This window comes from Corvus hawaiiensis, chromosome Z (assembly GCF_020740725.1).
Source record: "Corvus hawaiiensis isolate bCorHaw1 chromosome Z, bCorHaw1.pri.cur, whole genome shotgun sequence".
NCBI classification, from domain to species: Eukaryota; Metazoa; Chordata; class Aves; order Passeriformes; family Corvidae; genus Corvus; species Corvus hawaiiensis.
The window spans coordinates 46,708,279-46,936,845 of NC_063255.1; the positions used below are offsets into that span (position 1 = coordinate 46,708,279).

A 228,567-nucleotide genomic window follows, 5' to 3' on the forward strand; every position below is an offset into this window, starting at 1 on the left:
CCCACTTTATTTTTTTGTTTCCTTTTCTTCCCTTCTATTTTTTCCGCCCGTGCTTGAACCAGCAGGTTTCCTGCCCCCAAAGAAGCTCGAGCCCTCAAACCCAGCGCGCAGGGGGTTCCGGCCGAGCGCCGGGGCGGTGCCGCGGGGGCTGAGGGCGGAGCGGCCCCGGCCCCTCCCCGGGGTGGAGGCAGCCGAGCCCAGCCCAGCCCAGCCCAGCCCAGCCCAGCCCAGCCCAGCCCGGCCGAGCCGCGCTGCCTGCCCGCCCGCTTCATCCTCTCGGTCTTCTCCGCGGCTTCGGTATGTCGTCGGGCGGTAGCCTGAGCACCATGCAGAGGCTGGTGGAGCAGCTGAAACTGGAGGCGGCCGTGGAGAGGATCAAGGTGAGCCGGGGCGCGGGGCCCCCGGGAGCGGGGTGGGGGAGAGGAGCCGCTCCTGCATTTCCCTCCGCGCTGATCCGCGCCGCCCGCCCGGGGAAGGAAGGGGGTGAGGGGTGCCTGTGCCCGGCGGGCGCCGAGCCCCGGGCCCGCGGGAGCGATGGAGCGAGTGCCGTTCCCTGGTGGAAGGAGCCGTGATAAATAATACAGCAGCTCCTAGGTAGTTCTGCACCAGCAAGCAGATAATCGGGGGTAGTTCCTCGCAGCGGAGCCAGCCCTGCTCCCCCCCGCTTCGGAGCGCTGGCAGGATCTGCAGGGGAGGCGGTGCGGGGTGGTACCCGCTGGCACACTTGGGGAAGGCAGGCGATTTGCTACGCATGCATGAACCTTCTCCTGCTTGCACATTTCCAGACAAAGGCATCATGATGAGGCAGTCCTGTCATCTGCCAGCTCCTCAGGTTTGGTGACCTGACCGAGACAGCTCTTGGTTTCCAGCAGATGTGGGGGGTCCATCACCACGCACAAAGTCCAGCATAGTCTGCGAAGTGATGGAGGTCAAATTAGTTTCTATCTTGCACTTTCCTTGTCTCCCTCCTTGCATTCGCCATTTTTCTCTGGCCAGTCACAAAAGACGAGCTTCCTCAGTCTGAACGACTGTGCCAACACATTGAGCTGCAGGAACTTAGCTAAATTATTTTAAAATAATTCAAAATTATTTAGTCCTGGCCTGGGCGGGTGAAAATTTGACGTGCTCATTGTGGTGAAACCACTACAGCTTTTGGATATCATCCTAATCAATTTGCTGATGTTACTACATTTTATTAGCAAAACTGAATCAGCAGATGCTTTATTCACTAGAAGTGACTGTGTTTATCACTGCAGTGAGGTGTGGGAATATGTGAAAAACAGCCTGTTTCAGAGTAGAAATACAGACTTTTGTGGCAAGAGGGGTACTGTCAAACACTGAAATGGTTGCCCAGCAGTTATTGTTGGTGCCTGGATCTCTGTTCCTGCTCGTTTTGAGGCAGATACATCCTCCCCACTGTTTTTTTTGTAGATGGGTAGTGGCTATAAGAGACATAGTTTGTAGTTTACAGGTGTTACTTTGTGTCAGTAACATGTTCTGGAGCTGGACTTCCCAAGGCTGCCTATTTTTCATGAGTTTGCTTGTATTCCAGGGAGGCTTGTCCTTGATGGACCTCAGTCTCATTTTTCTTGCAGCATTGTGCACAGCAGTCTTGTTCCAGTTCTGCTGTTCTAGGAGCCTGTTCATGGCTTTGAAATGACACACGATTAAAAATAAATGGTGTCATCTGTGTTTCTCTACATACAGTATAAAAACAACGTGAAATATATTCAGCAGATGAAAAACCACTCGGTTCAGTTTTAGCAAGCACTGAAATAGGAGAAAACATTGTTTCATCTACTTTGAATAGACAATGTGTTTCCAGACGGAAGCTGGTTATGAAAGGATTTTTAAAAATACATTCCATACTGCCAAGTTCCAGTGGTGATTTTGTTTACCCTGCTGGCTAAAAAAGCAGACAGGAACAATATTTTCAGAAAGAGGAAACTGAGTAGGAAAGAAGTACCCATACACATCTTGCATGCAGGAGGCTGCTGAAGGGAGCGTGTTTGTCACGTGATGCAATACTGCAGAAAATTTCTGTGTGAACAGGAGAAAATAAGAAAGTTATAGGGCATAGGTAAGACTAAGAGTAGGCAGTTCTGGTTTGTATCTTTTGAGGATATACCAGGATATACATAGCTCAGTATGTGTGGGGGGAGTTTGGCAGCAAAGTGCAAAGAGATGCTGTAGGAACTGCTAACCCTTCAAGGAAAAAGCTCCACATGGCTTTGGCCTGACCAGTGTTGGCTAGTGGCATCTCTGCCTGATAGCCATGTGGTGCACAGCTGGGCACCACAAGGGGCAGGCACTGCAGTTGAGGCAAGGGTGCTAATGCTGCAGGGGGTCCAAGGGACTGGGTAGGGCAGGACAACTCTGCAGCCTCCAGAAATGGCTTCTCCTCAGGTAAGGAAGGACTGACGAAACCTGCTGCCTTAGCAGGAATCCTTGCTGCAGATGCTTCTCCCTGTACTCTGCTCAAGAGAACCTGGGAGGCTGAGGGAAAAAGCTTCTCGTAACAACTCCCTGAAGTGCTGACAACTGCTCGGTAAATTGAGGCAGTTATCAGGATGAGTGTCCTGGAGGAGAGCCTGGAGGAGAGCTGGAAGACAGTGAAGAGGAGAGCAGCAAAATAGCAAACAAAAGTGTGTGCTAGGCCAGATTTCCCATGTGTTTCCAGATAGTTTTCTATGGGATGGCCCTGAACCAAAATTCCTCTGGGGTTCCAGGGTGGTTGCTTCAGACAGGAGGCTGGGAAGTTTGAATGGTACTTCTGGCTGTTGTTTTGGCAACACTGCAGAGCTGTGTAGGAATTAAAACCAGTGTTTCAGGAGTCCTGTAACAAAGGCAGAGGTGAGGTCAGAGGGGAACTTTTAGTTCCATCAATATGTTTAGTATTTTCTTTTATAAAATATGTATCAGACAGCATGGGTTTTAACAGTTCACTGCAACTGTTCCTAATGTGTGTCTGGGAAGCTGGGAATTCCTCTACATTTTCCTTCAAAAATGTAGGCACATGACTGACTTGCCATCCACAAGGAGAGCAGGGGAGTTCAGTGCTGAAGACATTTTACCTTTGGGATCCTGGGCTTGTTCTGCAGCTCTGAACTCTCCTTTTGGGGGGCCAGAGTGTGGATTTGAAGTTCTCACTTCACTGCTGGCGGAAGATGACAATTTGGACTTCAAAAGCTGTTCATCCTCATCTTTTTGCTTTCATTCCTTGTTATACTCTGTGTTGTTTAGAAGTTTGGAATGAAAATCCTTTAAAAAAATTATCAGAGGATAGAAGAGTTCAAATATAAACCTGAAAACACTACAGTATACTGGAAAATGATGATGGCTCTGAGCATTTTAACGAGGAGAAATTGCATCACACTTGCACCTCAGTCCTCTGCACTATTCTGGCTTATCACTGGCATAGTATTTCATGGGTGCTTCATCAGAGCTTTGTAAATTGTGCTTCTGTGCTAATTTACTTGGTGTTTTAGAATCCAAGAGGTGATTTGGCTGCACTCCAGCTCTGTTTGATAATAGCTCTTCAAGAGGAAATGCTTAATAGATGCTTGTGAATGAATTAGTTTCCTCTCTGGATTTGTTTTTCCTTTTCAGGTCTCTCAGGCAGCTGCAGAACTCCAGCAGTACTGTATGCAAAATGCCTGCAAAGATGCCTTGCTTGTTGGGGTTCCTGCAGGGAGCAATCCCTTCCGAGAACCCCGATCCTGTGCTCTGCTCTGAAATCAGGTAATAAAGTCATAGATGCCATGACAACCACTCTGATTTGAAACTCAAGCCCTTGGAGGGACAAAGACACATGGTGATAGTTCTTTAAGTGTTGAGTTCTTGCTTGAGTGTTCATCATTTCCCTGTTGGCTCTGCAGACTGTTTTCTGGGTTTTTTAGGTGTGGCAGTTGAAGCATGTCTCTTTTCTACAGCTCTTTCTAGAGTTGTTTTGTTTATAAGTTGTTTTTTCTTTGTTCAGGGGTTATGTTTTTGTGTTTGATCAGCAGTAAGGTTATTAGTAGCATCCAAACTAATTAAAATTGTCTAAGACACACAGCTATGTTTGACACAGCCAGACAGTAGACAGTCACATACCCAGCTTGGAGAGGTAAGGCCAAGCTGTGGCAATTTTATATGTTCTGATGACTAGCTCACAGGTTAAGCAAGAATCATGTTAAAATACGTTTTTGTCTTTAATGTCATATTGCAGTTCATTTCGCTGTGTCTGTCCTTAGGCTCTTCCCGTGCTTACTGTTGGTACAGCAGCAAAACCAGTGGAAGCAGAAAGGAGCTGAGGCAATCTGTCATCACATCCTTTGTAACCTTTTTCAGCACAGGGCTAAAGGATGAGCTACTCCCTGAACTCTGCCTTAGTGCTCTGCACTGCCTTTACCTATGTAACACCTATAGAGTAGGTGGGTGGGTGACCGTCCAACATGTACAAATCTTTGGGATCCAGTGCCATGATTCCCAGTCTGGCTTCTCCCATTGGTCACAAAGATTATCAATGATTGCAGCAGGAGAAAGAAAGGCCATGCATGCTAGTAGCTTTGGGTATAACAACACCATAACTTGTAAAGTCTACGTCTTTTGCTTGACAAACAAATGTGGAAGTAGGATATTCAGAAGGGGTTACTCCTCCTTAAAAGAAAAAATAAAAATAGTTCCTGCTGAAGAGCTGAAAAATCTGCAGAGAGGAAGAAACACTGAAGTCTGTTCTTTTGATGAGAGTGCTATTAAAGAAAAAATCAATGTTTTCTCTAAGGGCAGAATTTAAGCTAAAACCTAAAGTACTTGTAAAATCTTCCCCTTGCTGCTGCCAGCTGTTCCTGAGCTTGCACTTGAGCTTTTGCCTCATCAATAGCATGGCTTTGATTGTTGCTACATAGGTTTAACAAAACAGGATTGAACCTCTTTTGAACCTGAAAGAAAGGGAGCAACTGAACATGAGATGCTCTTCTGGAAAAACTTGTTGAGGGTGAAGCAAAAGCAGATTTTCTTAATTTGGGTGCTACCTGTAATTCTTCATGCAACTAAGATAAAATTTTTAATGACCATTGCATATGTTCTTCTGTTATTTAAGCAGCCTTTCTACTTTTTCTTTTTTTAGGGGTCTGTGTCTGTGTGTGTGTCTACCTATTCTGAGGTGATCACATCATACAGATACACTACAAAATATTTTCTCAAAAGAGCTTGATGATTAATTTATGATTCTTTTAGAAATGCATAGCTCAGCCCAGGATGTCACTTAGTGGTTTTTTGCTGATAAATCAAATATTTAGTTTATTATTCTTGTGCTACCTTAGGATCATAAGAAAATCAGAGCAAAGTAAAAAAGCCAGTTAAAAATTTTATGATATTATAAAGATACCAACATCCAGCAAAGGAAAGTAATTTTTTGGTTTTTCTCAGTGCAAAGGAGCTTTTCTGTTGTGATTTGTAAGAGAAATGTATCAGCTTAAGAAGATGGCATTTAATAAACTTTTTTTTTTCCTTTTATAGGGAAGGTCATTGGAGAATTACCTTCAAGCATGACATGAATAACAACTGCCTTTCCTTCACAAGAAAAGTCTCTGTCTTTTATGTGGCTAAAACAGCATCCTAGATATTTGTCTGTGTGTTCTTGTGTATCCATATTCCACTGTCTTTTAGTAATGTTCTTGAAGTTCTTTAATGTAACTCTTTCTCTTTTCTTAACCATCACCACTTTTACTACACTATGCTAACTATACAAATATTACTTGAGAAGTTTACATTTTAGAAATTAAAAACGTGAATTTTTAACTAAATTGCTTACTCTGATCTTGATAAACCATAACACCGGAATAATAGCAAAAACTATTCATGGGGATTTTTTTTTTTCCAAAATAAAACAACCCAAAAGTGAATATTTAAAGTATAAAGCTAAATGCTTTGACTGCTAGAGTAATGTCCTCAGGGGACATTTTGCTTTCATTAGCAAACCTGGAACCAACTTTATTTCTTTTTCAAGTGCATCTCAGTGCATAAGTGACACATTTTATTAACTGCTGAACACAGTATGTAGCAGAGGCTTGATTCCTAAAGCATGTTTCTTGCAATACTTCTAATCTGTAAGCCTTCTTCTACTTTGTATTTTTAACAGTACTGCTGTGGTGGAATTTTCTTAATGTATTTAAAATGTTACCAAACAGACATTAAGAATCTGTGAACACCCAAAGATAATTGCATGCATCATTGTCACAGTTTGCAATACACAGAATTTACTAAAATGTGTTTGGTCATTTGCCTTCACTTTTTTTATAGAGCACTTTTACAAGAACAACTTTTTTTAGAGGTTTTTAATTTTGTCTACTTTCTATTGTTTGTATTAATCTTTTAGAAGTTGAGAAATAAAATTCCTATCCCTCTTGGCTTTGAACTCATTGTGTAATTTGTGTAGCAAAGAGCAGCTATGTAAGGAAAAGGATACTTGGATTTTGCAGTGGGAGGGGAGCTCTTTGCTTTTTTGGGAAGAGAAGGTTGCTACTGGATTTTTAGAAACAGTCTTATTAGTAGAAAAATCCCATTTGTATCTGTTGACCATATTTGTAAACACTAACAATGTTATCAGGCTCACTTACACATTTTGAAGCTGTAAGGAAGAACTCTGCAATCTGAGTACTTAACATTCATAAACAGTAACTGGAATGGGGCAACAGTGTCCTCCAGGCAGTTCAGTCTTTGTCAAAAGATTTTCGTGGTTGCTGTCCTGCAGAAAGACACCAAAATGAGAGCTGTAATACTGCCAGTATGTATTGTGCCTTTAAATATAGAAGAGAACGTCCTTTCTTCAGAGCTTTTCTTCATTCTGACTTCCTTTCACTGTAGGCTGTTTAAATATGGCAGCTTTTCTGTTAGCACTGGACAGAGTTACAGAAGTCTAGAGAAAACCAAATTACTCTTGCATAGAGGCCATCAGAGGCTTGGTTTGAGGCCAAAATGACAAAGATACTGATGAGTGCATACATCAAAAGCCTTTGGACAGCCAGCTTATGGCTGCTGCCTACTTCCTCCCAGGCAAGCCCTTCATCGTTCTTTTACCTCCTGCAATAAAACCTCCCCTCATCCCTTCACATCTGTTTCTTTCCCCAAAACTCCTGTTGCGTACTCCTTTCGGCTCAGCAATGTCAGTTGGAGCTTGGGTTTTGAAGCAGTTGCTGAGCTGGCATAAGGAGTGGGCGAATCACAGAGTGCAGCAGAGAGCCACCGCTGCTAGACAGCCAGTCAACCACTGCTGTCTCTTGGCAGCCCTGCCCAGCTCCATCTGGTCTCTTACAGCTGGAGTAGCACTGTGAGCATACTGCAGCTCCTGTCTACTTCCGTGTCTTGCACCAGCAAGGGCTAGAAAGACCTGTGCAGCAGTTGTGAGATGGACTGGGAACACTCCATCCAGATGTCCCTCTGAGCATGGTGTTTATTCCTCAGACATGGATCCCAGCCTTTTCAGAGGAGTGTGGTTGCTGCACCTCTTTGCTCTCAGGGCAGTGTGCATCTGAGCTGCTGGGTAGAAGCAGGGAGAGGAGTGACAGCAATGCCACCTCTGCCCTCCCAGGGCATGTTCTGTGAGAGAAGTTGAGTGTCAGAACAAGCTCCAAATTAGTTTTGGTTGGCACTAAGGCTCTTTGGTTCCTGTTGGGAATCAGTTTGGTGAAGTGTGCCACTGCTGGTTATTTTGTGTTGGCTGGGTGAAGTGGCTGCATCTTAGCAGCTCAGCTTTTGCAGGTCCCCTTTCCTTGCCATAACCAAAGAACCTGACAAACAAGCATGAGCAGCTGACTGCTTCTGCAGGCAGGAGAACCTCTTGTCTCTTACCTACCCCAGTCTACAGGGCCATGTCTTTTCTACAGCTGCAGGTGTACCTGAGTTTGCACTCCTTTGCTGAACTGAACCCTGTGATGGCCTAGACCAGGGCAAACATCACATTTCACCACCTCTGCTCCAACAGGTATGATCTGCAGTGAGGTGGACAACTGTGGGCAGCATCTTAGCTTCCTTTACCAAAGACTATCCAAGAGGGCTATCTGCTGCGCAGAGGCATCTGATGGCAGCAGGTCATACAGGATGTCCAGGATGTAAAGAAGATTGAGTGCACACATTTGTATGCTCAGTGCCTTACATGAGCCATAAGACCCCCTTTTCTCACTGTCTTCTCTCCCAGTTGATCAGGAAGGCTCTTCTCCATCTACAGCTGCCTCCTGCCTGGTCACTAAAAGGCTTACAAACATGTTCCAGGTATGGAGCATCCCTACCTGCTGATGTAAGACTGGAGATTAGATTTTGTACTACATCTTTTTGACTAAGAATTAGTTGCTTCCTAATTCATAGTTATAGGTCATTTGGCAGGGCAGGCAGGGGGACGTGCATCAGTGTAGTTCATTAGTAATTTTACTGCACATTAAACAGACAAAAGGAGGGGGAAGAATGTAATGTTTTATAAATTTGTCAATGTGTCCATATCTGTGAGAGACTGATATTTGTCATAAACAATTACAGTAAAAAGGAACTGGTCATTTCAAGCCCTTTTCCTTATTTTCCACTTCATTGCCAGTAATTTAACTGTACACTGACATTTTTTCTACCTAATGGAAACTTAACACAGACAGCACTTGAATTGTTTTATTTAATGTAGACAACATGTCTTCGTTTTCAAAGTTATCTATAGATTATCTATGCTACACTTTCACAACTGTTCATATGAAAGTTCTTGTGTCAGCCTTTGCCTGTGGAAGAGGAGGACATAAATACATAGCTTGGCACTGGCAGCTATAATTTTCTCAAACTTTGGTCATCTGTGACTGAGACTTTGTACAGCTGTGCTTTAAAAAAACCAGATTCCTGGTTCTGGATGTTTGGGAGGTAGTTTTGAACAACATAACCCATGATGCAAAAGAAGGAAAATGGCTAGGTCAGGTGACCACAAAAATGGGCCATAGATAGTATAAGCAAATCGCAATTTTTATTTCAGTCTCTTATTCTAGGAAACAGTGGCTTGTTTGCAATTTTACTAGAAATCTTTTTATGTTATCACTTGTGAAAGGTATTTTCTAAAATCTTGCAAACAATTGCGGTACAAATAATTCCGGGATATTACTCTGAACTAAAACTGCAGCCATCATAGCTTTTAAGAATTTAGTTAAAAATCAGCACTCTGTTGTCTCTGAGAGACCAAATCTTTCTCCTGTAAGTGCTAGTTTCATTTACCCAAATAGTGAACATGTGCGTAATGAAGGCTTAATGTCAAATAAGTATTTAAGTACAAGCACAAGCCTCAAACTTGGTGGTTTTTCTTTTATTACTTTCCTTCCCCCCCCCCCCCCGCCCCATTTCCGTTACTGCATCAAATTTAAAAAGATTTGTGAGTTTGAAACCTGAATCATTTCAGCTGAAGGCTGCTGAGCAGAGACATTCTGGAGCTGGCTGGCATGCCTGTGCAAACCGTTTATGCATTCCTGCAGCAGAATGGAGTTACTGTCTACCATTGCTGCCACATATACTTCCAGTTTTGTTGCCAAATCTTTTGATGGAAAGTGAGGGTTTGGGTACTGTTCTATCCTGCTCTTTGGATTACAATTGGGATAGCTTTTTTTTTAAAATTCAAACTTTTACCCCTTCTAGTTGTACCCTGTAATATCTGGATCTGCCTCCCAGATGACTCCCATCCCCCTACTTGCCAATGCACTGCAGAAGGCTGAAAAATGTGGACGCCAACAAATGGCCTCCACCAGGTTATGCAAAGAGTGAGGGTCACAGCCTAGCTCCCTGAATCAAATCCATGAGAACGCTAAATTTCAACACAATTTTGCACAATGTCCGTAAAACAAAGAGCTTTCTCCTAGATTGGTTGATTAAAAGGAGCTCAGGAACTTACCACACGGTTCCTAAAGGAGATGTCAGAAGAAGAGAAGTGGAACAGAGCCCAAGGGACAGCTACCAAGGACCACAGCCATAACTGCAAGGAATCTCTAAGACTTCTGAGAAGCCTTGAGATTCTGGCAGATCTAGCCCATCTTTACATTGGAAAAGCGGCATGCTCAGGCAGCAAACACAGGTGCTTTTTGAAATTTCAGTGAGCCTCAGCATCTGTTTTTTTCCTTTTTTTTTTTTTATATAAAGAGCGATATAGTACCTCTGTATCACCCATGACAACAAACAGAGAAGCAGAAATTATCCAGCTTCAAGAAACTAGTTTGTTTATTAACATTTGAAAAACATACAGAAGAATCCTGAGCTAGCAAGAATTTCCAAATCCTAATTTCTTTCTAGAAACTAACAACAACAATAATTTATTTATTTTCCTTTAAGGATGTCAAGAATTAAAAAAAAAAAAGTATGTAATATGCAAATGCGCATTCCATTCAAAAGAATTTAAGACGTGTTTGTCCATCTCTTCTTCCAGGGACTCTTTCATATGTCAATCTCCTTTTTTTGAACTCCTGTACTTCTGAAAATCCTGAATGTGAAAAAGAAGTGGAAAAAAGAAAAACCATGATTAACTATATATACAACCTGTATGTAGACTTAACTGTGTGTTTCTCAGAAGCACTAACAGACTTTATCTTTGACTGGTATGTTCCCTAAGAAAAGTACCAACTGTCATAAAATAAAATGTGTACAGATTAATATTTGCTACTTCTTACTGCTACTGACCTGTTTTATGCATATTGTCCTGTAATAGGAATACAGGACCTTATACAAAAATTAATAAATCAACCTACACTATCCTTAACCACAATGTTTCAGAAAATATTTACTGTTTGTTTTTATTTCATTAATACTACACTTAGAACTATTCTATAATTGTTGAAATTTAGTTATTTTTAACCAGACATGGTCATGTTTCTAAGTTGTTCAAAAAAGCTACTTACATTCATACTTACATAAGATTCAAGTGCTTTTACAATAAAGTATTTGAGAAATTGCTTATTCAAAACAAGTTACTGTAAGGAAATTATAAATACTATTATATTAATCTTTAAAAAAAGTGTTGTCAGAAAACTCTAACACCGACCTAAGGATTTGATCTGCTCCAGTGGAAATACTGGCTTGGTGTGGTGTCATGAATTATCTGTGGTTTAATGAGAGCTTGATCTGAAGCCTGAAGAAATCCCTGGGGTTTGTTCCCAGTGTGTCTTTTTAACTTGACTTGCTACATATTTCTTAAATTTTTGCTCTCAGAGGCTTTCACTGTATTAAGGTGAAGTTGGGGTTTTTTTGGTCGGTTGGGTTTTTTTTTCATTTGGTAGGTTGGTTTTTGAATTTTTTATTTTTTGGAGGGGATGTTGCATTAGCACGCAAAACTATTTCATATACTTATTTTTCCCCTGGCTAGTGAATTATAAAGTAGAATAAGCCTGTTCTTCCAAAATCTAAACCAAAAATCACTTTTCCTTGTTTTGATTTGATTCACATTCAAGTATACTTTTGTCCTACTGGGCAAGAATATTACAGAAAACTTATCAGCTGGAGATCACAGTGTTTTCAGAACACTAAAATGTGGTACCAGGAGAATCTGCCCTGATCTCTACTGAAATATATTGTATGTAGAATTTTATGCTATCAGTGCTAGTTACGGGTTACTGAAATATCTGTTACTTACTCAGCAATACTGCAGGTCTCAATTTTTATTCTGAGAAGCAAAAAGTCTGTTCAGAGTTTCTGTATGAACATTTAAATTTACATAGCCTGAAAATTAAAAGAAGTTTACCATATCCAATTAACTTTTCTCTCTTTACCTCTGTAATTACCCAAAGAAGTCCATGAAAGAGTAATTTAAATTAGTTACTTAGGTTTTCATGAATGGGTCTGATTTAATTAGTGAAAGCATTTTAATGCTGTGCTGACCTTGTACCACTGAGAGATTTAATGATGGGCAGCAGCAGACAAATCATAAATTAAGTAACCTGTACTAGGCATTAGGCACTTTTTTTAAACAAACTTAAACTTGGATTTTAAAAAAAAATGTGGCATCTCACCTACAGGGAAATAGAATAATTTAAAAAAATACTACAATAAATGATATGGCAATACAGTCTGACAGGGACTTTCTTAGTTGCAAGACTCCATGGATACATACTATGGCTTATTAAAAAAGGTTTCAAGCTAACTATATTTGATGGAGTAAACCAGGGATAAGAAAATCACAAAAAAAGAGAAGCCTAATATTTTGTATAAGGACTGTACGCAGTTTCAGGGTAAACAACATTTGAAGTACATATTATACCATCTCTGAAAATATAAGCTTTGGAATGATTTCAAGTGGAGAGTTTAGCCCTGGAGATACTAGCTAAAAAAATATTCCAAGAATAAGAAAATACATGAAAGAAACTTAGAAAATTTTTGGAGCACCATTTTTACTCCATTAGTGCCCACAGCAAAACACAGCCATTAGTAGAATCTGAATTTCACTTTCAGGATTTGCTGAATCTCCTCTTTGTCCTATAGAGAAAATACAGTCTTTTGTTCAACCTTGTCCAAATCTATGTTTACAAAATAATCTTTCCCATAACTTTTAAATGCATTCTGGCATGCTCATTATCTATATTTTAGGCTCTGTCAAAGAGAAAGGAAGCTGAATCTTACACTATTGAAAAACTATATTTTTCAATATTTACCAGGGAAAAATAATGGCAGTAACACAATTCTAGATCGTTTGGTTTAGCGCTTTTTAAAAATATATTTTTTATGTTCAAAACAAAACCTGTTAGGAACCTTTTGTCACAGAAGAAATACATATGCAATTGCTGGGTTGAATTTGATTTAACAACTATTTAAATAAAATACAAAATACAGTCTTACAGATACTCCTTGCAACTTTGCAGTTGAGTAACAAAAGTAATTTCAGTAAAATCTGCTTACTTTGGACCTACCTGTTTTAATTTTTTCTTTTGTCCATAAGAATGAAGAATTTTGTTTTCTCTTTCCTGTAGATGCTCCACCTATTTGTTTAAAATTCAGATTTTGAAGCTCATCCATATCATCAAAGAAATCAGAGAGAAAATCATCATGACCAAATGAATTACGTGGGCCTGTGGATGATGAGCTCCACATGGGCTGGTCAATCTGAATTTCTGGGCTTTTAAATGTTGCATCTCTAAATTCTTCTAGAAAACTCTTAGAGCTCTCCTGAGGTGCACAGTCACTGAAAGTTGCAAAGAAATCCTCTTTTTCAGAGTCTTTGGAAGAATGACCAGAGCTATCATGCATCCTGAAAGGCTGTCTTTGAACATGGAGAGAATTTTTAACATCTAGATGAGCAAAATCTTCACAGTCCTTTGATACAGCAAAGAAATCTGGCTTCCTCCTTGTAATTATATCTGATGAGCATGCCTTCTTTTGCATACAGCTTGGAAGATCAGACTTTAAAAAACCCTTATGATGATTCAGTGGAGGAATTAGGGCTTCAGAATTCATATGAGATGTTCCTGGTAGAGAAAAATTTGAACCATTTTGTTTGGAGAATGAAAGACAAGTTTATTTTTTACATTTTACAGAAAAACAAGATGTCATTGAGCATTTTGATTGCAGTCTGTCTCATCAGAATAACTGACCTTACCATGATTAGAAGAGAAAGATTCTAATACATTCAGATTTTTTACTTGGTTTCAAAGGAGACACATTTCCCTAGTAATTCAAGGTATTACCTGTGCTGTTTTGTGCCTTATCAAGCAGCTCTAAAATCTGACAGTTTTGTTTATTATCAAGATACAATGCGTTGAAGTTATTCAGGCTTTCTGGGTGTGATGCACCTTTCACTGTTTTTTCTAGGTGAGAAGCAGCATTTAGGCTGTATGAAGATATCATGTCACTGAAATGCTGAAGCAATAAAGAAAATATGTCAGGAATGTTTATGGTGCATATCTGTACATACCACTGTCAAACATGAAAAATTAAACCAGTTGTTAAGATTCTAAGATGTATAAATTTTTGTTTACTGTAGCAAAAATAAAAGACTTACCAAAGCAGGAGAGGCATGTACAGTAGGCAATATACCACCTGTTTTAAATCTATAAACAGGGTAAGTAACAGTCTCTGTCTTGAAACACAGGAAAAGCAATATCTTAATAAGTTTATTCTCTTTCATTACTCCAAGACTGTAGGAAAGAGTGTCTGCAATGAACTGGCACCTATCACACATCACAGAGGAATTTAACTCAGCTTTTTCTGTCAATAAAGATGGCTTTACACATAATACAGTTATAACAATAGTATCCACAATTTCACATTCAGTGCCCAAATTACCTGTTCACTTGCTCCTTCACCTTAACAGAATGCTTCACCCATTTTCTTGAATGATAAAATATGTGCATTTTTTATTGAATTAAATTATTCAGTCTATAATTTTCCCAGGTTTGAACAGTAGGAGCACATAATTCTTCATCTCTAGGGCTCTGTCAAATGCTTAGTACTATGAATTTCTAAGTGGTGGGTTGAAGGACAGAAGGAAGGCCTGGAAATGCTTAATTGGAAAACATTTTTTACATTAGAAAAACACAAAAGCTTGCATGCTGATACAATACTCAATTTAGTGAAGCTTGAGGAGGAAGTTGATCTAATGAGTATTCTTTCAGTTAAGGAAATGCTCTCATTATCTTTTCACAAACATATTGGTGACTTGACAAAATCTGCTGAGAATCAGCAGACTCAGCATTTGGGATATGAATGATATGCTAAAGCCTGTAATTAATTTTTGAATTATACCAGCAAATGCACATGTAGCCTCAGATCAAAAAACCCAAACGAAATAACCACATATGACAACAGAGCAAAAAGATTGATCTAACACATAAAATAATTTTGGCCAACCTTTAAAACTTTTTTCGGAACCTCTGGCAGAAGTTCCTGGAGTTGATCAAAGCTTGCAAGAAATAACCTGTTCAGTGAAGATCCCTTCTTTAACATAAACTGAGCAACCAGAGGATTGATACATGGAAAAGTAAGCAGGCATTTCTCTGTCTGGAAATGGAAATTACTTTGTTAGATTGATACCTGACAAACTTTTTTTCCTTTTTTTCCTGTTACTATAAAGTCATATCTTACTGAATAAGTCATAGAGTATATCATAGAAAAAGAGCTTTCAAACAGTGTACTTTTACAGTCCATTTAAAATTCCTTTTTTTTACTACAGATGTAACATAGTATCATTTCTGAAAAAGAGTAAGTTTTGCATAACAGTTTGACAAAAAGCAACTCTAAAGATGTTTATTTTCTAAAGTGAATCATGTAAACTCGATTTTAAAATGCATGACCAGATTTACTATTACTTCTCCATTTTAAAGTGAGTTACCTAGATCAATATAAACTGACAAAACTGGTTCTGTTTTACAAAAGTTGTATTTGTTAAGAGCAGACAGGTGGCAAAAGCAGAAGTTGCCAGGGAGAGGATGAATGTCACAAACAAGGCAGCAAGTTGAGAGTAGCTTGTTATCAATGTCGGCTTCCTGTTCCTGACTTTCATACAGCACTGCCAGGATCAAATATCTTTAACAGAGACACAATACAATGACTCCTCTCAGTTTCTTACCAGTATCCTCAAACTCTAAACTGGAAAACCTATAATCCAATACCTCCCCTCTTGAAAGGCCATGCCAATACCTGCTTTATAACACTTCTGAATTTTGTAAAATCCAAAAACAATCTCAGCTTTACAAGACTTCAAAGTTTTCACATAAAATTAACAAATCCATATGTTTTATTTGAAAACCTTACTATACAAGTTAAAGGATATCATATATTTGACTGTGATTGATGGGCCTATTCCAGCATTTATTGGAATGAGTTAAATAAGTAACTCCGTGAGTTAAACAAGTTTCTACCATGTGGTACTAAAGCAAGTCAGCAAGCAATGCCACTGACTTCAGTAATGGATCAGCACTGCTGAATTTGGCTTCCTGCCCAAATGAGCCACTGCATGTTTATCTTTTACAATTTGGGTAGTTTTTTAAACCTAGTGCCTAGAATGGTACAAATTGACAGGCAGATGTGGAGGATAAACATCCCTACAGGTTAATCATGAAAGCACAGGGAAAGTCCAAGTTGCCTCTAATTGTGCTGACAAGGATAATGGAAATAATATATATGTGTGTGTGTGTGTGTATGTGTGTATATATATATATCTCCGCATATAGACTAGAAATATGCTTATATATATCTCTGCATATATATATCTGCATATACATGTATATACATATATAAAATGCTTATTTGAATAATATGTTTTAAGAGGACAGCAACAAGAAAGCCTAAATCTTTATGAATCTTAGGAAGAAAACTGTAAATTCATGGGAAATCATGGCAAACCTCAGATGGCAAGACTGAAAGCCAGGACTTGTCCAGCCACTCATGAGGACTGATATTAGATGCTATCAAAATGTTGTCAGCAATCTGACGAATTATCAGCGCTGTCTCTTCAATCCCTGGTGTAAGAACTACCTAAAAGTGATACATAATATTCTTGGTTAAAACTTACTCCAATGAGTGTCTTAATTTGCTACAGAAGTTGAGGTGAAAACTAAAGGTCACCCTGAACACAAAGAGTTGGTACTGCTGAGTAATTAAACCTGATCCATGCTTATCATGCAGACAAACTCCAACCTCTGACCACTAGCCTGGCTGCAAATTACACTCCGTATTTATGCAAATCCTATGTAGGTGAAATTAATTGATTTTTCCTATAGGTCTTTTTTATGTGATCAAATTTCTGGGTATAATATGAGTTCCTAATGAAACAGGCAATTGTGAGATGCCTATTAAATTTTAAGGAGATGTGTAACGCTTTGAAGCTGTAATTTCCACACAAGCTACACTGTTGAGTACACGAAATGAAAAACACTTTGTCCTCTCTGTAACTTTCATGTAATCAGGTAAATTTTATACAAATTTTAATATGCAAATAATAATGACTTTCATAAAGATCTGCACTAAATATTGGCAGCAAATAAGTAAAAAAAAAGTTATTATTATTTAAAAGGATATTACTTCACTCAAAAATTTAAGTTACCAACAATTTGGTAAATTGAATGAAACTTCTGCCCCAATTTTAAAGCTGATTATTCTAGATACTAAAACAAATTTTCGATTCTAGATTTCCTGATTTTTAAAGAAAAAGGTTAATTTATCTTGTCACATTAAAAAAGCAAACCAGCTGACAGCAAATTATTTCTTTATTTCTTCTGTCACATCAGCAACACAATATTGACATGAAATTTCAAATTAAGACATAAGGAGGATTAATATATATTCTAATAACTTATTAAGGGTATTATATAATTCTTTGACTCCTAGTCATTCAACTGCTATTTGAATCTGATTCAACTTGTACTGCAGTCAACACAGTCTTTTCACTGACTTCAGCAGCACTGAACTAAGATCCTCTTCTATTTTAGTAATTTTGAGCTATTTTATGTTTTCAGTGTAGAAGGCATACTTGATTGAGCTCCTTAGAAATATCGTATCATGAAGAAAAAAACTACCTTCACTTCAAAGTCTTCTGACTTCGGTGTAAGTTCAATTAGAATGGCATAAATTGAGACAAGGTTAAGCAGAGTATTTCCCTTGAGACTGTACCTGTAAAACAGTTTCACTGGATCATAAATATTTAATATGCACATGTAATTATCTCAAACCATTTGTTCCATGTCTTCATAAATATCTGCTTCATTTCCTGGAATTCAGAATACTGGTACAGTTTGAGCATTAATATCTGTGGAAGGAGAGCTAGGATACATTAAGGGATTGACTGCTGAAGGATGGACTGTAAGGAAAGAAAACAGAGTCAGTCTACAGCAAAGCAAGTCTGGTCTGAAAAGCAAAGGTCTGGATCAAGGTCAGTCACTGGAGACACTGGAGAAAAAACAGAGAGGAAATTAAGCAACGACTTGCTTATAGAAAAAAAAATCTCAAAAGAGGTAATAAATTAATGTTTATTAACTATATGAACAAAAGGTGTGCTTCCATAGCAAAAGGAGAACTACTGATGCACTGGAAGAACACTTTAAGAATGTTTCCCTGATGCAAACTATATACAGTGGTAGTAACACAGTAATTCACAACCATGCATTTGTAGGGTGAATTTACTTCAAACAGATGTAAGAATAATTCCAGTGTTTCATATCCTTAGAGTTGTGAAATTTCTGGACCCGCACATTTGCAACACACCTCACCTCAGTATTGCCTGCCTCAAACTCTGTTATTTTGTAACAACCATTTCTTTGTCTCTTGTGTAAGACTAAAAATAGCTTTACAAACAAAAACCAACTTTTCGAACATTTTGGTGGTCTCCAGTGATCACTGTTACTTTTATTATTTCACTGAGTTTTTCAATAGGAGCATAACAACATTGTAACTAAGTGAAAAACTCAAAGACCACTAGAAATATGAGACTACAATATTCGTATTTTTAAGAGAAATGTATTCCTACAGAGAAGTTCAAAGAAAAATGAGTAACAACTTGTTCTAATAAGCTGCTTTCTTTAGGGACAAGTTGGTTTTAAAAATACTAGGATAACAAAAGAATTTCACAACTTACTCTAAACTCAGTCTTTCTCTGGAATAGAAAATAATCCAACAGCATGTATATTGGAGTGATAATGTCACCAGCCTTGATATTACAGTGTCACAGGAGTCCTCACAATTTAGTTCTTCCATACTCTACCATGGAATTTAAATACAGAGTAAAAACTAAATAAATACATTACCATGGCTGCCCACACTTTTAATGAGTATCAATATAATATGCAGAAACCAGATCAAACACAAATACAGCTAAATAATGTAAGCATTAAGGACACATATGGGAATTGGGAGAACTAGCTTTTACTCCCAACTTTTATTTTCTTTGAACTTCAAAAGGTTGATTCGCTGCTTCATGCCTCTTTTTCCTTCCTCTAAAAAGAAAGTGGCAATACCTTTTTAGGCTGTTCTTAAGATTTTTTGGGAACTTCAATAATGCAAAATATTGTTATAAACTTCTGAAGTACTTACTTAGCCTATACAAATCATATTACACCTACATTAACTATATAAAGTACAACATCACTAATAGCAGCAGCTTGTAGGAATGTCTACGTTGTACTTGTAATACTAATTGATTATTTAATTATTTATCTATCTTTCAGAAGCAGTTCTTCTACCTGCAATCTGTTTTGCTGCATACCGAAATTTAAGTAGTATGCTATTGCTTAAGCTAATATTCTTTATTAAAAGCAGGACAAATTATTCAATAGACTAATTCAGTTGACCATCCAAAATGGGAGGAATTAATATACACATTGGTAAGAGAATACAGCTCAAAATGCATTTAATTGGTTGTTATTTTCAAGTATGCATCCTTTAACTACATTTCATATAATCAAATCACAGGTCAAATGTTACTTTAGTGAAGAAACTGAGAACATTTTAAACTAGTCAAACTGGCACAGAATTTCAGGGTTAATGATTTGTGATGTGAAACAATGCATGAATTAAATATGATTATGAAGAAGAAAGATATGCTAGAAGTCTGAAGATATGGCCTAAAAGTGACCCAACACATAACAGAACTTGGACACAATAGTTTCATTTTTCAGTAGTTTCACAGTACCTGCAAAAAGATTGCAGTACATTCATCTATTGTCAACACAACGTATCGATCTATACTTCCAAAGAGCCTTAAGGAATAACTACTGCTTCTTTCAACAAAGGTAATGCTGTAACTGAAGAAGTAAAATTATTTTATGAAAACTCAAGCAATAAAATACTACTATTTTCTTAAAGCAAATGAATAACATATACCCTTTAATACAGTTTTTAAACTTACACAGTCTTGATCTTTCTCAAATGCTCAGTTCACTGTAAGACACACTTGAACAATACACATCAATGTAGCAGTGATTTAGTGAAATTAAATTATGTTGCTAACTGCATTGAGCATGACCTTGATATCCAGGCTTTGAGTTTACAAAAAAAAAGAGGTAATATAGAAACTAAGATAGATAATTTGAAACTCCTACTGACTAACTTTGCATATTGCATTTCTTTTCCTCCTTTCATGATTGTGCAGCACAAGGCAAAGCAAACTCCCTGATGGCCATTGGTATGATCCTAAAATTTCTCAGTGACTTAAAACTGCCAGCAGCACAGCCTCCTGTTGTGTTTTACTAGGAAACACAAGAGACCTAAACGTGAATCTGCCAGCAGTATGGCCTCTAAAAACTTGTATGGGCAGTGTATTCAGATGTTTTAAAAAAACTAAACTATTACCTTTTCTGAAATTGTACAGCTCTTTACTCACCTATTTAACCTCTTCACCAGTGCTAAAAGGAGCTAGTGAGAAAGTAACAAAACAGCGCTCCCAGCTATTTGGCTTATGGCCAGACTGAACAGAGAACTTGAACAAGTCAGAGTTTAAAAGCATGTCAGATTATGTGTTCAAATTTTAAAAGTCAAAGACATAAATTTTTTTCCCCTACTGAACTGTAATAAGACGCAGACCAAAAATGGCTCCACAGCTGACTCGAGGATAAAGCTAGGAAAAAAACTGGCATGTCTCTCCAGCAACATGGTGAAATCAGCTACCCGTATCTCTGTCACCATGTCTGAGAGATATTGTTGCTCTGGTCCCTATTTCTATTTTTCTTTTTTTTTCCCCCTCCATCAGATAAAAGGTAGCTTTACCAGATATGTATTACTGTGAAAGCAAAATTCAAGAAAATTATGTTAAAGTAAATAATAAAGAAGCCCAATAATTTACAACCCTGGCAGTTTTTGCACAGGTTATAGAGTACTAAAAATTAAGTGAATAGTAGATCTGAATTTTATGAATAAATTAGCTTTTGTTTTAAACTTCATCTCTCCCAAATACTGTGATGCATCAGAAAATAAGATGTTTTACTATTTTTCAGTTTGGGTATTTAGCACAGCTTCACCAGATAAAAACAACAACAACAACAACAACAAAAAAGAAACCCCAAAAGCAATTTTTACAATTAATTAAAAACAAAGTCTTCCAAGGACGAAGAAGCATTAAAGAAAAATAAAAAAAGATTAGCATTACAATTTTCAGAGAAAAGTAGACAATTTAAAAAGTTGTTTTGATTAAAAAGTACCACCTCATTATAACAATAAAAAAAAATTGGCCAATTCTATTCTGGTAGGCATGTGTGTGAATCTCTAGTACTAAATTATCAACTTCAACAGAAAAACTATATTCTTGTCTCTTAAAATGTTAATAGTGTAATTGCAGAAATGTACCTGATAGCTAAGTAAATGACTAATACATGATACAGTAGAACAACATACATGTCCTGAAAATCTGAAAATAAATAGTCCATATAGATTCTTTTCACTCACTTGGACTCAAAAAGCTGAAGAATATCTGGCATATTAAGAAGACCTTCAGTTGTCAGAAATACATATGGAATCTGTACTTCCAGAAGACAGGAACCACCACGATTCCCTGAAACATTTTGTATATATAAGACAATAGTTTAACAAGCAAAAAAACTAAGGATACATTTAATGGACATATCTTTTAAAAATGCAAGTTTTATTCATCTTCAATAAAACTCTTCCACTCTATAGGTTTTTTCCCCCCCAGATTAAACTCTTGAATGCCATTGAAATTACACTTTAATTCAGATTTCTTTAGATCTACAACATTCCCTTAGGACGAGGAAGCATGGATACAGCTTGCAGAAGCTGCAAACAACCTGGGAACTTGGCACAAGTCTCTTATACACCCACATGTACTACTACATCCTAGCCAAAACTAGGGTTACACTCAAAGAAAAACACCTCCTTGCTGCACAGATAACCCAGCTCTGTTTATTTAGCTTTATCCTTCAGAACATACTACTCATTCTCTTCCACAGGCACATGAATGTACCATTTTATGGAACAGAAAATGTTTTCATATGTCAGCCTGTTTATTACAATTCTGGAGAGCACTTACCCATTTGTACTGTTTCAGGGAGGGTGGTTTTAAAAGTCATATAAGTAACATCCAGATTTTTGCACAGATTTTTCCAGCCAGAATTTTCAGAATAATCATATTCCATTACTAATGAGAAGTGTGTCCAAGGGAAGTCAGGTCCAAGTTGCTGATTATGTACAATAATGCAGGAATATCTACTAAGGCTTAAAAAACCCCAACAGAACATGAATAAAATTACATGCAGGTAGAAGTACCCTCAGAGCAAAATAAACACAGTGTTACTTTGACAAATTCTAACTGCTAAAGTCTGTTTACAAAAAAATATTTACTCTTCCTGCCTAAAGTTCCAACTCCCTTAAAAATTCATTTAAAAAATAAAAGCTGTACTCTTCTCCCTACAATCATCTCCCTGAAATATATTTTCCAGAAATGTCGTAATTTGCCATTTCTTCTGTTACGCTCTTTCACCACTTTTCCCTAAAACATGAAAAAATCATGTTTTTCTACATATTTCTCTTTAAAAGTTTTTCTAAAACATGCAAAACAACATATAAGGCTAGGAATATGCAACTGTTTGTCCTCTGAGCCTCGCTAAGCATTTTTCTAGAGTGGACAAAATTCTCCACTTTAAAAATGAAGGTGTAGGTTCATATAATGAAAACTTCACTTCAGATTGGAAAGTGCCATAGAAATTAAAAAAAGTAACTAAAGTTTCACTGACCTTATTCCTGACTAAAGAAATTGTTCTCAAGAATCAACAATTTAACTTACCTGCTTATGATCTCTTTGCAACCTAAATGGCTTCCTTTTTTCTCAGAATTCAAATCCACAACTTTCAAGCCTGCTTAAAAATAATTAAACAGTTGATGAAATAAATGAGCCTCTATGTCTACGAATCAATCCACAACAGTAAGTAGCAAATGTGGAACAACACAAGTTATGAAAATTTTAAGTATTACATACTCTGTCTTGCTGAAGTCCTACACAATTTCAGTTTGTATTGTACTGTTGGATGCAATGATTTAGAAACTTCCTTCTCAGAACCCAAGGAAAAAGTAACACAAACAAGTTTCACTTCTCACAAACTCACAACCCTGTTACCTTAAAATGAATAATTAAAGAATAATACAGCAGGAAGTACATTTGCTCCTTTATAGGTTAAATTTCTTTATACTTTTTATACATTTGAAATTTTAACTGAAAGATGTATCTAAGAAGGAATATCGGTATTACACAAGTGCTTCTTTTCAAAAGTGTAGTTGGATTGACCTGTGTTTGCAACCAAGTCTTAAGATCTTAAAACAAATAAAACCCTTTTCATTAAATATTATTATTAGTAAAAGCACTGTGAACATGCCTCCTCCCTTTCAAAACATTCTAAAAGGCAGTCTTTCTTCTTCTAAGAGCACAGGAAATCTAACTTTATTTTTAAAGGCAAAAGAACAGTGTAGTACATGACACGTGATAAAGTTCATGCCAGTAGGATTTATGAAAAGGGATTTAAAAAAAACAATATAAAAGGATCAATTACTTGCTCTAAACATAACTATAGTCTCAAATTACAATTTTTCTGAAACATGTTTGTTTTACCAGCTGAATTTGCAGTGTTGAACTAGCTTGTTCAGAAATTACTCACAGGTAAAATGCTGAAATGATGAAAGTGCTGTTTGTATCAGCAGGGAGGTGGGTTATTGGAAACAGAAATTTTTTACCTTGATTTTTATATATTGCTAGAGTTTATGCTGACATATTTAACAAATTAGCAAACAGGATCAGCAACACATAGCTAGGGGAAAATATGATCTGTACCCAACTACTCATTCAAGGCTTTATGCTGGGGAGTTTAGTCAAGACTTTTAAAATCTAACTGCTCTGAATAAGCTTGCAAGGAAGAAAGCATGAGACCAATGATCAGCTAAAAACAATGAGACAATCTGATCAAGATAACAGATGCAAATATAATTAGGCAATGGGCTAATTGTTCTGTTAAAAAAATCTTTGACTCAACAGATACATTTCACTCTCTTGCAATAGAAAACATCATACCACTCTTAATCAGGAGAAAATAAAATTAAAAAAAAGAAAAAAGGCTGATGGAATAGTTAGAAAATATTAAACAGTGAGAAAAGTATGTAGAAAGGCTCCTGATGAGAAGAAAAGGGAGAAACACCTGCACCAAGCATTCAAATAAGAATGCAGCAACCCACAGAATAACAGCAACTTTTTATTTCAAAATTATACATAAAATAATTATTTACCTTCTATCATAGATAATGGGTGAATGAAGGCAGCTTTTTCTCTTTCAGAGTCCATCCTTGTAATGATTAGTATCTGTATGAAGACAAGTAAAAGAAAATCTAGTAATATAAAAAAATTATTCTTTCAGCCTGCATACATCTTTCTTTCTCCTTTGCACAGAAAACACAAGATTGAATAAACAGATGGCAAAAATAGAAACTTTGGAGTTTTCCACAATGACAATCATAGAATATCTCAAGTTGGAAAGGACCCAAAAGGATAGAGTCCAGCTCCCTGCTTCTCACAGGACTACCTAAAACTAAACCAAATGACTATGTCTAAGTGCTTCTTCGACATGGACAGGCTTGGTGCTTTAACCACTTATGTAGGAGTCTGCTCCAGGGAAGACCACCCTCTAAGTGAAGAATCTTTTGCCCAGTATGTCTGAACTTCCTCTGACACAGCTTCATCCAGTTGCTTGCGTCCTATTGCTAGTCACCAGAGAAGATACGCACCTTCCCCTCTGCTGTCTTGCTTGAGGAAGGTGTAGGCTGTGATGGGGTCACGCCTCAGCCTTCTCTTCCCTAAGCTGAACAAGAGAAGTGACCTCAGCTGCCCCTCCTCTTGCCCTTGAGGCCTTTCAATGTATCTTGGTCCCCCTCCTCTGGACACAGAAAACAGACAAGTTTGATATCCTCCTTGTATTGTGGCACCCAGACCTGCCCCCAGCACTCGAGGTGAGGCCGCCCCAGTGCAGAGCAGAGCGGGACAATCCCCTCCCTTGCCCGGCTGGTGATGCTGTGCCTGATGCACCCCAGGACATGGGTGGCTCTCCTGGCTGCCAGGGCCTCAGTCAACTTGCCATTAACCCAGACTTCTAGTCTCTTCCCACTGCACTCCAGTCTCTTCTCTCCCAATTTTTATGTATAACCACAATAGCCCCACCCCAGGTGGAGAATTTGGCACTTGCTCTCAGTATAGTTCATACAGCTGGTGACTGCTCAGCTCTCTAGTCTGATTTTTCTGTAAGGCCTTTCTACCTTCAAGAGAGTCCACTACTCCTCCTAATTTAGTATCATCAGTAAAATCACTTAATGTGCTTTCGATTCCTGTGTCCAGATGACTTATAAAAACATTTAAGAGCACTGGCCCTAAAACTGAGCCCTGGGGAACACCACTGGCCACCAGCCTGATTCCATTCACTGCAATTCTTTGAGCTCAACCAATCAGTCAATTGCTCACCCAACCCAGTATTATGGACTTGTCTAGCTCTGTGATGAACAGTTCATCCAGGATATTGTGAGAGACAGTATCAAAAGTCTGCTAAAATTAAAAACCACACTCACTGGCTTCCCTTGGTCAACTAGATGGGTCACCTTGTCATAAGTGGAAAAAGAAAGGAAATTAAGTTGTTTAAGTAGCACTTTTCTCTTGTGAGCCTGTGCTGGTTGTGGCCAATGACTGCACTGTCTCATGTGTTCTTCAGTAATTCCCAGAACAACCTTTTCTCTAATTTTACCAGAGGCTTCCTTCTTTCCCTTCTTGAAAACTGAAACAACATTTAACATCTTCCAATCAGCTGGAATCTCTCCAGACTCCCAAGACTGCTGAAAAATAATGGAGACAGGTCCCACAATGACAGTTTTGAGCTCCTTCAGTAGCCTGGGATGAACCCCATTGGGCTCTATAGGTCTATGCACATCCAGATGGAGCAGCAAGTCTCAAACAAGTTCAGGATTGGCTGAGAGTTTATCATCATCCTCAGTCACAGTCTTCTAACACTGGTCTCTGGGGATGGAAGACAGAGGCAAGAAAAGGCACTGAATGTCTCTGCTTCATCTACATCCCTGTTTGTGAGGTGACTAACCTTGTTGAGCAACTAACCAATGTTGTCTCTGATTCCCATTCTGCTCTTGACTGATTTAAAAAAGCATTTTTTGTCATCCTTCACAGTGCTGGCCAGCTTGAACTTCAATTGAGCTTTGGCCACATAAATTTTCTCCCTACAGGAATGAACAGCCTCTCCATAGCCACTTCATGTCACCTGTTCATAAGTGACTTCCAAAGTCCACACATGTTCCTTTTCCACCTAAATTCTAAAAGATCCCTGCTCAACCATGCCAGGCTTCTGCCTTGCTTGCTTGGCTTTTGACACGTTGGAATTTCCTGCTCCTGTACTCAAAAAAGATGGCTCTTAAAAAGTGACCAGCATTCCTGGACCCCAATACCTTCAAAGACAGATTTCCCCTGGATCTTACTAAGTAGCTCCTCCAGCAGTCTCAAGTCTTCTCTCCCCATATTCAAGGTCTAAGTTTTGCTGGCAGTTTTTCTCCAACCATCAACAATTTGGAACTTGGGTGTATGTGTGCATTATTATTCTGAATAAAGCTCTTCTAGAAGAAACCTTAAATGGGAATATTTGATTGAAAATAAAAATGCTACTTAAAGATAACTGTCTAAAGATATTATACCACACTATTACTATTGTACTAGACAGATTTGTCACATTACAAGCACTATCCTTTACGGAGACAAAACTTCAACTAAAGATATCTAGAATTTAGCCTGCAAGGTACTGATGTACTGGAGGGAGGTACTGAATGTATTGCTGAACTAATTAGAAAGATTTTCCAGTCCGTAGATAGAGTCATTAAAGAGTTCCTGCCAGAGATCTGAGATTCATTAAATATTGCTTAAGACAAAAATATTGAAAAGGATTAGAGTCTACCAAACTGACACAGTAATAAAAAGAATCACCACCAGAGAAGGTGTTTACCTTGTCCATCATTTCAACCGATACAAACTAAACATGTGCCATATGACGTATATAAAGAAGAATATGTACCTACATACATACACCAGACTTTCTGACACGACGATCTCTGAACTTTTATGCCATTGTATAGACACTTTTTGTGGTGTACACAAGATTTTTAAGAAGGCACACAGCACTGTCTGTTTCTTAAGACTAAAGACATAAGATAATCATATGTGTAAATATTAAAAGCATGTTAGATCTTGCCAGAAAAGAAATTCTGGTCAGATAGACAATCATAAGGCAGATTTCAATTTTCCAAGTAGGTGCACAGAAGAGCCACTTGACAATCCATTGGCACCTTTATAAGCAGTTTTGGACAACTGCATTTAAAAATGTAGACCTGCTTTTCTGCACAATTCAACAGGAGACTCATTATATGTTCATCTAATTATATGCTAGATGATCTAGATGAAATTTTTTGTCATGTCCTATCTAATCATAAGTACAAAGATAATGAAAGATAGAGCAAAATTAATTTTTTTTTCTAAATCAGCAGTAACTTCTTCCTTATAAAGGAAATGTACCATTACAATCCTGCATCAATAACAATTTTGGCTAATAAAAGGATAATGCGATTATCATATTTCACATCATATTAACTGATACTGATGTGATATGATAGAACAGTAAATAGTTTATTGAACGCAACTTTTACTTCTTATTAAAACCAAAATACTCCTACCTGTTCTGGCTCATTGAAACCTGTCTCTGAATGTTAAGAAACAGTAAACAATTAATAATTGTTAATGAAATCATATATAGCCTTACATTGCACGCATATCTCTGCATGACTAAGTGAAGCAAGCAAGTAAAAGCTCAGGAATTATAGCTAAAATTTTTAAAAAATCACAGCTAGTAGAGTTCAGAAGAAAAGCTAAATTATCACTGAGCTGACATCAAGATGACCAAGTTCTCATAAGCCTCCTACTACAACATAATCCTAATGTCACAAAGCAAAATGTGTTGCTCTTAAGAAGAAGAAAAGGATGCAAAATCATCTTAGTGTGTCTGTTGAAGGGTAGACAACAAGACAATCAATTTATTTTTGTTGCTTTGTTTTAATTTTAAATTCTAAAAGGGTGTATAATAAGCTGTTATATTGTTCTTCTCAGCAAAATTTAATCAAAAGATGTACAGAGCACCTACTGAAACTCTTAAAAGAAACACAAGAAGAATAAATCCTCAGGAAGTGAAGTATGGAAAGAAGCTAAAATAAAGTAAACTTAAAGAGATTTTTTGGCTGTGTTTAGGAGCATAAATTCTATTCCAAACAATTAGAACACTTAAACACTATGCATTTCATTCTGTCTGTTTCCTAATGTGATCAGTATTCTGTAAAGAAACAATAAATATTCTGTAAAGGAAAGAGGTATTTTGCACTGTGTTGTATCACCCAAAATACTCACATATCCAGGAAAGAAAATATTTGGATAATTTGAATATCGTCCAAAGCCCTGTCTTCCATGCCCAAGTTATCACTCACAGATATTTGCTTTTTATGTAACTCAAATGCCAGGAGGTTGGCCTGATAACCTCTGCTTAACCAGTGTATCTGTGGATAACAACACTCACACTCTCCTTGGTGTATGTGGAGTACACCACAGTGTACAATCACGCAACCGTGACTTGTGATATGATTCTCTCTATGTCAGATGATCGATACTTTCAAGTAAAAGGTTATATCATAATTTTCAGTTACTGATGTGATACAATATACTTATCAGGAAAACAAAACCACCTGCAACAAGATAAATCCTTGGCAGTGTTAAAACTCTTTTGCATGTTATTTCATGCATGCAGCAAGGGGAGATTTGATCAAACAAAAACTTGTACTGCTGTGACAAAGTTCTTAAAATTTATGTTACCCTTAATAGATACCATGAGGTAATTACTAGGCTTTTTTTCCATACACAAACACTTGTTAAAATATAGTTTTGCAATTATTTATATAATCTGGAACAATTTTGTTTGCTAAGAGAAATTGGTTACATTGTTTGTTAACCTTAACACTGTGCTTCTCTCCATAACTTTTCATCCAATTTAATATTTCACGCTGAAGTGCTGTTATTTTGGGATGTGTTTCATGCTTTTTCTGGCTGCTGTATTGCACAATCTTCAACTGCCTCCAGATATTATTCAAACAGGATTCTAAAATGTTTTTATAGATATCCTTTGCCTTGGACAAATAACCTGTTAATAAAGCAACAAAAGAAGTAAATGCAGTGACAAAAGATAATTGTCAAGCATTGTGTTCAATATGTACATCAATTTAAAATCTATGTGACAGTATCTTGCACAAAAACAGATGAAAATTTAATGACTCCCCAGTATGGAAGGAGAATATGACCACTAATCCTGTACATAAATGGCATTTTTAAGACTTTATGTAGTATCTGCTATGTAACTCCAGCTAGAATTATACAAGATTACATCCTAAAGCTGCAGATGCTAGCAGCAACACTGTTACATTTAATTAACCTATATCATTTATATTAAGTAACAACAGTATTTCTATCACCATTGTCTAAAGCTTTTTTGTCCTGTGTTTACCTCTCAGATAACTCATTATCACAACTATTCTCAACTTTGAATGATGCCTTCTATGTATAAATGGTGAACAATGCTGGTGTTATTTGAAAATGCATAAAGAATAAATACACCCAATATAACTACATGACGAATCACACAGCACAATGTCCTGGGTTGCAGTGTATTCTACTACCATCCTGATGAGCTGTTGAAACCAGGAGGGGCAGTGTTTCCTTGCCTCCTCCCTCTGGACTATCTTCTGCTAATGAGCCCATCAATGCCTGGCCTCATGACTCATCATCCCATTGGGAGATGCTCCACCCAGAAGGAGGAACCAAGCATTCCATCCTGGATATAATCTGAGATTCTGAGCACCACAGCCACCCCTTCCACTGGATTCCCAGAGGACAGGAGCTGCACAGCCACCACTGGCCCCTCTGAGGAAGAGCAGACCCCTCTACAGGACCACCGCTTCGGCAGAACCACATCCAACACTTCAGGAGGACTGCAGCCACCATCTTATCAGACTGCTACTGCCACCCTGCCTAACAGGGAGTCAGGTTGTATCCTGACTCTGTCAGTTTGAACCAGTGTTTTCTGCCTTTTTTTAAAATTTCCCTATTAAATTGTTATTCTGACTTGGTGCCTCCCACTGGTTTGTTTTCAAGCTAGTACACACAACACCACAACGGTGAAGACACGAGGCCTACTTAGTATCTTGCTCAATTTTCTAATTTTTTTTCAGATCTTTTTTACTTGTACAGTTTCCTGTGTGAGCTGTTGCTCAGGTTTGGAAATACAGGTGGTTTCTGTAATTCTGAAATATCATCTAGGAGTGGTTCTGCTACAATAAACAGTGGAGGAAGAACTGTTCATTTTTTCTTTCTCCCATCCTTCTACGTCATGTATAGTAAGTATAGAAAAGAATTGTGCCTAGGATTCTACTTATGTATTCATTCTGTATTCTTCTTCCTACTCTTTTATTGTTTATAGAAACATTTAAGGAAATACAAAATAATTTAATTTTCCTACAGTTCAGTTCATGGCAGATGTCTTACATTTTACATCAATTTTAAGGAAACACCATCCATCAGGGGATAGTTCAGACTGAAATTAGATGCTCCGAAGCAACTTTATCTCCTATAAAGACAGAGGGAGTCTGACTTTCCTAGGGCATTCGTAAGCACTGACTTCAGCTTCTTATGGATCTATCCTGATAGAGGTATCTGAAAATTCACAATACACAACTATGGGAATTTACAAGCTCAGCACTATCATTTCAGGCATTAAACTGGGTTACAGTGGATTGCCATATTCCAAATTTGAATAAGACCAGAAAAGCTCAAAAAAAACTTCTATGTAAGTCCAATGTTGTACTTTTAAACTTCCTTCCACATGACGCACTAGATAACACTTAAGATTTTGCTTAAAATGCTCTCAGATTTAAGTACTCACTTCCATGAAGCCTAATGCTATTTTGTGTGGAGAGTGTTCCACACTCACAAAAGATATATGGCAGATAGGGAAGGACTTGACATTTTTGCATTCCTCCATTTCCACACAGAGATTCCAAAGAAAATTTGTCATTCTGAGATACAAGACACATTACACATGTGGAAGTTCTTAACAATCCATGGAATAACATAAACAATGGTCTATTAGTCATGAACTAAGCATATACCCCAATGGCAAAGAGTCACAGCTACAAACATGAGGGACGGTCAGCAGAACACACACAAAGCTTTGGTTTTCTGGGTATCATTATTCAGTACTGAAAACAAACCTAGAGCTGTATCCAAGCCACATGTTAGTAGCAGATCTCGAACTGTCACTAGCAGGTGTACCAGAGCAGCATGTCTGAACAGCATGATCTCCTTCTCATCTATTTTACCTTTACAAATAGAAGACAGAGGTGTCGTCTACAGAAAATTTTACAACTCATATAACATATGTATGTAATCAGTTTAAAAGATCCTGGTATCTAAGCATTTTCATTAAACACACTTAAATATAGATAACCTTCAAAGGTTAACTTTCAGATCTGGTGGTCTTTCCAAATAGCTTAAAATATAGCATAACTTTCCCCAGGTCCTCTGACCCAAAGCAAGTGGCACACAGGGAAGTGTTTTTGAAAGGTGTGTACAGATACATGGTGCTTGCTGGAGCAGGAGATAACAGTTCCCCATGGCATATCATTAAAACCACATTGCTTTACTGATTTTAGTGTGGCAATTCTCTACACCTAATTTAACATCTCATGATGAGAATCTTCACCTTCAAGAAGGTAAATTTGGATGACATCTGCTTCTTCTTAGACCCATGTAAATCAAACCATTTACGGGCTTCCTATTCTGTATTATGTATCCATTTTGAATATATATTCTAGGACTTGATTGAACCAGACCGAATTTCTAGTCTGAAGACAGAAGGTATTTTTGGGAATTGCACACAGGTAATAGTAGCATTCATTATCATAAACCAGATATTTTTGAAAACTCAACTGCAGAGTAAGCATGCTTAATAATGAAATACATACTTCAAGATGCTAAAAATGGTTGAGGAAGATAATTAAAGTGTAAATTACTACAGCTGAAGGTGCATTCTAGGAGGAAAATAGTAGCTAGTTCTGTGTACTGGGATTAACATAACTTTTAATTCAAAAAGACAAGCAAAGCACTTAGGAAGGAAAAATCAACTTAAGGACACAGCATACAGAAGGACTTAGCTGGAAACTGCATGAAAGGCTAAGATCTTGCAACTACTCTGCATCGAAATACAGAAAGTGAATGTTCAGCTCTGTTAGTGAAGGTGCTGAAACCGAAGGACTATGTCCAGCTCTTTACATCAAACACCATAAAAACTCAGTGAGGAATACAGGTCATTTAGAAACAAAGTAACACAGTTTTATGATGAAAGACTGGAGCACTTGGTGATAGTTGATGCAGAAAAGACCAGCAGGTGAATAATAATCTGCTAAGAGATCACTACCAGCATAGTAAGTGATTGTTTTCTATGTTCACTCAGGGATTAAGGGGCAAATAGATCAGAATACTCTGGAGCAAAGTGGAATAAGACTGGATATTGTGAAACTATTTAAGACAAGGAAGCAAATAAAAGAAGTATGTTACCAGGGAGATTTTGGTATCTCCTACAGAGATAGAGAAATATTCATTAGGAATGAATAGGATAATTTCTTCATTGTTTCTGTGGGCCTTTCAGCAAGAAAGTTCTTGTTTCCTTCTGTTGCTTTAGTTGGGAAAAAATGCAATTTCTATAGCATGTAAACTGCATTTGAGAGGATGTAAGTCTTCTTAATTAATCTTGAGTTGAAATACAGACTCTTACATTTTTTTCCGTGATTCAGAGAAGCAGTAGTAATTCTCTGTATACTTTTCTCACTAATGTTTTCCTTTCTGTGATTCACTGATACAGATATAGATACCATGTTTGTCCCTCATGTTTGTGAAGATGGTGTTTACTTTTTTTGTAAGCTCCTTCACATTAAGAGAACACTGCTGCTGACAATTTTAATATGGTAATACTATAGATCACAGGCTGTCATTCTGCAGGGCTAACTACAGTTTCTTTTTGTTTGCCTTCTTTCTCATTTGTGGTTTCATGGTCGTTAATGTTTTCTTTGAGAAAAATACATTCAGCACAGAAAGTAATGAAGTTGAGACAGCAGGCGTTTATTGCATAATCTGTGACACAATATAGAAACTTGGCAGGCGGTAGACAGCCTACTATGTTATCCTTACAACTAGTTCTCAACCTTGAGCTGTACAACTCGAAAAAGAACACAAAATAACAAGTAACTTTCTAAATGTTCCTCAAACATAGTCTCTATTTTGTTATGAAGTTTTCCTGACTCTCTCTTTACAGTCAAAAATCTTTGTAAGGGGTCCCTAACTTTGTTGACTTTCCTTTTCACTTTTCTGCATTTATTGGGCTTTCATATCCCACATAGGAGAGAAATGAAGTCAGAAAGAAACCAAATTATTACAGATTTCTTTTCCTTCTCATTTCTATATGGGCATAGTATTTGGCAGCATGCAGGTGTGATAAAATATAGCTACTAAAAGAAAAGAAACAACAAAACCACACAGAAAACTTTTAATTTTAAAATCTAGCATGTGAAAAAATTTAAACATTGTTTGCTATAGAAATGACATTTCTGAAGCATATGTAAAATATTTTAAAATGAAATCCAATTAGAATACTTTTATATTGCAATATGAGGTTAATAAATGTAATATTGAACCACGAGGAAACACTTCTAAAATAAAAGAAGAAATCAATTGTTGTAAGTCTGTAAGATAAACTCTTAAAAGATTTATCATTAATTTATAAAACATCTTGAATCTTGTGTCACCAATTAAATCTGTATTGGTTTTAAAGAAGAAAAGAAGAGATGTTTTTTAAAAAGACATACCTTGTTTAAAATTATCACATATCACTTTCTCTTGCTGTTTTAAGAAAAACCTTGTATGATCAAATTTAACACTGTCAAAGCTCCAAATAACAGAAGCAAGTACACCCAGACATGTCAAATCTTTTAGTACAGGAATGGCTGCTTCTTCCAAGAGGCAGTATGCCTGGCACTGGCTTTCTGGATAACACAATGAACAAAACATAATAATAAAGTTTGGTTTCACATACCACGACTGGACATGAATATTCAAAAGACCTAGCAAAACATTAACAACTTTATCTTGCTCATGAAAGCTGCAACATCAATGGAGAAAAAGTTGCTTGCCACAGAGTCTCCTGAGTGGCAGCAATCAGCTGATCCTCACAGCAGGCAACCACACTGTTCCACGCATTTCATAACAGGATCAAACTGCATGATGAGAAGTTAGGATTTTCTACTCCTGTGACTCACACTAAGATTGTTCTACTACTCAATTGTTCTACAGCCTGCTTCTACACTGTAGTCACTTTCAAAATGCTAATTTTTGTTTTGACTGCCAAAAAGCTTTAATTTTTCCCCCCAGCTGCATTAAAGGAGTCTTGCTTCAAAATTTATTAGGAAAAAAAATTAAAAAATAAGCTTAGAGCTATGATTCCCATCTCAGATGGGAACAGATGAAAAGACTACTCTACTCTTTCACTGGTTCTGTGAAAGAAAAACCCATTAAGCACATGGTTGGAGCAAATGCATTTTCATGGAAAACCAAACTCATCTGTGCTAGGCCTACAACTTCCTAGGGCTGGGTATTCTTAATTTGAGGCTGTAAAATAGCTTGGATAAGTATTTTATGGATTCTCCTCTACCATTTATACTGCATGAGAAAAGTGTTGTTAGCTATGCTTTTTGATACAATGCCTTGTACAACAGCCAGAGTTCAAGGGGTAAGGCCCAGTCATGTATGAGATAAATCCATAGTTTATTTCTATTGTGCTAAAGACCTTTCCTTTCAAAATGACTACTGATCTCTTCCATCTCCAATTCTCATTTACTCTGTCAGACAAAAATGTGCAGAATAATAAACGGAAGGTAGTGACTGGCACTAAGAGATTTCATGCCTGCTAATTTTGATCAGACATAACTCAAAGTCTGAGTTACTCTTTTTACTTTGCATGCAATTGGCTTTAGTCTTAAGATGGAGCTCCATAGCATGCTCTCACCTCTGTGCCAAAATAAATATCCATCTACTTGCAGTACTACCAGTTACAAAGAGAAGAGACTAAGTCTAATAATTTCTGTATTTGTCTGAGCAATACTATTTAATATGAAATTATATTGCAAAACTATATAGAATCATAGAATCACTAAGATCACTGAGTTCAACTCTTAACCCAGCACCACCATGTTTACTAAACCATGTTCCCAAGTGCCACATGCACAGGTTTTTTTAAACTGCCAGGGATGGTCCCACCTCTACCCTGGGAAGCCAGTTCCAATGTTCCAATGCCTGACCACCCCCTCAATGAAGAACTTTTTCCCCATATCTAATCTAAACCTCATCTGGTGCAGCTTGACACCATTTCCTCTGGTTCCTCTCACTTGTTACCTGGGAGAAGGTAAAGCAGTTCCAAAAATAGTATACCTGATGCTAGAATATTGACAGTGATACTGTCTTCATTCTCTTGGGTCTTTTCCTCTGTTTTTACAGTCTCACAAACAGAAACATCCTCTTCTTGAACATGCATATGCTGCTCTTCAGGCTGTACCACTAAATAATTAAACCACAAATGAATATTTAGCTCTAAATATCACAAACACAGCTTAATGAATAAGAAAACTCTTAAGCCACTTTGTAAGTGACTCTACATGCAAAAATATTTTCAAATAAGTTGCTTCTGTGACACATAAATTTTCTCTTCCTAAATTCTTTATTGTTTTCATGGGCTCATACAGTATAAAAAAACCACAAGACACAAAAACAAATTAGTCTCTGTCTGCCTTCACAGCCCAAGAAGTGAGGCATTATCAGATTAGTCTTCCTAAGGACAGAAACACAGAGCTGGGAAAATTAAGGAGCTGGTACTACCGCTTTATAATATAGCTCCATAGGAAACCTCATATACCTTTATGCGGAGAAAAAACATGTATGAGAGAAAAGATGCTGCTGACCATAAACAGCTCAAACTATGAAAAATACATCAGTGACTGTGAGCAGAAAAGGTTAGACACTGTAAGCCAAGCAGAAAGAACACAGAAATTGCAAATGGAAAAAAAAAAAAGAGAGAAAAAAAATTGCATATTGAAAATAATTTTTCTCCTGTCTTCTACATATATTTTGCAACTTTTTAGTATTTCTAAGTGGCCCTCCCTTCTTCCTGATAGATACTGATACAAGAGCTACAACTTCTGGCCACAAATCTTCTTCTATCTCTTTGTTTCTGAATATTTTTTTCTGAGAGAGGTTCTTATTGAATAGTTGTCTTCTAAATATTGTTGATTTTTCTACTTAAGCATGTCAGTTTCCTCAGAAAACAAACTAATCATACAAAGACAGAAAGAAAAGAAAAATGAAATTTTTATTCTAGTTAACTTAGAAAACTTGTCTTATTTTGAAAAGCTATCCGGGGTTCAAAATTGCACCATTGAATTGCTGCTACTGCTTCCCTCGTGTGTATTTTCTAAACTAAACATAACACACAATGATATCTTTAAAAAATAAGGCAAACAACTAAGAGGCCTACAAGCAATGCTGGCCTTACTAATTTTAAGTTAAGGTTAGAATGACCCTTAATAAAAACTCTTAATTATTGCAAAAGTATGTGATGATTTATATAATTTCTACATTGATGTAACTTACAGCAGACCTCCGTATTTTAATGGGTTCTCTATATATCAGGCATAACTGATCTGCAACACTGGGGTCTACCTGTGCACATATCCTAACCTGCATTGAACCTACTTAAGCTTCCCCAAGGCTATTCGTGAATGCGACACAGCTTGTTTTTCAATACATTTGGATTTCTTGTTGGGCGACGCAGCTCTGGCCAGACTTCACTAGATGGCAGCAAAAAACCTCAGGTACCTGCGCCTCTTACTTGTAAAATATGGGTTATTTCTTTCTGACGCCATGAAACGCTTTATTCATCTCCGACAGTGTCAGAAACAGATTAATTTTACCAAGAAATAGTTAATTCCACAAGATTACATAATCTTGCAATTAATCAAATATCCCAATTCTACAGGAATTATTGCTGAAGCTTTTATTTAACTTTTTTTTTTTTTTTTAAATGCTGGGACATTTAACTAAAACAAAAATAAAAGTTACTGTCAAAATTCTGCCATAAAAGTCCAAAAACATTTTCTTTTTTTTTTACATATAATTTTATCCTGAAAAGTGAATTTGGAAGTATGCCACTGTCACCCGCTACTTTATGTCACACATACTTTCTTTTAAAAACAAATAAGAAAATTCTTCTACTTTTTTCTCTCTGCTGTTTTGAATTCCTTCAATGCTGAACACATAGTCTGATGTTCTCTCCTAAGTACTGCCATCAAGAAGAACAGGCCTAGCAACCAATTTTCTGTTTTCCGTAATACCTGTTCTGCTTCAATGTTCGATGTTTTGACGGGGTTTGCACCAAGGTAACTGGCTCAAATGAACAACTCTTGTTCATTGTCTAGGCTACAGAAGTGAGAGGACTGAAATTTACTATTTGATAACTATAATGAATTTGAGGATTATTACTTCTCTAAAGTGGCCAGGAGATCCAATTCAGAATATATGGATGGAAGAGATCCCCTAAAGTAAGTACCATTGTCAGAACAGGAATAAACTCAAATGTTAATTTTATGAAATACCTCTTCCAACACACAAAAAAATCCCCCTGTCCCAAAAAAAGAGCCTCTCCTTCCCCACCCCCCCCATCCCAGTCCAAGTAAACCAGGCAACCAAAATCTGCTAATATATCTTAAGGAAAACAACAAAAGGTAAGATACTTAGCTACAAATTCAGCTACATTTAAGACCATAAAAATGTTGCCAATTTACTTCAATAATTTTTTTTATCCATAAACCTACTAGGATGAAGTAGCATCTATTGTAACTGGTAAAAGAGTGAAGAATTAAATCTGGAAAAATGGCAGAATAGACTGGTTCACATACCTTTTTCAGGTCTATCTACATAATATTTTTCCTCTCTTTGGGTGACTGTATGTTTAGATCTCATCATAATAAAGTTGTTCAGATCAGAATCATCATTGGCCCATTCAGAAGCAAGTGCAAGTGGTGCAGGCTTTCCACTACAGGATGAGTTGTCTAGTTTAGAAGACACATCTTTACAGCTGTCTGATTCAGATGGTTTGGGGATTTTCTTTTCTTGGTTTAAGAAGCAAGTTGCCTCTTCTGTCTTAATCTTTCTTATGCTTCCTCCAGTACGGTCTTCCACAGATGTATTTGTACAGTGAATTTTGGCAGATGATGCAGCACTCATGGCAGAGCACTGCCTTTGAGTCTGCAGTGTCAAGTCAGGATTGACTACTTTCTCTGACTGATGTCTTTCAGCAGAAAGCAGCTCTTGGTTTGTCACAGAATTCTTCTCTTCAAGCCATCCTAAAAAATACAATTTAATTTCTTTGCTGTGATGTAGATATTTTTTCTTTTCTCTCTCCCCACTGGAGTTAAGGACTTCCGGTGGTTTATAGAGAAGGCATTTTCTAAAATTTCTTCTTTCTGCCTTCTCAGATCACTAGAATCTCCTTTTAGAAAACTTGCACTAACTAGTCCTAAGAAAAATGTACAATATTGAGACACAGAAGGCCATGCTACTGTTTGAAGTTTTCACCATCTACACAGTACTTATTGATGCTAGATTTCTAGTAAGTGGGATGCGACACACTTCATTAGGACGAAAAACTAACTTTTTTTATTGTTATTTTTTAGAGGGGAAAAAAGAAGAATGCAAACAGCTCCCTCTAAAGATACGCTTCACTAGAACTACCACCTTTTTGCATTGTGGCTGCATAGCCATCTGAAACACAGTAGCTAATCAATTAAAGAAATGTAAAAAGCAGTTAACTGAGCAGTGAGCAGTGTCTATTTGTTTCACAATATATCATGCTACTGTCAATCCTTGGAGTTCTACAACCACAACTGGTGCCTTGCAGTCTGGCCATAGGTATACAACAAAATCTGAATAGCTTTTTGCATTTTTTGTTGAAGTTTGATTATAAGTATGCAAAATTGCCCATTTGAAATTCTGAAGTTATGAGCTGTTCAAATTTGAAATAGTCTGCATTAAAAAAACCCTCTACAGCACCACAAAATAAGGAATTTTCACTGTAACGTCCTCCCCCCACTGACCTTGTGCAGGTAGGACTATGCAAATATCTGCTTTATTAAAATATTCCCAAGCAAAACAACTACTTGTTAAGAAATTCTCCTGTATGAAACTATTTCATTAAAAAATAATACGACAGGTGGATGCTACTCTTCATCTGCGCAGTAATAGAAAAGATGACTTAGTGTAGTTAAACACTTTTGTTCCTATAATTTGTTCTAAGTTAGAGAAAGCATACCTTAATTGCAGTAGTGCCATTCTTTCATTCTGCTGTAAAACATTTTATTCTTAAGAAATATTTAATTTCCTTTGCTCTTGGAGATTCGTAACTCCCTGCGTGATTCTCTGTTAAAGTACCTATCTTTGCCTTTTTATCACTTTTTTAAAAAAAGGAGTTACTTACTTTCTAATTGATACAATGTAAATTGTGTGAATGTTTCTACTTCTGTAGGAAGAAGACTGTTTGCTTTACTGCCATCCATATCCAATTGTTCCAAAATTTCTACCGCTGCTGGATTTAAACCCATATGAAGCCACCAGCCCTCCTGTAGTGAGCTAAGCATTGGTGCTTCGACCTCAGGTGGCAGGTTTTTCTGCAGCTCTGTCAGTGAATGACGCTGATGCACAAGGTTAACAGCTGGATGCTCTACAAAAGAACCAGAAATTAACATATAATATCAATCATCTAGAAAGATGAAAATAGAATGTCCTTTAGGAAATGAAAGTTCCCTAGTACTGGCGGCCTACTACATATATCTATTATTCATACTTCCATCTGTAACTCTGTGTCCATCAATAGATTTAACTTCAAAACAGTTAACATTACTAGAGTAAGCGTGCCTTTTCTGAGTTCTATGAGTAGGGGTTTAAATTTTTTTTCAGATCTAATAATGTGTAGCTGCATTACTAAAGTTTCAAATTATCTTGTTAATTATCTGTGGGTTATTGTCGTGGTTACAAAGACTTATCATAATCCTTACCTGAAAAAAAATTAACTGAAATAGTAATGAGCATACCATATATTATTTTCAACTATAACTCAAAGTAAAAATGAATTGGACAACAAAACAAGTCAATATACATAACTTAATCCTAAGACTTGTAAAACGAAGTCAAATAAAATGAAACTAAAGAATAGTGGTAGTGTATATTCTGGCACTTTCATAAACAGCCTGCAGCTTGTTTTGGTTTTGTGTATTCTGTTTCTCCTCTATTCTTGTGAAGTTACAATATTATTTTCAGTTCTATTGTATTGATTGATACATATTTTGAAACATTGTTTAAGGGAAAATAGCACACAGAAAGGAGTTCAACTGATTAGCAAATGTCAATCATTAGTTATTGTATATAACAGTAGTGAACACTGTCATAAAAAAATAAAACTCTTACTTAATTCAAATTACCTCCATAGAAGGATACATGGAATAACAATTTCTATGTTGCCCTACTGTAACTTTTTATATGTTCTACAACAATCACATAATCCAAACTTCAGAGGGTTACAGTAATTGGATAAACTTCAATGGCTCAAAATAGGTGCTCTGTAATATAACATAATCTTTCTGCTATATTTCTCTATGTACATGGAACTTGTAAACATCAATTAGAAATTGATCATCAATTAGAAATCCTTACCAACAAGCAAAAGAGAGCTCATGTTATCCCGATACTTCTCCGATTGCCATACCAAAGATTCTAAGAATTCCCTAGAGGGCTCTGCAATCAAAATACTATGAAGAACATAAAAAAAGACTTGCAGGTATGAGGCTTAGCAGCATTATTTGTTGAATTTTGATTTATATAGAACTATCTTTTAAAGATCCACTTTGTCTTTAAATTTTCAGTTCGTTCTTTACTCACTTGTTCATTAAAATTTTTTTCCTATCCACACAGAGGACAACAGGAAAGAGTGAGAAGAGGAGCCATCAAGGCTGGGTCATGAAATAAAACAGCACTGAATGAGAATTCTGTCTAGACTGTGGCTCTCACCCCAAAGGGATATTGAAATTCCTCCTGCATATGATAGAAAGATACCAAGGCAAAAAATGCTAGTCTCAAATAAGATGAGAAGGAAAAGATGAAGCAATCCTAATCCTCTCTTGGCATGAAAAGGCCTGAAATCTGTGGTTGGAGGATATCCCCTAAATAGACAATACTTTCTTACTATATCTCTTCTGGATATTTTGCAGGTGATCCTTGTGCAATATATTTATGCCTGCCATAGGTATAAATATGCACATATGCCCATACATACACTTGCTAAATACTTTAAGTATTTACTGTTGCCTACTGCAGAAAGGAGACTGGATTTTCAGGCTATTAAATCCCCCCAGAGGAAGAGGTCTACAGAAGCAACTTCCTTTCCTTTTTCAGGCTTCCCTGGAAAACCACAGATATGGACCATGCATTCTGTCACTCTTTCACAAAAACACAACATATATGCAGCTCAAAGAATGAAAGTACCAATTCATAAATACACTAAAGTTATTTTTTCCATAATTTTGAGGATTTATGATTTAGAGGATTCATGACAGAATTTGTCACTACCAAGGTTTCATTACCTGTTACCAGAGAGAGAAATAGGTTCTTCTTGAAGTCCTCTGCACAGAAAATTAGCCCATGATCTTTGTTGTCTGCATGGAGGAGTTAAAGGCATGTCCATTTCATCTTTCAAATATGGAATATATTCAGCTGAAAATAGCATAAAACCCCAGCCAAAACAAAAATAAAAAATCAAAACCACAAAGCTACTTGTGAATGAAATACACATGCTTACGAATTTTACACTAGTGAAGTTTTGGATTAAAATATAAAAGATTTTCATGGGACAATTCACTAAGCTATATACCCCAAATACTTCACATCTAATTTCCAGACAGTTTGGGGATAATAATGTGTAGATCACATTCCTTTAATGTAGTTCTGGGTACATACGCTTCACATATAAGATTATTTTTATAATTAAATCATCGGGTACCATGGCTGAGGTTTTGATATTCATGCCTGTTGGACTTCTTAGATAGTTCCTCCATAAATGAAGTTAATTAGGTGGGAGAGAGACTACAGACAATACTGTGGTGGCTGTAAGATTCTGTAAGAATGGCTGTAAGAATGGCCTCAAGGACTTCAGAAACAGTCAGGATTTTAAAGAAAAAATTACTCTTTCAAGCAGAATTAGTACTCATTGAAATTTCTAGGGATGGTCACTGAAATGAATTACAACACCAGTTTGGCTTTTTTTTAAAGCAGTATACAAACCTGGCATGTTAAAAGTCCTCTGCAAGTAACTTTAAACATTCTATTTTTTTTTTTTTTTGGCCAATCATATTAAATGTAGACATATTAAAGATTATTGGGTTTTATTCAAGTGTTATTAGGAATTTGCAACTTCACTGATTTTGGTGGTTTACATCGTATTCTTCTCTCTGGCATTCTACTAACCAGAAAGCAGAAATCACAAAAACCACAGTTGTTTCATGTTCTGTGAAAATTAAGGCAGAAAAATTGTGAATAAATCAGTGCCTCCATAAGGAAAAACACTTGTAATGAATTCCCTATTCATTCCACCAGGCAGTAAGTAGATGCAATCGTCATACCCACGTTGCTTGGCCAATTGGCACAAAGCAGGCTATGAATCAGTCACCTGTCCAGCTGCTCATGGCTTCTCCTTGAAGGACCTAACAAGCCAATTGTTAGGCAGGAAGGGTGAGGGACAATGTTAGAAAGACAGAGGACACAAACATATCAAAAAGCAGAAAAAAAAGGTAAGAAATAAAACTGGGTACAAAAGAAAGCAACATACTTTCCCTCTTAGAACAAAAAAAAGCTCAGTGAGCTTATGCTGTGAATTTCAGCTCACAAAGCAGTTTTTGTAAGGAACAACAATTTTAGGACTTTACTTTGAACAGGACAGGAGCTGATCTCAGGACAGTAAAAATACCTGCCATATCTAAAAAGAACTATTCTTTCTCTTTGCGCGATACTATTCATATTCATTCTTGTCTAGTTATTTTTGCCTTTGGGACTGGAATTTTTTGATCAGCCACATTAGTTAAACTCTGCCTATACTCAGAGTAACATTCCCCTTCTCAGAACATTGCTGACTCAGAGAACTATCTTGTTGCTTGATGCCTTTTTTAAACAAACCCAATGATGAGAGAAAGACAGCTTAGTCTTACGACTGCTTTTTCTCTGGGTTCAAGCAAACATATTTCACTTCTCGTAACTCATAAAGAGCAAAATTAATAAGAAGGAGAAGACAGTCAGGTCTTGACACCCAGTACAGAAACTTCTGCTATCAAACTGCATCTTAGCAGTGCTTGCACAGGTTTGTAGGTCTCGATCTTACAGATCTGAGTCTATACTAAAAAAAAAAAAGAAAAGAGAGCCAGAGAGATAGAAGCTGACTGTGCCCCAAAAGTATAATTCTGTCTGATTCAACAGCAGAGCTAAGGCAACAACTGGTAATAAAACTTAATGCAGCCACTTTCTTTAAAAGACAATTCAAGATGGCTTGACTACTCATCTACTGCAGAGGAATGGGCAATATCCTAGAGAAGATCACAGTTAATTTATTGTTATGGCATATAGGAAAAGAGTCCCAAACTACTCAGACCTACTGCACTGAAGCCCCTCCTGCTTGTAAGATTTAGAAGAGCAGAGATCTGAGGAGACACAGATTACAGTTTCTCATGCCAGACAATAATCTCCAGCTGTAAAATAAGTGTAACTTTATCTTGGTGGAACTTGGTATGTTTGCACTGAGCTTTTATATCAGACACTTTGAACTGATATGATTGTTTCAACCAAAATTCCACTACAATATAGTATCTGAAGCATGATACTATTAGCTTCCAGGGGACAACTATCAGCTCAGTTTAAAACTTGTTGAAACTAAGACAACAAGAAGGGTCTTGGTCTGGAGAAAATTCAACACTTCTTGAGTATTTTGGTAACTTCCGGATGGAAAACTATCAAGTGAACAAGCACTGATGGATAATACTGCTACTGTCCAATGCAATAATCAACGGATCTTTTCATAGATAGCATATACATTAGGATGAGGTACATGTATAATCATGTATTGACACTCTACTCAGATCACATTAATTTGTAAATATTACTCTTTGTGCAGCTCCTTCTGCATTAAATGAAAGGTGAAAAATGTCACCAACACAGCTGTTTTTCTGCCTCTTTTAGCCAGCCAGAATTTAGCTGTGAATATAGTAAGGCTGGCGAAGACTATACATTATGCCCAAAAAAACCTTAACTAAAGTTGGATGACTAGGTTGAGCAGTCAGACACCAAAGCTGCTCAGCATTGGTAGATGGTGTAGACACCATGACTTGGGTTTTCAAGCTATTAAAGGTGAATACACTTTTAATATTAAAGGTGGATACAAAGGATTTCCTGATCCCAGCATAAGAGAAGTAAGGATTCAATGCACGTTAGCAACTATTCAACACTTTGAGTTTATTTCTGTAGAAAACAGCTCTGGCGACTACACAACTTAACTTATCAAACACATGTAATTACTGAACCATTTGCAAAACAGAATGTCTGCACAGGAGTTTTGAATCTCTAGAAGTTACAAACACAACACTTCTACCCGAACTGTTCTCCACCACCCTCTTTTGAAAGTGTTTACCTAATAGTTTAACTAACTTTAAACTGTGCTCTTTGACTCCACAATTTTAAATCAGTCTGCCTTAACTTCCATCTGCCCTCTCTCGGTAGATGAGTTGCTAGATTAAAAAGATCTAAAAACCTAATCAAGTGCAAAAGTTATAGACATCACATGCAGCCAAAAGCAACATGAAGGAATTGTAAAGTTGCTTGTGCTTAGACTACAAAGGTCTAGAAAGGAGTATGGCACTTCTACCTCCTTATGATGTGGGTACAAAATAGTAGATTACATGAACCAAATCTTCTTATATATGTGGTACATGTTCTCCCATGAACGGAATATTGGAAAAACCACTTGAAGAATTCATTTTAAATATCTCCCCTTGATTTACACAGATCTTCCTACCTGACTCACAGAATTCCAACATACTTGTGCTAATACTGGAGCAAACCTCTTGTGGAACGGCACAGTACTTGGAAATTTCTATTTTGTATGTAATTTCTGATTTGAGATCTGAAAACAGATTTTAAAAGGTGCTGTAAATGAACCATTTATTAATTTTTCCCGTCAGAGCTTTCAATCTTTTTACTGAACCTCAATGACATATTATTATGAAAAATTAGTCACGCTTAGTAACCCCAAATGCTTTAGCTGATTAGAGCAGTGCTCAGTCTTGTCCCTTAAGTGAGAGAAAAAATCCCCCACAGTATTGTGCAGTCACTATCTGAATTACTCCAAGCTCTTATGACTACAGCAATTTCCAGAACAATTAAGTAGCCTAAATACAGTTTACTAGGAGTATGTGTATGTAGATTCTCTTGCTACTAAAAAAGGACTAAAACAGAACAAAAAAACCCCAACAGGTTGACACTTATGTACAGAATCTTCAAATCTCTTCAATCTCAGCTGAAACACGGCACATACTAAATATATCAGAGGAATGTACATGAAATTGTCCTAGTCAAATATCCACTTCTAAAAGTTTTGTTTCTATCTTCAGTTAAGATACTGGATTACTTCAAACTGCTGCCCTATCAGACACAGAATTCAGTACACACCCTCCATCTTCAGAAGCATTAACTTCCTTCTTTGAGCTACTTCTTGTCCACGAAAAAAGTGGAAAATTATTCATTTTGACTTAAACCCCCAACCCTCAGGCAATGTCTTTTTTTTAATTAAGCAAAATACTGTCATACAAATCAATCCATTAGCCAATAACTGTCATTAAAGTTATATTTATCAGTAGTATAAGAGCATTCAGTAATTTTTCTAAAACTCCTTTAAAGAAACCGCAGCATCGAGAATAATCCTGTTATCTATGGAAATATTTAACCCTTTTTTCCCCCAGAAATCTGCTTTTGTGCTTGCAATTACAATGCAACAAAAGCATTTCTTATGGTTATGACAGTTTTGCATATAATCTTCTTAGGGAGTCTCTGAAAGTAAACTTAAAAACAGATTAGAGAACACAAGACCAAATGATTATAATTATGGTTGATCATATATCACAAATCATGGCTCATATTACAATTGTGTTCAAGATTACAACAGAACCCTGGACTAAATCAAATGGCAGGTAGTTTACTACCCCTTAAGGAGACACATCCAATACCAGAAATTTGGGTATAGCACAGTTCCTAGTTCATCCACAGAAATTCTCATCTGATGAGATGTAATTTGTAGGTGAGCTCAATATAAAAGAGCTTGATTATGTTAAATGTGTTCAAATGAAAGGAAAATTAGGTCAAGTACTTAAGAAAGCCAACCCTCACCTTCTCTGATCACTTGTTTGCAAAGGTCTTCATCATCTACAGTGACTGGAGCTAAATTTAACACCTCCTTTAGTTCCAAGTATGATGGACTCTTAACACAATCAGATCTGCCATTGTTGGGTTTGCTGAATTCTAACTCAACAGGCAACAAGAAATACTGAAAAAATATTAATCACAACAGAATGGTCAGTAAATTTCCTTTGAAATTACTGTACAGTCAAAGCATCTTCAGAATCATGAAATAAATTAATTCTAAACCAATTTAAGAGCTCTTACCACTTGACAATTACACAGCACACACAAAGCTTTGCTCAATACAGGGTAAAATACAGTGTTACAGAATTTCAGATTGAGTCACTGGAGTGTAAAAAAGGTATCTTTACTTACAGTTCCAAATCAAGTAAAATCCTCATTTATTTTAAATTGAAAGTTTGTTTTTTAGAATTTTGAAAAATGGAGCAAAAAGTAGATTTGACTTCTTTAAAAAAAAAAGACAAGCTGGCCCCTCAAATTGCAGAACATGTCTTGGAGCTTCCCCTTTCCCATGCTCATGTCATGGCTTCCTGTTCTGATTAATTTTTATTCTTAGTGCAACAAGTTATCTACATAAAACTGCAAACACATCAGGTACCAGGAGAAACAGCTAGTCAGAGTGGAGATTGCTAAAAACAGCATCCAAGAATTAAAAAAACCCCAAATAATACCAGTGTTTTCTAATCTTGAAAATATGAAAGCTCAAAATATTTGGCAAATATGAAAAGAATTCAGTAAAATGGCTTGCAGGTGAGCAAACATATATGCACAACGTAGAACAACCACTAATATATAGTATGAAACAACAGGATGATACCTCTTCGTCTTTTATTGATACAGTACAGAAATCCTCTTTAATCCCCTGCAATTCCTTTTGACTCTCTTCCATCTTCATTTCATTTTGGAAAGTCAAACATTCTCTTTAAAAAATCATAAAAGAAAGTAAGTGACTTCTTTGTATTACTTAATGTCTAAGACTGAAACTCTCAGCAATAGTTTTCATAGCCATATACATGGCAAAAGTTTTTCTAAATTCATGCCTTTCCTAAGAAGGCAATTCCAAGTGATGTCGTATTGATTTGTGTAATTAACCAAAAAAAATTTTCAAGAAATAATGCATTATATGCAGAGTAGAACAGCCTAATATTGGGGCCAGCCTTAAACAGTTACAGAAAAAAACCCTCATATTATAATTCTTCAAGTTCCCAACACATAAGTCCCCTCATGTAAAAAGTGCTTTCTGCAAAAGCTGCAGATCTAATTTCTTCCAATGTCAAATTTTTTACTATACATAAAGTCTCTGTAATCTATTTACCTTACTTCTCTTTGTCACCTTTAGTGTCTATCTTCAGGCAAGATTCAGCAGGAAAGAAGGCAGAGTGTGCTTATTATTAGTTAAAGAGAAAACTTAGAAGTATGTTCCCTGGTTTACCTGAAAAACCTTAAAACACTTGGAAGTAGAACTCAGGAATGAGGCTACTACTTGCATTGTAAAGCAAGGACACAAAGAGCACAGGGATGAAGATTCGTCAGGTAGAAAGAAGACTCTTCCTCAGGCTTGTCCTTTGTGACAATTAAAAACAGTGACTTTTTAGGGGAGTAACTTCCTCATCAGTCCCTGACACTACTATTTTCCTGGAGGAATATTTTAGACTGAAGAGTACAAATTGTTCTGTGTCCAGCCTTGGGATGCTCATGAATTTTAACTGAAGTAGAAATCTGCCTAATTGAGTCCCTTTCTCTAAATGCATCTTCCTGTGTGCTGCACTAGGAGATCTGGACTCCCACCTTGGACAGGTCCATGGTTTTGCTAGTCAACCACAGATCAGGAGGTCAGAGCTATTTCTGTAAAGCTTCACACTAGCGTTTTTTTCTCCCATTACTGGTATTTCTGAAAGTCATTGTAGAATTTGGATCACGTTATCTTCACTGGATATTTAGAGCACTCACACAGTCTTATGTCCAAAATTCACTGCAAGACTGGGGCACGTGTCTGAAAAAAATGGCAAACAACCCCACTCCTCCCTGTTCTTCTACTATATGGGTACAGTTGGTTCAGTTAAAATTTGCTTTACCTTGCCCGTGAATCATGCAACCCTTTCAAGTGCAAAGGAAGCAATACAAGTAGTCCAGACATGAAGTAAACCAACATACAATTTAGTAAACCAACAGCCAGATTTTACACCATGAGTATATTAACAAAATACTGGCCCATTTTTGATACAACTTATACCTGTTTTAATGTACTGGTTTGTTCAAATTCATGACATAATTCAATTAAATTCAATCAAACTAGCAATACAAAACTGAGCAAAACCATAAGAATAATTAATATTTAAACTTCGAGAAATACAATTCAACAGGGTAAGAGCATGGATTTACTGACAGCACATCTGAAGGAGAGAAAAACGAAACATGGAAGCATGTGTAAAATCCTAGCCCTGTTAAATTTAGTGATAATTTCATGACAGGGAATCAGTCAGCTTGAGGGAGGACAAGGTCCCTTAAAGATGTACCTTTTGTCAGTATTCCAAAACTAATATCCTGACTACATTTCACACTTACAGAATGTAAAAATGACAATTTCATTAAGACAGTTTTCTTAACGCATATAAATTTCACCCTCCTCATTTTTTCCTGAGAAGAAAACTAAAGTCTTTACCTGTTGCAAATATAAACTAAAGGTAAAATACAACAAATGTTAAAATGTTAATGGCATTATACACAGACTATTTTTTATGTTTAATATTATACAGAAAATAGTAGGTACCTGAACATATTCTCTGCTGTTAAAATCTGTCCTTCAGAATCTAAAAGGGGATCTTTCACTAAAAAAAACTGTAGTCTGCTCCGAAGTATAGATAAAGTTGGAAGCTTTTTACGAAAATTTTCAAGATTATCGATAAAAACAAAATCCTCTTCCAAACATAAATCTGAGAAAATATAAGCAAAAATATGTTATAAAATGAGATAAAAATACTAAGAATTATCAGAATAAAGAGTATTGTTGAGCAACTGTTGGAATACTAAAACTGTCAGCAAAACATTAACTGCTCTTTCACATAAAGTTTAAATATCCTGAAATATTTAAAGTGCAACAAAGTCTAGACTTCCATGGTTCACATGATCACCTCTAGCTTTCTTTTGCTTTTTCTTTTGTCTGACATAATGCCTGTTAAATACAAAAGGTATTTTCTTTTCATATCCTTGTTTGTGCTTTCAAGCATGATAACGAAACTTAGCTCAGTGCAATTTTAAATATAGAAACGAGGCAGTCTCTCCATGCATGTCTAAACCTAAATGCAGTTCCCTAATTCTGAAGAAAAAAAAATTTACAAAAAAAGTCACAAATTACTATGATTTCAAGAAAGATGACATTATTGTATCAGCTCTGGGGATGGGGGATGAACAGATCAAGAGCAGCCCTGTGAGAAGGCCTTGGGGGTGGTGGTGGATGAGAGGCTGGACATGACCCAGCCATGAGCACCCACAGGCCAGAAAGCCAAACGTGTCCTGGGCTGCATCCAAAGCAGTGTGGGCAGCAGGGCGAGGGACAGGATTCTTCCCCTCTGCTCTGCTCTGGTGAGACCCCACCTAGAACACTGCATCCAGCTCTGGGGTCCTCAGTAGAAAAACGACATGGACCTCTTGGAGCAGGCCCAGAGGAAGGTTCACAAAAACGATCACAGGAAAAGAACACCTCTCCTGTTAGAAAAGGCTGAGAGAATTGGCATATGTTCAGCCTGAAGAAGAGATGACACCTTAATGTGGCTTCTCAGTACTTAAAGGAGGCCTATAAGAAAGGTGGGGATAGACATTTTAGGGTAATGTTTAAGGTTTTAACCTTAAAGAGGGATGACTTAAATTAGAAATAAGGAAACAGTTTCTTACAACAAGGGAGGTGTCAACACTCTATCCCTGGAGGTGTTCAACATGAGGTTGGATGTGGATCTGACCAACCTGAGCTGATTACAGGGGTTGGACTCCCTTAAAAGGTTCTTTCCAACCCAAGCCATCACATGATGCTATTTCTTTTGAGTTTAAAGTACTGCTCTCCTGAGACAGAAGTGATGCAGCAACCACTTTTGATACATTCCCTTACATTTGCAGTATGAAATACATATGTATCTACACATACATTTTACACATATATGATACATATGGAAGTTCAAAGGGAGTTTTTTGTTCTTCTTCCTTATTTTTTACCAATATGGAAGTCTCCTTATTCCCACATCCCCTTTTCAATCCTTGGTTGACTCCCTATCTGTAATAACTCTCTGTTCTCTCATATTGCCCAGAAATGATGGATACTGATTATGTTCCCACCAAGCTGTTTTATGATGCTAATTCAAAGAGATCCTCACAAAAAAATCTATCTTAAACTTCTTTTGGCTCTCTCTTGAACTAGTAACACAAGCCTTGCTTCTCCAGGGAATAAATCTGTCTTTAGTGGTTATACCTTACACAACTGCAAAGGTTTTCATCACCCAAATGATTTCATCAATGTCTCTGGAGAATGCACAAAAAATTAGCGATGTTAACAAGATTACTCTACCAAAAGTTACAAAACAGTGGATTGAATATTTTACCTTGCCATGGTTCTTTAAATTCAGTGGCATAGTAAATCTTCAAATATTTGTCTTGGGTAGAATCTTCCTTAGAAACATTCTTTATAAGTAAAAAAGGTTCTTCCATGTCAGTCTCAGAGCATGGATTTGAACTTGGAATTACTTCTACTAAATCATTACTAGTCTGAAACTCTACAGAGGAGATAGGTTTCCTAAAAAACAGAAAAAAATATCTGACACTTAAGCTGTAGCAAAATCAATGTTGTAACTTCCCTGACTCCTCAGTGAATCTACAACACTCATCAAGGTGCTCTAACAACTTTGATAATCACTGTATTCACTTAAGAAGATTGGAAATTACAGAGTTCTCTCTATTCACTGGATCCATGTTCAGATTACATGTTCAATTCTTCCCCAAGAAAAAGCCCTTTAAGTTTACACCCAGCATCAAATTGAACAAAAGGAAAAAAAGCATGAAACCTATTAATGTCATAACATTTCTGACGAAAATTCACTGCTGGGTTAAACGTACACTTCTGTTTCAAAAACCATGAAGAAATTGCAAGTAACAGCAATAGGAAAAAGACAGGGTAAGTGAAGAAACAAAACCACTTCAATTTCCTGTCACTTTTAATACTAACCTCAGCACTACTAGTATTTATTAAGAAAACCTCCCTACCATTTGCCAAATAAGCAGCAAAATCATTTTACTATAGAAAGGAAAAAAAAAAAAAAGACAACCATCATATTCCTGAGCTAAGTATGCATCCGGACAAAACAGTTACAATTGTTGATTAAAATATGTGCTAATGCTGTGCCACCCATATAAATTGACTGCAACAGGACAGTGACTCTGACTGATGAGTCATCAGACATGACATGAGAAATGTCAGCATTTCTGAAGAACCCAAAGCAGTTCATCTATAGTTATTGTACTTAATATTCTCATTTCAGACAAGTAATTTCTCAATTGTGCATCCTATTGCTTTATTCATATTTTTACTAACACTTTGCATTACACCATCTTGCTATTTGCTAGTCATCTAAAGGTAATTCTCATAAACTCAGTGTATAAGTGCACCTCTGAAATTCAGTACAGGACTTCATGCGTAAACAGCAACAGAGGGGAATTAAAAAAATCAACAGTTTTACACCATTTTGATTATAGTTCAGAAGTTAATTTTGAAGCTACAAGTAGTATAGTTCACAAGTAATAACCATGTGGTACTGATAATAACTAATATCCAAAGTTTCACATGGCATAAACCTTTGAAAGTCCATGAACCTTAAAACACTGCCCAGTTACATGTGGGCCAACTTCACTGAAATCACCGGGATTCACGACAGTTTTATAGACAGAAAAAACCTAACTGAGTTGCCTATTTTGAGAGTACAGAGGCCACCTCTTCCAAAGTCAAAGCCCTAGTAGGGCTGTTCTAGAAAATGGCAAATATTTTAATGCAGACTTCTAAGTATGGAAAAATATATTCAAGTCATATAGCTATGCTTGTACAGTTACAGGAGATCATTGTCTTAGAGAGGAGGGGGGAAAATGCTTATTTTCATGTTCATGCAGTTTTCAGAGACTTTCTCCAATGCCATAAATAAATTATACAACCACTAAAAAACAATATAAAGAAGCAGTGAACTCCATAAAAACACAATACTACTTTTAGTGAAAAAAGCATCTTTAAGCTATCTGATAGAGTGTAGAGTTCCAGCACACTTCTTACTGTCAGGAAACATCTTCATATTCTGTTTTCATCATTAGCTTATAATTCACAAAGTACCTGAATGATATCAAAGAAATCATAAATGTGTTTAACTTAAAGTTACTGACTTTTCCAGGAAATCCTCCACAGGCAAACTTTTCTTCCATTGATCCAATATTGAAATAGCAATCATGTTCCGTGTTGAACCAACTAAGATGAAAAGGAGAGAAAAGAAATCACACAGAAAATATTAAAATGAATTTTTATATATTGTTTAAATCATTGCAGAGGTTAATCAAGCTTTACACATGATGTACAGAAGAAACACCGCCTTCCATTTGCAAAGGTAATAGAAATGCACAAGAAAGATGCAAACACTTTTATACATATGTTTACCTTTGTCATTTGAAAACCTCATTTTTTCCTGTATCTCATCATCTCAGCATCATCTTCCAAACCTCTCCCAACTAATCAGATTTAGTATTTGACTTATCTCTGATCATTGCTTTTCTTCCATAGACATTTCTCTAGAAAGAAATCTTTCCAGAGATCTCTATGAACTAATAAAATATCATCTCATTTATGGTGCCACACAGATAAATACCCATTACCCATTTGTTTCTCTTTGGGCAATGAAGATGTCCTACCTTCAAGAGCTATAAGAACTGACAGTGCTATGTCAGACTTACCATATTATGGATAAACACAAGTTTTCCTTTTATCTACAGTAAATCTAAACTAAACTTAAGGATTATAAAACATACTTCTAGTCCATGGCTTCCTATACTTATCATCAGCAAAGAGTCCATTGAGATGATACTTTTCATCTTGATGTAAGCAGGGAGGAAAGCAAAGTGATAACTTCCAGATGGAAAACTTCTGTCTGGCCATGCTCTGAATAAAAAAGGCATGCAATAAAATTATGAGAGAGACAGTTCCATTCTTTTTGTGCACTACCTCTTCAAACATTCCCACTGCTTTTGAGGGTATTCTATTAGAACACTGTATTTTATATTTAAACCTTATTCTTGTAATGCTAACACAATCCAAACTAAGAAAAAATACTAACATTTACCTGATTTGCTACTTAGCTTCTTATTTACACCTCTGAGTACACAGAACTGCACATATGCTTAACTACACCTTAACTAAACTTTGAATGTGCAATTACAAGTGCTTATCTTAACACTTGGAATGGTCTCCTGAATGGACACATGGGTAAGTTGACCAGAAACAACTTAGTATCATTTCTACTGTTGCTGTTTCAAGTCCTCTTAATATTCTAATATTCTAAGACCTCTTGACTTTCATGCGCCATTATGAGCTGATGAAAGCTCTTTTAAAGCCTTTCATTTTCACTAAAACCAGGGTTAGTAATCAATTGAATTCAGAAATTAAATAGTCTATGTGGCAAGTTTAGTGATGTTTCACTGATTACCAGATTCAATAACCCGTTGGAATTACAATAGGAAAAGACGTTCTCTTTGCTACAATCTAAGAAAACAGCAGGTACGTCCACTGGCACTATACATATCAGTTGCTGTACTCCAAGGAAAGGGATGTGGGCCATGTTTCATAACACGGATCCCAGTTTAAGCTCAAGTACTATTGCTGGACCACTTCCCAGGCTGCAATTCTCCAGTTAGGTGCCAGGAGCGCTTCTGTGTGTCCTTGTACTCTCCCTGAACTCCTGAAGGCATCACATCTTGTTACATTATTCTGCTCACACACTAGAAATGCCCCATTCAGGCAAAGAACCACTTTACTTCTCTACAAAAGAAGTCCTGTATTTGGTCTGTGGCATTTCTTTGAAAATATAAGTAAGTAAAAATCCAATTATGACAGGGTGATTCAGGGATAAGAGGTTGGCAACTTCACAGAAGGAGATGGGAAGGAAAACAAGACTTCACAAGGCTTCTAGATCTTACTTGATCAAAATCTATAAAGCCAAAATATTCATTGTTGGTGTGGAAAAAAAATTCCTTTCCATGAATTTCATCTAAGACATTGCAACACCTCTTCCCTACAATCATTAAGGAATACAGCATGGTGTATCACTATTCTCATACACACCAAAGTAGCTAGAAAACTGGATTAGTTCTCCAGAAAGCAATTAATTTAATTTAATGCATTAGAAGGCACAGTGTATTTTGTAAGAAAGCTTCAAGCAGGAAACTTGTATGTGCACGATAAGTAAATAACAAGTGCAACAGACACTAAAAATAACTGATGCTTTTCAGTTTGGGCAAAATTGCACTTAAATTTTTTATTAAAAAAACCTGTAATCACTTCACTATGTTATCCCACAAAGTGCAGCACAAGAACCTTTCTGAAAGAGAATTCTAAAGCAAGTAGTTCTTGTTATCTTTTTAAATTCGTACTCAATCTTTTCTTCAGTAACTGCTATATTTTGTTCAGACTATTAAGAGAAACAATAAAACTATACCTCATATAAATAGTCTGTTGAGTGATACTTCAAAGCTGCAAACATCTTGTTTTGTGATGTTTTCAACATTTCAGTTGTCTGGAAGATATATAGAATATCGATCAGTTAAAAACTTTTTATATCACCTCAGAATGTTGAAAGAGAAGGTTGAAATTCAGGTTCAACATGAATAGCTTCCTAATTTCTAGCACATGCACTTTGGACTGAATTTCTTGTAGAAGAAGGCTACCCAAAGCATTCAGTGTTCTTCCTTTGGAAGGATGTAACAGACCAATTGCAGACCATGAATATTTTTTTATCTGAAAGAACTGGGCTTTTGGTTGTTTTTTTAACTATGCCTCTTGGTGCTTATTCCACAGAAAACCTTTAGAACCATCAAGTGAATGTAGGCAATGCAAATTACCTCCCTTAAGCAATAACTCTTAAATTAACTGATTCAATAAATTTTTATGGATTATAAACTACTTTTTAATGGCACTAATTCAACTGTCTAGGCTATTAACTTTTCACTGCCTCATGTATTTGTGAGGGGACTTTCTCCCTCCTTTCAGTTTTACAAGAGAAAAGGAGATTGTGTAGGCTAGCTGGGAGCAAGAGGCCCTCATGAACACCAGGCCTCTAAGTTAGTCAATGCTTCTGAGGGGAACCAGAAGAGAGGCAGAAACTGCACAAGGCCAGAGATACACTATGAATGCAAAACAGGATATATTGTAGCTGGGATCTGCATAAGGTAAGACAGTACTTTTTCTTAATTAAATATAGGTAAAAGAGTCAAAGATAAATTAAGATAATTCTATCAGAAAGTGTATGATGTGATTGAAATGCAACCAAAATTAATTGTAGGGCCATAAGGGAAACTTTTGACAGAAAACAATCTTCACATATGTACCAGTAAGTATCACGACATCAGGCTAAAATTGCCTACCTAACAAATTTGGAAATACCAAATTCAGGTATGGATGTAACAGAATTGGAATCGGTGGAGGAAAAAGTAACTAGGACACAGTTGCTTACTTGGAAGGAGTCTGGGCAAAGAAAAGAAGTACAGGAGAGATAAAAAGGTAGGTTCAGGCAAATAAACAGAACACGGAATAAGGTATACAAAATCATATTGAGAACAAAGTAGACGGGAACTTTCTGATGGAAGGAGTGTGGACAGTACGAAACAGCGGACCAAAATCACAAGATGCTAAAGAAAACCCTTTGGACAGCCTGCTGGACCCTCCATCAGATCTACATCCAACAGATTTGGTGTGGGAGAGTAGAGCGAGCCGGGATGCGTTTGTAAGGAGGGATGGACCTGCACCTTAAATGCTGGAGAGCGGTGGATAGAACTGCACCTTAGCAGAACTGATGTGTATCACCTGTAGAATTGCAACTATTACTCTCAGTGATAGAATTTGAATTAACACAGCTAGAAGTGGTCAACTGCCCAGCAGACACTCCAGGCACCACTAGTTTTTAAAGGGGGTGTCAATCAGTAAACACCAAAACCACCACATCCGGGTACGTCCCAACTTTCCAGTTTAAAACTGAAAAAGTGGGACCTACAAATACTACTCCGTGGGGCTACAAGGAATTCTTCCAAGTTTTTTAAGGAAAAACAAAAAAAACCCATCCATCCGTAAAAGGATATGACCCTGTTTCATTCTCCAAGGACTCGAGAGAACATCGCTTTCAGTAAGCGAAATATGCAGGATGAGGTACTTCTGCCAGCGTCAAATGTTTTTAAACAGACGTACGGACAGGAACCAACCACGGCAATCCACCTCAGCCCCTCACGGCGCCACCGCCTCCCCTCCCTCAGCACCGCGGCGCCTCCGCGCCGCCCGCCCGGGACGGCGATCTCGCCCCTCTGATTGGCTGTCTCCCGGAGTGATCGTCTCTGATTGGCTGTCCTGCGGAGCTCTCCCCTCTGACTGGCTGCCGCTGCTCCCGCCTCCCGCCCGTCCGTCAGGAGCTGAGCGTTAGCTGCGTGAGCGAGGGGGAAGCCTCAGGAGTTAGCCGATTGGGACGCTTACATGATTTTCAAAGCTGAAAATACTTTTAAAGCAGTAAATGCGTAAGTAAAAGCAGTTAAGTAACTTCTGTTTCCCCGGTAGCAGCTTGCATGGGAGAAGGAGTTAAAAGAATGGGACCGGGTTAGTTTTTAAAGGGGTAGTATCTGAAAAGGCTGACTTGCTCCTGTTACTTGCGGAACAGAAATAGAACGAGATTATACTTAATTTTTTTTTTAAATTTTGCTTTTAATGGCTGCCTAAATTGCTCTCACAAGCTGCTGTCTGTTGAACAAATCGTTGTGTTTCTCAGAAGGCAGTTCGGTGTCAGATTTCTGCAGTGCCCAGACTCTTGACTAATCGCTGGAACGACAAAAATTTCAGGAGTAGCTGTGCAAAGGCCCCATCTCCCCTCCCCTACCTCACAGCATTCAGCTCTACACACATCCCAGCCCGTAACTAGGCCAGACAATTCTGCTTGCTGAAGTGACACCTTACCGTCGTTGGCACCACAAAGCCATTTTACTATCTGTCCCTGTCTTCTCCTCCTTTTACTGTAGATGTGGATACCCACAGAGAACACATCAGAAGTGCGAAAACCCTTGCCAATGCTGCAGCAGGTGCACTCAGCCAGTTGCTATAATATTTTGAGGAATCTGGAAAAATGCATCTCCTCTGAGAACTCATTGCAGGTTGAGTTCCAGATGAGGGTAGGTTTTCCCTGTGGAAAACAAAACTTACACTTTTCACGCTGGTTCCAGGAATCCCATCAGTATTTGTACATTCCAGTGAGTGAAAAAGTTAAGTAAAAAGCGTATGACAGATGCTTTTTTTACTGCTATGAAATTATTTTTAATTTTTTAAACTGTGAGGATGGGTTTAGCTCAGTCACAGGCATATGGCCAGTGTTTCCTAGACAGTTGTTCCTATGAAAATTCCAAAAGCCAGTAATTTATGGTTTTCTTGGTATTTTTATATTTATAATATATTTCTATTCTGCTCTCTATGAATTAGGAGATGAATTGTTAGGCCAAGTAGGCACAATACAAAACCCACAAACTTCGAGTTACAATACTTCAGAAGTGATCCTCTCCAGTTGGAATATAGAGAAATTCATGTTTTACCTATGCTTAGATCATCCTACCCCATCCCCAGGAGAAAGAGTAGCTGTTGGCAAAGGTTCAGGCCCTTGGCACAGAGGCCCCAGGCTGAGGAGGAAAGGTGAGGGGCTATTTGCCTGGTGCAGATGCTCTTTGTGCCACCTCAGTTCCTACAGTGCCACTGCATGGCCTGCAGCCTTCCTCGTGTTCAGACTCCATCCTGCATGCTTCCTGCAGGGCTTGCTCCCCTTCCTGGGATAAGTGCTGCAAGACAGAGTGGCTGGTGAGGCAGGGGACAGGGACTCTTGCTGCCCTGTGGCAAGGCACATTTCTGCATCCCCTTATTTCCCTTCAGGGTCAGGATTAGTGTTCACAACTTCAGGAGAGGCGTGAAGCCGCAGCTATGGTCATGGCCTCTGTACATGTATGAATTGCAGAGCAGACGCTCTGCTTACCTCAGTCATGCTCTGAATGTCCTCCTCCCGCTGCTAGATGCTTTGCCCTGTTCACCTCCTTCTACTGCATCAGCTCATGCCAGGACTCATCCCTCTGATCCCTGTCCATTTCCAGCTACTCCTCCTTGGCTCTCAGCTCACAGCCCCACAACTTCAGCCCTGCCTGCTCCTAAGATGGGCATGGGGGAAACCAATGCATTACCTGCCCTGTCTTGGACACTGTCTCACTTATGTCTTCCCAAGTCATGAACGCGATCTGCTCCTGCTGAACTTCTCATGGTGGGCCAGTTTGGGGTGCAGAGCAACACCACCAGGTACTTGGAACAGTGGGTGGGGGGCCAGGGCTGGCAGAGCTACAATTGTACAGACACACACACACTCCTTCACTGAAAGGATGGAGCCTCTCACCATTTTCCACACCCTAAAACAAGCTCAAGGCCTGACAGTTTGTCAGCAGCAGAAAAACTCAGCCTGGATGGTTATTTTCCATCCTGATAGCCCTTTAAAAGGCAGCTCTGCTGCAATGTCTATGCCACATATCCGCTCTGGGCAGTCCCAGGCAGGAGTAGAACTGACTTTGGACACATTCCCAAGGCACAGGGAGGTTTTTCTTAGCCCACCTTGGGGGTTTCACCTCACTAGAGATACATCAGAGGCATCTTTGCCTGCTCTGGCTGCCCAAAACTCTTCACAGGCACAGGAGAGAGACAGGTGACATCTAAGACAGGCTGGTGGAGGCCATGCCTGGAACAGCCTGGTTTTCACCATCCCAAGTGATGCCTCTTAAATACCTGAAGGCAGTGCTCTCCCCTGTGTGCAGGATCCATCCCTGAGCCTGCCAGGCTGTGCTTGAGGCCACAGGAAGGGGCTCCACTGCAGTGGAATTTCATCATGTTGGAGCCCATCTGCTGAGATTGTTCCATTTCATGCCACTCCTTCAGCAGCCACTCCTGGGTGTGAAATTCAGCCCATGTGACCACCAGCTTCCCTCACTCCTCCAAGAACTTCTGCACCATCAACTTGTGCTCCTCCAGCAAAGCACTCTGGAGAGCATTGCAAGAGAAGCGAAGAGGATGCCCTAAGTCCCGTGTTCTGTAGGCTTTTTCTCCTTTCACCCATCACTGTAACTAAACCCCAAGCAACATCAAGAGGCTGTTTCCAGCCCATGGCACTTCACCAGCACCCTGTGTGGAGAGCTCTGCTTCCTTGAGAACAAGGACGCTTATGCACATACACAGCAGCCTTTGTCACTTGTGCGCCAGAGGGTCTGTTGGATCGCAATTCCCCATGCAAGGGAGTGGGATGAAGGAGGCAGCGGGCAGATGAAGATGTCTGCAGCCCAGCACTCAGCTCTTTCCTTCATCACACACCACTGCTCAGACTCACAGCACATACAAAAAACATCTGCCCCACCTCCGCTTTGCCCTCTCCAGCTCTTCTTACTTTTGTGGAAAGCTGCTGCATGGTCAGTGCTCCTCCAATGAGTGCTGCTGCGATTCTGCTTTGACTTGCTCCACCATTGCCCTTCAGTGCTCCTGGGTTTGGACACAGAGGAGTGACAGATGCCATTCACAGGCTCCAGGCCAGGGACCTCCAGTGGGCAAGACACATGCCACATACCCACACAGGAGAGCTGATTCAGGCAGACAACATAGTGTGGGTGCATCTGCTTCAGCAGCTGAATCTGCTTGCTCAGCCTCAGTTTTGCAATCACCTCCTGGAATCAGCTCCATTCCTCCTCTATGTCCCTCTGCTCTGGAAGAGGCAGTAGCAAGATGGTATCGACGTGAGGTGGGATAATGCCCTCTCTTGTCCAAACTCCATGCATGGAAAACTGCATGTGTATGTTATCACCACCCTCTGCTCATTCCCAAGACACTTTTGTGAAGTAGGGAGACAGCTTTGCCAGACTCAGCTGGACTGACTTGTTCTAATGAACTTATTAGCAGAGCTGAGAGTCTACACTGTGATTGTACTTGTCTAATGTCTCAGAGACAATATCCATAGGTCCCATTGGAATGAAACCCATTTTGATGAAATGTACCTTTAAGCAGCAAGGCATCCTGCTCCTGGGATGCAGCTATGTTGCATCCTGGCTCTGCAATAGGGGCTGAGCTGCCAACTGCTCCTTCTCGTCCCACAGGCCTACCTCCTGCTGCCCATCAGTGTCCTCTACCACCTTCATCTGGCTCCTACCCAAGAGGTCACAGCAGGAAAAAAGTGTTGCTTTCATGGCCATACCCAGCACTCTGGGGATGTTCTGGCAGTGGGACTGGCCCCTCCTCCTCCTCCACTCAGAGTTGGACCCTGGCTTACCTGTGGGGCTGTTCTTGCCCCCATCAGGGCAACGCTGATGTGGCTTCTGTGCCTGCCTACCCCAAGGATGGACTGGGGAAGCACCCCAGCACTTCCACCCCAGAGAAAATGAACAGAGGTGTAGGCAAGGACCTTACAGAGGAGGGGAGCACAGGCCAAAGCATGCTACCTATGGGTGTGTATGAGGAGATCCAGGTCCTCCTGGTGTCACTGCTGGAGAAGCTCTAGAAACTGCCTTTGCTGTGTCCACTCCAGCTCCCCTGTCTGGACCTGCCTAGCACCCAAAAGAATGTCCGTGTGCTGCCCCAGGATTAGAACTCCCACAGCAGCACCTGGAGACTGTAGACATCTCTAGACTGTGATATCTCTCCTCTCTGCCCAGTCACCCTGGTGCTATTTAAGGCAAACATGGCTCCTTCTCCTCCCCCTGGTTTACCTGTGATGCCCCACTCAGCAGATGATAGGGCTCACCTAGCTCTCCAGCTGTGCTACATGAGCCTGGATGTGGAGCAGCCCTGCCCAAAAACCTGATGCAGCCTGGAGATGTGCTCCACATGTGGTAGCCTGTAGGGACACAGGGATGCTCTCAGGGAGGTGAAGCACTGGAGAGACCATCTCCTCGCCCTGTACGAGCAATGCATCCACAGCCCCTCTTCCACCTGCCAAACTCTGACACTGACTTGGGTCCTTTTCTCTGGGAGCAAACCCTACTGCAGACACGAGGTTGCTGAGCTCTCTTCTTGGGGGACAGACTCAAGGAGAAGACCATCAGTCTCTGAGAGACAGCGTGTGTCCTACCACCAGAGCAGGGCAAGGAGACTCAGCTGGATGAGAAATGGAGGCTTCCACGACCAGGCAAGAGCTGCGCTTGCTGTCAAAGGCTCTAATTCCCCTTCAGTTATCTAGAAACTATCTCAGAGCATCTGAGTAAGTGTCTGCCAGTAAGTAATGCTGTGACACTTCCAGTGAGAGCAAAGAATAAATAGATTTTTTTTTCACTTGTGAATTAGTGTAATGATAAAAGCAATAAAACCTTATGCTGACTTTCATTTCAGAAAAAAAGTAACTGGAAAATATAATTGCTAAGTCAAGAAATGGTGATGAGAGAAAAATAAAAAACTTGATGAAACAGGGCACATAGTTAATTTCTAGCTAGAGTGCATGAAAAATGAAGAAACATGGCCATATTCATTCATCAACGTTTGTAGAAAAATGCACTTCCATGTATTGCAAATCCAGCAGTGGTTGTGGAAGAGGTTTTGTGAAAGGCTGCTGTGGATATAATTGAGCTCCACTAGGGGCTGTCATTGTCACACATCTAGGCTTCCTCTTGCAAGAGCAAAGTGTAGGCAGAAAAATCCCATAGGGACTGAAAATGAAGGGTTTCAGATCTCCAGGTATCTCCATGCAAGGGGTCTTTGTATCAGCCCAAAGAAAAAGCACATTTGTCAGAATGGAAAAATCTCATAAGGGGAATTGTCTTTAGTGATAGCCCCTGAAATAAAAGTGCAATGCTTTAATGGAATTTTGATGTATTTTCTTTGCTGTTTTATTTACTTGCTTTTAAGGGAAAATAAAAAGGAAGTTTGTGAAGACTAAATGATTATGCTGCCACAGAAATTTTGTGAAATTAAATGTTTTTGTTTAGCAGTTCCCAAATACTGCAAATTATCATGCCATCTTCCTAGAATAACCATGTATGTATGGTATGTAGTTGTTGGCATATGGCACTAAAGATTTGTGCATTGTTTTTGCAAATCCTGAGAAGGAAGTATCAGGTTTTTACCTTTTTTTTTTTGGTATGAAGAATACTTCTGTCACATGTACCTCAACTAAGCCCTGAAAGAAGTTCAAGTAAATGAGTAATACCATTGTAATATTAAGCATGCTTTTTGAAACACATTTGTAAACCGTATGTTATACAAACCAGAGTAGGCATCATAGTGAGTGACGCTAGAAGGTGACTCCAGTCCTGGGCCATTTGTGTTGTGGAGGAAACCCATTTAAAAGTGACCTCATGAAGATGTGCTAGCCATAGACAGCCCTGGAGACACATAAAAACTTAAATAACATGAGCGAGATGTTTTTATCCCATGGTATCTTTGAGATTAGAGCTTTGCTATTGTTCATTTTGTAAATTGGTCTAAGACATTCTGTGGTGGGATAAGGTAGTATAATACTTCGCCACAGGTATGCTAGCTATAGAAATTTATGAAAGCATAAAACACTTCCTTGGAGAATATCTACCTTTTGGCTAACTGAGACTTAGCATTTGAGCATAGTTTCACTGAAAAGTACGAGGCAAAATAGCTATATTGGTTTTAGTGTTTCTCAGTGAAGTCAGAGGGGAGGGGCAGATTAAACTGTTAAAAATATGATAGATATGAGTGGCTATTGAGGAAATGTATCAGTTTGTTGACAAGTCTTAACTAATGAAACACTAAACAAGATATCAAGAGTGTCATCATTGCCTCTTCCAAGGTTCAGTGATGACCAGTGATGATCATTGATAAGATGGTCAGGGCATTCTCTCTCCTTGACACTAATTTCTGTTTAATAGGCTTTTAATCTCTTGTTTTATGAAGCGTGGAACCTGTGATACATATTTTTATGCTCTGTCTTCACAGATCTTTTTTCTGTCTAAGTCTAATTTAATTCTCCTGCCGTACAGAGATGGTACTTACTGAGTGTATTATCAATTTAAGTCTTAGAGCTGAAGGGCAATTCTGAAGTGTATATTGTTACCATAAATACGTAAGTGTGAAAATAGTGATTGTTCTCCTCTTTCCTGAATGTGGCTCATGGACCACTGGTTTCATTTTAGATGTGTGGCAACAGCACGCGTACAGTTTTTTATGTGACGGCTTGCAAGGATGCTATAAACTTTAGAAAAGAAAGGCATTGAGTGCTGAGTAGTAACTTGTATATAGCCTTAGAAAGAGCTTAGCCCTAATTTATGGGCTTGTTTTTTCTTGCAACTCCATAGGCATGCACATCCAGAATTACTACACTGGAAGTGCTGCAGAAGCATCAGCATTTCAGGCAGGTTATATGGGCATTGCCAACCTTGTCATAATTTTGTGAGGGCTCTTAATTTTTATGTTTGAGAGAGGATTTTCCCCATGGCACTCCTCATCTGACCATCCTGATCAAAACTGTAGACAATAGTGGGAGAAGACATTTGAACCAGCAGTTTACAAGAGCTCAGTACAATACTATCTTCTTTTAAGTGCACAAATTAATTTTGAGATCTGACAGTATTGCAGTCATATCAAAGCCAAAATATCAGTTGCTATAAAAATTTCTTTAGAATTCTCACTACTGTCCCAAACTGCTTGTGTGCTAGGACATGCTGTGACTAATACAACAGATCTTTCTGCTGATCTTCCACTTCTGTCTAGTTTGGAGGTCTGATAGTAAACAAGTTTTCAGACAGTCAGAACCCTAGCCAGGCTGAAGCATTCGTTGCTAAGAGAGAAGGTACGAATGCAATTCTTTCAATTCAAATTTCTTAGTTCATTTATCACAGAGAAGGAGTAGTCTTAACTATGATACCTCTCATTCTGGTGTCTGAAGCATACCAACCTTGTATGTTTTCAGTGACTTAGAAAAAGATGCAGTGTAGTCGTTGTTATGATTTCTACTGACTGCTTATTCAGTATGTGTTGTTTTATAGGACATTTTAAGCATTGCTGGTAGGAATATGATGACAAAAGATTAGCATTTCTCTTAGGGGGGAAAAAAGTAATTTTTTTGTCGTAAATGTATAGGTCAATAAGTAAAAAGAAACACGACATACCCTTACACTTACCTGTCTGAGACAACTGCAGCAATATTTGACGAATCGAACAATTCCTGGGACAGTTAATTATGGTGACCTGAGTCTAAATCTGAACAGGAATAGCAAGTCCCTTCTGTTCTGCACAGGTAGGAAGCTTGTAAAAATTTTGACCTTTCAATGGTGATGTGTGTTTTTAATCACCAGGGAGAAACACACATTGTTTAATTCAAGGTGTTTAGTGTCAGGCTCCTTGCAGTCAGTATAGGTGCTCTGTATTTCAGTGCCTGGAGGTCTGCTCAGTGTATTTCATTGCTCAGACTGGGGACGGGCATTACTCTTCCCTTAGCTATCAAGCCTCTCTCTGAACTCAGACATGTGCAAAGTGTAAAGTTGGGTGGATTACTCCCAGCAATCCTGGGTTGCATTTCTGGCCTAGAAACACCATTCTGCAGTGAGCATCTGACATTAAAAAGAACTCAACATCCATGTCTTCCTTACTGCATTGGGTTGCTGTTGTCATGCTGCTGTTGCTATCTATGCTGTCTTCAAAGCAGCTTCTGAAACTTTTGCCAAGTTATGGCAAAATATATGCTACCTAATGGAAATACATAATGCAAACATATAATGCTTAAGGGCAGCACCTCACATAGAGACACAAATCTGAAATACTGTTGTCCATTAAATGCTGCAGCTCTCAGTCCTGATCAGTAGACTACCTGCCCCCAATGCTTAATAACACAAGCCATCACTTCATCTGGATCATTGGTGGGAAACTCTATATGTTTAACATTTCCTCTGCAAGCTCAGTTGGAGCTTGCTCCACTGTGATGTGTGAGTGGAGAATTCATGTTGCAGGACTTTGTGATACCTGCAGCAGAGAGTCACAGAATGGTTTGTGACCTTAAAGATCCTCCAGTCCAACCTTAGAAGATTCTCTAGTCCACCGCCCTGCTATGGGCATATCTGACTTCCGCTAGACTAGGTTGCTCAAAGCCCCATCCAACCTGGCCTTGAACACTTCCAGGGATGGGACATCCATACCTTCTGAAAAACAGCTCATCTTTCACCCATGCTGCCAGTAGAGGAAAGGTGAAGGGTTGAAAAGAGAAAGGAGGCAACATGCTGACAGCAGAGTGGCTGAAGAGGTAGAAGGAACACCATACTATGTGTATGTTGGTGAGATCTTACTACAACATACAGCCAAGGCAACAGGAGGAAAGCAGGGACTGTATTTTGAAGTTTTATAGAATTTGTGAATTATAGTAAGATTACAATGCTGTGAAATACAGAGGTCCAAATGTCGTTAGTGATATACCAAATCTAACAAGAATTGTCTGAAACTAGGTATTGTGTATAGGTGGAGGAAACCAAACAGAAAACTGCGGAAGGAACAAAGATGAACACAAAATTTGCTTGTGTTATTGGGTGGTAGTCAGTACAATCTGTGTTCTCTTTGCTGCAGACAGTTTTCCAAGTCTCAGTGTGCTTATTACGCCAACCAAGGCTCTCAGGCATTGTTTCATGCATATTTTCTGCACTTGCTATGTATTTGTAGTGGTCGTTATTTTCTGTGAGCTCATTTGATGATGGATCTGAGGCATTTATGTTTGTTTTTCTCCTATGTATCCAGAACTGTGAAAATTTAGTTATTAATTAAATTCTTAATAAAAAAAGGCAACAGTCAGGCTATTCAAAATACTGACATGAGGTTGCTGATAAGCTGCAGTTTTTTATTCTCTTGACTTCAGTAAGTATTTGTAAATGGCTTGAATAGTTCTCTCCGGGATAGGTCTATGGCTGAATAAAACTGCTCTAACATCTTGGGCAGTCATCTTGAACAAAGTGTCCTGGGATTTGGGCACGGAGAAGCGAAGTGCTTCAGCACTGGTCACAGTATTAATTGCTGATGTGGCTGGGTTTTTTTAATAAATAGCAAATAAATAAATTTTGAATAATATAGTTGAAATTATAATTTGTTAAGTCAAATAATTTGTGATGTATTTGTAGACTGAGGTAGCCTGATACCTCAGATGCTAAGGCAAATCTGTGAGGCTCAGCTTATCAAGTGTTGCATTCTAATGTAAAAGTTTAGTAAAAATCTGTTTGCTTGAGTGACATATGATGCTTTTTTACTTGTGAGGCTTACATACGGGTTAAAATATGGAGGTTTTTGCTACTGAACATTTTTGCACATAAAATGAAAAATAACTGTGGTAAATACACAGTAATATGATTTGTGTCTCCACATATCTGGACTTAGGCTGCTGTTTGGTAATTTTTCACAATGGCACTTCAGTTATACCTGGCAAACTACATTAATCAGGACATAAAACTGTAACAGAAACAAGGAGATGCTGACAGTGGTAGGAAGCATTATATCTCATGAGGTGAAGTTTTTGTTAGTCTCCTGAACAGGGAGAATACATTGTTGTAGCCTGTTCTTAATGGCTTGAATGACATTGATAGGCACTAAATAATAGAGAAGAGAGAGTAGTTCTTTCATGCAGGAACTACAGGAAGATATTTCTGGCGTTAGAGTGAAAAGAAGGACAGGTGTACCTAGAAACTGTCTGAATTTTTTTAGCTATTGTAACTATGGTGGAGCAGTTTTCCTGAATAAATGGGGTTTTCAGAGATTTTTGACAATTCCTCTGGATGCTTTCTTATCACAGTGTGATTCAACATCTTCTGGTCTGAGCTGAAATGAAGCCAAATTGTTGACGTTCTGCATGCTAGGTTTGACAAGTAGTAGTATCTTCCAGATCTGAAAGGCAGTTAACTACCAGCTTAATGACAGGACTGTAGTTCAGATACTATCTCAGAAGTTTCTACTGTGCTTACAAATGGGGCTTACAAATGGCAGAGCAGGGGAACGAGTCTGACCATTGACTAATTTCATCTCTGCTGCTGGAAGAATGGCTTGCTCTTTCTGTCAATCACTTCAGAAAATAATGAGAAAAAAGAACAAAATGAAATTGGTCTTTCCCTCTGACAGAGGAATCAGCAGCCCCCTGTGATTGTTAGAATGGAGGGTCTTGAATAAATACTCCTAGCTGGAGGGTCTAAGGAAGTGAGAATCTGCAATGAGAAATTCTTTGTATATGAGGTAAGTGTTCCAGTCTGTACTACAGTGGGCAGTGAGCAGGGAGTGACATCATGATCTCACAAGACTAACAGCTGGTTGTGAATTCTTTTTATATAAGCTTAACTGTTCACTGAACACTTCCAGAATGTTAGGTGTTGACAGCTTCTTGGACATTATAGTCCAAAACAAATGCAGGTTTTTTGCAAGGCTGTGACATAATACATCAGATAACACACTAATGGGTATTTGGAATGCACTGATATCTGGTGTAGAGAAGGGCCTCTAAGAAAATAAGCTCTGAAACACACGTTTTTTAAGAGCTAGAATGAGTACAGCTCTGCAATTAAATATTTCAAGGCTTTGCAACAGCAGTGGTAGCTCCAAGGAGAGCTCAGTTTTTCTAACTAGACAGAATCTTTGACATAATGATCAATCTCAGAACTTACCTGAGTTCAGGAGATTTCAAGATGTCTGCCTTAGGACTGTGCTGATACTATTCCTGCTGCAATTTTTTAACTATCTCTCAAACAGCTTGTGGTGTTGAAAGGCAGCATGATGGTCAGAAAGCCTCACATGGACCAATAATGACTATTTTTTTCCCCTTCACTTTTCGCCGTTCATTAGGTTTTGCCACACCAACAGGTATTATCTATTTACTCCCTCAGCAGAAGCAATGAATATTGGTAGCTGTTGGAAGAGGCATGAGACCGGGCTGGATTTTGGAAGCTACATCTCATGTTTCAAAACATATGTGAGTCTCTGGGCATTTTTACTTGGTATCCAGACTTTATTCTTCTGTTTGGTTTCATCTTCCACACCTGATGGACCAGAGAGAAAAGCTTTGTTTTGAACTGGCATTAAAATGCCATAAAAGATTAACTACTGAAAAACCATTGTCCATTGTTTACCAAAGTGTTATATTGCTGACATTATAAGCATTGTTGAATAAAATATTTTCCAAAATATGGTCTTTAGTAAATGTTTGTAAGCATCAGTGCATTCTCTTTATGATGATCTGTAAAACCTAATGACAAGGGGGTTTTTTTTGAGGGGAAAAAAAAGATTATCACACAGAAAATCGAATCTATGGGTACTTCATAGCAGGGATAGATTGATTTAAGGAAAAGATCCAGTTCTTCTAAAATGTATGTTACTGATGGTAGCCACAAGCTTTTATTAACACAAACTGTCTAATATACTCCGGGGACTGGCAATTTTGAAGATGTTAGTTACCTAAGAAACAGAGATAAAACTAAAAACATTCAGTGTGCTTTGCCTTACCTGTTGTGTGCCGTCTTCTCACTTCTGATGCCAGTTCTTATTCTTATCCAACCCTGACTTTGAGTAATGTATTACAACATTAAATACTTTCAGGATCATGGATCAAAAGTGTCATAGTTATTGCAAAATGTTTTTAAGTCAAGTTTCAGTTTATGAATGTATTTGAGCAAATTATTTGGTGTAGTGAGACCTTCCAAGGGTAATTAATGCTCCATGCTGGAGTTCTTTCTTATCTTGGCTGTAGTACGTAAGGTCAGATTTTTTATACCACAGAAATTAATTAAAGTGATCTTGCCTGGTTTCCTGATGAAACATTACATTTAATGTTAACAGCTAGAGTCATGGAAAAGAGGAAAAGGTAGCTGATGCAAATTCTTAGGGTCACCAATGTAGTTGGAACAGCTTATATGCAGAAACTGTCCCAATAGGTAGTAATTACTCTGTACTTAGGGAAAAGGTGGAAGAAACACCTGGAAGCTGTAGCAGTTGCAAAAAGTTCACATGTGGCAATATCTGTGTGAAAGAGAGTTTGTCATGTGTCCCTAATACCACTGGACTGTGCTTGCAGTGACAAGCAGCAGTGACAAGCAGCATTTGCTTCTGTTTCACTCGAATATTCAATCCCTGCTATATATGTCATCTGAACTTTTGTGCTGGGAGTGCCCTCAATCTGAGATGAATTTTTACACAGATATGTTTTAAGTGCCTTCATGTGTCCTCTTATTTACCTCCTTCAGTTCTGTGTCAGTAGCACTGTCTAAGCCCATTTCTTTTTCTCATCTGGAGACACCTGTACTGTTATTTGAGTAGTGGAGTCATTTTTGTTTTGACAGAAAGTCAGCAGGAGAGAGCGACTTTAGTTAGTATGCTCCATCTGTAATTCCTGCTTGTACTCCTAACTCCTGTCCTGGGCCTACTTGGTCCACAGTAGCTCACACTGCCGCACATTTTTTGCTCAGGAAGGTCTAAACAGCCAAGTTCATAAAGGAAGAAGCTTAAAAATCAAACACCCTTTCCTTAAACTCAGTATCAGAAAACTACCAAGGCTTGGATCCTCACAGCATGCCACACATAATCCCATTCTGACATCACTTCCTGATGTCCATCCATTTCATTCGTCATGTGTAGTTTCACTGCAATGCCACACAGCAATGTTAAATTATAAAATTAGTAAGTTATTTGAATGAGAAGGCTTCTTGCATAATGTACAGGTGTAAGAATGATACAGTCATGTAAGAAGTGTTTTGCGTAACACAGGTGATGTTACATTTCCAGAGCCTAATTGCATGTTCCATCAGTACTGCAGGGAGAACAGGGGCATAGTTACAAGACTCTTTGACATGTTGTCTTCTGCAATGTTGATATGTCATGTCATGCTCTTGGTGTCTCACTCACTGTCAGATATTTTGAGACTGTCAGAATTCCTATGTAACTAATATGACATTGCTTATAGCTTTTGTGTGACAGTGGAAAAGTAGGGAATGTTTTCATCATGTGTGTTGTGTGGCCTAAGAGGAAGTCCAGCTAAAATTTCCGTCCAGCCAGATCTCCCTACCATCTGCTGAGCAGGGTGACAAGAGCAGAGAATTACTATTTGAGAGAATATTTTTGCTTGAATAGCGAAAGTATAAAATAGAATTTCTGTACAGTGATGCAAACTTAACAATGCTTAATTTGTATTTTCGTAAATTAAACAGAGAGAAGCAAGGTAAAACACCAGAGATTTCTGATGTGTTTACAGCCCTTATGAGTTTATCTAACATGAAGTAAACAGGAAAGGATAGGTCTTTGGTACTTCAGTTGAAAGAAAAATGTAAAAACTTCAGGCTGTTCAATAAGCTGTATCCCATGCCTGTGTCCTGTTTTTTTATTGAACTATTTCAAAACTATGGTGTCCTTTTCAGGAATGAGACTCTCAGCTGTAAAAGTTAAGAGGCATGCACTGGTTATTCATTAGCACCAAGACTCAGCCAAGGAAATTTCCTTGTTAGTATGTGCCATGAACTGAAATTAATGGGCAACACCACAGTTTCAAATAAAGTTCAAAGAAGTATTTTGTTGGGGTTTTTTGTTTGTTTGTTTTTCTAATTTGAACTTCATTTGCACTATAATAATCAATTATCTAACTTTTACTTAATGGAAAAATTCTTCGTCTTTTTTATTCTTGAAGCTGTCCTGTAAGACAACAGGTACTGAAGTGAGTCAAAAGGTTCCTTCTGTTCTTTTGGGATGGATTGATACACCCTTGAAATATGTGCAATGTCACATGTCTTTTGGGACCTTCAACACTTTACTAAGAGCTACAAGAGCAAGACTGAGCAACAAAGTAATCCCATTTATAATTTCTTTTGGCAAGTGTCCAGAAGCAAAGAGGCAACTCATAGCTCAAAGCTTACACAGAACACAACTCACAGCTCAAAGACTACACAGAACACGGGAATACAGGGGGAACATAGAGTCTGTGTTTCTGCTGGGAAAAAAAATCAAACCAGCAAAGACTTTCTTCAGTTTTGATGCTAATTTTCTGAGGGTAGCTATGTCCCTCCCTGCAGCTGATGTTAGAGATGCTGAAATATAAGAAAGCAAAGATAAAATTCACCCTTAAAAACAAGTCAGCTACTCCATTGTCTGACCTTCATGTCATCCATTATTGTGCTTTGTCCAGTCTTACATTGATTAAGCAATTTCCTTTTTTCTTTGTTAAGATGAACATCCTTGCTGTGACTGATACTTGTTATGGTAGTTGGAAGATATGAGTATAAACCAGGGCACCATTATGCTGTGCTAGGAATGTGCACTTCACGAGTGAATGAGCTTCAGCTTCAAATATGCTTATAAGCAAATCTGGTTTTTCTTAGTAAGGATCAGTATTTCACACTAAAGTATTTACTTAGTAGGACCTTTTTGGAAGAGAGAAACATTTTTGATGTTACAGACCTCTTTGTGTTGATGACTCAGCTCCCAATGATTCATAGTCTACACTCACATTTCACTTAGTTTTCACATCCTGAGGTTCTCAGTCTTGAGATGACACTTACATGGCTGGAAGATTTATCACAATGCAGGACAAAGACAAGCCCATTTGTTTTTCCCTTCGGCCTGCCAAAATCCACTCCCTCCTGCTCAGTACTTAGCTATGTGAAACTTGGTGATAAGAAGCTCCACCTCTGATTTTGTGACCCGTTCTGCATAATTCTATTATTGTCACTTAAATGAACAGATAGAGGAAAGAACCCACACAGAAGAGCCTGCAGTTTAGGTCGAATATGATCAAAAAAGGTAGCAAGAAATGGAAATTGGAGGAATGATTACTAGTGAAAGGTAATAGGCACCTTGCTTACTAGTATGCATATATTAAGCCCACTGGTATCATTAACAGAACACTTTTTGCAGATGCACATTATGTCTCACAAATTCATGCTGAATGCTGTTGCAGTCCATGGGCAATCTGACAGGAAACTGGTAGGGAGTTAGCAGGACTGGCTAATCTTGGAAATGTACCCAGCAAGGAGATGTTTTGATTTTGAGGAGGCATTGTCTAAATCAGGAAAAGAAGGGAGTTTTAGAAAATGTGGCAGACAAAACAGAGAAACAAAAGTAATCAGTAAATCTGAAATCCCCATCTACGAAATCCCCATCTATGATATTAAAACTTGCATGATACGTTTGAAACACCTGTTAACAAAAAGAAATGTCCAGAAAGTCAGAATGCTACAGAGTGTATCACAGGAATCAGTATAAGGGACTCTAAGTCTGATAGGGCTTTTTCTGTCACTGTAGCAGAGTTAAATCTCTAGCAGTCAATAATCTTCAGTTGAACAGCTCTTGAATGTAGCAGTATGATAAAGCTTACTTTGTGGCAGGTCTCTTTCATGGAGAAATGTCATTATTTGACCTCCACTCACAAAGGGTCCACTGCTTGTTGACAGCATGACTTTCCAGTACAACGTGTAAAAGCAGACCAAAGAGCAGTTTGCACAGAGTGTTGGCACACTGTGTTTCACAGCTGTGCAGTCTGTGTGTCATCAGCATGCCCGGAGTAGTCAGTTAAGTTCTGTCATGGATTGTACATATATACCATGACTTTGGCTTGCAGAGTGCTCGCACAGTCCCTGTTCTCTAAAAGACTATAAAGAGTACCTATAAGGATGAAGGATTATGCAAGTCACGATGGAAAACAGATAACTGGATTTGGTCTTAGCCCCTTCTTCATGGAATCATTTCCTTCACTGCTGTAAAAGGACAAAGTTGGAAGGGAAGAGGGCAGTACTCAGCTTCCCTGCTAAGATTGGGCTGTGAGGGACATTTTTCTTGTGGCAGCACATGCACTGTACAGCCTCAGACCTCTTTAGGGACAATGCTGCTAGTCAGCCATCAGTCGGCCTTCTCCTGTTGGTGAGTGTGATGAGGTTTTCATGTAGTAGAATGTCCCACTGAGCCAAGACAGCTGGAGGTTAATGGCCTGAAAAATTCAGAACATGAAATTTGCTCAGTGTCTTAACACCTGCAAGGATTGTCATCCCAGCTGCTGCTGCTAGTGAGCAATACACAAAAGGAGGCTCAGCATGGCTGGTTGTGAGGACACACATGCATGCAGCTGTATGGGGCAGCTGGTTTTTTTCATGTGACTAAATTCTGGGAATGTCTTAGAAACTTACTAAGCCTTACTATTACTAACTTTAAATCATGCTGTGTGCTATTAATGTTGTGTAGCACACAATATTATTTAAAGATGGTGAAGATTATTTCATAACTAATTCATACCTAGTATGAAAGCCAGGAAAGGTATTATTCCAGGATTTTCCTTTCTAGGAAACTTTGGGGACATTGATTATTCCTTTATGATTATATTTAATAAAATGTTATTAGATATTATATTAGTTATCATACCTCCTCATAGAGTTGCAGCACATGCACTATGCAGCCTCAGATCTGGTTAGGGGTAATGTTGCTGTCCTGTAGGGGCTTGTCCTGTGTGTGAGGGTGCTGAGGTTTTGGGATAGTATGGTCCCACTGAGCCAAGTCAGTGTCTGTTTGATATACATTGCATTAAGGGCAAAATAATTTGTGAAGTCTCATTGATACCTAAACCTATAAAAAATGCACTTGACAGCATTTCTTTCTGGTTTTCCTATGGGGTTCTCTCACTGAATGTCACAAATATCTTTTGCAGTTCTAAGTCTGAGAAGGTAGCTTTTGTGCATGCAAGTTTAATGCTATGAGAAAAAAACTTCTGTCGTAGGTTTGCAGGCATCCAGAAGTATGCCCTTTTGCCCTCACAATACATGAGGTTGTAATGGAGTAGCATTTACCACCAACCAGGGTGGCTTATATGGGTGCCAATGCAAACCTAGACTTCATTATTCCTGTGTTCTCAACATGCAGTGAAGCCACCCTGACCTTGTAAGGGAATTGCTTTGATGACATATGCCCAGATGATCCAACAGAATATTACCTTCCACCTGCAAGAAAGGTATAAAACCAGATGCTCCTTCCAGTCAAACCTTAGAAAAATCATCCCAGATTGTAAGTATGCTTGATGAGGTTGACGGATCATTTGAGCATCCAAGAACAGACATCTTGGTATCACTCCTACCCTGTGGTCACAATCACCTGATGTTTCTTGTCTAGCTGTGGCCACTGTCTAGCACTTCAGATAATGGCTAAACCCCACCCCACAGCCTCCCTCCCACCCCCACATAATACATATGCAGCTGAGTGTGTTGTTCTCAGAAAAACAAAATCATTCTAGGTTTTGGGGGGTATGACTGCATGAACTTTGCAGAGCAACAAATTCTATGGGTATGCTTAAAGTGTCTTCCCTGACAGCTCTCTCTAGAGACCTTAGGAAGAGATGATGGAGACAGTATGAAGATATTTGGGAATGTACATTTTCTCAGCAATATTTAAGACTGATAACAGTGCTTATAAAAGTGCTTTTTCTTGTGTGGTTTCCACAGTTGTACAGAATAGACACCTGTGTCAAGGGACCAACAGTACAAGAAGATCCACTGGCTGGAAGTCAAAACTAGTTTAATTCAAGCTTGAAGTAAGGCATGAATTTTTAACAATAAAGCCAATTAATAACTGGAAATCACACTTTCTCAGAGATTCTTCATCTCCAGAATTGGAGGTTTGTTGAAAAGCAGTGCAGAAATGCTCAAGCAGGAGGTACAGGCTTGATGCAGAAATTGCTGAGTATGCTTCTCTGACCTTACAGGAATTCAGTTTCTGTCCTGTCTGTCATCTGAAGCTCTGTGCCAAGTAATTAAACAAAACACTTCATCAGTATCACATAGCTGCCCTTGAAGTTATTACCCTCAGATCAAATACTAGCAAACCCAAACAAATAAAACCAATACTTGCAGGTTCACACACATTCTGGCTAATGCTGATGCTTTCTGACATCTGAGACAGGGAACTACTGTCATGTTTGGAGGGGTAAACTGCACAAAAACTGGGACACACTGCAGGAGTCAGGTGGTGAGATGAGTCAGTCTAGGAAGCCAAACAAGAATAAAACCATTCACTTACTTATTTGATAGGGCTGGTTTTATGTCAGCTTAACTCTGTGGTCAAGCTGGTCAAACAAGCACCAATAGTGTTGGAAGAGGAGCAGCAAGCACAGAAGAATGGAGAGAGAAGTAGGGCAGCTGGATAATCTAACCACTGTCTTCAGCAGTAGCTACAATTATAGTTAATGTGTACCGTACCCTAACCCTGAGAGCTGTTTTTTTAAGCAGACAGGGTAGCCACTTGAATCCACTTCCTATTTTCTTGTGGCAAAGATGAGTAAGAACTGATGTTATTTTTATTAGTATTTATTTTTTGTATTGTGTTGGTGCCCATGGGCCATCCTGTGCGACTATCCATTAACTGGGAATTATTCCCCCCACCCCACATATTTGATTTCCTTATAATAGATGTAATGGCTAGTGAATTCCATCCCCTAATTCTGGCAAGATGGAACATATGTAAGGCTTGTCAAATGACATGGCATTCAGACACTAAAATGATGGGGCAAAGTGTAAACACATAAAAAATTAGGGAGAACAGATTTGTTTCTGGAATTATCTGTGTCTCAGATTGGAAAAAATGGTTGGTCCTTAACCAGGATAATTTCTTAAGCCCCCAGACAGCTGCATGGCAGTGAGTAAGAATGTGGGAAGGCCAGAGTGACAAGCAGCAGGCCAGGAAAAGCAGGGAGGGAGGAGCTTCTCAGGCAAACTTCATCATTGAAGTAAAGGCATCACTGAGTCATTCCCCCCTTTTTTTGTGATGAAAAAATGCCAGAAGATACTTAATTTTAGGACACAGTATCCAAGTACTACCAGAATTTAAGTGACTATAATGATAATAATGCATCAAAACTAAATACAATGCCTTAAACACTGCAGCTATACAAAGATGGGCTTGATGCCTGTGTGCTTTCCGAGTGTGCAGTACTGTCAGTTGTCATCTTGTTTTCCTAACTTTCCACTATTCTACCAGTTGTACTATCTTGTTTTCTTACAGAAAAAAATGTCATCATTTTAGTAGTTAGGAAGGAGCACATCTCAGCTGTTTTACTTCTTGGTTCACAGACTGCCTCTTTCCTTTCGGTATCTCTGTTATATGTATTTCCCATAGCAGTCTTTCTGTTTTCAGTATGTATCAGCTCTGATCATTCAGTTTTGGACCCATTCCTCTATCTGAATAAAATATCTGTTCTTAGACATGTCTGAAAATGTGGTGTAAACTGCTAAACAGACTACATAAGTTTTCCTCACACCTTTTAAAGAATTGAATCTTTGAGTCAGAACACTTTTTGTCACCATATAGGGTTATGCAATAGTGTTGCAAGATCTGTAGGGTTATTTCACACATAAGGGCTGGTTTTTTTTCTGGTTGTGAAGGGAATTGAGAGGTGGCTTTAAAAGACACTGACATTGGTAACAATATCAGCTAATGCAGACTTCAGTTCCAGGACTTAATGCACAGTTTGCTTCAACCCTGTGAAGGTATGGAATTCATCAGTTTGATTTGTATAATCCTATTGAGCACTGTTGTACAGCACCCTTCGAAGAGAATACTTCTGATTTGTTCCTTTTTTTTTAAGGGATATGAAGTTAACTTCTTCAGTGGGTATATATCAAAGCTCCCAGACCGGTACATGGCGTGATTGTCACAGTCCTAGCTGGACACCCACCCTAAGGGTACATCCCAACTTTTCCCTTGTGCCAGCTATGATATCTCTTCAACCCTGTTCTGAGGTAGGAGATTTGCAGCCCCAGCAGTGGGGACACAAGTGGCTTGAGACACCTCCCTGGCAGGGGCAAAAAGCCACCGTCACCCTGAGCTGGGGGGGCAAACCTCTGCCAGGACTGACTCACAGAGGCCTGGTCTTTCCACACTGTCACAAGAGGAGATGCAGGTGCTTTGTGAGGTATCTGGTCCTGCGCATCCCCCTCTCCCAGACTTTTCCGTTCTAAGACCATTCCTTGGTGACAAGTTGTGTCAGGGACTGAAATCGTGTCTAAGGCCCTGCCATGTTTGGGCCACTGCTGTGCACGTTGACCAGATAATGAAGAACATACAGTGCAGAAAGCCTTATTGTTTAACTGGTGGGAACTTGACCCTTAAGAGAAACAACGTATTGGTCAATCAATGGGACATTAACCTGGGAAAGAGGAACAATACACAATGGAGCTGGTGTTAGCATGGAGGTGGTATCGTGAGCCATTGTGGCCTCATCTTACGTGCTGGCCACGTGTGCGATGACATCGTAACTGGAAAAATTCCACTCTGGAGGAGGAGATATAAGGCCTGGTTCTGGGGTGAAGGGAGGAGAAGGATAAAATGAGTGCCATTTCAGTCCAAGGGATGCCCTCATTGTGCCCTGCCTACCTGCCCCTCCCGCCTGAGCACCATGCTCCATTTGCTTCCCCTGCTCAGCAGCTTTTCAAGAATCATGGGGTCAGTATGATTTGCTACAGCAACTAATACAATAAATTTGCTTTGCAATCACAATTGCGTTTCAGATTTTTTGCACATGGGCATCCTGTAGAACCCATAACATTATTGGCAAAGAGGATGGGATGCCCAGAGTGCAAAAACTGACACTGTTTTGAGTGTGTGTGAGTGAAAAACTAAGTCAGGTTTGAATGTGAGTAAGAGAGAAACTGATATAAACACGGACAGGGCTTCACTAGTGGGGTGTGTGGTTGCACCAAGAGCATGGGCACATAAGTGCACCAAGAGATGCTGTTCCTTGTGTGTGAGATAAGAACAGAGCCTGATCAGTGGGGTGTAGCTGCATCAGGAGAGGCTGTTCTGTGATCAGCTGGTTGCGTGGTTGCACCAAGAGAGCGAAATGCGTAGTTTCACTGCTGTTCTCTGTGTATGTGTGGGAGAAAGGAGCAAGGCTTAGTCAGCGAAGCATGGAGCTGCACCAAGAGCGTGAAGCACGTAGCTGCCCTGAGAGATGCTGTTCCATGTGTGTGTGTTGCATATGGGAGGTCAAGATTTAGTCCAGGTACCCAGTAATGTTTGGGAGCTTAGTAGTGTTTCTCTGTGTCTGAAGTGTGATTGCTGTCATACACTTAATGTGGCATGGTGTGGATATTGTAAACACAGCTCAAATGCTGTGAAGATTTAGTTAGAAAAAACTCTTTAGTCCTTTGTGTTTGTGATGTTGGTGGCATGGTGTGGATATTGTAAACACAGCTCAAATGCTGTGAAGATTTAGTTAGAAAAAACTCTTTAGTCCTTTGTGTTTGTGATGTTGCTGGATGATACCCGTACAACAGAGTGTTCATCCTTGCTATTTCTGCTGCTGTGAGCACGTCTCAGTGCATTGGTAGAGATATTCCATAAGAAGGAACCTCGGGCTGTGGTCCACCAGCAGAGTGACCAGAGTGGATGCAGGAACCATGGAGCACATTGTGGGACAAGCTAGAAACTTGTGAAAGTATTGGGCCCAAACCGTGGGAAGCTAAAGACCCCATGGAGGTGTTGAAATATTGGGGAGAGTTTGTGCAAACTCCTCAGACATACTCTAAAGAGCAGCTTATTCATACTGAACACATGGTAGGATATCTATTATTTGCATACAAACTTGCAGTTGGAAAGAATACAGATTTTGAAAAACAGTTAGTCAAACAAGACAAGGACATGTTGCAGAAGCAGGCATTTGTGGTTGCTGCTGCCGCACTGCAATCTGAAATCTCAGTAAGTTAGGCCTGTAAGTAAGGTTAAGTTGTAAACTATAAGTTAAATTAGGTATAAGTTAAATGTTGTTCCTTTGTTAAATTTTTAGGTTTAAGGTAAAAGTTAAGTTAGAGTACTCTTGAGTGCCGCTAAACTTTTAGGCCATATTCCTCTTATTCCTTGCCTCACTGTCCTTTTGTCACACATACACAGAGGTAGTTCCTGGCTTGTTTCTGTTTTGTTTGCCTGGCTTTTATTTGGCTTTGTTGTTGCTTGTTTTTTCCTTGGTGTGCTTTAACTGTAGTAGAGTGAATCTTGCCAATGAACTTTGTTGTGCTGTCACTTAATATTAGATCTGATTTTGCTGATACCCTTGCTGATGATTTTTTTAGGTGATCTCAAACTCTTGGTCGTAACTTTGGATGCAAGAGATTTGGAGAAACTTTTGGTGCTAAGCCCTTTTCTTTTTTTAAATAGAATGCATTTAGAACTAATGCATAGGATACTAATTTGCTAGCCTTAGCTAGTCAGGGATGTGGTATTAAATACCCCACAGAAAATAATTAACCAGGGTCTGAGCGTCCATGGTACACCTTGTAAGATTGTATACAGCAAATGAAGAAGGAAGGGATGAAAGCAGCAATTTTTACTGGGGACGCTGATCCTCTGATGTGAAATCCGCGTCTGTTACTGTGAGAAATAGACTGATTAAGACTACTCCCCCAGCATATGAAAATGTAATAATGACCCTTTTAATTAATGAAACAGGAAATCCTCTGGATGAGATAATTGAAAAAATACAGCAGCTAAGTAAGCTTGGGGAGTGGAACCCCCAGAGAAGTGCTGGGAATCAAGAAAACCTACCTATTAGGCTTTTCACACAAGGAAGTAGCTACATGCCAGGGTTAAAATTCCAAGAGGAGATGCAGAAATCCAAGCAACTGTTAATGACATATTACAAGCAGGTATTTTATATTTTCACCCCTGCTTTAGTAGCAAGTGACTTCGTAGTGTTAAATTCTGTACACCCACAGCACAGAGTGGCCTTACAAGTTGCTATTTTTATGTGTTTTTCCAATTAAAGTGTAACATGTAACTTGTGTTTCATTCTTCTAGAGTGGAGAGTTCATTCCATGAATCTTAAGGTATGTGCTGCAAGTTCTGGGGTATTACAAAAAAGAAAGTCAGTTTATTTGCAATAATGTTGGAGAACTACACTAAGCAGAACCTACAGAGTACAGGCTGGTCCGTGCTATCTTCTGGGAAGAGCTGCTAGTGAGATATCCACAGAGCTGCCCTCATGCTTTGATGTAAACAGAGCTAGCTAATTTGCTTCAGAGGAAAACTGGAGGGCAAGGTAGCCAGGTAACCTCTACCTGGGAGATTGTCAAGGAGCTAAGCACAATGTGAGCTTGTTCACTGAGGTCCTGGTGGGACCTCAGTTCATCGGCTGAAAGATATGTCATGCTGTGCTATTGCAGAATACAAAGCAGAATACCCAGCTCCTACAGCAGTTTTCTAGAGTTGTTAGTGCTTCCAATGTAAATCACCAGGTTTCACCACGTCTGAAAATGATGAGCTTTACTGTTTTCCTAGCCTTGATCATAAGCCTATCTGCAAAGAAAATAAGGCATAGAGCAGCACAAGAAACTTAAGAAACATTTTTCATAGTTTGATGTAACATTTTAATAATACTACTTTATTTATAATCACCACTTGAAGTAATTTTCATACTTTTTCTATTTTTGTGATTTGTAACATTATCCTGAGCTACTTTCACAATTAATTTGAAACAAAACTCAGTTTATATTTTCCACCATTGTTGAATAAAACTGTTGTTTTAGAAGTTATCTTTCTTCTCCTTCTCAGTGTACGCCAATGTTGAAACAACACTCCCTTATTGTCCCTACTGACTGTATTTTGCTTATCATTGTATTTGGCGTATATGGGCTGGATGCCTTCGGATAAAACTAAAATCCTCCTAATCAAAAGCCTCTTTGTATAGGGGGAGGATGAAAAAACCCGAACAGTTTTCAAATGCATATTAGTTTGTTTTTACATTAATTTTACCTTTGTTTCAGAGGAGTTATTCTATAGTTGCACTGTTTTAAACAGTGGGAAAATTAAGAGCCATTCACTTTAAGCATTTGGAACACCAGTCCTTCTATTAGTATATTCCCTAGTAAAACTATTGAATCAATTTTCTTCTGAATTATGCCCTCCCTATCAATTCAAAGTCCTGCATAGTTCTACTTTTCAAGTGCCAAGGTATGGCATCAATCCTCTATGGAACCTGGTCCTATGGTTACTGAGGTGATAGCAGCAGAAACAAATCAGACAGTTACAATCACTATTCCAGGGGAATGACACTGGCACCAAATACCTGCTCAACACATAGGTCAGTGGGAGTAACAGGTGGGAGTGGGAGGAGGCGGGAAGGTAACTGTTCCTCTGTTTAACAGGGTACCTCAGACTCATACTCACCTGGAACAGAACGTCTGGGTGACCCTGGCTAAGGCAACCAGAGAAGAAACCTTATGCCTTAGCCCTGCTCTGCCCCAGAACCCATTCACAACATGTTTGATCAGCGTCCCTCTCACTGCCTGTGAGCTGCAACAGCTGTGTAACAGTACCCCTGCATCTGCGGCCTGTCCGGCTACTGGAGTGTGGCAACAACTGTCTCACCTCGGGACATTTTCTCACCCTGCTTTATCCCCACAGGAGCTGCAGATTTTAGGCACCTTGAATGCAGATAGTTGTACTAACTTTAAATTTATTAGCACGAGGAATAGTCCTATAGCTTGGTGGGTTAATGCCACGATACCATGGTATCAAAATGCTTCACACTGGTGTAATTCAACCACAGCCCAACTAACCCTGAGTTTTACTACACATATGCAACTCTCACAAGGTATCTTCTTAATCTGTGGGGACCAAGCATGGGCTGGAGTGCCAATGGAAATTAAAGGTGGTCCATGTACCTTGGGAAAACTAACACTCTCCAAATATAACTGTTGCAGTATGGATCCAACAAAACCGAACTCACCACCAACATACTCGGAGCCACACATGCTTCTACTCCTGACTGCAGAGATACTGTTGAGTTCTGGAACACTCAAGACAATCACTGTCTTTTTATTGGCTCCTGGGGTTGCTAGTGCTAAAACACTCACGAGCCTGAATAAACTTGGCTGTTGGTTAGCAAAGTTTAGCAATGCTACTGACATAGCTATATATGATTTGTTAGTTGATGCAGACAGTATTAGACACGCTACACTACAAAATTGAGCAGCAATTGATTTTTTGCTTTTAGCAGATGGACATGGATGCAAAAATACTGACAGATTATGTTGTATGAACTTAAGTGGTAATTCTAGCTCTGTCCATGCACAGATACAGAAATTACGGACACTTGCTCAGCACCTTGTAGAAGAAGACACCAGTTGGAATCCATTTGCTGGATGGACATGGGGTTGGAATTGGTTAAAAAAGGGATAAGTATTACTTTGTGCCTTAAGTATTGGGATTCTATGTATTCTTTGTTGTATTCCTTGTTTAGTATCATTAATGCGATCTTTAATAGATGGCATGTTGCATCGTACTGTTGTTTGTATGATGGAATATTGACGAGTTCCAACCGCGGACCATGTGGTGACATGTGTCAGGGACTGAAATCGTGTCTAAGGCCCTGCCATGTTTGGGCCACTGCTGTGCACGTTGACCAGATAATGAAGAACATACAGTGCAGAAAACCTTACTGTTTAACTGGTGGGAACTTGACCCTTAAGAGAAACAACGTATTGGTCAATCAATGGGACATTAACCTGGGAAAGAGGAACAATACACAATGGAGCTGGTGTTAGCATGGAGGTGGTATCGTGAGCCATTGTGGCCTCATCTTACGTGCTGGCCACGTGTGCGATGACATCGTAACTGGAAAAATTCCACTCTGGAGGAGGAGATATAAGGCCTGGTTCTGGGGTGAAGGGAGGAGAAGGACAAAATGAGTGCCATTTCAGTCCAAGAGATGCCCTCATTGTGCCCTGCCTACCTGCCCCTCCCGCCTGAGCACCATGCTCCATTTGCTTCCCCTGCTCAGCAGCTTTTCAAGAATCATGGGGTCAGTATGATTTGCTACAGCAACTAATACAATAAATTTGCTTTGCAATCACAATTGCGTTTCAGATTTTTTGCACATGGGCATCCTCCAGAATCCGTAACGGAAGTTTCTCCTCACCCATGACTACAGGGACTGTGTGGGGCACCCCAGGGGAGAAATGATGGACAGCGAGGAGAAGGGGAATCTCACCTGGCCAGAAAACCCACTCTTGACCCATCTTCTCAAACAAAGCAAAGCAACGCTCTTACTTCTCTCCACCACTGAATCTCCTCCATGAGTCCTTGCTTTTCTTCAGTATCTGCTACTTCTTTCTTTGTTCCTAGAAAATCTTAGATCTAGACTTAAGAAGCTCATTCACATGTTTTTAAAGCATTTGCAGAGAGGAAAGGACAGCAGCTACACCTTTTTCATGTCCCGTCAGTCTCCCATGATGGAGCTGGCTTGGGATGCTTGGCTGTGGAGGGTAAACCTGACCACAAGTGCTGCCATTAAAGGCAGCTGAGAGGACAGGCTGCACCTGTAGCTGCCAAGTGTTGCTGTGAGGCTGGAAAGTCAATCAGTTAAAGAGGCACCTCAGTCCCAAAAATCCACCCACCAACACACAAGCAGGAAACAGATGGCAGTTCATGGCTGGGAGAGTGTTTGGAGATGCAAGGATGAGTTTCTCAGGGATCCCCATAGCTCTGGGCTCTTCCCATCTGCTCTGCCTTCAGCAGAACCACCAAAGGGCCAAGGGGCTTGTGGCAAATTTTCCTACCACACTGCATACCTGGGCAGCTGTTCCTGAGTGCAAGGACCCTTTTTCTCTGCTTCCCCGCTGTCCTGCAGATGCTAGAGACTGGAAAAAAACCTTCTGAGACTATGTGATGATAACATGGATTTTATATTTCCATACTGAGGTGGACAAAAGTACTTGCAGAGAAGAGGTGTCCTATGAGTGTGGACAGGCCTGAAACCATCCAGCCTTCCCCACAGGCTCAGGTGGCCTTAGCAGACAGAGCTGTGGCATGAGCTCTGCACAGAACTATGGCAGCACAGCCAGCCATTACTCCACAGAGAAGGCTTTCTACCCCCTGCTCTGCTGGTCTTGTAGCAGTCAGAATAGCAAGAATAATGGAGTTATCTATGCGGCTATTAGGAAGCTCAGGGTTTGAATTGCCATGTTTCTGATGAAAGGTCTGATGTAATTTCTCAGCTTTGAAGGGCTGGAACACAGGGGAATGGAAACAAGGTCAAAGGTCAGATCTGTGAGGAACTCAGGAGCCCCTCCTGCCAGAACCATCCCATCCAACTCTTGCCATGGACAGGAAGAGCAGTCTCCAGTAGGATCAGCTGGAAGGTGCTGGCCACAAATACCTCACATGCCCCTGAAATCTCTCACTGCTCTCCCCATGTCATCCTTCATTTGGGCAGGGAACAGAGCCCTCCACAGCTGGGGCAGGGATTGCAGCTCCCTGCCCAGGGTCTTTCCTCCTTCCTGCCAGTTCCCGCTGCCCTTATTCACCAGGGCAGGTGACCTGGAGCTTTTCTTGCAGCCCTCTCATGTGCTGCATGGTGAGCCCTAGGAATACACAGCCTTTCATGGCCCCAGAAGGACACATGGGGGACAGTTGAAGTGCTGCCAGAGTGAGCCATGTCCCCGCTTTCCCCCAAGACGTGCTTCTCTTCCTACCTCACTGTGCTGGCCTAAAAGACTGAGGAGGCCTAGCTTGAGGGAAAACATGATTCCTGAGGAGCACAGGTTCCAGCCGTTGGCTGCTTACTTGTTTCAGACTGGAGACACCCTTCTTCCCTAAAAATCTAGCATGGGAGCATAAGCTTCCACATTTGCCATGCTCTGAGTAAGCATGATGTTAATGTTTGCCATGCTGGACAGTCTTTTATGTTTGTTTGTCTTTTGACAGGGTCTTTTATTATAAATAGTTTTACGATTAGATCTCAGCCAATGCTCTGCTCAGTACCTTGGTAGTTTGTACACAAATATTCATAGGCTGTTCTGTGTGCCAGGAAGTGAAACATATTAATCACAGATCAGCACAACCTGCTCCTTATAATTTCGGCCTTTGTGTGCAGGAGAAGATCTCTTCTCTGTTGGTCTTTCTTTCGCTCTTGAATACTTCTCTTACATGAAGTATTTCAAGGCCTGCAGGACAGGGCAGCACATCAGAGGTAGAAGAGGACAGCTCTACTTGTTGACATTACATTGACAGTGTTAGATAGACCAAGGCCTTTCTTTCACTGGGGAAAATAGCCTTTAGGCTAATGAACTAAAAAAATAATTTACCTGAAAAAGCCTGCTTTGGGCCTTCTCATGAAGTCCCTACTTGGTCGTCAGACCTACTTTCCAGGGTGGCTAGCAGAGATATTTCAGATGCAGTTCTAGTTGTCTAATAAAATTATGAAACTTCCCTTTCTTATGCTGCATTCTTGGTATTTGTTTTTTTACTAAATCCATGGATTTATCTAAAACTGATTGGGATGCACCTTGGAAAACATTAGGGTTTTCAACCAAAGAGCAAGAAAAAACCCTTTTTGTTCAGTAATAAAAGCCAAAGTCATCTGTCATATCCTGCTAAACTCTGTTCTTGCTGTGATGAAGATAAAATACGCACACTGTAGTTTTTCAAGGTGAGTATGGAAATTGAGCTTCAGAGCTATTTGTAGATAGGCAGTTCCTGCTAAGGAGCAATACGCTGCACTTCCAGTACTCAGTGAATGCTCCGTAATGTGTTCTCTACCGTAGAATGGCCCACCTAGCCTGTTTCCTGGGCTGTAAGGACACATCACTCTTGCATCTCAGTTAACAGGCTCTTTTGCCAGTATCTGCTTCTCCAGTAACAATCCAGGCAGTCCGGCAGTAGAAACCTCTTGCAGGACTCCAATCAGTGTGCCAATGGGGGCTGGTAAATTCAGTCTGTGTTCATCATTGACATTCAGAACACACTGATCAAGGTGTGATCCTAGACTAAGTGACTTGATAACTTCCCTTTAATTGCTTGAAGTCATACTCCTGGGACTCTACCTGGAACGTTGATGTCCAGGTTTTAACAACTCAACAGCGGTACCAACAAGTCGGAGAGAATCCAGAGGAGGTGCACTGAGATGGGTGAAGGAGCTGAAGCACATGACATACATGGAAAGCCTAAGGGACACGGATTTGTTCTACTGCAGAGTAGAAAGCTCAGATCCAGAGGTGCACAGTGGAGAGGTGAGAGACAGGCATTATTCACAAGTTACAGAAAGGGAAATTTCAGTTGAATATAAGAAAAATTTTCACTATGAGTGTGGTTTGACTGGCCCAGGTGCTCAGACAGGGTTTTCCATTTTTGGAGACTCAGCAAGATCCCAAGTAACTTCCTCTAGTTTCTTCTGCTTTGAGAAGGGGTTGGACCGAAAACCTATATGTTTTCACATTTTCACATTTAAGTTATTCTGTGACCTCATCTTAGACCTGAACTAAGTGCCATGCATGAGTGATAAGGCGGCTTACAGAGAGAGAGCAACTTTGCAATTATGTATGAAAAGCCCCCAGACACCTATAATATCCATAGTTTGTATTTGATCTCTAGCAGACAAACAACTTTTTAAAATAATTTTCCTGAAATCATGAAAGTCTCAATCTCTAACATATAGGTGTAACTACTGGGTAAATCAGGAAGGCAGTAATACATCCATAAAGACCTTTCACCATGGATGAAGGCAGAAATAATGATAAGTAATGCTTGGTCCCTATCTGTGATTTCCCTATTTGATTATTTTTCTTTTATATTCTTTTGTTTTCAGGTAGTGTGTCATTGTTCTCTATGACAGCAGGTGTAGATTGCTTAAGTGCATGTAAAATAATTTCAGTCTGCATGAAAGCTTCTCTCTAGCCTAAATCAATTCCATGTATACATTTTTCTTTCTATGCTTTGCATTAAAAAGCACCTGAAAGGTTATGGTAGAGATTAGATCCTAAGTATAAGCACATAATAGAAGGTATTGTCATATTGTTTAAACTAGCCTGAAATGGAATTTTTTTCTGAACTTATGTTCTTCAATAATCTTTAAAGTTCTGAACGGAGTACTGTGGTACCTCTTAAAAAAGTAATGCCTTACCTAAAGAAGAGCATCTTCAGGATAGGTAAATAGTGGCTGAAAAATGCTATAGGGGCACATTCAGGTGTGGTCCATTTTTCTCAATATAGGTATCACTTTAGCTGATGCTACATCCCATCAGACACCCATTTTAAATTTTTTTTCAAATTCTGCACTCTGAAAGCATAAACTAACTAATTTAAAACAAACTGAAAGGCAAAGCCCCATTAATACCCTTCTCTCATACTCTTACATATTCCACCTTAGCCTTCTCAACAAAATGGTTTGAAAGTACCTTGCCCCACTGATTACACATATTTATTTTCTGTTTTCATAATGTTTCCCCTCCACAGGTTTTTAAAAAATGAACAATTTTACATCCACAAACCTTCACAGTTAGGTAGTGTTAATATCCCCAGAGTATATATATAATTGTGGAGAAATTCAAGCAGACATGATAACGGAGCTTGTCTTTCAAAACTCAGTGACAAAGCTAAAAGATCACAGAATCATTAATGATGAAAAAGATCTCTAAGATAATTGATCCAGCTGTTAACCCAGCACCACCACGTTTACCACTACACCACTACAAGCACCACTTCCACATGTTCTTTTGAACACTTCCAAGGATGGTGATTCCACTACTTCCATGGGAAGTCTGTTTCAGTGACAACCCTTTTGGTGATGGAATTTTTTCTAATATCCAGCCTAACCCCCACCTGGCTCCACCCTTCCTCCAGGCAGTTGTAAAGAGTGACGAGGTCTCCCCTGAGTCTCCCCCAGGCTAAACAACCCCAGCTCCCTCAGCTGCTCCTCACACAACTTGTGTTCCAGAGCCTTCACCAGCTCTGTTGCCCTTCTCTGGACTCGCTCAATGATTTTCTTGTAGTGGGGAGCCCAGAACAGGACACAGAACTCATGGTGTGGCCTCACCAGTGCTGAATATAGGGAGAGAGTCACTTTGCTGGTGCTGTTGGCCACACTATTGCTGACACAGGCCAGGATGCCATTGGCCTTTGTGGCCACCTGGGCACATGCTGCCTCAGGTTCAGGCACTGTTGACCAGCAGGTTGACCTGTTGACCACAAGTCCTTTTCTCCCAGGCAGTTTTCCAGTCAATGTGCTCCAGCCTGCAGCACTCTGTGAGGTTGTGACCCAAGGGGACTTCACCTTGTTGAACCCCTTTGAACCAGCTTTGCCTCCCCACTTTAGAATGGAAATTTGCACTGAGTATAAGATTACTTTTCATGGGCTAAATGATACTTATGATTCACATGTCATTTCTCCAAGCAAGGGCTAACTCAATGAACACTCTTTACTTAAAACAGCCTGCTGAAGAGGATTTTCAGCTAGTGTCAGACTGCACCAACACTTAACAGAGACGCAAAGAATGAAATGGCTTTATTTTTTAAATTGTTCTTGTTAACAAATGATTCATCTCAAATACCATGGTACCACTGTTTCTTTGTTGATGCTCTTTCCCTCCAGCCCATGTGAGAAACAGAAGGCACAATTCCTTCCACTCAGACTGTACAGTTCATAGCACCTTTGAGAAGAAAGTTTTCTGCTCCTTCAAGCTTTGGATTTGCTCTTGTAACTTGAAGTGTCTTTCTGTTACTCTGTATCTCAGGTTTTTTCAGTCCTGCCTGTTAATTATAAATGAACACTGTGCCAACTACCATTTCATATAAGAACAAGTAGCAGCTAAGCTTATGTGCAGTTTGGATTTCTAAATGTATTTGCATAATAATAAGATATAAAGGTACTCCCATGCACAGTTATCAAACCTACCTTGATTTCATTGTAAGATAGTTATTTGATCTACTGAGATATTTTAGGAAATCCCCTTCTAAGGCTACCAAGCTCTGCCTGTCAGTCTTTGCTGCTTATGTTAGATGAAATGTTTTTGGTGTTTTACTTTGCACATAGTGATTGAGAAGATGTGCCATAAATAAGTACACGAACGGGAATAAGGCAGTTCTGTTCACTTGTCTTTTTCTCAAATTGACTTTTTTTTTTTTTTGGTGGAAAGGGAAAGAACGGGAAAGGCACTGACTTCATTAAGATCTATAGGTAGCTCTGAGCATAATGGCAGTTTCACTGTTGACTGCAGGACTGGTCTGCACTAAAGGGCTTCTTTGAGCTGAAGCCTGTACATTTAGATTTCATCAGCAAAAGTACTTTCTGGTGCAACTGGCTTGTAGTATTTTCATGCAAATGACATGGAGGATAAAACTGGATCTGAACTATAAGATCACTAGGCAGATTTGGTGTAGCAAACACATTGCAAAGAATAATAATCATCAATGACAGGAGTGAGCTGTGATTTCTTCCCACGTTGTGCAACATTTTTATGCAATATTCTTCCTCTTAGCATGTGATTTCTTCCCACATTTTGCACTGCTTATCTGCAACATTCTTCCTCTTAGCATGATGCTTTTTTTTCCGAGATTTTTCCACTAATACCATATATTACAAAACAAAGAGAAGCTACATTGATATATGGTCAAAGGTTCAATTTAAGGAGATTAAAAGCTCTGAATGGAACTAGACACACATTTGTTCTACTAAGAAAAAATGCAGACTTCATAATTTTTAAACCAAATCATCATTTTAGTGGTGTGACTCATGACTTCAATGGTAAAATGGGGCAATATATGCACAGATGTATTTAACTGCATGTCTTCATCTTTAAAGCCCAAAAGATAGATAATCTGCAGTATAGTGTATTTGGGGAAATTGCAGCTTGGAAATTGTCCCAGTTATAGGCTTTCTGCTTTCTGAATTTTGTGGCAGCTCATGTATACACACATTAGAGATTTTAATAGCAGCACAGCTCACATAATCATAAAGTTAGCTGGGGTCTGAAAAGAGACAGATCTTTTCAAACTGTTAAGTCTCATTCAACATGATTTCCAAAGAAGACAGGTGAGGAACTTGAAACGCCCAGACTATTGATATGCCAGTTATTGTTACTTGTCTAACTGAGCCTTTTTTTACTAATTTTCTACACAGACTGTGCTATGTGGCTTCTGCTGATGGTTTATGTCTGGTCAATTTGCCAACATAGACGTATATAGAGTTCCTTTTGAAAGCAGCTATGAGTTTGATTCAGGAAAGGTTGGTCAGGAATTAGCAACACCCAAAGGAACAAGAAGGCCAACATTTGAATAATTTGCATACATTCTCTCTTTAAGCCATAATTACGGGAGTGTTGTAAGTGCAGAAGGTGAGGCACAAAGAGATGAAAGATCCTACACAGGTGTGCGCCTGTGATTTGGACTTTGCAGCAAACTCTGCAGAAAGTTACAGCCTTTCTTAGGTCTTTTAGAAGATAGAAAATCTCAAGAAAAGCAGTAACTATGTGATTGTAAGTTTGAAATACTTGTAATAAGAATATTTACTGAAAACAAAGCAGAAGGTATTTACACATATAGTCTTTTAACCCAAGCACTTACGACACAAAAACTTCATACACCTAGGAAGAAAATAACAGAGTGGTAATTCATAAATGAAGAAAAAATTGAGGCTTGCTGTCACCATTCCTCAGCCTAAGATCATAGGTGCTCTTTATTACCTGCATAATAATACTGTAAGATTCATCACAACACACTGTTTCCCAGGTATGAAAGACCCGAGATGAAGATCACATCATTGAGTATTCTCTGAGAAACCATCCAGGATTTACAGAACAGCACAGTGAATGACTCCTCTGCTGAGGCATGCTGCTAAAAATATTTCTTTCCAGTGAAAGCACTCTTTCCTAATTTTGCACTATGCAAAAAGCTGCTTCAGTAGAGCAGTGTACTTGGTATCCCTCTGTTACCAAAAAGCAGTAAAATAAAACTTTTAAACACCAATGTAGCATTAAGAAACAGACATTCTTTATTTGGCACCAGACAGATGAGGGGGTATTTCCTCCAAAATACTGTGCATCCTGAGTACAGAAAAGGCTCCTGTTTATATATTATATTTTACGTACTATTGATAGGTTTTTCAGAAGAAATACACATATGATAACCACTTCCCCAGAGTCACTAGCACATATTTCCTCCCAGTGGTGCATGCATTCTCTTGTCCCAGGTGTCCCTCCAGTGGTCTCTGGTGGCTGGGGATCCTGAAGTTATACTTGACCGCCTGATGAACTTGGTACTACTTCCCAAATTAGGAGAAAAGTTGGCATCACTGGCCTAGTTCATTAACTTGCAAGTCCTTAGACCAATGAAATATAGTTTCTTATTCCTTTCTTTGGTTAATGTTTATTGTAGTTTTAATTTTATGGTTTCATAGGCTAAAGATTTTGCAAAATGATCATCGTATTAACTTGCCAGGTACAAACAACTCCTCCATCTCTCCCATATTCTTTCCTGTGTAGTGGTGGGGAGGTTGTATAACAAAATTGTTTGAAATGTTGTCACTGTCCATGCAACTAGTCCACAGTTTCTCTGCATGAAGCCTATGTAGCAACATGCCTTGACATGAGAAGTACCACAGGAAACTATGTAATCATCTATGGAATTTGAGCAAGCTGGACAATCTGCTGTCAGAATCGGAGATGTTTTATGTATCTGTGTCTGCAGAATCACAGGCTTCTGTCCAGTACACCTGCATGCCCAGTATTAGACAATGATTGTCTGTGCTCCTTGCAGACACAAGCGCAATGTAGTTTTCATTAGCAGCTCCTTTCTTGGAAAGTCAGTGATATGAATTGATACTTGCACATTTGTGACCAACAGCTTTTAGACTCTCTAATGTGGAAAATCTCAATCTGGACCAGAAACCATCAGTTTGTACCACGGGGGGATTGCCCTGCTTACAACCCCAAGAAACACTGGTTTGTGACAGACTGCTGTTGACCACAGATAACTGATTTGAGGGCCAAATCAAGTCAGGACAGTAGGACCACCTTACTATAAGTCTTTGTGTAATGCAAGGTCAGAGGACTTCAGAGAGTGAACAAAAGCCCTTATCTTTTCTGTTTGAGTTTCAGATCATTACCAGAGGTTAACACAGGTGACAAGCATGTCAATTCCCAAGCCCCTGACATCCAGACATGTGCATTCCTCAGAATGGGAAGGAAATTACACAATGCTGGCTATCTGCTAAATCAAATGCCAGCCCAACATTGATCTACCTGCTCTCCAAGAACTGCAGATGATCTCTTACTGTCAGAGGACATAGGGGGATCACACAAAAATATTAGAGCCGTTTTGTAAGCACGATGATAACAGTAGAGAGAAAAGATAATTTCTCTTGATGCCTTAATTAAAAAGGCTGTACCCTGTTTTTAAGTGCAGCTTTGGTCTCCTGCTTGAATAGCAATATATTTTAAAGCTATATTTCACAGCAAATAGAGCTTTAGTGAAACTTGCTGTGCTTCAGATTAAAAGGAAATGCCATAAAATTTCCCCAGAAATATTATTGTTGAATTATTATGAAAAGGAAGACCTTTAACTATAGCAGATACAAACAGAAATGACCCAAGATTATTAACATTTTGTGTTAATTCCCATTTACTTCTTAGGTTACATCAACTACTTGAACTTTCTGCTGGATCAGAAGGGAAGTAAAACACAGCGCATTAAGTTAAAACCAGGATACGCAAGAAGACAGATGACTCTGGGTCATACTCCAGCATTAATTTCCGATGTGTCCTTGGGTAAGCCAAACAGAATGATTCATCCCACCCAGCTATCATTGCAGTAATGCCTAATTAAAACTAATTGTGTAAATTATTCCTGAAGAGGGGGATTATTTACATGTATTTAAGTTGAGTTCTATGCTCCTCTGCAGACATGGCCCTCTCTCTCTCCATTTACTACAGAAGAAAACTATGGGCTCACTTAGATGTTTAGCTTGTGCCTTATTCAGAGATATGTAACATATGAATCTGGGTATTAGTTATCTTTAAGTTCTAGTTTGGACTTTGTTTAAGTTTATTATCTCTAAACCCATGTGTTTAAAGCATATTTATTCCTCTTTTCAACTTGTCTTCTACAGCTAAGTGTTTAGGTCTTTGGAGACGGGACTGTCCCTCAGTAAGTGCATGCAGTACCACACAAAACAGAATTCCTGGGGAGTTAAAGCACTACTGTAAGATAAAAAGTATTGGCAACCCCTTCTCTGGCTCTTGTAATGGTGATACTTGCCTTGCAGTCTGTAGTCTGGTGGTTACACTGCAGTCTAAGCTTTTGTTTCAATCAGAAGTGAGTTTATTTGCTGGTGGAAGTGACTAAAAAGTAAAAAATCAGAAAGAAAGAAAACTAAGAAGAGTTTAGATCAGCTCTTTTTAAAAATTTTATTTAATCCCTTGAGTTGGAAATAATGTAGTACTCACAGATACAATAGCTTTCAACTGGCTCTTGGCTCTGATGAAAGTTTTACCTCGTGTTGTCAGAATAGGTGAATTCCAGCACATGTTTAGAGACAGAGTAGGAACCTGACTAAGAGTGTGTTTTTTGAACAAATTTCTGTTTGTGGATCTCTTCCTGAAGTTTTGTTTTGAATGTCACAGGCAAGGGAGTATATCTCCCTTCTCTGTCTTCTATCCACTCTTAGATCAGCAGGGCCTTAGTCTCACAACCACTAGCTGCGGGGAAGGACCATGTAACTGCAATAAGTTGTCCGTATAAAGGATATATATATGTGCTCTGGCATAAACACAAGACATCTTGTGGGAACATATCTGCCCACAGAACAGCCACAGTAATCCCACCAGCTAGCAGCCTCACCTCTGGTCTGCAGCTCAGGGAGCCCTGTTTAAGACAGTGGAAGGATAGATGAATGCAGTCCATTCTTTAGAGGCATCTGTGGGGATGGGTATTTCTTGGGAAAGAGAGAAACTTCATGAAAATGAAGTATTTTTACCCCAAATCTGCTTTCTTTAGTATTTACGTCCCCAGTTTGTTGCCTGAAGAACACCTGCACAAATGTTTACACCTGCTTTTGCAGTGGGGCCCACACAGAGAAAAGTGTGAGGTGAACACAGTTCTGTGTGCCCCAGGAGCAGATACATGCCTCTGGCACCACCAGTGCCCAGCTGCCCAGACAGCAAGGAGCTGCATCCCAAGCTTGATTTATTATCTTTGTCACTTCTTGCTGTGTAGAGTATGGCATTATAAACACTATGATCTTTACAGCAAGGGCTACCTTTTCATTCTTTGTCAGTGCAACGTCAATCATTGTGGCATCCCTATCCATGCCTGGAGTTTCTATGCATTACCCACAATGTAAATAGTAACTAAGAAAAGTAAGTAACACCTGTGTGCCAGTAGCTGAGTTTTTTAGGGTGTTTATGTCTGTAGTTCATAAAGAACTGTGAAATCCTCCCTTTTTAAATAGCATTTTATAAATCTCAAGTTATACACTTTTCAGAATTTTACCCATTTTTAAAAACTATTTTGCAGTTTTAGCTATGAATGATTTTGCAGTTTTAGCTATGAATGATGGCAACCATTCTTATCCTGAGTTGATCTGTAGATAAACATCTGAATACTACTCTGGGTAAACTCTGGGGTAAGCATTAAGGACACCATGCACTCCATGGTCAGCTGATGCCACTGTGACAGTGATGACCCTTGAACCCTGCAGCAGTCCATTATGTAAACCTGACACAAGCCATGGATGACCAAGACACCTTCAATCCTGCAGCTGCAGTCCTTAGGTACTCCTCTGTCAGTGGTGTTGTGTCCCAGATTTAGTTGTATGTCAGATGAAGTGGAAACCCAGCACCCCTGAACTCCCAATGACAACAGCCCGCACAGAGCCAGCTGCCCTTTGACTCTGAGCCAGTGCTGGTGCAGAACAGGAAGACATAAATTTATTCAGGAAAGGAGACAGAACTGAAGGATGCTAAGCTAAAATTTATTCACAGGACATAGACATGGCAGTAATCTTATCTTACAGCTGGCATAGGTCCTGCCCAAGTCCTTGTAGCAGCAAAAAATGAAGATACCATTGCTAAGATTATTTATGTGGAAAAATGTAATTGGATAAATTCCTTTTTCATTAATGTTCCAACAGAATAATGTAATGGCTGGGAGAGGTCACATTGCCCAGTCTCAATAGTATTTATCACATGAGGAGCAGAGAAATATGGGCTACAGACTGGATACTTTTTCTTAACTGTTAGTTTCAAAAGCACCTTTTTGTGTAGAATCAACAGCAATAATGAATGAGCTGAATAGCTCCGTCTCATGATGGATGCTGCTATGTAAACTATGAAAATATGCTTGTTCTTAGAATTACAAGGAGTCCCAGGAACTTTAAGGTCCCTTCCAACCCAAGTCATTCTATAATTCTATGACACACAGGATAATAGCAAAAAAATACATTATAACCACTTTCCTTAAGTGGTTCCATGATACTAGACAAAATTGTGTGGGCCTGTTTATAATTCTTATCCCCAGAGTCAGTCTGCTGTCATTTACTTGTTCTGTAACAGTTTACATGGTCACTTCAAGCAAAGACCCTTGAACAATCAATATTCAAGTGTGAAGCTCCACTTAAAGCTTGGGCTCAGGCAGCTCTTCAATAAGTTTTGCATTATTTACCCCATTGTTTCCATGGGAACCTCTGACTCTGCTGCTAGTAATTGAGAAAAGAAAGATTCAGAAAGTTCAGCTAAGCCAGTTCAAAAGAGTGGCTGCAAGCTGTTTATGTGGCCTAGATGAGACAGAACAAAGGGAGCTTTAGTAGGAGACAGGATGGGAGAAGATGTAGTCTTTAAAAAATAAATCTGTATACCACAAGAGACAAGTTATATATTTTTAGCATATTGGTCCCATCAGTCCATATAGGGCAAAATTCAGCTGAAAGTACATACCACTCTTACAAAATCTCCAGGCAATATTGAAACTCCCATACTAAGGACAAAATTTACTTGACTGGGTTAATTGCAAGCAACACACAAACCACATGTGAAATCAAGAAGCAGCAATGCTTCTTTAGCTTCAGCCAGAGCACAAAGAAACTGAACCTGGCCACACTCATGGTTTTCCCTTGCAATATACTGTATTTCTTGGGCTTCAGAGTGCCAGGGGTGCCACCTATGTGCATTACACTTGCTTCTGCTCCTTTATTGCCACATTAGGAGTGTATCTTTTGCCCAATAGAAATGAAGGTTGGGGCAAAGCTTCCTGAGGCTCTGTTTGCCAGCAGGGCATTCAATCCTACTAAAATTGTTACTGAATAAGATAATGTTGCCTCTGAAGTACCAAAACCAATATATCACGACTTGTCGATAGACAAGGACAAATGTCACTTTAAAGGTATTTTATTAATAGAAATACATATATAAATGAACAAAGAGATCCACTATTAAACTAAAAAAAGGAAATTTACTTTTTCTCAAAGTCAACTTGCTAGATTTGTACAGTTTATTTATTAAGACCACACAATTATAACCTATAATTTTATGAAGCATTAATTATAATATGAAACTTTGAAACCACTGTTCTTGATGCTGAGTTTGTTTGTGTAACATTCCTGAATTAATCCTACCAGGATTAAAGGAAACCATGCTAATTTTTGAGCAGAATCATGACAATTTTTTAGCAGACACTAGTTGCTTAGTTTTGGGGAATGATTTAATGGAAGTTCTCAACTTTGACAAGCTCAAAAAATATCCCATCTACTGTCGCTTTTAAAGCAGCACCTCAGTGAACTTCCGAAAGGAATATATTTGGCAAATGCAGCTTGATATTCTTGCTAGCACATGGAGTGATGACCATGCTGGTGTTCGTTGGTGATGGCTTGGCATGTTAGTGTTGTTTTGCCATGAAACCAAGGCAAGACATTGCAGTTCTACCCTACTCTATTGCTGATAAGATGGGAAGACAAAAACAGGAATGCAGAAGCTCAAGGATTTGGGGATTTATTCCTGTGTTGGATGGCTGGGTCATGTTACTACACTTGTGAGAAGAGTGAAGTTACTATCTTTAACTGCAAGATGAATCACTGTTCAAGTGCTCCTACTGCTCAGAGCCAGGGAGCTTTAGAAGTCCATTAGCAGGGCAAAAGGAGTGATAGAAGACAGGTTTAGACTGAGTGAAAGATTACTGATGGAAGACTTTTCACTTATACTACAAACCTGCTTTCAAAGTGATTTACAGTAAAGCTTGTGCAGAATGCTGCTGTTGAGTGTGGCTGTCACAGAGAAGGATGATGGTATTGGTTCTGGAGAGGGATAGATGAAAAGTTTCTTAAGTGAAATTTAACCAACTGCTGATCTCTCTGGCTGACATGAAGAAAAGTAATTTAGTCTGTAGCAATGAATCTCATTTACATCTGGGTGAAGTGGATTAATGCTTATGATATTCCTTTCTCTGAATTGTTCAAAAAAACTGTAAACAGAAATAAAACCTTAGTTTTTGTATCACCTTAAGGAGTCCATTGAACTTTGCATTCCAATTATCCTTTCAGCAAAATGGTGATAACTGTATCTACTTGCCTCCCTGAACAGTTGTGAGAATAAATTATTGTTCCTAAACAGCTTGCAGGCTGAAAAGGAATGAAAAGGGAACAGTTAATGTTAACATTTAGGAAAAGAAGAGCAGAGGGAAGAAAAGGTCACAGGTAAAATCCAGGTGTACTTTTTACTGTTTCCTTGCCCAGTATAGCAGTCACTTCAGGACAAAAGAGGCCAGGCACATGAAAACAATACTGAGACACTTCTGGCAGGATTTCCAGTGCAGGCCAGTACTGCAGCAGTATCTGCTCATGGCTCATCAGGATCATTTCTCAGCATATGGAAAAAGCACATGAGAGTGGGGGTTGTTGTACAAGCAAAGGAAGAGAAGGCTATTTATTCATTCATTTGCTGTTGCTTAACATGGACTCAGGCAGTATTCTTCCCAGGCCTTCTTGAACACACCCTGGTACCTGGGAACACTTTCATACGGAACAGTTATGAAATACTGTGGCTGATGTAGTTCTGATAAGAAGCTGTAGCAATAGTTATAAACTGCTGAGCTCTATAGATAGCAATACACTTGGTAACAGGAAATGGGACATGGTTGCTTCACCTGTGCAATTAGTGAAGCAAGTTTTTACATGTTCATATACCCTTATACAAGCAAGAAGTGGATAGAAAGATCCTACTGGCACTTAGGCTCATCTAAATGCCATGGAGACAGCAAAGTATCAGAATGCACTGGGCAAAACAAAACGGCTTAGAATGCACTACCTTCTTACAGTGAAATTCTCTAATACCTGTACTGCTGTGTATATAACCACAGCGCTGACAATGCTTCACTGTTGGAATGAACGGTATTACAGATTATTCTCAAGTTGGGATTGCTTTCTGCATCCATACAGAAAGGTTTTTGTTTTCTAAAATGTCTTTCAAACTAAGGAGCTCTATGCATGCTGGGCCTCTGCCTACAATCAAAACCAAATAAAGGCCAAATAGTGTAAAATAATAGAGAGAAATTAAAATCTTAGTCACAGCATCTTGTGTCAACGTTTTGCTCATGTCTCTCAGCAAAGAGTTGTCATTTAATTTTTCCCAAGCACTGAGTTAATCTGCTTATGAATAGCATTTTCCCAGCTCGCTCTCCCCTCTGCCACATCCATTTGATTGGAATCAAAATCCATGGTCTCACTGGCCATAAACTTCAGGTCAATGTGGTCAGGTTTTGTTTAATCACTACCAAATTTCACACCATTTTAATTCATGTGATCTGACAGTAATTCAAATTAGCTTTTTTTCTAAGAGCTAATATTTCAAAATTTTTTGCATAAATATGATCATCTTACTTTTACGAAGGTTTGTGAGAAACCTATTGTGCATATAGAAGGGGAAGGTGGAGGGCTAGCACTAGAATATGCCTGACCATCTGCTGGGGGGGCTTAGCACACAGTAGAAAAGCAAGACTGGGCAAAAATTTGAAAAGTTTCTCAAATATTTAAAAGTGTGACTCTAAAGACACAGAGACCACATAATTCCAGGGCTTGTGGTTAATATTTGTAATGGAGAGAAGCTTCTGTGAGGTGGTAGCAAGTATGATCTTGATGATGGAAAACCACTGCCCTGACAACATGAATAGAAACAAAACCCTACTCCTCTCTGAACTGGCTGCAAATAAGTACAGCATTTTAGTCCTGTCTGTTGTGCAAAAAGGAGATTTTTCTAGATCTCAAATACCTAAAAAGTTTAGAATAAAAAATTAAAAAGCCATGTAAGTGGACATAAGCTGGAAGAAAAAGTTGGAAAAATATGTTGACCCTTGGTAAAGGAGGAAAAGGTTTGTTTTCTATCTTGTGTATTTGCTGGCATGGTTGGCACTGCGTGCATTGTAATCAAAGCCATTAGAGATACACAAGTGTTGCTGCAGATACTCTCAGTAAAGTTCTTAGCTAGTAATGACTTCTAGTGCTGCACTTCATTACGTATCAGCAGAAATACATTGTTCTGTGGACCAAACATTCCTGCACATTGCTGTGCAAGCAGGCCACTAATTCATTTCAGTGACAAATACAACTTGTAAAACATGATCAGGGTGTCTGTGTTTGGTAAGTTGCACACACAGTGCTTATTGCAAGCCAGACACACACATGGGCTTTGATAGTGTGCTACAGAACCACATGGCACATGGGAATGTTTCCAAACACTCCTGACAGCTATTTTTCTGAACTACATCCTTAGAACATATTCTGGTGACTGTCAAGATTTTTGAAGGCCTGCACCTCTCTGACTTGATTCCCCTTCACTGTTGCCGACACAGGCTGAACAAAAAATGTTGGTATTTTTTGTATTTGTTTATTTGTTTAATAATAACCTCTGCTTTTTGTTTTGCTTTACCACAATATAATTTCATCCTCTTTTTTGTTATGGGATCTGTCTTCTGTTCTCAGCTATGTGAGATCTTTTCTCTTTTACAGCAGATTTTAAAGCAAAAATGATAATAAAAGGAAAACTCCTGTATCTATCCAGGAGAAATTTTTTTTCCATGCAGGCACTTCAGAAGACAGATCGCTGAGCCACAGACCTCCTTAGAAAGCCTGCCTTGCAGGAGATTAAGGCTGGGATGGAGAAGAAGCTGGAACAAGCAACATGTGCTGAGAAGGGTCTAAGGAGACTTGTAGCATGCAGAAGCATGCCAGAAGGCTTTCTGGACTTCAGCTAGTCCTCCAGGACTGAATACCTGGGGAGTTTACAGCTACCATAATCTTCTTTTTGCCTCGCCTACATCTACGGTAGACAATCTCAAACATGTATTTTAAGTATTACTTACCATGTACTTTATTTTACTGTCATTTGTATCACTAAGGCTGGAGTGCCTTAATTAGCTGTCTTTAGAAGTCAAGGGCCTGCAAAAGCATCTCAAATAGGAAGTAACAGAGATGAAGTTGGACTGAAATGAAGAAATTACTCATAAAACAAATTTTAGGCAGTGTAGGCTCTTGACTATTGAACACATACACAGCACAAAGCAACTGGAATGCTGGAAATTTTAGAATCAAGCTATAGCGAGTAGTGAGAGCACAAGAGTCTATGTGCTGTGTCAGTAAATGCACACATAAAGTTCTGAAAGTGAGCACTGGTGACAAGAGAAGTGCTTGGACAGCAGGGTCACTGAGAAGAGGTAGGTCTTGAGGTTCTTCAGCCTTTGAAGATCAAGATAACTCTTTGAACACCTGGCTCCTCATATCACTGTTCAAGGCATTTACAACAAACACAGCAAACAAATTATGCCAAATCTCTTTTGGAGTACTCAGTGTCATGTTTTAAAGCAGACATCACCCTCCCTCTTACTTCAATCTCATTTCAGCCCATTTACCCAGGAATAGATCTCCATCAGCTGTAGAATGGGAGTGATACTCTGAAGGGAGAGAAAGAGGGGCAAATTCAGAGGAGGGTGTCCACTACAGCCTGTGTGGGGCAGCACAGGCAGTGTGCAGGGCAGAGGAAGGCCCTTTGAAGTCAGACAGGCTTTCCTTTTACACCCACATGTGAAAGGATGAGGTTCATGAAAAAGAGAAATACAGATTCGCTGATTCAATTAGGAGAAGTGCATAGCACACAAAAACGAGCAAAATATTCAGGGAGCATTTACTTTGCTCAGGGACATCTAGATGTTGAGTGTATGGAAGCCAAAAGCTGAATCCATAGATAGTAATCGATACATGGCACAGCAAAAAATGTGTGGCATTTGTGATATTAATGTCACGGGTCATATTACCTCTCTGCTTTGAAGATGTTCTTATGGTGCTCCGTTGCCACTGAATACGAGCCCTGTTTTTGGGTAGAAAGGGTTTTTAACATGTTTCCTTTGTGGCTCCGAAGAGGATATGATGTGTCTCTGAATCTCTGTACAATAGATAGGTCTGGCGCTTTACAACAGTGGGAGAACTGTGCTAGAAAAGATTCCCATTCAGAGAAATTAGTGAATTAGAAAAATAAGAGAAAAGAAGAAAAGCTTTGGGACTAAAGGGGGAAAGTGTCTGAGATATGGGTATCAGAAAATAACTGTAGTATTTAGATACTAAACAAAGAAACAATATAATAGAAGAAAATTATTCTTCATGTTAGTGTCTTGAAAAAGAAGCCTCAGTTCTCTGGAGCCAGCAGATAGGAACCACTCTAATGTTATCAACTTTCTTAGAAAGTATAAAAAAGAGTCTCTTTCAATGAAAACATGTTGTAAAACACTTCAGTAACCTTCAGAATCACAAAACAGCTTATGACTGTTGTAACAAATATTCAGTACTCCCCATGTCCTGAAACCATTTTTTGCTGTTTACAAAGCTCTGTAAAGTTGCTGGGGATCATTTCACTGTTCTACCAATGCATCCACTGAAACTGCCTTTACTTTTAAGTTGGTAACAAACAGAATAACTCAGTAATGTGCCCAATGAAAATGGGCACAGAGGTTACTTTCTTAAGGAAAGCATGGTTTAAAATTAAGCCCTAATTTAGAGGCATCTTAGAAAATTATTCTGTACCTTAAATACAGAAATAATTTTGTGATTTTTGAATCATTTATATTTCTGGGTACATGGGAACTACTTTCATTCTTATTTGCCAAAATTACCATAGCAAAATTAATTCAGCTACTGTGCTTAAGTATGTGGTTTTTGCTCTAGTATTTTATATTTGTTACATTACTCTAGAAGGCCTATGAAATGGATTTCTAAACATGAAATGGACATATCTATACCCCACAATATTAAAACTAAATGTTTTAGCTGTAACCTTAATTTCCCTTATTTATTGCCCCATCTTTGTTTACTGCTTTTGTAGTATCATGGCTAAAATCTGACAGGAAGCTGCTTGAGGAACAGTCTGGTCTCTTTGTAGTACCACAGAGAATGCAACACAGAGTAGAAGTAAAATGAAATTATAATAAAAAATCTAGAACATTTTGCATGTAAGTAGCTATGTGAATGATGATGATTTTATCATAGTACACATTTTAAAATTGCATTAATTGGAAATTGTTGGGAAAGATTTTCCTGGCCCTCAGAAATGTGGGTAAAAATTACAAACTATATATAAGAATGTTTGTATTCACTGTATCAAAGGAAATACTCTGTTAGCAAACATTCAATTTTGTAAGTATAGGTAAAGTAGGAAAAGGTAAATATAAATTAATTCGGCATGATCAGATATGAAACACCATATATTTCAGATACTACAGTGAGATTCAGGAGAGCAGAATATGGTTTTGTTTTGTTTTCAGTCTTTGCAAAAGCAGGTACACTGAGGTTTCTTTAAAACCTCGGAACATTTCTGGGATAAATAATGAAAATTTCAATAATTTCTTGGACATGTAGTATGTACTTACTTTAATATCAGGAAGTGGGTCTTTTTAATGTTGGGCCAGGCTTTGGGCTGGTATAGTTGAATATAGTTCCACTGCAGTCAGGGTTAAATACTAGGATACCAACAAAAGCATCCTGGGCTCCATTCAGAAGAGCATTGCCAGCAAGTCAAGGAAGGTGATCTTGTCCCTCTATCCAGTCCTGATGAGGCTTCACCTGGAATGCTGTGTCCAGTTCTGGGTTCCTCAGCAAAAGAGAGACATGGAGCTCCTGGAGCAGTTCCAGCAGAGGACTATGAGGATTAAGGGACTGGAGCATCTCTCTTAAGAGGAAAGATTGAGAGAGCTGGGCCTGTTCAGCCTCAAGAAGAGATGATGGAGAGGGGACCTCATCAAGTGACCTCAGCAAGTATCTGAAAGGAGGGTGTCAAGAAGCTGGATCCAGGTCCTTCTTGGTGGTGCCAAGCAATAAGACAAGGGGCAGTAGGAATGAATGAGGAATATGAGGAAGGACTTCTTTTCTGTGTGGGTGACTGAGCACTGGAACAGGTTGCCCAGAAATGTTGTGGAGTCTCCCTCACTGGAGATACTCAAGAACCATCTGGACACAGTCCTGTGCCCTGTGCTTTAGGATGACCCTGCTTGAGCTGGAAGCTTAGAACAAATGACACACTGTGGTCCCTTCCAACCTGATGCATTTGGTGATTCTGTGAACTGTTGGTGCGTTGCATCAGTATGGAGTCACCTTTGGAACACCAATTATGACAGTTGCTGACACGCTGCTTACTCTTTTGCTTTAGCAATACTTTGTCATGGACTACATATTTAATGTATAATAGCACGTATGAACATATAATAGTATCCTATCCACCCCTTAACTCAAGACATAGCTAACTGTGGTGATATCTATCCTTTAAATCAGAGGGGATTTACAAATGTGGTAAAACATAGCAAAGTAATTTATTTAGCATTTCCCAGAATTAGATAAATACTGTGGAAGTATTCATAACCATAATTTAACATTACTTAATTAATTTGCTTCATCTGCCACACCTTTTTCACACTTCCTTGATATTTAACTGTCTCCATACAAGGCAGAATACCTGTAGGCAACAGGTACAGAAGAATATTTGGGGGTACTTTTGCTGGAGCCTTAATGCTAACACAGCTAAAACCTTTAAGTATCTAAGTGTAGACTTGTACCAGTGTGCCAAACTCTGCTCTCACCCCTTTAAGTTTCCCCAAAGATTCTCAAAGAGGTTGCATTCAGACCTGGCTGACATGCCTGCTCCCCATGAAAGGTCTTACACCTGCTCCTTATTCGCTAGAGACGGAGAGAAGCACTGCAGCCAATACATCCCAATATCTTTGGCCACATAGCCCTCTAATCAAAGAGTAATTTGCTATGTAAATGTCTGAATCAGCCAGAGGAGTTTTTCTTTTACGCTTTGGAAAAGCTGATTATTTCATGCCATGCATAGCTGCATTGCCCAATGAGAGTTTATCACAAGTAGGTAACTCTGAAAAGACTCAGTGGTGAATAAATTCCTGCTGGAAACAGTCTAGGGTTTCTTTCAGAGCCACACCTGTTCATGTGATACAAGCCTCTTAGGTGAGCTGCCTGCTCTCTCATGGCATTGAGAAACACAATGTCACAGCCCAATGAAAAGCAAGAGCACACAAACACATATGCAAGCAAAGAAATGGCTTTAGACTGCTAAGAAACATTGCCCATTTAACCATATCTAATGTTTGTACTCTCTCACACACACAAAACATTTGGTGCCTGAGTAATAATTCTATTTGCTTGAGAGGGAAAAGGAATGAAAGGGCAAAGGCAAGGTTACTAGAAGGGCATGCATAAAATGTTTCTTATTCAACTGTGATGAAGACAGCTGAAGACAAAATGCCTACTGATTTCTGCAAGTGCCCAGGACCCTACAGTAGTGATACACAGAAACAGAGAATAGCCTTTCCATATTCAAACTTACAACAATTACATGCCTGAAAAGAACCTTTAACTGTAATAAAAACCAGAACAAGTCACTAAGAAAAGGATGAGAAGATATAATCTTCTAATAGCCCCTTTTGGAGGATGCAGTAATTTGTATACTCTTGCTTCCTAGTTGTCAAAATCAACTGTCACACCTTACACTGACACCATGGGCTTGGAATATGTGATGCAATGCAACGATGGCTCATGATGACAAGCATGCAGAATTAACCTGTCCCCTGTATTACAGCTGATCCACCCAGTTATGACGCACTGGTGAAGGACTGAACTTTTTGTCCTGAGGCAAAGGGCACAGCAGCTGTGTCTCCCAGACACAGTGCCAATGCTTTCATGACATCTCCAAGTGCACTCAAGATAATACTGATTGAAGAGAAGTTTTCTTCTAGCACAGGGATTTTTAGGACAGACAGACAAGTAGAAGGCTTGCAGACAAGCGAAACAGACAAACAAAAACCCTGTAGCTTTCACGCTCTGGGCTGAGGTCTCAAACTTAAATGAAATTGGGGGAAATTACTCAATCATTTGTTTGTTCACTTTTTTCAATATCTGAAACAGATCATGGTCCCGAACAAGGTGAAATTTTGATGGATCCTGCAGCTGTTCCCATTGTTTCATCCCTGATGTCCAGCTTGATATCACTAACATTAACACAACAGCAACCAGCTGCTTATACTTCTGTTCCTGGCAATACTCTGGTCTCACAAATGTAAGCAGAGCTGATGACAGATACTGGAGGTTGCTGAGAGCAGTTGATTCCAGAAGCAGGTGAGTTGATATTTAATTTCAGGGGCATCCTTTTGGAAAGCATTCTACTATTCATCCATACCAAATCACATTCATTCCTATCTGTAAGTCTTTATGTAACAGTCACTCTCTGGGACAACATGAAAATCGAACTGCATAGAGAACTCCTGAGTAAAGCAGAAGTCACTACCAGAAAAGACCATGATGCTAAGAGCTCTATCCCCCCCATCTCTTCTACTGCTGAGCAGTGCCCAGCATGAAAACCAGTTCACATAACACCTAACAACTTAGTATTTACAACAAATTAAAACAGGTTCTGCTTAGAGAAAGGAAATTGTACATAGAATTTTGCTAATTCACTATTTAAAAAATCGAGTTCTTATTTCAGAGCTGGCTCCACTGTAAATAAATCAAAGTTCATCGTTCTCTCTCACCTGTTGTGCACCCAATTATAAGAATATTCCTTTGCAAAGAAATTTAGAAGAACATTAAACTGTGGTGCTTTTGTAATGGGGTTAAATGGTAACTGAAACTTGATAATTTCCTCAGCAGTTTTCCCCACATTTTTAAGGAATAACTCCTGTCAAGGACAATGTAACAACACAACAAAGGATGATCTTTCATTTGCGAAGAACAGGAAAATGCTATGGAAATACTGAATGTTTTTAGAAACAGAAACTCAGATAGCATCATTTATATCGGTTATCTAGAGAGAAACTGAAAACTCAGGTTTCAAACTGTGCCTGTCTAGACTCAATGTCTTCTGAGCCACTTAACAGCTGCTTCACTGTGAAAGTGGTAATTAAATAACCACAGCAGAAATACAAATGACCCACAATACAGGAAGTTTGGCAGCTCAGACATCTCAGGTCACCCTCACTGCTTCTAACTGGATGCACACCGCCGTGCAAAGCCCGAGTCTGCAACTGCTGCGGAAAATGTGCGTAAGTCAGAGTAGATGATCCCTATGAGCTGGGTAAGGAACATCGGAGGCACCAATGGGAAACACCCTCCCTGCAGGACCCCCCACTGTTTCAGCTAGTTTCGGCTCACGACACCCTGTGCACCTCCCAGTCATGCAGGAGTAGCTACCGAAGTTGTGACCTGTTAGCCCAGTTCAGCACACAACTGTGAAATGGCTCTGCTCATGCAAGTCCTGCGCAAAACAGTTCTTTTGTTCTGGAAAAAAAACATTTCTCTGTTTGAAATAGCAGGTCTGGACTATGTTATAAGCACATCACACAATTTGGAACAGCAGAGCTTCTCAGATACAGGGGCCTGTTACTTGCAACTCCTTTAAAGAAATGCAGGTACAGCCTTTGCAGGACATGCACCTGTACTAGACATGGTAAATAAGAGGTGTTCCCAAAAAGAGAGTTGGGAAAACTTGCTCAAGTGGTTGTGAAATATAGCTGCACAGCAGCTTTTATCATGTTCCTGTGACCTATATTATTGAGCTTAGTTTCACAAAATAAAGGAACTGGAATATCAGAAAGCATTGTGGTAAGATGGAGAAGCAGCAATAACAGCTAAACAAACAACTCTGGAATCATTCATATCTGATTGAAATACTTTGTTAACAACTATTTAGAAACAACTGTTTCTAAACCACTTCAGGAATAGCCACGAAAATAGCTTTTAAAACCAGTATTCTTAAAATGGCAGACAAATTTTCCTCTTAACAATTTTAGCTGTGTATTTTTGTCTTTAGGTTACACTGTCCTCAGGTTCTTTTAGCAGCACGCAGGTAGAATTTGAGCAAGTCAAGATGTCCCTTTCAATCAGTGCTATGAATCTGTGACTCTTTGTGACGAGAACCAAGCACATGGCTAGAATAGATGTCTCAGTGCATTCTGGCTACTTACACATAACCCTTCCGTCCATCCTCAGCCTGTACCTCCACTCATATTGTGGGAAACTGCATGCAAATACTCACAGATATCATAAAGGAGATCCCAGCACTCTATACGGGAGTGCAGAGTGATTCCTGGATGCTTGACAATTCTGTAGCGGTTGGGAAAGGTTCAAATATAACTCGTATCTGCGCGGCCATGTGGGAAAGAGGCATTCCTTAGGGATGCCTCTGACGAAGCTAATGGCTCATGCTCTAATTCCAGCCCTTGAGACATGAGCAGGAAACCCTCTGAGATACTCTGGACTATAATAATCATGAGTTATCTTGTCGTCAGTGTGTTAACGTGGACTTCAGAAATTGCTGGGCCACTCTGCTTCAAGGCAGGGCTGAGCCTGATTTCTAAGACAGGTATCTTTCTAAAGCACTTATTCCCTCCACCCTCTAAGCTTTGATAAGTAATGACCAAAACATCTTTACAATTTTGCTCACCTATCTGGCCAAGGCGGTGTTGCTTCCAGGTTGTCATGGCTGTAGTAGAGAGAAAGGACTGTGAGCTTTCCAGCTGGTCCTGGATCTGCTTCTACAGAGCTAAGGAACCACTTCCTACCCTAGCCACCATTTTTGTACCATGGTGTCCAATGTTGGGGCCCAGGAGTTCCTTAAGGACTAATCTCAGTGTCAGTATCCATAGAGCCATTTAAATTTATTGTTTGTATCTGTATGTATTCTTGGAGCATCAAATACTTGTTCTTGGAAGCAACAAACATTACCTTTAGATCTAGCGTCCCATTCAGTCATGAAACGTGACTACTTAGTTCACGTCTGTTCCCTTGATTTCACCCTTTTCGGCTCTGACTTTTGGCTTACAAAAACATTCATGTTTTTGATCCTGTAGCCTAAGGGGACTCTCTTGACCACAGTTTCTGTTTTGTTGCTCCCCAACCAAATTCTCTCCCCCAGTTCAAGCCCTTGGTGTATGCCTTTGGTTCCTAAGTCCCCAAACAACTTGTCCTTCATTGAATCCACTAAGACTTTGGAATGTGCTCTTGGCTATCCTTGCTTGCATTAACAAGAATGTAACAGTTGTGCAGTAAAAAGGGTTAGAGAGATGCAAAGAACCCTGAGGGTTGGCTTGGGTCTAGCAGGTGGGAAAAGAAACTTGATTACATGTTTCTAATAGTAGTATAACTTGCACTTTGCAATTTTCAAGAAGGTTTGCACTGATGAAAACTCAGAAACCCTACTGTAGCATGAAGTTTACTCCTCTGAAAATCATGAAATATGTAGCTATCTAATCAATTTGCAATTTTCCCTGATTTTTTTCCTTATCTTTACAAAACTGAAATATCCATAGAAGACATTGGCCATTACGAGGTGATGTCAATGGCCAATTGAGTTCCATGAATAAAACAATGAATTATAGTCCAAGTGAAAAGTCCATGCATAGTGTGTATCCAACTGCACAATTAACAATTAGTATTTTTTAAAGATACTTGTGAAAAAAATCCAAGTTTATTTTCCAAACTATTAATGAAAAACGTAAATTTTAAACATTATCTAAACAGATAAAAATGTAAATGTAAAGGACCTTCTTCTTCCCTCTCTATGCTTGTACTCAATATTTCTCTAATGTGTTTCTTGGTTAAAAAGAGCAATTATATTTTGATATATATTCTGCTCAGCATGTGAAATTCTATGTACATGCTGTTGTCAGATGAAGAACTATTTGCTCAGCTGGTGGGAAAATACAGTGTTTATGCTCAAAACTAGTAGCCAATGGAACCACACAATGCTTACTGTACAGGATTGTGTTAAGCACTAACCAAGAAGAGGCGCAAAATAATGAAGTTACTTCCATATTTGGGAAGTAACACCAGTTTATCCAGCAGTCAGCTACAACTTTGGAGTTTACGACCACCAGAGGGAACCCCGGGATATAAGAACACATGTGCAAAGGGGATGGAACATTTAATAATAATAATTTCAGGGAAATAATTATGTGTGTTTATTCCAGGAAAATCAATTAATATTATGTAAAATACAGTATAAAAGTGGGAGCTTTTCTACGCTTAACTCCACTGATGGAGATATCCCCTGTGAATCCAGTGCCATAGTAAAGAATGCCTGCTTCTTAATGCTACATTCATGTTAAGGAGCTTTATTTTACTGAGTTTTGGTAATAATACCTGCTACAGATTTAGTTTTTAAAAGGAAGCTGTTTGCTTAAGGTTCCTTAGAGATGTGACTTTTAAAACAGAGAGATTATTTTTGAAGCAAAGCTAGCCCCCATAAAACCACCCAAACAACTTGGAGCCTATATATATATATATATATGTATATGTATATATGTATATGAAAACAAGGCTGGTGAAGGGTCTGAAACACAAGTCCTGAGGGACTCGGGATATTTAGCCTGGAAAAACAGAGGCTCAGGGAAGACTTTATCACTCTCTACAACCTCTACAACAGCCAGGTGGGGGTCGGTCTCCTCTCCCAGGCAGCCAGTGATAGGATGAGAGGACAACAGTCTCTTAAACTGTGACAGGGGAGGTTTAGGCTGGACAGTAGGAACAAGTTCTTCCCAGAAACAGTGGTTGGGCATTGGAATGAACTGCCCAGGGAGGTGGTGGAGTCACTTTACCAGAGGCGTCTAAGAAAAGACTGGATGTGGCACTCAGTGCCATGGTGTAGTTGACAGGGCGGTGTTAGATCAGAGGTTGGAGCTGATGATCTCAAAGGTTTTTTACAACCTAGTTGATTCTGTGATTCTGTGAAATATATATATATATAGATTATATAGATATAGATACACTGTTTCCTTTTGTACTTCAGATGTGAAAAATATCATAACTATCATACTGTTTCAATCAGATGCTCTCACCCCTGATCACCACACTCTTTTTCTCATACCACCACACAGGGAGAGATTCCTGGCCATCTTCCTTGGCCTGTGGCTCTGCAATAATCAAAATACCGCGGCCAGATGGCTTTATTTTCCAGGAGGTGAGGATAGCATGATATGCCTCAGAGGGAGCATGTAATTTTTTATAGGACATTTTTTAAAAATTAAAATGCTGGTGTATAGATATGACAATTTTGTGACAGTCTGTATATTGAAAAAGAATGTCTTTTCATCTCAGAAGATGAAACAAGGATAATCCTTGTTCTGAAAATTTCAAAATAAAAATGGATACAAGAGGAGGTGAAGGAATAAAAAGGGAGCAGATGAAAATTGAAAAAATGACCTGTTGACACGTACTTATAACAAAGCCCCATTGTTCTTGCTCATTGATAATTGGAAATTAAAAGGAGAAATTCTGGAGTAGGTAACAGAGGACAAGACAGAGCAAACATTTGGAGGTGAGACTTGGAGAACAAACCCTTATGAAATGTGGCTGCCGAAGTGAAAAGTAAGAACTTTGCAGGAGAGTCAGGAAAAAGCAGTAAAGAAATGGAAGGTATTCAGAGCATATAAAGGAAAAAGGTTGAAAAGGCCTGCATGAATTAGCAAGGTCTCCTTATCAAAATCAAATATAAAATGGAACCTTACAAGAGGTGGGAGCAGGACAGGCAGCTCAGAAGGAATACAGACACACTTTCTGAGCACATAGGGAAAGCCACAGTCCATCTGGAGTTGAATCTGATGAAGGATGTGAAGGATGCTGAAATACCCTATAGCAAAAGGAAGATCATAGAAAGTGTAGGAGACTGCTCAAGCAGGGAGGATACCTGGTGCTAAAGGACGTGGATAAGACTGAATTACTCAGTGCCTACCTTCAGTGCAGGAGGATCAGGTTAGGGAACATTGAATGGTACTGGACACACAGGGGACCATTCCATCTGATGGATGCACATGAGTGCTGAGGCAGTGAGCCTCTTCTGATTGTCTTTGACACATCAGCAGAGCATGGGAGGTTCCTGAGGACCAGGGGAAAGAAAATTTCCCTCCTGTTTTCCAGAAGGGCCACAAGTTACAGCCAGAAAACTACAGGCTGATTAGCCTCACCTCAATCCCTGGGAAGGTGATGGATCAACTATCCTGGAAACCACTTCTAAACAAACCAAGAACAAGAAAGTGACTGGGAATAGTTGGCATGGACCTATGCAGTGCAAACCAACCTTCTATGTAGCCTTCTATGTCCAGATGACTAGTTTGGTGAATAAGGGGTGGCAACTGGAAATTGTGAATCTGAGCTTCAGGAGGGCTTTTACCACTGTCTCCCACAATATCTTCATAGACAAAATGACAAGGATAAACCAGATAAGGGTATGGTGAAGTAAACTGAAAGCTGGCTTGGGCAGCCAGGCTCCAAGCCTTGTGATCAGTGGCAAGAAGTCCAGCTGGAGGCCAGTCACTATTGGAATGCATCAAGAGTCAGTAGTGGGGGCAGTGCTGTTTGAACCTTCTGACAGTTTGCAAAAGATACAAAACTGGGAGGTGTGGCTGATAACATACACGGGTGGATTGTAATTCAGAGGGATTTTGACAGTCTGGAGAGATGGGCTGACAAGAACTACATGAAATTCAAGAAAGAACATTCCAAGTCCTGCATCTGGGGAGGAACAATCCAAAGCAGCAGCACACACAGAGGGCAAACTGTCTGGAAGGCAGCTTTGCAGAGAAGGACCTGGGGGTGCTGGTGGACACAAAGTTGACCGTAAGCAGCAATGTATCCTTTAGACAAAGAAGGCCAACATCATCCTGGCTTTCATTGTTATGTGCATTGCCACTACTTATAGTAGCATGGAAACAGACCAGCTGAGGTCACAAGGATGACAGAGTCTGGAGCATCTGACCTATGAGGAGTGACAAAAGAGGTGGATTGTTCAACCTGCAGAAGGCTCGGGGAAATGTTACCAACATGCACAAATGCCCCATCAGGGGGAGTAATGAAGACGGAGACTGACTCCAAACTCAGGAAATTACTCTCGATGACCTGCTGAAGCAGTGAGCTGGAATAAAGGATCTGCAGAGGTCTATTCCAAACTCAGCTATCCTGTGACTGTGAAATTATGTACCTTGGCTTTCTAAATGTAATTATTCTCCAAGTATTCCACAATTTAATGCTGAGTGCATAAGCATAATTATTTCCAACAGCAATACTTGGGAGGTTTATAGGTTAATCAGCCTGGATCAATTTGTCAAGAAAAATACATGCACCTGAAGCATTATTGTTTGATATTTAAAAAAACCCCTGCTTTTATGTTCTATTACAAAATGATTTCTGAAGACCAAAAATACTGAGGCTTTATTCCTTCTGGATTTGTACTTTGAGGTTTCACTGCAGCCTGTAGCATTAACTTTTTCAATCCTTGGGCATAAGAGCTCTGGTGTCTAATTTTTCTGGGGTTCAGTTTTTTGAGATGAGAGAAAGACTGTGTTATGGCTAGCCTAGAACTACATTTCTTAAACCTCACAGGCCACTTCACATATGCTGATCAGATAGCTTGTTGCTGCCAATAAAGAGGATACTGGCAGAACTGTCTCTTACTGGTCTCTCTCTCTTGCCCCTACTAGACAGACTTTTATATTTACAAGTGCTCTAGGACTTAAATAAAGTTCTGAACTCACTTAGGCATGGAGGCTAACAAGCAGGGAGCAATTGCATAGATTTCTGTATCAAATCCAACTGCATTCTTGTTTCATAATCTAAACATTTAAACAAGAGGAAGATGAAAGACAGAGTATTTATATAATAACAAACATGCAGAGCTGTAATACAGAGATTTCTTCAATTTAATTTAAAATAAGGAACAAAAGTGGATTTTTAATAAAAGAAGTCAGACATTTCAGAGTTTAAAGTACTAAAACCATGTTTCAAAGACACACAATCCTTACCAGCTCATATTCCTTTATAATAAGGTATTTTATGAAGCGGTTTCAGAGTACAGATGCATTGATGGATCTAATCACACAAAGAGAGAACTTCCACTCTGTCCCCTTATTTTTATATTTTCATAAAGAGGATGGCACATAAGCAAGAGAAAGCAAATTTGTCCTTGCCTTCTATTTGCCCAGAACCTCAGTGATACCATTCTAAACAGCAACAGTAATAGTAAAGTGAACTGGAAAATATGTACTTGGAAACACTAATACAAATTCTGAAACAGCATTTCAGCAGATTTTAAATACAATTTTAATTGCAATCCAGGTGACGAACTGTCTTGCCATCTGAGGATGGATACTTAGATCAGTTTTCTCTCTATAAAGCTTATGTAAGCAATGGTTTTCAACAGAAACTGATGGTTGAGAAGAAAACTGGGAGGTTTGTATATGGTTAAAAGCTTTCTCAGATACACTAGTAAGAGAAACTTTTGTGGTTTTGTTTTTCACAGCCTTCTCAGCATTAATACCAGTATCACTACAGGTTAATCCACTATTGTTCCTTTGTTAACTATCTAATTATATTTATCCTGTTCTATCAGTTCAAAATTACATGAGTGTTTATATTGCATCACCTTTGCCGTTTGGAACAAGTCTCATATCTAGGCCACTTAGGGCCTTTATGAAGGAGATTTCTATTAAATGAATCTTTTTCAGTCTGCAACAAACTACACTCAAACACTGTTAATCAATATTTTGGCAAAATGATGAATGAACAAAGAACTGCAGCTTTATAGCACATGGGAGGGCTAATTTTGTTTTTAATTTAAGCATAGGACACATTTGCATTAAGTCCCAAGCACTTGATTAAAACACCAGGGTGTATCATGCCCCAAGGCATAATGAGGCACCTTTGAGGAGGCAGATTGGCACTACCTAAAGAACACTGCTCTCTGTGAATTGTTGCACTCCACACTAACAGACAGGAGACCAAGTGTAATGTCCCTGCTACTGAACTGTCACAACTCCAGGTGGCCCCATGCTTCAGGGAACCTTCACTCTTTGCTCCCCCACTAACCTTAATATACCCGCTGAAAGAATCCATGTGGCAGTAGGTTTGATTAGAGAAGTTGCTCAGGCTGAAGGCCTTACCATACTTGATTTTCCTCCATTACAATCCTGAAAGTACATTGAAGCTTCTGCTTTTAAACCAGGTATCAACTTGAACGCTGAGTGCTGCAGCTTTTTACCTTAAACACCTCATGAGAGAGTTCTCCCTCCCCATACAACCAGAGTGCAAAATGACATCCCAGAGGGGGTGGCAGAAAGGTGGATCCTTTTCTAAACAAAGTTATTTATGCTAGCTTAGTGTTTTCCCATGTAACATTGCTTGAGGACTGCTCATTCATCTGCATGGTTTGCTGAAGTATTGGAATCAGTACCTTTACTCGTTTTATTTATGAAGAAGCCTCAACAAAGTTTGTTTGCATGGAACCATTAACCCTACCTATTGCACAATAAGCAGCCATTCAATCTAATCTCCCAGGCAAACACCTCCTAGGACAAAGAATAAGCTTTACTGCTTCAGTTTAATAAACTGTGATTATTTGCTTTACAGACTACTGGAGACAGGCCCTCAATCTTCCTCAATTCCCTGTACTGCCATATTTTAAGTCAAGATACTCTTTTGCATAGGCTGTTTCTCCCTTGGAAGAGACACACAAGCCAACCAAGTAAGGGTTATATGAGCTCTATTCCAACAATTTGTATGTATCAGCTCATAATTCTCTGGCTGAACTGGTATTGTGACTGTGCCAATATTGAGCATGGCAATTCAAATCATGGCTAAAAAATGCCTACAAAGCTCATTGAGGCAATCTTAAATCAATATAAATGTGATCATTAAACTCTAAATGCAGGAACGAATAGAAAAAAACCTGCTACTTTCAGTTACAAATGACATACAAACACAATAGGGGAAGTTGAAAATTAAGGTAATTTGTTTTACTTGAAAAGTTATTTTTAAGGAAGTTATAATGAAATCACTGAAGCCAGTGAAAAGGCATGTTGCTGGCCTCATGATTTATGTGGAAACTAACATTAACCAGGAACTAACAGACTACCCAGGCAGTGTTGGCTCTAGAATGGACTGACACGTCACCTGTTATTACCAATTATTAGTAGCTTTTCACTTTTAGTTTTAAATTATACTTTTAATTTGGTCAAATCCTCACCAGGTGAGATCCCATCTTTTCTGACAGTAAGCTGCCTTTAAATTGTTACCTCCTAACTTCTCATATACAGCTAGAGCTACCTTGAAAACCAAGCTTTCTACAGTTATTGTGGTGACTAGAATACTTTTCAAAACCACAACTGAGTTTGTAGCAGTTTACCTCCTTTACCTACATTAATAAGAGAGAGCTGTGGAGGAAAAAACCTATTAGAAAACATGCATATACTGCAATATTCAGCTTGTGTTATTGGTCAAGAATCCTGAGAAAAAGTAGACCTTCTCATGTACAGGTAAACATAGTCTCTTATGTATGGCTATGCTTCTTCTGGCAAGCTCAGTATGCAGGCACAGCTGGTCAAGTCATTTTATCCTCCCACAGCATACCCCAGATTAATGGGGTTGAATTTAAAACAGTTAATGCAATGCATGTTTGCCTACTACACAATAAGCAAAGAAAGATAAAATTGGCATTTCTGACCCCAGATCTAAAATGCTGAACTGTAAAAGAGAGCCGAAGTCATGGGAGGTTTCTTCACATGAACCCCCTCAAAAAGAAAGCCACATCACAGTAATAGGAATTGCCATAAACCTTGTAACGAAATAAAGGCAAGAATAGTTGGCTCAGAGGATTAGTAATGAGCAACTGACTCTTTCATTAACTGGGCACTAACCCAAACGTAGCCAAGGCTAGTAGCCACCAGGTTGCTTTAGCACTGCTGGGCCTCCACAGACAGCAGTATGACTGCTCGAATTGCCCCAGTCCTTGGAGCAGCTGCTCTGACTCACAGAGGTCAGCACTGCCAGCAACTCACAGGTGCACACCTATGCTAGAAATAGCAATCCCATCCTGCAGCATTCAACATCACCAAGAAAATGTTCAGACTCAAAAGCAATACAGAAAAATAACAAAGGCCATGCAGCCCTATGTCAGCCCCCCCGTACTAGATCTGAGAATCACAAAGCAGTTAGTGTTGGACGAGACCTGTGGAGATCATCCCGTCCAACCCCCTTGCCAGGGCAGGGTCACCTAGAACAGGTGAACCAGGAACACGTGCAGGTGGGTTTGGAATGGCTCGGGACAGGGAGACTCCACGACCTCCTTGGGTAGCCTGTGCCAGTGCTCTGCCTGTGTAAAGAAGTTCTTTCTCACTTTGCGGGGAACATCTTGGTGAAACTTCTGATTTAGTTTATGGCCGTTGTTCCGTGTCCTGTTGCTGGGCCTCGCTGAAAAGATTCTGGCACCTTGGTCTTGCCATCCACCTTTGAGGTATTTATATGCATTAATGAGATCCACTCTCAGTCTTCTCTTTTCCAGACTGAACGGGCCCAGCTCCCGCAGTCTCTTCTCAGAGATGCTCGGCAACAACGGCAATAACCGGCTACCCCCGATCCCCACCTCTGTGGATAAGGGGCTGCGCTCTCCTCAGCGGCCAACACCAAAGTTGGACGACACGGAGCCAGCCCTCTGCCGCGCCCACACCCCTCCCCGGCGGCCGGACCGGGCGGGCAGCACCGCTCTCGCCTGCCGCCGCAGCCCCACGTCTCCCTCGGCGGCCGAGGGGGCTGGACCCAAGGTCAGGCGGCGGCGGCGGCGGCGGGCGGGGGCCGGGCCGGTAACGGATGTGCCCGCCCGCCCCGCCTCCTGCGCTGACAGAAAGGCGGCGGCGGCGGCTCTCGGTGCGCAGCGGCTGCCGCGCGCAGGCCGGTGCGGAGCAGCAGCGGCGCCTCCAGAGCCGCCCCAGAGCCCGCCCGCGGCAACCGCCGCCCTCGGGCCGCCCGTGCCCCCGCCTCGCTCCGCTCCGCCGCCGGCTCCTGCTCGGGCCGCCGCGCCCCCCGGGGATGGCGGTGCTGGCCCTGGCCTCGGAGGGGCTCGCCATCTTCGGGCTCATCCTCTTCGTCGTGCTCTGGCTCATGCACTTCATGTCCATCATCTACACGTAAGCGCCGGGGTGCGGGGGGATGGCGCCGGCGTTGTTCCGTCACCCACCCGCCATCGCGCCCGGGGCAGCGGGCCCCGTCCGCCGCGCCGCCTCCGCCCCGGGCCGGCGGCTCCTCTGCCCCTGGGTGTCAGCCCGGGGGTCCGCCTGCCTCCCTCCGGTGTGCCTCCCGCAGACCCACCCCAGACACCTGGGGTTCGCGCTGGCCGTGCTCAGGGCACAGCTGTGTCCCTGCCGTCGGTCTTCGGGTAAAAACTGCCCTCTGGGTTTCTGCCTTCTGCTCTGTGCCGTGATCTTTGCTCCTTTGCCTTTAGTGCTGCTGGGGTAGGCTTGGGGTTTGTTGTGTGCCTGTATACACCTGTAAAGCGTGGCTTTCCCGGTGGTTGTGAGAGACCAGAGTACACAGGACTTACAAAATGTGTAATGTTTGACTCTGCAACCGCTGTACGGCTGAACAACTGTAAGAACACAGTACTCTGTGCCAGCCATAAACACACTTCTTTTTTGTATTGAGAAATAATGACAGTACTAGTAAAACAAGTATATATAGTGAGTCAGATCCTTCTTGGATAAGTCCAAGTAAAAATACCTTTAGAGTTTGTGAGCAGTGTTTGCATTTTAGTGACTGACAAGGCAGATAGAACCTGGCAGAGGAATTTTCTGTGGGTATGTGGGGAAAGGATTAAGAATGCATCTCTTTGTAGATAGTCGTTTTGCTCTCTTAAGTAAAAGGCCCTCTTGCGTCACTACTAGGATTAGAAATACCTGATTTTCTGTTTGCTTTCCTTGTGCTTATCTATTCTCCTTTCTTGCTGCTCTACTGCATCTGATAGGTACCTGTGATAAACCTCACAGAATGGGTCAGGTTGGAAAGGACCACAGTAGATGACCTGGTCCATCCATCCCTGTTCATCCTAAAGCACATGGCAGAGGACTGTCCAGAGGGTTCCTGAATATCTCCAGTGAGGGAGACTCTGCAACCTCTCTGGGCAATCTGTTCCAGTGCTCAGTCACCTGCACAGTAAAGAAGTCCTTCCTCGTGTTCAGGTGGAACCTCTGTGCATCAGTTTCTGCCTTTTGTCCTATTTCTGGGCATCACGGAGAAGAGCCTGGCTCCATTCTCTTGACACCTCCCTTCAGATACTCATAGACACTGATGGGGTCCCCTCTCAGTCGTCTCTTCTCAAGGCTGAACAGGCCCAGCTCCCTCAGCCTTTCCTCATATGAAAGATGCTCCAGTCCCTTAATCATCTTCATAGTTCTCTGCTGGACATTCTCTTTTGTCTCTCTTTTACTGGGGAGCCCAGAACTGGACACAGCACTGCAGGTGAGGCCTCACCAGGGCTGATTAGAGGAGCAGGATCACCTCTCTTGCCCTGCTGGCAATACTCCTCTTAACGCAGCCCAGGATGTCACTGGCCTTCTTGGCCACCAGGGCACACTGCTGGCTCATGGAGAGCTTGTTGTCCACCAGAGCTCCACTGAGCTGCTTTCCAGCAGGTCACCCCCAGCCTGTGCTGGTGCCTGGGCTTGCTCCTCCCCAGGTGCAGGACCCTGCATTTGCCTTTGCTGAATTTCAGAAGGTTCCTCCCCTCCCATCTCTCCAGCCTGTCAAGGTCCTTCTGAAGGGCTGCACAGTACCCTGGGGTATTGGCCAGTCATCCCAGCTTTACATTGTCAGTGACACTGCTGAGGAGGCCTCTGCCCCTTCATCCAAGTCATTGATGGGTAAGTTAAACAAGACTGGGCCCAGTACTGAACCTTGGGAGACACCGCTAGGAACAGGCCTCCAACTGGACCCTGATTATGACCTCTGGGATCCGCTGTTCAGCCAGTTCTCGATCCACCACTCTTCACTCATGCCGTCCACACTTCCTGAGTTGAATTCATGCATACTGAAGATTTGCTTCTTCTTCTCTTGTTTTTATTTTTTATGTTTGTTTAAAATGTGAAATCACTTATAAGCTCTAATGGTTTTATTCTCTTCTACTGTAGTTCAGTTACCCTTAGATCTTATATTCACTTGGATAATTAACTTCTTGAAAACTACCTGTGTGGGTTATCTTGGACACAAATGGCAGGATTTCAGTACAGGGGGACAGAAAGGGTGCTTAGTGGGGGAAGAGACTACTTTGGTCATGGCTGATTTTGGTCAGCTTTAAAGCTGATTAAAACAGTCCATTGCATGCTTAAATCTCAGCCTGTCAAGTGAGTGTGTGTGGTGCTACTGCTCATAAATCTTTCAAGAATAAGTGACAACTGTAATGGGCAGGAGACACAAATGGGGAAGACGTGCAAGAGGACGAACAGGAGGAAGAAGGATGAGATATGCGAAGAGATGTGAGAAGAAAGAACAGGGAAGAGATAGAGGGAAGAGTACACTTTTGGGCAGTCAGTGCCACAAGAGCTATCCCCTCAAAGGGACGGCCTGCTGTGAAGGCAACAGTAGGACAGGGGCACTCCTGAGTGCACTCTGAGCTGCAGGTAAGGCACCATTGAAGGGACCTGTGGGCAACCTGTGCTGGGGTAGAGACTCCTTGAGGGGCTGCAGTCCCATTGTTGACTCTTTCCTGAGGAGCCTGCAGCCTATGGCAGGCCCATATTGGGGCACAGACTCTGCCAAAGGGATTGCAACCTGTACATAAGTCACTCCTGAGCAATTACACCTGCTAGAGCAGAGTAGCAGTTTAAGGCACAACGAGCAGTGGAGGAAAATGAGTAAGAAGTAAGGCATGGCAGAAAAAGCATTATGTGCTGAACCTTGCCTCCTGTGTCATCTTGCTGAAGGGCTGGGGAGGGACCGGGTGTAAGGAGCAATGCAAATGAGTAATTCAAATAGGAGGGTGAGGGGGAAAATGTTTCTTTCTGAAGCAGAGCCTGGGGAAGGAGGGCAAAAGGCCCTTCCCTGAAGGTTAGGTTGTTTCTCTTTTTTGCCTCAATACCCAAATGGATAATTAGTTGCCTGATAATTGCCAATAATTTAAATAGAATTGCCTGAGTTGAGGCAATTTTTCCTGTGACAGTAATTGGAGGGGAATGCAGGCAACAGCTGGACCTGGTATGGCCTGCATCTAGAGTGTTTGCAGTGGTGTGAAATCTGGAAGGAGTTGTATTTTTTGTAAATGGGAATTTGTGTTACAAGTATATGTAAAAGTTGTGTGTTAACAGGCAGAAAACTTGGGGGGGGGGGGGGGGTGGTGTGAGAACTGGAGTGATCCAGTCTCAGCCTCTGAGGCTCCTGAAGAAAAGTCTGCTTCCAGCAGGGTTCTGGAATCGCCAACTCAGCAGGGCCAGAGTTGGGAGCTGTCTTTGACAGAGTAATGGGCTGATGGCAACAGGGGTGTTTAGTGTTCAGTGCAAAACAGTGGCCCATGGTTGGAGGTGAGCAGATGGTAGCACTGAGGTGACCAAATTGCAAATTGTTCTGGGTTCACAGGCTGTTGTGATGGAGGTGCCCTGGTTACAGTGATTCGGCAGATCCGAGGAAAAAGGATCGCAGCTCCCCATAGTGTGACCGCACAGCTGCTCTTTGAAGTGAAAATAAAGAAATGATGGACACTAAAGCAGCCATCCCAGGGAACTGTCCTTGCAGTGACTGTGGTGGTGCTGGAAAACTGTAGCTGATGGGATGTAGCTGATGGCTAGAGAGGGCAGTGTGCCGGTGAGTTTGGAGCCTGTGCCACGTATTAGCGTTGCCCTGTGCAAGGGAGGAGGGCTGGGGGGTTGTCTAATGGAGTTGTATGTGGAGGAGTGGCCTGGTCCTGCAAGCAGGATAGTGGAGGAGGTGATCAACTGTATTTGCTTTGAATGCTGGAGCATGTTTACGGGGAAAGGACCCCAGATAAAAGATGACTGTTAGTGTTATGCCCTGAGAACTCTGGTGGCTGGGCACTGTTACTAGGGCCCTTTGTCTCACAGAGACTAGTTTTATCCTGGATGGCAAACACAGCACACTGCACCCTTTCCTAGACCCCTGAGGTATGAAGGGGTCTTCACTTATGGGCAGAAACTGCTTTTTTATGTCAGTGGGGGGATGCAGTAATAGAATAGAATTAGGTGATACTTGGCATATACTAAATAATACATTGGTCCTGTTACAGGAAATAAGAAAGAGGAAACTAATTAGTCTTCCTGTTTTCTCTTTACAGACAGTATTGTTAGTTTAACTTTTTAAAAGTCGTTGAGGTACTGCTTGTACTCAGTCTGCACTGTGTCTAGCCATGCTCTATTGCTGAACTGTAAGGTCTCCTCTGTGCCACTAGAGTACTAAGATAATGTTGTGACATATCAGTAAAGCTGTTGTGGACTAGACAGTCATCCTTCTGTGGTTTTCTATTGGTATTTAAAAAGTTTGATTTAGCAAAAGACTTAGAATGTGTGAATTAAGTAGGCAAAGGGAGTTATTCAAGAAAGTAAGTTTTTTTGTCTTGAAATGCTTTCAGCAGTTGTTAAGATTAAGGTCCAGACAATATTTCTTTTGCATTGGTTCATGCTGTGATTGCTTTCAAAGTTGTAGTAGTTGTAGCTCAAAGCTAAGGTACTGTTCTTCCATACTGCATTTGCAAAATCTGGTTCTTGACACTTCTTCCCTCTAATTTCAGTGGGTTTGAAACATTTTGGTTGGAAACATTTAGGTTGGAAAAGACCTCCAAGATCATTGATTCCAACCTTTGACTGATCACCATCTTATCAATTAAGCCTTAGCACCAAGTGCTATGTCCAGTCATTTCTTGAATACCCCTGGGGAAGGTGACTCCACAGCCTCCCTGGGCAGTCCATTCCAATGCTTGACAACCCCTTCTGTGAAGAAATTCTTCCTGATACCCAGCCTGAACTTCCCCTGACAGAGCTTGAAGCCATGTCCACTTGTTCTGTCAGTAGTTGCCTAGAAGGAGACACTGACCCCCACCTGGCTACACCCTCCTTTCAGGGAGTTGTAGAGAGTGATAAGGACTCTCCCCTGAGCCTCCTTTTTTCCAGGCTGAACAACCACATTTTCTTCAGCTGCTTCTCACAGGACTTACTCTCTAGACCCTTCTTCAGCTTCATTGCCCTTCTCTAGACATGCTCCAGCACCTCAATGTCTTCCTTGTTGTGAGGGGCCCAAAACTGAATACAGGATTCACTGGTGTGGCCACCAGTGCCAAGTGAAGAGGGACAATCACTGCCCTGGTCCTGCTGGCCACACTGTTGCTGATATAAGCCAGGATTCCATTGGCTTTCTTGGCCTCCTGGACTCATGGCTGGCTCATGTTCAGGCAGGTGTTGATCAGGACCTCCAGGTCCTTTTCTACTGGGCAGCTTTCCAGCTACTCTGCCCCCAGCTTGTAGCACTGGATGGGGTTGTTGTGGCCAAAGTGCAGGACCCAGCAGCTCACCTTGTTGAGCCACTGTCATGGCTTAAATGCAGATAGCAATTAAGCACCCACAGCAGCTCATTCACACCCCCCCATCACCTCCACCCTAGTGGAACACCACTTAACAACTGGTCCTGGCCTATCGATCCAGATCCCTCTCCAGAGTCTTCCTACCCTCCAGCAAATCAGTATTCCTGGCCAATTTAGTGTCATTATGAATGTACTGTGCACTTGATCCTGTTGTCTGGGTCCCCAATAAAGATATTAAAGACATTAGATAATGTTTGGTAACTCTTTTAAGCTATTTATTTGTCTTTCCATTTGTATTTATCTGGTCAAAAAACCTGAACTCATGTGAAGTCATGTTCTGGCTTTGAGTCTTCATTGTTCTTGTCCCAGTTGTCAGTGGCAATTCTAATTATAGCACTTAATGGAAATCACTTTAAGGCAGCCACAGTAAGTTGATATTGAGGTTGCTCATTGTCTTGGTTCCCAGGTGTAAGTGGGAAGGGTACTGCGTGTCACTTAATTGATAAACATACTGCTGTTTTTAGACAAATTCTTTTTAAAAGCTTTTAGTTACAGTAGTCAATGAAGAAATAATGAATTCTGCATTTATGTGGCATTTGGGTGTAACTGGGCCTTGTCTGCTGAGTGAAAATCAAGACTTTTCATAAATGTATATATGTAATAAAAAACCCAGACGAAACTAGAAGTAATTAATAGCCTTATTGTAGTGTTTGTGGGCACAAGGAGGAAATCCAGTTTGCACAGATGCATTAAACTCAAGTTTCCAGAGGTACTTCTGCAACACTGAAGAACTTCTTAAACATGGCTTCTAAACCTAAACAAAAACTTCCACATATATGATGCTTAACTTCTGCCTTTTTTATGTGAAGTAATTTTGATATTTTGGTTAATAATCTCTTATTGCATAGTAATTGTGACACTGAATTCTTAAGAAAATAACAGTTTTATGTCTCTTTATTTCTCTGTTTGTTTGTCTCGTCAACCCTTTTTTTTTTCCTCATTGACCCTCTCTTGCTGCTCAGTCTTTAATTTGTGTCCAGGTTTATCCTGCTCTAATCTCTCTGTTTCTCACTGTCATCTCATTTTTGCCTTTTTGTTTGTTGGTGGGACTCTCTCCTTTTTTGGACTTTCTTAGGTTTTCCAGTGTCTGGCAATAGCTTGGGTAGGGTACCTGTTAAGAGCAGCAGTAGTTACTCAATTAGCTATCATCAAGTTGCATTTTTTTTGTTTTGTGGAACTGCTGCAGACACATCCTGTTGCAGATAGGAGCCAGGTAGATTGTAGTGTATACTAATTTAAAAGGCAATGTTTAGAGAACTCTCCTGTTACTATCAAGTGTTACCAAGCATAAGTGAACAAACATTTTGGTAGACTCTGATGGAGATAATCCAAATACTCCTTTATGAGATGAGAGATACCCTTGCCTCCTGTTGATAACCAAACCTGGAGAACTGCAAAGTGTGATTGTAGTAGAGCTTCTCTAGGAAGTGGTGGGAAGATGTCTAGCACATGCAGAATGCCGTGTCTGTTCTTGGATATGTGACTTAAAGGAACCTTTATTCAACTTGAACAACTTACACTTAAATGTTTTATGCAGGTTGTCTACCTCAAGGTAAATAGTTTTTCCAGTTATGTAGCTGATGACAAGGATGATGTAAAGGGTTGGTGACTAACAACAGATTGTTGTCTGTGATCTTGAATGTGTGCAACAGGGAACAGAGCAAATTCACGATCTGATTAGCAGCGTCTTTTTGCAAAAGTTCTTCAAGGGTTAAAAGCAAGCAAAAGAAATACTTAGGTGTTTGATCATAAACTGGGACATTGGAGAGGCATGAAAAGTTGGAAAGTTATCTGAGGCTTCTGTTTGGTCTGACGTGACGTTTAATCTTCCTGCTTTTTCCCTCAGTAACCCTGTCTCCCATAATCTGTGCATTGATGATAGGCTCTACTTTATGCAGAAACCCGAAGGTGTTTGCCACAAGTGTTACATGCGTACAACTTTATGTTGTATGGGTTGTATGGTTTCAGTAAATGGAGAACAACATTGTAGCAGAGGCAAATCTGAAAGAGAGCAAGGCAAAGATTGGAAGTCAAGTGGTTACTGGGGAGGAAGACAGGAAAATGATAGGGTGTGGGAATGCAGAGGTCAGAATAAACAGAATATCCTGAGCTGGAGGGGACCCACAAGGATCATAGAAGTCCAGCTCCTGTTCCTGCACAGGACATCCCCAAGAGTCACACCATGTGCCTGAGAGTGTTGTCCAAACACTTCCTTAACTCTGGCAGACTTCATGCTTTGACTGCTTCCTTGTGGGAGAACGTTTTTCTAGTATCCAGCCTGTGTTCCTTGACCTTCACGCCATTGCCTTGGGCCCTGTTACTGCTCACCACAGAGGTGAGATCAGTGCCTGCCCTTTCTCTTCCCTCATGAGGAAGTTGTAATTTTAATGAGGTCTCCCCTCAGTCTCCTCCGGGCTGAACAGACCAAGTGACCTCAGCAGCTCCTCATAAGGCTTCCCTACAGAATCGTCACCATCCTGGTGGCCCTCCTTTAGACAATCTCTAGTAGCTTTGTATCTTTTTTTCTATATGCTTGTGCCCAAAACTGCAGACAGTACTTGAGGGGAGGCTGAACCAGTGCAGAGCAGAGTGGGACAATCTCCTCTAACAACCTGGAGTCAGAGGTGAAAGCCATTTTTTTCAACACTGTGAAGGAAATTGGAGTGCTTTAGGCTGGAAATGCCAGTTGAGGGTTCAGTTCCATCCCCTGCTTGAAGCTGAAACAAATTTTCACAGTTTGCTGTATGTGCACAGTGCATTGATACGATAATATTAGTTTGTGACAGAAGATGGAAACTACTGAAGGAATGCTAAGTTTGAGATGCACAAAATCATCAGGTATTAATAATTTCTGGGACCAGTTGTGTTTGACATCTTATTAATGACATGGAGTATATGACATTATAAGCAAGTTTGCTGATGGTACAGAACAGGAGAGAGTGGCTAATAGACCAGATAAGTTCAGAGGGACCCAGACAAGCTGGAGAGATGGTCTGACAAGAAGCATATGAAGCTCAACCCAGGAAAATCCCGTGTCCTGCACCTGGCAGAAATAACTCTGTGCATCAGTACAGGCTAGAGACTGACAGGCTTGACAGCAGCTTGGCAGGAAGAGACCTGTGAGTGCTGATTGGTGCCAATCAGCCAATCAAACATCACTTTGATTATGAACAGCAGCATGCTTTTGGCAGAGAAAGCCATTGCTGCATTGTTAGCAGGTTGAGGAAGGTGATCCTTCTGTTGTACACAGCACCAGAAGGGCTGTGTCTGGAGTGCAGAGCACAGTTTTGGTCTCTCCAGTATGAGTCATGGGTATGCTGGCACAAGTCTGGTTTAGGGCTACAGAGGTGATGGTGGGACTGCAGCATCTGACACACGAGGAGGGGCTGAGAGCTGGAACTCTGCCTGGAGAACGCTTGGAGGGATCCTGTTAATGTGTGTGAATACCTGATTGTTTGGAGGAATGAAGGATGTGAGGTCCAAGACTCATCTCAGTGGTGCCTAGTGACAAGATTAAAAGCAACAAGGGCAAATTCAAGTGAAAGACTGTTATTTCAAAGCAAAGGAGACACTCATGGCTGAGCATTGAAACAGGCGTTCCAGAGAGTTTGTGGAGGCTCCGTCCTTGAAAACAGGAAAAACTGGCTGGTCCTTAGCAACCTAATCTAGTTACCCCAGTTAGAGCCAGGCACTTGGATTAGCTGACCTCCAGAGGTGCCTTCCAACCTCTGCTGTATGGTGATTTTTTTGTGAAAGATGACATTGAGGCAGCTATCCTGGACTGTTATGGAGCAGTAGACTAAGAAGGAGGTTGTGTGGAGGCCGTAAGTTTTGTGTGTTGCTTATTTTAAACAAGTAGAAGTTTACCTGACACCAAGTAATAATAAGGCTTAAATTTAGGTAATCCTTAGGGGAAGACATATCTGAAAAAAAACAGGAGTTAGTTTTTCATATACTGAAATTGTGAATAAGTTTCTGTATTACAAGCATGATAAACAGGGAAAGCTAAACAGTGCAGGACTAGAAATCTGAGAGTGGTAACAATGTGGGAGAAAACCAATAATGTTGAAGGCAATTAGGGCATGCCAATTTTTTAGTAATGAGAGTCAGGAGGATAAGACTTTGGGGTAGACATTATGGTAGTAGTGGCCCTGAATGATTTATCAGAATGCAAGAAACCTAAGCCTAGATTAAAGACTGTCTAGTGTTCGTTTAAAGGAGAGGAATTATGGCAGTCTGGATGCTGTTTGTTTCTCAACTTATGTTGCGAAGAGGGAAGATAGTACAATAGACATGTTTTGATTTTAAAGCCCACTTGTCACATCTCTTAGGAGTGGTTTGTATGGAAGGGGAAGATAGAAGGCTGTAAGATTTGGAGTATGTAGTATGGAAATGAAATGGGTTGGGTTAGTGGAGCTGTTACAGGGCAAAAAAGCATCCAGCTTTGTATGTGAGCTGGAGTGGAAGGAGCTGAATAGTGGGATGAGGAAAAATATAATCTTTCTGTCAGCATTTGTCAGGATATGAAGATTTCGAAGAAGTTTTAAGAAGTGGATGCTTTACATGAACTGTTTCCATAAAAGCATGGCTTTTGATTATGGTGGATGAGTAGAATGGTAGATGATAAATTACTCTAAAAATTGGAATCTGAAATTTCTGAGTTATATGCTGAGCATATTACTAGTTTTACTGTTTTACCAGAGCACCCTTCAGTATGTGTGTCCATCACTCATGAGAATTGCGTAATGCTAAATAGTGGTGTCAGAGTTCACTAGGATTTTTAAATAGTTTTTTAACTGAAATAAAATACTGTAGTTTTGACACATTTAATATTGGTTTTACATTTACTGAAGACTGTGGTTTAAAAGAAAGTATTAATTACTTTATTGTGAGATATCTTTTCCTAGAGACTAAGAAAAGATTTTTATTTTGCTAATTGCAAGGTGACTAATTTTGTATTTTCTTAAATACATTACTTTTAATAGTGGGTGATGAGGACCTATGCAAGACTATATCTTCTCATAATTGGCCTGGGTGAATTCATACCCTGAATCAATTTATTCTAGTTTCAGCATGTATAAAGTAAGTCTTACACCGTCCTTTGGACAACTAGGGTAAAAAGCATTCTTACAAGCGTAAACAAAGATAGAAAATTGAAGGGGTGCATTGTACTAAGTGAAAGATTAGGACTGTCTTGCCAGTGCTACTTGCAACACTTTGCTGAGGATTTGTTTTATTTCTTGCAGCTGTTTTTTGAACAGCTGGTGGGTGCTTCTAGTGGACCAATCTTTTTTCATTAAACCAGCAGGATAACTAACAACTGGTATCTTTGCCATTTTGTGCTGCTAGCTGGTTTGGTCTGGTTTAGACCACTTGAGCTCCGCTCTTTAGAAATAACTGTTTGTAAACCAAAGACTGTTTTGTTTTCTTCCCCCTCTCTTGGTAGGGCTCATCTTGGATTTGTTAACAATTTGAGTCCATGAGGAGGAATCTTTGAATGAAGTTAACCATTCACTTTTATGTTGTTTGCAGCCGTCCTATTCTTATTAAGCACTTGTCTTGATCTTGATTCAATATGCCTGTGTTGTAGTGATTTCCCAGACAACTGCTGCTTTGCTTTAATAATGGGTAGTGTGCTACACCTTATTTCTGCTTATTTTATGAAGCAGAAGTATCATTTGTCTGGTCATACACACATGTTAAAATATTCAAGCTGATGAAAATCAGATATTGGTCAATGTACTGAGCTGTTATGGAGAAGATATCCCAAATGCTTTATACTGAAATACTTTGAGCTAAAAATTGAGTTAAAATTGAGTTCAAAATTGTTACTTCACACTTCCTTTTAAGCATTTTTAAGAGATACATATGTTTTATACCTGCATTTCCAAGGAGATTCTTTTGTGTGGTTTGTGTTGTGGTGAGGGCAGTATTTTTTTGACAGTATGAACCAAGTATTGTGGGTTTTTGTAGACATAAGGTAAAATTTGATAAGTTGGTTTTTCTGGTTCTTATTTGTTGGATATGTAAAAAAAAATTTAAAATTGCTCTTCTGAAATGCAGTCAAGCATGATGTTGAGTGTAGAAGTGTTAAATTTTAACTTAGCATTTTCTTTCAAAGCGGTTTTGTTTTTATATAATTGCTTCCTTCAGGTTCTGGTGTTTCATAAAGGAGACTTATTCAAGCTTTCCAAGGTATTTGCAGCATAAGAGCAGTTACCCTCTTACTGACAATTGTGTAGTCCAGACAAGGTTTACAGCTTTTTTATTACCCCAGCTGTGGGTAATATGGCCCCAGACTGTGTGTTCAAACTTGTGTGAATTGGTGTTGGAGTGTCTTTTTCAGTACAAAACAGTATGCTGTTTTGTACTCTGGAAACACTTGTTCCCGAATTAATGGAATATAAATCAGCCTGTCATACACTGAAAATAAAGAAAAAATGTTGGCATGTATGGTTTGTTAATATAGTTTCTGATTAGCCATTAACATAATTCTGTTACTGGCAGTTAACTGTTTTGAAAGTTTTAAGGGAGAAGAAACTGGAAAAAGCTGCACAGGAGGAGCAGCCTGGAGTCTGTAGGATGCACATTATGTAATGTTTAGCAAATAATGTTGTCATTTAAACTTGTGCCTTATGAAATAATTGAGGCTGAGCTAGTTTAATCTTAACAGATTTTCAAAAAAAAGTCAGAAAACTGAATGGAATAGTCTCACAATAAAATTGTTCAGAAGTTTTGTGTTTTAGAAGCTCCCACACTTAATATTGATGGGTTGATCCTGTACTAAAAGCTCTCTGCTGTGGTTGGTTTATCTGGCCCAGAGTTATGGCCATCCCTTGGAGATGTTTTCATAAACAAAACGCGTATTATGCTGGACGCAGCAGTTCTCTAAAGTTGCATAATGTTTGTTGCAAGGAGTACCAAAAACATTTCTGTTTCTATGCCTCAGTGAATCTTGATTTGATGCTCAGGGGGATAATCCAAATCCCCTCCTACTGATATGCCTTTCTAAACATTTCTGCCATTCTAATCTGCCTTTAGTGAGCATGTGGCTATTTGGTGACTCAGATCAGCAAGCGATTTTTTTCTGTGGAGTAGTTCCCTGTTTGATCAGCAGGCTGATCCAATTTGTCTTGTGGTGCTGACTGTTTTATAGCCACAAGTGGGCTGAGGGTGTGGGAAAGCAGAAACAGGGAATAAATTGCTATTTTGATGGCAGACTGCAGATAGACGACAAGGAAAAACGTGTTTATTTTAATTCTTAGTGCGATGCAGCAATGGATGTGTTGTAGGCGACTTGCTGTGTCTCTGTTAAGTCCACTTCATTTCAGCTTGCTGAATTGTAAACTGTCAAAGACTTCCTCAGTAAAAGGGTTCCTGTTGCTTCAGGTTCAGCCACAGCCTATTGTATGGAAGCCTGTTTGTTTCTTCTTTTGTCCTGGGAGAGTGGGAGGGGAGTAGGAGAGAACATGTTTGCTGGCTTAAAGTTGAGGTCTCTAGTGTTTGCTCTTTCTTATTCCTGAAAGATAAGGTCGGGAGTTTTTTTCTACTTAAAACTGTAAAAAGTATTTGAAAGCATTTTTAGTTCCCCTTGTCTCTCCCCCATTGCCCCGTTTTAGAAAAGACTGTATCAAGTTATGGATTGCATCTGCTGAACATGACTTCATGGTAATACTTGGAAAATGCTGGTTGAAGAATTTCAGTAGTGCATGGAGTTTTTAAATTTGAAATGGCAAGTAGCACTAGATGGGACATTTACTGTTCTACATGATATGATTTTTTTTTTTTGGCCTTATTCTTAGCCACTGGTTGGACTATGCCTTTCCAAAACTGCATAAGCAAATTGGTGTTTGGTGTTCTTTTGTTTTGTTTTTTGGTTGTTTTGGGGGTTTTTTTTAAGTTTTGACTTTTGGTGCTTTTGAGCTTGTTTTAGGTTTACTGGGGGTTTTTTTAATCATTTCTCTTCTCCACTACCCATTGTGATTTCAGTGCATTACACTGACAGGTCCTTTTCATTTTGTCTGTGGAGGTATGGGACGTATAGGGAGAAAATATGTACACTCAGTACACTCAGCTGGCATGTGATGAAGCACAATTGTAGCATGCTTTTCAACATAAACTCCTTGTAGTGGTTTGGTCCGAAATACTCATTACTGTTTATCTGCTGTGAGATAAGAATTAGGAGAAATGCAAAACAGGCACCAAACTTGAAAGAATATAAAGAAGTTTATTAACAGACCTAAAAGAAGAAAAAAAATTATACCACCTTCAGAACTCTCCTCCTCCCCCCACCTTCCTCCCTTCTCCCACTGACAATGTAAAAAGACAACCCTTTAGATGTTCAGTCTGTTTACCACTTCCATAATAACCTTGTTCAGTCCATTTAGAAAGAGAAGTCTCTTCTTGCTCATGCTATGAAAACATTATCACAACGAGACAGCTGCCCACTTCCAAATATTGTTCAGTCCATTTAGGAAGAGGAGTCTCTCTGCCTGCGTGTGAGTCCTTTCCCCCCGACTTGCAGCTTTTCCCGCAACTGCTTTCGAGGGTCCACTCTTGAAGTTTTTTGGGGTACAATTTTAAGGTTGAGCCATTCAGAAACAAGAACAGAGGCCCTTCTCCTTCCCTGGGAGCAAAGGGTCTTCATCATCTTCATCTTTAGGACTATCTCTGGGAGCATCTCTAGGGACTGAGGTTTTCTCCTTTCCCGTTTGGAGCAAAAGTCCTCATCTGGTTCATCTCTCCCTGTCCAAACTTCTCATGAAATTACAGCTGCGTCAGCATCTGCCTATCTCAGCGCAGGTGCTTTTGCTCACGAGTTGAACGCTCCACCCCCCATATCTTCATGAAATTACAACAGGATACTCTGATATATCATAGCTTCACAACAGAATTTCAGCTTTAAGCATCTCCTCTCTCTCTTCCCTCAGGTTTTCAGCTCTTCACAGCAGTAAAAGGGTTAATCTCACCTCGGCCTTGCAGCTTTGCAGCTGGAATGTTGAATTTTTCTTATCGCAGTGGAGAGGGGGGAGAGCCGAGCTGCTCCGGCTGCCCACGGCAAGGCAGTGGGGGGGGGTTCCACGGCTGGAACAGGTCCATCGGCTCCAGGATGGCCGTGGCCCGGCCCGGCCTGGCCCAAGCAGGGCCTGGCCGGGCCCACTGGGCCCTGCTCGGGCCCTGCAGCCACCTGTCCCAGCGCCGGAAACGAGAGAGAGCTTGGGGGGGGGAGGTTTGCCTGTTCTTAAGTGTGGATCACAGAGGCCGTCACAACTTTAAGTGGCTTAGAGAATTGTCCATATTCAAACTGGCCGCTGATAGGTTCTATCAGTTCCCAGAGGAAACTGTAAGCACCCCTTAGCAAGGACGTCCCTTCCGGGACTATGCTTGCTAACCTATGACACTCCTAGTATGCAAAAAAGCAGCGTTGAATTTTTTGTTTTCAGTGGTTTTGAGGCATGCACAAACCTGTGACTGTTCCTCTGCTGGCAGACAGCCGAGAAGTCTCTCCTACCAAGTGCACACCTGAATCATACCTGCCATGTTCTTCTTTCAAACTCATCTACTTCCTCCTGTCTCTGAACATTTTATCAAGGCCAAGTGACATGTTAAATGTTTTTAATTATGTTAGGGTTTCCCCTTGAGTCCTTTCCTGTTGTCCACAGCTGTGTGTTTCTGCTCCTCCCTATTGTTGGATCTGACAGTTGTGTAACTATTACGTTGGTGAGTGTGTGGTTGGACTTGGCATGTGTCCATATGGCTGTTGAATTGGATGTGAGCAGGTGACAGAAGTGGAGGATGGGAAAGAATGCCTCTCTGAGAGCAATGACTGACTGCTGCAATGGGTTGATCAGGCCAGCAGCTAAGCAAGGGTGCCTGGCACTAGCATATTTTTATAGGCTGATGTCTTCCTTTCAGTCAAGAGAGGTAGAAGAGTGGTGTGCCTTAAGTATTACTTCAAGAGTCTCTTGTGGGCACCGGCAGTGTTTTCTCTTACTAATTAACTCAAGTTAGCTGTTTCTGGCAGATAAGGAGCAACCTATAAGGGAGTGAATGCTGTGAAGGAAAAGTGTGATGTAGAGTTGGTTGTGCAGTAGCTTTTAGGCACCTGACCCAAATCAATGGTCAGCTCATCTCAGCTCTTCTGGAAGCCCACTGAAGCATAGAGGGAAGGAGACCCTATTCCTACTCTTCTCCTGTGGCCTTGGCAGCACATTCAGAGCCTTCTTGAACATGCTCTGGAGTTCTGTGCAGCCTTCTGTAAGATGCCTGAACTCTAATTTGGCAGAAGACAATCTGATGTGGAAGAAAACAAAAGGCAGATTTAACTTTCAGTTGAGTGAGTGATTTGAAGGAGGATTGTATGGACATCAATACTAGCATGATGTCTTGTTTGGTTGGTATTGATGGCAGCACAGGAGGAGGATTACTGGGGGACCTTTGCTGCCTGTGAAGCTGCATGATCATCTTGCTGCATCCTTTCAAGCTTACTAGGTTAAAGTGATGAAATTCTAACATTACATGTTGAGTAATAGTTATGTGGTGGTTTATGTATCTCAGCTAGTTCACTGTGGGATCAGACAAATGCCAGCACAGGACATCCCAGAAAGAGAGGAGGAAAGAGGGAGTGCCTCTGAGCAGTAGCCTGCAGTTAAACTGCTTCAGCTACATTATAAAACTCCTCTCAAGGGGAAGAAAGGTTGAAAACAAGATCAAGGTGTTTAATTCTTGCTTTAAGAAAAATTCTCTCAATTTGCTAGGAGACCAGTGGCCACAGGTCATTCCTGGTTTTCTGTTTGATTTGTCTTTCAGTTTTCAAATCTCTCTGACATCTAGGAGGTCCCTAAAAAGGAGTAATAGTGTAGTAGACCTCCACAGTAATACAACAGTAGTATTACGGTGTGCTTAAATCTGGGCAGAGAAGTAGAAGAAACAAGTACTTGATAATAGTGTGTTATTTACCTTTACTTGTATCATTGCAGAGTCTTCTTATGTTTTTCTGCCTCCATGTTTTGCTTCCTGATGGTGTCTACTAGAGCTGTGGCAATGATTTCTTGTACATACCCCATCCCTCCCACCGTCACATGCAGACAAAAACCTGCACATACATATTTATTATAAAAAATGTAATTATATTTGTAAATATTTATTATATAATATTATATATAGAAAAAATCTTAGTCACATAGGAAAATACAGAATTGTACACTAGTTTAGGTTGGAAAAGCTCTCAAAGATCATCAAGTCCAACTGTCAACTGAACACTGAACCATGTCCGTAAGAACCACATCTACACATCTTTTAACTATCTCCAGGTTTGGTGACTCCACCACTTCCTTGGACAACCCATTCCAATGCTTGCTAAGCCTTTTGGTGGAGAATTTTTTTCTAATATTCAACCTAAACTTCCCTGGTGCTGCAACTTGAGGCCCTTCTTGTCTTGCCACTTGTTATTGGGACCGGAGACTGACCCCTGCCCCACCACAGTCTCTTTTCAGGGAGTTGTGGAGTATGATAAGGTCACCTCTAAACCTCTTTTTCTCCAGGATGAGCACCCTCAGCTCCCTCAGTCTCTTCTCATCAGACTTGTGTTCCAAACCCTTCTGTAGCTCTGTTGCCCTTCTCTGGACACACTCCAGCACTTCAGCATTCTTGTAGTGAGGGGCCCAAAACTGAACACAGGACTCGAGGCGTGGCCTCAACAGTGCCCAGTACAGGGCAGTGGTCATTGTCCTGGTCTGCTGGCCACACTATTGCTGATACAGGCCAGGATGCCCTTGGCCACCTTGGACACATGGCTGGCTCATGTTCAGCCGCTCCCCAGGTCCTTTACCTCTGGGCTGATTTCCAGCCACTCCTTCCCCAGTCTGCAGCTCTGGACGGGGTTGCTGGGACCCAAGTGCAGGATCTGGCCCCTGGCCTTATTTAACCTCACACAAGTGGCCTTGGCCCATGGATTCAGGCTGTCCAGATCCCTCTGCAGAGCCTTCCTGCCCTCCAGCAGATCAACTTGGTGCCATCTGCAAACTGACAGTGCACTCGGTCTTGTGACCATTGATAAAGGTATTAAGCAGGACTGGACCCAGTACTGACCCCTGGAGAATGCCGCTGCTGACTGGACACTAATTGGATTTAACTCCATTCCCCGTCACTCTCTGGGTCCAGCCAGCCAGTTCTTAACCCAGCGAAGACTGCAGCTGTCCAAGACATGGGGAGCCAGTTTCTTCAGGAGAACACCATGGGGAATGGTGTCAAAGGCCTTATTGAAGTCCAGGTAGACAACACCTGTAGCCCTTCCATCGTCTACCAGCTGGGTCACCTTGTCATAGAAGGTGATCAGGTTGGTCAAGCAGGACCTGCCTTTCCTAAACCCATGCTAATCTCCAGGTTGTCCTGTACATGCCATATGATGACACTCAAGATGATCTGCATCAGGACCTTCCCCAACACCAAGGTCAGGCTGTTAGGCCTGTAGTTAGTTCCCCAGACCCTCCTTCCAACCCTTCTTGCAGATGGCTGTCATGCTGGCTAGCCTCCAGTGAGCTGGGACTTCCCTCATTAGCCAGGACTGCTGGTAAGTGGTTGAAAGAGGCTTGCTGAGCACTTCTGTGAGCTCCCTCAGTAGCCTTGTGTGGATCCTGTCCAGCCCCAGACATTCGTTAGTAAATTTGCAGATGACACTAAGCTAGGAGCGTGTGTCAATCTGTTGGAAGGTGGGAGGGCTCTGAAAAGAGACCTGGAATGGTTGGATAGATGGGCAGAGTCCAATAAGATGAAGTTTAACAAGTCCAAATGCCAAGTCCTGCATTTTGGCCGCAATAGCCTCCTGCAATGCTATAGGCTGGGGACGGTGTGGCTGGACAGTAGCCAGGCGGAAAGGGACTTGGGGATACTGGTTGACAGCTGACTGAACGTGAGCCAGCAGTGTGCCCTGTTGGCCAAGAAGGCCAATGGCCTGTATCAGGAATAGTGTGGCCAGCAGAAGCAGGGAGGTCATTTTTCCCCCGTACTTGGCACTGGTGAGGCCACACCTTGAGCATTGTGTCCAGTTCTGGGCCCCTCAGTTCAGGAAGGACGTTGAGGCACTTGAATGCATCCAGAGGAGGTCAAGAAGCCTGGTGAGGGGCTTGGAACACAAGCCCTGTGAGGAACGACTGAGGGAGCTGGGGTTGTTTAGCCTGGAGAAAAGGAGACTCAGAGGTGACCTTACTGCTCTCTACAACTTCCTGCAGGATTGTTGTAGTCAGGTGGGGGTTGGTCTCTTTCACCAGGTGGCAACTGACAGAACGAGAGGGCACAGTCTCAAGCTGCACCAAGGGAAATATAGGTTGGATATTAGGAAAAAGTTTTTTACTGAAAGAGTGATAAAGTGATGGAATGGACTGCCTGGGGAGGTGGTGGAGTCACCATCCCTGGATGTGCTTAAAAAAAGCACATGCCATGATCTAGTTGGGGTGCTAGGGCATGGGTTGGACTCAATCTTGAAGGTCTCTTCCAACCCAGACATTCTGTGAATTTGTATGTCTAAGTGGTGTAGCAGGTCACACATCATTTTGTCCCAGGTTATGGCGCCTTCATTCTGCTGTGTGTTTTTTTCTTCCCACTCAGGGGCCTTGTTACCTGGAGAACAACTGGTCTTACTGTTAGAAACTGAAACAAGTAAGACAGTATCTCAGACTTTCCATATAATTTCTATGTTTCCCTCTGCATCCAATAAAGGATGGAGGTTCTCCTTAGCTCTCCTCTTGTTGCGAATGTACTTAGGTATACATTTTTATTGTCTTCAATGGCAGTAGCAAGATCAAGTTCTTCAAGTTGTGTTTTGGCCCATCTACTTTTCTCCCTCCATAACTTCATGACACCAGAGCTGCCTGCATCTTCTCTCAAAGGTCATAAACTCTCCTTTTCATTCTGAGTTCCGGCCAAAACTCTTTCTTTAGCCAGGTCACTCATCTTCCCTGCCTTGTCTTTTGGCACACGGGGATGGCCTGCTGGCTGTGCCTTTAGGATTTCCTTCTTGAAAAATGTCAGGGTAACCTCCCAAGGGTACTTTGTCAAACAGTCTGCTAAACAGGCCAAAGTCTGCCCTCGGGAAGTCCTAGGTGGCAGTTCTGATGACCTTTCCTACTTTTCCAAGAATTGGAATCTCCATTATCTTGTGATTGCTAAGCCCCAGACAGCCTCCAACCATCCCATCACCCACCAGTCCTCAGATAACAAACAAAAGGTCCAGTGGGTGCCCCCCCTAATGGGCTCACTCAGCTTCCTGATACAATCAGTATCTTCCACACACTCCAGGAACCTCCTAGACTGCTTCTTCTCTGCTGTATTGTATTTCCAGCAGACATCTGTTAAATTGAAGTCCCCTGTGAGAAAAAGGGCTAATGATTATGAGACTTCTCCCAGCTGCTTGCAGAATACTTCATCTGTCTCTTTTTCCTGGTTGTGTGGTCTATAACTAACTCCCACCAGGGTTTCTGCCCTTTTGGCCTATTACCCTGATTCCTGCCCATAAACACTTAACCCTATCATCACCATCATTAAACTCTAGACAACCAAAATAGTCCCTAACATGCTGGCTACCCCACCATCTCTCTTTCCCTGCTTATCCCTTTTGAAGAGTTTATAGCCATCCATTGTAGCACTTGAGTTGTGCCAGTCATCCCACCCTGCTTCCATGGTGATAGCTAATCATAGTTTTCAAGCTACACAATGGCTCCCAGCTCCTGCTGCTTGTGGCCTATACTGCATACATTGTTGTAGATGCACTTCAGCTGGGCAATTAATCCTGCCACCTTTTTTTGGAGTGAGATTTTCCTATGTGACAGTTTTCAAACAGTTCTGTAGTTTCTAGGACATCAGTAACCCTTGTGTCTTTGCTGCAACATAGATCTCAATCCCCTGCCTCCACTGAGATGGCAGACTGAAGGACCTCACTAGCACACTGTTCCTTAAATACTGACAGGCTGTCCCCAAGCTAATTTCTAGCATGTCTGATTTTTATCCCTTCCCCTTTAAATCTAGTTCAAAGCTGTTACAATGGGCCCTGCTAACACATATGCAAAAATCCTTTCCCCCCTCTTTGAGACAGGTATACCCCATCAGTTGCCAGCAGGCCATGGTGTCAAGAAACCCAAAATTCTGCTGGTGACACCAGTTATGGAGCCAGGTATTATATTCTGCTTGGTCTTCTTTGTTACAGTGGGGATTCTGTAACACGCATATCAAACAACGACGCCCATGGAAAAGAAATATATATGGACAGATTCTTGATAGATGTTTCAGAGATGTTTATTTCCCCAGCCACATGGCCGGGGCTCTGCTGAGGAACTGCGGCAATCCCGGGACCCCAGGGTCCTTGCCCACGCAGGGGAACACAAACCAACCAATGGGGAACGAGGCTGAGCAGGGGCAGGGAAACCCCATATCCTCCCCCCAGGACCCCTCTCCCAGGACCACATGGCAGGGGGAGGGCCTCAACACTTCTTGGTGCTGTTTTTTCTCTCATCCTTCTTTGCAGCTGGAAGGATAGAGGAGAAACTATTTGTGTTCTGATCCCATAACCAGTTGTCTCAAGGATGTTATTGTGCACACATTATTTTATGTATAGAAGTGCTATCTCTGTATAAAAAGTATTCTTGGTTACTTAATTTTAAAATGATCAGATGGCTGTATAAAAAGTAACTGCTGTGAGATGCTGAAACATTTGTTAGTTATGTATGCCTTCTTATGTGGAACATTAAGGGTGGTAAGATTTTATATCTGCTAATATTAGTATTGGTGAAACAGTTATGCTGCTACCACTTTAATGAATTTAGGGGCTGTCTGTAATACTTTTTGAAATCCTCCAGTCTTTTTCAATTGTATTTAGTACACTGACCAGTGTGGTATACCAGTAGCAAATTTCATTTTTTTTCTTCTTGTGGATAAAAGTACCAAACTTTTGGGAGAGTTTTAACTATATACACACAGTTAAATATATAGTTATATAGATAGATATTTCATTATGTAAAGTAAAGAAGATATGAGGAGCTCATCCTTTTATTCTCCTTTTGGTAACAGAAAGGTTAATCTTGCATTTTCTTATACCTGTTCAGGATGAGACCTCATGTCCTGTATTCCATAGCAGACCCACACTCCACAAAGACCTGTGTGAGATGCTTCAGATCACTGAAAATTCAGAAGTAGAAGCGAAAACAAGTCCCTTTCAGAAGTAATGATCTGCTACCTTATCTTGATGGCCTGTGAAACCACAGTTTTCAAGGAGCCTCATCAGGGCTTTCTGCATCTTGTTTTGCTGTCTTGCAGCATTTAAGTATCTATTAAAAGTTGTCATCAAGATTTACTTAGCTCCCTCTAACAGGATAGTTCTTTAATTAAAAAGTAGCTGCTGTGGGAAGGTGGACATGAGAGAAAGGACTGTTGAGGTTTTTTCAGCTGCATTTCAAAGGTGTACCTCTGAGAGACCCAGCAGCCTGTCTACTGTAGCAAGGTTTTTGGTTTTGCTAGAAGAGAGATGGAGAGGGATTACAAGGTCATGTTGTGAGAAGAGAAGGGGGAGTGGCTTCAAACTGACAGAGTAGGTTAGATACTGGGAAGAAATTCTTGGCTGTGAAGGTGGTAAGGCACTGGAACAGGTTGCCCAGAGAAGCTGTGGATGTCCCATCCCTGGAAATGTTCAAGGCCAGGTTGAACAGGGTGGTGGGCCACCTAATCTAGTGGAAGATGCCACTGCCCATGACAGGACATTGGAACTAGATAGTCTAAGGTCCCTTCCAACCCAAATCACTCTGTGATAATACTCTTCTGCCCCGATGAGGTGGGGAGAGGAGGTGTTGTCTTGGCCTTTTTTTTGTTGTTGTTGTTGCATAATTTGGTACAGATTAGCAAGAATTCATCCAACAGTGAGAACTTGTTGGGATTTTCTTTGGAGACATTTTTTGTCCTCTGCTTAGAGGAAATCTAGGGTACAGGTGCTTCTGTGCGTTAATTATTATTGTGATAAGCAATAAAGTTAGAGAAAATTTTGTAGGTGCTCTTTTGATGATGCTGGATAGTGGAACTACAGCTCTTGACACCATTACCATATGGCTCTTTTTCTTTTTGCCTTTCCCCATCTATGTATACCAGTACCAGACTGTATAAAAAAAAAATTCAGTTGCACTACCTAGGGACTGCAGGCTGATTAATTTAATAAATGTGGGTGCTGAAGTCCTTGAATATAACCTGGCTACTTTTACACACGTTGTCTGAAAGTGCCAACAAACACTGCTCTGCCAGCATCTGTTTCAGAGTTCAAAGGTCATTAGTGGTTTTGACTGCTTTGGACTAATTTCAATGCAAAATAACATATATTATCCTATACATGATATGAACCTTGAGGAAGGATTACTTAGCTTTATAATTTTGAACTGTACATGTTATACATGCAGAGTAATGTAGAAATTAAGACCTTTGTGATCACAACATATGTCTGAGAGAACTGAACCAGTGTAAGCACAAGTTAGTGCCCAAAAATACCAGCTTCATCTTACCTCTGCTTTGGAAACTTTGGTACATATACTGTGGCAGATTCACGTAGAATGTACTTGCATCAGCAGTGTTAATGTTCCTTAAATTTAGTCTATTATTTTGACTTCCATGTTAAATGTTAGCCTGAATTTCAATACTGTGACTTTTTGAATGGTTGGCCTGTTTCTCTGGTAGGTTTTCAATTGTAACTTTAATTCTTTGTCAGAATATGCCACTTCACAAATAATCCTTGGTGTAAAATGATCTGGTTTACTGTTTATTTCCTGTTTGATATGTGGACTCTAACAGAGCACTGCAATTACTTCAGTGTCACAATACCTCAGTGCTTTCAGAAGGGCAGGGTGCCACTTTCATGCAGTGTTATGAATAGCACATGAACTGGAGTCTTACTTAAGAGAGAATTTTAGGGACAGTCTTGCCACTTGCTGTCAAAACTGTACGGTGCTTCATAGCTGAATAGATTGTGATAATGCTGCATGTCTTATTTGTGTGTTTTGCCAGGTTTCTCTCTCTTGCACAGTCTGTAGGCTTCTCTTTCTGTAATTCAATCACCCACATAATACTGTGGTGGCATGGTTTGTAATATTGATGCACTTTATTACAGTCCTGCCTCAGAGCTGTCTTCCCAGCTTATTACTCTGGCACTTCCTTCTAGTGTTTCCTGTTTATTATGGCTTTTATTGCTCTACAAAACTCTCTGCTACACTTCCTTTTTTTTCCTCCCTTGCATTATCTACTCTTTGACCCTCCTGGTCAAAGTTTCATTCTTGAGACTCTTCCTTTTTGTTGGCACTAAAGGCCTTATTTCCTGTTACATTTGTGAACATTGCTAAGAAAATTTCTGTCTGGGATAGCTGTCTGAATTACTGTTCTTTTTGCTTTGGTCTGACCATCTCTTGGCGGTTAAATGCTCAGCAAGTCTATTTCCATTTACCTCTGCAGAGCCCAGGCCTGGACTCAAAAACAGCACTAGGACACAATCTGCTTTGTTCTTTTGTCTTTTTGGTCAAACCATTGTTTATTCTCTGTAACATTATGGCCATGATATCTAGCTGCTAACCTGCCTAAAAGGAAAACATGCTGGCAGGGCCTGATTAGGTATCAAATGCCGCTGTCCCACTTCAGGGAAAAAAATTCTAGAGATTTCCTGGAATCTCTTCTCTTACTGAAGCTCCTTCATAGTTCAGTAATTTTACTTGGTGAAAGTTTAAGCTGAAAATTGACATCATTAGGTACACATTGCAAGAAAATAGTCTTTCAGTGTGACTATTATTCATGGTAGAGAACTGCAGTATGTGGTATATACATGAATTTGCAAATTTTAAGTTTCTGCAGATACTTGTCCTTTAGTTACTTGTCCATATGTATTTACTTGATGCAAATTATATTGTATACTGGCCCATTGTTATGAACCGGTTTAACACAGAAGACCGAAGGAAACTATGTCTCTGCGAAAAAAACTGATTGGACCCAGAAAGGTTTGAAATATACCCAAAAAACCGTGATAAAAACCAAACTAGGTTAGATGTTGGTGCCAAAAAATTGATATATTTTATTTAATAAAAGAGGCAAAGAGAAAGAAACAGAAAATAAATAAATAGAAAATGAAGGGGGGAGGGGGAAACAGGGAGAGGTGACATGGGTCAGGTGGAAGCATATCACCCTTCTGGGGGTCCCAATGACATCTCATTGCTCCCCTCTGTCTGGTCTGCTGGTGGTGAGGATCCCCCACTGCTGCTGCCACGCTGAAAAGTGTAGAATCCAGTGGATTAATACACATTTGGGCCAGGTGGAAATGGCCAGGTGCCTCCCTCGCAGGGGGATAGTTTGACACTGTCCCTTGCAACACTGAGGGTCTGTTGCATCATCTCTGGGGCTCTGGTGCAGGGTCTGGGGACCCCTGGGGGGGGGGGGCCCTTTGATGGGTCTTGACACCCCCTTCTGCTGTGGATAAGCTTTTCCCGGGGTGAAGGGGCCCCTCAGCTGGGCTCTGCACAGTGGAGGATGGGCGGTCACTGCGCCTCTCTCCAGAGGCTTTTCCAACACACGCCCAAAGCCTGTCTTCCCCCTACTTCGGTGCGAGGGTCTGTTCGAGCCTGGCAGCTGATAGCCCTGGGGCTGTGGTCTCCACTCCAAAGGTGTTAAGCTTGATCCCTTTGAATGCATTCTTCTCTCCCCAGACCTGAGTTTACTCTATCTTACCTCCATCAGTGAGCAGTTCAGAGCCCCAGTCAGAAGGCCTGTTCAGGGTGTGGTGTCTTCTCTACAGCTTTTTTCATATAGTTTTGCTATAAAAAGCAACAGTCCTTCATGAAGAGGTTTAAGCCATAGATTATAACATTCAGTCTCTGACTCCCATTAAGCTTTTGTAATTGAATTTTGTATTCATTTACACAGGAGTGTACGATTAAGCATTGATTTTAGTGAGTTGTGACATTATTGCCAACACATTCTGTATATTTGGTGTGGCAGTTAGAGACATGGTTTAGTTGTGGGCTTGGTATTGCTGTGTTAATAGTGTGACTTGATGATCTTAAAAGTCTTTTTCAAAACCTAAACAATTCTGATGCATTGCTGAAATACCAGTAACTGTCTGGTATTGTGTGTAAAAGTTTATCTATGGTTCTGACCTAGCCTGCTGTCAGGATTTTTATACTACTGTTAATTGATTCTTAATCTTTTCTTGGAGTTATCAGTGGGATAAACTGTTTCCCCTGTGCTTTCAGTTTGCTCTAAATGGTGAAGAACTTGAAGCAGGAAAAAGCACCTGAGCCTTTTGCTTTTTTGCCTTGTTTACAGTAAATTGTTTTCTATGATGATTTTGTTATAATGCTATGAGTTTTAATGCTGTGGAGGAAGAAAAACCTTGTCTCTACTGCAGTTTGAAAAAAGGTTATATTCCTGTTGCTCAAAATGCATTAATCTTGAAATATCTAATGAGTTAAATAAAGCTGAATGTAACCTACATGTCACGCTAAGGTTTTTTTTAGGTATTGCCGTTGACATCAGCTGTTGACATCAACTTTGCCATCAACTACTGGATAGAAATATAGCTGTTTTTCAACAACTAGAATTATTTCTTTTTCCAGCAAATTTAACTCCCAAGCTTTCTTAGTTCTGACTGTATTTTGAATGGCTTTCTTTAGCATATTTTCTTAAGTGGAGTTCTACGCTATTTTTCATTACAGACGCCTCCACCTCAATAAGAAAGCCACGGACAAACAGCCATATAGCAAGCTTCCTGGTGTTTCACTTCTAAAGCCGTTAAAAGGCGTGGATCCTAACCTGATCAACAATCTAGAAACCTTCTTTGAGCTGGATTATCCAAAAGTATGTATATTATTTAGTGTCTTTTTTCCCTCCTATGCCTCAAAAAGTCATATGAGAAGCTTGGATGGGAACTATGCTGCTTGATTGTGTCGGATTGTTCTTCCTTCTGCAGAAAATGTATAATCACATATTTTACATGTTGCAAACAAAACTTACTCCTTTTTGGAAAGCTGTCTGTTGAGGAACACATCCAAGGCTTAGGGATGAAATATACTCTACACTCCACTAATATTTGCTTAATCATTATTCCTGTGTTGTGGTGTTTATAGATTAAAATGTTTCATACTGCTGTAAAAGATCACTTGAGAGGCAAGAAATCCTCCTCAGTTGGCTACTTCTCTGTAAGAGATCCTCCAAAAGAGAGCACTTAAGTGACAGCCTGAAACTTTTTGATGGTTCTTACTGATGGCTCATCCAATGATGAGTTGCTCAATGATGAAGTAGTGTACCTCACCGGTTGTTGGTAGATAGGGTAGTCTCTAAGCCATGGTTGGTGTTGGGAAGCAAATAGTTAAAAAAAGCTCACATTTGCTGTTAAACGCTGTTTGAATTTGTAATATAAGTGATAAACAGTATAATTGGTACATGTGTCAGATGTTCTTCTTGCTCCAAAGAGCTTAAAAGAAGTCTGCAAATGTTCGCTATATCATTCAGTATTTGAAGTATCCTCCTGTGGATGGGAAAAGGAATACATTTTTTACTGTATTTGTATCTGCTGAATTCTGAAACTTGAAATTTAGCTTTAATAAAAAAACTCTTTTCTCAATTCTTCTCAAAACTGCATTTGACACTACTGTTTCAATTGTAAAAGGTCAAAGGTTTGTGTAAGCTGTACACCTAAGTGGATCGGGTAAAACAAATAAAAATCCCTAGCATTTGGAACTAATTAGAAGTTGAAAATTTTTTCTGTAGTGAAGCTTTGGGCCTTTTGAAAAGCTTCAGACATGAACATATGAGTCCTTTCAACTCAACAGAGTGCAATAAAGTGTGGCCAAGCACATTTTAAAGCATACTTTAGGCGTGCTGTGTATGCCAATATTGCAAACAGTGCAAAGGATCTTCAGCAATATCTTAAGGTGTTATATGACCTATAATGAACACTAAAACATTATGCAGCTGAAACATTTGAGTACAAATAAAACTTGTTTAATAATTCAAAAAAACAGTTGTGCTGGATCTAGCTTTACAAGAGGTAGTCTTGATCCTTGGTTGTGAAAACACATGGGTAATAATCTTAAAATGTTGCTACTCCACACAAATCTGAGTTTCAGATAGTAGTAGATAATCATACTTTTCCTAAGGAGAGTAAAAATGCATATCTGAATGCTTCAGTTTACAGCAGCACAGATTAGACAGTACAAGCAGGGTCCTCAAACTGTCTGAAAAAACTTTTTTATAGTTATTGTATAGAACTACCTTAAAAGATTGACCACAAAAATTAGAACAACAGTATTGCCTGGTATTCAAAGTTCAGCTGTGCAGTGAAAAATTATTCTGAAAGTTTAATCTGAAACCTTTCCCACTGAAGCTGAATTCAACCTACAGTGCTAACGATTCTCTTCTGTGATCCTCCATGCATGAAATAGTCTTCTCTTGAATAGAATCCAGTTATGCTGTCTCAAAACTGCAGGACTTACACATAATATTTTTATCAGTGAACAGTTCTCACCTACTGTGCATATTGTAATTTTGCAAAAGTTTTTCTGTTTGTGTTAAATCCAAATGAACCTGATGGTAATGTTTGTGTAGATAAGCGTGTTTGTTCTGCTTTCATCATACATTTTCTAGTTTTTTACTTTGCTACTGCATACAAAGACCGTTTATTTTGAATTTTTCTCTTTTCAAATATTGGAGTCTGAAATATCTGTTTTACTTCTTGTTGAATTTCTTGGAGAATATGGATAAAGACATGTCATTGCTACTGTGGATTGAAGAGTCATTATATAATGACTAGGAAAATTAATTTTATTTTAAAAATTTCATTTAATGTTCAGTAAAAACCTAATTTCTTCAGTTGTTTGTTTCTATGGTGTTCATGCTGTCAAGATTCTGTTGTGATGAGAGGACCTGCCTGCTTAATGAGACAACTCTTTCATCTTTTTAAATCCATTTTCCATGATATAAGATGGTAGAAATCAAACACTGCTTGCTCCTTAGCCAAATTGACTTTGAGTCTGCATTCTGAGAGGTAGAGGTATTTGCCGATAGTTTGTAGTGCTAGAACAAATCTTAATTCCCATTTAACACTTAATGATTTTAAATTTCCACAATATTCTGAATGCAGTTGGAGTAGTTCAGGCTTTTGTGTATGACAATGCCTTTTTTTATTGGAAGTATGTATATATTTAATTTAGTATCTAATGTTGTATGTATACCCCTTACTGAACAAGAACATCAGAATTTGTCATCATAGAGCCAATAAGCAGCTTTCAAAATTCAGATTATTTTCACTAAACTATGTAAGCAAAAACTAAGTTTGGTGAGGTGATAAAATAGTATAAGGGAGAATAACAACTGTTTTGATTGCTAGTTGGGACTCTTATTTACAGCAGCTACTGTAAATGTGGTCCAAGAAAATTGCTTCTTTTGATTGAATTTTTCAGTCTTGGACTGTAAAAATGGCTTCTGGGTATCTTGATCAGAAATTTGCATTTTCTGTATTTTAGTCTTTGTATTGGAGCTCTAATACCTCTAATTTTAACAGGGTAAAAAGAAGGTTATATCAAGTAAGAAGTATTTAAGGGATTTGCTGTTACTGCAAAAGCAGAAATACCTTTATCAAAGCTTTCAAAGCTGCCTCAATGTTTAGTGATTTTTAAAATGCTATTTCTTCACCCACTATCACTAGCTTGTGTAAGCATGTAGCAGCTACAGTTTTCCCATACTACTTGTTGTTTTTTCAACTATTACTCAATTAATGCGGAAAATACAGATATGTTACATATGCATATTCCTGAGCTTTGTTGTACGATTAGGTGTACATATGTATGTACATTGGTCTCTGTGGGTTGTCTTCCAACTCTATTCTGCATATGTATCTACAAAGCAAAGGAATGGAAGATGTAGTTCAGAGGTATGCAGTCATAATGTATCATTCTTTAATGTTTCAGGTGCTGTCATTTCATGGAATATAATACTGGATTTAAGATTCATATGTGAACAAAAATGAAAGTGGAAAAAAATTTTACCTTGTACACCAGAACATCTTATTTTATGATTAATAGAAACCCTTCAATAACAGCAGAAGTAATGTTCGTCAGTACAAGAATTTACTGAGATACAGCCTTAGTACTTTCTTTGCAAGTACTTGGCTGTGCATTAAAATACTAGACTCATTTAGCTGTAAAACAACTCCTTTGTTTTTAATACTATAACAGCACTCTTTATTTTTTTAGCTTACTATGCTATTAAGCTTTATTTCGTAGACTTTGTGGATATTAGCCATATGTATGTAAATATATATGTGAGTGTATACATTTTTGTTTTTACTAGTATGAAGTACTGCTCTGTGTACAAGATCATGATGATCCAGCTATTGATGTGTGCAAAAAGCTCCTTGGCAAATACCCAAATGTTGATGCTAGACTGTTTATAGGTAAGCAGTGCAACTTGAAGGTGGGACTCTTACTTGTAAAATGATAGGTCTTCAACTCCATATAGAATACTCTATATGGAGTTGAAGACTCCATATGTATGTGGACTGGAAGAAATAAATAGTTGTCTTGTTCAGCCTATGTTGCTTCTGTAGCTTAATCTCCAGTTTGCACTAAAAAGTGAGTTTGTAGTAAGTCTGTGCCATCAGTTCAAGAAAACTTTAGGAAGAACAATTTGGGTAACCCCCTGCAATTTTTCCTCCTAATTTTAAAACAACGGTTTATATCCTGTCTTTGCACTGAACTAAGTGTGCAGGAAGTGACTCAGAGTGGTGGCTGTATTTGAGCTTGAGGTCCTGCAACAATCCTTTTTCATCTGCTTAGACTGTAGGGCTCTTTCTTCACTTTATATTTGAATTAGTGGAGGAGAGGGATATTAGAACAAGGTAGTAAAATGTAGTTGGTTTTTTTTTTCTCTGATATGAAATAAACTTGACCATGTCTGTAAGCTAGATGTAAAAGAGTGTGTCTCACTTTATTCTGCTCCTTTTTTATTTTTCTGCTGAAATTACTGTAGAATATAATCTTCATAATCATAGTCTTAAGAGATAAAGAATGTTTCCCTTACAAAAATGTAGTAATAAGCTTCTTTAGTTAATCTTGTTACCCTGCCATTTTAAGGAAGCATTTGAATATTTTTTCCTTTTCTTTTTCTAATTATAAAATATAGGATTGAAGGTATACTTAAAACATAAATCTCTTGCATAAAAGTGGACTTTAAGAATTGGTGGGTAAACATTCACTGTTCTTCAGTTCATGTATTTAAATATGTTGGTTATTGAATCTGAATTCCAAAAAAACCCCATACATTATTTCTGAATGATGTTTGTATTTTTTAGGTGGCAAGAAAGTTGGCATCAACCCCAAGATTAATAACTTAATGCCTGGCTATGAAGTTGCCAAATATGATCTCATATGGATTTGTGATAGTGGAATCAGAGGTAGGTGTGTATGTGCTGACTGTGAAACTGTCCTCACCGTAAGTAAGCAGGTTTTGGAGACTGTTTTAACTGAGAATACAAGCAGAAGTTAAAGTTAAAAGTCTGAAAAAAATGTTTTTGTGGAATAAAAGTTTAACCTCTAATTAAAGGAGAAAATACCTTTAAAAATACTCAAAATAAGTATTTGAACCGTTTCCATTTTATTCGTTGTTGGTCATAATAATTGTTAATCACTAATACTATTTTTCTGAAACTGTTCTTATAAGATACTATGCATCAAAGCATATGTACTCTTGATACTGGTAATACAGTGAGAATTAGTGTCTCTCTGCAGCAGTCTTCTAATGACAGAATTGTTCCATGAAGTGTTGTTTTTTCGTTTGTCACTTAGTAACGCCAGACACACTGACAGATATGGCCAATCAAATGACTGAAAAAGTGGGCTTGGTCCATGGGCTTCCCTATGTTGCAGACAGGCAGGGTTTTGCTGCTACTCTTGAACAGGTGAGTGCAGTGTTGTGGGGGTATTTTGTTTTATTCTGTTTTTGCTTGCAAAACCTTGCTGAGTGAAAGCCATATTGTGCTTCTTGCACTTCTTGACTGAGGAAATGTTTATTCTCAGCTGCAGTTGCACTTCAAACTAAGGGTAAGTAGGATAACTTCTAAATGCTTCAGAGTTCCTCTGGGATGGTCTCTATTGATTCAATATTTAAGTTTACAATATAAACAATAAAGATTACAGGATACACATTTTGGATTTTATGTTTAAAATTAGTAAAAAACTGAGTAACTTAACTGAAGAATGCTTTCTAGTGCTTAGTCAGAAAGGACTAATTAATTCTATTTTGCTGTCTGAAGAGGCACACAAAAATGGCCATGACAAGTCAAAGCTAAGTCCAGCTCACACAGTATCTTATTTCCAGCAGTATTTACAAGCAGAGCCTTTGAGGAAAGTAGAACAAAAGCAAGGCTTATATCCTGTTTTCCTGTAATACTGCCCAAATGTTCTGCAATTTTCAGCTGAGAGACTTCTAAGCAGAAAGCAGACTTGTATATTTACTAATCTTTAATAGTATTTTAGTAAGAACAGATTTCTTACATGAACTTTTCCATTCATTTTTGAGTTTGTATAGATTTTTAACATCTATAACTTTCTTTACCAGGAAGTTCCATCTGTTGCAGGATCCAAATCTGGTTTATTCTGACCCTTGTTCTTCTGTAGTGCTATTTCATGTCTCATAATAATTTTAGTGAAAGAGAAAGTGAAAAGTTGATTCCTATCCACCATCTTCATACCACTTACTCTGTCCTATTCTCCCCCCTCCTCTTTCTTAGTAAGCTCTCTTTGGTAGGATGAAGAGGTTGAGTTTGCTTTTTTGTTCCTTGTGTCTCAAGGCATGTAGCTTAATCAATTTTTATTTGGAGCTGGCATGTGTAAGGCATTTTGGCCCCAAGGCTAACTGATAGGGATGAAAGACAGAAATGTGAGAGATGAAAATGTGGTAAATTCAGTACTCCATCATTGCTCTGAGTGAGGGATGCTTTTGTGATGATTTTTTTTTTTCTTTCTTTTTTTTTCTTTTTGTATGATACAAAGTCTGAATTTCCTTTTACAAGAGAAAAGCAGAGAGCTATAGCACAAATTTCCTAGTACTGCTACTTGTTAAAGCAAAAATTACAACTCCTGCTTCTATATTCCTGGAAGAGCTTTTTGCCTGCTGATCCAGTATACTGCAAGATGAGCATGCCTTTTCTTGAACGGGTTATGGTACCAGTGTGAAGGCAGTCTACACTAAATAATAGCGAGAGGCACTAGCACTGGTTCCCTCTGTTGTTTTGTAGGTCATTCCTAGTTCTAAGTTGCTGAATCTTGTAAAAAAGTTTGCTCGCAGTCTGAATTTTTTCTTCACTGTCTTTGTTTGCGAATGTAAGTAAACAAATTTCCCATGCTTCTGTAGAGCCATATAGTAAGTTTCTAAGAACATGTATGCATGAATGCAGTTAATTTGCACAAGAGAAAAGAGAGAACATGTCTGTTAGTTATCACCACGTAATATATTAATCCTAGTGATTAGTCTGTTACTTAATAGACTTTTAGTACATATATTCCCTGAGAAAAACCTCAGTAAATTAGAAATGAAATACAAAATGAAGTGCAGTAGTTCAGTATGTGGATTTAAAACCTGCTTATAGATTTGCAAAAACACAACCAATATCACCAATAGATTTCTCAGATTGGGTGATACACTAGATTTCTTAGAATGGTACTAAAGGTCTTTCCAAATACACCATGATAATTAGCCACATCTAGTGTTTTTTACCTTGCATATGTTTTCAGAGGAAAACCAGTCAGTGTAGTACTTACAGAGCTTTAAATGCCTTTTCTTCTTTTCGCAGGTCTATTTTGGAACTTCACATCCAAGGTCATATATTTCAGCCAACTTAACTGGCTTTAAGTGCGTAACAGGAATGTCATGCTTGATGAGGAAGGACGTCTTGGACCAAGCTGGAGGACTGATAGCTTTTGCACAGTATATTGCTGAAGATTACTTTATGGCCAAAGCTATAGCTGACCGGTAAGATGACTCTGAAGTAAGCTTATTTCCTTAAGTGTAGTTTAAATCTTTCTTTTTGTTTGCTTTTTGGATTTTTCAAAACACGTGGCACATACTGTAAGTATACATGTTTGTGTCAGCTTCACATATATGTAGCAAACATGTTAATGCCATGTGCTTTGTCCTATCAGTATAGTTCTTCAGAAATAATTAAGCCATGTCATTGTCAATTCCGTTAGAGAAAAGTTTCAGAACTTGGTTTAAGTATTTGGTTTTTTCCAAAGAAGAGTCTTGATAAAATACTTTTCTTTTTTTTGCCTATACCCATTGTAATATGGCACATGTGCCAAAGAAACTTCTCAAGCCTAATAAAATTCTGGTGTGCTTGTTATCTAGTTGGTTTTTGCATCTGTTATTTCCACATTTTTATAGTAACAAATTCCTTTTTCAGGGGCTGGAAATTTGCGATGGCCACACAAGTTGCAATGCAAAACTCTGGTTCATATTCTATTTCTCAGTTTCAGTCCAGAATGATCAGGTAAGATTTTGATCTTTACTTCCTCTCCCACCCATCCCTGCCCCCTTCTTCTGATGGGGACGACCTGATAATGAAAGGCAATACATTTTCTGAGCTAAGTTGATCTAATGCCCAGTGTGCTAAAGTTCAGTGCACAGCTTGATGCATGCTTCTTTGTTAGTGCTGGGAGAGAGGTGTTGATTTTCCGCAGAAGAATGACTGATACAGGTATTAAAAAAAAAATTTAAAACACCTCATCCTCAGTACTTTTTAAATGCTATCCATAGCATCTTTGAAAGGGAGGGTTTTTTCAGTATTATATTTGGAGGTGTGAATTAAATGAGATTAACATTTTAGAAAATACCCTGATGGCTCATTTGGTGAGGTGGGGGAGGAGGATGTAATGAATAATGCAAAGTCAAAACTGATTTGTTTGTCTTTTCTAGGTGGGCCAAACTACGAATTAATATGTTGCCTGCCACAATAATTTGTGAGCCAATCTCAGAGTGCTTTGTTGCCAGTCTAGTTATTGGATGGGCAGCTCATCATGTGTTTAGATGGGATATAATGGTATTTTTCATGTGTCACTGCTTGGCATGGTTTATATTTGACTACATTCAGCTAAAAGGTGTTCAGGTATGTAATTTTGTTTTCCAGGAGGTTACTAAAGTTTTTTGTCATCGACTTCAGCAAAAAGCTAAGCGTAATTACAACCATATAATAATTCTCTTCACATGAAGGAAATAATCCTGTTACTTCTCAGTCTTCCAACTTCAGTTATAGTAGCATGAAAAGGAGTAAGTGGTAATTTTGTATCCTACATGCACTTGCCTCCGACTAGGCTCTGGAAGTTTAGCTCTCCCCTTAATTAATAATTATGTTTCAAATCTGCTCTACCTGGGCATATGCAGAAATGTTAAGCTCTTTTGACAGTAGAAGAACAGAAGCTTTGTGGGATTTTATTTTAGTTGTCTCTTTGTCTTATATTTATTGAGGTGTATGTGTACTCATATGTACATTATTCACTTAATTTTGTTAATAATGGACAAGGAGAACAGCTGTAACCTACTTCCAAGGCCTCAAAAAACTTTTGATATAGAAAACTGTCACAAATGAGAGCAGCATTTGTTCTCCTGATGCTGTAGAAAATATTAAATATGGGTAATTGTATCTTGAACAAGAAAATACTCTTGGCTTTTGATGAAGGATGCTATTGATATGTAAACCTACATAGTAAGCTTTATAAGATTTAGTTGCAAAAAAGATTTTAATTTACTTTAAAATTTCTTGAATTATCAGTATGATTAAATACCTTGCTTTTTATTATTTCTAGGGTGGTGCTCTGTGTTTTTCAAAACTTGATTATGCAGTAGCTTGGTTCATCAGAGAATCCATGACAATTTATATTTTCCTATCTGCTTTGTGGGACCCCACTATTAGCTGGAGGACAGGACGGTACCGATTACGTTGTGGAGGCACTGCAGAAGAAATTATTGATGTATAGCCACACATTTGTAACTGTGAATGTCAAAAAGAGAAGGGGGAAAGAAAAGTACTAGAAGTTGTTTATATACTTTCAAGAAAATCTACCTTCATTAGTTTTATTAATTGTATGTTTGGTATCTGTTCTTTAATTTATTTTTGCATGGCACTTGCATCTGTGAAAATACATCTTGTAGTCTTGGCCAAATGGTACCTTCCTCCTATATACAAATAAAAATAGGGAGAATTGGTCCTGACATCTACTTTCTATTTAAATGCTCTGCAGTAGACTTTTTTTTTAAAACAAATATCCTCCGGGATATGAACAGCTTCTTACTCCTTGATGTGCAAGGCTAGCGAATCTAGCGTTCACATAACTATTTTCCAGCTGGATTGCACAAGGCTGCACCTATTAAAATCACAGAGGTACAGCTGATTTTTGTTTTATCCCACTAAATAGAGCTAGTAATGGGACCTTGGGAAAGAAGCTCTGAAATGTTTTATGCCTACCTCTTGTAGTTGCTGCAGAACAATATGAATAGAAAGTAAACAGCTTTGCAAAAACAAACTAAAGTAAACCTGGAGTCTTGTGTTCATGTGTATATAGGGAATATTTTAATCATTGCAGTAACCAAAAGTGGACTGAGTTTGATAGGAATGAGTTGGAAGGATTTACTGGTCAGGCATGTATTGTGGGCATCTTTTGGCCAAGTCTGATCTGGTTCTGTCTTGAACCTTGTTAAGCACTGTGCTGTAACTAGCCAAGGTGATCCCCTCAGTACTTCCATCCTTTTTTAAGGGGCATTTGTTTTTCTGTGTGAGTGAATGCTTTCACGCTGGGGGGTGGGGGGTGTTGTGTGTGTGGGGGACATAGTAGGGGGTAGAAGGGAGCAGAAATACATTTCAGAAACATTTCACACATGAGCTATTTTCTTACACAGTGTCTTAAGAATGTAATTTCATGATGCAGGTATTTAATATCTTTTTAAAGTGAACATACATACCTATACTAGTCATAATTAAGTATTCAATTGCAGTAGATATTGTGAATATATTAAAGGGCCGGGTGAATTTGCTGTTACTGATTAAAACTGTAGTCTTAATTTAGATATCAAACTAAGTTTACTCTTGGCTGTTTGCCTGTTAGTCTAGCCTTTAAATTGGACTTCTGTATTCCAGTGGTATGACTAAAAGGACTAGATTATAATGCATGCCATGGTTTTCCCCCCTCTGTTCCCTGTAGCTCGGTTTTCAACCTCATTGTGAAACTTCCTAATTTGTGGTGAACTGGACTTGTTTTCTTTGAACACTCTTTAATTAAAAAAAAAAACCACAGCAAAGATAGAGAAGACTGTTGCATAAGCCTTTTGTTTTCATAATTGTATTTATGCTGCTTTACTTCTCTTCATATGGAATAGCAAATTGTCACCATGAACGTGAGCTGCTAATTACAAGGTTATGTCAACGAAGCAGCTTTAAAAGTTGGATGATGATGTGTAGCATATTAGCAATAATGACATGTATTTATAAAAATGGACTTTTTACCTTACTGAGCCAATCCCTTACCCATCATATGCTACACAAGTGTAGTGTGTATGTATTTGTTGTAAAACATACTCTGGGCCAAGATGCTTCATCCACCTTAATATCTCTTTTGCCTTATGGTAACATGAAACTTTTTTAATGGGCATTTCTGTATGAACAAAGGCTTGTGATACATGCTTCATTCTTTTCATGTGAATCAGGAAGAAACACTTTTCCTGAGGAAAGTTTTACACTGAAACATAGTCTAGTTGTGACCCACAAAAGCATCTTTTTTTAGTATTATTTTTGACATAGTTGACTTTTACTGACAATGTTTGTATCTTCATTTGTTTCATGAAGTTTGATGCCGTTCATTGCACTGCTGAAGTGGAGCTTAGCTTGCTACTTAGCTTTATGCTGATTTCTATGCAGGCAATGGAACAGAACCAAAAAAAAAAAAAAGGCTGAACAGACTTCCGTTTAAAAAACTAGGTGGGGATAATTGTTTAACAGGTGCTTTGGTATTAGTAGAGCCATTTTTTGGCTGTGAAAAATAAAGCTTCACTTAAGCAAATGGTTTCATTTGGATATTGTTTGGTTGATGATAAAATGGAAACCAACAGTGTCAAATGTCATAGACAATGCTGCAACAGAACTTTTAAAAGTTATAAACAGCTAATGTAAAGTTATGTTGATCTACAGCTGTGTATAATATACCATGTTTATTTAAAATAATTGTCTTGTTTATTCCTTTATTTAAAAATAAATTTTGAATACAATCTGTTTGGAGTACTTTATTCCTTTCTTCAATGATGCTGTAATGTGACAGCTTTAAGTGTTTATGGCAGTTTTGTTAGATTATATTTCTAATTAGTCTTCACAGCAGTAAAGGGATGTGCCTTTCTTTTGAGTTTTTTACAACTGCACCATCTCTTTTGGATTTTATATTTGACTGAAATTAACTCACATGTGCTAAATTGATTTTTAGTTATCCTTAATTTTTTAGAACAACTTCAGTGTACAAAAATTTTACAAGTGAGCAGCGTAGTTCCCTATTTATTGTAACTAGGCTAGATTCTGATTTTAGAGATTATATCTTTGCCACAAAACATGTTGACATCGAGGTGTCGTATTGATCCTTTGCTTTCAGGTACACTGACTAGAAAGCATTCTGAACTTGCTCTGCCATCTAACTTGGCTTTTTTTGTCTCTTCCCTACCATTTTTGAAGATCATGTGAAGCTTAGTAAGAGACTGTGCTTATGAAAGAATTGTTGTAGTCCTGAATGCATGGCTTAAACAAACACCGCTGGAATCACTTGAAAACCATTTATAGAAACTTAAATGGTCCTGGGTGTATTTTGTGCTTGGTACATTTGCAGCCACACAGTGCAATACTTAAATCCTCTTTCTTCAGTGCTTTTATTACTTTCCTGCCTACTGTTAAATAATGTTGTCATTTTATTCTGTACTTGCAGGTGAAGTCTCTCACTTGAATTCCTTTTGCTGCTCTCCTGTTTCCTGCTGGGTGCTGACTACCTGTGTTTCCTCTCAAGTCTGTTCTGACAGCTAGAAAAGCTTGTCTCTAACCACCTGTTTTCACAAATCACTTCTGGACTCTGTTTCATTCACTTTAAAAGCTTTTAAGCCTCAAACCTAATTTATGATCATCTAATTTTGAGGTGGGCTTGAGCTCTAGCTGTTCTTGGGTTGAACTGGTTCCCCAACAGCTCTGATGCTGATGGTGGCTCTTGAGGCTAAGGAAGCCTGAAATTTTTTATGGCAATAGGTACACTTTTAATAATTTACAAAATACAATATTATTTCAGCTTATATAGTGTCTTTGCTTGTATGAATAACACTTAGAATGAGAGAATGGCACTGTATAGAATGGCAAGAATTTAAAACTTAATCCATCTTTTGGATCAGAGAATGTGTTGGTTTTGAACTAATGGTCAGATTATACTGAATGGTTTAGTATTTGGATACTCAGAGTGACTGCACAGGTTTACATAAGGTTTTTTTCTTGCCTCTTAAACTAAAATCTGTGTCACAGGCAGTACTAAGTGTTGTGATGCAGTTGTGTGGGCAGATGAGAACTTACCTCTGCAAAGTCATCTCTGCTGTTATGTTGGCCTTGGAGAATATGTTCAAGGTTCTTATGTTAGTGTAGGACTGCACTGAAATTGAAATAATCAAAATTGAATTGAAATCAGGGTCCTGGGACATGGCTTTTAACAAATAAACCATAAAAACAAACCAACCCAAAACACAACAAACAAAAAAAAGTAAATGGAAAAACCACCACAACCAAAGAAACCATCCACCACAGAACCAAAACCTTGCTGACTTTGTGTGTCCTGTAGATCCTGAGCCTTCAGAGCTGGACTGCTTGAAAGGTTTGACCTCTTCTGCACTGCACAAACCAATTTCAATTGCCAGCTATACACAATTAAGAATAAGTGATAATTCTTATGGTTAAATTCACCACATTCTGCTTTTGCTTATTTGGCAGGTCCCTAGAGCTTGAACCTTTCAATAAGCAGTTTAATGAAGTGCTTCAAGCCAGTTCAGCCACTACCAGGTTGTGTTGAACACCAGTTACCTGTTTCATGTGGAAATTTGCTGGTGACTATGTTGCAAACCTTTGCTGAAAATGTTTCTTTGTAGCAGTTTCTAGTGATAGGTGGCTCTGTTTTCAATTTCAAGTCCTACCTGGAGTCTGTCCAGTTCTCCCTACAAATCCAACATTAAGTGTAAGTACACCAGCCAGTCTTGTGGATCCTAGGGCTTTGCTGATGTTCAGCTGTAACCTTGCAAAGTTGTGTCCAGTTTCCTTTTCAAAGGCAGTTCTAGGGTAGTGTCCTGAAGCCGTGCAGAGTGTACTTGAAAGGACAAGTGTCTAACAACCCTTTTAAGTGGAAGATGTTTGTGCTGCTGTGTCTTCACACTTAGCTGAGGTGGAAATAACTAGCCAGCTTAATCCTGTAACCTAAGAGACTGTAAAAAGTAAAGTATTTCCAATGCTTTCCAACACAGCTTTTGAAATGCCTTATTTCTTGAATTCTCATCAGATCAAGACTGGACCACTGCTTACATGCGGTTTGTGCTTCTGGAGAGAATATGCTGCTTCTTCTTGATTTGAATCAGATCTAATGATTTTTGCCTAATGTTGGTGTGACTGCAGATGCTCAATTAAGAAGTGCAGACCAGGGAGCCCTGCACTAGAATTTTATGGATTGCTGCTTCTTTCTGTCTCATCCCTCCACACATTCCCCCAACACTTTTTCTCAGTTCCAGACAGGAAGGAAGGGCCTCAGCCAAACCCAGGTGCCAGCTGGAATTAATGGCCATTTTTTATGTAGCCAGTTTGTGGGTGAATGGGAGAGGTCAGGCTCATGTGCCTGTGCAGGAAGCCAGTAAGCTCACTGGGAGCACAAAGCCGGAGCTGTCAAAAGAAATCTCTTCACTGGGCTTTGAGATGAAGTGAATTATTATTCTTGACTTTGTCTTTGCATCCTCTGGGCCTGTGTTAAAGTTAGATCTGCTCACAGGGTGGAAGTGAGCTCAAGCCAATTTAAAGCTCTGCTAGCCCTCCCCCTTTACTGTATGATGAATAGCTTTTCTTCTTTTAAGGCTTGCCTGGTGCCTGGAAGAGTGTATTTTTGCGTGTTGAACAGTAACTTATTTTTGGTGGCAATAGCTTTGCCCTTTCTCTGATACCAAACGCTGGGAGGGGTGCTGAGACAACAGAAGGCTTTAGAATACACATGTAAAATGCAGTAACACATTCAAAAGTGACTTCCTAAACCTATAGAAATGAGAAAATAGAAAGAAACTATGAAGCCTTTGGGGGAATTGTTTGTACATATAATTTTTGTTTTTCTATTGCATATACACATGCTACATAGATAAAGGTATATGTGCATACATTTTTATGTATAAGCTTTTTTATATATCTATATATATATACTAATGCCAAAATAAGACCTTGTAATTTGACAAACCTATACTTTCTGTGAGTGGACCATACAGGTAAAATAATGATTTGCTAGTATAAAAAGCCAGCAGCACGAAGTTAAATAAACCATGAGCCACTGGATCTAGTATCCAGTTCCAGTTCATGTCCCAGTAAGCAGACAGAGGAAAGCTCAAAACTTGTAATTTTCTTCCTGGACTCTTTATTTATAAGCTTGAACAATTTTTTATTCATCTAGGCTTTTGCATCTTTCACTGAGAGAGAATTCAGAGACTCTTGTTTCCTTAGCTGGCAGCCCCCCAAATCTGAGCAAGGCAAGGCACATACTTTTGTCACTTGCCTGCTTTCTGTTCAGTTTCATTGGCTTCTGCTCTTCCCTTTTGAGGCAACTGTTTTGTTCCTGAGGGTCTTTATAAAGCAGTTTTCCCAAGGAGAGAAACATGTGGGAAGGAGAAATAACAAAAATGAGAGGTAGAACTGGTGAATGCAGTGTTAAATTTGCGTGTGACTATTACTCCAGCATGAAGTATGGGCAAATCTGGCCACTTTTGCAACATATTGGGTAACAAGGAAGAATAAAAGAGGTGAAACTTCAGAGAGATTCTTTAAGAGTTCTTAAGAATTCTTGCTTAGAGACAGGCTGGAGACCTCTGAGATATTCCTGCAGGCTAGATCTCTAGAATAAGCCTGTTTCCATTAGTCTTATGGGTCTTTCAGCATGATCTCTTTAAGAGTTGTATCATATGGCTGGAAAAGGAGGAAAGCATTTTAGCAGGGATTGCAGCCCACTCTGCAAGACATGGCAACTTGCACCTGTTGTCTTTGGCTTACAGACCACTCAAAGGCTGCCTTATTTTGGCTTCCCATGTCTTGAGGCATTCTTGCCCTCCTGCAGATGATTTGTAGGATAGAGACAACTTGTCACTGTTGGACCATTGGCTGAGTGGGGAGGGAGCTCCAGCTGGAGCAGGCAAGTTTGGACTTTCCCCATGTCTGGGAATGTCTGCAGCCACAGACTTTATCTGAGATGAGAATGTTAACTCTTAGATGGTATGGTATGGTGATGACTGTACCATGAAGGGTCTCTGCTGATGCTATGGGACTGGGGAGTCTAAAAGCACACAGCATGTCAAGCAGGGAGAAGGCAGATATTAGAAGGAGTGTTGCTCTGTAAGTACTACACTGATGGTATGAACTAGGAACCGTCTTACTCAAGCTTAAAATCTCAGGCTTGAAATGTTGGTGTGTTTCAGGCATCCTCCTGCAGTGATGAGTGCACGTGAATGTGAAGTGTGTCTTGTCTGTATGCAGACTGACACAAACAATGATCTCATCACAGCGCGTCAGCAATGGGCTAACTTCTACTCAGAGTCAACAGTCATATTTGGCATTCATATCTTTATGTGTGTACATAAAAACAGTCTTTCTGCAGCCAGAATACAACTGCATAATATTTTCGTACTTTGCCTGTCAAACAGATTGCTTTTGTATGCAATAGGTGATGACTAAAGAGAACATTTCATTTAGTTTAAAAACATAGCTGAAATGAACATCAGAAGTAAAATTTGGTGTTTCCAGCCCCCTGTCCAGTGATTAAAAGAAAAGCTGGTGTATTTCTGCCTCAGGCATTCCATTGCTGTTGAACAGTGGACCCATTCTTTATGAACATACAAAGTAATAAGCTAAGTCTGTACAGCAGGAAGGACTGCACTTGTCCGTAATCTGTCTCAAGGCTGTTTTTTGTGGGGTTACAGAGAAGTAGCCTATGGCCAGCAGCAGAGATATGCCAAGAGGCCATGTACCCATTGGGCTTTCAATGTCAAAATGCTACAGGTATCCAGGGGGAATTGCCCTTCAAGTCCTTCAAATGGCTGACACGGGTGGCGATAGATGTTTTGCAGGATCACAGAAGCCAGTTTTCTGGCCACAAAATTATGCTCTTTTGCACTGCATGAGTAGGTAGCATTTCCTGCTGTTGTTTCAATCCTAAGCACAGATTACATCCTAAAGGAAAGTATCTTAGAGAATAAAGGAGCCCTTTTTACTAAAGTTTTTTTCCTCCTCCAAAATCCAGTAGCTTTCTTCTCTAAAAAAGCATCATGGACTTTGTCTAATTTATAACTCCCAACATCATGGGGTATTCTTCCCCTTCTAGGCTGTGAAATGTTTTGAGCTTCTCAGTCCCCAGGAAGTTGATGTTGTCATAAATAGGCTGGACACAGTTTTCTTTGGTTTTCCAGGTGGGAGATGGCAAATGTCTGAAGGGCCTGAAGCTCTACCATTTCAGTGCTCTGCTGCCTTCATCTGGTTTGCACTGCGGTCACTTCTGATGTCTGCTGCACCTGTGAGAGCCATTTTCTCCCATTGCAACACTGCAATCAGTAGATAAATGTTTCCTCCTGTCATGGGAAATTTACCATCTCCTCCCTGCTGTTAGCAACGGATGAAAAACAGAGGGCATTAAAGGCCACACTCAGTTCCGGGTTGGAGAACCTTATCTCCATGTACCACAGTGTGCAGATGGTGTAAGCCTGATACACTGATGCTTGGCAGTCGCTTTTTGGGAACTGATTCCTGCCAAGGTGGTAATAAAAGGGGGGGGAAAAAGGTATTTGCTTATTGTTTGAAAAGTCTTGCTGTAGTATTCCTGTTATAAAACAGTCCTTGCTGCACATCTCCTAAGAAATGTTTCCAATTTCTGGGGTCTTCTCCATACTTAGCTGAAGCCTATTATTTTACAAGGAGAAAGCTGCATCAGTACCCACTTGAGTTTGATCAGATCGACTAAATCACAGACGTCCACTTTCCTTTGTGTGACCAGCTGATGGCCTTAAGTTTTTATTCTGTATGGTCTGCTTAAGTCCTTTTGTGTTAGCTTAGTTACTGTCTCTGTGTCCTTTAGAAGTACTCTACAGATATCCAAAAGTCCACAGGCAATGAATCAGAAGACACTAAGAAAACTTTGTGTGACAAAGAAATTGCTACTTCCCACCAGAGAGGGTCCATGCTACCACTAGGATCTCCTCAGTAAAAGTGAGTGTTGGATTTTTCAGTAGAGGATAGGTAATCACTGCTGCTGCAAACAGCACCACACAGCCCACTATGAGCATTCTTGCAGCACAGGACTTGCCTCCAGGTCTGTTCAAGACTGGATGTGTGAGCTGCTGTCAGGGAGCTGTATTGCAGTGCTCCCCACAAAGAATTAAGTGTTAATCTTGGACTCACAGGGCATCTGAGGTTGTAAGTGAGCCCTGGAGACCTAGTCCAGCCCACCTGCTCAAAGCAGGGTCAGCTAGAGCAGGTTGTTCAGGACTGGCTCAGGATTTTGAGCATGCATAAAAAAACTCTCTGGCCATCGTGTGCATCCACTCTCATAGCAAAAGTATTTCAGAAAGTTCAGAAGCAATCTCCTGTGTTTCGGTTTGGGCCCATTGTCTCTAATCCTGGCACTGTGTACCATTGTCTCCGTCTCCTTTACCCTCATCAGGTATTTGTACATGCAGATAAGATGCCCTTGAGCTTTTTCTTCTCCACACTGAGCAGTCCCAGCTCTCTCAGCTTCTCCTCTATGTCAGATTCCTCAGTTCCTTCATCGTGCTTGTGACATTCCCATAGACTTGCTCGAGTTGTGACCTCACCAGTGCTGAGTAATGGGGAAGGAGCCCATTCCTCAACTGGCTGTCATCACTCTTTCTGTGCAGCCCAAGACACCATTTGCTTTCTCTGTGGGAAGGGCATGCTGCTGGCTCAAGTTCAACTAGGTGTCCATAAGGACCTTTAAATCCTTTTCCACCAAGCTGCTTTCCAGACCGTCAGCCCCCAGGCTCCAGCTGTTCCTTTCTGGGTTCAGGATTTTAAACTCCTCCTTGCAGAACTTAATGAAATTCCTGTTGGCCCATTTCTACAGCCAGACCAGGTCCCTCTGGATGACAGCATGAGCTCCTGGTGGTCACATGTACATCAGCATGGTGTAAAAAGGGAGCATGAATCTGGAGCTATTTTACTTCAGTATAAATAGGAAAAAAAAATCTATTAATCTAAACTAAAAGCAAAATATATCCTTCTTGGTCTGAAATGGAAACAATGCAAATGGATTACTGATGGTAATCATTGGCTGTGACTACTGGCTTCATCACTAATTCCTGAAATGACTGGGTGAAAAAAGAAAATAAATGAGTTTTGTTAATCCTTGATATAAGCATCTGGGCACAGATTGAGTGCCTTCATTGCATATTGGATATGAGTTGTCTTGTCTGGGTGAGGGAATCAACTACTTGTCCTTCACAAGCATTCCTCTTTGCCCAGGGCCTCCAGTCTCTCTGCCAGGTTTCCCCCTTCACCTGCCCAATCTTTCCAGTGGCAATATCTTACTTCTAGGTTTCCCATTGCTGTTGTCTTACCTTTAGGTTTGCTCTCTCAGCTCTTCCTTCCCATTTCTTCCCTCCCAGCCAAATACAGATGCAGGCTGCCACTCCCTGCCCAACAACGCATCCATGCGGATGAGCTGTGTTTCCTTACTTCTGTGCCTGATGCAGGACTGACATGGCTCTCTCCACTTGCTCTTCTCTGTTTCCAGGAAGCACCAGTTCACACAGAAGCCAACCATGGGTGTGTTGCTGGTGTGCACCCTCTTGGAAGACTTGCATGTTGAAGGAACCTGCTCTACACTGAAGGACAAATGCAGAGGCAGCCGTGGTGCCTTGGTGGCCGCCGTTCTGCTGACCACCAGTCGGTCTGTCCCACTGCTTCCATGCCTGGCGGGATGGTGAGCAGTGGGAATGGGCAGCACATGTGGTGGGTGTAGCATGGCTTCCAGCTGAGCTTAGGGTGCCTCCAGCCTCTCTGCCAGAACCCATTCCTTAAAACCCAGTAAGTGTAGTCAGGGACTACTGGAATGGGGTCCTGGATGGTCCAGAGATGCTTTGAAGCAGTGAGGAAGGCAAGTTGGAGGTTAAAACAAAGGATTCAGCTGCTGTCTTCTGTGCTGTGTTTTTGTCTGGCTACCCTGGCACCCAGAAAGATGGTGCAAGGAGATGCAATGTGTCCAGCACCTAACATGTGGCCCTGAGAAATGCAGCTCTCTTGGACAAACAAACATGCTGGTCATCCAGAGGCCATGGACGCCTGAGCTTGAAAAGGCACTGCAAATTGTAGGCCTTGAAACACATCCTTCACAGCAGGAATTTGAGCATCTGCCACAATCCAGTCACAGGTGCAGTTGGACACAGGCAATGGTAGACAGCCTGTCACTGAATGCTCATCCATTGAGCTGGCTGCAGGGATTGATAAACCCTTTGCAAATCTGTTTCAGCAAACTAAATCCAGTCACAAAGCAGAGGAAGTAGTCAGGTTTGGGCCTGGGGGAGTTTTGGGGTGGATTTTTTTTGTTTGTGCATTTGTTTATTGCTTTAAAGTTGGAAGAGCTCAGGGAAGGGTCTGGTGGCTGGCAGAGGGAAGCAACCACAGCAATCAACACCAGACTCACACTCTCAGACAGCAATGCCTTTAATGGCTTTGCACAGATTTCAGTGCACATGCTGGGTTTTGCATGTTGGGTTAAGTGATTTAGGTTTTATGACTGGCCATTAAAGCAGCAGCTTAGTCATAAAATATATTAAGCTGTGGGAATTTGAGTTGTGTATGGATTATTTTTAGCTTTAAGCTAGCTAAGCAACATTAACCCTGTGCATATTTTGTTTTTGGCAATATATACACTTTCAAACTAAATATATTTACTTTCATAGTAGTAACCAATTTGTATTCTTTAGTAGGATGTATTTTAAATAAGTTTAAATAAACATAAGGTGTGACTGCTTGATCATAAGTTTTGCATGTAATTGAAAAAAAAAATGTGGTCTTAATAAATTTCCTCTCGTTTATTTTATATGAAATAAATAACATTTTTATTTTAGTAAATGAAAAAAGTATAGATTTCCATGCTTACTTGTGTGCTGTTTGGGTGTGTTTGCATTCCTACTTGCTAAAAAGACCTTTTTTTCCAAAGACAGTATTCTTTCAGCAGGGTACCAGATATTACAGAAGTATAAACAGACCAGTTCTTAGCTTTGAATTTTTCCACCATGTGGTGCATCCTATTGCTGAGAAGCTTTATTATTTATCTAGAAGCTACAGGGTTGGATTCCTCATTGTCTTCATTTGTTCCAGTGTGAAAGAGAGGGAAAGAGTAAAAAAAGCTGCCATTTTGAAATCTAGTACCTTCCAGCCTCTTTATTCTGGTTTGACTGTCATAATGGTGCATAAGGCAGTGGATGTGTCCTCTTCGTGTCTGGTTTGAATGACTGCAGTGGATTTGCCTGCAGTGTTATTTGGAATTAGTCTTTTTTAGTTATTATTCCTGTTTCCTAACCAATATCTTATTGAGACTAGCCTTTCTTAGGTCTCTTTTTTTGCAAATGTTTCCTCCAGGTTTGCATAATTGTATGTATACATCAGACTTGTTCTTTCAGGCCATGTTCCCCGCTCAGGAGGGAGCACAAAATTTTGTGTCTGTCCTGACAAAGTGAAGCATAGAAAGTGACACATACTGATGAAGCTGGACAAAGCCTCTGGACATTGCCACAGGAGGAGATGAACTCTTTTTTCTTGGAAATACATGTGGCAAAATCCTACATACCACGGCATGGCATTCATGCCAGGGACAAGGGGTTGTGAGCAAACCTTGCTGTGGTGTTTGCTTTGTACCCACAGAGGTGGCTGCACCCTGGAAGAGCAGGGACCAGTCTCAGGACCTTGAGGCTTCACTGATGTGTAAGTAAAGGCCGTGAAGACCCAGAGCCTCTGCTGTGCATTATCACAGCCCATGAGGTGTAACTTCCTCCTAATCTCCAATCTCAGAACCATAACCTGAGCCAATGCAGACTGAAGGTGAGTGCTTTTAACCCATGTCATGTACTATGCTGTTTTTCTTCTAGGCTGTTTTTAGTCTTATTTTTATTGTGCGTACTTACTTGTGGTCCCCATGAAAGGATTTTGAATTAGCTTTTGGACTTAGATGTACTTTGCAGATAGCACTGTTCTCTTGCCTATTTCTTGCATAGTTTCTTTGGTGGTTGAACAGACCCGTGATGTGGTAAGGTTTTTGGAAAGCCTGCTCTGGTATCACTGCATGCTGCTGTTTTTCTCATTAGCAGCCCTTTCCCCGTTCAAAGAGCACAGCCCTGATGCTCTGTGTGTGCTTTTGCTAAGAGCCAAGCTTGGGAATTGGAGCCTGTGGAACATGCTATGCCATGGCCACTGTGGTTCTGGGGACATGGGAGTTGCTGAGCGGGTGGTAGAGTGTGTATTTTGGGCAGCCCAGGGCAACCAGCCATTCCTCAGGTGTGCTGCTTCCACGTTTAACTAATTGTATGTAAACCTTGAGCAATCTCAAAATGAGAAATCGTGGCCACAGGTTGTGCAAACCTGTAATCAGTGCCAATTATACTGACTCAGAGGCAGGTCTGAGGATGCCTTCTGCTGGTTTTAAGTTATTCATCCTTCCCAGCTTCCTTCCCTAGGAGATGGCTGTCCCAGAGTGAGCCTCCTTCTGCTGCCAACAGACAGACTTGACTTGGCACCAGGATCTGGCCTCTGCTGGGGAAATAGCTCCTTCACTTAGAGGGAGTGCAGCTATCTGGACCACTTCTGACTGAGCCAGGATGGATGGAACAACATTATACGCACAGCCACAAACTTCCTACTGTGGCAGCCCAGAGGTTTCTGTGGGCAGAAGTTGGGGGAAGAGGCTTTAAGTCAAATTCAGAGAAAGACAAAGAGGGTGGATGGAGACAGGAGGGCCCTTTTCTCACTCCTAAAAGTATGTGTTCTTCTTCCCCTTCCTGAGTCTGGGAGGATATTCTTATGAGTCGTCATTCAACCCTGCTGTAGTTATCACTGCACAGGGAAGCAGAGTTGAGGGTCTCCCTGCAGCATCCCTCTCCATCAGTGCCATTGAAAACAATAGTCAGCATAATCCATTTTCCCTCGTGGCACTGCATGGGTTGAGCCTCTGCTGTGGCCCATGGAGTAGATTTTGCTGCTGTGCTCTCATGCTGGAGGAGGGAGTACAAAGAAGCAGAAGTGGCAGAGTTGGCACAGTCACCATGTCCAGCTGGTGCTGCTGGTGACAAAGGTGCTGTTGTGTCCTTAGGAACCAAGGTTGTATAATTAGGTTTCAACTTCTCCAAGGAACTGATGCTGCTGAAGTCTCTTTGCTACCCAAGAGATGCCACTTCAGCACCAGGTCCCCACAGCCTGTGCAGCACGAGCCCTTTGAGATGCATCAGGGGGTCCTGCATGTACCTGCAGGGTCCAGGCATCACCTTCAGGATATGTGGGGCAGCCTGAAGGAGGTGTGGGCAACACTTGTGAGATGAGCTGTGGCCTAAAAATTTTGCTGAATCTGGGGTGCAGACAGAGCCTTGTGTTCATTGTAGAGGACAGGACTCTGGGGGCAAAGGTCAGGAGCAACTTGTATCCTTGTACCAGAGAGTTCCCTGTTCCTTAGTCTGTGCACACAGCTACCCTATGGCTAGCTCTGATCATCTGGGGACATGAAACAGGGACCTCTGCAGCCTTCATAGCTACCAGTGGTGCTGTGCTGCCCAGGGTCCTATCTGTGGTGCAGCATGCTCCCAAAACCAGGTACCCACTCTCCAGAAGTCACGGTGGAAGGGCCTCTATTACCAAGGGGAGTAAATCTGTTAGTCACCCTCATGAAAGCTCTCTTCACTTTTTTGTGCTCTTGGAAGTTTCTGCTGTGAGGTCAGGTGGGGGAAAACAGCAACCTCACCTCACAGCGAATGGTGCCGTGGCATTGCACAACAGCACTAGTTATTCAGTTGGCACAGCCTGAATACCACAGAGGTCTGTTTTGCTTGCTTCTGTTTTTTTATTTTTTCACAAAGCAAGAAGGTAATGCCATTTTCAGAACATGGGGCTTTCAAAAGCATACTGAAGAGTGTGAGGCTTATAGCAGTAATACAAGATTCATCAGTGCTGCCACTTAGGAGAAGCACATTAACAACATCCTCTGCCCAGCTGCTCTTGTTATGTACACATTACTCATCCCCTCCTTGCTGTCTGGATAGGAAATAGCAATACTTAGCAGATTAATCCAACCCATTGCCAGATAACGCATCTGTTTTGTGCAAGTCCAGTTCCTCTAACACTCAGTATGTCTCCAGAAAAGTGACAATAAATTGTAATCCCTGAAGCTGAAGAGAAAGGTCACACCTCTCTGGATCAGCTGATCAGCTTGCAGGTTTTCTCAGACGTTGCAGACTTGCATTTCGGAGCACGAAAACTGTTTGCAAATGCCAGAAGAAGTAGCAAGTTATCAGCACTAGGAGAGACAGTGTTTGACTACAGACTGGAGCTCGGTTGTGTTCTCCCAGGATATCAACAGGACTGGCACCTAGAGGGCAACACCTCACATCACAGGAAGCTGCTGATTATCAGAAGAGGGTTAAAGACCTGTAAACTCATGTGAGCAGTGTCCCAGGGCCATTTGCACTCACAGATAGCAATGCTATGAGACAGACCTTCTGTCAGTGGGCAAATGTGTTGCTGGCCCATCCCTGGATTACCTTCTGAACACTAGCCAAGGGGTCTAGCAGTAAGTTTTTCAACCCCCACAACAGTCAGCCAGGACAAACAGGCCAATATTTGCTCAGTATCGGAGTTTCTACTGTCACAGTAGACTGTTTTAGCAAGCTGACTGCTCAGCAAGGCAAAATGGTTAAGCTCAGGTGCCCTCCATTGTAAAGGCCTGATAAAGGAGTGGAAGGTTAGACCTGAAGCTCCAGTAAAAAGTAAAATAACTCTATAAGCAGTGAGCCTGACTGATGTAAATTGGTGTGAGTCTGTGGCTGGTCATCACTGCTGCCTGCTGGATTTCTGTTTCACCAGCAGCACTGATTGATTTCACCTTGCTGAATAGAGCAGAAAGGAAAAGAAGAGAGAAAAGCGGTAACAGTCTTTCTGAGAACGGAAGCAGCCTGCACAGGTGTATCTTTAGTGCCATTTGTCTCAAAACACTCCTTACCCTCTTCCTACCAGCTTTACAGTGTGGTTAGTCACAAAGGAAAGCTTTGTGCAAGGAGTAAAACTAGTAAGTGTGTGGAATATGCAGGCATGGAAGCTACCTGCAGCATGATTCCTTTAGCTGAGATAACTGTAGAAGGAAAATGTTTAAAAGAAATGTTTCTGCTTATGCACTGAAAAAAAAAAAAAAGCAGAAAGGAAAGAGAAAAAAAGAGAAAAAGCTTCTAAATCCTGGAACTTCTGCATGAAATCAGATCTGCTTGAAAAAAAAGTCAAAAAACTTTGGATTGCAGCCCAAAAGGAAACTCTTGCATACTGGTGCATAGCAATGACCTGAGGCAGGCCTGTGGAACAAGGCTTAACAATTCTGTGTGGAAAGAGGGGCCTTTCATTAAAAAACTTCCTGAGAGAAGTCATGTGCCAAGCCAAAATACCTCTGGCTGTAGTTGCACTGTGGATTTTGTTCAGCATTTACTATCAGAGAAATCCAGGCACGTTGAAAGCAGATCTAGGGGGTTCTTGCTCCTGTGTCTTCTGCACTGTAAATAGTCACACTGTTGGCAGTTTTAGCTGTCCCCATGCGGGAACTGGCCCTTTCGTTGAGCTGCAAATGGTGATGGAGTGTGGTTTTCTCTTGACGCCCCACCCTGGACAAGACCACTTCAGGCAGACACAGCTAGGCTCCATGAAACAGCCTAGTTGTTTGCAGAAAGCCCTCTGTGGCACCGAATGGGCTGTGTGGGGACAGGCAGGCAGCCTGTCTTTTTCTGCATCAGCACGTCTTTGCAAACTGCTCTAGTATATTCATATGTCAGAGCTTACTTGTGGGCAGTGCCTACAGAAAAAATTGTACAGTTTCCTAATGGTGCAACCATCATAACATTGGTTGAGATGCCTTAGTATGGAAATAGAATGTTAGTATTTTTGTCTGCATGTCAAATCACAGTTGTGTTTTTGCCGGTTTGTAAGAGAGGAAATACTTCAGCCTTCTTGCAGTTTTTCTTCCCAAGATTTCTTTCTGTGAAGTAGTGAGCATGCTTAAAAATCAATGCAGTAAGTAATTAAATAAATGATTCCACTTTAAAAGAGAAACAAAAGCATATTTATTTTGGAGAGGAGTTGGTAAAGCTGCTGCTTTCTAGAAGTCCTGAAATTTCCTATTTTCCTCACCTCCCTCCAAAGGTCCAAGTAAAGACAAAGCACCAAAGGAAAACTTTCTGGCCCTGGGGAGTTAAAAAACTGTTTCTGGAAAGACCCAGATAGAATTCTGACTTAATGAAGTGCAGAAAATTGCAGTTCTGGAAACACTTTGGAGATCTGCTGGCCGATGGCTGAGGCTGACCATATGAGGGGTAGGAGTAAAGTGCAGAGAGTGGACCTTGCAGAGTGGGCAAAACCAGTGGGAAGGAGCACTGCATGGGAAGCCCTTCCCATAGTGCAGTCAGCACTGTGCTTTCCCAAGAACGGGAGGAAGTGGGCTGCAGATCTCAAACCCAGGTTGCAAAGATTATTGATCCCTTTGACTACCAGCTTCCAGACCTCTTGCCTTAGAGTCATTGTGCTTTCTGGTAAATGCTTTTTTTAAAAATTTTTGTTCTTTCTTCCTATACAAGGCTGTCTGAGGGTGTTCAGAGGCCTCTGACCTGTAGGGCTGGGTGGCCAGGATGGCTGGAAGTCACTGCTCAGTGGGGTCAATGTCCAGTCTCTGCCCCCAGGCACTAGGGACACCATGCACAGCAGGTACTGACCCTCCTACACAGAGAGAGTAAGGACTGTCAGCTTTGGCAGCTTCAGCTCATTGCCAGTCTTGTACAGAGGTGTGTGACGCTGCATGTTGTCATGTGTCATCTCGTGGCATCTGCTAGAGGAAGGTAACTAGAACATGCACATATGTCTTCCTGAACTCTTAATATTTTGGATCTACTGAGAGTTTATGCTGGTTTCATAGTTTTAATTGAGTAAAAGTGCCAGGTCTTGGGCAAATTACAAATTACGTGGTGTTTAGCAATTGCAAACGGCGTGAGCTAGTTTCCCCTGGGCTTGGCCTTTGGAGGGTGGTGCTTGCATATGTCCAGCATGCTCTCAAAGTTACTGATTCATCTGCAGAGGGGTGCCAGAAATGCTTGGAAATGCAATGGGACTTCAAAGCACTCACTGCAGCCATCTGTCACTGAAAGCTCAACCCTGGTGTGACAGTCTGAGAGACGTATTCTGGTTTCTGCCAGGACCTGCCTATCCTTGCGCTGGATTTAACACCTTTCTCTGACGTTCAGATTGTCTTTCTGTTTCCTCTTCCTGTGTTATAATGTTTATTCTGAATTTTAAGGCTATTTCAGATCTTCTAACTGTTTAACATCTTAAAATTCTGGAGGCAGTATATTTTTTAACTTTATATAAAGCCAAATGCATATGTAAACCCATTTTTGGGTATTAAATTTAGGGTATTTTAAGCACAGATAAAGCACTATTCATGCAAAATATGTCTTTAAAAAGAGCTTCATCTCTTCTTAGTGGTCCAAATTATGTGACAAAGAAGTCTCTATCATTAGTCTGTAGTATTAGTCTGTAGTAACCGTTTTCCTGTCAAAAGGTTAGCATCAAGCTCAAGTAGAGGTTCAGTAGCTGTGAGTGGTATTTATGTCAGTGGACAGTGGGAAGGTGTGTATTTGTTCATGCCAATGTGCATTTGCGTGCAGGACCCGGATGACTGCAAATGGAAATACCTGGTACAGGATTCTGAGCCAGGCGTGCTCAGAGTTACCTCACTCCCCTCATCTCCCTCACGCAATGCATGAGTGGGGAGGCTGCTGTTCCCTGGTGCTCCCACACACTCGGCAGAGGAAAGGGTTCCTCTTCTTGCAGCGATTTGAGGAGCAGTGGTAGCTGGGGCATTGGTGCCATGTGTGCAGCTGTGCAGTCCCCCTGCCACACCGGTCCCCATTATGCCACCCATGGATAAACCACGCTGGGGAGACTGCTCAAAGGCAGGGTGCAGGACACTGCTCAACAGTTACTCTGTCACCTACTTAAGAAAAGATAATTCTCCAGTTCTCTACTGGGGCTCCCAGGAGAATCTCAGCTGTCCTCCTGCAGCTCAGGCTGTACTGCCGCCTGTAAAAAACAGCCAAAGAGAGGGAACAAAATACAAGATGAAAAGCTGACTCTGGTTTCCTTAGAGTAGCTTGCACAGTTCCTGGGCCTTTCTTTGAATACATCACTGAACACTGATTTCCCTCTTTTACCTTCCCTCTCCCTCTTTCTATTTTCCTTGATCTTCACAGACGTCCTTCCTCTTCCACAGGTGTGGGAACAGTTCAGAAGTGGTTTATTCCTCATAAAACACTGCATGACACCAGAAGAGAGAGGGAATTTTGTTTATTTTTGTTTATTTTGGTGGTGGGTTTTAATTTTTATTTTCTCATTGTCTAAGAAGCATTTGAACAATGCTTTCAGGCACACAGTGTAATTCTTGAGGATAATCTGGTGCAGGGCTGGGAGTTGGACTCGATGCCAAGGACCACGTCCAGATGGCTTTTGAATATCTCCAAGGATGGAGACTGCACCACCTATCTGGACAACCTGCACTATTATTCAGTCACTCCCACGGTGAAAAATCTTTCCTGATGTTCAAGCTGAATCTCCTGTGTTTTACTCTGTGCTCATTGCCTCCAGTCCTGTCACTGGGCACTGATGGAATGAGCCAGGCTCTGTCCTCTTTGCATCCCTCTGTAGGTATTTGTACATATTGCTAAGACCCCTCCTGAGCTTGCTCTTGTCCATAATGCCATCTTTGCTCTCTCAACCTTACCCTACAGACTAAAAGCTTCAGGCCCTTCACCATCTTTCTGGACTCACTCTAGTACATCCATGTCTCTTATACATGAAGCCCAGAAAGTAAAGGTTAAAAAACCTCATGGGAAACCATCAAAAGCATGAATCAACTGAGAGAGCAGCTGGGACTTTGCCTTTCCTTCTTTCAATCCAGTGAGAGGGATTCAGTTGTGTGAGTTTTTAATTTTCATTTCAACCTGCCTCTCTGCTGAGAGTTAAACCTTGCATGTTCGGAGAGTTCCGTTCTCAGTACACTTTTACCAGTGCACCGAGAATGCACCGAGAACGCCAGTAAATTTCAGGTAGTGGTTTCTGCGCCACTCTGCACTGCACTGGTGGTTTTCTGCCTACCAGGCCAGCAGAAAATAAATCAGTGGAAGAAATTTATTGCTCAAGGGCTTCACTTGCTGTACGTGGGTCCTTGCCTCTGTGAGAAAACCTGGAAGCTTTGGAAATGAAAAGCAGATTGAAAACACTACTGTAATGTCACTCCTTTAATTCCAAATGAAGGAATGCTGCCAGATCCAGGCACCAGCACTCAACATCAAAATGCAAAACAAAATATGCCTTTGTTTGGCTTCCTCCTGAGCAGAACATTATGGGGAGGGGGCACCAGCAGTGTTCCACAGCTGGGACAGGTGCTGTGCCTTGGTCTTTCTTCCCTAGGAGTGGGAATAAGACTGAAGAAAATATGTAGATGCATGTTTGGTTGGTTGTCTGATGTACTGAAACACACCTGAAATACAGAAGTTTTTTGGGCTGGAGGATGTAGCTTAGTACGTGAAAGGAGTAGTTTGACTTAAAGTTTGTTGTATTATCTCACTCACAGTGGGGAGCCCTATTCATGGATCATGTCTTTCAAGTTCCTGGCACAGAGCAAACCCAGAGGAAGACAGCGTCTGAGGCAAAAACGGTGTTTTCTTTTGCCTGCACACCCTGCTCAAACGAGGACTCTCACTTTGGCACAGTACCTGTAAAATGTGCCAGTGAAACAGATACTATTTTTGCAATTAGCTGCTGCAGCTGCGTTGACGCAGCTAACAGCCTGGCTGCAGGTGTAAGCCTCTCCTGAAGGCTATCATAGCACACCTAACAGGGGACACACCTGAGCAGCTAGAGCCAGTTTTATACTTCAAGGGATCAGTTTCAAGTCACTTTATTGAAACCACTTATTTTGTTTTAGGTCTTGCAAAACAGGGCTGCCCAGAGAAGCAAGGCTGCCTATCACTACAGCAGCTGACCCACCTTACTGAGATGTAACTAAATTTACTCCTGTTGAAAGCTGAACCCCATGCTTTCAGGCTTGGACCTGGCCTGCTCAGGTTAGTTCTAAAGTATTTGACAGTGTTTGAGAACTGGAATGCTCTGAATTCAGTGTAAACCAAGGTTTTGACTAATTTTGATTTTGTGGTTTTAAGGAAGTTTTACATCTGTTTATAATATCAGTATGTGAGTTCTGCACTGATTTAATTATGTGGTTTTTAAAATCACACCGTTTTTTAATCTGCAGTGACTTGAAATAGAAGAAGGGCTTAGATCTTCTGAGATGAGAAGTCAAAGGGGAAGTTGAAAATGCCACATCTGATCTCTGAAAACATGGAACTCATGGGGATGTAGACATAATCTCCTTGGGGGAAACAAAAAGCCTCAGGAAAAATCTATCTTTTGCAGTTGATGTCTCAGTTTGAAATTCTGTCTCTGGGCATAATGCCTAACACGCGCCTCACAAAATTGATTGAGTGGTAGCTAATTTGCTAATTTTGTGATCACAGATGTCATTGGTTTCCGTTCAGGAAAGTGCTTGCCTTCAGTGCTGCACATTTTGCCTTTACATGGTCAGGAATGCATTTGCAGGCAGCTGTAACAATGGTTTAAATGACTGCCCTTTGTCTAATTCAAGAACAACTGTTTTTGTCTAAGCAGAATTTACACATATTCATTATGTTCCACTAGAAAATGCCCCATGTGTTCTGGATTAGATGTCTCACACACACATACAAACACACAACCCCCCCCCAATACAAACAAACAAGCAAACCAAAAAACAGAGGCTGACAATAAAGCCAGCTTGGACTGCATGCTGAATGCCTTTTGCTTGTCCGCGTGTACTTGCTGGAGGTGGATGGTCTCTTTTGTGTGCTCTGGAGGTGCTTCAGTGACATTTACAACAGGACAATCCAGGATAGCTGTTTTTAAAACATGTGTTTATATGTTTAAAGCATAGTTGTAAACTTCAGGTTGAAAACAATGTCATTTGACACTTCAAAAATAATCTTCAGATCTTGGACTTGCATCAGTGTAGAGATGCATATGCAATACTTGTGTACAATACAAATGTGTGTGGTTTTTAGTTCAGTGACCATAGTAATTCCCTGAATTCCTTCTCTCAGCTAAAGGCTCTCATCTGAAGGGTTTACTTGAGTCTTGGCCAGAGTAAGACAACAGCACTCAGCACTTCCTTTCTTCAGTGAGTGTTGTGGGAGGTAGTTCAAAGGAGGAAAAAACAGGAACTGTCTCATAAGAGCATAAAGGGAAGTTTGATTGTCCTTTTTATTTTTCTCAAGTTCTCTGGTATTTTCATAGTACTGGGTTTAGCCCTGACAGCATGAGTGATGCAGCCCACTGATATTCTGGATTACTGTGCTATGGTCCTGTTGAGTTTATGGCTCAGTGTACTGTTTTCCTTAATTTTTTTCCTATATATTAGAGTTTCAAGATGGTTTATCCTGTAGTTGCAAGAAAACATGTGATAGCTGTGTCTAATACTACTTGGAAGGAATTAATTGGAGAGTAAGATGAAGTGGGTTGCAAAGTGGATCCAAAAAGTGGAAAGTGGAGAGAGGTTGGTATGTTAAGGGAGATAATGGAAAAGAAGCTTAAAATAATGCTACGGGATGTAGGGTTCAGTGAAAATGTGCAGCATCCTGAAGCTGTGATGTGACTTGAAGTGGGGTGATGGTCAGTGTAGCTGAGCTTCATTCTCTGAGTAGCTGGAGAACGAAGATGGATGTGGGGGATGGAGGTGTATATGTGTGTTTGGTACAAGAACTTAAACTAGGGATGACTTTGCTGCAGATGCATTGGCTCACTGATTTTAAGACTCAAACTGCATGTTGTACTCATTATGTGCTTGGGACAGAAATGTCATAACGTGTTTGCACAGCCTGCAGTTTTCCTTGTTACCATTGCTGGATTGCATAACTATTCAGATTCATTCACTTTGCAGTTTCATTAAAACTTTTCTTTACCTTTAAGGTTGCAGTTGAACAATGACTGATGCTGCTCTATTCGCAGAGCTGCCTCCTCTAACCTTTGACATGATCCAGGCAGTGATTGCCACCAGAGCCTTTTGCAGCACGGTGGATGCTCATGCCACTGTAGATTTTCTCCTGTGATGGCAGGGTCTTTGGTCTCCCATGTGCTGGGGTCTCTCTGCCATTCATGTACTCCCTCCCGGTTTTACTCTGTGTCCCTCCAAAATATCATCTACTGGTGCTTATGTTTGTCTGCTGCTCCTCTGAGCACTCAGTTCCAGAACAAGGCTCTGTCTTGGTGACCTTAAGACTCAAACTGTGTGTTCCACTCATGATGACAGAAATCTAAGATCTTCTGTTGAAAACCATTTTTATCTCAATAAGATACTTTCAGTATAAGTCAGTCTGTTCCCTTTTTTCCTGTAAGTGCTGCTAACGTTGTCACTTATTGCGGTTGTGTATGCACCTTCTTTCCACACAGCTAGCAAGGGTTAATATGGTTCACGTACAGCTGGCAAAGGTTAATGTTGTTCCCATGAAGTTGCAAGGTTTAGGCCATATCTGTCTTGCCTGCTATTTAAGTATTGCCACAGTTCAGAGGAGAATCACAGGGGTTTTTTTAGCTGGCTATCAATGGAAAGTTTGGGTCTAATTTCCACCAACTAATCTTGGTCTTTCCAAGATGAGTCACCACTGAAGCTGTGGCCTTTTGAACCTCCATCACAGTACCATATAGATTTTTCTGCAATGACTGATGAGTCACTATCAGTAATGGAAATCTAGGCATGCTGGCCAGGCTTATGGGGGAAATTAGGCCCTGGGTTTTCTGGGCAGAGGATGTCTTGTGCTGGCCTCAGGAGGCAACTATGTGCTGAAGAAAAAGCAGGAGAGGCTGAATGAGGCACAGGGCAATCCTAGAGGTATGTCCATTGTTGGAGAGCAGTCTTCCAGGGTGACAAGTTGATGGTAGAGATGCTTTACATTTTTAACAGTGTGTGCAAAGGAGGTGGGACTCTGTCATGTTTTAAACCCAGACAGCAACTAAGGACCATACGGTTGATCACTCACTCTCCCCTGCCCCCTTGCTGGGGAGGAAAATTGGAAAGAAAAGTGAAATTCCAACCTAAACTTCCCCTGACACAGCTTCAGGCCATTCCTTCATGTCCTGTCACTGTCACTGTCACCACAGAGGAGCGATCAGTGCCTGCCCCTCCTCTTCCCCTCACAAGGAAGTTGTAACTGCAGTGAGGTCTCCCCTCAGTCTCCTCTTCTCCAGGCTGAACAGACCAAGTGACCTCAGCCACTCCTCACACGGCTTCCCCTCAAGGCCCTTCACCATCCTCGTGCCCTCCTTTGGACACTCTCTAACAGCTCAGTGGCTTTTCTGTGTCGTGGCACCCAGACCTGCCCCCAGCACTCGAGGTGAGGCTGCCCCAGTGCAGAGCAGAGCGGGACAATCCCCTCCCTTGCCCGGCTGGTGATGCTGTGCCTGATGCACCCCAGGACACGGGTGGCCCTCCTGGCTGCCAGGGCACTGCTGGCTCATGTTCAACCAGGACCCCCAGGTCCCTTTCTGTGGGGTTACCCTCAAGCCTTCTCATTCCCTGCTCTGTCTGTACATCCAGAGTTGCTCCACCCCAGGTGCTTCCCCTCGCTGAATTTCATGTGGCTGGTGCCTGCCCAGTCCTCTCATTTGTCAAGGTCTCTCTGCAGGGCCTTCCTGCCCTCAAGGGAGTCAGCAGCTCCCTCAGTTTTGTCTCCTCTGTGAACTTGCTGAGTATCCCTTCCCTTGCTTAGTATCCCCTGTGTCCAAGCCATTTATGAAGATGCTGAAGAGCGCAGGGCTGAGGATGGAGCCCTGTGGAACCCCCCTAGTGACAGGTCACCAGTCTGGTGTCACCCCATTCACTGTAACTCTTTGTGCCTGACCCCTGAACCGTTGATCGCCCCTTGCAGGACATTTTATCCAGCCATGTGCTGGACATTTCATCCAGAAGGATCCTGTAAGAGACAGCATTGAAAGCTTTACTGAAATCCAAAAAGACAGTTACATCAACTGGCTTCCCTTGATCAGCTAGGTGGGTTACCTTGTCATGAAAGGAAATCAGGTTTGATAAGCAGGACTTTCCCCTCATGAAGCCTTGCTGGCTGTGACCAGTGACTGCATTGTTCTTTAGGTGCTTTTTAATATCTCCCAAAATAATCTTTCTATAATTTTACCGAACATTGAAGTGAGACTGACAGGCCTGTAGTTTCCAGGGTCATCCTTCTTGCCCTTCTTGAGAATTTGGACAATGTTCACCAGATTCCAGTCAGCTGGGACCTCTCTGGGTTTCCAAAGTTGTTCAAAAATCACTGAGAGAGGCCTCGCAATGACATCAGCCAGTTCTTTGAGTACTATTGGATGAATCCCATCAGGCACCATAGACTTAGGGATTCAGCTGGAGCAGCAGATCCCACACTAGTTCAGGGTTGGCTGGGAGTTCATCATTCTGTCTTGGGGTGACTTTATGGTGATGTTGTAGCCCCTATCGCTGCCCTACGCCCAGAGATGATTCTTGTGCCTTTCTGTACCTTTAAACTGAGCCCGAGAGGGGGGAGAGACAAAACCCGAGTGAACTTTTCAAAGCAGTTGTTCAAGAACACAGACACGCACTCCTCTGCATTCTGCTGCTGCAGGGAGAAGAGCGGAGGAAGCACCTTGCTTGCTTTTCAGCCAGCTTTCAGCTCCTTTTCTCCAGAGGGAGATGGAGAGTTGAACTTTGTTTTCCTGGGATTTTGTTTTTCCCTTCTTCTCTTCTGGACTGTTTCAACATCAGAGCACACCAGGAAAATTTCCCACCAAGGCCCCGGAGGTGGGCCCACACCCACACAGCTCTGAGGAGGAGAGAGACCACACCTACAGAATGACTCTGAAATCTTCCCAGGTTTCTCTCCACAGTGAGAGGTTTTATTATTCAGCATTATTATCCTTTTCCTGTGTGTTTGTTAAATAAATAGTTTTTATCTCTTTCACTTTCCTCTGAGGAAAATTTCTTTTTTCCCAAACCTGGTGGGGGAGGAGTGGTTGGAACGGTCTATCAGAGGATATTTTCCTCTGACAAATTTTCCAATTTGTCTCAAACCGGCACACATTCTCTCAGCCATAGTCCTCCAGCTAAGGCCACTGCAGTTCCCAGAGTCTGTCACTGGTGTTGGAAGACCAAAACAAAGAAATCATTAAACTTCCTTGTCTGCATCCAGGTTTATAAGGTGACTGTCTTCATCCTGTAATGGGCTGATGTAATTTCTGCTCTGCCTTTTCCCATTAATATATTTTTAAAAACTCTTTTTGTTGTTGCCCCCAGTATTGGCTAGCTTTAACTTCAACTGAGCTTTGGTTTCATGAATTTTCTCCTTACAGTAGCAAAAAGCATCTCTTCATTCTTCCCATGTCACCTGACCTTGCTTCCACTGGCCAAACACCTGCTGGTTTTACCACAGCTCCACAAGGAGATCTCTGTTCAGGCAAGCTGGCCTTCTGCCTTGTCTGCTTGACTTCCAACATTTGGGAATTGCCCACTCCTATGCCCTTAGGCGATGATGTTTGAAAAGTGACCAGCACTGATAGACCCCAACATTTGCAACAGCATTTTCCCATTTACTCACTAGTGCCCTGAGCAGCCTGAAGTTTGTTCTCCTCATGTCCAGAGCTGAGGCTTTGCTGGCACTTTTCCTCCTGACAACAACTCAATCACTCTGTGATCACTGTGGCCAAGACGGCCGCTCATCTCCACTTTGCTCAGGAGATCCTCTCTTCTAATAAGAAATGAGTCTGGTACCTGTATCTTGAGGTTATAATCCTGGTGTTTTAGGAATCTTCTTGACCTAATTGTGCCAGCTGTGTGGTTAACATTTCCAGTTAACAGCTGGCAAGTTCAAGTCCCCCATAAGGACACGGGTAGATGATTTGGAGGTGTCCCTTATTTTCTCAAAGTGTCATCAATGTCATTGTCCTGGCTGTATGGCCTATAACAGGTTCTCACAATGACATCTGCATTATTTATGTGTCACTTAATCCTTACCCAGAGGCTCTCAACTATGCCACAGCCAACTGCAAACTCCATACACATTCCAGCCCCTCCATTACACACTGTGCCACCCTGCCTCCACCTCACCTGCCCAGCCTGTTCCTGCTGAAGAGTCTGTAACTATCCTGGCACACCAGTAACAGGACTAATCCCACCAGGTTCTGCTTATCCCAGAGATAACATATCTCTGGGATGGGGCCAAAGCTTCTACTTCCTCTTCCTTGTTCCTCATGCTGTGTGTGTTGGTGTCTCAGGTGTGGTTCATTGCAGCTGTCACCTTGTGGAGCCAATTGAATCATCTCACTAGCACTCTTTCCCTCAAATTTTGGTGCACCATCCCACTGCATATCACTGGCAAGACTGATTTTCGTCCCATGCTCCCTTCCAATCCAGTTCAAAAAGGATTGCAAAAAAGCCTTTTCCCTTTCTGAGAAAGATGCATCCCATCAGCTGTCAGTAGAACCACTGTTGTAAATCACTCCATGATCAAAACACTGAATGGTCCTTCCTTTAGGATAAGCATAGCAACAGACAAGACATCAGTGTGTCATCAACATTATTTTCACTCTGAATCCAAAATAGAGCACTGCACTGGCTATTAAGGAGAAAATTAACTCTATCCCAGCTGAAACCAGGACAGGCCCCCAGGGAGGAAGCTTTGGCTTTGCAACTTACCTTATCCCACACCTCTGTTTCTCCCAGAAGCTTCTGCCCCACAGCATGATGCCTACTTTGAGAGACTAAGCTTGCTGCATGTCATGGCACTGACTGCATCCTACAGCAGGGAAGGGCTACTCACACACGAGCAGCAGTGAGAACAGTCCAGCAGGAGGACTTGTCATGGACAGGCACCTGTTACGCCGTTTTTCTGTATCTCTCCTCACATGGCTGTGGACTTTGCAATCATTACTGAACCATTTAGCCAACGCTGCCATCATATCCTTACAAACACCCCATTCAGCACCTGTCCTTCTGCACTCTGGGGCTTGCCAGCTCCTCTTATCATGACAAAGGACCAACACCTGATGTTCTAACAACTGTGCTCTGCAGCCTTTTAACAGGCAAGTTAGTGTTATCTACAGGTACCTTTACCCTCCTCCATTTATGGTGAGCCAAGAGAGCCTCTATCCTCCCCTCACCTTGCCAGCTGCTAACATCTGCCTTTTGAAGGCTGCTTTCTGCTCTCAGTGCTCACCTGTGCAGAGAACAGAAAAGCAGGGTGATGCATTCATGAAGATGCTTACACCGACACAAGAATAATCCTTAGCCCTGGCAGAAATGTACACCTGCATTTATTATTTATTATTTACCTAATATTGGCCTTGGAAATGAAGCAGTCCCAGCAGACCAGGTGGCACAGTGTTTCTCTATGTGTTTCTTCCAGCAGACAGGGCTTACAGTCTGAACACCAAGGGACAGAAACGTCTGGTTACTGTTAACAGGCAAAACCATTAGAACACACCAGAAGCAATGCAGGTGTGATGAATTTCACATGAGCATATTTGCTCTTTGCCTGTGGCCTTCTGCAGTTTCAGGAGGGAGGAATTTTTAGTTGAGGACAAAATGCAAAGTGAAAAAATCCTTATTCATCTAAGGCAAATAGGTGTCATGAATCCAAACTACACAAAGCTGAAGAAGTATCTTCTGAGGGGAAGTGAGACTAAAAGAACTAATATTTATAAAGCTTGCAGGAATAAATTCTTGGTGAAATTATAAGAGACCATGATCGGCATGAACAAGGTAGAATTTTGCCTCACTTGTTGTGATATCAAGCCATCACTAAGTGAAATTTTTGTCATGTAAGACCAACACCATGTTGGTCTGAGCATTTTCTGCCCCTAGGAACACATAGTCCCTCTTTTGGACTATTGGAAGTGCTCCTCCAAAACCCACATTTGCTCAGACAACATATTTGCACAACTATTCTTCCACTTCTCAACTTCCAACCACACTTGATTCAAGGCAGTCCCTGAGCTAACCTTGATCCATCCATTGGCTGTTTTTATAAAATCTTGAATATTAAATTGGAGCCATTGTGAAAATGCAGCCGAATCTGCAGCTGTTTTAACTCTGGACAAGGACATGGGGACCACATGTAGAAGGTAGAGAGACAGATGACTGCAATGGCTGTGTATGGTGTAAGACTGTCTTGTCAGGCTATCCTGGACCTCTGAGACCTATAGGCTTTTCTTGAGACCCCTCTTCCTTGTGCAATAATCCCTGGTTTTTTTCCCCAGCTGGATAGACTTTACTGTATCAGCATCAGGCATAACCTTGTGTTACTCTGGAGAAATATTTATTTTTTCCTCTGCCTCTCTAGCCCTCAGTTTTTGTTGACTTATTTTTCCCACTTTTGGACAAACAGCAGCATACCTGATTCTGCTGATTTGTTCTTCCACTACTGTATTTTTATGCTAACTTTTTAGTGTGATGCTGCTTGAAGGCAGCATACATCTGTTTCTTCATGGCTGTATCACCAGGGACACACTTAAGAGCTTTTGGCTCTCTATTTAATGGTATTTTCCTTACTAAAGTAATACTGTTTTTAATAAGAAAAGCCATACCAGGAGCCTGAGTATTACGAACCTAGAACCTGCCCGAGTCATCTACAGATGATTAAGAGACCTCTTGCTATTTCTGACATTGAGCACAGGAACAAGAGATGGTAATTGCCAACATTTGTGTGAAATCACTGAATATAAGCCAGACTGCTGTGAATGTCAGAGAACACACTCTGCCTGTGACAAGAACAAGATTGTGTAATGTCCTTTTATTACAGGCCAAGCTAATAACACATTATCTCATGTTTCCATCAGCTAAATGCATGCACACAGACCCTTACCTTCCGTCTGCTGCTCTCCATACAAATTAGGACACTGCTGTGTTGCTGCTCTCCCTGCTCTTCTTGCATTCCGTACCTCTTTCCACCTTTCTTACCTCACACAGAATCCCCTCATCCACCCATTCCCCCTAATGTCACCTCCTTCTCCTCAACCTGATTCTGCATCTTGTTTGGGAAACACGGCTGAGGGGCCGCGAGAGTAATGCTCTGCCTGTAAGTCATACAAGAGATATTTGTACCAGCATTTGTGCTTGGTAGTACCAGGCTCCTGGGGCCATAGGAGTATCTGGCCCAAACATACCTCACAGACAAGGGCCAGCTTCTGCACCAGCCCTGGAGGGCTCAGGGGACTGAGCAACTTCTATTTATTTTGCCCTGCCCCTCTCCCTGATGGATGCCACCATCTCAGTTTTCCAGCTGGCTGCAGACCAAGCAGCAGTGCTGTGTGGAGATGAACAGGGACCCTGAAACTTGTGTGGATGTCCTCTGAGTGGATGCTGTGGAACCCTAATGCTGCCATTATACTAGTATGGGCATCTGCTCCTCCTTCCACTAGTCCTCCAACACTTGTTCACCCACATCTGAGAGTCAGAATATGGAAAGAAATGGGAAAAATAGGTGTTTGGGTGTTTTTATGGCTGGGCTCTCTCTCTGTGTTACTCCAACATGTCATGAAAAGGGAAATCTGGCAAAACACTGCTTTGCTCTTTCCTTTTCCCACAATGGGGGCTTTCAGCATCTTATTTGGTTGTGAGAAAAAAATCCTTCTTTAATACAAAAATGGGTGATGGGAAGTCCACATACTTCTGCGACAGTCAGCCCACACCAGAGTGTTGAAAACAGGAAAGTCAGCATCTTTTTAAGCAGGTGAAACATTTTAAAACAGTCTGAAAAGATGTGAAAATCCTGTTTCTTCTTTTCCCCAGATGCTTAACTTCTCACCATGGATAATGAGTTTGCCTACAACTCCTGGTAGTGATACCTTTTTCCATTGCTTCAGTAGCACCCTTTGTGGATACCCAAGTTCCCTTTACTCAAATGATGCAACTCAGCGGATACGCAATTACTTCTTGGCACACTGAAGGAGAGCCCTACCTGGAAAAGGATTTACCTGACTCTGTCTAGTTGACTTAATGGAAAAAGGAATTGCTGCACTTTGACAACATCTCTTCCTCCTCACTCTATTTTTTTCTCAGCACCAGAATTTTGCACACACCTCTGGACACCTCTGTACTGGCTTGACACCTCCCTGGATTGACTCAATGCATGGCTCAGTACCATGGGTGTGGGATGATGCAGCCTGGCAGTTCTTGGTGTGTCTGCAGCTGAAGAAATACTCTGTTTTGCTCCAGGTGCAGGTTACCAAAGAAAGACTGGCGGCTTGAAGATCTCTTCAAAAAAATCAGCAAACATGAATCCTTTTTCATCTCTGAGTTAGCCATGATGTTGTGCAAATTTCCAGGTGGTCCCTGGTGTATCTGATAGATGAGGAAGACTGGAGGTCAGCAGAGTCTCTCTTCGTATCAAGAGATCAGGATTGTTATTGGTGGCACGTGTCAAGCAGCACCACCCATCTGAAACGGCCCACAGTAATGTAGAGGCCCCAGGCTGACTTAATTTCAACTCTTCTGGGAGACCACTAGTGCTTAGATGACTTCCTTTGGTTACTGGACTGCAGGAGGCTAAGCAGTAGGAAGTATTCATGCCATGCTTTGAAGGCACACAGCACTTGGCTGTAGGATGCATCAGTGCTTTTATACCTGACCCTGTATGTCAGCAACCATTTTTAGTGTGTCTTGGGTTTGGGCCCTATGCAAGAACAAATCTGGCCAGCTGACCTGTCCACACATGGGAAGCTCATGTCACTGCAGTGATGTGGAAGCAGAGAAGCAGGATGGTAAGGGAGAAAAGCAGTAGGGTGTATAGGGACTTTTGGCTGTTTGAAGGGTGCAACTGACCATAGCAAAGCTGGGTGCAGACTGGCTTTTAGCAGTCTCCTGTGCCCATCCCTGCAGATCCTCTGCAGCGAGGTGTGAATTCATTGTGTGTCTGGCCTGTATTAAAACATTTCTTCTGGGGACAACACCCATGCATCCTTTCCCATTCATCCTTTCCCATCTTTACCAGTACACCAGCCATTTGAGAAGCAGTAACATGAGCAAGCTTCCCTGTGAAAGCATGATATCTCAGAGCCTGTCCTTCAGCCCTGAATCTCCTGGGAGTTACCCGCCAGTTTCCCTCAGGTCTGTCTTATCGGAGGGTTCCCTGCCTCAAGCAAACTGCAAGCTCCTGTTCTGTCCCATGCCAGGACAGAAACCTCTCACTTGCACAAGAACAGCATCCTGAGCTTGTGGCTTACAGGCAGTTCTTATGAAAAAGTGTGGCAGACCCAGGTTAAGAGGCCTGAGTAGGGATGTCAGTAAAATTGCTTGATTAAAAATGCTGCCTAAACCAATCCTGAAGGCCGCACCATGCTTTAGTTTAGTTCGTCTGACAAATATTTCTTAACGTACTGGGAAGTGCTGAAGTTCACATGGTAGACTTTTTGCAAATTTTTTTCATTTTGGTTAGACTTTACCTTTTGTGGTTTTATGTACTGGAGGCTTAAGAGCACCGTGGTACAAGAAAGAAGTGTGTGGAAGTGGTTTTAAGCAGCAAGGCAGGAATTTGCTGGTGTTGCAGTGTTCTCAGTGGCTCCAGGGATATCATTATGTGTTATCTGCCACTTCTCCTGACCATCCTCCTGCTTGTGGCCTGGGGCCAGATAGAGCTGTGTGCTCCAGCTGTGCAGTGGATTTTCGGTGGGATGCCTTCACCAGTGCAAGTTTGAGTCACCATAGGGCTGCTTCAGCTTGTGCTGAGTGTGGCCCTTGTGATCTGCAAAAGGAGGAAGGTCACAGAATGGTTTTGGCAGGCTGCCAGCTAAAGGCCTCATGATTAAAATAACCTCAGAGGCAGCAGCTGAAGTCACTCAGTAGTAGTTCTGCTGAACCAGGAAGATCATATGTCAGAGGGAGGGAGAGAGAGAAAAAAAAAGAAATAAAGAAGAATAGTTACACTGAAATACTTGTCCAAGTAAGGGAGTTTTTCTGGCTTTCTCTGTTCCACTCCTTCTCCACCTTTCCTGCTGCACAAATATTGTACTTTTGTCCCTTCTTTAAAGTGGACTTCAGTGGTTTTTCCAGCAAAGCTACGTAATTTCTTTTCTTCCAGCCAAGGTTATTACGGTGTGCTTACCTTGTGGGCCATTCATCCCAAGTCGTCATCCTTACTGGCAGGTATTTTGAAGTAGTTTTCCACAGAAACTTTGTACTGTAGCAAAACTGTCTTTTTCCAAGTAATCCCAAAACATGAGCACCCTGGCAGGTGTCGTGTCAGGGTTGTGCAATAACCACCACGCTGGAAGAGTGTCAGGTGAGCACTGGCGTTTCATCACTTACATGGCTACTTCCATGCCAGTAAGAAGACCCCTGGCCTGCTCCCTTACTACTGTGAAGCACAGCCTTCAAACACATGCTCAGCTGGTGATCAGGTTGGGAGGATTCAGGGCTTGGGGCGCATTTAGTCTCTGTACATTGTAGGAGAGAGGCAAAATGCACAAAATTCTGGAAAGTCAGGTGGAGGTTTGATTCTGCTTCCATTAGTCACTTCTTATGTTGTCCTTCCTTCCCAACCAAGATGCCAGGAGGTTGGGATGTGTGAGTAGGGCTTGCTCTCATGAAACACATCTTAGACAAGGCGGTACAGTGCCCCCTGCATGCCTGTGCCTCCTCTCACACCCTGCTTCTTTGCTAGCACAAGGGCACCAAGGATTTACCTGGTGCCCTCCACTTGTCTTTCTTCAAATACTTGCTATGGAAACAGCTTTTAACCCCCCAAGTGCCTTTTGTATGAATGACAGAATCCTATTGCTGGGCTCCCTGCTCAGTGCTGTGATATTGATGAACTAAAACCACAGTTGAAGACAGAAACTTTGGCCAACAGGAGCCTCAGTGTTGACTTCACGGATGAAGCAATGCCAGGGACATAGTAAGCCTCAGCAGCTACCATTTGGAAAAGTAAGTACTAGCCCATGTGATCCTATTGTGGGAACACTTTGTGTTCCTGCAGCTTGAAAACCAGAAGCTTGAAACAAAACAGAAGACAAATTTCTGCAGAGAACTTAAGCCTGTCTTTGATTCAAAGTGCTTGGGAGTTGTGGGGGAGGAAGGAAGAAAAAAGGAAAGGAAAAAGGAAAGGAAAAGGAAAAGGAAAAGGGAAAAGGGAAAAGGAAAAGGAAAAGGAAAAGGAAAAGGAAAAGGAAAAGGAAAAGGAAAAGGAAAAGGAAAAGGAAAAGGAAAAGGAAAAGGAAAAGGAAAAGGGCTCTCTTATTTTGGTGGAGGTTTGAGCTGGAAGCACGCATCCCAGCCTAACATCCCAACTGTGATTACTTCTTCTGTCAATTCTTTGATTAGTCGTTGAGGATATTTTTCAGCTCTTTGATATCTGCAGTGGCGGAAAGGGAGACTGAGAGAAGTTTCTCTGTCAGCAGCGTTTAAGATTTTGGTTGTTTTCACCTAAGCGGTTCCTACAAGTTGAGAACAATGAAAGGGGGGAGAGACAGAGGAAGAAAAACAGCCCAATAATATTTGTCATTTCTAAAACCTTTGAACAAGAGCATTGTATCCTCCTCCTCTGATGTCAGTAGTAAGGTGACGTTTAGGTTCAGGGACAGGCTGGTCACTGACAGCTCACTGTAAATACGGTTATTTGGACAATCCTTTTGGGTGTGTTCAGAAAACAACTACTTGCAAAGCTTTTTTATTCTCATAGTTTAATGACTTTTTAAAAATACTCGAATGTAACGTACATAAGAATTGTCAAATGGATAGCTAAAGTTTAGGAAAACAATCAGGCTTTTAAATAAATGGCTAAGGGCCTGCCCTTTTGATCTTCCATGGCATTTCACAGAAACACCAGCTTTTAGCTTCTTCTAACCAACACTTTTGAAGAGTTGCTTTCTGTATGAACACCATACATCTGAGAATGTTTAAAACTTATCTTAAAGAAGCCACTAAAATAAAAATGACTGCCCAGCTGACCTGAAGTAGCAATGTTTGCTGACATAACATCAGGGCATGCAGCACTTGCATGCCTGGCAATTTCACAGTGTAAACTGTGTTGAACTTGAGATGCACTGTTTGTCTTCACATGTTTAGTGATGCTGGAGAAAAGAAGCGTGGGAGACCAGTTACCCCTCTTCCTCCTTTGCTACCAGTGGTGTTTTTAGGGGTGGGCTGACATACAATCAATTAATGTGCATTAAAAAATGAACCTCTCCCAGCCCATATTTTTCAGAGAAGTCAAAATGGGCATGGTCATATTCCACTGGAAAATGATGCTTTCAACAAGGATTTCAGTGAACATGTGTTCAGAATTGTGGAAAAAATGCAAACTGAGTGGCTGATGAAGAGCAAGCAATCACCTTCCCTCTGGACCACCTCTGCTGTTGGCTGCCTGTCCTGAGGTAGCATGCTGGAGACGTACGGGCAGATCTCCAGAGGGAAATCTCAATCACTTGCCCCTCGACAGTGTCCCTGGAAGATCAAACCTTTCAGGGGGAGAGAGGATGATCTTTCCCACCTGGCTCAAAGCCACCTGACATGGACCTGACTAGTCCAGGATGAGAATGGAACTGATCCCTTGGAAGCAGAGTGAAATTATCATCCTGGCTTGATGGTGGTAGCAAGGAGTTATGTGGGGTTATTTACACAGGTGTGTATTCACAGCTCTGCAGCATCATCTGCTTTGCCTGGTCCACTCTTGAGGCTTCCACAAACCTGGGGACTTCATACTTCACACCAAGGAGCACAGCCTTAGGCCCTGCCACTCTGGATTTGCAGTGTGTACTCTGCATGTCAGTGATATTCACCATTTACAGGTACTGAATTCCAAGGGTGCCTCAACTGTGTGCAGCCGAAGTGAGGCATGGGACTTATCTGATAGATGGCTGCTGAAAAATTGTTTCTAACACCATCTGTCTGCCAGATAGGTTGTTTGGGGGGTACCAAGTTGTCCATATCTTTGCTGAAAAACCTCTGGGGGTGGTGGGGAAGGGAAGATAGGCATTAATAGTTGGTAATCAATTCTATATCTATAAAATGACAAATCTTACGAAATTCAACTATTTGACTTTCAAACACACAAGGAGGCTTGCTCAAATAATTCTGATGTGGTATGCGAACACCACCTCAGGGCAGGAAATTAGGAAATTAGAAAATTAGATGTGTTCCCAGGTGTGGAGATCCCTGTGGGTTGAACGGGGTGGCTATTAGGCAGCCTTTGCCAGCGCCGAAGAGCAAGGTAGTAGTTTCGCAAATGCACAGGAGCAATGCCACATTCCCACAAGGTTTTTGCATGACACGGTCTGCCAGATCCTTATTTGGCCTATTGCAGGACTGTGGCTGGTGTTTTGAAATGCAAGCGCCAGAAGGGTAGTGTTTTGGGGTTGAGAGACAGCCAGCAGTGAGCTCTGGGTGAGCTGGCAGGGCACACCCACGATGCTACTGGTTGTACCCCGTCTGCTGCCAACACCTTCCCCTCAGCCCCACCATGTGCAGCGCATGGAAGGCGTGCCCAAATGAACAGGAATTTCTTGCAGAGGGGTCAAACAGTTCTAGTGTATATACAGGGATTTTAAAGGCCTCTGCTAGATTGCCCTTAGAAGAACAGACCATTTTCCATGACAAAGCTGGTGGACATGCTCAGTCGGTAATTCTTCTTGGTTATTTATTTTTGTTGCTGTGATTCATAAGCAGGTAGATATTTCATTTGAATTGTGGGCATGACTCAAATGGAACATAAATGGTGACATAAAGAGGGAGAGGCTTACAAGATTAGCGATAGTGCCATTTCCCATACTTATTTGGTGAGAGGTTAGCTTGCACCAGGTTTCTGATTGCAGCAGAACACCTTTGGGGTAGATAATGTCCTCTCATCCTTTAAGGCATACATGTCTTACAGCAACCAGTCTAAACAGGGCTAAATATTTAGAAGTCAATAACCCAGGTTATAACCTGGATTGGCAAGCAAACCTTTCTGCCCATAATATTTCCAGTTTCCCTACCTGTAAGGTTTTTCTCAGTATTGTTATGTGCCAGGTTTTAACTTCCTATTTATAGGGCATGCAGTACAAAACACATTACAAGGCCAAAAGTTTGAGAGTTTGGTAACCCAAGAACTGTGAATTATTTTGTTCACAGGAAAGACCTGATCTATCTAAAATGGGTTATTGGTTTTTACAAGACTCCTTTTCTTGACTGAGCCCCAATTCATTATTGGGAAGAGATTTTTAAAATTATAAGGGACAGAAAAAGCAAAAAAAAAGGGACTGTGAGTGAACCAAGAGGAAACACCACAGAGTTTAGCACACATTTCCCTATCTCCTCCTCTTTCTCCTTTTGTACTTATTTACTTTGCTTGCTTCCCACAGACACCTCCTTTCACAAACATGAGTCCTAGGGTAAGCACAAGAGATTTTTTTTATTTTTATGTTGTGCTTGAAAACTGGGTTGGGAGGGAAAGATCGGGCTTTTTCTTTATAAATACAAGCATAAAGCACCTGATTTATTGTGGTGAAGGAGGGAAGTTGAAAGAACAACACGGCTTGGGAGAAACCGGGAAATAACTGTTCAGGATTCCCTTGAGCTATTTAATGTATATGTTTCTGTGCTTTTTGGAGCTCTCTGGCTTCTTCCCCATTACTGCTCTTCTGTGTGTGTCACTTCCGGAATGGACACAGCAAGGAGACAGGGTCTGGAAGGTTGGAATTGCTAACCTGGGAAGGAGGAAAAGGGGGCAGGCGTGGTAGGAGCAATTCCAGGTCCCTGGGGTCCCTGTGTGCTGCCGCTGGGCAAACAGCATTCCCTGGCACCCCTTCCTGGTCCCCAAGTGATGCTCCTGGGACCAAGGCAACAAAGCGGACAGTTTTCAGGTGACAGAGGTGGAAGAGGGGACGCAGCATCTCTGAGCACACAGGTGTCCTCATCATCAGTGAGGTGGGATCCCCTCTCTAGAGGGATGGAGCATGGACTAGCCCACAGATTTTAATTTTCCTTGTGAGGACACCAGCCCAGGCTCTGTTGTGTGAAACAGCGATGGTAAGCCTTCAGAGCCCAACACAGTTACCCCCATCAAGTGTTTAGTGGCTACCAGAACAGGAGAGCAAACATGGCACAGGCAAAACTAGGCTAATCTGACCCCAGAGGTTCTCTGCAGGGCACAATCAGAGCCCCCAGGCCTGCCAGGAGAGAGAAGTCCTCTGTCTCTCCAGCATCTGTTCAGGTCGGACATTTATGCAGCACAACTGCTTTCCGTCTCTCAGGCACTGATGTGGTACACATCCTTTTTGCTCTTTCTGGCCTGTAAGCAAAGTGTCGTAGGAAACTAAAAGAACAAATACAGCTGAAAACCTCCTCCTGTGGCTGATTCCTTGAGGAGGTGCCCAGCAAGCATGGATACATGCGGTGGGGGCACATGCACCCACCCTGCGCAGCCCCTGGACACGCTTGCTCCAAATGGCCCCTTCCCCTGCCTGACACATCCCTGGTGGCCATGACTACTTGCAGCAAAGCAGCTGTTCTTCCTCTGCTTTCTCTGTACACATTTCTCACAGAACACACCTTTTCCCTGTCCCTGCAAGCCATCAGGGTATCCTCCTGCAAGGCAGGAGTCAGTCAAAGACCATGATCTGTCTGTCATGTTGCAATGACTTTGCAATTGGTTAGACTCACTTCAGGTGGGTCAGTTTCAGGTGGATCCCAGCTCTGTGAAGAAAGCCCCATGGATTTCCAGACAGCTTACCTGTGATAATACAGTATTTTTTGTGTCACTTTCAGAACAGCTCTAGCAACAGCTGTACAAATCCAGTCCCTATAAACAGTAGAGAACTATTTTCATCATCAGTGCTGAAGAGCAACAAAAAATGATTAATCTTTCCCTCCTGACTGAACCATTTTAATCAACAGGTTTTTGGCAGGACTCATTCCTTCTTTTGTCTGTTGCATGCAAATTCAGGGGAACTCCAGATCCTGCCCTTTCTAAACTTTGCCTATGTAAACAGGTTACCTTACATGGTTTTTCAAATACTTTACGCCAAATTATGTTGAGCTGAGAAAAGCAGAGGAGTGACTGAGAGTATTTATCATCCTTGATTTATTTTGAGTTTTCTTTCACACCTACAGCAGGTAATGCACGTTACATCTGTGTTACTGCTTGTTGTGGCTGCTGGCTCAGCAGAGAGAAGTCCACGCTTTAGCCACAAAATTAAAATGTATTATAGGAAGCAACAAAACAGTCATCTCCAAACTGGCTACACTTCTGTGGCTGAGAGCTCATTAGGAGAAACATCTACCTCTATGTGGAGAGAGAGGTTAGGACTGTTCTCAGTTCTGCAAAACAGCTAGCCACACGCTAACATTGATCTCATTAATTGCTCTGCTAGGCCAGTTGCCATTACCATGAGTTGTCTTTTATTTAAATGTGCCAATAAACACGTCTTTCATTTTGCAGTTGAAAGCCAACATCTGCAACAGACGCACTGGCCTGGCCTGGAACATTGTGAACACCAGCATACGCTGGCCGCAATTTTCCAATCACTTCTTTGCTTCTCTTGTTTCCTCCCTAATGACTTTTCTCACTTGGCTGCTTCTTTTAGTTGCTTTGGTACTGCTTTTCTGTTTCTCCAAAGGCTTTCTGCACAGTGATCCCAACAGGGAGGTGTCCTGCCTGCTTCCTCTACCGAGTCGCTAATACCCAGGGACAAACACACATTTCATTCAGATGCTTGCAGGTGGAGCAGGGACCTTCCACCAGCAGAGAAAGGTGGTTCAGCACCCAGGGGTTTGTTTGCAATCTTCCTCCCGATTACCGTGGAAAGCTGCTGCTCCTAGGTTCATGTGCTTGTAATTTTGAAGCTTGGGATGATGTGTAATAACAGTGGCCCACCAAATACAGCAAGTGGTTGTGAAAGTGTCAGGAATGCAACCTATGGGTTCAATTCATCTTGCTGACTAGCAAGCCTGAACAGTATAAACAAGCAGAGAGCACTCTGGCCCTCATGACCTTATGGTTGCAGTTAATTTTCTTTTTCTTACAATGTTTAAATATTTCAGGTTTTGAAGCCTACAAAGGACAATAGAGTTTATGAGGGCTGCTTTAATGTGCAAGTAACTTAGTGATCCTCTTGAATTCAGACTATTAAAAAATTCAGAAATAAACCCAAATGTGATGGAAGAAAAAGGTTTAGGGTTTTTTTACCCATCATATCTGCAGCTGGCTGATTCCTGAAAGACAGCAGTGCAGGAAGGCAAACGCAAAGTGCTTCAAGAACATAGGCCTGTTACTCCCATGTTGCAGTGGGGATACTGCAACACGCATATATCAAACCAGGAGTCCCGTGGAAAGGAAATATATATGGACAGACAGATTCTTGCTAGCTGTTTCAGAGATGTTTATTTCTCCAGCCGCATGGCCGGAGCTCTGCCGAGGAACTGTTCCAGTCACGGGACCAAGGGTCCTTCTGCCCGTGCAGGGAACACAAACCAACCAATGGGAACGAGGCTGAGCAGGGGCAGGGAAACCCCGTGCCTGTGCCCTCAGGGCCCCTCTCCCAGGGCTACACGGCAGGGGAGGGACCCCAACACCTCACCCGTTTTATTTTAATAAAAGGAGAATGAAAACAACTGGATAAACATAACAAGAACAGTTTCAAAACAAAACAAGCCACCCTCCTGAGTCTTTAAATGTCCAAACAGATTCTGTGGAACATCTTAGGGCTGACAGAAGGGAGACAGAACTCTCTGAGCATGCTTTGTGGGGAAACTGAGGCAGGAGAGGGTTTAACTTCTTCCCTCCCCCTTTTCATCCCCCACTCGGCATTGGAAAGGGATTTTTGGGGAAACAATTGGCAAAAGCATGGTTTTGTGAGGGAAACCATGGATGAAAAAACGGATTGGGAGTACACTGGGGGTAATAGGATATAGGGTAAAAGGGAAAGGTGGGATTAGGAAAGGGAAACTGTAGGGGGGGCTTACAATGGAGATACTGTCTAACATGACTACGATTTTTTGCATATATACTGCCTTTTACAGGAACACCATCAGGCCCAGTGACCTGCGATGCTTGTAACCCTTTTCTCCCTAGTACAATATTAAATTCCACCACCTCTCCATCTCCCAAGCTTGGGATGCATTTTTCAGGGTTATTCTTTTTAATAGCAGTTCTATGCACGAATATGTCTTGCTGGTTGTCACACCTTGTTATAAAACCATAATTTTGCTTAACATTATACCATTTTACTATCCCTAAGGTCTTAGTTGCTATGATCTTTTCCTTTTTCCGAGTGGCTGCTGTTTTCTGTCTCGCTGCGTCTTTGCTCTCTCCTTCGGTCGCTCCCGTGTTGGAATTGTCGGAGCTGCTCGTGCCTGCGCGCTCTTCCCGGGGTCGCGTTCGGGGCTGTGCGGGCCGGGCCGGGCCGCGCCGCTCAGTTCTCCGTGCGTCGCCTCCTCTGGTCGCAGCTTCGCTGCCGATGCCGGGCGCTGCACCCACGTCTCGGCCGGGCCCCTGAGCGACGACCCCCCCGCGCCCCGCTCCAGCGCTCGTCTCGGCTGGGCGCGGCTCCGTTCCACCGCCATCGCCGCCAGCCGCCGCCCGCGCGCCGCCTCTCTCGGTCGGGCGTTCCCGGGGCTCGCTCCACCACGCGCTGCACGGGGCCATTCGGGCACCGCCGGGTCCCGCCGCTCCCGCCGCGCCTCGCTCCGCCACCGACACTGCGGCTCGCGTGGCTCCGCCCGCACGCGGGAACTGCCTCGCTGCTGCTCGCAGAGCGCTCGGTGCACGTGGCCTGGGCCGCACGGTCCCTGCGCCAGGCTTCCCTTCGCCAGGACACAGCTGACATTGCTCAACAGTCTCAGTAATTAAATAATATTCACGAAAATATTCTTCCATCGGCATATATTTTGACTCCAGTATTAACTGTGTCCAAACGGTTTTCCAAAAGCCCTTCGTAAGAATTAAATCCCAAGAAACATAGAAAAAGTTCTTAAACAACCATGCCAGGAAGTGTTTCAGTTCTTTTTGAGCTTGAATCAAGCTAAAATTTACAAATCGTTGTTCAAGAATCATTTTAAGTTTAAGATAAATGTCCATATGCGGCTCTGAGAGCCAAGAGTCTTCCCACGGTTCCTCCATAGTTTAGATATGGAATAGCAAAGCAAAACCAAGAAGAGGAATCCAAAGTTTCCAGGGTTTACTCACACAAATCAGTCGCTTAGGGATCGGGGATCGTTCTGCTCACAAATCTCCACCATTTGTTGCAGTGGGGATCCTGCAACACGCATATATCAAACCAGGAGTCCCGTGGAAAGGAAATATATATGGACAGACAGATTCTTGATAGCTGTTTCAGAGATGTTTATTTCTCCAGCCGCATGGCCGGAGCTCTGCCGAGGAACTGTTCCAGTCACGGGACCAAGGGTCCTTCTGCCCGCGCAGGGAACACAAACCAACCAAGGGGAACGAGGCTGAGCAGGGGCAGGGAAGCCCCGTGTCTGTGCCCTCAGGGGCCCTCTCCCAGGGCTACACGGCAGGGGAGGGACCCCAACACTCCCACAAGGCTGTTCTGCGAGGAGGCACTTCACAGCTGGGTGATTATGGGACTGGCAGTGGACAAACAGCTCAGAGAGCTGGGAATGGCCCTGTCATCTCCCAATCAGTGATTCCCATCCAGCCCAGATCAAGCCAGGTCTTGACACTGAAGTCCTCTCTGCTGGACTGGGACACTCATTTTTGGATGTGGCTGCTGCCACAGGTAGCTGCAACAGGGCAGCGATTACAAGTGACCCAAGGAAGATGGCAAGCCTGATTTTTCTGGAGATAACAGACGCAGCTGGGTAAAGGGCTCTGAAGACTTGTGAACTGCCTTTGAGAGGTTCCTCTTTTCTTTTGGATAGTTTCAAATGCACATTTTACTTCCTATGTTTCCTGTAGCACTTGCAAGAGCACTTGTAAGAGCCTAAGGGACAGGCCATGAACAGGTCTGGAAGTCCACCCAGATCATTCATCTGCTCCTAAAATTTTTAGCAGGGAAAAAGCAGGTAAACAGCAACAATTAAATTCATTATCCTGACTGCTGCTCTGGGAGCACAGGCCTGACATGGGCCCGATTTCTGACACCCTTTGCTGGGTCACTACTTCAAACATGATATTAAACTCATCAGGTGATGTCTGAAAGTGGACAGGGCTCTGAAAAATCCAGACCCACTCTGACAGCATGACCAAGAGCAGTTGTTAGCAAGTCTCTGGGGAGCAAGGGCATCAGTCAGAGCAGGGAACCTCCTGCAGTGAGGAATGCCTGTGTGCAGACCAGCTCTGGTTTAGCACTGACTACACAAAAAGTGTTTGTGTGACACTGGGTTGCAGTGCTCCTGGGAACAAGATACCACCAGGGTCACACCGAAAACTGTTTATGCTCAGATATGAAGGAGAGGAGGAACAGTACAACTGTCCTAGGAAAATCTCTCAACCTGAATAGCCCTGTGATGCTTTGATATGCCTCTTTCAAAGAAACCTGTGTGCTGGAGCATGCCATGTAACATACATTCACTTTGTGCAGTGGTGTCTGCAGTGTACCAGCTGGAGAGGTAACAGAGCAAAGGCTGGAACCTGAAAGGGGCCTTAAAGTTCAGGTTTGGCTTGCTCATGTGTTTTCTGGGAGTTGGTCCACCTTTGGTTTACAGAGAAAGCACAAGATTTAAATATTTAGTGGTTGCCTCCAAATGTGACCATCCTGCTGACTGAGGTTGTTTATCTCCTCTGCATTGATGGTGAAGTGCTGATTTGCATTGATGAAGTCATAGGTTGGCCAAACATAACAGCTGGTGTCAGAACTCATGGGATGCTTGGCAATGGCCAGAGAACTCCAGATGACCCTATTACCCTCATCAGAGGAGTTACTAACAAGTCCTGCTCTGAGTATGGACTATCATTTCAAGTTTGCTGCTCTCACACCGTTTGGATTTTGCACCTGTGCATGTAACACAACACACAGCACTTTGACTGGGATTTGTTGTGACTTTAAAAGATTGAAAATGCTTCCTGCAATCCAAGGTTTGTGTGGCATTCCCGCATTACCTGGATTACCACAGGCATCACATCCTGTTGAAACCCTGAGCACCCACACCCCCGGCCCAAGGTAAGAGGTTGTCTTGCCCTGCTTTTGGGAAGGGAAAGTCAAAGCATGGACTTGGGCTCCATTTGCACTAGATACACTCAGGCAGTCTGGAAAAGTGCTGTGTGCTCTACAGCTCCATCCATCATCAGGAATCGTTTGGCTTTGTACCACGTATACACTTTCTGCAGACAGCAGCTAGAGAAGACCTGGGCGGGTCTTAGAGGGAAATGCAGACAGGCTGTGGAGGGATTCCCTGCCTGGAAGGGTGGGTTACACCTCTGCAAACCCACCCACAAGTGAAACACTCATCCCCAGGGACAGGAAGAGCCAATGAGTTCAAGAATTGGACAGTCTCTCTTTTTCCATGCCCCAGCTGATCCCAGCGAGGATTTTTTTTGTGCTCTGTGACCTATCTCCACATTATTCATCAGATGTAAAACAGATGAAAAACTCAATAAAATTTGGATGAGATACAAACATGGTTGGGATGATGTCCAGGCTGTGTGCTTCAGAGCTATCACCACTCTGGTTTTCCTGTTTGAAGGAAGGACTATGACAGCAGCCGTACTGCAGTCGCAGTGTTCAGCAGTTTCACATTTCCATTTACAGGCAGCAGATTCCATCCGACCTGGCCAGAGGAGGGGTCAGGTGAACTGCTGACTGCAGAGCCCCCATTACCCTTGCCACAGGGCTGCTGCTCTGCCAAGGTAACGTAGTCTCAGGCATGTGAGGACCAAAATCAGAGCACAGCAGTCAAAACAACTGAAATACATGAAGGACCCCAAACCCACAAAACACCTATGCAGGCTCTGATGCCCAGAAACTGTAGCAAGCCACTGGGTAAGACCCTCCATCTGAAAGATTTTTTTATTTGGATTGAGAAAAAGGAAGTAAATGAAAAAACAAAGAAGGTAGAGACTATCTCTCTGGGGGAAGCCCAGAACACACTTACTTCCACAGTTTTTGTCAGCTAATCTTCCCTCACAGACAGCTACAGTTATCAGCCCCCTGCAACAGTGCTGTGCACAGACAGTAAACCCCAAGCAGTTCCTCAGCTACTACACTATAGAACAAAAGCAAAAGAAATGGCACGGTGGAACCTGTACAAAGGTATGTGCCTTTGTACATTTCTTTTGCACAAAACCACTGTTTAAATGTGTGCACACTGGCACAAAGATCAATATTTATGTGCTTGTACATTAAGTTTTTTACTACCCTGTTGTTCTTGAGAACATTTGCAATTCAGAACCTTTCAGTTGTACCTTGGACCAGGTTTTTCCAAAAGGAGACTATTTCCTAAATTGCATTAAAGAAACACTTTGACTATTTAAGGAACTAACTGCTTTCAGTGTCTGATGTAGGTTCTTTCCATTCTTGATGTATGTTAGAAAGACCTTTACTGCTGGAACAATTTTTTAGCAAAAAGAAACTTCCAAGTAGTGCTGTGGAGGTACAAGGAAGTGATTGAGAATCATAATGAAGCTAGACCGATTTAGATCTTCTTAGGCTGTATCAACAGTAAGTGAAGTCAGGATTGATTCATGCACTAATTCTATCCTTTCCTCTCTGGAAGCCAGAACACCTTGAAGATCTCTGCCTCAAGGCAAAAATGGGTACCTTTTTCTGATGAAGATCTGTAGTCTGGGTCCTTGGGCTACGTAGCTCAGCAACTCCTCATAGTTTTCTTAAGTGGACTAGAAAAAAGTCCATCCCAGAGGGAAATATCATCATCATCATATATGTTGTTTAATTACAGTCAGATGTTAAGCAAAACTGGATTTTCTTAAAATGTAAATGGGGAGTTGGCTGGGGTATGTGTGTTGCTAGTGGCTCTAGGCACAGCAGGAGGTTCACACCAGTGAGTAAACCTGCAAATAAGAGCATGAAAAGCAAAATAATTCTGTTAGCTTCTCATGAAAAGAAAGCAAAAGAAAAAGAGAAGAGTTTTCATTTTACTGTCCAACACTGAATGAACACAATGGCAAAGATCCACTGATGAATGACTCTGTTATTTTGAACATATTTTGACAGTGTTGACTGCATTTGACCAAGGGGCTATGGTCCCAAGAAATGTCAGTTCTTACCTTTTCCATTAAAATATACACTCTAATAGTGTCCTTCTTCCTCAAGCATTCCCCACTGGACAATGTGTTTAGGCTGTATTAGTCATCACAGCATTCACAGAGTAGCTCAACCACCAGGCAGATTAGCACGGGTGAAACAGGCTTCACTGACTCAACTTGCTAATTATTGTGAAGTCAGGGACAAATCTGTCCTGCTGCCACCTGGGCTCTGTTACTTGAGCCTTTCAAGAATCAAGAACTGGAAGGAGGGCAAAATTACAACTCAAGTAAGAATTGTCCCTGGCTGCTAATTGAGTGATAGCAGGACTGTCCAAACACTATGCATGCTGTTCCAGTGGTGAAGATGATGGGTTCAAGAATAGTTACAGCAGAAGTTCAGTGGCCATTGTTCAGTATCTGTCCTTGGCACGAGCTGACACTGAGATGCCTAGTAAAGGATGATAGGTGAAAGATTCCAGGGAGCACGGAAGTACATGTTGGCACTCTTGTTTGTTGCCATCACAGCAAGCACATTTCCAGGGCTTTTCTTCAATCTGCATTTCTTTGCCCTTCCTTGTCCCAGCGAGAAGCCCATGCAGGTGACTCACTGTGCATGCATCGCTCTTGTTACTGACCTGCAAAAAAATTGTTCCCAAACCATATACCATTGTTATTCTATGGCTCTTAGGTTTCAAAATATGGGAGAAGTCCCAGACCATTTCATCTTCCCTGAAATCACTGGATCTTTAATGCATGTCATCTGTCAGGTTGGGCAGCTCCCAAAACACATAGACTGAAAGAGCATGTATTTTCTGTGACTCAAAATGCTTTGTTTGAAAAGCAGGGGAATAGTTAAGATTACCAGAATAAAAGTGAGAAGGTGGTTATCTAAACAAGTAGAAGTTTGGGGTTTTTTCTCCACTCAAGAAAAAGCAAGCTTCTGAATGTTTTTAAAAAGGCATTCTTCCCCCAGAGCTGGTCCTTTCAGAGAAGCTGTTTGATTCCTTCTTGCTAAGTATCCCTGGAGAACACTAAGCTACAGATGGGTAGTTTTCTACAGTGTAGCACAGCACATGCACTCTGGCCACCAGAGGTGGCTGTGAAGGTAGTAAGACCTGTGGGCAGGAAGTATGATGGTGAGGTGTCTCCCCAAAGCCCCTGCATTCAGCTGCAGCTTGGGATCAACTGTGGGCTGTCATGCAGCTGAATCTAGGCACTAGAGATAGCAGAGCTTTCAATCTTTCTGTGTTGCAATATACCTGACCCGATGTCCATGTACAGACACAACACACGTCCAAGGTCTCCTGCAGTTCATCCCTAGGAAGTGGCTAACTCCCTGGGTGAAAAGGAGAAAACAGCCCTCCAGTTGGTGCAGGGATCAGCTGCAAGGGAAAGGCAGATTGTGTGTAATGACTTTCAAAATCTGAGCTTTTGTGGTTGCCCTCAGTGCATCTTTCAACTAACTTGACTGCAATTAGCAGAGTCAGAGGTGTTTGTGCGTGTCACAGAAGCTGGACACACAATTAAGCAGTCTGCAATTGCCCTGGTGGGGGCAGGCAGAAAGGAGCACAGAGCTGGTGAGAAAGGAACTCTGTAAACAGCTAGCAATTTCCCAAGAGCTCCCCCCTAAACTTTGTTAGGTAAAAAAACCAAACACACACACTCCCTCAAAAAAGAAGAAAGCACTGCTCCTCTGCATAGGGGTTTTAACACCATTTACAAGCACAAATTTCTGTGAAAGGGGGGAAGAATTACGCTGTGGGACAAAGTTAAATACTTCCCACTTCATCATTTTTTGTGTGGTGATTTGGGACCACAGCTAGGGACAGAAAACAGGGATGAGCTGCAATGTCATGAAGCAAACAACATTATCTCATTTCAGAAACATCTGTGCGACTTTGAACCTTCCCTGCCCATGGCATCCTTTTGCTCTGAGATTCCTCTCCAGTTCACATAAGGACATAGCTGCACAGCTGAACCTCAGTATCAGTTTCATTTACATAGCATGTCAGTGGTACAGTATGATCTGGTACTCTGAGTGAGGGAAAACAAGTTTCTAAGAGTGATTAAGCTGGGGAAATTGTGTCACCCACGGTCTTTTGTTCTTATGGAATATTTGTGCCAAGGAGAAGAGAAAACAAAACTGATAACTTTGAAGAAGGAAGGGGGGAAGGGGGGAAGGGGCGAAGGGGCTGGCGACCACCATTTGGGTAGTGATAGTGCATTAATGCGGCAAGCAGAAGTCTGTCTATTCTCTTATTAGCCATGAAAAAGGAAGAAAAAGGAAGGAAGGAAGGAAGGAAGGAAGGAAGGAAGGAAGGAAGGAAGGAAGGAAGGAAGGAAGGGAAAGAAAGAAAAGAAAGAGAGCAAGAAAGAAAGAAAAGGAGATGAAGACAGAATGTTTTTATGATTTTGACCTACTTAACAAGAACAATGTGGAAGCTAGTAAAAAACTTTAATGTTTAACAAGCAAGGCTTGGCCAGGTAGAACTGCAGTAGTAGCAGTAGGCAGTAAAACTGGAAAATATTCAGAATGTAACCACTTTCTTTTTGCCACAGAGTCCAAAACAGGGGTTCGATCCTACTGTGCCAGTGAAAGCAGAATGAATGGCAGATGTGATTTTGGTGCTCATCTGCCTGCTTTTAAGATTCACTGATCCTGCTTAAACCTACAGCAAAGGCAGAACCTGCCTTGGCTTCAAGAAGAGCTGGTCTTCAAGGCTCATTCTGACTGCCTGCTATCACAACGTTTATTGTTTTTATATACTTACGTGTATGTAAAATGGTTCCTAGGGCATGTGCGAAGGCAGAGAGCCTCTCTGCCTGCATCACTGCCCAGGTTTCCACAGTGCAAACTAAGTCTCCACTTGTCCTGTGTCCAAACTGCTGTTTCAAGAGATGCTCAAGTCCTTCACAAGCTTCCAGCATGGCATATGTTCATGAAAACAGTCTGCCTCACTGCACCAAGGTGGAAGGGCCAAGCCTCATGTGCCTGTCAGGGAAGCAAAGCCTTTGAGCACACTTAGACTGGAGGGACTGGTCTTTCTCTTGTTACACCCTCCCCTGAGATGCCTGCCAGCCTCTGAGAACACCAAGATCTAAATGCTAAGGTCTAAAAGGAAAACAACTCCTTCCAGATGCCCTCCCAGAAAAGAAAATATCTCAGAGGGAAAAGAAATGCAGAGAACAGATCTGGCACAGAGAAAGGAAATAAATAGAAAAAAGTGGTCTGAAAACAATTTTCCTTTAATTATTTTTATGTGAAAAGGGAGTAATATTGTAGAATCAAGAAAAGTTTGCAATTGTATCAGGTGCAGAAGTCTGAGCCAGCTCGTCATTTGAACATGCTTGAGCATCATCTTCACTTGCAACAACAGCCTCCAGCACTGCAGCAGAAAGGCTCACCCCAGAGAAAATGAACAAATTAAACAATCAAATGAAAGTGGAAAAAAAAGGGTAGGAAAAATTGGTGAAGAGCTATTTAAGAGAGAAAAGCAGTCTGAGACCCCTTAGAAACTTGAGAGGCTCTGTTTGTTAGAGAGCTACATATCTATTATCTGATAACAGAACCCTTTTGGTGGCTGGCAAAGTTTGCTTGGGCAGATATTGAGGAAGTGCAAAGGTTGCATAGCAGTTGCGGGGTGGCATGTGACAGCTGGGGTTTGTAAGAAAGGAACAAGAGAAACAGGTTGCTCTGCTGTATCCATCTAGCACCATGAGGCCTGGATACCCAACAAAAGTTTTACAGCCTGAAAATGCGTGAAGGTTACATCGGGAGCGTGAAAGTCTTCCAGCAGCCAACCCAGAGGAAGATTTTAGGAGAAGGATTTAGATTTCTTTTTACAGTTTGTATTGAAATAGTTGGATAAAACAAGTTTTCTTGCTTTAGTCATGTTTGCAATTGGGAAAACTATCTCTGCAAATACCAGAAGGTTCAGATTAAGCATCACAGATTATTGACAGAGGTGTTCAAGTTCAAGCTTGTTGCAGTGAGCCCTGCATGCACCAAGGCTGTCAGTGAATCCACATGGTCATCTCAACATCAGTGAAAAACCTAAGCAGATGGCAGATAAGGATAGAGAGAGAGGAAGCATGAATCAGTTCTCCAAAGAAATAGCAAATTTTTTTTCCAGTGTTACCACTCTCTGCAGAAACCTTTCTGAATCTCTTTCAATCAAGTCAACTCATATTGCTATTCTTTTGTAGTCAAGTCAGGAAATCAGGCATCTGATGTTGCAGTGCAAAGTATCAACACTGCCTAGAAAAAACCCCCACCAAAACCAAAAGACCAATAGCAATGCCCAGTAAATACACAGTTTTTGTTTGGGTCTCTGAAATCATTGAAATATTTGAAAAACAATAGAACATTCTATTGCATAAGAAATATATCTTTAGGACCATCATTTCCTGACCTCCACTTTTACCTTGGCTGCAGTGGGAAGATGCAAATAATTAGTCAGCCTTGGGTTAGCATGAGAGTTATAAAAAATATATATATTTTTATATCACAAATGCAGGAGAACAATGAATTATAACCATGCCCAGTGGCTTCATGTTCTTTCAGCATAACAAAACACATTCAGATGTTGTCTGCATCTTGAAAACAAAAATACAAACTTGCTGTTTCCATTGTTTCCTCTTTTAGAGTTCAAACTTCTTCTTTCCCAAGTTTGTCCTTACTAAGTTGCTACAAGTCACGCCAGGCTTGATTTCATACTGCCACACTGCCACCCACTTCAGGAGTGGAAGTGTCCGTTCCCATGGGTGCCAGTAAGGAACGCACTCAAACCTCATGCTTCTCTTCAGAGTTGTCAGCTGAATATGAAGATCATTTTAAGCAGTAGGGGCTTTTCTCAAGACTTACTAGGAGTATGTGCTCAGGGGCATCTTAAAACAGAGACTCTATTCCCTCTTGGTATCAGTCTGCCTGGTCACGGTGACTTTAAGAAGGAGCAACTCAGTTACTGTTAGAAGGGCTACTGCAGACAGTGTGGGGCACCCCTTCTACCCAAACTTATTGGTCCTTGAATTGCAGGCAGTGGAGAACAGTGCCTAAATGGGCACTGTACAACCTGCTTGGCCTAACCCTCTGTGTGCAGCTATGTAGGTTGAACTCTTAAATAACAACAGCAAAAAACAAAGCCCAAGCGTGTGACTTTGCAAGTGGGGAAGCAAAACAGCTTTGTTTTAGTTTTCTAAATTGGTTTGGATAATAGTGAGTGCAAACTGAAACTTAAGAATTACTATCGCAAACTCCAACAAATCACAGCTTCTTCTGTCTTGTTTCAAGTGAATCAATAATTGTTTATTTTTTGGTCCCTCCATTTTTACAAATTTATAAAGTTAATTTCTGCCAGCATGACAGTATGGCAGCATAAGGGCAAGCTTGTTATTTTCTATTTCCTGCAAATCTTTCAAGAAATTCTTCTCTAATCTATAAAGCTAAATAAAGTCCCTTTTGGAACCTCTGATACAAGCCATGTGATCAGTTCAGCAATAATCTTATCAGGCTACCATTGTACACAAGCACCAGGAAAGAGGGACAGCTGGCATTTATTTTTAAACCTAGACATGATCATGAGAGATGGAAGTGCTTGGGGAGGAATTAGTCATGGTTCACAATGATAATCTTTGTTAATGAAGCTCTAAGCAGACTTCTATCCGGAAGTGGCAAGTAATGAGGAGCAGAAATGTTTACAAGTCCATAGAGAATTCATTAACCAAGCTCTTGTAGCAAAAGAGCTGAAGGAGCCTGCGGGATTTGAAAGGTGATATTTTTACCAGGGAAAAGTTAAAATGCCAGGCTGGCCATACACATGTAGGCAGGAGCTGGACTCGTTAGCGGATTGCTGACTATGCTTGTAAAAATCTTGCATTCAGCTGCCCCCCTTTCCTGCCTGCTGAGGGAGCAGAAAGATGAACAAGTTGTGTTTGAAGTTATCCACAACTTGGAAATCTCTTCAGTTTCCTTGGGGACAATATAGAAATTCCATGCCCACAGTGGTAAGTTTCTCCATGAGACCTTCTTCCTCGCTTCCCCGCTGGTCAGTGATCCAGAAATCAGGCCCTCTGTGACACACCCCAGCAGCTAGTTATGGAGAAGGACCATCCACAAGTGGACCACCACTTGTACATGTGTGAGTAGACTTTTCTGAATAGCAGATGGCATTACAAAGACATCAGAGAGGCTGAGTGGATGTTCACACCTGGAAGGTTAAAACTATAAAAAAGCTATTTGATTCCATGCCTGGGGCTAACAGTGACAGATGGAAGATCTTCCCAGGGAGTCATGGCATAGGAGGGACAGTACACTGCAGAAGCAAAACATCCAAGGCCTCGGACATTCAGTTGCTGATAAATAATACCAGATAGCTACTGACTCCTAAGCCTGCTGTAACTATGAATGATCATGAAGACAAAGGTCTCTAGATGCTGCCTCTGTTTGAGACTTTGTGGAAAACACAAAAGCTGTGTGAAGTGTATGTGAATGTGTGAATTTCTGTCCTTCTTGCTACCCAAAAATCAGAGTTGCTGAGCCTTGTTTGGCTGACACAGACTTACAGTGCTAACAAATGCCACGTGCTGCAATCCTGCCCTGAGAACAAGCCCTTTCTGAAGTCAAAAGTGATATACCCTGCTCTGTCCCAGCACTGAGCTCTCCCTGCTTGCAGGGGTGGTGCCTCTCACAAAGAGTGGGATGCTGCATAGGAGATCAAGGAGGTGTGATCTGCCCTTGCTCACAGCAAGGAACAGAGTTGCTTTGACATGTGGGCACTTTCTCTATCCCTCCGAGGGGCTGGTACTAAGCAGGAGTGCAGACAGGTATTTTGAGCCAAGGTTGCATATTGCTATCTGGACCTTGGGCTGAGTTTTCCCTTGAATACCTTCAGACTCTCAGATTGCATGAGAGCTGTACAGGCAGGAATAGAGCCAGAGGATCAGGGGCAGTGATTACCGTCTTCTCTGCTAAGCCTAAAGAAGGATTATCAAGAAGGCAGAACCATAGTCTTTTCAGCAGAGTACAGCAGAGGCAACTGTAAAAAGCTGCAGTAAAGCAGATTCTGGCTAGACAAAGACAAAATAATTTGCCTTGAGGAAGGTGAAGCAGTGGAGCACAATGCCAAGAAAGGCAGTGGAATTTTCCCTCTTGAGAGCTTTCAAAACCAAGCTGAATAAAGCCCTCATCAACGCAACCTGGTGCTGAAGGTAACCCAGCCTTGTACAGGAAGCTGGATGTGAGGATTCTAGTGAATCCTTTCTGTCCATACCTGTCTGTGTGTCTGCTTTATTGCCCCCTGAAATTCTGAGTAGCTTCTAGTTCCTCTTATGACATCTGTCAGACTGGGAGAAAGGCTTGTTAAGAATGTTGGTTTTACACTAGAAACACCATCTTGCAGCAAATTTTCTTGTCTAGGAGAAGGAAGAAAACTTCCAGAATTTCATAAATTTCTTGTGGCCATTTCTGCACTGCATACAAATTCAACATGACACAGTGCCTTTAGGTAATTTTCATGTCTTTATATGGCAGAGCAGAGGTCTCCTGGGGTTTTTTTGTTGGTTTTTTGTTTGTTTTTTTTTAAGATTGTTTGTCTAGATTCTGTCCAGAACACACAAGGTTTCAGATGTCTACCTCCAGTTGTCAATAGGCAGTTGGTCCTGAATTACATATTTAAGGGAGTGATTTGCTTTGCCTTCTATGTCTTTTTTTTTCCTTATTTCTTTTTTTTTCTTCCCTTTCATATTTCTAAAGAAGTTCCTTTGGCTTGGTTGCATTACAATAAATACTTTTAAAAAAATAAAAATCACTCATTGCAAATACTGGTCACCTGCAGATGACCGCAAATGGGAGCAGACCAGTCAATATGCTCAAGGGCAGGGCTGCTCTCTGGAGAGGCTGGCACAGGGTGAGAAAGGGCCCATCTTGCATGGGGCTGCCCTGCCCCAGACAGGCAGAGCCCAGCAGCGATGCCACTGGAGCCAAGGGCAGTTCTGTGCCCTGACATGCAGCAAGCTGAGCCAGGCCAGTGAGTCTGGAGGTAAGCAAAGGCTTTTTTCCCCAACACACAGCACAGGGAGGTGAAACCACCTCTGTCCTTGGAGATTTCCAAACTATAGCTGGATAAAGCCTTGAGCAACAACATCCAATCTCATGTCTGACCCTGCTTGGATCAGGAATTTGGTCTTACAGACATCTCAAAGTCACTTCCCCTCTCTTCTGCTTCTGTTTTATTTTGTTTTGTTTCCTTGCAAGTCTCCGGAAAGAATCATTACATAGATAAAAGGATATGCAAGCCTTACATTCAGACTGGGGTAGGCATTAATTTTTTTGAAGACCTTGTCCTTCCAATGTTTTGCCAGATGCTCACAAAGAACAGTAAATTGAGGAGATAAAAAAAACCTCAGAACAAAACCAGAACAAAACAAAACAAGAAAATCTCCAAATTTTAGTGTCCTTCCCCATTCCAGAAATCTGGAAAAATCAGCTGGGAACAGGCTGAGTATGCCAATATTACACAATGTAATACTGAGAAAGGAAGATTAAACAGCACATCTGCTGAATCTGCCCCATCAGCCAGTTCAATGACATTGGAAACCACAGATGTTTTTCAGCTATTTACAGAGCCGAAAGGTCAAAGCCTTCAGAGGTGCTCCACAAGGCAAATTAGATACTTTGCATCTTTTGTGCTATAGCTGACAGCTATCAGGTGATAATTTGATAGACTTCTAATATAAATAACACTTAAAATCCATCGCATGGAGTATTACAGCCGAATCAGTGAATATTTCTGCTTTAAACTTCCATTATTTCTGCAAAGGAGAAGTGTTTTGTTTTACTCTGATTACTCAGCGGATACCTCAAGGTTTGTCTGATCTCCCTATTAATCCTAATTCTTATAAGAGAGGATGTACATTTTAGTTTCTAAATATAATATAGGGAGAGCAGTTCTGAGAATTGGAATAGTCTCTTTGATTTTTGTTGGGAGTTTTGATTCTCTACATGAGACAACATCAGTTCGGTCACTAAGACTCTGGTTTAAGATGAATTTTTTTATGGGACTCTTAACAGCACAGCAGAAGGAGTTACTTTGTGGTTAGTAGCCACACACTGCAGGCTGACCTGAACATAAGTGTCTTCTTCTCTTCCTTGGCATATTTCTCTCTTTATCTTCACAAGACATGTGGTTGAATCACTTGACTGTTTGCAGACAGGAAAAGCTGTCCAAAATACAGTGTGATGAATTGCAAGGATGCTCCTTGAGGGAGCGAACTGCTGACTCTTAAACTGCTCTGTGCTGGATGCTGTTTGGAAACCTGCTAGCAAAGGCAGGCTAGTTTCAAAGCAGGGGCCACTGCCTCCTACGTGACCAGCAGATTATAAATTTAAAATGAATTTATAAGCACTGTTGTGCCCAGCTTTAGCCTGAGCTCTAGCTGTGGTACATGAGCCAGAGCTGCCTGGGAATCTGCTTGGTTTTGACTATGGCTGCTCCCTAGACTGACAGCGAGCAAATTTTTCCCAGTGTTTTCTAGAATTAACTACAACAGAGAGTGTAAATCAAAGAACTGATTTGTTTTGTGCTGGTTATCATTAAGTTATTTAACAAATGGTTGGATATGAAATACAGAAACATTTTCCTGAGGTTATTATCTGTATGTTTGAAGTTGCGAGATTTGCTTTTTTGTTAATATCTCCTTGTTGATGTTTTTGAATTTGAGCTGCACCAACAGCAAACATTTCAGTTCTGCACAGGGTTTTTTACAGCATCCTCTTCACTTACATGTCATTTGTGCAGTTTCTGTCAAAAGCAAATATATTAACAACCTGGGGACTGAAAGAAACTAATCCACTTTGACATTCTTACAATAAGGAAAAACATATCCATGATCTGGTGAATACAAATTTAGAATCACAGAAAAAATTTAATTACTAAAACTTGAGAAAAATCAAATCTGTTTTGTTTATTGTAAATACTTATTTCTAGGGCTAGGTGTCATATGTCTTCATTTGGTAAATCTTTTGTTTAATTTGAGGCTTTAAGAAATGGAAATGGGATTTGGTGCAGTTTTCATGTATTTCTGTAATTAGTAATCAAAAATAATAGAATTGTAAGTAAACACTATCTAATGTATTACAGGGAATTTTTTATTCTGACAGAATTGTTTTAAGAAATTAAATTATTTAAATGCACACTTTTTTTTCTAAGAGTTCTATGTCTTTCTGTATTCTGTTCTGAATAGCAGATACAATGTTTGCTACTTTGTAATATAACATTTTAATAATTAATATATTGTTTTGGTAAGAAAGCATGCAAAATAATGTTTTCTATTACCACTCCAGCAACTAATAAATTTGGTTTCAGGCTGCATTTATTTTCTCATGGTTAAGCCTTTCCACTCTAAGCAGGAATAGATTTAACAAGATATGTAGGTAAATTACAAAGCTGATCCTTAAAAAATTGGTAATTCACTATTACCCTTTGCCTGGAGAATAATTAGGATAATTTCTGTTTTAAAATCTTTGGTAAATATTGCTTATAATTCTATCTGGAAAGAGTAGAAGCCATAGCACTAGGCCAGCTGATAACTGATATTCCACCTATAGACTTTCTACCTTTCTGCGTGGATTAGTTCATCATGAGGTTGATGTACAGCTGGAATATTTACTCCTGCTAATGACAAACATTCTTAGGGGGATTTTAACTTCAATATTTTTGAAGTCTTCACAGGAACATGGTACACTAATGAAATCACGTTTAGCACAGTTTTGAACATTTCAAACTGTCTCATGTTTTATAAGAAAATGTAAAAGGTAATTTCCAGAGGATCAAAGCTCATTCAGATGTTCCTCTCCCTAGTACAGCTGTTACAGCATCCTGTTAAATAGAAGCTTTTTTTCGGGTATCACTGGGAATGATTTGTGCAATAAACCTCATTCTTCTTTCTTCAAGTAGACATATAAATTTTATTGACAGAATTACACAGTTTGTCCACAGTATTACAGAGGAAGGCAACCTGGACTGTGAAGGGGCTCTACCAGGTAAAACATTTTTTAAGTCATGTCCCTTTCAATACTTTTCAAATAATGATTTAGCTTTCTGAATGCTTCTCTTTGGTCTTTCAGCTACCAGACTTCTAAGAGATGGATAATTACCATAGAAAGATATTGATCCTTTCAATTTCACTGCTGGTCAAAATATCCCAGCCCTGAATAAAAAGCACAATCCAGAAGTAGCAGCTGAGGTTCAGTAAGGACCTGAAAAGTAATTTACCTTAGGACTCAGTCTGCAAACAGAATATCCCAATTCTCTCTACTGTTTTTTAAAATCTTTTTTAAGGATATGATTTGTTATTTTTATTGTACTGGACCTTTGAAGTCAGTGAAGAATAGTTTAACTTCAGGGTTCAGCAGTTGTGTGTGAGCTTCACAGACCTCTCTGGCAAATGATGATCTTTCATCAGAAATAATTTTAAGGTAAAGGGCAACTTCGCTCTAGGATAACTCTAGCAATGACTTCTGAAGAAATATTTTTTAAGACCAAAAGTTTCAAAACTGCTGTGGGAGCTACTATTACTACTACAATAAGAGCTACTGGTTCCCTCAGGCATTTTTGGAAGTGACCCCAGAGATTTGATCTGGACTTCAGCATGAAACTGGAAGTCACTCATGACACCATTTTACACTTAATTTTGCAGTAAGTATCTATTCTGCTATTTCCAGTAGCAGTTAAACTTGGAATTCACACTCCAGGTGCATTTCTGCAGCTTATTGCTTACCAGAGGCTCTTCTTCGACCTTTGTGCTTCTTTTTCTTGGAAATTCTCGTTCAGTATCATCTTCCCCCTAGGTGTTTTCAAATTTCCTCTCTGTGGCTATAAGGCACACAACATTTACCACAGGAATTAACTGAAGTATTGCTCACCTCCTCTCTATAGGCAGACTGCTTTCTTTCAGGAATAGAGATGTGGAGGGGATACAGACAGGAATTTATTTTGCCTGATTTAATTGGGACTGGTAAAGAGATCAAGAAAGCAGAAACAGTCCTTTTTTTGGTTTGCTTTTTGTATGCTATTTCTTCTCCTGAGTTGAAAACATGACCTGCATATCTAACAAGCCTCTGTTGTGTTGGATCTCCAGTGGTCGAGCCAGCTGCCTCTGCAACAGCAGGAACAGCATAAATCCTGGCAGAAATGGGCTGGCGGGTACCTCCCACATAGTGGTGTCTGACCTGTGATCCTTCTCACCCTCCACAACACCTAGCATCCAGGGTAAGACAGTGGGTCAGAACTATTTTCATTTACCCCTCCTGTACTGTTTGAGATCTGTGCCGGTCTGAACTGAAACGCAATTAATCAGGAACAGCCTCACAGGGATCTGATCCAACCTCATCTACCAGAGACAAAAGAAAGATACTTTTTTCTGTTGATTTGAAATAGGGTTTAAGAAATCTAACCACTTTTCTGTCCTTGAAAAGCACATAATTGGTTTGTTGTTCTCTTTCATTCAATATTTCCATTTCTGCCAGAGTCAAGAGCCTTGATGCAGCTGGAGCCTGGTCTGCTCATTCTATTCACCTGAATACCTTCAGGAGAAAGGAAGTCTACCACTGGCAGCAGTGTATTCCTGGTTCTCTGTCTATATGCTCTGCCATAAATGAGGACTGATCGTGTTCATCAACTAAGCATAACACAATGTTATAAGATGGAATTGCTCAATCTCTCCATGGCATTTCCAGGTTATAGTACTAACCTTTCTAAAGTACTCAATTGCTTCTCAGAAGTGTTTAGACATTTTAAAATACACCATGTTTTAAAAGTTTACAGTTTTCTGTTTTCCTTTTCAGCATCTTTTTCCAAACCAATGGAAAATACAACTAAAAAATCCGTAAGAGTCTCCAAGTTGACCATCTTTTTAGTCCTTCATCAAATTTAGGAATTAATAGATGTTGACAAAGCTTTGGACTGTAATATTTTTTCTGCAGATATTACCTTGGTTTCACAAAGTCAAACAGCCTGAGCCAACAGCACCAAGCTCCCATTCTGCTGCCAGACCCTGAACACCTCCCCATGGCTCTGCAGACAGCAGAAGTGAGCATGCAACACAACTCAATTTGTTCTTAGGGATCGCAAGGGAAAGGTGCCGCAGGAGGAACTGGAGCAGATGACAAACCATAGAAATGTTCCGGTAGGGATGAGGCAGGAGCCAGGAATCACCCTGGCTCACCTACACACAAGGCAGCAGAGTCAGACGACCAGAAGGCAAAGCTAGAAACGATCCCTACAAGAAGCAGCAAGATGTAGGCAAGTTTCTTTTTAAAGGTGGGGTTTCTGGCCCGGAGGTGCTCTGCAGCTGCAATCAGGGCCCCTTCAGGCCCTGCTCTGATGCAGGAAACACCTGATGGGCCACGAGCTGGCTCCCTGTCTGTTGTGTGGCTGTGGATTACACTCACTTGCAGGGTGAGGGCAGGGTGGCAAGTCACTTGTTGGCATGGAGAAGACTGAGAGGTCCCAGCCAAGGTCCCCTAAGCTGCATCTCCCTGCTTTCATCTTTCCTTCCTTGCCTAGGACCATTTTACTTCAAAGACATCCTGGCCCTGGGCAGTGTTCCCTGTGAGAGAAAGGCCCATTTGTGCAGCAGAGCTCAGTCTCTGCCAGCCCAGGAGCCCACAGCAGGCCCGGCACAGGCTGCAGGCAGAGCTGTGCCTGGCTGGGGACACGGCACGGGGCCCTGGTTCCATCTGTGCTGTCTGCCTGGCTGAATTCATACCTTTCTGATGATGAACAGGATGGTGTGACATTCAGCCACAGATCAGGAGAACAAAGGCTGCAGTCAGCAAAGGGAATCACATGAGTGGGAGTCCCAGAAATGACCAGTTCCTGTTGCCAGATACTACTGAATGTGGGCTGAGTTCTAAGGAAATGAAACAAGAAGGCCCAAACAAACCGAATCCATACTGTGTTTTGTTTTCCGATTACTTAAAAAGAATTAACAGCTTCTATGTGATGCTACATGAACTGATGAAGATACAATAAATGTGCTTTCAATCTTGATGCTGTAGAAAAGACTAGCAGCAATTTGAAGAAGACAAAACCTACTCCCCTCCTGATAGCTTTAGCTGTAACAGAATTAAGTAGTCTGCCAATAAAAGTAATGTCACTTTAAGGAAGAATGGGAATTCTGCTCAATATGGCTTCAAAGCAGCTTGGAACATGTTTGTTGGAAAACTGCTGCTGCCAGACCAAACCACAAAGTTGTGCCTGGTCAGGGGGAGCAGCTGCAATAGGAAGGAAGAGCCTGTATGAGGTGTGAGGGTTGTGTGGAAGAGCTGACCCTCTTATAGTAGAGCTACTTTGCAGCAAAACTGGTGGGGGTGATCTGGCTCTACTGGCCTGCACTAGTTTTTCCAGGCATTCTTAGCATGTGAAGAAAATATAAGGCTTTTCTATGAGACTGCAAGCATGCATTTATTTGGCCCTCAGCTTTCATCAGAACAGTGCCTCTGAAGGGAAAAAAATACAAGTTCTGGCCACAGGGGCTGGCCAGGGGTCTATCTTAGAAGAAATGCTTCAGAAGTATTAATGTCTGCACAAGATAGCTTGTAGCTACAAATGGGATTTTCCTAAAAATTTTGTCTCTTCCAGATGCAGAAAACTCAGTAATCTCTCTGTTTTTCTAAATGACAGCACATGTGCCTATGTAATGAGCCGTATACCCTAAACCAAAGGGTCTGCAGTGCTGCTTTTGTACCACATCCCTACCTCAAGCCTGCTTCCTCTTTTAGAGTTTGTCCACTGCAGTCAGTGGGCTCACCAGCTGCTTATTGTTGCCTGACCTCCAGCACCGAAACAATAAAGATGATGCCAATGTCCCCAGGCTGGTATTTACACTGTGAAAAAACTACATAGACGGGAATGCCTTGCCCTTGCCAGGGTCTCAGTGGAAGAACAGTCATTACCACCCATATTGCACAGAGGAGAAATGGAGTCAGAGAGGGCATAACACTCAGTCTAGGAGGTGAAAGCTGAAGATCTGTGGAACAGTTCTATAGTGACTGTTCTGCTGGCACTGGGCTCTTTCTACCATGTGTTTACCAGTACCTGTCCAGTTCAGATCTTTTAAAGGTCACTTGTAAGCCTCCCTCTACCAAAAAATCATTATTAAGTGAATTTCCACGTCATATAGGGATGTTGTAATGAAAAATATACTATAATATTGTGTAATCAAACACATGGCAAAGCAAGCTATGTAAATATTGCATGCAGAGCTAGAGCAGGACACAGATAGTATCCACCATTCAACTCTTCTACATGTATATATATATATATTAAAAGGACACTGAAGGGCTAATATCCAAGAAATAAATTTTAAAAAATCATGACTAAGTGAGCATTTCTATGGTTTGGGCATTATCCATCTTACTGGAGCTGAAGGGAATTGCTCTTTTTACGGATGTGCTTTGGCTCACACACTTTGGATTGCTCTTTGAACCTTTCCTGCTGGACAGTAAGTAATAAGTCATTCTTCACTTGTAATGCCAGAGCTTTCTAGGCATTCAACTCTCTCTGGGGTGTGGTTCCTTTGTTTCAGTTCTGTAAAAGTTACTCTCGTTTCTAATACACTTCTAGCAATTCATAAAGAGAAGGCAAAGGAGTCCAGAGGTAAACAGAGAAAAGCTGCACCATAGCAAACTGGAGTGGAAAGAGCTCATTTCTCGGCAAGTGTTATATCAAACAAGAAGCAGGGTTTGAATTTTCAGGGCCATCTTCAGGGACTCTCTGGCAAGACACAACAACAAGAACCTCAAGGTGCAGTACAAAACATGAGGTATTTCCAACCAACCTGAGAAATCTGCATCAGAGAACCTCAGATCTGTTCATCTGGCATCTGTTCATTCATCATCTGTTCACCTGGAGGCGCACTGGAACCTGAGGCTCTCCCAGCCACCACTGCACCTCGGCAGTGGTGCAGGTATGAATCCAACCCTCCAAATGGACTTTAATCAGCAGAGCTATGTTCTCAGGGGTGTGGAGTGCCGTGTGCTGGTACAAACACTGATGGAGTAGTTAGAAAGCAAAAGTGCTCTTTCTTTTACTAGAGTTCAGATGAATGTAGGGTTGAAAGTAATTTTATGCTGTTAAAAGCAACAGGAAAACCTTTTGCCAGGGTCAAGGAAGTGCAGCATCAATATATATATATATAAATGTATACTTATACATGGAACTCTCAAAGAGTGGAAAACACACATTCTCTCAGTGCCTGTAGCTATAAGGATAGCCACAGTACTAGCACAAATACCCATTAAACAAGTACTCTCCAAGCACTTCCCTGCATCTCACAGTTTGTTGCTGGTAAAACCTGCACTCTTGGTTATCTTGGTCCAGCTCTACACCAGCTCCACTTCCTAGGGAGTGGACTCCTGGAACATCACTTCAGCCAGCAGCTCATCTCCAAATTATGGTCATGTTCACCTTTACTGGTGGTTTGCTAGAGGACTTCTGCAGCAGAGGCCCATTGAAGCCACTGTACTGTTCCTCACCAGAACCTCCTTATCTCACCCGCAGCTCACAGTAAACAAGAGTAGCTATTGCTCTTGACTCTCCTGTCCATCCAAAACATCTCCAGACACCTCTGTCCCCAGGAAACCTAATTTGTAAGCATGTAGGTACTCAGCTGTTTATGGGTGTTCACCTACCCCTAGAAGAACTGCTAGCACCTGAATACCTTAGAGGACATCTCATGTATTAAAATCCCAGTGGAACAGCTCAGGCAGAGGGCCTTCCTTTGGATGTGAAGTTAAAGCTCAGATGCAGTACTATGAGATTCTAAAGGAATACCTTCCTCTTTCTCAAGCCGTTCCCTTACATAGGCAAACTGCAAAAAAAATGGTGGTTTTAAATAGCTGGACTTTAATCGTTTGTACCTTTAAAAATTTCTATTTATGTATGTTTCAGCAACCCTTTTGTGAAATTGTGTTTCTCAATAGGAAAAGGAGTGGTTTTTTTACAAAATTATCATTGTTCTTGTCAAAAAACTCCAAAACTGGTACAAGTCCTTGGATATATAACTACCAACAGCTATTTATCATCTGTGAAAAATAATATGAGGCTATGAAACCCAGCTGTATCAGATTTTAATAATCCAAATTTCACACTTCCCAAAGTCACAGTCTCACAGAGACCCTGTGTGTGGGGAACAAGGCTGCTACGGGTCAGCATTGCCAAAGCAGGAGCTGGTTTTTTGGTTCACAGACATCTCCCAGACAAAATAAAACAAGAAAAGACGAGGCACTTTTTTTCAATTTACAATGTTTTAAAGCTCTTTTTTTACTAAAAAAAAGTGAGTTGTGAAAGCAGAGGGCAGGCTACAACGCCAGACACAAAAATGGATGAGAGGTGGTGGAATTCTACATGGGAAGACAGTAAGACAACAGCCCCATGAGCATCAGAGGCTACAACTGGTCTTCCTGTGCTGTGTAGCACAGACTCAACTCTGCAGCTGGTGTGCAGCTCCTGCTCAAGTTCACATCATGGCTCTGTCTATACCTGCAGAGCACAAGCACTGGCTTTGTGGTTGAATATGAAAATGGTGCAGACACACTGCTTGTTTAAAAAAAAGAAAAAAAGAAAAAAGAGAAAGAAAGAACAAAAGCAGCAGAAAGCCTTTCTTTCCTTAAAGGGATCACAGGGAGCTTAGCATTATTAGCATTGGAATATGATTGTCTGGGTGGATGGGGATGTGCTTTCTATAGTTACTATGAAAGTGCCTAAGATTATGGTATTCAGGGCATTCTGCATGACAAGACATTCAAATTGAAGCTCCTGCTTTCAATCACAAAGAGAAAATCTGCCTTTTGATGATGCCTGAACAACCAGGTTAGAAAGGTGTCTGCTGATGCCTTCTTCCCCCTGAGCTTTGCCAAATTTAAGTCAGGGGAAAAGTTTCTGTATTTCTGGAAGGGAAAAAAAACCCTCCTGACATTAACAGGGAAAATTATGATCTCAGCTTTAACTTTAGGCTGCTTCAGCTGTCCCCACTCCTCTCACTACACCATTTTTTCTCTGTAGGTAAACGTTTTTCTGGAGAAATTTCTCTTGCTCCCCACACGAGCACATCCAGAGTGACTGTGATGTTGCAATCACTACACCCGTGTCGCTGACTTGTAAATGACCTGTCTGGCTGGACCCTCAAACTGACAGCTAAACACGGCTGGCTATGTGGAATTGCAACGAAGAGTACATGGGAAAAAACAGCACAAAAACCAGAAGCAGTGCATTCATCTCTTCCCAAATTCTATCTGTTTTCTTTTCCTTTATGTCTTGAGCAAGTCATTCCCCTTCTTAATCATGTTCTTGTGATAGAGTTTCTTATCAGTGGCCTGTCTCCAAAGTGATAATTGTCCTTTCCCCTCAAGAATGTCTGTATTTTCCACAAGTCACTTCACTGTGGACCAAAAATATGACTGTCAGCCACAGCTTAGCACTGTTTTTCAGTTGTCAATGAGGTGTTTCTCAAAAGCAGGAGAAAGAAAAAAACGTAATTTCACTAAACCTGGTTGCTTTTTATTTTCCTTACTGCTCCTCAGGTCCAAAGGAGTTTCAGACGTTTGTCATGCCATAGCCACAGTAATCAGATCACAACCGTGTGCTTGAGTTTTTGATATTGCTAGTCTCTTCATCTGTTTCCTTGTATCACACACTAGCAGATACAGACTATCAGAGCAAGCAGGTAACTGCGCTGAAATCACACCGGAAGTGTTGTCCTGCTCTGCCTCCCAATATCATTTTGGAATTGTGGAAAACAGGGCACTGTGGGTTTAGCTGGTTCAAAGCAACAGAAACTGCAAAGCTCACTGAGGCTGAGGGGAACTGTGAGGTACAACTGCCTGCTGCAATGACACCACACGTTCAGGATGCAGACAGGGTGCTCAGCTCGCAGTTTCTTTACATAAGTAGCTAACAGATCTAGTAGAGACCTATGATCTCCTCCTCTTGCTGAGAACCAGTGTCAGGTATGCAGCTACAGAGTGCACAGTATTTTAGCATTTTTACATAGATATAACAGCCTTCAGTGTAACATTCACACTAGTAATTTTCACCAAACAGTTAAAAAATAAAGAATGCATGAATTCCTATGGAATGGAATATTTCCATTTTCTACCTGCTCTCGAAATATATCACTCTAATCACAAGGACAGTGGTGGGTAAAAATCCATGGGAAATACCCCTATATTTACAAGCACTTTATGTAACCTTCACATTCACCAATATAATGTAAAATCAATCTGTAATATGAAAACCAGGCCTTGATCACAGACAGGTATGTGTGGCAGAACCAGCTTTTAAACCATAAAACATAGTTATCAGAAAAGAAAGAAATAGCATTGTCTAAATCAGCGCTCACAATACAAAATTGAGAGTCAAATGATAACAGCTCCAGTTTCATGTTTTAACCAATTCTGTGGCAGTCAGGACAACGCCTAATCTCTCTGTTCCTCTTGCTTTCTCGTAGCAAAGTGTTTTGGGTTCTCTGGGAAAGAAGATGTTGTATAAAGAACACATAAGGATTGACAGGTGTGGGAGTAAGATGATCATCTATATTCAGAACCAGACACAAGATTCTTCTTCCCAGTGAGGGGCATTTGAAGACAAATAACCCCAGCTAAGCAGCAAAGGAAACATTTTAAGAATTTTGTTGTACAAAGGGAAGAAAGAGCATTGGGTACTGACATGGTTTTTCCCAAGTACAAAGGAGAAGCAGCAGTTCAAAACGAATAAAGACGTGAATAAAGAAGGCCTAAAAATGCCATTTGTCCATAAAATCTAAATTTCTTTTTCTGAAAAGCAAAATCAGGTTTAGTAATGTTTTTTTAAACAAAGCTCCATATTTTTTTTTTAAAACCTCTAACAAGATATGGTACTTACCAGTATTTTTCAAAAGGATGGATCTAAAAATGACTCAAAGAAGTACCAGTGTCTCAGTTGCACAGAGGTAAACGTGCATAACCTGACCACCAACATTTATCCAAGTCCCATATCCAAAAAAGTGGGGCTCTCTTTTCCTTCCCTAAAGACACATGCCTCAGATTTACCTTCCAAGAAAAATTTACCAGCACTGCCTTGGTGCAAACCTGAATGCAACATCTTGGGATCTATTTACATTATGCTTTTCCTTCTTAATCAGATTTTGTGGTTTTGGTTTTGTCTTTGTTTTTTCCAAGGGAAGTGTACACTTCCAAAAAGAAACCTAAAGAAGTTAAGGAATCTGTCTCTCCCTGAGCCTGACACATCATTTTTAGAAACTGTATCTTCACAATAACATCAGGCCTTCAACCATCTCTCAGAAGGAGACCTATTTGGATGGAAATACTCTTTGTCAGTCTTGACATCTACACTGTTTTTTTAAAAAAGTTCACCAATTGCACAAAAGGATGCTTCTAATGGGTCTTAGGCCACTTCCTTATTATCTAGTTGGATCTTTAACAGAAACTGTGGTAATGCTTCCCTGCTGACACATATAAAAATCGCTGTCTGCAATGCAGCTTTTGACAGCCTGAAATTGCAGAGGTTCTGTCACTTTCTTTCATTTGCTGATCCCTTGGTTGAAAATCTATTGGTGAAGATCATCTCACAAGCAAGTATCTGATAATTCTTCCTGTCAGACACACTAGAAAGATTAACAGCGGTGAATGTTGGTCTTGTGTCATAGACAATCTGTTAGGAGTGCCATGGAGAAATGCAAAGCCTAGACAAGCAATGGATTCTGTGATTCTGAAAAATATGTTCTTAAATGTGATGGCAAGTGTCTTAAGAGCTTGTGGGGAGCCATGACAAAAGGAGATTCAATGACAGGCAGCAGAAAAAGCAGTTCCTTCTCAAAATTCCAATAGCAAAGCAGCCAGTTACATCTGGGATGGTGTTCTAAAGCAGTTTGGGACAAATTGACTCCTCACTGTATTTTTTAAAATATGAACTCTCACTAGAATTGTTTCCAGATCAATAATTTATTGTGAAGAATCAGCAGAGTTTTGTTGGCGTCAGATTGCAAGATAGGGATTAAAGATGCATTAAGAGGCACTTATTCATCTCTTTCTGATTTTCCTGCTGCTAAACAGAAAGTTCCAAATTTAAAATATATCTGTGCGCTTTTTCTGTCTTGATTTGAAATGTGAGCAGAACACTGCAAAAGAGCAAATGTCACAGCAAGCACATTTGAAATCCTCAGGCTGGAAGACCTTTTAATTGGAATATATTTCCTAGGGGTTTAACTGATTTTATTTTTCCTCCACAAGAAGAGAGTCGTTCCTCCCTCCCTCCCTCCAAAGAGGAAAAAAAATGCAATCATATACTCCCACAGGATGTTGACTCCATCTCAAAAAAGACAAAAGGAGATTAATGTAAGTTATAATGTAGGAGAAAATTAATACAAGGTAGAAGAGGTAACAAAGTGAAAGTCAAACAATGGTATGTTTGCTCAGGGATGTCAAAGGTAGGAATGAGAGTAATTTCTATTGGTTTTGAAAGCTGTTTTCATACTTTGAAAAACAAGGACTGATTATAGTGATTTGTGGTTGGGGGTGGCAGGAAAGGAAACTGCTGCTTCTGCAGTTTCAAGGCCTGTATTTGTTGCCTGTGATTTTCCAGCAGCCAGTAGCCAGATTTCTACAGCTGCGAGAAGGCTAAGATTGAAGCGAAGACTTCCCCTAGATAATTAAAAATCAGCACATTTTTGCTAAAGTCAGGCAACAGCAAATTTAGCATATAAACTACAAGGTGCAAAAACAGTAATAAATTCCTGCTAACACACACAAGGACCTGTAATCAGCAGCCTCCAATCCAGAGAGTTACAGACATAGGTACCTTCGTTCTCAGCACAGTTTCTTGAAAGAACAAAAATTGGTAAGAGCATGAATGGAGTGTGAATAGGATGGTTTTAGTGGACATCCTGGAAAGTCCACCATAAATATCTGACACTCAAAGGCTTTTTTATCTGAATGAATCTAAACTTTATCTTGATTCACACTTAAAATGTTCTGTTCATTTATGCACACCTGCATAAACCTGTTTCCTCTATTCATACGAATACCAAGGTTTAGCTTGTAAACCTTCTCTATGCATTGCATGTTCCCTAGATATTGCTTGTTTTGTGTCCATGTTTCTCAGAAGACCAGAGTCATGGAAAAACACATTCCTCAGGGAAGCCTGAGTCTCCTCTTGCTTATGTGTCATCATTCTGGACCAGCAATCATCAGAGACCTATTTATGGAAAGATTTCACTTGTATTAATTTTCTTCTCTTAAATAAAATATAGATGAGTTCAGAGAATGTCACTGTTCTGATCTGGTGAGAAACACCCCTGTGATTCTCTATGGCAGCCGCCTCCAGTCCCACTGATTTTTTGATTCTTATAACAGGTTTTAAGAATTAACAGACTGCAAATGAAGAGTGAAAAAAACCATTCCTCTATAATTCTTTAAATCAGTCTGCAGAGAACAGTCTGCAAGGATGCTTGAAAGAGTTTAGATAACAAGCAGATCTAGGAACACTGGGTTCAATCAAGCCTAGTTCTCCTTGGATTTGTATCTTGTTACTGACCTGAATTCCTAACAGAACTTGAGTAGTGCTGTTAAATGAACTCAGGAGACTAATCACATACTAAGAAGTAAAAGATTTGCATTGCTGTTTGCAAGCAAGAAACAGAGAGAATGACTGTGCAATGGATTCTACTCTATTGCACATTTCTTAAAGCTTGGACAAAGCAACAAGTACTGGTGCAGCGGATTCTCTGGGGTCTGAAAAGTAGCGAGGCTGGATTCTTGCCCTTCTCAATTGCCTGCTTTCACCAAACTCAAAACGTGACAATTTTATGATTCCTGTTACTCTTTGCCTATAGGCAAAGACATTATTGCGAGGAGACTGAGTTTGTAGCAGGGTCATTTCTTTAGAAAACATAAGATTGTGGGACAGTTGCTTACAATAAGTAGTGCAGCAGCAACATTTGGACACACTGATCCCAAGCTCATGAATGAGGGCAGTGGGGTTCAGCAGAGGGGGAGATGCTGATCTCCTCTCTCTTGTGATCAGCAATGTGACATAAAGAAATGGAATGAAGATGCATCAGGGGAAGTTTCAGTTGAACATTAGGCAGAAGGTTCTTCAGTGAGAGGACCCTGGAATAGACCCCTAGAGAAGTGGTCACAGCAGCAAGCCTGTCCAAGTTCAAGAAGCTCTTGTATATAGTCATATGGTTTAGGTTTAGGTAATCCTATGAGAAGCAGGGAGTTAGACTCAGTGGTCTGTATGGGTCCCTTCCAACACAGATATTCCAATCATAGAATATCTATGGATAGAATATCTATCCACAGATATTCTATGATTCTATGATTCTGAGTCTTGACTCACATGCCTCTCACAGGAAAACATACCTTAAAAATGGAAAGGGATATAGAAGTGAAGTTCAGTACAAGAATTTCTGAGATAAGATTTTTAAGAGGTACTGGAAGTCTTAAAAAAATAAAAAATCAGCACCTGATATCCAGAGGGTTGAGAAATAATAGCTCTTTTAAGTATTGCCGTTTCCACACACTGTATCAAAGTATTTGAAACTGTTTTCACCATGCCTTTTTTCCTGTAATGAAGCATGGCCTGACTGCAGCAGTTTTACCTATACAAAGAAAGCATATAACTAAAAGGAAAGGATATGACTAAACACAGGAAGCAATTAGTCAATAACTAAAGCAGACTTGCAAGGAAAATACGTGGGAAGGGAAAGTCCAAGTACCAGATAAAATGCCTGGAGGCAAAAGTATTTTACTATCATACTGTTTTTCTCTTATCTGCTGGGACATGTTTATACAAAACCAAGAGACATCTAAATGGCTTTAAACGGGATTGCTTCTCTTATTAGCTTAGTATTCTTGCTTTTTGATACTCTACCAAGTGTTTTGGGTTCATCACTCCTGTGATTACAAAATCACTGACATTTAAGTCTTACTTTATCACCTTAAATGCAGCCCATTTTCAATGCATGAACTCTACCTTTTGCTTTGGAGGGTGAACCTGGGCAAAGCGAGAGCTGCTTCTTGCAATAAGTCATATAATTGATAACAAAATACTTGTCGCCCCTTGTCAGAGATGGCACGGCTTTTCACTGCTAAATACTCAAAGCCAATACATGAAAATGTGTTTAAAAAATATGGTTTATTTGAAAAATACTAATCAGTCTTATTGTGGTAATTATCACGTTGTGCAATGAAAAAAATGCCAGGAGCAGCTGCAGAAAGCAGAGGAGATCAACAGGATCCTAAACTAACTCAAACAATACTATTTAATCTCAAATGCTGTTGGACATATTAAAAAAAGTCTTGCAAGAAGGAATGCACACAAAAAGTATGGAATTGTACCTTCAAACAATAAAGGGAATTGCACAAAGGCAAAGAGCAGCTGGAAGTTCCCATCCACCTTGCTTCACACTGACTTCCTGTGTAGACAAACAACGGATAAATAATAGTACTTCTGAAGAGTCTTTGGATACTGCTGTGGCTATACCAGGAAACATTCTTACACCTATTGTTTCAATCTTCTTGAAAAAATGCCCAATGTATTCGCCTCTCTGGTCTCTTTCTGCCTTGAGTTAAAACATAACAGTAGATTCTAAACTTATGTAAATATATGTATCATTGCACTAAATTTAGAAATAACAATGTTAAATAGCACAGGGTGAGAACATGGGTGATTCCATAATTTCAAAGGAATTTGATGAAAATCTGGGGGAGAAAGACTAATTCCTCAGTATATCTGGATCTAGGTCCAGTTTTGAACCTGTTTATTGTAATAAAAATTAGCATCTGGCAGATTAAAGCCATGAAGAGTAACGTGATTAAGGTAATATTTAGCAGAACTGGAAGGAGCCAGATTTCATGAGCCATAAACCACTCAAATCATCATACTGAAACATGCTGCATGATGACATCATAATAATAATAATAATAATAATAATAATAATAATAATAATAATAATAATTTGCCAGTTGGAGATTGGTATACTATATAAAAATGCAGAACTGCTGTTGAAGCACTATTTCACAGAATCACAGAATGTGCTGAGTGGAAGGTACCCTCAAGGGTTATTGAGTCCAATTCCCAGCCCTACACAACACTGTCCCCAAGAGTCACGCCATGAGTCCAAGAATATTTTCCAAATGTCTCTTGAACTCTGTCAGGCTGGTGCTGTGACCATTTTCCTGGGGAGCCTGTTCCAGTACCCAGCCACTCTCTGGGTGAAGAACATTTTTCTAATATCCAACCAAAACCTGCCCTGACACAGCTTCAGGCCATTCCCTCAGGTCCTGTCACTGTCACCACAGAGGAGAGATCAGTGCCTGCCCCTCCTCTTCCCCTCACAAGGAAGTTGTAACTGCAGTGAGGTCTCCCCTCAGTCTCCTCTTCTCCAGGCTGAACAGACCAAGTGACCTCAGCCACTCCTCACACGGCTTCCCCTCAAGGCCCTTCGCCATCCTCGTGCCCTCCTTTGGACACTCTCTAACAGCTCAGTGGCTTTTCTGTGTTGTGGCACCCAGACCTGCCCCCAGCACTCGAGGTGAGGCCGCCCCAGTGCAGAGCAGAGCGGGACAATCTCCTCCCTTGCCCGGCTGGTGATGCTGTGCCTGATGCCCCCCAGGACACGGGTGGCCCTCCTGGCTGCCAGGGCACTGCTGGCTCATGTTCAACCAGGACCCCCAGGTCCCTTTCTGCGGGGTTACCCTCAAGCCTTCTCATTCCCTGCTCTGTCTGTTGTAGAGCAACACCTGGAGAGTTGCTCCATCCCAGGTGCAGAATCTGGGACTTTCCCTCGCTGAATTTTATGTGGCTGGTGCCTGCCCAGTCCTCTCATTTGTCAAGGTCTCTCTGCAGGGCCTTCCTGCCCTCAAGGGAGTCAGCAGCTCCCTCAGTTTTGTCTCCTCTGTGAACTTGCTGAGTATCCCTTCCCTTGCTTAGTATCCCCTGTGTCCAAGCCATTTATGAAGATGCTGAAGAGCGCAGGGCTGAGGATGGAGCCCTGTGGAACCCCCCTAGTGACAGGTCACCAGTCTGGTGTCACCCCATTCACTGTAACTCTTTGTGCCTGACCCCTGAACCATTGATCGCCCCTTGCAGGACATTTTATCCAGCCATGTGCTGGACATTTCATCCAGAAGGATCCTGGAGGGCCAGTATTGAAAGCTTTACTGAAATATGGAAAGATTACATCAGCTGGCTTCCCTTGATCAGCTAGGTGGGTTACCTTGTCATGAAAGGAAATCAGGTTTGTCAAGCAGGAACTTCCCCTCATGAAGCCTTGCTGGCTGTGATCAGTGACTGCATTGTTCTTTAGGTGTTTTTTAATACCTCCCAGAATAGTCTTCTCCACGACCTTACCAGGCACTGAAGTGAGACTGATGGGCCCATAGTTTCTGGGGTATTCTTTCTCGCTCCTTTTGAAAACTGGGACAACATTCATCCAAGCCACTGAGCTGGGACCTCTCTGTATTCCCAAGACTGCCCAAAAATCAAGAGAGTTTTTGCCATGACATCATCTAGTTCTTAGAGAAATCCCATCAGGCCCCACAGATTTGTAGATATTCAACTGGAGAAGCAGATCCTGCACAACTTTAGGGTTGACTGGAGTTGATAACTCTCGCAGTCATGGTCCTCCAGCTCAGGGCACTGAGACCCCCTTGGTTCATCATCCATGTTGAAGACAGAGTCAAAGAATGTGTTAAACACTCCTGCCTTGTCCCTGTGCCTCTCAGCAGATATTTACAATCACTACTAATTTGGCATTCCACAGTGACCTGGCTCTGTTTTTCTGTGCCTGAATGAATACTCCAGGTTAGAAGAAAGGACTGGACAAGTGTATGCATGAAAATAAAATACTCAGAATGGGTCAGAATTCACAGGAATGCAAAACAAAATGAAACTTCCTAACATCTTCATTATCCAAGAGCAAAACTGAGAAGGCCATTTTACACAGTTAAAAGGGGAAGCTGGGAGCTGGCTTTCATCAACCCTACCCTTTGTTCTTGTTATGTTAGTCTTTGTTCCGTGTATTGGCACAGCTGATTTGTGGTCATTAGCTTGGAATATCTTCACCAGACTGCCGCCTTTTCACTTCTCCCAGGATGCCTGCAGGAGTGACTTTTATATGAGCTGACGAAAGTCAGGCTAAATATTCCATGCTAAAAGCTGCTCAGGAAAATCTGGGCCTTTGGATATTACTTTCTGTTAAGAACTGGCTTTTTTTCTATAGCTCTTTCTCTGTTGTTTCCCATTCTACTAGTATTTTTTATAGTCTTGGGGTGAAAACCAAACTCCTCCACCCTTGCTGGGAAATTTTGACTATATCTTCAGTTAAGTGCAATGGAACGAACAGAATAAACTATATATATGTCTGTATGTACGTACGTATGTATATATGTATGTATGTATATACACACACGTATAATACATGTATAATGTAAAACATGGCTATCCAACAAGGACTCTAGGGAACAGGAAACATGAACTGCAACTGAACTGCATAAACTGTGCTGCCTCAAGGTTGGGAAAACATTAATAAAAGGTTGCTGTTCCTTATTCAGCTGTGAGATTGCAGGAACAAAAGCAGTATTTCTGGAAAAAATACACACAAAAATTTGAGGAAAGAGGGGAAGGAGGAAAAGCAGAACTCCAGAGCAAGTCTCCCCTACTTTTTGTGACTGTAATGGTGGCATTTTGTTAGCTTCAAAATGGAAATAGCTCCATAATAGGAATACCACAAATACAATCATTGTGCTCTGACTCCTCAGACATCATCTCTGTCAGAAATGAAAGGACAGTGCCTGTGCTGTCCAAAGAATCATTCTTCTGCTGCTAGGAACTGCAGTACTTTTGTAACACTTATATTTATTCCCTCACATTAGAGCTCAGCACTGAGATCACCAACTAACTTCACAGAATCTACTGAGTATATGATTCAAGGGCATGAATTCCTTCCTTGAAAGAATCACAACAGTTAGATTTTTCACAGGCTTTCATCACCTCCTAGCAGTTCTGTCACTAGGAATAGAAATCCTTTCATCTGAGCTAGAGGCCTGTGAGCTCACGTTGGATTCTGGCTGAACGGTGCTGAATATGAAATGGCCTCACAAAATAGTGCAAGACCTTGGAAACAGAAATCGTGATTGAGAGTAGTTAAATCTGAGAACATACACAAACACAAGGAGCATAGTGGGTAACAGCTGGTGTAGAATTTATTCCCTCTCAGTAGCTGTTACAGCACTGTGTTTTGTATTCATAACGGGAATGGTGTTGACAACACACTGATGTTTAGGGTTTTGCTAAATAGTGTTTGTCCTTAATCAAGGACTCTTTTTTTCCCTTTTCGCATGCTCTGCCAGTGAGGAGGTATGCAAAAAAACCAACAAACTGGGAGGGACCACCACTGGACAGGTGACCCAAACTGGCCAAAGGGATATTCCACACCACAGAACATCATGCCCAGTACATAAACTGGGGGGAGTCACCCAGAAGCACAGCTGACCTGAGTTCAGGAGGAGGGTCTGGCATCTGTCAGTGGGCAGTGAGCAACTGCACTGTGCATCACGTGTTTTTTTCTCTTTTCACTATTTATTATCATTATTATTGTCAACCATTATTATTGTATTTTACTTTATTTTCAATTACTAAACTGTTCTTAGGTAAACATCCAAGCTTTACTTTGATTTCCCCCCCATTCCACTGGACTGGGGCAGGGGAAGAGAGGGAGGGAGAGGCTGCGAGGTGTTTCATTTCCACAGACTTGCGGGCTTTAAACCACGACACTGGCTCACTTATCTGGCCCTGTTTGTACAATTTATTGACAATATAAATACTGAAACAAACAGGCCTGGATGGGTTCTGGCTGTCTTTATCATGCCCAAAACAAAGAAATCTCACCAAAAGGTTTAAAGGACCTATTGGTGACATGTAGTAGAAAGTGTATTTTACAATAAAAACTTTTTCATTTGACATATCATCACAATTACTTGCATAACTGCTGGGTTTTTACAGTATCCTGTGTTACTTCACAATTACAAAACAAAACACAAAAAATAGTTTCAC

General features: G+C 41.0%; 4 protein-coding genes across 7 annotated transcripts; 3 read left to right on the top strand and 1 right to left on the bottom strand.

Moving 5' to 3' along the window:
- The first annotated feature begins 208 nt into the window (after positions 1-208).
- Positions 209-6,400, top strand: GNG10 (G protein subunit gamma 10). The gene is made up of 3 exons (XM_048291865.1): positions 209-380; positions 3,610-3,741; positions 5,503-6,400. The coding sequence occupies exons 1-2, from the start codon at positions 300-302 to the stop codon at positions 3,733-3,735; spliced, it is 207 nt and encodes a 68-aa protein (XP_048147822.1). The 5' UTR covers positions 209-299; the 3' UTR covers positions 3,736-3,741; positions 5,503-6,400.
- Positions 6,401-10,194: 3,794 nt separating this feature from the next.
- On the bottom strand, positions 10,195-55,485 carry SHOC1 (shortage in chiasmata 1). Its single transcript, XM_048292836.1, has 27 exons — positions 55,414-55,485; positions 53,732-53,861; positions 53,096-53,177; positions 51,277-51,467; positions 49,458-49,620; positions 47,505-47,607; positions 46,655-46,811; positions 41,818-41,947; positions 40,892-40,986; positions 39,660-39,902; positions 38,083-38,529; positions 35,564-35,689; positions 33,946-34,122; positions 31,297-31,404; positions 28,987-29,174; positions 24,187-24,259; positions 22,700-22,769; positions 21,947-22,131; positions 21,346-21,451; positions 19,598-19,709; positions 18,545-18,666; positions 17,490-17,583; positions 16,318-16,449; positions 14,824-14,973; positions 13,662-13,833; positions 12,888-13,442; positions 10,195-10,471 (listed from the first exon to the last, which is right to left on the bottom strand). Exons 1-27 carry the CDS (start codon positions 55,480-55,482, stop codon positions 10,377-10,379), a joined length of 4,275 nt encoding a protein of 1,424 aa, XP_048148793.1. The 5' UTR covers positions 55,483-55,485; the 3' UTR covers positions 10,195-10,376.
- A 1,888-nt stretch (positions 55,486-57,373) lies between these two features.
- On the top strand, positions 57,374-114,124 carry LOC125319800. 4 transcript variants are annotated; one of them, XR_007200894.1, is made up of 3 exons: positions 57,374-57,475; positions 93,338-93,472; positions 112,150-114,124. XR_007200894.1 is itself a non-coding variant. In XM_048291376.1 (2 exons), exons 1-2 carry the CDS (start codon positions 57,435-57,437, stop codon positions 82,902-82,904), a joined length of 867 nt encoding a protein of 288 aa, XP_048147333.1. In that variant the 5' UTR covers positions 57,374-57,434; the 3' UTR covers positions 82,905-83,810. The 4 variants fall into 4 exon arrangements, 1 of the variants encoding a protein (XP_048147333.1); XM_048291376.1 differs by lacking the exons at positions 93,338-93,472; positions 112,150-114,124 and adding an exon at positions 82,079-83,810; XR_007200895.1 differs by lacking the exons at positions 57,374-57,475; positions 93,338-93,472; positions 112,150-114,124 and adding exons at positions 79,111-80,761; positions 82,079-83,811.
- A 3,815-nt stretch (positions 114,125-117,939) lies between these two features.
- On the top strand, positions 117,940-155,941 carry UGCG (UDP-glucose ceramide glucosyltransferase). The gene is made up of 9 exons (XM_048291374.1): positions 117,940-118,184; positions 144,349-144,490; positions 147,983-148,085; positions 148,983-149,084; positions 149,476-149,588; positions 151,482-151,660; positions 152,091-152,177; positions 152,603-152,792; positions 153,490-155,941. The coding sequence occupies exons 1-9, from the start codon at positions 118,087-118,089 to the stop codon at positions 153,658-153,660; spliced, it is 1,185 nt and encodes a 394-aa protein (XP_048147331.1). The 5' UTR covers positions 117,940-118,086; the 3' UTR covers positions 153,661-155,941.
- Positions 155,942-228,567: the final 72,626 nt, after the last annotated feature.

What these genes read in the sequence shown, in the direction of transcription:
- SHOC1 (XM_048292836.1), bottom strand. Translation starts at nt 55,482, where the DNA reads ATGTTGAAAACATCACAAAACAAGATGTTTGCAGCTTTGAAGTATCAC. An exon ending in TGCAAAGAGATCATAAGCAG is followed by an intron (nt 22,132 to 22,699) that starts GTAAGTTAAATT and finishes GGGTTTTTTAAG; the next exon opens with CCTTAGTAGATATTCCTGCA. An exon ending in TAAGGCACAAAACAGCACAG is followed by an intron (nt 13,443 to 13,661) that starts GTAATACCTTGA and finishes TTTCTCTACCAG; the next exon opens with GAACATCTCATATGAATTCT.
- GNG10 (XM_048291865.1), top strand. Translation starts at nt 300, where the DNA reads ATGTCGTCGGGCGGTAGCCTGAGCACCATGCAGAGGCTGGTGGAGCAG. An exon ending in CGGCCGTGGAGAGGATCAAG is followed by an intron (nt 381 to 3,609) that starts GTGAGCCGGGGC and finishes TTTCCTTTTCAG; the next exon opens with GTCTCTCAGGCAGCTGCAGA.
- UGCG (XM_048291374.1), top strand. Translation starts at nt 118,087, where the DNA reads ATGGCGGTGCTGGCCCTGGCCTCGGAGGGGCTCGCCATCTTCGGGCTC. An exon ending in TGATGCTAGACTGTTTATAG is followed by an intron (nt 148,086 to 148,982) that starts GTAAGCAGTGCA and finishes TGTATTTTTTAG; the next exon opens with GTGGCAAGAAAGTTGGCATC. An exon ending in TTGCTGCTACTCTTGAACAG is followed by an intron (nt 149,589 to 151,481) that starts GTGAGTGCAGTG and finishes TTCTTTTCGCAG; the next exon opens with GTCTATTTTGGAACTTCACA.
- LOC125319800 (XM_048291376.1), top strand. Translation starts at nt 57,435, where the DNA reads ATGATTTTCAAAGCTGAAAATACTTTTAAAGCAGTAAATGC. An exon ending in ACTTTTAAAGCAGTAAATGC is followed by an intron (nt 57,476 to 82,078) that starts GTAAGTAAAAGC and finishes TCTGTTTAACAG; the next exon opens with GGTACCTCAGACTCATACTC.